Source organism: Ceratotherium simum, chromosome 7 (genome assembly GCF_057802395.1).
Source record: "Ceratotherium simum simum isolate JZ-2026a chromosome 7, ASM5780239v1, whole genome shotgun sequence".
Lineage (NCBI taxonomy): Eukaryota > Metazoa > Chordata > Mammalia > Perissodactyla > Rhinocerotidae > Ceratotherium > Ceratotherium simum.
In genome coordinates this window covers 38,532,982-38,821,339 of record NC_141906.1, presented here as the reverse complement: position 1 = coordinate 38,821,339, position 288,358 = coordinate 38,532,982, and the positions used below count along the sequence as shown (strand labels likewise).

The window sequence follows — 288,358 nt, the reverse complement described above, 5'->3', positions numbered from 1 at the left end:
GTGCTTTTCATTAACAATCGTGGTTTGATTTTGACTATCTGAAATTTTCCAGAGTATAAAGCTACAGAAACGTATGTCATGTATTAAACTGGAGTCAATCAACCCATTAAAATTTGGCTTATTTAAGCCAATATTTCATGCAAAGAAAGGCTTGTGGTTGCTTAAGTTAAAATACTCTAAGAAGAAAACATTTGCAAAGATGCTGGCATTTTTTTATTTATTCATCTAGTTGTCATTCCTTACACATTTGGTCAGCCAACAATAAATACCTGCGTTGAGCCAGGCTCCAGTTAGATGCTGAAATAAAAAATAAATGCACAGGGCACAGCCTATCTTCTCAAGGAATGCAAGCCTGTTAGCAGAGACATAGAAAAAAAAAAAGATAATTAAAACACAGAAACTCTAAAACAGACCAGCAAGTGCATAAAGACTTTGAAAGAGGGACCTTGACATCTAAGAGTCAAACATACACCTGCTCACAATTGGCCCTATTGCCCACATCCTGGGAAGAACCTTTATGGCAAAATTGAGTCTCTTCTCTGGTATTCCTGAATCTGTCAATCCCCTGATATCTCATCCCCATCCAATTCCATTGGCTACCTAACTGGCCTACCTATATCCAGTTTTCTTGCCTGGGGAAGAGGTTAAGATGACAAGTTAGCACAGACTAGCTGGCCAGGTGAATGAAGAATGGCAGGTAAGATTGGCCTAAGATATGGACATTAGTATTCCAGAACTGGTATGCCTAACAGGTGGCAAGAATTTCAGGAAGCAAGAAACAACTTGGACAATTGTCAAGAATCCGGACAATCCATGCCCTCATCAGAGAGTCTGGAGAGATGGAGAGTTTGTTTTCATTGCAAAATACTGACTATTCGAGTCATCAAAGGTCTGCTTCAAAGTAAAAGGGTGCAATGAGGTCTTTTCTGTGATTACAATTTGGGGCATTAAAACACATTCCTTAGAACCATATGCAGAGTTTTATTCCCTTGGAAGTGGTGGTTTCCTGGTCTGGAGACTTAAATCAAAAACATTGGATAAGAACTAAAGAGTATGTTAAACTCAACTTTTTAAAAAAGACTAAATGTGGAACCTAAATCTATGAGGTAAATTTGTCCCTATTTCTGCTATTACTTTCTACCCAAGAGACATTTTAAGATTTAGAAAGAGTGGTGTTTGAAAGAGAAAATTAATGGAATAGACCTATAATTGCCTTGGTATTTTATAGAATAAATTCTCATTTATTTGGTGTCAGGTATGACCTTAATATTGAAATCCACAGGTAATCTCCAGATCCCTTTTTAGTTAATCACCTTACATCCCCGAAGTTTTGGCCAGAGCCTCAGACAAAGGTCAAGGTTGTCAGAAATGCGGCTCAGCACTTCTCCCGAGTGAGGGACTGACGTACAGTGATGAATAACAGGCTGCAAAAGGAAACGAGACAGGATAACAGGACAACTGCCATGTCTGCCCTCACTGACATTGTCTATTTCATCCAATCGTCTGAAGCAAGTCCACAAGCAGAGAATTCTAGTGCCATCGCCAGTCACTAGTTTGCAAAGTTAACCCCCTTATCACACTGTAGTTTACTGAACACAGAAAGCGTGCTCTGTGTATGCTGGGACAAAAAACTTCTGTTTTGTTATTATGTTCCATTGGAAAAAGAGCAACACAGAGCATGGGCAAGAGCTGGGCCCTGGTGCCAGCTTACCTGGGGAGCCCACAGAGGGCTATGTGTAGGCTCTGTGTCCCCCTGCCTTCTGTTAGTGGCTCACAGAATTCTCTGCAGCACTAGCAACATCAGCCATCCCTGTGCGTCCATGAATGGCAGACTACCACCTTCCCTTCACAGTGTATTCCGGGGACAGAGGCCTTAGCATCACCTGGAGCTTGTTGGAAATGTAGAACTTCAGGCCCCATCCCAGACCTACTGAATCAGAATCTGCATTTCGACAAGATTCCCCAGATCTCTTGCATGTTACAATTTGCGATTCACCTGGTTTACAAAACTGAATCAACTGCGAAAGACGCATTGGAAAAAATATTTCTTTATAATCAAGAAAGTGAGTTACTAACTACAATGGTGAAAACAAAAAGGCAAATAGCAGAAAAGGAGAGTAGAGATGTCCCTTGGAGTAAGCAAATATCTTGGTGGCATCATCCTTAAACCCAGGAACCCAGCCAGTCTCCAACTACTCCAGGGTAGGAGGATTGCAAAACTCACATAGAGAAAGTACTTGGTCAATGGAGTTTAAATCCAGGACAGATTATTTCCACCGCACCAATTGAGGAGGCAAAACTTGGCATGAGCCTCAAAGGATGACAAAGTCACAAAACAAATCCCAGGTAAGAGCACCAACTTGGTACCAGCAGACCTGCATTAGAATTCTGGCTCCACTCTTTACTAGATACATGACCATTGGCAAGGGACTCAATGTATCCAAGGGCAAATTTTCCCACTGAAACCTAGTGATAATAATAGCACCTGCCTCAGAGGGCTGCTGTGAGAAACGCATGGAAATTGCCTGGGACGCCATAAGCATTCAACATGTTATTAAGGTGTTTATTCACTAGTCCTCACAACTCTGAGAAAGAGACAAGGCCATTTGCTTCTTCATTTTAGAGACAAAGAAATCAGGGTTTAGGGAAGCAGAGGGGCCTCCAAGGTCACATAGCTGGTGGCAGAGTTGGGTCTCAAGCTCAGGCTTCATCTTCCCTTGTTCAGTGTCCTTTACTGCTACTCCAGACAGACAGGATCCGTGAGTGTTAACTAAGGATCTGATCTGGAGAAGTGATCACCAGGAAAGGGCTGGAAGGCTAGCCTGATGGACAGGCAGACAGCCTAGCCATCTGCATCCTACCTATGTCACCTGCTCCCGCACCCTGCCTTAGGAATGAGTCACTGTGTCAAGAGGCAAAGATGTTATCAGGAAAGGACCTCTCAGCAAGCATGAACGCAGGAATTAGCTTATCAAATGACACGTCCAAAGCAGAGGGACCAAGAGCAAGAAAAGAAAGCCTTTTAAGAATTGATGGTTGGGGATGGCCCTGTGGCTTAGTGGTTAAGTGCGCACGCTCCACTACTGGCAGCCCATGTTCCGATCCCGGGCCCACCGACGCACGGTTTGTCCAGCCATGCTGAGGCAGCGTCCCACACACAGCAATTAGAAGGATGTGCAACTATGACATACAACTATCTACTGGGGCTTTGGGGAAATAAAGGGGAAAAAAGGAGGAGGATTTGCAATAGATGTTAGCTCAGGGCCGGTCTTCCTCAGCAAAAAGAGAAGGATTGGCATGGATGTTAGCTCAGGGCTGATCTTCCTCCAAAAAAAAAAAGAATGGATGACGACAATGTGGATAAACCTTGAGGGCATTAAGCTAAGCAAAAGAAGTCAAATGGAGAAAGATGATTATCTTATGACTTCACTCATATGTGGAAGATACAACAAACAAGCAAACACATAGATACGGAGAACAGATTGGTGGTTACCAGAGGGGAAGGGGGTGGGAGGGTGGCAAAAAGGGTAAAGGGGCACATATGTATGGTGATGGATGGCAACTATACTTTTGGTGGTGAACATGACGCAGTCTGTACAGAAGCCAAAATATAACGATGGACACCTGAAATTTATATAACGTTATATAACTTATATAACGTTATATATATATAATTTGTATAATTTTTATATAAATATAATATAATTAAATATATTATATATAACAAATAATATATGTATAATTTATATAATTTATATATAAATATAATATAATTATAATTTATATAATGTTATAAACCAATGTGACCTCAATAAAATAAATAAAAAGAATGGATGGGGTATTCTCAAAGTGAAGCTATAGAGTACTCTATTCAGCCCTGTGGGGCAAGGGTGAAGAGGAGCTACAGAGACAAAAGGAAGGGAAAGAAACTATGAAGAACTTTCCCTGTGCTGGGCACCATTGCCACAACTTTGTGATGTGGGGTTATCACCCCCATACTATAAATAAACTGGCTTGGAGAATTAAAGGAACATACCCAGTTATCACATGAGATATAGACAGAAAATGGTTCCAGTATATCAGTGATTTTTTTTTCCACCATGTCACATGTTGCAAGGCCAGTCATTTTCAAATAAACCCTTTATTTTACAATTGTTTTAGATTTACAGGAAACTTACAAAAATAGAGCAGAGAATTTCCCTTTACCCTCCAACCAGTTTCCTCTGTTGTTAACTACTTGTCACAATGAATGAACCAATGTTGACACATTATTATCAACTGAAGTTCATACTTTATTCAGATTTCTTTAGTTTTTACATTTTTCTACTCCTGGATTCCACCCAGGATACCATATGACATTAAGTCATTATGTCTCCTTAGTCCTCATGGCTGTGACAGTTTCTCAGATTTACCTTGTTTTGATGACCTTGACAGAGGAGTACTGGCCAGGTATTTTATAGAATGTTGCTCACTTGGGATTTGCCTGGTGTTTTCTCATGATTAGACTGGGTTTGTGGGTTTGGGGAAGGAAGACCTCAGAGCTAAAGTGCCATTCTCATCACATCGTATTGAGGGCACGTGCCTTAATCACCACTGGCGTTAACTGCGTTCACCTGGCTGAGGTAGTCTTTGCAAGTTTCTCCACTGTCAAGTTCCTTTCATCCACCTTTTCATACTGTGCTCTTTGGAAGTCACTGTGCACAGCCCACCCTTCATTAGTAGGGAGTTATGCTACAAGTCCTTGAGGGCAAAGTAGCACGGGAGATTCATCTATTTTCCCCATTTATTTATTCAATAATTTGTTTATATCAGCAGAGACTCATAGACATTTTATAACTTGGGTTATAATCCAATACTACTTTATTTATTTTTTTACTCAAATTATTTCAGCTTTGGCCATTGAGAGCTCTTTCATTTGGCTCCTGTGTTCCTTTAACACATTCCCATCATTGTGGATTTTTTTTGAGCACTTCCTTACTTTCTGGCTCTACAAGAGGCTCAGGCTCATTTTGTAGGTTTCCTGCCTTAACCCTAGAATCAGTCATTTTTCCAAGGCACCCTGGTTCCTTTTTTATTGGAGGATGAATGGTGTTAGAAACTGAGATCTGGGGTCCAGATGTGCTCGTAGCTACTGGTGTGTCATTTCTCAGGCTGACAGAGCAAGGCAATAAATGTGGATATATTAACTTTTGTATATACACACACCTAAAACGTTTCTGTATGTAATCATCTGTATCCATATCAAGCTAAACATAAAGTTCATAAAAATGTCTCCACTCTAATCCATTGCCACATGGATCATTCTAGCCTTGTCCTTTCTTGTCTGTAACTTCCCACTCCGACAGTGAGAAACCTAACGCCAGTCATTTTTCATCTCTTTATTTCATTCTAACTAGCTGAGCCAGGGTGGGACCTTCTGCTCATTAAAGTCCTAAAGAACCTTCAAATCTCTCACATTTTGGCTTTTAATGGTCTTTTGATTATCTCAGGTTCCTGCTACTTCTTTCCAAACTTGAATAAACATCTTCATTATAATTCTTCTAGAATTTCACATATCCAAAGCACAAAAAAATAGTGAATAATTGATTTAAAGGGGAAAAAAATCCACCTCATATGAGAGAGGGAATTTTCAGAGTGTTCAAATTGGTTCTTTATTTATTTATCTATTACCACTTTTAATTTATTAACTCTGAGTCCTTGACTTGCCTCACATCCTAATCGTGCTTAGGTAAACTCAGTCAAATGCAGTGCAGTGATTTATCCAACGGTCTAGAATTGTCCAATCTCTTGCCCCTGCTTCCTACAGTCTCTGCAGATGACACCTGGGTTCCAGGGTGGTTTGTATCACTTCATGGCATCATGAGCAGGGGCTAGCTTCTGCTTGCCAAACTTGAGCTGAGTCTCCGGCTCCCACTCACTGCCCATGCAATGGTCCCATCTGCTTCTCTTTATGCTCTGGATCAACTCCCTTTTGGATAATTCTTGGAAAGGCCTTAGCAAAAAGGAAAGATTAAATTATCCACAGGCAAATTGTGAATCGTGTATCATGCTGCTTGTATCAGTTGGGGTTCTTTTGTCAAGGTATAAGAGGAAATATTTGGAAAATAATAATGTAGATTTGCATGCACATTACTTGGTCTTCTCCATAGTCTGCCAAGTTACTCACCTTTCTTGGCAGCAGGTGGAGAATGTGGCGGACAGAGGTTAAATTTGATTCTTAAAGAAGGAATGCAAAGAAAGTTAATATTCAACCACTGACTAATTTTAAAGCAAGACAATAGGTTTGAAAGTCTAAATTTCTTTTGTTTCCATTTTACATATCAGCTTGATATAGAATTTTTCCCATGGTGTAAATAAGAGGGCCATAAAACTTGAGGAAGAGAAGAAAGGATATAAATTAGAAGTAAAAGAGAAGCCCAACCCTTATAATCCAAGGCTATTGAAGGCAGAGGGTGGGCTGAAGGCAGAGAAAAGAGAAGAAACAGAGGTGGAGAGGTAGACAGTTCCTCAACCTGGGCAGAAACTCTAACAAGTTGAAGAGAACTATTAGGGCAGAGGGGTCCTGGCCCACTCCCTATTTGGAATCCTGGGAAGAGGTCACCCGGTGAGCCAGGCATCCCGACATGTCCATAAGAACTTGGGGATTGGCCACATCAAAGTACAGCTCCATGGTACAGCACGGTCAGAAAGGGATAGCCAGAGCTCAGCTCTCCCAAATTGCCCTCTTTCCAAGGGATATGTTGGAACCCAGGAGCTCCCACTGGGCCCTGAAAAGGGGAAGCAGAGTAGCTGAGCCCGAGAGCCAGCTTTCCAACCATGAGATCTACTGTGGTGAGGGATGACTCAGCAGAGAAGGATGGGCCCCAACCACACCCCATACCGCCTCAACCAGAAGCCAATGGAGGACATGCAGAGGCTCAGTGGATGTTTTAGAGCCATCAGTGATGAGTGAGGTTGGCAGCCAGGAAGTACTGCGGCCTCTGCTAAGCCTAGAGAGACCAGATTGCAAGTAACACCAGCTTTGACTTCAGACACAGATGCCAGCCAGGCAGGCATCCCTCCAGTGGACAAGGAACACTGTCATGGAAACAAGACACACTGTCATGGAAACCAGAAAGGTCAGAAGATATCACATGAACCCAAAGAACCCTTTCCTTTCCACTGCCAAGGGGACACAAGAAGCCACAACCCTGCCCCATTCACCTAAGAGCCATCTTGGAGAGGAATGGGACTGTGGTCAGAAATCTGACTACAGATTTTTCACCTAAGGAGACTAAGCTTTATTTAAAGAGAATACTTGCGAGTATTACAAGGGACTAATTCTTTGAGATGGTACCGAAACAAAATTATATTTTATGTGGCACCTCTGACCCATAAACTCCAACCAACTTAGTCAAGAAAGAAGTGTTATGGAAAATTCCTGGGCAGCCCACAGAGTTGAAGGAGGAGATGCAGCAAGAGCCCGGGGTGGGGTTCAGGAGAGGACTCTAGTTAGTGGGAATGGAAGATGGGCAGGCCCTTAAGGAAGGAGGACTGTTACTAGAAACAGAGGAAAGGGATGCTGAACAGGCAAACGCAACAGATGTTCACAACTTTTCTCTTAGTAAACAAGGAAGCCTGGTCCAGGAAGCAATCATTCACTCATTCAACAAATATTTATTGAGCTGAGTGGAGAGGAGCAAGACTACAAAGTTGAATCAGTCACAGCCCTGGCCTCAAGTTTACAATCCAGAGGGAGGAGCCAACAGGAAAAACTGCATCACTTGCCTGAAGGGCAGAGCAAGGTTACGGGAGGAGGACAGCTGCTGCTGTAAGAATGAGAGGAAAGAACAATTAATTTTCACAGGAGGCATCAGGAAAGCATGGCATTTGAGCTGTGCCTTGAAAGTATGTAAGTGAAAGAGAAAGGAAGGAAGATTTCGGAAAAGGGAGAGCCATGAAGAAAAGCATAGAGGTAAGAAAGATAGAGCAGCATTAGGGAAATGCCAATAGCCAGGCGGGGTTGGTACGCAGAATGCTTGAAATGTTGAAGACAGGAAAGAAAAGTCAGAAAAAGAATGTCTTAAATGCAAGGCACGAGAGTGTAGCTTCATCCTTTGGGTGACTGAGGAGCTACTCAGTCTTTTAAAATAAGACTTGCATTTTGGAATGTTCCCTCTGGGAGCCACGTGGGGAATGAATTTGGGAAGGAAGAGACAGGAAACTCTAGTCCGTGGAGAAAAGGACAAAGGATGAAAAGGGCAGTGGAATGTCGGAGTTGGAGGAATTTTCCTCAGAAAAGGGCATTGGCAAGTGTCCTAAACCCTCTGCAGCCGCCTATCAAAGGCCAATTTGTCAACAGATACCCAGGATTTCTCTACACTTACCTTCTCAAGGGCTGCAGTCCTGTTGTGATCCCCCTGGCTCTTCTTCACCAATCTCTCTTCTTGACAGCTCATACCAATATGCAAATATACTCAGTATCTCTCCTCTCTAAAAATATTCTTGATGCCCTAGTCTACTACAGCCCCATCTTTCCATTCCACTTCCTTTTTTTTTTTTTAATTTTTTGTTTATTGCAGTAACATTGGTTTATAACATTGTATAAATTTCAGGTGTACATCATTATACTTCTATTTCTGCATAGATTACATCATGTTCTCCACCCAAATACTAATTACAACCCATCACCACACACGTGTGCCGAATTATCCCTTTCGCCCTCTTCCCTCCCTCCTTCCCCTCTGGTAACCACCAATCCAATCTCTGTCTCTATGTGTTTGTTTATTGTTGTTATTATCTACTACTTAATGAAGGAAATCATACGGTATTTGACCTTCTCCCTCTGACTTATTTCACTTTGCATGATACCCTCAATGTCCATCCATGTTGTCACAAATGGCTGGATTTCATCGTTTCTTACGGCTGAGTACTATTCCATTGTGTATATATACCACGTCTTCTTTATCCATTCGTCCCTTGATGGGCACTTAGGTTGCTTCCAAGTCTTGGCTATTGTGAATAACGCTGCAATGAACACAGGGGTGCATGTACCTTTGCAAATTGGTGTTTTCAAGTTCTTTGGATAAATACCCAACAGTGGAATAGCTGGATCATATGGTAGTTCTATCCTTGCTTTTTTGAGGAATCTCCATACTGTTTTCCATAGTGGCTGCACCAGTTTGCACTCCCACCAGCAGTGTATGAGAGTTCCTTTCTCTCCACATCCTCTCCAACACTTGTTGTTTCCTGTCTTGTTAATTATAGCCATTCTGATGGGCGTGAGGTGATATCTCATTGTAGTTTTGATTTGCTTTTCCCTGATAGTTAATGATGTTGAACATCTTTTCATGTGTCTGTTGGCCATCTGTATATCTTCTTTGGAGAAATGTCTGTACAGGTCTTTTGCCCATTTTTTAATTGGGTTGGTAGTTTTTTTGTTGTTGAGATGCATGTGTTCTTTATATATTTTGGAGATTAAGCCCTTATCAGATGTATGGTTTGCAAATATCTTCTCCCAATTGTTAGGTTGTCTTTTCATTTTGTTGATGGTTTCCTTCGCTGTGCAGAAGCTTTTCAGTTTGATGTAGCCCCATTTGTTTATTTTTTCTATTGTTTCTCTTGCCCCGTCAGACATGGTCCTTGAAAATATGTTGCTAAGACCAATGTCGAAGAGCGTACTGCCTATGTTTTCTTCTAGAAGTTTCATAGTTTCAGGTCTTACATTCAAGTCTTTAATCCATTTGGAGTTAATTTTTATGCATGGTATAAGGTAAGGGTCTACTTTCATTTTTTTGCATATGGCTATCCAGTTTTCCCAAAACCATTTGTTGAAGAGACTTTCTTTTCTCCATTGTATGTTCTTGGCTCCTTTGTCAAAGATTAGCTGTCCATAGATGTGTGGGTTTATTTCTGGGCTTTCGATTCTATTCCATTGATCTGTGTGTCTGTTTTTGTGCCAGTACCATGCTGTTTTGGTTACTATAGCTTTGTAGTATATTTTGAAATCAGGGAGTGTGATACCCCCAGCTTTGTTCTTTTTTCTCAGGATTCCTTTAGCTATTCTGGGTCTTTTGTTGTTCCATATAAATTTTAAGATTCTTTGTTCTATTTCTGTGAAAAATGTTGAAACTTTGAGAGGGATTGCATTGAATCTATAGATGGCTTTAGGAAGTATGGACATCTTAACTATGTTAATTCTTCCAATCCAAGAGCATGGAATATCTTTCCATTTCTTTGTGTCTTCTTCAATTTCTTTCAGCAATGTTTTATAGTTTTCGGTGTACAGATCTTTCACCTCTTTGGTTAAGTTTATTCCTAGGTATTTTATTCTTTTTGTTGCCATTGTAAATGGGATGGTATTCTTAATTTCTCTTTCTGCTACTTCGTTGTTAGTGTATAGAAATACAACTGATTTTTGTATGTTGATTTTGTATCCTGCAACTTTACCATATTCGTTTATTACTTCTAAAGGTTTTCTGGTGGATTCTTTAGGGTTTTCTATATATAAAATCATGTCATCTGCAAATAGTGACAGTTTCACATCTTCCTTTGCAATTTGGATCCCTTTTATTTCTTTTTCTTGCCTGATTGCTCTGGCTAGGACTTCCAGTACTATGTTAAATAGGAGTGGTGAGAGTGGGCATCCTTGTCTGGTTCCCGTTCTTAGAGAGATAGCTTTCAGTTTTTCACCATTGAGGATGATATTAGCTGTGGGTTTGTCATATATGGCCTTTATTATGTTGAGGTACTTTCCTTCTATACCCATTTTATTCAGAGTTTTTAGCATAAATGGATGCTGTATTTTGTCAAATGCTTTCTCTGCATCTATTCATGTGATTTTTATTCTTCATTTTATTACTGTGGTGTATCACATTGATTGATTTGCAAATGTTGATCCATCCCTGCATACCTGGAATAAATCCCACTTGATCATGGTGTATAACCTTTTTAACATACTGTTGTATGTGATTTGCTAGTATTTTGTTGAGGATTTTTATATCCATGTTCATCAGTGATATTGGCCTGTAATTTTCTTTTTTTGTGTTGTCCTTGTCTGGTTTTGGTACCAGGGTAATGTTGGCTTTGTAGAATGAGTTAGGGAGCTTCCCCCTTCCTCAGTTTTTTGGAAGAGTTTGAGAAGGATAGGTATTAAGTCTTCTTTGAATGTTTGGTAGAATTCACCAGGGAAGCCGTCTGGTCCTGGACTTTTATTTTGGGGGAGGTTTTTAATTACTATTTCGATCTCCTTACTGGTGATTGGTCTATTCAAATTCTCTACTTCCTCTGGATCCAGTTTTGAAAGGTTGTATGATTCTAAGAATTTATCCATTTCTTCCACATTGTCGAATTAGTTGCCATATAGCTTTTCATAGTATTCTCCTATAATCTTTTGTATTTCTGAGGGGTCTGTTGTAATTTCTCCTCTTTCATTTCTGATTTTACTTATTTGTGCCTTCTCTCTTTTTTTCTTGGTGAGTCTAGCTAAATGTTTGTCAATTTTGTTGATCTTTTCAAAGAACCAGCTCTTGGTTTTATTGATTTTTTTCTATGGATTTTTGGTCTCTATTTCATTTATTTCTGCTCTGATTTTTATTATTTCCCTTCTTCTACTGATTTTGGGCTTGGTTTGTTCTTCTTTTTCCAGTTCCTTTAGGTGCATTGTTGGATTGTTTATTTGAGATTTTTCTTCTTTGTTGAGATAGGCCTGTATTGCTATAAACTTCCCTCTTAGAACCACTTTTGCTGTATCCCATAAATTCTGGCATGTCGTATTTTCATTTTCCTTTGTCTCCAGGTATTTTTTGATTTCTTCTTTGATTTCTTCATTAACCCAGTCGTTGTTCAGTAGCATTTTGTTTAATCTCCACGTATTTGTGGCTTTTCTGATTTTCTTCCTATAGTTGATTTCTAGTTTCATACCATTGTGGTCAGAAAAGATGCTTGGTATCATTTCAATCTTCTTAAATTTATGGAGACTCGTTTTGTGGCCTAATATGTGATCAATCCTGGAGAATGTTCCATGTGCATTTGAAAAGAACGTATATTCTTCGGTTTTTGGATGGAATGCTCTGTATATATCTACTAGGTCCATCTGTTCTAGTGTGTCATTTAGGGCCAACGTTTCCTTATTGATCTTCTGTTTGGATGATCTATCCATTAGTATAAGTGGAGTGTTAAAGTCCCCTACTATTATTGTGTTACTGTCTATTCCTCTTTTTATGTCTGTTAATAATTGCTTTATATATTTAGGTACACCTACATTGGGTGCGTAGACATATACAAGTGTTATATCCTCTTGTTGGATTGTTCCCTTGATCATCATGTAATGCCCTTGTCTCTTTTTACAGTTTTTGTTTTAAAGTCTATTTTGTCTGATATGAGTACTGCTACGCCAGCTTTCTTTTCATCGCCATTTGCATGGAGTATCTTTTTCCATCCCTTCACTTTCAGTTTGTGAGTGTCTGTAGGTCTGAAGTGTGTCTCTTGTATGCAGCATATATATGGGTCCTGGTATTTTATCCAATAAGCCACCCTATGCCTTTTAATTAGGGCATTTAGTCCATTGACTTTTAAAGCAGCTATTGATAAGTATGTACATACTGCCATTTTTTAACTTTTTTTCTCAGTGTTTTAGTAGTCCTTCTCTGTTTCTTTCTCCTTCTATACAGAATTGATGGTCTCTTTAGTTTGATCTCTGTCTGAATGCTCTACTCTTTAACTCCTCTCCTCCCTCATTTTATGTTTTTGATATCATATCTAACCTCTTTTTTGTGCATTTGTATCCATTACCTTCTTATCATGGAAATAGATAATTTTTCCTATTTGTGGTCTTCTCTTTTCCCCTTAAATCAGTCCCTTTAACATTTCTTGTAGAACTGGCTCCTTGGTGACAAACTCCTTTAATTTTTGCTTGCCTGGGAAATTTTTGATCTCTCCTTCCATTTTGAATGATAATCTTGCTGGGTAGAGTATTCTTGGCTATAAGTTTTTTCCTTTTAGCACTTTAAATATATCATGCCACTCTCTTCTAGCCTGTAAGGTTTCTGCTGAGAAGTCAGCTGATAGCCTTATGGGGTTTCCTTTGTATGTAACTTGTTTTTCTCTGGCAGCTTTTAGGATTCTCTCTTTATCTTTAATTCTGGACATTGTGATTATGATGTGTCTTGGTGTGGGCCTCTTTGGGTTTATCTTGTTTGGGGCACTCTGTGCTTCCTGTACCTGGATGTCTGCTTCCTTCTTTAGGTTAGGGAAATTTCCATCTATTATTTCTTGAAATAGATTCTCTGCCCCTTTGTCTCGCTCTTCTCCTTCCAGGACACCTATAACACGGATGTTAGTGCGCTTGATGTTGTCCCAGAGGTCCCTTAGACTGTCCTCACTCTTTTTAATTCTTTTCTCTTTTACCTGTTCACCTTGGGTAATTTCTTCTAGTCTTTCTTCCAGCTCACAGATCCGTTCTTCTGTATCCTCTACTCTGCTTTTGAGTCCCTCTAGCGAATTTTTCGTTTCCAGTATTATATTCTTCATTTCTGATTGGTTCTTTTTTATATCTTCCATTTCTTTGTTGACATTCTCACTGAGTTCATCTATTCTTCTCCCCACATCACTGAGCATCCTTAACACTCTTAGTTTGAACTCTCTGTTGGGTAGGTTGCTCATTTCTCTTTCACTTAGTTCCTTTTCTGGAGTTTTGTCCTGTTCCCTTACTTGGAATGTATTCCTTTGCCACCTCATTTTGCCTCTTTCCCTGTGCTTGTGTCTGTGTATTAGGTAGGTCAGCTACGTCTCCTGCTCTTGGATAGGTGACCTTATACAAGTGATGCCTTACGAGGTCTGCAGTGTGCTTCCCTCAGTTCTCAATGTTCCAGGGCTGACCCCTATGTGGGCTGCATGTGTCCTTCTGTTGTGGCCTGTTTGCTCTCCTCATATGCACCCAGGTAGGCCGAGTTACGCTCCTGGTCAGCTGTTGTAATGCTCAGCTGTTTGTAATTGTTGTGGGCCCTTCAGTCTCTTTATCAGGTGTGGGGAGCCCCAGCACAGTTGGCTGCAAGTTCTAATACCACATTTGTGTTGCAGTATTTCTTTTAAGTGAGTAGGCCCCCAGCATGGCAGGTTGTTAGACTCAGGGCCTTATAATTGCTATAAGCCTCCAGCCTTTAGGTCTCTTGTCAGCTCTCTGAGGATTGCAGCTGGGTGGGGCTGGCCTCAGGCACAGGAGCACCCAATTGTTTCAGACTTTGGAAGGGGGGGCAAACTCCCTATGTGCGTCTTTGAGAAGCACACGTCTTCAGCTGACAAGCCCTGCTGCCCACAGGTCCACACACACAGTCAACACAGTCCTGCTCTATGTGTGCACCCCGACCTCCCGATGCGGACCCAGTCTCTCCACGGCGGGAGCCCCACACACTCCACCAACGCCCCACACTTTCCACTGGCTCCTTGTGCACGCCCTGCCCCACTGAAATCAGCTCAGTTGCCAGGCTGCAGAGAATACAGTCACCAATCTATGCAGGCCCACAAGTTGCCTGAGGGCTGGTTGTTGGGTGGGGCCAGTCTCTAGGGTGGGCTGCCTGCCCTGGCTGAGCTGGATTAAATGGGTGCTCTAGTGGGTGGGGAAGACCTGGGCTAGCAGGCCCCAGGGACAACGCCAATGGCATCTGTGTCAGCATGCCCACACCAGGCCACAACAATGGCAACCGACAATGTCCCAGTCCCTGGAGAGGTCTCACCTCTCACCAAGATGCACTCAGGGCCTATCAGGTGAGTCTCTTTTCACCAAAGCACTATGCACCTTTCTTTCTGGTGATTTTAGGATGCTTTCCAAAATGGGTGAGTTTGCATGTGGGCCCTTTAAGATCCAGTTTTAATTTCTTTGTGAACCAGGTTTTCTGGGGGTATTCCTCAATGTTGTAGTAGCAGGCAAAGTCAGATATTATGCCCCTGGTCTCGATTGTGCTGGGTCCACAAAATGCCCATAGCATGGGCGCCCCCCGGCTCAGGGCCCCGCTCCTCCAGGGAGGCTGCACACCTTTGGGCTGCTCCCGGGCAGCCGTGAGGTGCTGTGGCTTGTGAAGGCGGCGTTTTTTCCTCTCCAGAAGGGAGCTTCTGCCTCTTCCACCTCAATCAGGATTGTCCCTTGTTGCAAGAGTTCCTCTTATCCAGTTTTCAGTTCTGTCAGGGGCAATTTTTCCACGAGTAGTCGTAAATTGGCTGTGTCTGCGGGAGAAGGTGAGTTCAGAGTCTGCCTACGCCGCCATCTTCTCCATACCACTTCCTTAACAGAGGCTTCTATCCTTAGGTTCTTCTCATAGGGCCACTTGATGCTGGCTCAAGACAAGGTTGACATGAAGGAAGGCATGTTGTAGAAAAGAAACCCTACTGTAACTGTGAATGACCTCTGACTAAATAACCCAGCCAGATATGCACCCTCCAGGAGATCTAACTGCTCTGTAGATTTTACAAACCTTGCTTGTGCATATACCACCCAGCTGCAATAAGATGATAACTTTGTTCTTTTGAGTTCCTTAGGAATGTGATGACCCCCAAACAAGGAGTCTATGCTGATAGCCATCATCAATGAAAACTGAAAGATCTGGTGTGGCACTCCCAGTCTGTAACACCAGAAGGTCAACATTCCTAACTCACCAGCCTATATAACTGCTGTAAGATTTTGTGCTCCTTAAGATGGTTCTTTTGGACATGAGTCAGCCATCTTCCCTCTTGCTAGCAAGCTGTAATAAAAAGTCCTTTTTCTCCTACCACCTCGCCTCCTGACTATTGGCATGTCTTGCAGCAGGCAGACAAACCCCCTTTGTGGGCGGTAACAACTGTAGCTCCCACCGTCTTGTTTGCTATCTAGGCAGAAGAAGAGGAAAAGATAGCTGAGTCAGTCTTTTCAAATGAGCTTTTATAGAAGGTTTGCCTAATGCCTTTTACTTATCTCATTGGCTTCCCTAAATGGCAAGGGAGGCTGGGAAATAGAATTTCTTAACTAAACTTCTTGTTGCTCTAAGAAAAGATTAATAAGGAATAAGAAGAGATTGGGTATGAGATAGGCAACCAGGAATCTGCTGTACTTCCTTTTATCCCCTACTAGAACACCCCTATTTCTCTTAACTTAATTTCTCAAAAGAGATACTAGCATATACCACCTCCACTTCCTTACTCCCATTCTTTCTTCCACAATCAGAGTTCTACCCACATCATACCATGTTGCTAAATCCAATGAACAGGCCACACTTTCTTATACTCAACTTCTCTGTAGCATTCAAATATTTCTCTATGAAACACTATCCTTCTCTCTTAGCATCCTCATAATACTTCTCTGTTTGTTTTCCCACCCACTAGCCATTCCTCATTCTCTCACTGACTCTTTCTTCTTTATTCAAACTTATTCAATTCAATTCAAGGCTTCCTCCTGCCTTCCTTCTCTTCTCTCTCTAGAATCTCCTACTAAGTGATCTCATTCAGTCCCATGGCTTTAAATAATATCCATATGCTGATGCCTCCCAAATTCTTATCTCCAGCCAAGAACGCATTTCTGATATGCAGTCTCATATATTTAGTTGCCTACTTGGCATCTCAAAATGGTTCTCTCATAAACTTTATTGCCCAAACTAAAAGTCTTAAGTTCCTCTGACCCCCACCCCAAACCCACTCCTCCTCCAACTTCCCCTTTCTCAATAAGTGGAATATCTGCCCACCTGATTTCCAGACCAAAACCCAGAAAAAATATATTTTGACCCTTTTGTCTCTCACACTTTCCACATTCCACCCATCGCCATTTCCTCCCAGTTCAACTACAAATATTTTGTCAGTCTATTTTTATTACCAGTGCCACCAGTCACCATCATCTCTCTCCTAGACTACTACAATGTCTTCCTAATTGTTTCCCTTTTCTCCACTCTTGCTCAATCAAATCGAATCTATAGAGGGACCCAGAGTGATCTTTCAGTATTTTAAATTGGATTTTCTTTTCTCTATTCAGAATCCCACAATGCCTTCCTATTGCAATTAGAATAAAATCTAAACTCCTTACCTAGATCCTACATGATCTTTCCTTTGCCCAGCTCTCCAGCCTTCCCCTCACCTTATGCTCAACCAAATTGGTCCTCTGTCCGTTCACATTAAATTCAAATTCCTTAAATTCTTTGTCATGTTAGAAACTTGGCTTTTGCTATCCCTTCTGCCTGGGATGCTCTACTCTCTGCTCCTCATATGACTGGCTCCTTCTCATCCTTCATGTTTCAACCTAAATATCAACTCAAAGAAACATTCCTTTGTAACCCTATCTAAGATAAGATACTGCTTCCAGCTGTTGTCTATCATTGTTATTATGGCATTGACCTGAGTTTGCAACAGTTGGCAAAATTTTTTAGTTGCAAATTTATTATTCATTAGTTTACTTGTACATAGTTTATTTCCCTTCCAGACCATATGCTCTGTACATAGTATACTCCCTGCCACTCATTAGGTACTCAATCACTAAAAGTTTGTTGAAAGAGTGGTTGGAACAGAAAGGTAAGCATACAGTGTCACATTTAATCTCTCCAAAAACCTTATAATTTAGGTATTTTTGTCCCCATTTGATAGAGGAGTAAACTGAGGATCAGAGAACTTACATAACTTCCCCCAAGGATTCCCAAAGAGTAAGTTGAAAAACAGGAATTCAAATCCAGATGAGGCAGATTCCAGAACCTGTTCTCTTCTTCCACAATGGGCTACTTCCATGTATATCAACTCTCCAGGGCATCAGTCATCCTAGTTGGGCGTCTTTATGCTTTATAGTTGACCAGATAGTCAAGAAAACAATGCTAGTTGCTTAATATGAGACAAAGAATTGAAAAGTCATCCTAGATCTCATTATCTTCCCACAAATAATTGGAACTCATTAAAAAATCTGATTCTGAAGGCAGGAAGGAATCATTTTAATTAGCAGTGGGATAGACTTTCCTCAGCAACAACAAGTCCAGAATCTCAATTTATGCTGAAGGAGGTTTTAATTAGCAAGAAAAGTGGTTGTTTTCATGAAGGATGGAGAAAATACTGAAGTTTATAACTTCTTGAAGATGTTTTACCTCTCTCGAAGACTGCAATTGTCTGTGGTAACCAGTATAACCATAAATATTTCCTGCTAGACTGGTTACATTTTTATCCTCTTCTTTCATATTGATCTGTGTAAGAAGGTCAGGAAGGGCAAAGTTAGGCTAGAAAGCAATAATTATACTCTTACCTTTACTTCCCTTTGCACCTGCTACCTAATTTATATCATTCTTGGCACTTCCATTAGCATTTTAACAATGCTAAAGAAGTCTTGCTGTTAAGAAACCTTTTTAATTGTGTTTAAATTGGATTTCCCAAACTTATTTGACCATGGAACTCTTTGCTCATATGTGTAGTAGACGTTCTCCAAAGTTGACCACCAACAATTCCTCCCATCCCTGTACACACACCAACATATAGTCTGTCTCCCATCAACAGATAGTCTATCTCCTCTCTTCTTGAATCTAAGCTGGCCTTGTGATTTACTTTGTTGAATAGAATATGGCAAGAGTGATGCTGTGCCGGTTCTGGGTTTAGCTCTTAAGGGGCCTGACAGATTCTTCTTTTGTTCTCTGGGAAACTGGCTACCCTGAAAGAAGTCCAACCACTCTCCTGGAGAAAGAGGTCCAGCTAGAGGTCCAGTTGGGAAGTGACTTTCCAGAGATCATCTAGCTACTTGGGCCAGAACCCAGCTCTCCTGATTTCCTGCCCAGTGCTCTGCCCACAGTACATGTTCACTGATCTGCCTGTCAGAGTGATTGTTCCTGATCTCATGGATGGATTAATTTAACACATTGGGATTTTAAGTCATTAGAGATTCTTAGAAACTTGAAACTATCTAGTTCAATCTAGACTCATAATTATAGTTTTATTTACTTTTCTAACTCTTCCCATTGAGGACTCTCCCCTTATTCCTGTGGTTTATGTAGAAGCCTCCCCAACATGATAACAGTTAAGTAACAGTACAGAGCTCACATTCTGACATCAACTGCTCAGAGTTCAAGTCCCAGCTCCACTTACTGGCACAGACAAGTTCATTCATCTCTGAGTCTCAACATCTTCATCAATAAAATGAAGACATAAAAATGCCTGCCCACTATTTAATTATTAGCATTCTTTTTTTTTTTCTGTTACTATTATTTTATCGCTATTGATTTTTTTCATTTTTTGTTAACTAGAGTCAAACTACCAATCAGGACTTCTGACAATCACATGATAATCATTGTTACCATTGTGAGCTAAAATAATTTTTGCTAAAAGATAAGAAGATTGATGTCTTGGTTCACCTGAGTGGACTTCTGTAGGTAAATGGTTAATGTTTGCTGGGTTTTGGCAGATACTAGAAAGGACTTGAGGTCTCCTATCATTATTTACATTGACCGCTAAGGAGGCGTTGGCCCAAAGAACACTATTTCCAGCTTTGACGTTCTGAAACTCTATAGACATCCTCCCTCCCCCTGAAATTCCCTGCCAAAGGGGCCACAGCTTCCAAGGGACTGTTGTGGGCTCCCATCCTTCCATGGGCTATATAGAACTCTCCCTGATGAAATGACCTCAGTGTGCATGGATGGTGGAAGGGCAGGTCTGTGGCTCAGTTCCCAGGTATAAATGCATATGATCAGTCACATATGGCTCCCATTTGGCTCTATCCAATGTTCTTCCTACCAGAGTTGATCTTTGAAGGATAGGTAAGTACCATCCAAGTAAGGGGGATTTGGAGGACAGTATCTCAAGGGTATGGCGTGAGTCAAGTCCCTGGTAGCCAAGTGTCCATAGAGTGGGTTAAAAAATTCTGTTAACAACCACATCCTTTTAGAATAAACTTTTTAAATGAAAGTTCAGCCATCAACATCTCAATGCCTATATTTTTTCAAGAAGTAATAACATTTTTTCTTCCTTTGAGATTCAAATGCCAGAGTGAAGTACTCGCTGACATTTGTGGTTTGGTATTTGTTTTCAGGGTCTTTTGCATTTCTTGTTTAAGAGATTTTTTTCTGACTAAACTTAATGTCTTTTTTGTTCTGCAATTTCAAACTAAACAAAAATAACCTGATAACCTCCACAGCCTTGGTTATTAACTTTCCATTATTATTACCTTAAACCATAAGTAGCCTCAACCCACTTGACTTAAATCTCTATGAAACTCCCACCTCCCTGCTTTGCCCATACTGCACTCTCAACCATTTGATTTCTTCACTACCCTTCTCAATCTCCATTTGTATAAGTCCTACTTATCCTTCCTTCTTCCAAGTTGACTGTGAACATTTTTAAACCACTTTTAAACCTTCTGCCTTGTATTCGTATCATGGTAAAGACCACCAACTTAGGAATTAGCCTAGGTTTGTATTTCAATTCCAGCATTTATTATATATATGACCTAGGGTAAGTTACTTAATCTCTCTAAACCTCAGGTTCCTCATTTATAAAATACAGACAATAGCACATGACTCATAAAAATTGTTGTGTAGATTAAATAAGAAAATGGTCACAAGTGAATTAGCCAGGGTCCCAGCAGGAACTAGACCACACAGTCATATTAGCATAATTCTGGGAGGGTTTACAAAAATGAGGGCAGAGCAGTGAGTGATGAGTTGGAGCCAGCTCATAAGAAGTGACCATTAAATTTTCAGGAATTGCTTACAAGCCAGTTGTTAAACACAGCCATTATTAAAAATTAAATTATATAAACTTAAAGCTAAATAAATAACATTTGGAAACAAAGATAATAAATACTTAAGATTCATGACTTCCTAATTATCTCATTACATTTTACTGTCATAAATGCTCTTGAAGATACTTAACATCTAGCATATCTGCATGGTAGGAGTGTTATATAATGGTATGCTACTGTGGATCTTTTCCCCACTTCATGCAGAGTGATATCCCATTGGTATTTTTAAATCAGCCATGGTGGGAGTATTTATACCACAGAAAGTGGCAAACGCTACTAATTAAGGCTCTCTGCTCCCCTCCCCCACTCCTGCCCCTCCAGAGATCCGGTTGTGAACATATTTACCAGGAGAAGCATGTGTAGGGAAACCACAAGGGGTCGTATAGTACCCCTTGGCTCTTATCCTCTCTAGGTCCAAAAAGACAATGAGAGGGAGCAGTTACCAGATTCTGGAAGGAGAAAGTTGTGAGGAGAAGGCCATTTTGACAGGTACTATGATCTTTTGGCTAAAGAATACCACCAACCAGAAGTGACACTGGAAGAAGAGACCCAAAGGAATAAATCCCTGACCTCAACTCCTCCCCCCTTCCAGTGCTTCATTCTCCCACCTCCTTCCAATGACAAACCAACCAGATTTCAGAGGGCAAAGGAGACTATACACATCAGTCTCCTGGAGCAAAGAGTAGGGTAGAGAAGGGGAGGAAAGTAGGTCAAATGGAAGGACAAATGGGAGATATCCAGCCTGATAAAATTGTATGCTGTATCTGGCCCATAATAGGAGCTCAATTAATATTCTCTATTATTATTATGGTTAGTTCAACTCAACACAAATTTATTAAATATTATGCTGAATATCCCGCCTGTGAGGAATCCACAGTCCAGTGGAGAGACATGTAAAGAAATAAATTGCACATCAATGTGCAATGCACTACTATTAATGGAGAAAGATAGTCTCTCTCTCCAATTAAATGGCAAATCCCTACAGAGCAGAAACTATGATCAATAAATATCTGTTGAATAGATGTACTCTTATTTCCCTCAGTGCCCATTACTGTTTATTACAGAATCTTTAAAAAGAAGGCAGTGGGAAGGGAACTAGTAATTTCTGAGTGCCTCTATGTGCCAGGTGCTTTACATGTATTATCTCATTTCATCACCAAAATAAAATAACATAAAACAATATGTTAAAATTGAAGTTCTGACTGAGGATCCAAGATGATAAATATCAGATACTAAACAGTGCTAGACCCACCATGAGAAGGAAATCTCAAAATTGGTAGCCAAGAAATGGTTAGACAACTTGCACACATCAAGAGCCAGGTTGTTGAACAAGAGACAAGATTTTGAATACTATTGATTTTGTGAAGAGGATTTTTATAGTTATTGGAATGCTGGAAGCCCCCTCCATGGGAGCATACAGAGAGTATTCTTGCTCTCCCAACTCAAGCCTAATAAAGGGGGCTTAGGTATGAATGACTACTCACAGATCCTAAGATATAGTCTCTGGTGTTTCGATTCATAGGGATTTGGTGTTTGAGTCCCACCCAGGAAATCTAGCAGCCAAGAGAAATGGGCTGGTAAACTCCTTTGGTAGGAGAGCTGGCAAAGCTGCAGCTTTGGAGATGAGGTTGAATTCCCTGAGATTTTTGATGAATGAGGATTTCCTGTGTATCGGATGTCAATCATACAGAAGAAGCAGCCACTCTGGAGGCATTCTAAATCCTGTCAAAGAGAACATCCTAGTGGGTATGTATGAAGGGACCCACCAGTGAGTCTATTGGAGAGCACCACTGGAGAACCAGAGACTGGAGAGGCAGAGCCTGTGAAACAGAGTTGCAGGTGAAAGAGTCCAGCAGGAGAGTCTCCAAAGGTACCCACGGAAATGGCCCACAAGGGAAAGAATGAGAAATTGCACCCCTGTAACTCACAAATGCCAAATAACAGCTGTACTCACCATGTTCCCTTTTCCTTTTATCTCCTCTCCTCCTGCACCTGACCCATGAGGGGAGTGAAATAGATGATAGAGAAAAGGGGAAATGGTGACTAGAAAAAGAATGAAGGCCAAGCAGCCACCTCAACCCCAGACTGAGTTGCGGAGGGGAGGAGATTTTACTTTAAGTTCATAGAATGGATTACTGTCTAGGACTGGACATTTTTAATTACCAAATAGAGATTGTCTTTTCTGGCTTAAAGTCACCTTAGGACTTTCTATTACCTAAAAGTAAGCATAAAATTTATGAAAAGTGATGAAATTTCACCCATGGGCAAGCTAAGAATATCATCTACTGAATAATTTTAAAAGAACTGTGGAAGATATAACTAAGTTACATCTTATTATATACCACAGTCATGTCTGCTAGATTTAAGGATTTTAAGAGGTACTACTATCCCCATTTTATAGATGAGCAAATAGAAGTTCAAATAAGATAAGTAAGGAGCCCAAGATCAGACAACCTATAAGTGGTAAGACCAGAATTCAAAATAATTCTGACCCTCAAGTCATTGCCCTTCACTTCTATATTAATTATTCTGTCTCCTGATCCTAGAATGTTAGAGCTGGAAGTGATTTTTTTTTTAGATTATCTAACCTTGCTGTCCTGTTTTAAGTAATAAAAAGCCAATATTTATTGCTGTTTAGTATATAACTGACATAGTGCTAAGTGTTTCATATGTGTTATCTTCTTTAATCCTCACAACACTCCACGAGATAGAGTAGTTCTCTAATATGCAAATAAGGAAATTGAGATTCAGAAAAGTTAAGTAGTTTTCTCAAGTTCACATGGCTAGTGGTAGAACCAAGATTTGAACCCTAGTTATCTGATTCTAAGTTCCATAGCCACTATGCACCAAGATTCAGAAAGAGAAATTAATCTTTCTAGGATCACACAGAAATGAGCCAAATAAAACCTAGGTCTTCTGACTCTTACTCCATCACTCTTTCCATTGCAAAATCTACAAAAGAATAGAAGAGGAAGGAGAAGAAGATTATAAACAACTATTAATGCATGCTGAGGTAAGATAGTTACCAAGGGGAAATTTTTTCTCATGGATGTTTGGAACAAAACAATTAGCAAGATGACAGATGAGATGAGATGAGATGAGATGACATGAGATGACATGAGATGACATGAGATGAGATGAGAGGAGACGAGAGGAGATGAGATGATGAGATGAGATACAATAATCAATTTGGCCCCAACTTTCAAGTATGTGAATAAGAAAGCCAGACTTGCTAATTTATCTTATATTGTTAGTATTTTTAATCATCTTAATATCTCCATGAAATAAAGGGATATAATATGTTTTTCAATGGTAAATGAGATTGAAGGGCAGAAATAAATATGAGAAGCTTGGAATAACAGAGTTTATACAGATTGTCATCACATGATCTATAATATAACAATAATTATTAATTAAGTAGATGGTGATCTCCATATTGTTCATCTTTAAAAAGTTATCATAGAACACTTTATAAATTGGAAGGAATGTTTTGTATTTTATTTCCATTAGAAGATTCACACATAGGATATTTATGGATCTGAAATCCATTGATTTTATGGAAAAATAAATTTCAAATATAACATTATAGGCTAAATTGTTACAACTGGCTACTGATGACAACTGAAGATAATTTTGTTAAAATATAGCATCCCTTGGTTCGTTTTGGATCAAAGTTGAAAATGAGTTTCCTGAACTTGCTAAAATAGCTTTAAAAATCTCTTCTTCCATCACTGTCAAAACCTCTGTGAGACTGGTTTCTCTATTTTGTTAAAAAACCAAACATAGAAACACTTTGTATGTTATCACCTATGAGAGCTGATTCTCCTGGGAGTAGTTTATTCATGTTTTTTGTGGTTGGGGTTTATTGAGCTTCTTGGGTCTGTGGAGTTTATAGTTTACATCAAATTCAGAAGGGTTTTTTTTGACATTTCTTTAAATATCTTTTCTGCCTCTTCCTTTTAGGGACTCAAATTACACTTATATTTGGCTGCATGAAATTGTTTCTCAACTCAATGATGCTTTCTTGGGTGTTTGTTTTGTTTTGTTTTTTCAGTCTTTTTCCTTCTTGGATTTCATTTTTGGATAGTTTCTATTGCTATGTCTTCAAGTTTACTTATCTTTTATTCTGCAGTGTCTAATCTGCTATTAATTTTATCAGTGTATTTTTCATCTTAGTCATTGTATTTTTCATCACTAGAAGCTCAATTTGGGTATTCTTTATGTCTTCATGCATCTACTTACCTTCACGAACATAGGGAATTTAATTGAGATAACTTTTAATGTAATTGTCTACTAATTCCATCCCCTGTGTCATTTATGGGTCTATTTTTATTGACTGGTTTTTCTATGTCTTCCTAGTGTATTGCATGTCTGGAAATTGTTTAGAATAACAACATATAATAAACTGCTCATATTTAAAGTATATAATTTGATAAATTTTGATATGTTATAGTTGCAAATACTTTATTAGATAAGTGATTTGTAAATGTTTTCTTCTAGTCTTTGGCATGACAGAACCTTCTGAAGACCAGAAGTTTTTGTTTTAGATGAAACACAATTTATCATTTTTTTTCTTTCATGGATTGTGCTTTTGGTGTTATATTTTTTAAAATCTTTGCTTAACACAAGTTCATGAATATTTTCTCCTATGTCTTCTTCTAGAAGTTTTATGGTTTTAGATTTTGCATTTAGGTCTATTATTCACTTTGAATTTTTTTGCATATGGCATGAGGAATGAATCAATTTTTATTTATTTTTATTTTTGGATTTGGATATTCAAGTTGTTACAGCACCACTTGTTTAAAAGATTTGCTTTTCTCCATTGAATCATCTTTGCACACTTGTTGAAAATCATTTAACCATACATGTATAAGTTTATTTCTGGACTCTTTATCCAGTCTATTTTTCATATCAGACATTGTAGCTTTCATTTCTAGAATTTTCATTTGGGTTTTTTTATATCTGCATGCCACTACTTATTATGTTCAATCTTTCCCCTTGAACATGTGAAGTACAGACATAAGAACTTTTTAACACTATTTTTTACTAATTCTCATCTATGTCATTTCTGGGTCTGTTTCTATTGATTGATTTTTTTATCCTCATTATGGATGTTATTTTCACTTCTTTGCATGCCTAGCAACTTTTGATTGGATACCAGCCATTGTGAATTTTACTTTGTTTGGTGCTGGATATTTTGAAAACCCATAGATGCTTTTGAGCTTTGTTTGGGACACAATTAAGTTACTCGGAAACAATTTGATTCTTTTAAGGCTTGCTTTTAAGCTTCATTAGGTGGGACCAAAGCAGCCTTTAGTCCAGGGCTGATTTTTCCCTACTACTGAGGCAATCACCTTCTGAGTGCTCTGCTCAATGTCCCATCTGTCCATTCTGGCTCATAAGAACATGAACTATTTCAAGCTTTGTGTGATCACCATGGATTTTCCCCTGTAATCTTTCAGGTGGTTCTTACTCCAAACTCACTTAGCTTCATTAGTTTCCTTACACACATGTACTGACCAGTATTCAGCTAACGACTCAAGGGGGACCCTGTGTCAATCTCTGGAGCTCTTTCACTGGACAGGTCTGTCCTCTCTGGTAGTCTGACCTTCAAACTCTAGACACATTGGCCTCCCTGGATTCCCCACTCTATGTCCTCTACTCAGGAAGTCTCTGAAAGCCCCCTCCCTGCATTGCTTCCTGGAAACTCTCTCCAGGCAGAAGGCTGGGCTGATCATAAGGCTCATCCGATTTGTTCCCTCTTTCTCAGAGATCATTGTTCTACTTTATCTAATGTCCAACGTTTGAAAGCGATTGTTTCATACATTTTACTAAATATTTTACTCCCTGCTACTCCTCCATTCCTGTAAAATAACCTTTGCTGCCCTAGCCTCCTTTAGCCTTAACCAAATCTTGATTCTTCTTTATCACATTTGGCAATAAATCTCTAATTTCCCATGGATAAAGGGTGAATGCTTTTAGAAAAACTACAGTATAGAAATTGGGAGAACATTAGACGTGATGAACAATATAAACAAGTTATTCCTTAAATTAGAGGACTTCTTAACTATCTTTAAGCACATATGTGCAGTAGCAGGTTTGTAACTTTTCTCAGTTTTCTGTCATATATAGACTGCTTAGTAGAATATTAAATTAGAGTACTAAACAAGCTCTAGTTCATTATGTGATTTTAATTTAAGCATACTACATTTTAATAGCTCTTAAAAACTCATATAGTGAGTTAATAGTTGTACATAAAAATGGAAGTCTGTGGAACTTAGTGTCATTCATCTATTAGGAGTGAGAAATGGCTGGCATGTTTGATCAGTTTGGGACTATTTGGGAGAGCTTTTGTGACTATGCTTAGGGAATTATTGCTCTGGGACACCAGCTCTCAAGTACATTGACATAATTCACAAGTATGAGGTGTATTAGAAGTAATTTGATGTCATGATTGCAATTGTCAAAGTACCAAACTTTGTGAAACATAAGCTTCTTATAAATTAGAGCAGATTCTAAGATATAACTACAAAATGCTGTCACTTTTACATGCTTGCCCTCATGGCTTTATGCTTTTATGAGTAGGGAAAAGGGATTGGAGTTGGCTTAGATAGTGGAAATTTCCTACAATCCAGGGAGTACTTTTGGGAGCATGTGTGCTGTGTGTAAACCATCTCTACCAAGTCAGAGCCAAGGAAAGGATGGGTAACACTGCTCTAGGAGACAGCATACCGTATCATTACTGTATGATGATGGAAACAGCAAAGACCGCCTGAATAAACTCCCAGCTCTAACATGTACTACTTGTCCAATCTTGCTTGGCAACCAGTTCTCCTGTCAAAGCTAAATTCACCTTTCTGAATCTCCATTTTTTTATTGGCAAAACGAAGATAAAAATATCTACTTTGAATGTTATTGCCTTGACAGTTATCAAGGATCAGAAACAATATATGCAAAATGTCAATACATACAACATATTAAATAAATTTTGGTTAAGTGAACGAAGAAACAAATTAACTCTGGCTCAGGAGAAGTCACAAGAATAAAGTAAAAAATCCTTTTGAGATTATGATTTTTTTAAGCTTCCCAAGTTCCTTCTTCATACCTCACCTCTTCTAACAGGAAGAGGTTGGACACAAGGAACAAGTTGCTCAATTATGAATAAAGTGACCTGGCTATTTACAAAAATAACTGTTATTGAGAAATGACCTTAAAAGAGGACATCTTTTCTCCTTGATGTATTTTATAGTTGATTTTTTTAAAGATAATTTATACTCTCACTCCTAGTATTCCGAAATCAATCTAACCCTATAGAAAAAATAAATCTTAATCTGACTCCTTACACACACACACACGTGTAAGGAGCACACATGTGCACACACATGCATGTGCATGCACACAAACACACAAATTAAAAACTCCATGAACATTCAAAATTAAGCAAGCCCAAATTTTATAGCATTTGCCAAATTTTATTTGTTTACTTGTCCATCTGTCCTGCCAGACAGACAACTCCCTACAAGTTAGAAACATTTCTTATTTATCTTCCCTGAGGAGTCCAGCTTATTCAATAAACTGGTTACACGCGTGCCCCATCCTGTGCAAGGAGAGTGCTGGGATCTGTGATAGAATACAGTAGTGAAGCACGACCTTTGGAGTCAGATCAAACTGTATTCTCCCCAACCCAGCACTTGAAAGCTTTATGGCCTTGAAAATACTGCATCTGTGTGCACCTGTTTCCTTATCTGCATAAGGGGAGTAATATTCATCTCTGCTTAATATAGTTGTTGTAAGAGTAAGGTTTGATAAGATATAAAAACCAGCCTTTAAACTGTACTATCTAAAACCATTAATACAATTTTATATGATGTTCACAGTAACATTATTATACTAGTATAATAAAAGACACAGTTATTCGAAAATGGGAGAATGATTAAACATACCATAGCATGTCTGTATAACTGTGGGGTTAGTTCTCTATACACACACACGCACGCGCACACACACACACACATCCCTCTCATGCTTTCTCTTCTGAATGCCCACTATGGTATGTATTCATTTGCCTCTTGACACAATTAATGAACAGGAACCCCAGTCACTATGGAGTCATTTGGTTTCCAGCACCAAAGAGAGAGGGAGACTTGCTGAATAAAATCAAAATATAGTTACCTTAGAGGTCTTTAAGACAGTTCAGGTCAACTTACAACTGTCACCTAGAAATCAGATAAGTTATGAGTCACAGTGACTTGCAACTGCCTCCAAAATCTAATTTTATGCCAGCTATTTCTCTTCTTGAAACCATCGAACCATATACTGTACCGACACTGAAAACATCTTTGATGATTCACTGGGCCTGTTCTTAAGTGTTTCTGAGAAGCAATATGTCGGGTTAGTTCAGGGGGGTATAAATTCATTTTCTGATGACATAACCAGATGTGTTTTCCACCTCATCACATCCCATTCCTTATCCCCATCTCTTGCACTGCCTCGCCCAGACTGCATTAGTATCACTCCACTGTCAGCATTGAACATGCTTGTCAGAGAGTTATATATACACATTCTGATTGTTACCATGAGGCGAAAGGGTCTTACTTATGATAGGAAAGTTATGAAAGTGGTGTGATGGATCAAGGCATAATGAAGTCAAGAGTCTTACCTCTTAAGACTTCCCTCGCCAGCAAATATACCCATTCGTATAGTCCAACCAATGGAAGACTGTAAATATTGGGTACCACGGCTCTGACAGTTTTATTACCTTCCTCCCGGGGCCCCCAACAGTCTCGAAGTAGCCAGTCCCAAACCTCACTTGCTTTTGGACTCTACTTGTCTGACTGGTAATGGACTTCCCTGCCCCTCCTTATTTGCTAGTGTGGTATTTATAAAATTTCATGGTTCATTCCTAGCAAAATGTTGTGAAAAAACACAGTTCATGCTACTAAAAGTAATTTCAAAATAACTCAAGTCTCTTACTTGTATATCTCAAACACCATCCAGGGAACGCAAAGTTGGAGCCTCCTAATTCTTTTTTAAAACCCCCTTTTGTTCTCTCCTATCCACTGCCCTTCCATCTTGTGGCTGGTCCCTTTTATTTCCTTTAACGCTTCCCTTCCAAGTAGAACCCTGCTCAATGGTGGGGAAGATGGCCAGTGGGAGCTTTCATACCTTAATAGATGCATCTCATCACAGTAAGCGCTGCGGAGTGACCAGAGAACTTATCCAGTTTGACCAGTGAGTGAAGTCAGCAGCCATTTTGAATAGCGGTTCTTAGCTCAGCAGAAACTGTTAGGAACACATATGTTTCTCTTGGAATTGCCTAGTGGAGAGACTAGGATTTCATGTTACCCATCAGGAGAGACTCGGATTTCATGTTACCCATCAAAAGAGACTCAGTCGTCACTTCCTTCTCTAGCTGCAATACAACATGGCTGCAATACAACAGGGTGGACAGAGGGCTGGGGTGGGTGATGGGAGGCAGGAAGGCTGAAGTCAGACTGGGCTGGCCAGCGAAGCCAAGAAGATTACTACTTTGGGGGTAACTTACCCATAGCGTAGTGTGTCTGTTGTGTTAAACCTAGTAAAAGCCAGCCCTGATGGTCTAGTGGTTAAAATTCTGCAAGCTCCTCCTGGGCAGCCCAGGTTCACTTCCCGGGTATGGAACTACACCACTCGCCTGTTGGTAGCCATGCTGCGGCAGTGGCTCACATAGAGAAATTAGGACTTACAACTAGAAAATACAACTATATCCTGGGGCTTAGGGGAAGGAAAAAGAAAAACCTAGTAAGTCTCCTTTTTTCTTTCCCCTCTGAGGACAAAGAGGTTGGAATTTTACTATATTTCTGAAAACCGTAATGGGGGAGGACTAACAGGTCTAGTCAGGGGCGGGAGAGTAAGTCTTCTGAATAGTGGCTCTCCAAATGGCCCATACAAAATTGCACTTACAGCCACTTAAAATGGTGTTTTTGAAGAACATTGAATGACATGGGGAAATGCTCACAGCAAAATAAGCAGGATACAAATTATATAAAATGTTACGGTGTAATCCTTCTTATTTAGAGAGAAGGAGCGTGCACCTGGAAAAAAAAAATGAGCCATATTTATCTCTGGAGCTGGATGATTTTTTATTTTTATTTATTTCTCTCTGTATTTCCCAACATATTATTATTATTTTAAGTAAAAGTTTTAAAAATTATGAAAAACAAGTAAAACATAACCTAGTTAGTGAGTCACTCTCCAATGACCCACAGGTGCTCAAAGACATCACCACTCAGGGTCACCTGTGCCCTGAGCTGTTCCCCAGGCTCCTGAAGCTTCGCCATGGGGTCCTTACCCAGCTCACCCCATCAGGCCCATCCTCCTTCCTAACAGGCACCTGTTCCCACAGCCCTAGCTCTGCCAACACCCTCCACTTCCAGGGAAGATGTAGACAATGGGGCTGGTTGAGATGAGCAGCAACTATGCAGAGGGCAAGGGAAGGGAGGAAAAGCAAGTGACTACACTCATTTTATGTAGAAAATGACAGCAAGATGTTCTAGGTCGCATCTGCCTCTGTAAGAGAGAGAACATAGCATCTGGAGCAACCTCCTCGGACGTGCACTCAAGGGCATCTCTGTGCAAAACTAAATCTGGCTGCTGTGTCTCCATGGGAACAAATACAGTCCTTATTTCAAAGCCTTTTTTAATGAAGGGCAATTTGTGGACAACATGATCATCTTCAATATGCCGGTGAAAGTTTTCAGAAACCAAGGCTGGTGGCCAGGAGAACTTGGTGACTCTAGCCTCGCGGGTTGAGGACTGCCTTTAGTCAATCCACCAGATGACTCCATCTCTCTGGTACGAACTCACACAAACAAGCTCATAAGAGACTGATAGGTAACAAGAATGCCAATTCACTGACTGAAAATTAAAATGATATTAAATATAGAGTTATGACCCAGCAATTCCACAACTAGGTATATAACCCAAGAGAATTGAAAACTTACGGCCCCGCTAAAACTTGTATGTGAAGGTTCATAGCAGCATTATTCATAATAGTAAAAAAGTGGAAACAACTTGAATATCCATCAACTGATGAGCAGATAGATAAAATGTGATATACCTATACCATGGAATATGATTAAGCAATAAAAAGGAATGAAGTATTGATATGTGCTACAATATGGATGAACCTTGAAAAATGTACGCAAAGTGAAAGAAGTCAGACAGAAAAGGCCATGTATTATATGATTCCTTTTATGTGAAATGTCCAGAATAGACAAATTCATAGAGACAGAAAGTAGATTCATTGTTGTCAGAGGCTGGGAGGAAGGAGGAATTGGGAGTGACTGCTAATGGGTACAGGCTTGCTTTGTGGGTTGATAGAAATGTTCTGGAATTAGATAGTGGTGATGGCTGAACAACCTTGGGAATAAAAACTACTGAATTGTACACTTTAAAATGGTGAATTTTATGTTATGTAAAATTTTATTATGTGTATTTTATCTCAATTTTTAAAAAATTAAAATGATGGCTGCTTAGAGGAAATCTCATCAGGACAAGCATGGATTTTGAGAAAGGGGGTATTTGTACGGTTTAAGTGCTTAGTAGTAATTGATCTGATCCCTGGGTGTAGCCCCGCCCACTATGCAGATAGAACTACTTGGTGCCCGTGGCTCACCCCCAGCCACCTGGATAGGTACCAGCTTGAGCAGAAGGATCAATTCTAGCCCTTCCCTGCTTCCATAGGTAAGGTTTCCAATGTATTGCAGCTTAGGCTGGGATTGTTCAGGCCTTGAGCATGACAGAACCTGCACATAATGTCATTCTTCTCCGGAATCTAGTATCTAGACAGGGATGGTGTAGGCAGAACAAACAGAAAAGAGGTGGTAAAAATATGCATTTCTTGCAGCCATCCAGCAGGAAACTGATGGCCAGTCTGAGGCTTGATATCCCCGTTCAGTGTAGTCAACCTTCTGTGGACAACTGTGACCCATCTGGAACCATTCCAAATTCTTGGAATCTCATTATGAACAGCCAAAACTTCTGAGTGAGTGTCTGGCTGAGTCAGGGGCAGCCCCCTGGAGTGGTGGGGCCGGGAAATAACTGTCACATCATTGTCTGGTGCATTCATTGCACAGTTAGCCTGGATGAACCACTTATTTGTTGACCTTGGGTAGTTGCTGAAGAATGATGGATCGAAAAGGATCCACTGGGGTGGCTATGTAGGCAGTTTTCTCTCCTGAGTAATGGATCTGTCCTTTCAACACAGCTGTGCTTTCAAGCAACGGTCTCTGACCCAAGTAGAGGCATCAGCAGTAATAAATACATTAAGAAGCTAAGCCAAGGTCAGATGGGTGACATTCTCCGGGAGATGTCCTTTCTCACTTTGTGAAACCCAGCTTCCCGTTTTTCTTTGCTTCTTTCCAAAACTTTAATACTTATGCAAATGGTATCTGTCAATTTAGAAACCTCTCTTACAGGGGGCCTTCATATTAATTTGTTTTTTATCATCCCTGCTTGATTCACGTTCTCCACATTCTCTCTCTCCCACCTTACTGCATCTCTCCATCTTCTCCACTTCTTCTGGGCCTCTTTCAACAAAGGATGCTTACAAAATTAACTGCGTCTATGTGGCCTTTGAGGGCTTTTAAAAGTTTCACTTTTTTCTTATCAATTAAGGGAATTGATTTCTTAAACTCTAAAAAAATATATTTTTTAAATCTTTCACTTTTTTTTTTTTTTTTTGGTGAGGAAGATTCTCTCTGAGCTAACATCCATTGGCAATCTTCCTCTTTTTTTTTTTTTTTGCTTGAGGAAGATTAGCCCTGAGCTAACATCTGTTCCAATCTTCCTCTATTTTGTACGTGGGATGCCTCCACAGCATGGCTAATGAGTGGAGTAGGTCCGCGCCCAGGATCTGAACACACAAACCTGGGCCGCCGAAGTGGAGTGCGTAGAACTTTAACCACTCGGTCATGGGGCCAGCCCCCAAATCCTTCACTTTTAAAAACTGATGAAAATTTCCCAAGAAACTTACTTCACATTGCCACCAGAGCCAATTGCAAATAGAGATTAAAAATTTTTAAATATGTCATTGTTTTGCCCCACTCCCTTCTATGCCTTTGTCCCCATCACTGTTCACCATTAGGAAATTTTATTTTGCCCTACAAAAACCAATACCTTAGAGCAGTCAGGGTGCCATTTCAGGCCAGTTACACAGAATTAAAACATTATATATGTTTTATAATTGAATCCTTGTCTGTATTAAAGTATTTTCTACAACCCCTTCTCAATTTAGACAGATCTTGTGTCACCATAACACCGTATATCCCATAATAATCAGAATCATTAGGTGAGTGACGGAAGGAGAGGCTAGTTTACTATTTGACAGCTTTTTTCAGGTAGGAGGGGTGAGGATATCAGTTAAATATATACCTTCTCATTTCATGACCTACATCCTACTTGTTTAGGCTCAGAAATTTCAGAGCTATCTCTATACACTCTCAACTTCCAGTCACTGACATGACACTTGAAGATCAAGTGTCCCTCCTCCAATCACCCAGCATCTCTACATCAAAGATCACAGAAGGGATAAAGGTTTCTTGTTTTAATCAGCTTGGCCTTCCCTGGTACTCTTTGCATATGTTCCAATGGCAGCTTGAACATTTTTCTATGTTCTACTTCACGGCATTCTGATCATCTGTTTACTTAATTGTCTCTCCTCCTAGACTGAAATACCCAGGAGGGCAGGAACTATATCTTATTTCTTGTTTTAGTCCTTATGCCTACAACAGAGGAGGTGTCAATAAATAACTTTTACATGAAACAGTGGAATTACTGGATTTAGAAGGCATAGGTTCGGAGAATGTCAGAGGTAACTCAAGTTAAAAATAACTATGGACTGGCCACATCATTTGCAGAAATCAGGCACGGAGTACCCGGGCATTGACTGGCTAACTGGCCCAAGCAATTCAAGAGCACAATGGAGCAACTGCAAGTCATTTTTTCCTAAACTTTTTTATTATAAAAAAATTCATACATGAAGAAAAGTTACGCAAAAAAACAGTATAGCGAACATCTGTATGCCTGCAAGCTAAATAACAAGACGTTGACAACCGTTAACATTTAACCGTACTTGCTTTATCTATATCTATAAAGATTTGTAGGTGTTTTCAAACAGCTGTCATGTTTAATAAAAAGACAGTCTTTATAGAGAACATCTAAAACAAAGCCATTAAAAGGTCATTCCATTGCCCAGGGAATGAAGACCAGATCCCTGATGGAGGCTTTAAAGCCTTCTGTGATCTGGATCTTATTAACTTTCCTTTTTGGATTCACCTGTTGCTGCTTCATCCTCTTCTCCATCCAGGCTGAACTGCTTTAACTTCTGGGATCAGCATCCAGCTTTCTCTCTCCTTCCTCTGGGTCTTTGCACATGCTGTTCCACTAGCCTGGTACATTTTATCTCCATTCGCCTTCATCTGGCTAATTCCTACTTTGCTTCTAAACTGAAATGTCTTCTCCCTCCTCCAGGTATTCCTGATACACTCAGGCTGCTTAGGAGTTTCCAGCACATGCTCCCCTAGTGCCCAGTCAGAGCTCTTAAAACATGGTATGACATAATAAAAAATATACACTTAGTCTCTGCCCCCGTTTTCTGGCACACAGCTCCTAAAACCCTTGGAATCTCTGAAGTGATCAGTGTCTTTTTGCATGAGATGACTGGAGGCTGGGGGCTCCTGGATAGAGGATGGTTGCCAGGGGAATGGACCACATGATTAGATGGTTGGAACTTTCAGCTCCATCCCCCAACCTCCAGGCTGGGTGGAGGGGCTGGAGGTTGAATCAATCACTAATGGTCAATGATTTAATCAATCATGCCTTTGTAATGAAACCTCCATAAAAAGCTCTAAATGAAGGGGTTCAGAATGTTATCAGTGTTGATGAACACGTGGAGGTGTTGGGAGGGTGGTGTACCTGGAGAAGGCATGGAAGTTTCACGCCCCTTCCCACATACTTTGCTCTATGCATCTCTTCCATCTGGCTGTTCCTGAATTGTACCCTTTTGTAATAAACAGGTAATCTAGTAAGTAAACTGTTTTCTTAGTTCTATGAGCTGTTCTAGCAAATTATCAAACCTAGGGAGGGGTCATGGAAGCCCCCAGTTTATAGCTACTCAGTCAGAAATACAGGTAACAACTGGGGACTTGTAACTGGTGTCTGAAGTGTGGTGAGAGAGGGGCAGTCTTGTGAGACTGAGCCCCTAACCTGTGGGATCTGATGCTAACTCCAGGTGGATAGTATCAGAATTGAGTTAAATTGTAGGATACCCAGTCAGTGTCCATGGAGAACTGGAGAAGTGCTTGGTGTGGAAAATCCACTCTTCTGGTGTCAGTGTTGAGAGTAGTAGAGGATAACCCAAGAGTTTTCCGTTAGCTGGTGAGTAGAAGAAACAGGGGAGTTTTTTCCTTTACATGGTATGTGTCTTTCTCCACCATTAGACCTGACCTAGGTGGTAAGGATCATATTTCATTTATCTCTGCAGTCGCCACACCTAACCAGAGCTTTCCACATAGTAAGTGCTCAATGAATATTTATTGAAAGAATAAATTCATGAAGAAGCACTCGAGTAGGCAGGCATTATAGACCTTGAGGAACTGAAGGCCCTTGGGAAAGATTTCCCTCTTTTGGCCTTAGTTTCCCCATTTGTGCTTGATGATCTTTAAGGTTCCTTCCAGACCTTGAACTCCTTTATTCCACAGTGTAGAAAGAAGTAGCTTCTAGAGCTACTAAATGCCATGCTGTTCCTATGGCAACCACAGGTTCTCTTGGCCCAGACTTGCAGAATGTCAAGCCAAATGGTCGAGGCACTAGTTGATTCCAGAGGGCCTCCTTTCTCCAATAGGCCGCCCAGAGTCAAATTACATGATCTGTCTTCTCCTCTTGGTGAATTCCTCTATCCCAGGCCTGTTTCTGAGGCCCTGAGAGATTTAACAAATCTCTGTTGCTATAGAAACAGCATCCTTCTTGGAAGACTTTTCCCTTTCTGGGCAGACCACTCCTGAATATGCAAGGTAACTCTGGGTGAATGTGAGACAGGGTCCTAAAAAAAGCTGACTCAACGGGAAACTAGGAAACAACACTCAGTATAAAGTATGGCATTTGTAGCAAGCTTTCACTTACACCAGCTCATCTGATTCTCAACAGGGGAAGTGACTGTTATTATTCATATTTCATAGGTGAAGAAACTGAAGCTCAGCACAAAGAATTAAGAGGCTTTCCTGAGCTCACAATGTTAGAGTGCAAAATAAGTGATTTAAAGCCAAGTCAGATTTCAAAACCTGTGTTGTTAACCACTAAGTATTACTGCCTCCTAATTAAAGCAGGTAACAGTGAGACCTTAGCACTTGATGCTTGCAGAAAATGGGATTCCTGGAACTGAACAGATATCAGGGCCTCACCAGCAGTCCAATCAGCAGTGACCAATGATTTAATCAATCGTGCCTATGTAATGAAGCCTCCTAAAAACCAAAAAGGATAGGTTTCAGAGAGCTTCCAGGTTGGTGAACATGTGGAGATTTGAGGGAGAATGGTGCACTAGGAGAGGGCATGGAAGCTCCATGCTCTTTCCCATACCTTGCCCTATGCATCTCTTCATCTGGCTGTTGATTTGTATCCTTAATATCCTTTGTAATAAATCAGTAATCTAGTGGGTAAACAGGTTTCTTGAGTTCCATGAGCCACTCTAGCAAATTAATCCAATCGAAGGAGTGGGTCATGGGAACTTCTGATTTATAGCCATTTGGTCAGAAGTACAGGTAACAACTTGGACTTGTGACTGGCATCTGAAGTGGAGTGCAGTCTTGTGGGACTGAGCCCTTAACCTGCGGAATCTGATGCTGTCTCTGGGTAGCTAGTGTTAGAATTGAGTTGAATTGTAGGACACCCAGCTGGTGTTGGAGAATTGCTCGTTAGTGTGGGAAAACCACACACACACACACACACATTGGAATGGGTGCTCAGAACCTTTTATGAAGGGACTTACCCAAACCACACAGTAACTGGTAGAAGCTAAATTTCAACTCAGGTATATCTAGTTATTGTCTGCTCCACAAGAAACCCAGACCTGTAAAGAATTCATGAAAATTTAGTTTCTCTCTACCTTGCTCACACTCTGATAGATTCCTCAGTTTAGTAAACCCTCACTTAGCAAATCTAAGTCCTCTAATCTCTATCAGTGTTTTGCCTGCGTGTGACCCAAAATAATAATAGCTTGATGATTGGACATTATTTTTCTTTCACGTAAGAAAGTCCTTGGGGGGCCAGCCCCGTGGCTTAGCAGTTAAGTGCACGCGCTCCACTACTGGCAGCCCAGGTTCGGATCCTGGGCATGCACCGACCCACCGCTTCTCTGGCCATGCTGAGGCCGCGTCCCACATACAGCAACTAGAAGGATGTGCAACTATGACATACAACTATCTACCAGGGCTTTGGGGTAAAAAAAAGGAGGAGGATTGGCAATAGATGTTGTCTCAGAGCTGGTCTTCCTCAGCAAAAAGAGGAGGATTATCATGGATGTTAGCTCTGGGCTGATCTTCCTCACAAAAAATAAATAAATAAATAAACAAATAAATAAATAAAACTGTTTAAGAAAGTCCCTGAGGTAGGTAGCCCAGGGCTCACATGGCAATTTCAGAATGATCTGGAACCCATGCCCCAACCAGCTCCCTCGTCTGCCATTCTTATGTTGTGTTCTTCATCCTCCAGGTCTGAGTGGTTGCTAGAATTCCAGCCATCATGCCCAAGTTCCAAGCAACAAGATGGAGGAAGGAATGGAGAATAACATACTTCTTTCCATTAAGAGACTTTGTGGAATTAATATGTAACATACCTATTTACATATCCCTAGCCAAACTTAGTCACACCTAGCTGCAAGGGAGGCTGGTAACTATATCACTCAACAGGGCATTCTGTTACTGAGGAGGAAAGGAAGCACGGATGACAGAGTAAGCAACTAACAGTGCTGGTCACATCATCCTTCAAAGCTCAGTATTAGTTTCATCTCTTCCTTGAAGCCCTTCTGACCACCAAAGCCCAATGTGATCTCATCCTTCTCTGAACTCTTGTCACACTTACCAGTGTGGCTTTTAGCTTGCACTGTATTAGCTTCTGTATTACTTATCTGCCAGATATGATCAGTAGAGGGATGATAGGGGATGGATATATCTGGGTCATGAAAACAGATATAGGTATAGATATGAATAGATCTAGATGTAGCTGTAAATAAAGATATAAATATAAACTTGCAGATGGGTAGCACAATGGCTTAAAAAAAATATGGACTTTGGAGTTAAACAGATCCAAGTTCAAGCCCTATCTCTACCCATGATTTCTGTGCAAATTTGTAGTTAATTAACCTAAACCTCAATTGAAGATCATAATTGTACCTACCTAATAAGGTTGTTGTGATGGCTAAATAAGATAATGCATGTAAAGGACTTGACACTGTGCCAGTCACACAGTAAGTGATCATTAAATATTAGCCACTCGTTTCTCTTTCATTCCTCACAATGGCCCTATGAGATTGATGATACCATCCTCACTTTTGAAAAGAGGAAACTGAGGCTCAGAGAAGTTAAAGAACTTGCCTAAGGTAACAATGTTAGTGGTGCTACTACTGAGACGTGAACTCAAATCTGACCTCAAATCCTGGGGTCTTAGTTCAAGACCCCTGTTTTCTGTCTCTTTTCAACCCTGGCATGTCTAATACCTAATAGTCTTTCTATAACTGTCTGCTGTAACAAATTCAAATAAATCAGCTGTCATTCTGTCTTCTGCTTTAAGGCCTTCTAGGCTGTTAGCTCCACTGCACATGGAAATACAGGGACAAATATTTTTAATTTTCAGAATAAGGGTCATTTTCATATGATATCTATATAGGGTGGAAAATCTGATTAGAAAGATTTCATTTAGAGAGAAATTAGCTCAAGGCAGCCTTTTTGACTAACAGAGGAATAATGAAGAAAAGTAGATGCATCTGAGCAAAACATCGAGCTGCTCTCTGTTGGAGATGAAATTTAGCATTCCAAGGCTGCATACTTCATTTGCTCTAGGTACAAAACCATTTGAGTCTCTTTCTCACTAATAAAAAAGATATTTTCATAAGCAATAACTCAATTTTGAGAGATAATTGCCCTTGGGAAGGGCGGATTTGGCACACCCACATACATTTCTAAAAATTAAGAGATGTGCTTAGTCTGTTGTAACCAACAACCAAAGCGGGAGTGCATTCCTACAGTACGTGCTGAGCTATGATCGGGAGCAGATCAGATTCCATTTACGGTCCTCAAAGCAGAGTCTTTCTTAACGTGAAGAGGCATGTATTCAGTGTCAAAACTCCTGGGATCTAGTTCCGGACATTGCTGCTATGTGATGGGTGCCTTTATAGGCAAGCCACTTTCCCTCTGTGCGTTTCAATTTTATCTTCCATAAAATGAGGGAGTTGGACTATCTGACAATTTAGGTGTCTTTTAGCTGAAACAACATTTTATAAATGTGGCAATAATTCTGGGCATTTGCAAAGGATTAAGTAAAGCATATTAAATGTTATAGGTTGCATTCTAATTTGTCTTGTCTGCTGAATTTTGGCATCTCTTCCCCTTCGTTTCTTTTTTTTTCCTCCTTTGAGGGGGTGATCCTTACTTAGGATTTGTACTCTGTAGAGAAGATTGCTTATTGTTGACATGTTGATAAATACGTTTTAAAATATAACATCTGGATAGCATTTTACACACTCCAAAGCAATTTCACTGTCATTATCTCACTCAGTTTTCACCATTAACCCCTGAGACTGGAACAATACTATTGATGTGGTGGAAAAAGCATGGATTTGGGAGTCAAAGAGCCTGAGGCCAAATTCCAGCTCAATCCTTTGTAAGAGAACTTCAGAAAGTTTCTTAACTTTTCTGAACACTCCAGTTTCCTTATCTGCAAAATTGGGAAGATAGTAACAATAAAATGAGGTTTTTGTGTAAAAACTGGTCTTTCCCTTTAACTTGGGAGGACCCTAGGAGGATAGAGAGTTAAGAGACTCTCCTAAGGTTAAGAGCTGCCCCAGGACAACATCAAGCAAGAGGGAGGAGGGGATTGACCAAATTTGACACTCGCAAAATTGTACTTTGGTTTTCTCATATTTTTGTTTGAAAGATAAGGAATGGGTACATATAATAAGTGGGGAGGAACTGAGGAAAGTGTTAGTCTACATAGGGAGCTCAGGGATTCTGGAACATCCAGGCAGCCCAATCATTCATACTTGCATCCAAGGAACGTTGATTGAGCTTGTTAAAAGATAAACTGAGGCATATGAAAAATTTTAAGAGTTTATTTGAGCAACAATTGATTCAAATTGGGCAGTGCCGAATTGGGCATGGTTAGGAGAGCTCCATACACAGGAGTTGGTGAGGGATATTTATAGAGAAAAGGCAGAAGCAAAGCAAGGAAATTATTGATTGGCTGCAGCTTAAAGCCTAGCCAGTTGTTTGTGATTGGTTGTCCTCAGTGTTTCGATTTCGTAACCTTAAGGCATTTACAGGCTTAGATTTTAGTTTGCTTACATAGGCCACCACAGTGTTAGAGCCATCTCAGCATAATGGCCTCCTGGTTTAATTAATTTAATAGCATGTACTGTATGCAAAAAGACCTGCTGGATCTCCAGAGGATGGGGGATATGGGGGTTAGAGTGGGGCCCTGAAGGCACAGGATTTTTCTCTCTGTACCTTATTGAGGTGATGGAGTCCATGGGCTGATGGTAGGCTCTTAAGTCATAGGAAGGTTCTTAAGTCACTGGTTTATTCCAACACTATGCTGAGTACTGGAGACACCAGTACCTGTTCTCTTCAAGTTGCTTATGGTCTAGAGGGGAGACAGCAATTACCCCAGGAAAGAAATGACTGCTCAGACAGAGGTGTCACACCTCAGGGAGGGTGTTTCTGTATGGGAAGGTCACATAGGCTCCCCAGAGAAGGTGCTGTTAGAGCTGAATCTTTCAGGTAAGCCTTAAGAGGAGTTTACCAGACTGACAAAAAGGACAAATCATTCCAGGTGGAGTTGAGATAAAGCCTAGAGTATAGGGAACCACAGATAATTAGGGATTTATATTGAAGCAGAAGACGCAAGACTAGAGAGATAGGTGGTCAGCTGAGATCCTAAAGGCTGTTAAGGAACAAAATTTAACTGAGTAAATTTTAAAGATCTTATTGGTTTTATTCAGTGATTCATGAGTAGGGTAGCATCCAGTCTAGCTGACAGAAAGGAGCTCCAAAGAGCTGTATAAGGCAAAAGATTTTTATAGACCAAAGTCAGCAGGAACAAGGAAGTTATACCAGGCATTTGCTGATTGGTTAAAGCAAGGTTACTTTCCTTACGTGGAGCAAAGAGAAGTCTTGGACCCTGCTTAGGTAACTTATGCTGAGGAAGCAAGCACTGATTGGTTGACCTAGGCCTTCCTTTTCCAGGAGAGCCAAGCACAGAAACTTAGTTAAGTCTTGGTTTGAAGGGATGCAGCTTAGCATGAAAGACTCCATCTTGAGCCTAATCTGGTTACTTTAACAAGGCTTTGAATGGAATAGGAAATGACACTATCTATAGGCAGTGATAAGCCAGTAAAGGGTAAGTGAGGAAGTAACACATCCACTTGGTCTCTGAGAGATTCTACTGGCTGACACTCAGAGATAGACTTGGATGGGGGGCAGGGTGAAGTTCAGAAGGACCTGCTGGAAGGCTGATGAGATGCAAACTCATGGAAAATTCTTAGTCACCTGAATGGTGCAAAAATGTTAGTTATTTTCCATAAAAATTTTGAGGGAAATTACTCACTTTTCAAAAACATTCCTATTTTGAGCATCTGTGGTTTAGTAGGCTGGACTTGAAACCAGTTTAAATTCTGGCTTTACCACTTATTATCTGTGTGATAATGGACAAGTTTCTTAAACTCCTGTTACTGGGTCTGCTGCCCAATGTGCAGAGAAGCCAATAGTATGGCACTGGCTTTAGAGAAGAGAAAAGGCTTTATTACAAGGTTGACCAGCAAGGAGACAGGAGACAAGGCTCTCAAATCTATCTCCTCAATCCAGGGTTTGGGATAAAGTTTAAGGGATTAGGGTGGACAGGCTGGTACTCAGAAGTTCTGGCAGGACAGGTTTAGATTGGAAGGACTCCAAACAAGACCATTTATGGTAAGGTAGGGGAAGGGGCTTTACCACCAGATCGCCCTGGGCAACAGACCCCTGGATTCTGAAGAGAGTCCGGCTTTCAAGTTCCAGTTGTGTCTTGGTCCTTTGGTTCTGTGGTGAGGAGAATCTTTGGTTCCAGATGTTATTTGAGGTAAAAATTTTCTCCTCTGTGTATGCTCCAGCTACGTGACTTGCAGTTTTGGCTCACTGTCAAAACTGCAAGGTAACTCTAAGATTCTGTTATTGGTAAGATGGGGCCAATTTAAACTGGTCATGTGGTTACACTCCTTGCTTCAATTCCATCATCTATAAAATGGAAATAATATTTCCTATATTGTGAGGTTATGGTGAGATTAGGGTAATATATACAAAGGGTCTCATGTTTAGTAGTTAACCTGATGAGTGATATCTACTATTATACAAATAGTTTTATTTTAATTTGCCAAAGAGTATGCTTTCTGAGTGTATTTAAATATGACTTAATTTAGGGTGTTCAATCTATAAAAATTCAACTTACACATGATGTTCCAAGGAACACACTTATTCTTTAAAGGGAGACATGCCAGCATCTTCTTTGTAGTTCTCTCTGTGTCCCTGAAGGTCAGATTCTTAAAATGTTGGGTGGGAGAATGGAGAAGAGGGAAAATAGGCAGAAAACTGTTAAATCATTGAATTATATGTTTCATCAGAATCATTTGAATCATATAGTGAACCTAACCTTTCTCAGTTTTCCTTTAGTTTTTCTCTTTATAGCTCTAGTCACCTCAGACAAACCAATTAAACTTCACAAACCCTTGAAGGATTATGTGTTCCCAGCTCAGCCGCACTTAGAATTTCAAATGAGACGTCATCTTCTCAGAGAATACTCAGTTGTTCCTTTATCAACTCCTGTGATTTCCTAATGTCAGTCATTCAGGCAACCCTTATTGGGTGATTTCTATTCTTGGTGGGTAGTACAAAGAAGAGAAAAAGACAAATCATTCAGATGTGGAATTAACAGTGTGGGCTCTTTGCAAAGCCTCTTGCAAAAAGGGCTTGGTATACCTTACAGTTGAAAACCAGCTTACAGTTTACAAGTCACTTTGCAGTTTTTAGGGTGCTTTCATGGACAGTATAACTTTTAATCCTCACAAGAACTCTCAGATGTATTATAATCAGCATTTTGCGAATGAGGAACTGTTGCTCAAAAAAGGTTTATGACCTACTCAGAAGATACAGAATTAGTAAGAGGCAGAATTGGTGCTTCAACCTAGGTCTCTCTGACTCCAGGTCCAAGTCTGCCAGAACACGGTGGCCTGAAAACCTGAGCCTGAGAAACTTTAATGAAAAAGCAAATTACTGTGTTCTAAGTTTATTTAAAGTCTTCTTGCAACTCATGCGGATACATGAGCTGCATCTTCTCTAGAGGAAATGAAAGTAGACTTCTTGAGTTACCATAAAATACAAGTACAGTTTGAAAATGTGTCTCTGTCCACTTAGCAACCACAAAATATTTTAAAAGCTTAAAAAATGTGATGGAATAAATAAGAAAAGTTAATATATATTGAGGTATATGAGGAAGCCATCTGGTTTAAAACTGATTTGGCTTGTTTTTTCAGAATGGCCTGACATGGCCTGTCAAGCATGCATTGTACATCTGCTTTAAACATTTACAGTATCCCAAAGCAAAGAATGCTGCCTTTAAAGACAGGGATGAATGTCCCTCCCCAACATCAGCATTTCTTTAAAGATAAGCATTTCTCCCCAGAAACCAGAGTCAGATTGACCTGCTGTGTACATCTAACCTGTTGTACATAGCAAAACATCTTGTGACCATAGTAAGAAGAAAAAGGGCCGGCCCCGTGGCTTAGCGGTTGGGTGCGCGCGCTCCGCTGCTGGCGGCCCGGGTTTGGATCCTGGGTGCGCGCCGGCACACCGCTCCTCCGGCCATGCTGAGGCCGTGTCCCACATGCAGCAGCTAGAAGGATGTGCAGCTGTGACAGACAACTATCTACTGGGACTTTGGGGGAAAAATAAATAAATAAAATCTTTAAAAAAAAAAAAAGAAAATCTTTAAAAAAAAAAAAGAAGAAAAAGAAGGTATTCATGTCATATTTGATGTCTATTCCTTGTTCCAAAATGGTATATAACCATGCTGTACACTTTACTTCTCTGGGTGCTTCCTTCCCTGGTGGAGTATGCTCTCCCAGGCTATAGTCCTCAGGATTGGCTCACATAATAAACTCACTTTTGATCAATAGATTGTTTATTCATTATTTGTGCCAACAAATGTATTCATTCAACACGTTTATTGAGTGCCCAGTAACACCCTGCACTGTTGTACACATTGGGAATATGGCAATGAGCACAAAGCCCTCACTCTTGGAAAGCTTACACTCTAGAGGGGAGATGAACAGAAAACAAAGGAACAAATCAATATATAAGATAGTGATAAATGCTGTTAAGAAAAATAAAGCAGGAAAAAGGATTGTGGGGTGCTGGGAAGCTAAGGTCAGTCAATATAGATCTCCAAAGGAAAGATCTTTGGAACAGATGTGGGTTCAAATCCAGGCTCCACCACTTAGTGCCTTTGAGTTTTGAGGAGTTATTTAATTAACCTCTGTGAGTCACCGTTTTGTCATCTGTAAGGCCTCACAGGGTTGGGAGGGTTAGTAGTGAACATAAAATCTCTTGCACAAAGAAGGCCCTCAGTAAACATTAGTGCCCTCCCTATCTCCTCTTTAGCATTGTTAAAAGACAAAATGAGGTATATTAAAATTTTTAAGAGTTTATTTGGGCAAAAATCGATTATAGAAGGCAGCATCAAACTGGAAGTGGTTAGGAGTGCTCGCCAACAGGAGCCAGGGAGAAGACCTACATAGAGAGAAAAAGTGCGGAAGCCAAGAAAGGAAATTATTTGATTGGCTACAGCTTGAAGCCTAGTTGGCTGTTTGTGACTGGTTGTCTTGAGTGTTTTGATTTTGTAACCTTGAGGCATTTACAGACTTAGATTTTGGTTTGCTTACGTAGGCCACCAGGGCATTAGAGCCACATCAGCCTAACGGCCTCCTTGTTTAATTAATTCAACAGCATCCGCCATCCTGCTGCCCACAGATGCCAGCCTTATTATAGCTCACTCCTCCCCAACCCTCCTTTCTCCCACTCCCTAAAAACAGCCTGCTCCTAAATTAGCATAACTTCTCCCCATTCTTTTTTTTTTTTGAAAGCATTAAAAAAAGAAAAGAAAATTCAATTAACAATAAAACAAATATTCACATATTTGCCACTCAAATATTAATGTAATATAAAGTAAACAAAATATTACAGATGAACAAAATCACTTTTGTTCCCCTTGGTAGCCATCCCCCCAAAGGAAATCATTATTACAAATTTGGTGTTAATCCTTCCAGTTCATTATTAATACTTTTACTAATAGGTAGAATTCTATGAAATCGCTGACTTCAACCATTTCTGACTTACAAAAACAGCAATTTCATATAGCTCAACCTACTGCCTATATACAAATCTCCAAATATATCATGAGCTTTTGTATTCTTATGAATATAAAAAGCATACTGTATTTATCATTCTGCAACTTACTTTGTCACTCAACATTTTGCTTTTGAGATCCACCCATGTTGTTAGATATAGATCTCATTCCTCTTAACAGCTGTTCAGTATATATTTAGACATCTATTCTTAATATATATTTAGGTTGTTTCCAATTTTTCACTATTACACTCACTTCTCCTGTATGCTTAAAGATACAAAATTTCTAGGGTTTATATCTCAATTAGAATAGCTGAGTTGTAAATTCTGCAGTTTCCATATCTTCAGCTTGTCCCAGTCTACCACCTGTGAATAGGAATTCACATTTTCTTAGAACTTAACCAATACTCAGTATTGTCAGATTTTTTTTTATTATTATTTCAATCTAATGGGTGTAAAAGGGTATCCTATTTTTAGTTTTCATTTTGCTAATTAGTAGTAAGCTTGAGCAGAATTTTGTGTGTTCACGTTCATTCTGTGTATTTCCTGTTCCTATCTTTTACAATTTTGTAAAAAAAAGTAGTTTGTTTTACTGATGTGTAGGAGTTATTTTTGGCTCTTGTCATTTATCCAGGTTGTAAATTGCAAATTTCTTCTCACATTCTCCTGCTTGTCTTTAAACTTTTTTTATCGTATCCTTTTTTCATACAAAAGTTCTAAATTTTTATAGACTCTTACCTTTATGATTGTTGGGAGGAAAAAAATGTTTCCTCTTCAAACTTTGGACCTGTGACTGGGGACTAGCAAATTAACTGACAATAGACAGATTAACAGGAGAAAAGACCTTTATTTACACGTGCATATGGGAGTTGCTCAGTAATGAGTCACTCACTGAATAATGAGAGATAAAAGTTTATATACCAACTTAAAGAGAGGGAGTGGTTTAGGGCTTCAATGGGAAAGTCTGGAAGGTTCTATTGGGCTTTTTGATGCTAATGGGAATGGGCCATTTCTCTCCATGTCAGTTGAATTCACAGGAAATTATCTCATAGGGAGTTAATGGCCGCTGTACTTTTGGAAGGCTCTAAAGGAAGTTCAGATAAGATTTCTTCCTCCATCTTCTGTAGCTCAAATGTTTTCACTGTAAAATAATCTTTATACCAACTCTGGGGGTCTGAATGGGTCCCCATACTCTTGTAAGTTACATTTTTTGTGTCTTGTCTAAGAAATTGTTCCTTATCTGAGGTCTTAAAGATATTTCTAGTTTTCTGCTGTAGGTACAAATAATCAATCATTAATCTATAGATCAAAAATGGGGTGAGTTTATTATATGAGCCAATCCTGAGGACTGCAGCCTGGGAGAGCATCCTCCACCAGAGAAGCACTCTGGAGAAGCAAGGTGTGCAGCATGGCTTTATACTGTTTTGGAACAAGGAACATACATCAAATACAAGAGGAATAATTTTTTTCTCTTTTTACTACAGTTACAAGATGTTTTGCTATGCACAGCAGGTCAGTAGTCACAAGATGTGTGACACAGCAGGTCAATCTGACCCTGGTTTCTGGGGAGAAATGCTTATCTTTAAAGAAATGCTAATGTGGGATGGAGACATTCATCCCTATCTTTAAAGACAGCATTCTTTGCTTTAGAATATTGTAAATGTTTAAAGCAGATGTACAATGCATGCTTGTCAGGCCATTCTGGAAAAACAAGGTCAGGCTGAATCAGTTTTAAACCAAATGTCTTCCTCATATACTTCAATATATATAACTTTCCTTATTGCTTTTCATTTATTCCATCACGGCTAATAATTTTAGCAGTTTGCTATGATGTGCCTAGATGTTTGGATTTGCTGAGCTTCTTAGATCTTTAAGTCAATGTTCTCATCAAATTTTGAGAATTTTTGTCTATTATTTCTAAAAATTGTGTGTGTTTCTGCCCCATTCTCACTCTTCTCTTTCAAGGACTCTAGTTACATTCATCTTAACCATTTGATATTGTTCCACAGATTCCTGGAGCTCTGTTATATATTTTTTTGAATTAAATTAAACCTTCTATTTTGAGATAATTGTAGATTCACAGGCTGGGTTGTATGGTAGTTGCATGTCTGATTTTATATGAAATTGCCAAACTGTTTTCCAAGGTGGCTGTGCCATTTTACGTCCCCACCAGCATTGTATGAGTGATCTAGTTTCTCCACATTCTCACCATCGTTTGGTGTTGTCACTATTTTTTATTTTAGATGTTTTGATAGGTGAGTAGTAATATCTCATTGTGATTTTAATTTGCTTTTCCTTAATGGCTAATGATGCTAAATATCTTTTCATGTGTTTATTTGCCAGCAAAGACCTGAGGCTCTCACTTCGACTGCCCACCAGGAACTTAATGCCGTCAACAACCATATGAGTGAGTTTATAGAGTCTTCCTACAGTCCAGCCTTGAGATGACTATAGCCCCAGCCAAAATTTTGATTGCAGTCTTGTAAGAGACCCTGAGCCAGAGGACCCACAGAAATTGTGATAAATATGTGTTCTTTTAAGATTGTGAGTTTTGGAGTAAATTGTCATGCAGCCTTAAATAACCAATGAACTTCTCTTCTTTGATCATAACTTATTTACATTTTGGATATAAAAAAGCCAACCAAATCTCTCAACTTAATTTTGAATTTAATAGGATAGGTATTTGAAATGTTGATTTCAACATCTTGACCTGTTTTCATCCTCCAAGTAGTGATCTGTGTGACTCAAAGAGATGTCGATGGGTTCTCATATGAAAGAGATCTTAAGTCTTAAGAAACTTTCGTCATAAATAGAGCATATATATCTTTAAATAAAGTAAAGCAGGTACCTGGTTTAAAAATACATGGAATACACAGAAAGAATTAAAAGCAAAAGACATTTTTCCTGCTAGTCTTAGTATTACTCCCTAGAAATAATGATTATTAACACTTTTTTTATCTTTCCAGAAAATAAATTTTTCACATATACACTACATAGGTGTCTTTTCCATGTATACAAATGGGAATATACTATTCATATTGTTATGTTAATTTTTTCACTTAATTCACCCTGAAGATCTTCCCCTGCCAGCCCATGCATACCGACCTTCATGCTTGTTTTGTAATCTATTGTATGGAGGTATCATAATTTTATTAGCACCGTTTTTGGACCTTCAGATTGCTTTCCTTCTTTTTTCAAACTATTAAAAGTAGTGCTTCAATGACTTGCATATGTGAATAAGTCTATAGAAAGATTCCTAGGAGTGAAATTGAGGTTTAAAGTATGTATATTTGACATTTTTATGGATATTAATAAATTTCTCTAAATTATTGCCATAATTTACTATTCCACTATCAGTATATGAAAGTGCCTGTTTTTTTTACCTACTGTCACCAACACCGGGTGTTATTAAACTTTTAAATTTTTGCCTAACTCATAAGTGAAAACCACAAAGAATTTTTGTAGAAAGAACACAAAGAGTCTTGGTTAGCTTCTGACCAGATGATTTGTTTTCAGTGTTTTTTCCGGAGCACCTTTCATTAAATCAACACATATCTCAAGATATTTTAACTTTAGATTTTTCTGATGATCCTATGATTTTCATCTGTAAGTCAACACATAGTCCATGATACAGAGATACTTCTAACAAAAAAAAAAAAACTTAAGAGCAGGATTTCAAGCCATTCTACCATCGGTAAACTCCCTCCAACAGGTGAGTTTGAGATATCCTACGTAGTCATTTTCAGTGGGTGATGCCCACTGCAGTGAAACTCAGTGTCAGGAAAAAAAATATTCTGGAGCCAGCTCTGATGGCCTAGTGGTCAAAGTAAAGCACGCTCCGCTTCAGCAGCCCTGGCCTGGTTCCTGGGCGGAACCACACCACTTGTCCGTCAGTAGCCAGGCAGTAGCAGCGGCTCACATAGAAGAACTAGGAGGACTTACAACTAGAATATGCGACTATGTACTGGGGCTTCAGGGAGGGGGAAAAAAAGAGGAAGATTGGCAACAGATGTTAGCTCAGGGAGAATCTTTCCCAGCAAAAAAAAAACAAAAAGAAAAAACCATTCTGCGTTCAAAAACAGAGAAGAAACGTGAGGGAAAGTCATCAGGAAGACATTAGATAAGAAAGCAAAGACTAGAAGGCTAGTGATATTCCTTTAAGATTTTATATTTTCTTTTCAATATTTTAAAACAGATCAAGTTTTTATCTTATATCCATGTCTTTTTCTTAGGGAAAAGATCAAGATCTCTGAAAGCAAACACATTTCTTAGACTTGCTTAACTCAAAATCTTCCCCATTTTTTAAAAAAATATAATAAGATGGGACAAAATGGAAGAAGTCAACTAGAAAAAACATGAAAAATCAAGAAAAAAAGAAGATAGCTAACATTTTTTGGAGCGCCTGTTATTTGTCAAATGCTTTACATACATTATCTCTTTGAATCTTCACAACACGCCCATGAGATAAATCTTATTGTCTCTGTATTAGTTTGCTGGGGCTGCTGTAACCAGGTATCACAGACTGGGTGGTTTAAACAACAGAAATTTATTGTCTCACAGTTCTAGAGTCTAGAAGTCTGAGATCAAGGTGTCGACAGAGGTGGTTTCTTCTGAGGCCTCTGTCTTTAGCGTGTAGATGGTTGTCTTCTCTCATGTCTTCACATAGACTTCCCTCTGAACCTATGTCCAAATTTCCTCTTCCTATAAGGACACCAATTATATTGGATTAGGGCCCACCCTAATGACCTTATTTTAATTTAGTTACTTCTTTAAAGACTCTATCTCCAAACACAGTCACATTCTGAGATATTAGGGGTTAGGACATCAACATATGAATTTTGGAGGAGACGCAATACAGCCTATAAAAGTCTCCATCTTATGAAGGAAAAAATGGTGGCTCAGAGACATTAACGTACTCTCATAGGCTACTCAGCTGGTAATTGTCAGAACTGAGATTGGAATCCAGGATGTCCTGTCATCTTTCTACCAAATCAAACTTTCTCTTCTAGAGACAGTCACAAAGTATAAGAAGAGTAAAGAGTCTGCAGTTTAAGATCGATGATTAAAATCCAAGTGATTCCAAACATGTATATTATCATTTCATGACTGTATTGGTCAGAATTCTTAGTTGCAAATAACAGAAAACAATCTGGGTTAACTTAAGCAGAAAAGAAAATTGGTAAAAGGATATTGGATAGCTCACAGACCTGATGGGGAAGTTAAGCAATAAGGATCAGAAAATAGGGCAGAACCTGAGAAAGCTAACCAGGCAGAACTATAACCAAATTATGCCCAGTCAAGTTGGTGCCGTGGGCACTGCCAACACCACTGGCGCTAGACCCTGGCTGCCAGGGCTGGCACCATAGCTGCCAAACACTATATACTTCAGATGCCCCTGTCTCCACCACTCCAGGAGGAATTCAGAACTCCCCTGCTTCCTTCTACCACTTACTCCAAATTCACTGTCCAAAGGCCAGATCCACACTCTGGTTGCCACGGGACTTGGAGCAGAGAATCTGCCACTTCAGCTTTCAGTCTAGGGATTAAAGATAGGAGTGTTTAGATGTGAGACAGCATAAATGTCATGAATATGCCCTACAGGGATTTAACCTACACATTTTTAGCAACAGTCAATGGACCATAGACCAAATAATGCTTCTATAGACACTCTACAAAGGAAGAAGAGTGCCAGGTTTGATCTTAGTAGATGACACCAAGGACATTGCCAAAAATCAGAGCATGAACATATGGGCTATACCCTGAGGAGAGAATGTGATATGGAGGCCAGTGTGCCTGTATATTGAATTTATATTCCCAGGTCTCTACACCTATCTGATCTAAAGCTCCAGAAAGTAAATTTTGGAAGTCATATATAACACATGAAAAGTGCAATCTGTCTTAAAGAAACAGAAATTCATTCAGCAACGTGCCTGGTAGGCACTAGGAATAAAATATCAGCATGACACAGCTTTTGCTCAGGAATTGGCCACAGTCTGATGAGGGAGGGAACTATGATGTGAGGTAGGGAGTTCAAATGTTACAGATGAGGTCCAGGTGAAAGGCTTGGGGAGGTCACCAGGCAGAGAGGACTTGCAAGTGGCAGGGGTTACAGAAGGTTGTTATTGAACTGGTTCTTTCAGTCTGGTATATACTTCAAATCTATGGCAAGAAGGCAGGTTTGCCTCTCTTCCTTTGTGAAAATTTTTAGAATATTTCCCTTCACGCTTTTATGATATTTTGGACAGTGAATCCTGGATTGTCAGTTCTTTGAAGACCGGAAACAGATCAAACCCAAACACCTCGCAAGACTCTAGCACACAATTGGTGCTTGGGAAACATTTTTCCAACCAAATGGAACTATGTATACAAGTAAATCTCTTCCCAGCTTTGGAGCTCAGTTTTCTTCACTATAAAATAAAAAGTATAGACAAGACCAGGAGATTTCTGAGGTCCCTCCTAGTTCTAACAGCCTATGATCCACCTGCATACTGTTTAGAATATTCGATTTCCCAATTCAATTCAAGCCATTCAACTTTTTGCAAATTAATTATAAACCTGTGGGTCCCAGCTGTTGAGAGTTGGGTAGATGGCTGCCTTCCTTCTGGCTGAGGCTGTGTCTATGAAATGTCAAAACAGCCATTGAGCTCTGTCAAACAGCTCATCAGCGCTGATTGAAGGGAGGGCAGCCAACTCCCCAGTCTGAAGGGAGCAGTCAGTTCAGTTAAAATGCTTACTCTTACAAACTCAGGCAGATACAAATCTCATTCACTGGATCTTTAGTGTCCTCAAAGGCACCGGCTCAACATTCCCTCTAATCATAGGGAAAGGAAGTTAAGGTAGACACGCGTGACTTGAGATCATCTATATAAAAACGCTTTGCAACTACAACGTCATCAGAATGTGACTTTCTATATTACTGCTAATAGTGATGATGCTATAAAACCTGGAAAAATACACAGCAAACTGTTAACAGTGTTTATATCTGAAAAGTGGGATTAAAAGATACTTTCTTAGATTTGCATTTCTAACGAGTTTGAATTTAAAACAATGAACTCAGGGGCCGGCCCGGTGGTGCAAGCAGTTAAATGCCCGTGCTCCTCTTCGACGGCCAGGGCTTCGCGGGTTCGGATCCTGGGCGCGCACCAACGCACCGCCTGTCAAAGCCATGCTGTGGCGGCGTCCCATATAAAGTGGAGGAAGATGGGCACGGATGTTAGCTCAGGGTCAACCTTCCTCTGCAAAAAAAAAAGGAGGATTGGCATTGGATGTTAGCTTAGGGCTGATCTTCCTCACAAAAAAAAAAAAAAAACACTGAACTCATATTAATTTTGTACCAGAAAAACCAATTAAGAGAAAAAAATAAATAATGTGACCTCCTCTGTATATAGTATTGTTTTCTAATAATTTTAACATTATTAAACTCCCTGCCCCTTGTCCCTGGGCAGGGAGTTACTAGGAGTCCTGATGCTGCCGCATACTAGCTGGGCGGCTATGGCACAGCTACCCAACATCTGAAAGGTTATTCTTTTATGTGTAAGATGGGGATAAAGATGTTCACCTCCCAGAGCCAGGGAGAAGAATTAAGAGGTGAATCTGAAAACACAATAGCCTAAATAAAATCAAAGAAGTACTATTATCTAACTGGATCTTTCCAGTAACTGTGCTGCTTTTGGCTGGATTTCTTATCTCCCAATTTATGACATCCAACAAAGGCCCAGACACCTGAAGTAGATGGTTTCAGATAGCGAGGCTAGTTAGCCTGGAGGTTTATTTTCTATTTGCATATTTTTATGCGTCTGTTTTCATGCATCTGTTTGTTTGCCTAGTGCTAGGGTATCACTTGTGTACCATTTTCTTATACAATCCAAAAAAGAATACAAGTATAAAAGAAGAAAATCTCTGTTAACAAATCTACCATTAACAAAATAGTTGTCACCATCGTCAGCAGCAATGAAGAAAGAACTGTGAATCCAAGCCCTACTGAAGGCTGCCAAATGTAATTTTCCCCAACTTTATTTATCTCTATAAAGCAATTAAACAGAAGGCAGAAAAGATGAGAGTGAGAAAATAGCTCATTTCAAACTAAATTTCAAGCTATGTTCTTTGTGCCGTCTCTTCTCTTCCCCCAAACCCCACTTCAGCTGCTGCTTCTAGAAATGCCTGTGAATTCTTAACATACTGAGGCTCTGTCTCATATTTCACAGTTCCTGAAATGACAGATAATGCACAGGTTGTCACTGTGAATGGCAGATCCAAAGACGGGGGGCTCAGCTGCCTCCATCATTCAGAAGGGAGCGGCTGAGAGTTATTTCTTCACCATTCCAGGCAGGCATGGTTGGCTCTGCCACTGGCCGGCTGCTTAACCTTGGACAAAGCATCTGACTTTTTTGAGCCTCTATTTTCTCATCTGTGGAATAGGTATATTCATATCTACTTCATAGAATTGTTGCAAGAATTAAACGAGATACCACATATAGGATTAAATGAAATTAATAGTAAAGTACCTAGCATGGGGTTTGGCATATGGTACATGCTCAAAAACTGCTTGCTACCTATAAGAAGCACTGTGGTACACGGGCTAAGTGCCTGGACTCTGATCTAGGCAGCCTGGGTTGAATTCTGGCTCTACCATTACTAGTGTGTACTTGAAAAAGTCATTTATCCTCTTTGCTCCTCGTCTGTAGAGTGGGGATAGTGATAGTGCCTATATTATAAGGATTATAAAATGCTTAAAACAGTAAATGTTTGTTAAATAAATTGTGAGGAGCTCATACATTATCTAAACTGCCGTGTGGGAAGTAAGGAAGCAGAGGGAACCATCTCAGCCACAGTCATTTGTGGCGCCACAACTGTTCTAATGATCCAACAGCACCCTTCACTTCTCTCTGAATCGGTTTCTATTCCTCCTGGCAGATTCTTGCTCTCCACTCTCTCCTCTTCAGCCTCATGGCTTCCACTGACTTCTCTGTGCCTGTCCCTGAGCTTCTCCACCTACTGTACCCTGAGTTCAAATTCCTCGACAGAAAGAGTTTGTTTGGTGTAGTTACTTACCAGTGGCTCCCCTTCCCTCAGGCACAGATCTCAGGCCAGGCCACCTCAGAAGACACTGGCCTCCCTCACACCCAGTCTTCAGTCATGACCACAGTTGCAAACTCACATGATTCAAAGCCCAGCAACTTGTCCTAGGGAGGTGGCCATAGGAGCGATGAACACTTTGAATTATGGTTTTGTAGCAATCATAACAATTATTAAATCGTTAAATCCAGACCTCTCATTTTACAGATGGGGAACTGAGATCCAAACTGAGGAAGTGAGTTGCCCAACGTCATACACCATGTTAAAAGGTAGAGCCAAGCCAAGTCTCCTAGTCCAGGGCTCATTCCACTCCTCCAAAATCCTGCATCTTCCTCAAACATTGTTGAGCCCGCACTAAAGACTAGGCACTTGGATAGGTGCACATCTCAGACAGCAATAAAGCATGCGACTGCCATGGAGGAACTCACGTTCTGCTGAAAGAGACAGACAAGCAAGTGAAACAGTAATATAGGTGATGTGCTAGAGGAGTCTGTAAAGTGCCAGGAGAGCCCAAAGGCAAGGGAGATTAGCCCCTGTGAGCAGAGTCAGGGGAGCATGACCAGAGCGAGGCTCATTTGAGCCAAGCCTGGCAGGATGAGTAGAAGATTGTCAGAATGACAAGATGGGGAAAGCATTCTAGGCAGAAGGGAAAGGGTGGGCCAAGGCATGGAAGTTAAGAAAGCATGCCTGTTGAGGAGGACGGTGGGGGTCAGGGTGGGGGTGGAAGCAAAAATATACCTGGGGGAGGGGACAGACAGCAAGTAGGAGCCAATGAGTGCTAACTTCCAAATGAGTGTCCATAGTAGCATGATCACAGCTATAATACTTCTTCATCCCATTCCCACCCACTCACCCACCCGGCCATCTCAAAATTCACCTCCTGGGAGTTTTCTTGAACTCTTACCTCCTTCTGTGTGCACCCACAGAGTTCTGTATATGCCCAATTATTCCACATATACAGGATCCTGACTAGACTGTGACCCCAGAAGGCCGGGCCCTGTCTTCCCTGCCTGTCATGTTTCCACAGTGCCCAATGCCTGGCACAACAATAAACATCTGTGGACTAAATAAATGAATGCACAACAAAAACCAATACATGAACAGAGGCTGAAGAAGACTTAGTCAGGGGAGAGTATGGTGAGAGAGTCCTAGGAAGCTAAGTTTACAGTAGGAGTCCCCTTATCTGAGGATATTTGGTCCAAGAATCCATCAGTTAATTTTTTTAAAAATTGGTCAAATCAAAGAATCATAGAATAAAATGCTTTATGTATACTGTGGCAGAGATTGCTGATTATCCCCAATACCCCTTCTCCCAATCTCTCTTGAAGTAATGGAAACCCAAATTTTAGCTGGGCCTGTGGCCTCCTAGAATAAAGACTACATTTCCCAGCCTGCATGCAGCTAGGCATGGCCATTTGACCAAGTTCTGGCCAATGAGATGTTAGCAAAAGTGATGTGTGCAACTTCCATCACATCATGCCCAGTCATTTCACCTACGCATTTGACAGCAATTTTTATAAACTCCTCACTTCTATTGAAGCTTTCAATAAAATACAACTCAGCTTTTATGGAAATAAGTTCTATTTCATATTTCATCAATTTATATAATGTTTTATGAATTATATAATAGCAATAATGACTACAACAGGAATAAATAGTTTAGGATCAAATAGAACTGACTCTCAGTAAGCAATAACTAATAACTAGTAACTCAGCTAGTGGAGAGTGAAAGTCTATCCACAAACCAGTGAGTAGCCTCTTAGCTGCAAGGACTCCTCCCATGGGTGTCAATCAAAACACGTACAGAGGAAATGGAGAGCCCCAGTTTACATGGCAGTACGTGAAGGTTAGTCAGGAGAGCTTCCACTATAAAAGCCAAGGGCACAGGGATGCATCTGGGGTCTTTAGAGGGAATGATGCATAGACTAGATACAGCAGCACTGCTAGAAGGGACTAAGGCTGGATAAAGAAATGCTTCTTGAGTGGCACCTCTCTTCTGAGCACTCCTCAGACTAGTGGTCAGTAGGCAGTCTCACTGCCTGTCACCACCAATCTGGCCTTTCCCATAAGCTCCAGTGTTTTTAAAGAGGCAGTTCCTTTGATCTCCTGCCAGTTTGCTTCCTGCCATCTGGTAGGAGGTGGTGGTGGCCATGGGGTTGGGCCAGTGCGCCGCTCTTTATATAGTTGGCAGATAGAAGGGAGTTTTGCATTTCATGAAGGTGAGGGGAAGTTGTGGTCTTTGGGCTCCTTTTCCGTGGCATGCCGTGCCTTCGGAAATAATATATACCCAAAGAAGCATGCTAGGTTTGGCAGACCCTTGGTCCTTAAGGCTGTGCGCACACAGAACAGCCTGTACTGCCTGGGAAGCTGGCCCCACTCGCTCTATGGGATGTTTGCCCAAGAAAGGACAGCAGACCTGATCTGTCCCTGTGGCCTGGAAAGAAGGGCATGCCAAAAACAGACATGTCAAGCAACAGGGGACAGAGAGAACGAATTGTGACATGAGAGCCAGGGAAGCTCATGCCTCAACCAGGAGAGAGATACGCATGCACTAAGCAAGAATTCTGTAAATGTCTGGTGACTGGATAAATTTATCACTCTCCTGTTAGGTGTGTGTTGGCCTGCCCTTAGGAGCCACTAAGTCTTCTATGTGCTCAGAGCATGGTAACCTGGAATTGCCATGTTAGGATGAGTCACAGTAATTTACAGGGTGAGTAACTTAATTAGGTGCTTACTTGTTGCTACCCACATCAAACTGAAAGTCCCACAAAGGTGGGGACTATATCTCATCCTTATATTCTCAGAAATCAGAACAGACATAAATGCTCATGATCATTTGATGAATGAATGAGTGAATGAATGAATGACATGCTATACAATTTATAGAACATTTTTACAGTCATTATCTCACTTGATCTTTCCCCTAAAACCCTGTGAGTTAGGAAGAGCAGGCTTTATTATGCCATTTTATAGATGAGAAAACAACCTCAGAGAGGCCAAAAGAGCAGCTAGAGTGACAAAGCCTTTTCTCAGAGTAGAACTTCAATCTCAGACCACCTTCCCAGGGAAAAATAATGTGAGAAAGCATCACCCATGTCGCATTAGCAGATATTTGTCCCAGTAATAGGAAAGAGGGGACAGAAATCTCTGGCCTGACTCTCTGGCTTTGTGGACAAGGACAGCAAGGCCTAGAGAGCCAGTTGGTGGCAGAACCAAGGCTTGAACCCAGGTGCCCCATCTCCCAGCCCAGCGCACTGTCCTGTTCAGCACACAGAGCCTCCCTCTGCCTATCCGGGTGTTGGTCCAGTTGTTCTGGATGCTGGTACTGGCAGAGTGACTGGCAGAGGAAAGGAAATGATGATGAAAGACTATGAGAACAGAAAGCCCGGTGCCTTGTTGCCGTCAGCTGTGCCAAGAGCAGGGAGGCCAAGCCCTTACCGGCCCTGCTGTGACCGTCACTGTGTGGCTCTGGCATCTGAGGGATACACTGAATCCAAAGGAACCAGCTTCCTGTCTAGCTTTCTCCTCTGGGGGCTTAGCAGCCTTTCCTTTACTTAAAAAAAAAAGAGAGAGAATTAAGTTTTGCATGTCATGGGGGGATGTCACCCCACCCATGTCACATTAGCAGATATTTGTCCCAGTCATGGGAAAACCATCCCCATGATCGGTGCTTTGGTCGAGTAGCTCTCTCGTTGCCTCCTTTCTACTGAGCTTCACCACAAGTATCTGTCCTTCTGTATAGGACAAAATCACTTAACATGAAGTCACCATCAGTGAAAGGCTTATCTCAGCTGGGAAGTTTCCTGCAGCCTCAAGTGCCCTGCTGGCCACCTGGGAACGGGGAGTGAGTAGTTCACACCCAGAAGCACACACAGGCTTCAAAGAGCAAGCAGGCCCTGGGCACAGAGGGGAGCTGCTGTCAGTCATGGCTCAAAAGACACCATCCAAAGTCTGTGAGGGTCCCTATTCCAGTGGGAGGAAACCTCACCCATTCCCACATAACCCATTCCAGAGCCTGACGTGGCCACAGAGGGCTGTATATGTAACCCAGGTGCTCCCTAGAGACCTAGTCCCCCAGCCTGTGGGAGTAGAGGAGAGTTTTGCCAATTCCTGAGGCCTGTGCTCTCACGATCCAGCTCCTGGGTCTGTGCAACTATGTCTGTTTTGCCCCACGTGCACGCCTCAGTCCCTCCACTTGTTTCCCCAAGAGAATCCACTTACGCTATTCATTTTGTGAGTTTAAGAGAGGTGAGAGGGAGGCAGCCCAGATCAGAGAGTGCGGGCTTCTGCCCTCTCCCCCACTCCAATCCGGATCACACACTATAACAGACACTATTGAGACCCCAGCCAACATACCCTTCATCCACTTCTGATTGCACCAGCAGCCGCAATACACAGTTTCCAGAACACTGCAGCTTTCTACCTGCTTCTCTCTACTCCTCCACCTGTGGGCCTTCTCCACTTCATAAAACTTGTCAACCCGTCCAGGGCAGCCTGGAAGTGCCAGCCAGGGACAATCTTCAACCAATGACCGATAAGAGTCTGGAAAAATACTCCAGCTTCCCTGACTCCAGCTGCAACAATTCTGAGATATATTCAACCCAGTTTTTCAGTCCCTTTGAGCCTGAGCCCCCGTTGCCCACAGGGTAACCTCCTCACTAAAGCACCTTTAGCGGCTTTCTCCCTTCCCTGTACTCTCCCCTCCCCCTCACTAGAGCCTCCTGGGGTCACCACCCAGATAAACTACCTGCACCCAAGCCCTTGTCTCGGGGTTGACTTTTGGAGGAACCCGAAATTAGACACTCCCCTTGGAGCTCTGGGATTCCCTCCTCTGTTATTCAGATTGTTCGTTTCCCTTCTCTGACAGCAGCAGAGTCTCACCTGGACTCAGCTCTCCTAAAGAGCTCAGCGCTACTTTCCCACAACAGCTGCTCTCTCCCTGAGAGGAATTCCGCACCTACATTTAGAAAAATATTTTCTCTCTCTCTCTCTGTCTCTCTGTCTCTTTCTTTCTCTCTCATATGCCTGGTTGTTTCACGCATGTTTCCTCTGTGAGAAGCATGTGCTTAAACTAAACAGGGTAACAACAGGGCACTTGGCTAGAAGAGCCCACTTGTCCTGCCCAGCCAGTACCCATCTGCTGAAACTGGAAGCTAGAAGGCCTGGCCTCTAGTCCATTTATACCATCCACTTGTTGGCCTTGGACAAGTCACAACATTTCTGGCATCTGTTTCATTATCTCTTTAAAGAAGGAGTTGGCCTAGGAGAGCTGAGGTATGTAGGTAGCAGAAAGAAGAGCTGGAGGTGACACTACTCACCGGGTGAGCAAGTCATGCCCCCTCCAGCTCCTCCATTTCCCCAGTTTCCTTTCCTTGTAAAACAAGGGAGTTGGTCCAAATGGCTTCTCACCGCCTCCAGCTCTATGAGCCACAGAATCTAGCCCCTCCTCCTGGTAACATTCACAGATAATTACCAAACTGCAGAAAGAGAAATAAGTGAGTGATTGGGTCTAGTAGGTGTTTTCAAGGTAGAGCAACCTGCCCTAAGACAAGTGAATAATTGAGAGGAAAAAACATACACCATCTCTGAGATGGCCACAGCCCACTGGGTACACAGAAGGAAAGGTATCTGTGAGTTCCTCCTGACCACAAATGCTGGGATAGTTCTTGACGCCTCTAGAAATTTTGCTGCTGAGTTCTCCACAGTGCATAATTCACAAGTATGAAATTGTTAATGAAGAAAATGAAAGAGTACCTTTTTCCCCCAGATGGCATGATCAAAGTGTCCTGGATGCCACCTCCTAAATACTGGCCGCCCTCAGAGCTGAGAGCTAACTACAGGAAATGTAGAGGAGGAAAAGCCATTTCTTCTTCTTTAATGCTGTTTCTATGGATATAAAAGAATACATGCTCACTGCAGGGAAATTCAAATATACAGCACAAAGTAGACCCTGCAGCCTGGGTCCCGTGGTGGGATCCAGTCCAAGCTCCTGGACAGTAACCTGCTGGGCTAATGCCTTCATCTCCTCAAGCCACAGATCCCTCATTTGTCAAATGGCGGCGATAACACATCCCCCGCAGAGCTGCTGCAAGGAGCAAATGGGACCGCGCGTGTGGCGAGTACTTTACACACTGTAGCCGCCTCCTGAGACTCGAGAAGGGCGCTAGCTTGGTGGTTAAGCACACAGTGCTGCAGTGTGAAAGCACAGGGTCAGCTTCCAGCTGCCACATTCTGACTGTAACACTTTGGGCAAGTTCTTTAGCTCTTGTGCTTGTCAATAATCATAGCTGCCTCACAGAGGGTGTTATGGGATTAAATGTGATCATTTACATGAGGTTCTCAGATCAGTGTTTGGCCAAGAGAAGCCCTGAAAAATATAAGCCATTATATTTATCATTTAGCATATGCTCCATGAAGGCAAGATGTCAGTCTATTTCCAGACCCTCGTACAGTGCCCGACACATAATGAATATTAAATCAATATTTATTTTAACAGCCTCCTCCCTCAGCCTCCCATGTGTTCTCTTCTCCAGACAAAACCTGCTTGTCTCAACTGCATCTCACCCAACGTGGACTCTGGGGTGTGTTCCCGCTCTGTTCGTTTTGGTTCATTTGTGCCTCTCTCTTCAAACATGGTCACCAGCCCCGGAGAAGGGCTGGGGGTTGAACGAAGGGCCTTAAAATTATGGTCCTGATAGCTGGGACCATTTTCTACGCTGTACGTGTGGATGTGGGTTGAGTTGGACTAGAGACGTGTCCTATTCAAAATGGTGTCAGCGGACTGAGAGGCAGTGACAGCTGGGCCCGTTACCACAGCCTCAGTTATGAGGCACCAGCCCAGAAGCTCTGTCCACAGTCTGGAAGCAACCAGAGTGGGCCTCAGCCCAGGGACATTTCAGGCGGATCTGCCTATGCCTACAAAGGGCAGAGGAAAATGAAAATTGCCATTGATGTTCCTTGGCATCACACAGAAATGCAATGAATAAAAGAATTATTGGCTGAATTCAACAGTAATGATGCTTTCCTACTGAATGCATGAGGCTTCCCTGTGTAGTCTAAGAGCCCTGGACGTGGCTTGGGAAGACTCAAGTTCTGCTATGTGATTTTTCTGAGCCTCAATTTCCCTATCTGGAAAATGGGGATAACATTATCTGCACTATTTCCTCTCTCACTCACTGTGAAGATCAAAATAAGGTAATGAACCTGAAGAGCCAGGAAATTGTAAAGGGTTGCATAAGTTTAAGGAAAATCAAAACGTGTTTTTGCATTTCTTTTTTAGCCATGGAGAAGAGCAATAATAATAACACTTTCAAGTTTTGCAGGACTGTTAGTCGCATGAGCAATCCCACTGTATTCCCACCTCCTAGCACAGGGTCTGGCAATTATAGGTGCTTAATAAATATCTGATAAAGGAAAGAATTAATGGCTACCACCAGCATTTCCATTTTCCTAATCTTTAGGACCCAAGGAAACATTATTTCCTTATGTGCAAACAGCATGACTTAGTGACTCAGACAGACCTGGGTTCAAAGCCAGACTCTATCACTTAATAGCTGTCAAAGGTGAATCAGTTAATGGCTCTGAACCTTCATGTCCTCTCCAGGAAACTGTAGACAATCAGCCCTTATCGTACCAAGTTGCTGTGAGGGAAAAGAATGAGATAATGTATGTAAAGAATGAGATAATACTCTTAGTCGTAAAGCTCTCAGTTGTGATTATTATGCCTCTGATGTCCTTCTCAATTCAAGAAAAGTTAGCTTCATATTAACTCAGCACCATAAAGATTCTTAAAAATTCCAATTTTTATAAGTGGAAACTTGAGGCCCAGGAGTTGAGATGATTCGCTTAGGTCATAAAGCTCTTGGATGTGCTCTTTTAAGTGGCCTTCCATCTGGGGCAGCTGGATGTTTTGGGAGGTGTCACAGTGTCACCGACTAATTACCCTGAGGAGGTTTCGGAAGCATTTAACTGTTTCTCCAAATTGTTTTTTGTTGTTATGTTAAGAGATGCAATCACCAACCACCCTGCACCAGACAGAGCCCCACCACAAGAGCAGCCCCCGCGGCGATGAGCCAAGAGATGCCAACTGAGCCTGCGCAGGCGAATACCCACCTCTTCCTCTTGAATATTCGTTCCCTATCCAAAGTAAAAGGCCCCTGCTTTCCTGTGCTCAGCGACAGCCGCGACTTGGGAATTGATTCTGTGTGGTCTCCTATTTGGTGCAAATAAGCTCTACTTTGTGTGACCACTACTTCTGGTGAAGAGTCTGATTTTAACTAGCCAGGAAGCCAACCCGCTTTGGTTCAGTAACAACAGCACGCGCTGGGCCCCGGGCAGGGGCCTGTATCCGCGCTCTCCCAGACAGTGCAAAGAACCCCATCTTCCTGCTGCCTCCCTCAGAGAGCGTGCAGAAAGGCAGTATTAGGGATGATAACTCTGGGATTTTGTGAGGCTTTTCTTACTGGAGCTCCTCTGATCTGCAGATTTCTTTATAGATATTTGTACCTGATGAAAGAAATTTCCAATGTTTGAGACTGAGCGTAAAATCAGAAAAGGTGATCATTGTCCTTGGTGGGTTTTTTTTTTTTTTTGGCTTTGTTTTGTTTTTTTAATGATTCTACATTTTAATGACCATAATCTCCATCTGCTTTTTTTTTTTTCCAATTAGGGAGAAAGTACCGGAGCACATATCCTACAACATTTCTGTAAGGATGCAAAGCACTTGGATTCCGCATAGCTCATTATATAGCCTTAGAAATGCACTAATTACATTCACCTGAGCCATGTGCTTCCGTTCCAGTTGAGAAACATCTACACTGAAAAGCTTCTGCTACAGAGAAGAGCAGAGGGAGAAATGGCGATGAAAAGGGGCCCGGGTGCCAACCACCAAAATTCCTTCTCTGCCTATCACTGCAGAGAAGTGTGGTCATGGCAGAATCTGAGCTCAAACAAGGAGGCAACTTATCTAAATAACTGCACAAGCAAGTGTTTTGGGGCAGGACATATACAACTTCCTGATGCTGAGAGCTATGCCAGGCATTTTAAGTGGTTTCTCACTTCAGTGGTTTCTCATCTCTGAAGGCCCAAGCAGAGCATGATGACTACTTGGGAGGGTATTGTAATCATAATGATGGTTCCTATTACATGCCAGGTGTTCTGCATTTCTCACCTCTAACTCTCACAGTAGCCCTGTAATAAAGATATTATTATTCCCCCATAGTATAGATGTGAAAATTGAGGCTTTGAGAAATTACCTTGTCCAAGGTCTTATAGCTGGTAAGCAGTAGAGCCAGAATACCTACTTGGATCTACCTGGCTTTGAATGAACCCTCTGTGATCTTTCCAACTATCTCACACTGTCTCATAGGGCCCAGATTGTGTTCTTCCCCACACTGCCTTCTGGAGAGAAAGGCAGATGCAAACAGGAACAGAGAGTCCAGCTTCAAGTAAAGAGTCTGATCAGCAATATCTAAGGATCCTTCCTGTTCTGAGGTTCAGAGACTACAAGACAAGGTTTCCACAGGTGTGCTTGCTATCATGAAAGTCCTCTACAAAGACAAGTTGCTACTAAACTTCAAAACTTTCTCTGATTCTCAGCTTGCGGTGGCCTCTGATCACTTGTTCCTATTCTTTGCCCCCTCCTTACCTCTCTGTGCCCCATCTCCAATGAAAAGAAGAGCCAAAACGTGCAATCATCATAAACTTTCTGGAAGAGGTAACCGAGTGTTCTCTGTTTTGTTAGCTGGCGGTGAGGATGAAGCCCCCTAACCTGGAGAGATGGCACAACAGGTGACTCCTGCCTGGATCTGGCTGGAGTAACGTTTGCTTAAGAAAAGTTGATGGATGTATTCCTTACAAAAATCCTCTAATGAAAGTATCATTATTAACCCCCTTTATACAAACCTCCATTTACAAATGAGGAAATGCTGAGGTACAAGGAGGTAAAATAACTTGTCTGAGCTAGTAGAGAGCAGTGCTAAGATTCAAGCCCAGGTAGTCTGGTTCCAAAATCCAGATCTTAACCATTGCCATCCACCGCCTCTTAAAGCATGTCATAAAATACCTTGCTTACTAACACAACATCTCGTTCCCTAGTAGAGACCTTCCCAATCTGCCAGGGCCTTGATCGTGGACTTCTCAGCCTCCAGAACTGTGAGAAATAAATGTTTGTTGTTTAAGGCACCTGTTCTATGATATTTTTGTTGTAGCAGCCCAAATGGACTAAGACATCCCTCATCGAGTGTCTCAGAAAGAAAAGATAGGGAATGTTTGTGCGAGTGGAAAAAAATAGTAGTCAAATAATAGAGCAAAGAAGATTGACTCCATAAATTAATAAATTCATGCTTTGATGCACCTGTCTCCTCCAGACACGTAGCAATGATAGATAAAAGAAAAGAAAAAAGCCATAGCTACACTCAAAAACCACACATACAGCTCAGTACACCAAAAAAAAGACCAGAAAGACAAAAAGAGTATAAGAAGGACGAAAGCCGTAGGCCCCCTGGAGTCCAGTCTGTGAAGCAGGTAGCAGCAGCCAAGAGTTTGGCTCCTGAAAGGACATTAGCACTAAAATTGTTTGTGCAAGACAAGAAATCAGAACCAGGGCTTAAAGGTAGGGGCATTACCCATGCTAGTGAAAGAAGATGAACAAAGCTGGTGCCAATTCATGGCCTGAGGCTAAGGCTTTGAAGGAAATAATGAGCTTAAAAAGAAGGTAGGACATAGACCAGCCCAAGAACTGAACCACCAGTAACCAGACCTGTGATATTCCAAACACCACAGTGGAATGGGAGCATCAAAATTCCATCATATGGCCTGATCCTGGACTGGGAGTTCCAGAGTGCCAATTGAAAAAAAATGCAAAATTATTAAACAGGGAGGTAAGATTAAGCACACAAGGGGAGCAAAAAGTAACCAATAACAAAAAACAAAGCAAAACACCCTTTTTAAAAATTAGCCTATAGGAGCCGACCTGGTGGCATAGTGGTTAAGTTCACATGCTCCGATTCAGCGGCCTGGGGTTCACAGGTTCGGATCCCAGCGCAGACCTACACACGGCTTGTTAAGCCACGCTGTGGCAGCATCCCACATACAAATTAGAGGAAGATTGGCAACAGATGTTAGCTCAGGGCCAGTATTCCACACCAAAAAAAAAAAAAAACCAAGCCTGTACATCAAAATGTAAAATCCACTGCTAAGGCAGCCAACAAAATCAATAACTGAAACATAAATTTTAGATGAAATTTTTAAAAATATGAAATTTTAGGGGCCAGCCCCATGGCCTAGTGGTTGGGTTTGCTCTGTTTCAGCGGCCCAGCTTCAGTTCCTGGGCACAGACCTACACAACTCATCAGAAGCCATGCTGTGGCAGCGACCCACACGCAAGGTAGAGGAAGATTGGCACAGATGTTAGCTCAGGGCGAATCTTCCTCAGCAAAAAAAGAAAAGAAAGAAAGAAATTTTACAGAAACTTAAGATTTTAAAACAAAAATGTTTAGAATTTTCAGAGATAAATTACTTCTATTTTTTAAAGATTTTATTTATTCAGTTTTTTCCCCCCAAAGCCCCAGTAGATAGTTGTATGTCATAGGTTCACATCCTTCTCGTTGCTGTACGTGGGACTCGGCCTCACGTTGGACGGAGAAGTGGTGCCTCGGGGCGCTCCCGGGATCCGAACCCGGGCCGCCAGCATCAGAGCGCGCACACTTAACCGCTAAGCCACGGAGCCGGCCCTCTATTTTTTAAAAAAACATGAAATGACATTAAAACAGGCTGAAGATAACTATGAAAAATAATCAATTAGAATGTGGAGAAAAATCACATATATATATATATACAGTCTTAGTCCATTTGAGCTGCTATAACAAATCACCATAGACTAGGTGGCTTATAAACAGAAACTTATTTCTCACGGTTTTGGAGGCTGGGAAGTCCAAGATCAAAGTGTCTGGTAAAAGCCCTCTTTCTGGTTCATAGACAGCCATCTTCTCACTGTGTCTGCACAAAGCAGAAGGGGCAAAGGAGTTCTCTGGGATCTCTCGTATAACAGCACTAATCCCATTCATGAGGGCTCCACTCTCATGACCTTATCACCTCCCAAAGACCCCACCTCCGAATACCATCACATTGGGGATTAGGCTTCAACATATGAATTTTAGGGGACACAAACATTCAGTCTATAGCATATATACATATATATATAATATTTATATATAAAAAACAGGAGAATATCTTTTTGACCTTAGGGAAGGGAATGATTTCTTTTTTTTTTTTTTTTTTTGTGAGGGAGATCAGCCCTGAGCTAACATCTGTGCTAATCCTCCTCTTTTTGCTGAGGAAGACCAGCCCTGAGCCAACATCTATTACCAATCCTCCTCTCTCTTTTTCCCCAAAGCCCCAGCAGATAATTGTATGTTATAGTTGCACATCCTTCCAGTTGCTGTATGTGGGACGCAGCCTCAGCATGGCCGGAGAAGCAGTGCGTCGGTGCACACCTGGGATCTGAACGCAGGACGCCAGCAGCGGAGCGCACGCACCCAACCGCTAAGCCACGGGGCCGGCCCTGGTTTCTTAATCAAGACACACACCCACAAAAAAAAAGACTGATTAATTCAATAACAAAAATTTTTAGGGGCAGGCCCCATGGCATAGTGGTTAAGTTCGGCACATTCTTCTTGGGTTAGGGTCACAGGTTCAGATCCCAGGCATGGACCTATCCCACTTGCCAGTCACATTGCAGTGGCGACACACATATAAAGTAGAGAAAGATTGGCACAGGTGTTAGCTCAGGGCTAATCTTCCTCAAGCAAAAAACGAGGAAGGTTGGCAACACATGTTAGCTCAGGGCTAATCTTCCTAGGCAAAAAATAAATAAATAAATATAAAATTAATGATTATTACTCAAAATGTACCATTAAAAAAAAATTAAGACAAGCCACAGACTTGGAGAAGATGATTTGCCACACATATAACTTCTTTAGGATGGATGAGTGTGTTCAGCTTAGGGGATGCAGTCACAATTTAGTAAATAGGAAAAGTCCCATTTTAATATTCTTTTCCATAATATCCAGAAAAAATAATATCCATAAATAATATCTGTATGCTTTAAAATTTATGTAAATTGTATTATATTTATTATTCTACAGTTTGCTTTTCTCTCTCCTTTTTTATCCATTTAAATTGATACCAGTTATTTTATTGATTGTATAGTACTCTGTTATATGACTATATCACAGTTTTCCTTTTTTATCCATTCTGTTGATAGGCATTTAAGTTTTCCTAAATCTTTTGCTGCTACAAATTATGCTGTTAAAACAGAATAGTATGACAGTTCTGTTTAGGAGTACATTTCAAAACATATTTTTATACTCTTTTAGTGTTTATCTCTAATTTATTTACATTGAGATCAGAGAAATGGTGATTGGCTGTTGATTCTATAGGTGAGGAAGACAAATCCTCTACTCTCTGGGTCCTTCTGGCTGGGGTACAAATTAAATTGACATGAGACAGAATAACAGGAGAAAATCAAACAAAGCTTTATAACATGTATACATGAGAGAAACTCACAAAAACTGAGCAACTCGCCAAAATGGCGGAGGCTCTCACCTTAAACATCATCTTCAGCTAAAAACAAAGGAGGATGTTGGGGGTGGGGAGAGTCAGTTATAGGAGATTACCAGAAAAGCACATCAAACAAGAGTAAGGTTATTATGCAGATTTAAATCCTTGCCTTCCACACTGATAAGAGTTTCTAGAGATAAGGTCACCACCCCTTCTTCCTGGTACAGAGAGGAAGATACTTGTACAAATGGAGATTTCCCTTACAAATGTAAATGTCTCTTACAAAGGATAACTTCTACTTTTACTTGGTTTTCAGAGCTTTGATAAGAATGGGCTTAGCAAGGACCCTCCTAGTCTATCAATACCCAGAGTTATCCATGGTGATTGCCTGTCCTGGGGACAGGCCTTCTATGTTAAATTCCTTTTAGGCAGTTAGTGGCGGGGAGGTCAAAGTTTCTTTCAGAGTCTTTTGTTCTTGAAAATAATCAAGGCCAAGAGACATATTTTGAGATGGCCAATTCTGATCCCCCACAATTCTCTGAAATTTGATGACACTTTCTTTGTTCCTCTTACATGGTCAATTTTTTATTTTTTTATTTTATTATTTTTTTAATTTTTTGTTTATAACATTGTATAAATTTCAGGTGTACATAATTATGCTTCTATTTCTGCATAGATTACATCATGTTCTCCACCCAAATACTAATTACAACCCATCACCACGCACGTGTGCCGAATTATCCCTTTCGCCCTCCTCCCTCCCCACTTCCCCTCTGGTCACCACCAATCCAATCTCTGTCCCTATGTGTTTGTTTGTTGTTGTTATTATCTACTACTTAATGAGTGAGATCATATAGTATTTGACCTTCTCCCTCTGACTTATTTCACTTTGCATAATATCCCCAAGGTCCATCCAGATTGTCACAAATGGCTGGATTTCATCATTTCTTATGGCTGAGTAGTATTCCAATGTGTATATATACCACATCTTTCTTATCCATTCATCCCTTGATGGGCACTTAGGTTGCTTCCAAGTCTTGGCTATTGTGAATAATGCTGCAGTGAACACAGGGGTGCATGTATCTTTACGCATTGGTGTTTTCAAGTTCTTTGGGTAAATACCCAACAGTGGAATAGCTGGATCTTATGGTATTTCTATCCTTAATTTTTTGAGGAATCTCCATACTGTTTTCCATAGTGGTTGCACCAGTTTGCACTCCCACCAGCAGTGTATGAGAGTTCCCTTCTCTCTGCATCATCTCCAACACTTGTTGTTTCCTGTCTTGTTAATTATAGCATTCTGATGGGCATGAAGTGATATCTCATTGTAGTTTTGATTTGCATTTCCCTGATAGTTAACGATGTTGAACATCTTTTCATGTGCCTGTTGGCCATCTGTATATCTTCTTTGGAGAAATGTCTGTTCCAGTCTTTTGCCCATTTTTTAATTGGGTTGTTAGTTTTTTTGTTTTTGAGATGCATGTGTTCTTTATATATTTTAGAAATTAACCCCTTATCAGATGTATGGTTTGCAAATATCTTCTCCCAATTATTAGGTTGTCTTTTCATTTTGTTGATGGTTTCCTTTGCTGTGCAGAAGCTTTTTAGTTTGATGTAGTCCCATTTGTTAATTTTTTCTATTGTTTCTCTTGCCCGGTCAGACATGTTGCTTGAAAATATGTTGCTAAGACCGATGTCAAAGAGCGTACTGCCTACGTTTTCTTCTAGAAGTTTCATAGTTTCAGGTCTTACATTCAAGTCTTTAATCCATTTTGAGCTAATCCCTGTGTATGGTGTAAGGCAAGAGTCTACTTTCTTTTTTTTGCATGTGGCTGTCCAGTTCTGACAACACCATTTGTTGAAGAGACTTTCTTTTCTCCATTGTATGTTCTTGGCTCCTTTGTCAAAGATTAGCTGTCCATAGATGTGTGGGTTTATTTCTGGGCTTTTGATTCTATTCCATTGATCTGTGTGTCTGTTTTTGTGCCGGTACCACGCTGTTTTCGTTACTATAGATTTGTAGTATAGTTTGAAATCAGGGAGTGTGATCATGGTCAATTTTTTAATTGGTCCGCGAGTATTTGATTAAAACATGTACTCTATTTGTTGGGTACAAGACTTTCTATCACTTAGATCAGAGGGTCTAGAAGTTATTGCCTTAGGGCCAAATCTGGCCTGCAGCCGTTTTTTGTAAAGTTTAATTTGAACACAGCCACACTCTTTCATTTAGCTATTGTCTGTGGTTGCCTTTGTGCTACAATGGTAAACATGAGTAGTTGTGGGGGCTGGGCCGGTGGTGCAAGCAGTTAAGTTTGCGCACTCCACTGCCGTGGCCCGGGTTCACGGGTTTGGATCCCGGGCGCGCACCAATGCACTGCCTGTCAAGCCATGCTGTGGCGGTGTCCCATATAAAGTGGAGGAAGATGGACATGGATGTTAGCCCAGGGCCAGTCTTCCTCAGCAAAAAGAGGAGGATTGGCCGATGTTAGCTCTGGGCTGATCTTCCTCACAAAAAAAAAAAAAAAAGATGAGTAGTTGTGACAGAACCATATGTGGCTCACAAAGCCTAAAATATTTACTATTATCTGGTCTTTTACAGAAAAATTTTGTCACTCCTGTGTTAAATAAAGCTTTTAACTGTGTTGTTCAAAATGTTTATCTCTAAATAATATTATATCTGTTTAATCTGTTAATTCCTGACAGTGGTGTGTTAAAACCTCCTACTATAATTGTGGATTTGTCAATATCTTCTTATAATTCTGCCAAATTTTGTTTTATGTTTTTGGCCCTTAGGAAAGCACTGGAGGTCCAGGACCTTCACTCTCTCCATCCTCTACCCTCCAGCCACCCTCTTGCACTTGGAATTATTTTTGGACTTGAGTCAGGTATCAGCCCGTGTGGCTCCAATCTCTAGGAAACAAATGTTTTCAGAATGTTTCTCTTTTATTTGACTTGAGGAAGGTATTCAGTAAATGGTAGTTGTCAAAGAAAGGCAAAATAGAACATTTCCATGTCCTGAGGGCAAGCTATCAATTTCACCCTACAAGCCCAGCCTCTCTCTGGCTCCAAACAAAAATCTCCCTGTCCCTCTCTAAAGAAAAGTCTAGCAATGCTAGTTGTAAGCATGATTGTGGGCAGAGGACCCAAAACCACGAAATGTCAACATTGTGTTCCACAAGGTATAGAGCAAGCGACTTTGGAGAGCAACTGGCAGGATTTGTTGCCAGCCAGAGAGACTGACCACATTCTCCACACTGCTTGACTTTCTACAGCCGCCAGAGACAAAACAAAGATTTGGGGACCTTACAAGTCCCACCACAGACATTGCCACATTACTGAGGACATCAGCAGTGACCCAGAGGACGTGGTGGATGATGTGACTCCTTGCCCAGCACTGCTTATATAGGAAAGTATAGATCTGAGTCTGAAAGAAGCAGGTTAAAAACGGAATTTTTAAAATTTCAATTCAAGTTAACAAGCATGTATCATCCAATCACCATGTGCCAGGCAGTGAGCAATGCTCTTAAATAAATTATTTAATTTAAACCTCACAAGGAAGTTCCCATTTCCAGGTGAGTAAACTGAGGTCACACAGCTGGTAACTGAGTGCCTTGATGTGAACCAGTTTTGTCTGCCTTCAAATCCTGTGCTCTCTTCCCTTCGGAAGCAACATAAGAAAATTTTTGTATAGGGGGAAGCCATTCCAGTTTGAATTTGATTTGGCCTGAATTTTATTTAAACCAAAGAAGCCTGATACAGCCTGTCAAACATACATTGTACATCTGCTTTAATCACTACCCTAAAGTAAAGAATGTACTCTTTTGAAGATAAGAATTAATGTCTCCCTTCTATGACACCAGCACTCTTGGAAGATGTCTCCTTTCCCTCGACACCAAGATCATGTTGACCCACTGTGTACATGCTAATCTGTTACAAACATGTCCTTGAACTCTTGAAGGAATGTACCCTTGTCGTGCTTGATGTATGTATCTTTGTTTTGAAATGCTATATAACTACTAAAAATCATTCTTTTCCAGAGCATTTTCTTCCCTTGCGAAGGCTGTGACTCCTAGGCTATAGTCCTCAGTTTAGCTCAGATAAAACTCTCTTCTTTTCTTTATTATAGAATTATTATTAATTATTTGCATCAACAGAAGTGAGAACACTCAGACTTGGAATAAGGGTCACACCAGGACACCTAGACCATGATGCATTGTAGCATGAGGCCAATGCCTCAGGAAAGGTGCAGGTGCTGTGGTGATGCAAAGACCAGGGAGAAGAGAGCCCGCACTCACTGCACACTTACTCAGGGTCAGAAACTTTGACTATTATGCAACTAATCCTCACAAGAACCTCTGGGGGAGTGTTGGTGTTCTGGTTCTCTAGATAAGGAAACGGAGTCACATAACTTGACCAGGTCACACAACGATTAAGATTCAGAATCAGGATTTGCACTCAGCTCACTCTAATTCTAATTCCTTCCCAGGCCAGCCCCACAGCTTAGCAGTTAAGTGCGCGTGCTCCGCTACTGGCGGCCTGAGTTCGGATCCTGGGCGCGCACCGACACACCACCTTTCCGGCCCTGCTAAGGCCGCGTCCCATCGTACAGCAACTAGAAGGATGTGCAACTGTAACATACAACTACCTACTGGGGCTTTGGGGGAAAAAAAGGAGGAGGATTAGCAATAGATGTTAACTCAGAGCCGGTCTTCCTCAGCAAAAAGAGGAGGATTAGCATGGATGTTAGCTCAGGGCTGATCTTCCTCACAAAAAAAATAAACAAATAATTCCTTCTCATTATGCCATTTTTTGAGAGATCACATCAAATTTAGGGAGGCAAGACAGAACTTTAGCAAATCTTTTAAGAGAATATGTTCCTTAAGGGGATCCATGGAAAGCCTGGTGGGATTTCAACTGGTAGAGATGGAATGGGAATCTGGAATGGCAGGGAGACCACAAGAGCAAGAGTAAAATGGCTCAGGAAGTGGTTGTGGAACGTGAGCCAGGGGTTTGGCATGAGGTTGAGGGGCAGGTGGTGAAGAGGTGGCGGTGGACTAACTCCACACGGGGAGGGCCTGACTAGCCAGGGTCCTGTCCACGGCTGCACAGCTGCAGCAGGAATTTTGCACTGAGGAGAACAGCTAATCGGTTTGTGGAGAGAGCTCCAGATGCAACAAAGCTGCAGTTAGGTTAGCAGAATTTGGCAATCTATATATGGGGGCAGGAAGACAGGAAATCTGGAACCATGAGTGACTTGGAGATTTAGGCAGGAAGAAACAAAGCTGTCAGTATCCATAGATGATGTGTGTCTACACAAAAATCCCAAGGGAATCTAAAATCAAATTATTAGAATTATAGCAATGCTGGTAGATAAACAAAATGTGGTATATACATATAATGGAATATTATTTAGCCTGGAAAAGAAACGAAATTCTAACACATGCTACAACTTGGATGAACCTCGAAGACATTAGGCTAAGTGAAATAAGCCAGTCACAAAAGGACATATACCCAGTTATATGAGGTACTTAGAGTAGTCAAATTCATCAAGACAGAAAGTAGAATGGTGGTTGCCAGGGGCTAGAGGGAGGAGGGAAGGAGGCCTGATTGCTTAATGGATACAAAGTCGCAGTTTGGGAAGATGAAAAAGTTCTGTAGATGGATAGTTGTGATGGCTGTACAACAATGTGAATGTACCTAATGCCACTGAACTATACACTTAAAAGTGGTTACAACGGTAAGTTTTGTGTTATGTGTATTTTACCACAATTTTAAAAATAAGATTAAAAAAAGTATGTGTAGGGGCCAGCCCCATGGCCTAGTGGTTAAGTTTGGCACACTCTGCTTTGGCAGCCTGGGTTCCGTTCCCAGGCATGGACCTACACTACTCATCAGCGGCCATGCTGTGGCAGCAACCCACATAAAAAAAATAGAGGAAGATTGGCACAGATGTTAGCTCAGGATGAATCTTCCTCAAGCAAAAAGAGGAGGATTGGCAACAAATGTTAGCATCTCAGCAAAAAGAAGTATATATGTAGACAAGAAACTTGGATACACACAAACATTTGCTACAATATTGGAGTAGCAAGGTTGTGGGTGACTTTCTTCCACGTGTGTTTGTTGCTATAAAATGTTTGCAAGGAATAAAAATGTTAAAGAAAAAAATGACAAAGGACTTGAAAAGACTTCTTTTCCAAAAAAGATATGCAAATGGCCCATAAGCACAGGAAAAGATGCTCAACATCATTAGTCATTAGGGAAATGCAAATCAAAATCACAACGAGATACTACTTTACACACACTAGGATGGCTATAATAATTTAAAAAAAAAAACATGGAAAATAACACGTGCTAGTGAGGGTGTGAAGAAATTGGAACTTTCATATACTGCTGGTGGGAATATACAATCATGCAAATGCTTTGGAAAACAGTCTGGCAGTTCCTCAAAAAGTTAAACATAGAGTTACCACATGACCCAGCATTTTTGTTCCTAGGTATATACTCAAGAGAAATGAAAATCCCACATGACTACACAAAAACTCATGCATGAATATTCATAGCAGCATTATTCATAATAGCCACAGGTGGAAACAGCTCAAATACCCACCAACTGATGAATGGGTAGACAAAATGAGGTATATTCTTATATCCCTCCTCTCTCTCCCCCCACCACCAAGCCAACCCTCCTTGTCTTCCCACCCCCAGCTCCATTTAGCTGTTTGAGGGGCTTCTCATGCAAGAATGTGGACATCCCCTTTGCGTGTCCAAGCTCTGTCCATCCTCCCCTCCCTGAAAACAGCCACACTTAGCCACACCTCAGGCCTAGGGGGGTACACACTATTATGCAGTCCTCCATAGAATGGGTCTGGGAACAGACCCAGGCAGGCTGTGAAAGCAGGATAGGAACCATTTAGACAGGAAATTCTGGGGTCCTGGGTTTCCAAAAAGGGTTCTAGAAGGCTAGTCACCCTGAGGGGAGGGGCTTGGCCAGAGGAGAGCTAGAGTGGGGTCCTCTAAATAATGGGGCCCAGGGCAGACGCTTGGTTCCTCAGGTCTATAGGTGGCAGTAGATTTAGATAGCCATGATTTATTGCTCCTAGAATCTTACAGTCTAAGCAATACTATAGCACTTGGAATCTCAGCATTTCAACCTTGTGAACATTAGTGAACTTAATGTACTCCCTCTGGAAGACTTTGTAGGTTGATTGAGGACACAAGAATGACAAAGATGGGTTTTAACAGCTGCCAGCTGGTGCCACCAGTTGTTTTGCTCCGGCAATGACCCATGAGCAGAATTCTGAAAGCTGGACTTCCATGTGACACCTGGTGGTTAAAGTGGCTTTATTTCTGGAAGTAGCCATGTCACTTCTGCCAACACTCAGGCTACCAACTTGCCACACTCTCTCATACTTCCTGGATGAAAGTGGCTGAAGCCGACTTTATAGGGACCACATTGTCACTTCTCAGCTCCTCAGCTTTCTGGGTCCTCTTTTTATGCACAGAATGGCTTTTGAGCTACAGCTTTCCTTCAACACAGACCAGCCATGACTTTGTGCATCAAAAGTAGCTATAATTGGTCAACTTCTCTACCAGCTCTCAGCTCACCCCAAGTCCTGTCAAGTTTGGAGAAAGCTTCAAATTGCCCAGTTCTCTGCTCTCAGACATACTTATTGGCAAGGACATTGCTCAAGAAAGCAAGACTCAGCCTCTCTATAAGGATTATAGGGATCTTGAAACATTATTTATTCCACCTCCCTGAATTTCCATTACCCCATACTCACAGAGACAGGACATCACTTTCTTGACATTGTGTATTTTAAGTTCTGGCACATAGCAATAACTCATCCTTCACGCATTCCACTGCATTTCACAAAGTGCTTTCACATAAATTATTTCTCCTCTGTTGTGCCTTTTCAATTGTAAAATCAGATGTTTAGTTCATTAAGTGTTCTCCCTCATTATAAAAGTTAATGCTATAAATTTCTTTCTAATTACTGATTTATCTGAACCTCAAAAAACATTTTCATGGTCATTCTGTTTTAAATGTTTATTTTGGTATAAATGTTTATGGGTTCTTCTTTAATCCATAAATTGTTTAATAATGTGTTTTTTACATTTCCATACTAGTTTTTTTTTAATTATTGCTTCTTGCATCCCCTTCTTTCCCCTTGAATTCAATTTCAGTACTTCCCTTAGATACTCTTTTAGAAAGGGTGTGTGAGGGATAAGTTTTCTCAGCCTTGATCCAAAATTGTCTTTATTTTTCCTGAACTCTCCAATGAAAAGCTAACTGTGTATGGAATTCTAAGTTGGCAGTTACTTCCTCTTAACACTTAGAAGATACGTATTCAATTCTCTTATTGAATTCTTATATAAGGTACTTATTCAATTCTGGCCTTTTCTGTTGACACTGGAAGTCTGTGAATAATCTGCTTTCCTTCTGGTTATGTTTAAAAATTTTTGTGTTTAAGACTCATCTTTGGTGTTTTGCATTTTCACTATAAAGTATCTAACTATAGTATTTATTTTTTTATTTTTATTGTTATTTTTTAATAGTGCTTGGGACTCATTGGGATTCTTAAATCTGAATAACGTTCCCAGGCCCTGACCTACACCACTTGTCTGTTAGTGGCCATGCTGTGGCAGCATCTCACAAACAAAAAGAGGAAGATTGGCAAAGGAAGTTAGCTCAGGGAGAATCTTCCTCAGCAAAAAAAAAAAATTCCTTCTGATAGATGAAGAAGAAAGGATACAATAAGAAATAACCATTTTGCAACTTCAAGGGATATGATAGATGTAGCCAATGATCATCAATGGCTCCTAATGTCACAAAGAGTAAGCAAGACAAAACATTTTAAATAGAAATGCTAAATATAGCTATTTAAATAGGTTTTAAATAGAAATACAGAGAGAAGTCAAGATGGCGGCATAAGCAGACTCTGGACTCACCTCCTCCTGCGGACACAGCCAATTTACAACTACTCGTGGACAAATTACCCCTGAGAGAGAACTAAAAACTGGATAAGAGGAACTCCTGCAACAAAGGACAATCCTAATTGAGGTGGAAGAGGCAGAAACTCCCTTCTGGAGAGAAAAAATGCCGCCTTCACAAGCCACAGCGCCTTACAGCCACCCAGGAGCAGCCCAAAGGTCTGTAGCCCTCCCTGGTGGTGTGGTGCCCTGAGGCAGGAGGGCCCCCACTGTAGGCACTTTGTGGACCCAGCACAATTGAGACGAGTGGCATAATATCTGACTTTGCCTGCTACTAAACATTGGGGAGTCACGCCAGAAAAGCTGGTTCACAAAGAAATTAAAACCGACTCTTAAAGGGCCCACACACAAACTCACCCATTTCAGAAAGCAACCGAAAATCACCAGAAAGAAAGGTGCACAGTGCTTTGGTGAAAAGAGACTCACCTGATAGTCTCTAAGTGCATTGCAGTGAGAGGAGAGACCTCTCCAGGTACTGGGACATTGGCAGTGGCCATTGTTGTGGCCTGGTGTGGGCATGCTGACACAGAAGCCAATGGAGTTCTCCCTGGGGCCTGCTAGCCCAGGTCAGCCCCACCCACTAGAGCACCAATTTAATCCAGCTCAGTCAGGGCAGGCAGCCCACCCTAGAGACTGGCCCCACCCAACAACAAGCCCTCAGGCAACTTGTGGGCCTGCATAGATTGGTGACTGGATTCTCTGCAGCCTGGCAACTGAGCCGACATCAGTGGGGCAGGGCGTGCACAAGGAGCGAGTGGAGTGTGTGGGGCAGTGGTGGATTGTGTGGGGTTCCCACCATGGAGAGACTGGGTCCACTTCTGGAGGTCAGGGCGCACACATGGGGCAGGACAGTGTTGACTGTGTGTGCGGACCTGTGGGCAGCAGGGCTTGTCAGCTGCAGAAGACTTGTGCTTCTCAAAGACCCACATGGGGGTTTGCCCCACCTTCCAAAGCCTGAAACAATTGGGTGCTCCCATGCCGGAGGCCAGCCCCACCCAGCTGCAATCCTCAGAGAGCTGACAAGAGACCTAAAGGCTGGAGGCTTTAGCAATTGTAAGGCCCTGAGCCTAACAACCTGCCACGCTGGGGGCCTAATCACTTAAAAGAAATACTGCAACACAAATGTGGTATTAGAACTTGCAGCCAACTGTGCTGGGGCTCCCCACACCTGATAAAGAGACTGAAGGGCCCACAACAACTACAAGCAGCTGAGCATTACAACAGCTGGCCAGGAGCATAACTCAGCCTCTCTGGGCACCTACAGGGATAGCAAACAGGCCACAACAGAAGGGCACACATAGCCCACATAGGGGTCACCACTGGAACATTGAGAACTGAGGGAAGCACATTGCGGACCTCCTAAGGCATCACTTATATAAGGTCACCTATCCAAGAGCTGGAGACGTAGCTGACCTACCTAATGCGTAGACACAAGCACAGGGAAAGAGGCAAAATGAGGAGGCAAAGGAATACATTCCAAGTAAGGGAACAGGACAAAACCCCAGAAAAGAAACTAAGTGAAACAGAAATGAGGAACCTACCCTACAGAGAGTTCAAACAAAGAGTGTTAAGAATGCTCACTGATCTGGGGAGAAGAATAGATGAACTCAGTGAGAATGTCAACAAAGAAATGGAAGATATAAAAAAGAACCAATCACAAATGAAGAATACAATGCTGGAAATGAAAAATTCAATGTAGGGACTCAAAAGCAGAGTAGAGGATACAGAAGAACGGATTTGTGAGCTGGACAGAAGACTAGAAGAAATTACCCTAGCTGAACAAGTAAAAGAGAAAAGAATTAAAAAGAGTGAGGACAGTCTAAGGGACATCTGGGACAACATCAAGTGCACTAACATCCGTGTTATAGGTGTCCTGGAAGGAGAAGAGTGAGACAAAGGGGCAGAGAATCTATTTCAAGAAATAATAGATGAAAACTTCCCTAACCTAAGGAAGGAAGCAGACATCCAGGTACAGGAAGCACAGAGAGCCCCAAACAAGATAAACCCAAAGAGGCCCACACCAAGACACATCATAATCAAAATGTATAGAATTAAAGATAAAGAGAGAATCCTAAAAGCTGCCAGAGAAAGACAAGTTACATACAAAGGAAACCCCATAAGGCTATCAGCTGACTTCTCAGCAGAAACCTTACAGGCTAGAAGAGAGTGGCATGATATATTTATAAGTGCTAAAAGGAAAAAACTTACAGCCAAGAATACTCTACCCAGCAAGATTATCATTCAAAATGGAAGGAGAGATCAAAACTTTCCCAGACAGGCAAAAATTAAAGGAGTTTGTCACCAAGGAATCAGTGCTACAAGAAATGTTAAAGGGACTGATTTAAGGGGAAAAGAGAAGACCACAAATAGGAAAAATTATCTACTTCCGTGATAAGAGGGCAATGGATACAAATGCACAAAAAAGAGGTTAGATATGATATCAAAAACATAAAATGAGGGAGGAGGGGAGTTAAAGAGTAGAGCTTTCAGACAGAGGACAAACTAAAGAGACCATGAATTCTGTACAGAAGGAGAAAGGACAGAGAAGGACTACTAAAACACTGAGAAAAAAAGTTAAAAAATGGGAGTAAGTACATACTTATCAATAGCTACTTTAAAAGTCAATGGACTAAATGCCCCAATTAAAAGACATAGGGTGGCTGATTGGATAAAACACCAAGACCCATATATATGCTGCATACAAGAGACACACTTCAGACCTAAAGACACTCACAAACTGAAAGTGAAGGGATGGAAAAAGATACTCCACGAAAATGGCAATGAAAAGAAAGCTGGGGTAGCAGTATTCATATCAGACAAAATAGACTTTAAAACAAAAACTGTAAAAAGAGACAAAGAAGGGCATTACATAATGATCAAGGGAACAATCCAACAAGAGGATATAACACTTGTAAATATCTATGCACCCAATGTAGGTGTACCTAAATATATAAAGCAATTATTAACAGACACAAAAAGAGAAATAGACAGTAACACAATAATAGTAGGGGACTTTAACACTCCACTTACACCAATGGATAGATCATCCGAACAGAAGATCAATTAGGAAACGTTGGCCTTAAATGACACACTAGAACAGACGGACCTAGTAGATATATACAGAGCATTCCATCCAAAAACCGAAGAATATACGTTCTTTTCAAACGCACATGGAACATCCTCCAGGATTGATCACATATTAGGCCACAAAACGAGTCTCCATAAATTTAAGAAGATTGAAATGATACCAAGCATCTTTCCTACCACAACGGTATGAAACTGGAAATCGACTATAGGAAGAAAATCAGAAAAGCCACAAATACGTGGAGATTAAACAAAATGCTACTGAACAATGACTGGGTCAATGAAGAAATCAAAGAAGAAATAAAAAAAATACCAGGAGACAAAGGAAAATGAAAATACGACATGCCAGAATTTATGAGATACAGCAAAAGCAGTTCTAAGAGGGAAGTTTATAGCAATACAGGCCTATCTCAACAAACAAGAAAAATCTCAAATAAACAATCTAACAATGCATCTAAAGGAACTGGAAAAAGAAGAACAAACCAAGCCCAAAATCAGTAGAAGAAGGGAAATAATAAAAATCAGAGCAAAAATAAATGAAATAGAGACTAAAAAACAATAGAAAAAATTAATAAAACCAAGAGCTGGTTCTTTGAAAAGATCAACAAAATCGACAAACCTTTAGCTAGACTCACCAAGAAAAAAAGAGAGAAGGCACAAATAAGTAAAATCAGAAATGAAAGAGGAGAAATTACAACAGACACCTCAGAAATACAAAAGATTATAAGAGAATACTATGAAAAGCTATATGCCAACCAATTTGACAATCTGGAAGAAATGGATAAATTCTTAGAATCATACAACCTTCCAAAACTGGATCCAGAGGAAGTAGAGAATTTGAATAGACCAATCACCAGTAAGAGATCGAAACAGTAATCAAAAACCTCCCCAAAAATAAAAGTCCAGGACCAGACAGCTTCCCTGGTGAATTCTACCAAACATTCAAAGAAGACTTAATACCTATCCTTCTCAAACTCTTCCAAAAAATTGAGGGGAGGAAGCTCCCTAACTCATTCTACGAAGCCAACATTCCCCTGATACCAAAACCAGACAAGGACAACAGAAAAAAAGAAAATTACAGGCCAATATCACTGATGAACATGGATGCAAAAATCCTCAACAAAATACTAGCAAATCACATACAACAATATGTTAAAAAGATTATACACCATGATCAAGTGGGATTTATTCCAGGTATGCAGGGATGGTTCAACATTCACAAATCAATCAATGTAATACACCACATTAATAAAATGAAGAATAAAAATCACATGATCACCAAGACAAAAAACAACAAATGTTGGAGAGGATGTGGAGAAACAGGAACCCTCATACACAGCTGGTGGGAATGCAAATTGGTGCAGCCTCTGCAGAAAACGGTATGGAGATTCCTCAAAGAATTAAAAATAGAGATGCCCTATGATCCAGCCATCCCACTACTGGGAATCTATCCAACGAACCTGAAATCAACAATCCAAAGAGGCTTATGCACCCCTATGTTCATTGCAGCATTATTCACCATAGCCAAGAAGTGGAAGCAACCTAAGTGTCCCTCGACTGATGATTGGATTAAGAAAATGTGGTATATATATACAATGGAACACTACTCAGCCATAAAAAAAGACAAAATCGTCCCATTTGCAACAACATGGATGGGCCTGGAGCGTATTATGTTAAGTGAAATAAGCCAGAAAGAGAAAGACAAACACTGTATGATCTCACTCATATGTAGAATATAAACCAACACATGGACAGAGAAAACTGGACTGTGGTTACCAGGGGCAGTGGGGGTGGGGGGTGGGCACAAGGTGTGAAGGGAGTCATATATATGGTGATGGACAAACAAAAATGTACAACCCAAAATTTGACAATGTTAGAAACCATTAAAACATCAATAAAAAAATATATATACTATTAAAAAAAATTCACATGATCATCTCAATAGATGTAGAGGAAGCGTTTGACAAGATACAGCATCCACTTATGATAAAAACTCTGAATAAAATTGGTATAGAAGGAAAGTACCTCAACATAATAAAGGCCATATATGACAAACCCACAGCTAATATTATCCTCAATAGTAAAAGCCTGAAAGCTATCCCCCTAAGAACAGGAACCAGACAAGGATGCCCACTCTCACCACTCCTATTTAACATAGTACTGGAAGTCCTAGCCAGAGCAATCAGGCAAGAAAAAGAAATAAAAGGGATCCAAATTGGAAAAGAAGAAGTGAAACTCTCACTAGTTGCAGAAGACATGATTTTATATATAGAAAACCCTAAAGAATCTGCCATAAAACTTTTAGAAGCAATAAATGAATATGATAAAGTTGCAGGACACAAAATCAACATACAAAAATCAGTTGTATTTCTATACACTAACAACGAAGTAGCAGAAAGAGAAATTAAGAATACAATCCTATTTACAATTGCAACAAAAAGAATAAAATACCTAGGAATAAACTTAACCAAGAGGTGAAAGATCTGTACACTGAAAATTATAAAATATTGCTGAAAGAAATTGAAGAAGACACAAAGAAATGGAAAGATATTCCATGCTCTTGGATTGGAAGGATTAACATAGTTAAGATAGCCATACTTCCTAAAGCAATCTATAGATTCAATGCAATCCCTATCAAAGTTCCAACAACATTTTTCACAGAAATAGAACAAAGAATCCTAAAATTCATGTGGAACAACAAAAGACCCCGAACAGCTAAAGGAATCCTGAGAAAAAAGAACAAAGCTGGAGGTATCACACTCCCTGATTTCAAAATATACTACAAAGCTATAGTAACCAAAACAGCATGGTACTGGCACAAAAACAGACACACAGATCAATGGAATAGAATCGAAAGCCCAGAAATAAACCCACACATCTATGGACAGCTAATCTTTGACAAAGGAGCCAAGAACATACAATGGAGAAAAGAAAGTCTCTTCAACAAATGGTGTTGGGAAAACTGGATAGCCACATGCAAACAAATGAAAGTACACCCTTGCATTACACCATACAAAAAATTAACTCCAAATGGATTAAAGACTTGAATGTAAGACCTGAAACTATGAAACTTCTAGAAGAAAACATAGGCAGTACGCTCTTCGACGTCGGTCTTAGCAACATCTTTTCAAACACCACGTCTGACCGGGCAAGAGAAACAATAGAAAAAATAAACAAATGGGACTACATCAAACTAAAAAGCTTCTGCACAGCAAAGGAAACCATCAACAAAACGAAAAGACAACCTAACAATTGGGAGAAGATATTTGCAAACCATACTTCTGATAAGGGCTTAATCTCCAAAATATATAAAGAACTCATGCATCTCAACAACAAAAAAACTACCAACCCAATTAAAAAATGGGCAAAAGACCTGAACAGACAGTTCTCCAAAGAAGGTATACAGATGGCCAACAGACACATGAAAAGATGTTCAAAATCATTAACTATCAGGGAAATGCAAATCAAAACTACAATGAGATATCACCTCACGCCCGTCAGAATGGCTATAATTAACAAGACAGGAAACAACACATGTTGGAGAGGATGTGGAGAGAAGGGAACTCTCACACACTGCTGGTGGGAGTGCAAACTGGTGCAGCCACTATGGAAAACAGTATGAGGATTCCTCAAAAAATTAAGGATAGAACTACCATATGATCCAGCTATTCCACTGCTGGGTATTTATCCAAAGAACTTGAAAACACCGATGCATAAAGATACATGTACCCATGTGTTCATTGCAGCGTTACTCACAATAGTCAAGACTTGGAAGCAATCTAAGCGTCCATCAAGGGACGAATGGATAAAGAAGATGTGATATATATACACAATGGAATACAACTCAGCCATAAGAAACGATGAAATTTAGCCATTTGTGACAACATGGATGGACATTGAGGGTATCATGCAAAGTGAAATAAATCAGAGGGAGAAGGCCAAATACCATATGATTTCTCTCATTAAGTAGTAGATAATAACAACAACAAACAAACACATAGAGACAGAGATTGGATTGGTGGTTACCAGAAGGGAAGGGGGGAGGAAGGAGGGCGAAACGGATAATTCAGCACAAGTGTGTGGTGATGGGTTGTGGTTAGTATTTGGGTGGTCAACATGATGTAATCTATGCAGAAATAGAATTATAATGATGTACACCTGAAATTTGTACAATGTTATAAACCAATGTTACTTCAATAAACAAAAAATTTTAAAAAATAAATACATAGAAATACACAATCTCATTGTAACCATTGCAACACTTTAACACATACTGAAGTGCCAGGAAGTGTCAAGTCTTGAATGATTTTAAGCATTTAAGCATGTGGATAGACCATTAAGCTTGCTTTTTCTGAATTATCAGTATAAAAACAAAAAAAAGGCATTGCTTGAGATTGAATCATTCTCCTGTAACATACAGCCACACATCTCAAAAATACATATCCTATATTCTGAAGGCCCAGTTATTTGGGTGCACCAGAAATCTCAGTGTGCTTGCTTTATGTGCTTCACAGGTAACAACCCAGGTCTACCACTGGGTGACCACATGGTGTCCACAGCCATTTGTACGACAACTTCCTATACACTTTGACTCTGCCCCTAGGTATATAAACTCAGTCCTAAACGACCACATATAGATAAATAGGTTGAGAAAGAAGCTTTAAAACACCCACAAACATCAGCAAGACTCAGTTGAGGTAGCAGTAGGATTATGGTATCCAAACTTTCCCTGTGAACACAAGTGTAACATAACAATAGCAGTTTATTAGTCGTACACATGAGGGACACTCAGAACCACAGATGGTAAGTAGCCAGGCCCTTGTTAAGAAATAAAATTGGGCATTTCAAGAGAGAAGCCCCTAGAAAAGCACATTGCAAGTATCCTCTTCTTGTTGTTGATATAATGAAACTTATTAGCCCCTTCCTATTAATGATGTGGGGAACTAAGCATTTTAATCAAAAGTCCTCATTTTGAATCCTCTCTGCCATTTATTTCCAGTACATTGGGTTCCTGGGTCCTTTTGTGAAAAGACTGGGGGTGAAAAGGAAAGTGTCACCGTCTGAATGGAAATCAAGCGTGAGAGCTTATTACAGACTCAGGTGAACTGGAAACGGAATAAATAGTCACTATACCATAAACAGGAAACCACTAATTAGATTTTTGAGCTCAGCATAAATGCCTCCTAAGCTGCATATTAATACAGAAACTCACTGCATATTGATTCAATTTACTTGAATCAAAGGATGCACTGGCTGGATGTGTCCCCAGAGGCTTAATTGTGCTGAGCACCCTACAGTAGTGGTTGTATTGAAACGTAAATAACACTGTGAGCCATCATTTGTGTCTATAGTGTTTAGAAGCTGGTCATTCTAAATTATTATTTCTATCTTTTTCTTGTCTTGGCCTTGGGAAAATGTCAAACATGGCCAGAACTCATTCCCAGATCAGACAAATAAACACAACTATATTAATAAAACACAAAGCAGGCCCATAAGTTTCGGTCTCTGTACCAGTCTGACAATTCGTTAACTAAGAAAGTTCAACCATCAAACAGTCTTCAGTGAGGATGTGGGGTTGACAAGCCTTAGGGCTGGTGGCAGGTGACTGAAAGCTCTAAGAGCATGTCCTGCTTGTGACAACTGCATTATTTCAGGAGAGAAGCAGAAAGGATCAGAAGAGAGCTCGATAAGGCAGAAAGAAAGATGGACAGAGGAAAGTAAATGCAAAGTAGGGGCACTATTTGCTCAGTAGAAAGGTAACAGAGGAAGTTTATAGCATTTGGAGACATAAGCCTAACATTTCACCCTGCCACAGTCCTGACACTCTGAACTCAGTCCACCACTAGAATAAACTGAGGGCCAATCAGCCATACACTCAGAGCTCAGAGGATAGGGCAAATATTTATATACAGTTCTCCTTGGGTTAGCTTTCTGTCGGAACAGTCTACCTCCCAGGATCTTCTGGGTTGAGAGAATAATAGTGGCTGCCTGATTTTGAATTTCTGCCACCCCACCTCCCCAAAAAAGAAAACAAAATCAACAATGAGAAAACAAAATCAAAATGAGAACAATGAGGAGACTCTGATAAGAGGCGGAGAGTAGGGAGGAGGAGGAAAGAAATCTACCAAAAATGAATAAAGTCAATCAAGCTTCTCCTAACTCAGTGGTTCTTAAAGAGTGGTCCCTGGATTATCAGCATCAGCACCACCTGGGAACTTGTTAGAAATGCAGATTCTCAGGCCCCACCACCGATCTACTGAATCAGAAACTCTGTGTGTAGGCCCAGCAATCTGTTTTTACGAGCTTCCTGATACAAGCTAGAGACTGAGAACCACTGTCTTAAATCATTATCTCCCCAAGTCTGTGGCCCTTCCCTAGCCCAGCTGAGGAAGCCCCAGCAGCTTTCATGTCAGCTGCTTCTATTTCTAATAGAATATTGTGAAAACAATGCTTGAATCGGACACTGAACCCACACCTGAAGCTTTAGGAAAGAAATTCAAATAGAACTGCCCCAGAAAACCCTTACCCTTTCTCTACCCCTGACATCTACCCCTTTCCTCAGTGTGTTTATGAACTCTGTTCTTCCTCTAAGTCCAAGGTTTTTAATTTCATTTTTCTTCTTAATTTTATTGTCTTGCCTTACAGCAAGGTTCAGCAAAGGATCTTTCCAGGGAATAACCAAGTTAACTCCATGCAGATTTCAAGGTCAAATTAAGTAGCACATTGATGCGGCCTCCAGAAAATTAAATTAATAGTGTGTCTTCACATATTCACAGCCATGCACACTGTTCTTTGGTAAGTTACAAAATTCATTTTATTAAATCTGCTAAGATCTGCTTCTCATAATTATTTTTTCAGAGGATTCCTGGTGTTATGTATATAATTTTATATGTATATAAATATAATTTTTTTCCAGGGATTCCTGGCTATTATAAAGACCCTTGGTTTCCTCACCTTTAAACCTAAACAATAATACTAAACTTTCAAGGTCCTTATGAAGACTAAATACAATATGGTGTTTGTCACTGGTATCTGCTTAATAAATGGTATCTTATGTTACTGATATTTTCAGCTTAGTCTATTTCCTCTGAGCTTTCTAAATGGCTCAAAATAAAATTTTTCACTCTAATAAAACTATGAATAGCCTGAGAGAATAATGGGAACTTAAATTTTTAATTTTAAGAAACTTTAAATACTGAAGAGAATAAACACAGTAAAAGAAACTTTCTATTCCTCTTTTCTTAACCATAAGACACCAAAGAGGATGGTTCTTAAGGGCCAGTAGGTTGTCACTATCTAAGCGGGCTGGGAAGAGGAGAAATCACTAGCAGAATGGCCCTAGTAGAGGAGAAAGTGCTCCCAGAGTAGGGACTTGAGGACTGACAGGAAAGTAAGTGGCTTCCATCCTACCTCTTCTCTCCCAGAGAGGTGGTCAAAAGTGTGTGTGGCTCATGAGCTCGTGCGTTGGACTCTGGGCCGTATCACTTCCGAGCTGTGTGTCCTTGTGCAGGTCACGTAATATCTCTGCACCTCTGTTTCCTCATCTGTAAAATGGAGACAAAAATAGCATTTAAATTGCCTGGCATATAATATGAATATGTTTTCAAGGGCTTAGTATAAGCCAAGTACCATTCTGAGTTCTTTATAGCTACCAATTTATTTAATTCTCATAACAGTCCTAGGAACTATCATCATTTTACAGCTAAAGAAACCAAAGTACAGAGAGGTTGAGTGATTCCCCTCAGGGTCCCATAGGTGGTCAATTGCAGGCCCAGGATTCAAACCCCGACAGTCTGGATCCAGAATCTTCTCTTCATCTACTACCCTACATGGCTCCCTTGCAACAAACAAGATAAGGAGCAGTTATTATCATCACCACCACCACTTCTACAGAGGAATTTACTTGTTCAGACTCTACAGAACTGACAACATTGATTAAGCGCCCACTGTGTTCAGAACACAATGTCAGGCATGTCTCTAAAACTCTGTCCCTCTTCTCAGCAACTTCTAATCTATTTTGGGAGATAAGATATCCAGAAGTAGTGAGGCCAGAATTTGCTCACTACTTATCAGATGTGCAAAGGAAGAAGGGGAGGAAGGGAGGAGAGAGAGAGAAAAGAAGCCCGTAGCTCTAATTTTCTATAACTTATCTCACCTTGCTCTCAAGCACTCATCCTACTAATGTGAGGCGGGGAGGATGCAGGAGGGATAGAGCTGGAAAACTTAAAACCAGGAAATGCTATGTTTCTTTCTCTTGTTTCCTTCTAGCTCCTGTTGCCTCTGCAATTGATGGTCTGTGACTGGCATCCTCTGGGTCTTTCTCTCACTAAAGTTGAAGACTGTTGTCTTGCTCGCTAGCTTGGCCCTACCCTAGATCTCACTGGAACCACTGTTCCTCTAAGTCATCTGCAACTGCTTTAGGTCTCCAGCATGTGTGGCCTGCCCTGCCCTCTGCTATAGTATCTCTTCACCTATGACTATTGTAGACAACCCCCTTGGCCTTCTGAGCTCATCAGCCAGCATCTCCCAAGTGCCCCAATGCCCAAGGACCACATATAACTTCTGGATCCCCTGAGAAACAGATGATACAGAACAAAGGCCCATCTCTTAGGCACTTCTTCTAGCAATTCCTGCCCTACCATCTGGGCACCTTGTAGGCAGGTGTGACATGCCAAATTCTGGGCTTTTTTTGAGGTTTACAATGTCTTTGGGCCATGTGCAAGGAAAGCAGGGCACCAAATCATATGTCTTCTATCTTTATGATTCTATCATCCTGTCCACTGATCCACCATCATCTTAAATATCTGATCCCAGCCAGAGAGAGAGAAGGTCATTTCCATCCAAACTTTGCCTCCCTTCCTCTGCCTTACCTCTTCCACCCAATACCAGAAGGTTGTCCAATTTTCTTTTCCCTCCAGGAAGGGACATTCCTTATGTCATAGCCTCTTCCTTTCCTCCTTTCAGACTTTTAGTCTAGTCCTTTAGAGAAAACATTATGGGAAAATAAACGGAATTAACAAGAAGTGAAAACGCAACAGGAGTTATTTTGAAAATATTATCTCTGTTACATGCACAAAACATTAAGCTGTCCAGCGGGCTTGTGTTAAACACTTGATAAGGTGCTACAGGAATTCAGAGGGGTTAAAGGGAGGAGCAATCATCGCAGCTAAGATAGTCTAGAAAGGCTTCAGGAAACCAATGGGATTGAGGCTGAGTTTTGAAAACTTCATATTCCTTGGACAAGAAGGAAAAACTAGAGCTGGCATTGCAGGAAGGGAAAACCAGATGAGCAAGGGCATAGCACATGTCAGGTTTCCTGGGCACATGAGTTTGGGTGGAGTGAAGGATCTGTTTAGGAGAATGGTGCAAGACAAGGTGAGAGAGGGCACTAGTGGCCAGATCGTGATGGACTTTGAATGCCAGACTAGGTACTGTCACAAACATTACCTTTTCCATCCTCACAAAAACCCCATGAGGTAGGCAATTCCTGTATCCCCATTTCACAGATGAAGACACAGGAGCTCCAAGAAATTGAGTGGCTTGTCTAAGACCAAACAGCCAGTTAGTTGCAAAAGCCTTCCGTCACGAGTCTTAATCTTCCCACACGTAAAATAAAGTTATATTTCATGGCCACTACTTTCATCTTCTCCCGTGATGCCTTGATGAGAAGAGATTGGTATCCACATACCAGAGTCATTTTTGACCTCACCAACACACACACACACACACACACACATGCACACACAGAGTTACTCTAAGTTCAGCATCGATTCTTTGTGCAACTTGAACTTTCATATGTGTGTTGCAGGCATAACAGATACCATTGGTACTGACAGCTGAAGGTAAATTGAATTTTCTCCTCGACATCATCACACGAGGTAGCTTACGAAGAAAGCCCTTTTCCATATGCCACAGGCTCTGAAAACATGACTACTCAAGGTACGAGCATGTAACGTTGTGGTTACAAGCTCCATTCAATTTACTTTGAAATGTCATTAAAAATTGCACCTGTCAGAGTGCAGGCCTTGGAAATGAGAAAGGTCTGTTGGGCTGTTGCTGGAGCTGATGAGCAGTCATTGCTGTAGGCCAAGGATGGGAACCAGGCGAGGCAGACAGCCCGCAAAGGCAGAGCCTTTGGACAGGGGAAAAATATAAGGATCTGGGAAGATAACAGGCATGGGAGAGGTGGATAAGATGCTCAGAAAGGACCAAACTGAGACAAAACACTCCTTCCAGCCTCCACTCCAGGCTTTCAACTATCTTTATGATGAATAAGACTCTGAAAGCAGTGCTCACTCTCTACTCAATATCTATACTCCCAAAACTGATACAGGTCTAGGTATCCTTGAAATGTTCACACTCTAAATTTCTCTTAACCTAATTACAGTTACTTCATCACAATTAGGTTAAGTGTACCTACTTTCGATCCTAATCCATCTCTAGCCTAGAGGTGTGGATCTTTTGGTTCACATTTCTATCATTTCCTTCTCAGTATCTATTTTTAGTTTTTTCTCCTCAACTTCTCTCAGAAAATTGGGCAGAATTCTCTACTGACTATGTGTCTTAGTGGACTACTGCGTCTATCTCTCTCTTTCTTCTTTTTTTAAACCTATTTACTTATATTATGTAATCATAGCTAAAAGAATAAGCTCTTGCTGCTCTAAATCATGCACCAATGGATTTGAGACAATGAGCAAAGTGTATTAAATGTCAGCACTTTTTTAACAAATGTTCACAGTAAGATTCCGCCCTGGAGTGCCACATAGAGAAGGCCGACATAGTCATAGGTGCTTATGGGGAGCTACTACATGTACCCCAAGCTCGTTCCAGCTCTCAGATTCTCTAAGGCAGGCCACTTTCATCTGGTTTGATAGGAGAGCTGTCTTAGCATTTGTTTGCCTCGTTTTTGGCACTGGACTCCAGTGCAAAATGAGCTCCTTTCCGTTCCTTGTCCTCAAGGAAAGTCTGTCTGTCCACAGGTATGCACAGCGTATCATTGTTTTCCTTTAACTTTTAAGCATTTTGTTCAGTTGCTACATCTTGAATTTCTATTTTGTACCACTTCCTCCTGCACAGATGGTCCTCGGAACACATTCTGTTTTCTCAAACCTTTGGACCTTCACACATTGATCTCTCTGCCTAAGACACTGCCATCCTGGAAGAAATCCCCTGGAAAGCCTTCCCTGGGTACTCTCAGAGTACAAATGCTTCTTTGTCTTTGCTCTTATCACACTTTATACATGCGACTGACCTTTAGGGCAATCCTCACACTGGATTAGAATTGCTGGTTTGCATGTCTGTTTCAAGAGATGCTCAGGTGCTTGAGATTAGGGACTGTGTTAGGGAATCCAGAGAAACAGAACCAGCAGGATGTGTGTATGTAGAGAAACAGTGATTTATTTGAGGGGATTGGCTTGTGATTGTGGAGGGTTGGCAAGTTCAAAATCCAATAGGGGAGGCCGACAGGCTGGAGGTTCAGGAAAGAGTCGCAGTTGGAGTCCTAAAGCAGTCTGCTATAGAAGCAGGGCAAGCCGATGTTGCAAGTGAAGTCTGAAGGCAGTCCACTGGAGAATTCCCCTTGCTTGTGGGAAGAGGTCGGCCTTTTGTTCTAGTAAGGCCTTTAACTAATCGGATGAGGCCCACCCACATTATGGAGGGCAATCTGCTTTACTCCAAGTCCATTGGAGTCCATCTCCATCCACTCCAAGTCCATCTCATCCAAAAACACTCTCACAGAAACATCCATAATAATGTTTAACCAAATATCTGGGCACTGTGGCACAGACAAGTTGACACATAAAATTAACCATCACAGGGACTTCATCTTGTTTGTCTTTGACATCCTCAGCACCCAGCAAAGGCTTAATATAAAGGGTGTTTGTTGAATGAATGATGTCCAATGAATGCAGAAGCAACTTTCTTAGAGACTTGAAACATCCAGTTCAGTATGACCCCGATATTTTCTTTTTAACTTATCAGTATAATTACAAAATACTCTTTAAAAAGTAGCAGTGTTCTATTTAGAGACTGATGGATAATCTGGACCTGTAGGTAAAAATGTTAGGAACAAATCCTGTGAAGAGAAAAATAAGCCTGTGTTCAAGGATGAGAAAAGATGTCATGGCCATCCCTAAAGCTGAGACCACATGATATATTCTCTTATGGCCCTTCTTCAAGGACCCCTGAGTAGGAATGAAAATACATCCAGCAGAGATTTTCAAACTAATCCTTGGGCACGGCCTGCACCTTCTCTGCCATCCTTGTTTCTCTTAAACCACATGAACCACAGGTAGATATTGTAATTGATGGAGTGCAGGGTTTTGTCCAATAAATTCAGAGAGGCCACTTCTCCACTTTCCCATCCTTTGGTCTGTAAATACAGACTCTTCAAACCTTACATATGGCTTCTGAACACAGGATGAGAAGAGAGGGGGTTTGGAGGTGCCATTATGAATTGTACTAAGATTATAATTAAAAGTAACAGAATGTCCTTGAAAGACCTATAATGATATGACAGAGAGACACATGAGGGCATTCTATTTAACCAGCAATAGAAGAAAATGCTCCTGGAGTTGCTTGGAGATTTTATTGATTTGATTTAGTGCAGCCCTTTGTTTAATGGCATTGGTGAATTGAGCTCTTACCTTGGGACTCATTTTTGTCGTTTTGATATGGCTCTATAATTTTCAAGAAGAGCAAAGTGTCTGAGCACTTATTCATTCATTCAAAACACATTTATTGAGGCCCTGTGCTAAGCCACGAAAATGACTAAGACCGAGCCTCTGCCTTCAAAGAACCCAGTGGGCGGAGGCAGCCATATACAGATGGTTTTAGTAGCATTATTTGTGATAACAAAAAGCTGGAAACCAACCAAATGTCTCCATCAAAGAGAGAATAGAAAAATAATTATGGAGTAGGCCCATAATCTCTAAACTTTGGAAACTGAAAGTGACTTCATAACTTATTTGGCTGCAGGGCCTGACATGAATTAACATGAGGCTATTTAGTATCTTTATTATTCTACTTAGTGTGACTATTTTCTACATTTTGACCAGAAATAATCATGTATTTGATTACAAAATGCTTCTCAAGACCCTAATAGGAGGGTGTTATGTAATTGATGAAATATATACCCTACTACCTTTGTAAAAACAGGGGAAAAAAAGCTATATTTGGAAACACATCTTGCCCCAGGGATTTTTACTAAAGACTTGAGGACTTGTATACTCATACAGTGGGAGTCCATCAGCAATGAAAATAAATAAATTACAGTTATACATATCAACATGGATGAATCCCAAAAGCATGTTGAAAGGAAAAATGCAAGTCATAGAAGAAAACATTCAGCATGACACATGTTTCCTAAAGTTCAAATCCTAACAAACTTAACACTATATTGCTTAGGAATGCACACAATTTACCAGTAACCAAGATGGTAACTAAAAACAAAGGAATCATAAACATCGATTCTGAATGGTGGCTCCTCTTTCAGGCGGAGGAGCCCACAGTTTAAAAGTGACAGAGCAGGTGGTACATCTCTGGTACCAGTGCTTGCTGAAGCTTCTGCAGGCAGGGTCCCAACTCGGGGCCAGTAAGAGAGCATAGGAAGAGAGCCAGGTGGGGTGTGAGATGGGGTTATGAGCTCTTCTAATTGGGAGGCTGCTGTGGTCCTCCTACAATGACTTCTTTGCAAAATTGTTGTGTTGAACTTGTGCCCACCAGAACTGTTGACTCAGTTTTCTAGATTTTCCTTTCTCTTTGCCCTAGATTTAACCTCACATCCCTTGATTAGACTAAAGTGGAGTTGGCAACAGAGGATGGGCCAAAAATAAAGGCTGCAGTTGTGTGGGGAGCTCTGATGAGAAAGGAGGCAATTAATAATCTGCACGCAACAGGAAGCTGAGGTATAAGTGACTCATCTTTAAGTTTGCAATCCTGACTTTATGAGCATTTCAAACAATTTATGAGAATTGCTAATGAGAGTGTAAACCAACTTGATATTCAGAACAGTTAGCCTCATTAAAAACTAATCACAATTTCTACTCACAGCCCCCCTACCTCATCCGACTTTTGCATACAGAAGCTGCCTGACTGGATCTGACTGTGATATACAGAGCCTGAGGGCAAAGTTGCAGAATTCTTAAATGTCATAAGTTTTACAGTCAGATGGCAGTACCCCCCATAGTACTGGGGGAGATGGAGACATGATTGAGAACAGTGGATGATGGAAAATGATATTTATCACATAGTCCTCCTCACTGTAAGCCACTGCGGATTTTCCTCCATCCATTCATCAACTCATTCTTTCCTTAGAGAATGTTCCAGACACTCTGCTAGACACTGGAGATTAGAAGTTGAATATGGTTCATGCCCTTAAAAGAGCTCCCTGTTAGAAAGGGATACAAACAACAGAATAGATGATTATAAGCAACGTAATAAGTGCTGCATCAAGTGAACACAAGGGCCACCCACTGGACAACTGTATGGAATAAACAGACTGCTATTTATTTATAGCATAAAATTTGACTCCTGCTCCCTGGGGATGTGCATTAGGAGGACCGAGGGTGCTGCTGAAGTACAAGGAAGGGCTGGGCAAGGACAGAAAGGCTCCATTAGAAGGTGGTACTGACCTGAGTTTTGAAAAGTGAGTAGGAGTTGACAATGTGAAAGGGAGATACGCATGAAGGTACAGTTGTGTTCCTCATGAAATAAGGTTTATTCTTCAGCTTGAATCATTTAACCATGTATACTTTCTACTTCATTCTCGAGAAATTTTTAGGTGTTGGGAATCTATAAACTCTGTTTGGACAGGAGGAAATTCCACAAGGTCCAAGAGACCAAGTAACTATCCTGGGGAATCTGGAATTTGAAAGCCTGTGAGGGAACAAATATATTTAAAGAATAATAAAAAATAGCTTCTATTACTTGACTGCCAGCTCGGCACCAGGCCCTGAACAGGGCACTTTATAAACAACCTCTCAATGAATCCTTGCAAAAACCATAAGTGGCACATTTTACAGACATTGCAACTGAAGCTCAAAGCAATAAATTTACTTGCCCAAAGTCATAAAGATAGTAAGTGGAAGACCTAGTTTTGTTTGATCCCAAAGCTTTGCTCTTGAGAAAATGAAATAAAGTAAGAAATAGTAAAGCTTCATGAAATCATATAAAGTTTTCCCTGTTCCAGATGTCTCCAACTGTAGTTTTGTGGGAAAATCTAATCTCCTCTACCACCACCCGTAACCCACTGAAGGACCCATTTCTCCTGTAGATGTAATAAGAGTAAAGCAATAGTCTTGAATTTGTATTCTGTTAATACTTATGTCAAGTGATAACATTTTTGAGAAGCATTTCCAACATTTCCTTCCAGGTACAAATCATCTGTATAACTTCCAAAGAAACCACCAGACAACACTGGCTTCAGTAGAAGAATTCGAAGTTATTGTGTGCAGTGGATTTTATTACCGGTGAGAATTACACAAGTACATCCCACTTTCTCTAATACACAACAGAAGCCTAGAAGGGACATTGTCCAACAACTCAAAGGCATAGAAAAACAACATTGATGTTGAACCACAATATTTCCCAGCATAAACAACAAAAATAAGCCTTCATTTTCTCTTTTAAAAATCCTGAACCATTGCTACCGAAAAGCATTTCTGAGTCACAAACTTGAATAAAATGACATCCTCCTGTATTAGTCAAGGTTCTCCAGAGAAACAGAACCAATAGGATGTATACAGAAAGAAAGAGAGATTTATTTTAAGGAATTGGCTCAAGTGATTATGGAGGCTGGAAAGTCCGACATCTGCTGGACAGTCTTGCAGGCTGGAGACTGAGGGAAGAGCTAATGTCGCAGTCTTGAGTTTGATGTCCATCTGCAGGCAGAATTCCTCCTTCCTCATGAGACATGCCTTCTCTCTTAAGGCCTTCAGTTGATTGAATAAGGCCCATCTACATTATGGAGGATAATCTTCTGGACTCAAATTCTACTGATTTAAATGTTAATCACATCTAAAAAATACCTTCACAGCAACATCCAGACTGGTGTTTGACCAAACAGCAGGGTACCACAGCCTAGCCTAGTTGACACATAAAATTAACCATCACATCTCCTGCATCCCAAATCTCAGTAAAGGGCAGCACCATGCACCCAAATGCCCATGTAAAAAACGTGGAACCTTCTAGATCCTTTCTCTTCCTTCACTCCACATACCTATGTCCTGAAAATACTAACTCCCAAATATTTCTAGATTTAGTTTCTTCCTCTTCATCCTTGTGCCTACTGCCAAGCCATTATCTCTTACCTGATCTATTAAAATGGCCCTGTAATGTTCTCCTTCCCTCAGATGTCATCCTCCTCTTACATTTCAAAACCATTAAACTCATTTCCCACCTTAAAATGCTTCAGTGATTCTTCATTGTTTTCTAGATAATATCCAAGCTCCCTAAAGTATGGCCTACAGGACCTTCATGATCTGGCCCCTGCCCGCCTCTACAGCTTCATCTCCCCCCACTTAACCTCACTCATCCTAATTCTGGACAGCTACACACAGGTACCAAACACCCCATGATTTTTTCATATTGTAGTGACAGTTCACATGCTGCTCCCTCTGCTGGTGATGTCTTGTCCATCTGGCAGATGCCTACGTCTCCATCATCACATCCCAAATTTTCCTTCTCCCCTGGCCATGCCCACCTTTGCCACCCACATTTCCTACAATACAGAGATACATTCTCCTCTTTCTGAGTTTCCATGGTACTTGGTTCATACCTCTATGGATCACATTTCATACACACATGAAAACGTATCTATTTACCATTAGTATGTGATCTTATTGAAGGATTAGATTTTTGTCTTTATTCATCTTTGTATCCTCAGTTCAAAAGACAAAGCCCAGTATAGTGCCCATCACTTAGCAAACACCCCATAAATGTTTGCAATAGCCTTTTTACTAGTTTGTAAACATCTCCTTCCAGACTTAAGCTCCTTAAGGAAAATAATTGTACCTGTCTGGTTTACCCAGTGCATGGTATAGTGCCAGGCAAATAGGAGACTTCTAATAAAGATTTGTCCAATGAATGAGCACCTCAGCCATTAAATTTGATTATCTCAACCTCAAATACTCTCTCAGTTTTTCTTATACTGAAGTCTTCATCTAGGTACAAAGGCCCTCCTTGACATGGACTAGTCTTCTGCTTTTTTGTTGTTCCTTCTCCTCTCTGCCCCACCCATCTAGGGCCTAGCACACTACTGGGTACATCCTAGGGACTCACTTAATACTTTTTGATTAAATGATTAAATGATGAATAGGTTTTACACCTGTGTATTCTTTTCTCTGAATCAGAGCTTCTTCATATCAAAACTTACCTCTGAGCCTGTTGCAGTGACTGTGGAAAATCAGGCTGAGTGAGTCTATCCAACAAGGTCAGCTTTGGCCAGAAGAGATGAAGTGCATGTCTCTGGTGATCACCCTGTATGGATGGAACACATCCATCCTTTCCAAGACCATTATATTTCATTCTGATGCTCAAATGAAGGATGAGGGTAGGAAGAGTCAGAGGGAGGGAAGCTGCTGCTGAAGACGAGAGCTCCATGTAGGAACCTTGGGACCAAATGAAGCCAGAGCTAATGGAATTAATTAAGTCAAGGGAAGTCATGACTTCATCCAGAACCAAAAAGCAACAGCTCACCCTCAGCCAAGCAACTTGCCAGTGCCTCTTGGGCAAGCGGCATCTGGAAGGTGATAAGCCCTTTACATCAAGGATCTTTAATCAGAGTTCTCGGCATCCCAATCAATTTCACAGCTAAAGCCCTGCACTCCCACACCTCATTCCCATCTTTACTCCTCACTTCTTCTATATCCTTTTGACTGTGTCTTCTGTCTCTAGATCCAAGGTCAACCCTCCAAGACCTAAAAACAAATATGACTTCTCCAATGCGACCCTCGAGCCCGAACTTGGTTATGGTTTTATAGGAGAAGCAGTGTATCAGAATGGAAATAGCAGGTGCTTTGGAGTTATCAGACCTGGACTTGAATCCCACTCACAAGCTGAGTTACTTTGGGCAAGCATCTTAACTCCCCTGAACCTGTTTCTTAATAGGTTAAAGCAGATTTAATAATATCTATCCCATAGGCAGTGTCTTAGTCCATTCAGGCTACTATAACAAAATACCATAAACTGCGTGGCTTATAAACAACAAAGGTGTATTTCTCATATTTCTGGAGACCAGGAAGTCCAAGATCAAGGCAATAGTGGATTCGGTGTCTGGTGAGAGCCCACTTCCTGGTTCATAGATGGCGCCTTCTTGCTGTGTCCTCACATGGTGAAAGGGCTAGGGAGCTCTCTGGGGTCTCTTTTATGAGCGCATTAATATCATTCATAGGGCTCCACCCTCATGATTTAAGCACCTCCCAAAGGCCCCACCTCTGAATTCCATCACATTGGGCATTAGATTTCAACATATAAATTTGGGGAGGACACAAATATTCAGACCATACCAGGGTAGTTTTGTGTACTAAATGAGATAAATAAGAGTAGCTATTATCACCATCATTCATCCTCTTTCTCTATTTGCATCTGTTGGTCCTCCAACCTAGGGGTGGATGGGCATATAACCAGACCCAGCCGATTGTTCCATCCTTTCCTTCTGGCCACAGCAGTTAGTTCACCAAGGGACATGTGGCCCAGGCAGAACAAACGAGCTCAATGCCTGGGAGGTTTGAAAATGGGAGATTAGGTCTCACTTTTCTTTGGAATCATGAGCTCTAAGAATGACATAAGACTCTAAGAACAAATTGTATAAACACTCTTTACCACTGTATAGAAAGATCCTGCCTGAGAATTAAGCCAATAGAGAAAATCTAAACCAAGATATGCAGAGACTATCTTAATATGTCTGAACTCCAGAATCCAGTAGTACCTGACGCTAGCTTTGTTCTTAGATTTTCCAGTACATGAACAATATACTGTCTCTTTTTGGCTTACTCTAATTTGAATTGGGTTTTCATCACATGCAACAGAGTATAGAACTATATAGAAGGAGTGCATTCTCTCAGATTCCAATGGCCAGATTCCAAAAGTGAGCAGTAAGGAAAAGGGGTCAATGTCTCTACTTACTACTGTTTAGTCTCAGATAAGGTACCATCCAGCCTTTCTGAAAAACTGTATATTCTAAAATTTGCCAAATTATGTGTTATCTATCAGGAATAGGAGGAGGATAAGGAGTATCATCCAGAAGGATCACACACTTTCCAGCTAACTGATAAGAAAATCAGATAATTTCTACGGATCCATTTTTACATCAGTCTGTGTATCTGTCTGGGTCTGTCTGGGTCTGTCTGGGAAATCAGAAACCACTCTGTGCATTTGAACACAGGGAATTTAATATAGGGAATTGGTTAGACACATGTTGGAGGGTTGAAAGAGCTAAAGTGGAACATTTGGGTTCCCCAGAGATAGTAACCACAATTAGAAGCTACCACCCCTAAAGCTGAGGGAAAAAAGAGAGAGACTATAGGAGAAGCTTCATGGAGCTAGGCTTAGACCTCTGGGGGAGGCAAAACCTGGCTGCTGCTGATACCACTGATGGGGCAAGATGAGGCCAATGCTGGGAGTTCCAAAAGAAGATGGAGGCTAGAACCAACCACTACTATTGGGGCAAAGGGCTAGAGCTGGGATGAAAAGAACAAGCAAACAGGAATAAGGATGTCACTTCTCCCCTCCTCCTGCTTTCCAAATTCCCTCTAATGCCCCCTATTGACAGAACCTAACAAAATGCCAACCAGCAAGGGAGAAAATGTTCTGTAGAGATCCAACACCAGCATCACAAAGTGCAGCATAGAAAGTTGGATTTGGAGCTGAGTGACAATAATTTAATAGGTAACACAGCCTGCTTTTAAATCATATTTCCAACTTGATGTATCTCCCTTCTCAACAGGTTAGCAAATAATTCTCTTATCAAGGAAATCTTCCCATCTCCATTTGTCTTGACTGTCAAAGACAGAGCTCAAATAATCCCTAAAAGTTTTTATTTGTTTGTTTGTTTAAGAGTTAACTGCATCTTTGTGAGTCATTTCTCAAATGGAATTCCAAATAGAGAGCCTGGGCTTGTTTGGAATGACAGAATCTTATAACAATAGTTATGAGTGTCCCAGGATCTTTTCTCCGGGGAGTACCAGAGTAACCATAGTAAGGTAGAGAGCAAGAGAATAAAAATCAATCTAAGGGGCCGGCTCCGTGGCTTAGCGGTTAAGTGTGCGCGCTCTGATGCTGGCGGCCCGGGTTCGGATCCCGGGAGCGCCCCGAGGCACCACTTCTCCGTCCAACGTGAGGCCGAGTCCCACGTACAGCAACTAGAAGGATGTGAACCTATGACATACAACTATCTACTGGGGCTTTGGGGGGAAAAAACTGAATAAATAAAATCTTTAAAAAATAAAAAAATAAAAATAAAAAAATAAATAAAAAATAAAAAAATAAAAAATAAAAAAAATCAATCTAAGGAAACTGCTATGGCCACTTTGTTCTGTACAGAGCAAGGAAGTAGGTTGTATTGCTACCCACTCCTAAAAACTTTACACGTCCTTATAAACCCTTTAAAGTCCACCTTTCAATAATATATGCAGGTGTCATGGTACTCATTACAGCCCGTATGTTCCTTCAAGCCAATGGACTATATGATAGGCATATCTTAATATCTTCATTACTTTCCATTTATCCTACACTACACATCAATGTGACCTGAAGACAAGGTCCTGAACTAGTCTGCTTTACTTGGTTATTTGCCAGAGTACAGCGAATTTAGAGTACAGTGGACTAGACTAGAGTATAAAATCAGTGGGCTCTAACAGTTAACCTCTTGCAATCGGAGTTCTGAAACTTCATGATAAAATGCATTGGAATAGGTTTTTTTTTTTTTTTTTTGATTCATTGTGCTGAGCACTCAGTGATTTCTTTATATCTGCCAATTTGTGTCCTTCAGTGTTAGAATTTTTGTTTTATCTCTTGAATAATTTTCTTCCCTCTCCCTCTACTTTCTTACTGAAACATCAGTTAATCAGCTATTGGACCTCTTGATTGATCTCTCGTTTCATCTCTTTTCTCTTCTATATTCCATCTTTGTCTGACAGTTTGCTTCCTGGCAGCCTGCTGGGTATACGATGGTTTGTGCCTCACTGTCCAACACACAGACTTTCGCTTAATACTACTGCTTAAAGTAAGATCCCTATCCTCTACTGTCCTTGACGTCTTGAGTGCAGAGCCTGTCTGATTCAATTTTTCCAAAGAATAGACTACTTCCCCTTGCCTTCTGGGATGTGAGAAGTAGTTGCCTGGTTGATTAAGGTGCAGAAGAGAATCTGGTGGTTTTCTTTCTCCTCATATCATCCTGTTTTTAGCCCCATCCCTCACCTCTACCCTGTGAGGCATCTGGTACTTCCAATTCCTGAGCCTTTCTGGAGTTCTAGAATTGAACTGGCTTTGCTTCTTCTTGTCATCTCCCTCTGCAGGTTTCCAAAAATTGTCTAAATAATATGGTAGAGCATTCAAGAGTACAGAACAGTCCAGATTGCCAGGTTTGAATCCTGGCCACTCCAGCTACTTGCCATTTGACCATGGGCAAGTTATTTAACATCTGTGCTTCAGTATTCTGAGTTATAAATGAAGATCAAAACAGTACCTACTTCTCAAGGTTGTCATAAAGATTAAATAATACCTTTAAAACTTTTAGAGAGGTAAAAGAGTTGTACATTGAAAACAACGAAACAATGCTGAAACAAATTAAAGAAGACACAGATAAATGGAAAGACAGCCTGTGTTTATGGATTGGAAGACTTAATATTAAGATGTGAATACTATCCAAAGCTATCTATAGATTTAATGCAACCCCTATCAACATCCCAATGGCATTTTTTTAAAGAAATAGAAAACTCCATCCTAAAATTCATATGGAATCTCAAGGGACCCTAAATAGCCAAAACCATCTGAAGAAAGAACAAAGTTAGAGGTCTCATACTTCTTAATCTCAAAACTTATTACAAAGTTACAGTAATCAAAATAGTGTGGTACTGGCATAAAGACAGACATATAGACCAATGGAATAGAATAGAGAGTCCAGAAATTTTCGACAAGACCATTCTATGGGGGAAAAGGCAGTCTTTTCAACAAGTGGTATTGGGATAACTGGTATTTACATGCAAAAGAGGTTAACTCAAAATGGATCAAAGATCTAAATGTAAGACCTAAAACTATAAAACTCTTAGAAGAAAACATAGGGGAAAACTTCATGTTTTTGGATTTGGTAATGATTATTTTGGATATGACACCAAAAGCCTAGGCAACAAAAGTAAAAAGAGATAAATTGGACTACATTAAAATTAAAAACCTCTGTGCATCAAACGAGACATGGAATGGAGGAAAATATTTGCAAGTCCATTAATTAAAAATTAATATTTATTAATATTGATAAATATTAAGTGGTTAATATTCAAAATATAAAGAACTTCTACAACTCAAAATAATCTGATTAAAAAATGGGTAAAAGACTTAAACAGACATTTTTCCAAAAAAAATATACAAATGGTCTTTCCTCATCTGGCTTCAGTCCCAGAGTCAACTTGACCTTCCCAGGTAACCCTAGTGAGGAATAAATCAGACAGGAAAGTTCTCTGTTTGGGTCATTATCAGTTCCTTAAAAACACCACCTTGCTCTCCATAAGAGAGTTTTGAAAACTTGAGCATTGACTGTATACCTTGGCAAATAGTCCCATCTGCCTTAGGGCTCTTGAATGTAAGATGAGGTACCTGGCCCTCAGATGGAGGGTCAGAAGGAAATCGCCACCTTCCCAAACAGGGCTGAAAGCCCAGGAGAGCCTGTGCGCACACAGATTGATGGAGATCCAATGGCTGCTCCCTCCCTACTGTTGAAATGACAGCCTGCAGAGTCTGACCTTCCAGCTCCCCAGGTTTCTGGTGCTAAATCACAGTTCCTTAGAAAATAAACACACTGAGAGGCATTAATTATTTCTCTTTCTCAGAGATAAAGTGTTTTCTCTACTGATCCTGGGCAGGAAGCTCTCTCAGAAATGATCTGTATTCTAAGGTGACTCCTTTCAATCTTCCCATCTCATGGAAACATCTTTCCATTAAGGTGTCCAGCCTGCATCCCGGGCACTTCTCCTCATGATTTACTCTGTTATTCAAAGATCTTAGAATTCACATAATTTACCCCCAACTTTGAATACGGAGAGGAACGGAGGCTCAGAAGGGGGATAGGGCATGACCAAGAGGTAGAGGTATGAGAGCCAGATTCAAGCCTAGACGCCTGTCCAGCTGACTGTCCCACCAGACAAAGGGCAACCACCTATTTTCAATACCACCCATACCACGCCTTAGAAGCCACCAGACAGTGTTAAGAGACTAGGTTTTCAGGATCTCCTTCTTTTGTGCTATGTGATGCTTGTTTCTCAAAGTGTGGTCCCAGACCAGCAGCCTTAGCAATATCTGGGAGCTTGTTGGAAATGTAGAATCTCAAGCCCCATGACAGACCTGCTGAATCAGAATCTGATTTTAATGAGATCCCCAGATGATTTATATATACATTAAAGCTTGAGGAACACTGACAAATTATCTGAGACAATTTCTTCATCTATTAATGGGTTAGTAGTACCTACCTTGTGAGATCGTTCCAAAAATTAGCAGTAGGATATCTTGCAAGCAATAAGATGCCTTGATTTGGAAGCTCAGAGAGTCTTTTTAAGGAGGTTTAAAACTCAGCCATCTGGCAGCATTAAAATAAAGGAAATCTCTGTACACTGCTTCAATTTAATTTAAATATCTTATAACTTATGGCAATGATTAGAGTAGGATCTAGAAAATAATTTAAATTAAGAAACAATATATTTAGTTGTTGGCTCTCAGGTGAGACTGCCCTGGTATGCTCATTTCCTAGAGCGGCAACTTTGAGTGAGGTAGTTGTTTACCTTCATTAACCTCAGTTTCTGCATCTCTAAAGTGAGAATAATAACTCATGGTGTGGTGATGAGAATTCAGCGAGATTATCCATGTGAAGCACTTAGCACATGGAATGGTACATAGTACATTTCCAAAGAAGGTCGGCTCCCATAACCATCATCATCATCTTTGTCATAACTTTTCATGATCATGTCCTCCGTTATGTCACTCAATGACTGTAACTTGGGAAGGTCTCAGCGCAAACGCTCCTGAGGGGAAACAGGACAGGAGCCTCTTCCTCTCTGTCGTGAATAATCAGTTGAAAGCTTCATTTCCCTTCCATGAAGATACGATCATCAGTGGTAAGTAAATTCAGCTTTCTCATATTTAAGCCAGACTTCTGTAACTCCTTATGAGTTCCCTTTGTCCTGGATAATTAAGTAAAATTTTCTTTTTGCCAAATGTTTTTGTGGGGAAAAGCTCAAGATGGTTACATGCATCTCCTCCAACTGAGCAGAAATGGTAGTATTTCAGCAGTTGAACATCCACATTCAGTTCAGAATTACTAACTAGATTTACACCAAGTTTTCGTAGTATCTATAATGTGAATTCTCCATAAGGTCTTTGCATGATGCAAAGATTCTAGTTAACTAACTTATCCTCCGGACCCATAAATTATACAAAAAGAGCTGCTTCCATTTTTTTGCCTCCATATCAGAATACTTTCCAGAAAAGGAGATTCAATTCAGCTCACATTTTGGCATACACGCTGTTACCTCAACACAATCCCCTAGAAGAGACCCTTGATAACTTAGTAAATGGTAACTAAGTGACCTTGATAACTTGCTCAAAGTCACACAATTGTTTGGAAGGGACAATGCCCAGTTCTTAGAAAGTTCCAGGGTCTCACAGTTCAATATCTCCTTACCATTAAAACCAGGTTTATTCTTCCCAATGTTTGACCTAATCTCTCTTGCTATAGCCCAAACCTATTCACTCTTTTTTGTGTGTGTGTGAGGAAGATCGGCCCTGAGCTAACATCTGCCAATCCTCCTCTTTTTGCTGAGGAATACTGGCCCTGAGCTAACATCCATGCCCATCTTCCTCCACTTTATATGGGACACCCCACAGCATGGCCTGACAAGCGGTGCGTCAGTGCGCACCCGGGATCCAAACCGGCGAATCCTGGGCCGCCCCAGCGGAGCCCGCGCACTTAACCGCTTGCGCCACCGGGCCGGGCCCAAACCTATTCGCTCTTATCCTGCCACCTACATAGAAATCTTCAGGGATTTCTTTTTAAGTCTCGCTCACCTTGCCCTTCACACAGATATCTTCTCGGGGAAAATTAGTTGAACCCCACTAGCCTCAAAGTCCACAATCTTTGAATGGGAGGAGGTGAACCAAAGTGTGGTATGTTCACTACCTTGAGAGCTGGGGTACAGAAAGGGGCAGTTTGTGAATTGCAAGCACCCTGCAATAACAATCTAGGTCTCTGTGTCCAAGCAACAGAGAGCACAGGGAGTCATTACAGGCTCTTGCTTCTGTATTGCGCTCGACAATTTTCAAAGCACATCCACATCTTATTGAGCCTTCCAACTATCCATGAGGAGGGCAGAGCAGGAGGCATAATGCCTCATATTTTCAGGTGAGTAAAATGAGGCTCAGAAAGGCTAAATGATTTTCCCAAAGTCACAAAGCTAGTGACCAATCAGGCTGGGACCAGCCAGAACCTAGACTAAATATTTTTCCCAGGCTTTCTCTCACACACATTGGAAAAGAAAGTTCAGGATGGGTCACGCCCTAAGCTATTATTAGAAATGCTCTGATCATCAGTTGATGCTTTAATGGGGATGAGCTGGCAGTCAGCTGACAACAAGAATGGGGCACAAACCCACCATCCTGTGGAAGCCTGGGGTGGAATCAGATGTAGAAAAGGAGAGGAGAGGAGGACTCCAAGGACAAACACTGCAAACACCATCATTTTATTTAAGACGAGATCTGACCATGCCAAACCAACCCATTTGAAAGCTCTTTTGACTCTAGTCCTAGACCAGGTCTCTGGGGGACAGGGACTTTGCGTCTCCAAGGGCCAGCACCGTGCTGGGCACAGAGTAAATTCTCATACAGGTTTGATGAATGAATGACTACGTGTCCATGCTAACTCCTGGTTTTGACTTTCACAAGGCCATTGCCCTCACCTTTGGTTTTCTCCCCCACATCCTCTCCAATCTCTCTAGCTCAGGTCATTGTCAGGGCTTCTAATCAAGAAAAGAATTATAGCCCAATAAAGGCCTCACTCTGGCCCAGTACAGAGTATGAGCAGCCCTGGTCCTGAGATAGCAGTTTTCAATTGAACTAAGCTAAGCAGTTCTGTTGCTCATTCCCCTCAGACACATCAGATTTGACATTTCTCCCAGCAGAGGAATTTCTTGTTGCAAAACAAAATAAAATCAATAGTTTTATTAGCCATCCAGTATAATAAATTTGCCCCAGATGAAAGCCTCTGGGCCTGATTCTGACCAGTCTAGGCTGAGTCTGAGATACCAAAGGAATGTGTCCAAATAATCCCCACTCCCCCTGCCCTCTCCCGTCTGTCCTGAGCACCATCGCCCTGATCCCATCCTTTAGCACCTCCTCCAAACTCACTCTCCTGGGATCCAGGCTCTCTGCCCTCCAGCTCTTTCTCCATTTTATCTGAACACGTCCCCTTCCTGTGGCATTCAAGATCATTCACAAGGTGGTCCACCTCTCTTGAGTGATTTCTCACCACTCCTCCCAATCATCCTGCTGATCAAAGGAACCATTCTCCAGACAACACAAGAACTTCCCCACAGCTAGGACTTTGCTCATGCTAGTCCCTCTGCCTAGAATGACCTTCCCTACCTCTTTACTAGGAGAACTCCTACTCATCTTTCAAGACCCACTTCTCTTGGAAGCCTTTCTCACAGAGCCCAGAAAGAGGCAGTTACTTCCTCCTCCGTGCTTCCTCAGTACTTTCTTTACATCCTGATACTTGGCATATTATATTTTAATTTTTGTTTACTTGTCTCTTGTCCTACTTGTAAACTCCTCTAACATGAGTATGTATGGAGTGTTATTCAACCTTTAGACGTCTTTGAACACCCCATGCCTACCATAATGTCTGTACTAGACACACAGAAGGGTGTTGGCCCGCACTGAAAGAGCTATTGAGGATTGTCCAAGTCTCCAGAGAACTCAGGAGCTATTGATTCAGGCAGTTCACATATTGCATGCTAGTAAGAGCTATTGAAAGTTAAGGAACATCCTCATAAGAGTACGCTAATTAGTGAAACTTTTTTGAGGACAGTATAACAATATATTTCAATATTTTAGAAGTGCAAACTTTTTGAATCGGCCGTTTTACTTTTAGGAATACTTCCCATAGACATCCTCACATCTATGCACTGAGAAATACATATAAGAATGTTCAGTGCAGCTTTGCTTATAATAGCAAAAAAAAAAATTCAGATACAACCTAAGTATCCATTTATAGGAACACTAGTTATAAGGATAATGTTTTACCTATACCATGTAATACTATTCAGTTACTAAGAAGAATGACATAGACCTATATGCACTGACTTGGAAAGACGTCTGGGACATAACAATAAGTGAGAAAAGCCAGCTGCAGCACAATGGAAAGGAAATACACCAAACTATTAACAGTGGTTATCTTTAGGACATGGTATTGGAGAATAATTTCATTCTGAACTCTATGGATTTCCATACTTTTTTATTTCCAAGCAAGCAATGTATTTATAATAAAATACATACTTTTTTTTTTAAGCAGAAACCACCCCCCTGCCCCCTCAGCTTCCAGACTAGATGCTTTGGAAGATGAACCCAAGGCTGCTCACGGGCTAGTAAAGCTAGAACCTGCTTCTCTGCAGGTGCTCCATGAGAGAGGCACAGCTCTGACTGCTGCTCCCTCCCAGCTTCCAATCACTCCCCCTCTTCTTCTGCCTATGCTGGGAGGGTTGGGGTGGTGAGCAGAATGCGTGTGCCAGCAGGGAGGCAAGCAGGTGGGAGAGCTCTGACATCAAAAGCTGCTTCTGCCTCTCTCTCTTACCTCTCAAGGACCAGAATGAGAAGGGAAGTGAACTGCAAGTACATCAATTAACTGCAGAAACAGCCCTCCACCTTCACTCCCAGGGGCATCCCAGGTCCTGGGCAGGGTCTCCCACAGCAGAGAAGTCTGCAGACTCAGAAGCTGGCCCACCCAGGCACTGCCTACAGAAGGCAGATGGGGACAGAGATCCTTTGAAAGGAAAAGGAGAGAACAGTTGAATGAATTCCATGAATTGGTGAATTGCCTAATCTAATCCTTCTCTTTGGATAAATACCTTTTGTCTCTGCTTTAAAAGGTGGAAAAGGGCACTGGGGTGAGGCTGCTGCTAATGTTCTTCTCATTAAATGACAAGACCCAGGTCTGGCATCACCAATATTCCAGAAGCCTAGGAAAGGACATTAAGCCAATGAGCCTCTCTCTCCCTCCTGCTGTGTAAACACTAGAATCTGAGCTGGGCTGGGAGGGCCTGACATATGTATATGTCATAAATAAAAATAATTCTGGTAATGCAATGTTATCAGTTCTAATAATGTTACTATTATTATCAGCTATATAATAGCTCAACAAATATTACCTTCTTACTCTGGATCAAGAACTGTGCAAATGTTTTATATGCATTATCCCACTTTAAAACAATCCTATAATAAATAATATTATTATCGCCATTTTACAAGTGAAAACACTGATGCTATAACAAACAACTTTCACAGCATCACTCAGCTAGTAAGTAGCAATACTAGGACTGGTTTAGCCCCATTCGTAACCACTATACTACAGTAGTTTGTACAGTCGAATCTTGGCATGCATGAGGGATACACCAAGATGAGACCAAAATATTAGACTGAGCACACACATTTACCTCCCCTTTAAAATCTTATAAAAGCATAGGAAAGATATTTCGAAAAAAAATAATTATATAATTATAATATTGTATATTAATATTATATGTTATATATAACTTTATATAATATATACCAATAATTATTATTACATAATATAATAATAATAATAATTAACACCAGAGACAGTATAGTACATTGGTTAAGCACACAGACACCGGAGCCAGACTACCTAGGTTCAAATCTCAGCTCTACCATCTACAAGCTGTGTGACCTTGGGCAAAATGTTTAACATCTCTGAGCCTCAGTTTCCTCATTTTTAAAGTGGGTTGTTTTGAGGATTAAAAGAGTTAATATAGTTAAGTGTATTAGCTTCCTATTGCTGCTGTAACAAATTACCGCAAACTTAATGACTGAAAGCAACACACATTTATTATCTTATAGTCCTGGAGGTCAGAAGTCCAAAATGGGTCTCCCTGGGCTAAAGTCAAGGTCCATGTTCCTTCTGGAGGCTCTAGGGGAGAATCCATTTCTTTGCCCTTTCCAGTTTCTAAAGGCCAATCACATTCCTGGGCTCACAGTCCCTTTTCATCTTCAAAGCCAGAATCGCATCACTCCAACCTCTGCTTTCACCGTCACATCCCTTTCTCTGACTCTGAGTCTCCTGCCTCCCTCTTTCCTTTATAAGGGAAAAGCCCACCTGGATAATCCAGGATAATCTCCCATCTCAAGATTCTTCATTTAATCACATATGCAAAGTTCCTTTTGCCATGTAAGGTAACATATTCACAGGCTCCAGAGATTAGGATATGGATATATTTGGGGGCCGTTAATCTACCTATCACAGTAATAGATAGAGAGATAGATACAGAGATAGATACAGAGATAGATACAGAGATAGATACAGAGATAGATAGAGAGATACTTTGATACTAATACCAACAGTAAAAATAAGAAAGATTATCCACGAGAAAATCAGGACTTTTGAGGAATCCCTGAAAGACAGAAAACAAATGGGATCATACTGATGGATATAACCATAGCCCAAAATATAACAAGAGAAGACCATTGGGGATAGTTCCAGGGGAGCACCAAGCTTCAAGTCGAAATATATAAGGGGTAGAAAGGACCCTGGGCCCTTCTCAGGGTGCTTAATTGAAGGGCCTCAATAGCAAGAGCTGGTTCTGTGGGTCCCCCCACACTCCCTGCTTCTTCTAAGAGGCAGAGCAGGGTTTGCCCAGCGAGAGTGAGTGCTGGTGCAACAGGCCAGACCCCCTGGGAGACGAGCTACCAGCATATGCCTGTGAGCAGTACATCCTGCCTCTCTCCTGCCACGGTTACAAAAGCTGAAAATATCATCTGCATTCAGAGACCCTCAAACACAAATGGTCATATGTAAAAATGGGCACTAATCAAGAGTCACCAACATTTGAGGAAAGCAACGCCCATAAAGATCAGGACTAAATTCGACCAAGAAGAACTAACACCTAAAGAGCAAGCAGAAGAAAACTTTGCATTCAGTTTAGTTATTCTCCTCAGGAAGATTCAAGAAGATACTACTTCCTAAAACAAGAAACAACGAAAGGTCCTGCAATAAATAAGATTAGACATTAATAACAACAGGATGAAGAAAAATATATGTTGAGTTGAAATTTTTAAAAGATCCTTCTAAATTACCTTCAAGTTGAAGAGAAAAAAATTAAAATTACAAACTATTTTAGAAGTACATAACAATGAAAGTACTAGAAATCAAAACTTGCAGAAAACTGTCAACACAGTATCAGAAAAAAAAAAACTATAGCCTCAAATGCATTTATTAAAAAACAAAATAGAGCCAGCCCTCATGGCCTAGTGGTTAAAGTTCAATGCTGTCACCACTTTGGCAGCCTGGATTCATTTCCCAGTCATGGAACCACACCACTGGTCTGTCAGTCGCCATGCTGTGGCAGCGGCTCACATAGAAAAACTAGAAGACCTTACAACTGGGATATACAACCATGTACTGGGGCTTTGGGGAGGGGGAAAAAAACAAAATAGAAGCTAGATGGAGGGAGATAACAAACTCAAAAAAGGTGGAAGACAAAAATTAATTTAAAAAAGCAGAAAAAAATTAAATTGATTAATAAAATTAAAAGCTGATTCTCTGAGAGGAGTAATAAAATAACAAGCCTCTAACAAGTCTAGTCAAATAACAAAAAAAGACACCAAAAGTGACCATTAAACTAGAGGTAGGGGGATAATTATAGATGTGGAGATGATTAAAATTATGAGACTAATACTTTTTTTAACAAATTTAAAAATCTAGATGAAAGGGACAAAATACAAATTGCCAAAAATGACTTAAGAAAAAGTAGAATTTCTGAATAAATTACCAATAACTAGGGAAGATATTGAGAAGAGTCTCAAAATATCCCCTTTCAAAAGACACCAGATCCAAACAGTTTTGCTAGAGAGTTCTACCAAACCTTTAGAGAATAAATCAAATGCAACACAACAAAGAGCAATAAAATACCTAGAAATAAGCTAACTAATATGAAAAAGAATAAAACTTGCTGAATGACTTAGAAGAAGCTCTAGATATACCATAATCTGAATTGGAAGGTTTAATATTATGAAGATGTCAATTCTCCCCAGATTAATCTGTAAATACCATTTATTTCCAAGGATAATTCCAGCTGGATTTTTTTAATGGAATTTTGAAAGAATGAGGAATATGTTCAAAATCTTTTCAGCCTTCAAGCTACAAATATCACCTTTGCTTATAATTTTCTTTATAAAACTTGTGTTTTCTAGTTAAAAATCACCACTTTCTTATTTTCTCTTTATTTCTGTGAGCACTGATAGCAATGGGCTTTCTTTTTTGGACTATATTTTTGCAAAAAAGAAACAAAATTTATTGTATTTATAAAATAAATATAAATTATAAAATAAATTAAAAATTTATTATATGCAAATTATATAAATATAATAAATAAAATATATAAATTTTATTTAATAAATAAACTAAATGTGTATAAAATATTTTATTTATAAAAATAAATGTTTTTATTTTTTTAAATTCATAGAATTTATAAATTTTTATAAATTTATAAAAATAAATAAAATATATAAATTATAAAATAAATATAGTATATAATATATAATATATAAAATAAATACTACACACCTTACCCTCTGTGTGAATGCATGTTATATATTATCTCATATAACTCATGCAATCCTATATAAGACATCTTCAGTTAAAAGTACCACTGATTTATATTCCACTAAGAAAGAAAAATCCCCACCATTTAATCTATAAATCCCAATTTCAGAGCCAATAAAATTAAGAAGAAAATGTGTCTTAGAATCAAGGAAGGATGGCATTATCCCCATGGTGTAGGTAAGAAAACTGAAGCTCGTTCAGAGATTTAAGCAACTTCTCTGTTAGTTCCCTCTGTGCTCTACCTTAGAAATGTCCTGCATGGATTGTGTTTCTCCTCCCATCCCCATGCCACATTTAGAGCTGGTTTTCACTTGTCCATCTGTTTTTAACTAAGCATGTGCATAAAAACTACACCACACTTTTCCTACTAGAAGCATCCAATTTACCTGAACACTGCAGAAAGGCCATGAATATTCGCGGGATCGGGTCCTCTGTGTTAAAAGGAAATGCTAATGTTTCATATGACCTAAAGACAAGACCCCTCACTCAGATAGTATATTTCATGTGCTGAATAGGGTTTTCTCTTTTATGGCAAACATCTCAGGGTTTGGGAGAAGCTGAATGGGAACACTTTAAAAGAACAGTAGCGTTCCTTAGTAGAAAGGATGTTTAACAGACATGCAGAGGCCTCGTTCTAGTTCTGACCTGCTGTTTGGACGACCAGGATTGGTGAGAGCCTGTGAGGAGCCCCCCAGCATTTCCTCCTTCATCCACTCAAGTTGGAAAGGATCCCAGAGGCCTCTGCTCCAACCCTCATGTTATAATAAGGAAACTGAGGCCCTGATGGAGGAAGTGACCAGCCCCCATCACACAGTCCATGGAAAGAGCGTGGGCTCTTGGGTCTGTCCTGGGCCTGGGCTCAAGCCCGGCTCTGCCATTTGTTGTCCATGTGACCTTTGGCAGGTCCCTCAAGCTCACTGGAAAAGAGGTGTAATAATTCTTCCATTAAAGTGGTGAGGAGTAATGAATTCCTGACACATAGCCTGGCATAAGGACATAATCAGTAAATAGCGCTTATTATTTACTCTCTGCAACTTCCCATCATTTACTCTGGTTGTGTGTTCTTGAACTGTGCAGAGTAAGCTTGACTCTTCTTTAATACAGCGGCCCTTCACATCAGTGAAGAACTCAATCCTGTCCCCCGAGTCTTATCCAGATGAAACTACACAGTCCCTTCCTGTTTTTTGTGACATGATTCTTTCGACCCAGCTATCCTTGTTGTAACATTCCATTTGTAAATGTTTCTTTTAAAGTGGTACATACTACTAAAGAGTCAACATAGAAAGAAAAAATGACAGACCATGAAAAATATTCATAGCATATATTAGACGAAGGATTACTATCGCTCTAGTATATAAATGGAAAAAAATTCTATACCATACACTGCACGTATAATTTTTTTAAAAATTAGGAGCCCGGGCACAGCCCAGTGGCCGAGTGGTTAAAGTTCCATGCACTCCGCTTCGGAGGCCCAGGTTCACAGGTTCGGATCCCTGGCACAGACCTACTCTACTCATCAGCCAGGCTGTGGTGGTGTCCCACATACAAAAAAATAGAGAAAGACTGACACAGATGTTAGCTCAGGGCTAATGTTCCTCAAGCAAAAAAAAGGAGGATTGGCAATGGATGTTAGCTAAGGGTGAATCTTCCTCAGCAAAAAAAAAATTAGGAGCCCAATTAATAATGGGAAAAAGGTATGAACTCAAAATTCATACAAGAGGATTTACAACTTGTGAACAAACATCTAGAGAAATAAGCAACCTCATTAGCAAAGAAATAAAGACTAAAAATGATTATGAGGTACCATTTTATATGTAAAATTAGTAAAGAAAAAAGGTTGTTGTCACCATAACATCTGGTGCTTGCGAGGAAACTAGTGCATTCAAAAGTACCAATGCCAGGATAAATTTAGACAACTTATTTATATGACAATTTGGCAAAATACATAAAGAACAATAATAAACGTTTATACTCCAATCCAATAAAGTCAACTCTGGAAGTTTATCTTAAAGAATGAAAACGTGTTATATTGTTTATAAAAGAAGGCTCAAATGGCCTACAAAAGGAACTGGTTTCAAAAATTTGATCTACACTGTCTGATATAATGATTTAAAAGTCTCTGTACCTGCATGAGAAAATGGCAATATTATATAATTTATATTAAACAGTTAGTAAACAGGTAATATAAATTTTTTAAAAGTAAACTACAAAATTGTATATACATTGTTATTTATTGCAACTGTGTTATAAAGAAAAGGATTCATAACAAAAAAGACTTTAAATAAAGACACCAAAATGTAAACAATTGTTTTATTGGGATAGTGGGATTGTTTTTACCTTTTTTCACTTTAGCTGGGAGAATGGTGGTCGTACTCTGGTGTACTCCAGAGGTTGCAACTGCGGAAATATCTAACCCCTCTGCAGGAAAATTCAGTTAAGTGAATCTTTGCTTTAACTAAGGAATTTAGTAAAAGGAGTTAAAAAATAATAATAATGCGTTTATTTCAAAAGCAAGTGTTGCCAAAAATAATTTTCCTAAAGCCACTTTATTCCAGTATCTGGAGGCTGGTAAAAAACATATGAGTTCATGTGGGATGCATATATAAACTTGTATAAAAAGATGGCATGGCTATTTTCATTTGGGAACAGATCTTGCAGTTGAGATTATAAATCTGCGCTGTTTTTACCAGAAGAAGATAAAAATATTAAAAGGACAGCCAGGGTACTATCTTGTTAAGAATAACTTCCCAAACAGCCCCTTGGGAACATTTCCCTTTACTTTATTTCATTTGCTGGCTTTGGTTAAGAGAGTCTGAGAGACCTGGACCTTGAGCCCAATTCTGACAGTAATTACCTATAAGGCTTTGAGTAAGTCATTTAACTTCTCTAAGGCTCAGTTCTCCCATCTGTAAAACGGGATTGAGAATACTTCATTACAGATGTGTTGTAAGGAATAAATGAGAAAAAGTGTATATTTTCAAGTACTATCAAAGCACTAGGAATAGAAGGGCTTGCAAGGCAGACGGCTGGACATAGTACCCTATCCCCCTACCAACCTGCAAAGTTCTTGAGAGAAATAAAAGTGTGGGGCAAAGTCTGGCAAAAGAACACCCTTTACTACTATGAGGCCATGAACACCACTGCAGACTGGGCCACATGGAGCACTCCTTTGTCTACAGGCCTGGATCATGGGTTTGAAGCCAACTGAGTGGTCTCCTTTGCCCCTTCCCTGTCAGCTCACATGAGAATCCTAGCTCTTATATCCTAGATAGGGAGGACAGACCAATGTAGAAAGAGCACAAACAAAAGAGCCCACGTGCACAGGAGCCAGAGCAACAGGACCTCTGTGGGCCTGTCCGTGGTGGAACAGGTCTGAGCTTCCTAGGCTGGGGCAATAAAAGTAGCCCCTGGCCTGTCTCACTTTATACAGCATGGAACAAGATGCTAAAGGAGCACGAGAGAGCAAAAAAGAGATGGCTGTGGTGTTCCCTGAGCAGGAGAAACACAACACTTCTGGAAGGAAGATGATCCCAAGAAACCAGTCCCATGTAAGCTCTGACCTTTAAATGGTTCAACTCAATGGATGCTCCCCTCCCTGGTCCAATAAAATGTGTTCAGACATGAGCAATCTGTAGCAATGCTCTTCCTACACAGGGTGGAGAGGATGAGGCAGCAGTGAAGACTGGTGAGCGTCCCCCAGTGACTCACATGAAGGACCAACACATGGTCAATCACACAAATGCTGTGTCCCTGCCCCTCCTGGGCTCCTGGCATTATTTAAGTGAAAGGGACAGTAGAGCTTATCTATTCCAGGAAGGAGGGCTGGGTTTCAGCTAATTAGGAGTAGAGAGAGGATCAGATGTGAACCCTCACCAGCTCTCACCTGGAACCAACTCCAGAGAGTATAAAGCCCTATAGCTAATCTCTCCCTCTACTCTCACATTCATTGTCCACACTGCAACCACAGAGATCTCTCCAAGTTGCTCACTTGATCATGAAACTCCCCTGCTGAAAGTGCTTCAGTGTTCTCACTGCGCACAGAATAAGTTCCAAAAGTTCAAGTTCCTTGGGCATGACATCAAGGCCCTTGTCTTCCCTGTCATGCTCTGCTATTCACTAGCTCTATGACCTTCAGTGAATTCATTAACTAGTCTATGTTTTCGTTTCCTTGTTTGTAAAATTCAAATAATATAGTCCCTATCTCTTAGGGATTTTGTAAGGATTAAATGACATAATACAAGTGTACCTCTTAGACCAGAGCGTGGTACTTGCGAAGCACTCAAGATACTTTGGCTCTTATTGTCATCATCATCATCAGGATCTGTTATTCCATACCCCTGCTCATGTTTTTCCCTTTGCCTGGAGTAACCTGCCTGACCTTTTACACCAGCCAGCTCCTACTCATCCCTCATGATTCAATCCAACATTGCCTTCCCCTACAAGCCTTCTCTGAATCCCCAGGCTGGCACAGTCCCCCTTTTCTGTGATGCTGAGTTCCCATTGTTTAGCAATCATAGCACTTAGCACACCCCACTGTACTTATTTATGATCTGTCTCCCTCCCCAGACTGGGGAGCTCTTCAATGGCAGGGGCTAAGTCTTATTTATCTTTGAATTGCCAGGCCCAGCAGCATAAATGATGCACAGTAAGAAGTAAGTAAATTTTGGTTGTATTAAAATGACAGTGACAGTATCATGTATCCAGCAGTACGTGAGATACCGTGAGGGAGACAAAAGGAGAAAAGGATGAGTCCTTGGACTGAAGGAGTACATACACTTGTTGGCCAATCTCAAACAGTCCACGGATTGGCTTGTACATGGAGGACCTCCAAGAGAGTTCTGATATGAGGTACATTCCTGAGGCCTAAGGACACATGGACTACCCCTCCGGGTCAGACACCAGGTCAGACCATTCAGCCCAGGCTCTGAAGTTTGCAGCCAAAACATTTCCCAGAGGTCCTGATGGTCTCATATTTGGTGAGCCAAACATGAGGCCGGCTGTGACCACACAAACTTGGAACCCTCTGGGAGGGCTGTGTGGCCGCAAGTCAGGCCCTCACACACTGCTAGTGGTTCTGCAGAGTTGGCATAGCATTTGGACAAGCTCGGTTCACCATAGCCTATTCTGAAGGAAACTGCCCTGCTCACACTCCCTAGAGAGGGAAGAAGTCATGCTTCGAGCCTCCAGACGTGTCCTTCCTCCTGGCCAGTCGTGTTTAGAAGCAAGGGTCCAAATACTCAGTGCTTGCCAACAACCTGTAGAAGAAAGCTCTGTCCAAAATGGGCCGACAGTAGTTAACTGAGCCAGTCTGATTCTCACTCTCAGGAAGTTGGTTGGAGAGCGAGGAAAGAAACAGGCATCTGGTAGAGAGAGAAGCAGCAAGAATGCTATGCTGGTTATTCTGCGCTTGCTGCGCTGCGCTCACTTCCATGCCAGATCCATTCTCCACCCTTCTCTGCCCTGGTCTCCAGACCTCTGTGAGAGCATCACCAGGATCCTTTACCCTCTGGCTTCCAGCTGCGTTCAAGTTCAGCCAATGGGGCAATTGGCAGGAGATTGGAGACTGGAAGAGAGAAAGGTCATGGTATTTAATCCTCCCACTCCCTTCCTCCCACACCCCAGTTCCGGCAACATCTGCCTTTCTCTATGGCTGCAGTTTCCATCAGGCATTCTGAAACAATTTCAACTTTCAACCAGGCTCCAAGGCTGCCATCTCCTCTCCTTGCTCCTATAGGCCTAGGAGTGATATTGGCTTCCTGCCCACGCTAGTTTCTGGGGTCCCATTGTGGGTTTTTTATTTCTGCCCACACCTTTGCAACTAGTCCCTTCATTTAAAAGTTGCTTCAAAAATCCCAGCTGAGGAACGCTGGCCATTTTCTGCTAGGACCTGGACTGATCTAAAGACTTACAAAGAGAAACAAAGAGAAGTCACCTTAATGGTATAACAACAGAGTGAGAAGCTACAAAATCTGGCCTGAGGCTCTGGATTCTTAATGTCCTTCCTGTTCAGGCTCCATTAGGCCCAACTGTACTAAGGATCCCCCTCTTCCCCTGAGGTGAGGCCTTGTCTTTCAGTTTTCCAGGGCTGGGCTCACATGTCTATTTTCCTTATTAGCACATGTCTCTTCAATAAATGCCCCATTCTCTTGTTGTCACACCACCTTCAATGGCTAAGAGGCAAATACCACACACCCATAGAGCTGGCACAGCATTTGGGAAAGCCCACTTTGCTGCAGCGACCATTAGCTTAGTGCATGGCTCCATCAAAAGGAGGAGAGGACCCCTCAGAGCCTGGACGTGGCCTCAGATGGGGGCCCAGAGACTCTGCACCGTTATCAACCAGACAAAATAAATGAAGTAGGAACAATTTGAGCCCCATGCTTACAAAGGAAGCTCAGTTATACTCATTTTCTTCTGATTTAAGCAGCATCCTCTCTGGCTCTTCTTTAGTATCGTCTGTCCTTCAGAAAGGACACAGAGCACAGCCTCACCCATGTGTTCATAGCCTCAAATATCTGACACATTAACCAAGCTGCAGTGGGCACAAAGCTCTTAGGATTCCTTTGTGTCCTGATTTCATTAACATTTTTAAGCTTGCTGTCACTTAATTTTCTATTCTTAGACCTGTTCACATATTTTATCTGAGAGGCAACCTGCTACATATTGACCCATAAAATGAGAACTGAAAACTAACAAATAAACCAAGAGTCTAGATAAAACTAAAAATAATTTCAATCACTCTTCAGAGAAGCTGGAGAGAAGGAAGTTTGTGCAACCACCACAGTTGGACTAGCTAACCTCCAAGGCCCTTCCAGCTCTGAGAATCTTTGCAAGAGTGGCTTTTGCCTGAAAGGGTAAGTCTCATGCTGGTAGGCACAGTGCATTCATTGCCAGCATCTGTACCTCTTGTCCTCAAGTGGGTGGGGTCTGGGGATGCTACTTGACTCCTGCCTGCAGGAGCATCCTCACTCCATCTCTGGAGCTAGTCCTGTCCAGAGGCAGACATGAGAGTTTTGTCCTAACCATCTCTGTATTGTTCCTTCAGACTATCAGTGCCCCAAGGGCAGGAACCGTGCCTCTGCACTTCTTTTGGCTAAGGCCCTAAACACAGCAGGTTCTCAGAGAATGTTCACTGAAGGAATCAGAGAGTGTATCTCCCTGTGCCTAATCTGCATCCTGGCAGCCTTCCCAGCAACCCCACTGTGGTAGACACGGTGAATTGGCTTGTTCAGGCCCCTCTGTGGTGCTCTCGACAGAGGCCACAAAACTAAAAACAAAATTTCCAACACTTCTTTTCATCTGGGTTCTGACTGTGATTTAGTTTCTGTAATCAGATGCACTGTCGGAGACTTAAATTCAGAATGGAGTTGCATGGGGAAATGAGACAAGGCGCGAGGCATCCATTTTTGTGTGTAGATCAGAGCTGAACCGTGTTGAGTCCAGAGACGATAGCTGTGGCAGCAGCTTCATGATTTTCGCAAAGGCAGCGACTCTACGGTATGATTTTGGGGAGTCATTCCTGGAAGCTCAATTTAGATTCTGTTTCTTCGCCCTCCCAACAATTCTGTGAGCCATAAATGCTTTCCTACACTCCTTTCTGCTAACCAAGTGAACAGATACCATTATTTCTAACTAGGAATCCTGACTGACCCCCTCAACCCCTCTCAGACTGCTCCTGCCCCTCCACCTTCCAAAGCTATTCCCCAAACTCAAACTCCCATGCTCTTCATCACGACTCAGTTTACCTAAGCTCTATTAAGAACTTGCTCTGCTTGGGGCCTTGGGCTAGACTCTGGAATTACCGACACAAATGGGACCTAGTCTTGCCCTCCTGGAGTTCATAGTCTAGCGAGGCAACTAACTGTGTAAGCAAATAATTTATCCGTCTGAGACAGGGAACCCAAGGCAGTTTTAAATGGGAGATATTTATGTTCTGGGAAGCTCGCTTGGAAGGCAGCTCATCTCTGTTCCACAAGTGTTCACTGAGCACTACTCTGAGCATCTTCTGGAAAGTGAAACAAGGACCAGTAAAGATTTTATGAGGTGAGGGATTTTTATATCTACCATGGACAAACAACACTGTTCCCCATGGTCAGGCTGACTTCCATAAGGAGAAAACACACACACGCCCCACCAACTCTACATGTTTCTTCATAATAAAGGCGCCCGCTCACTGCTTACAACAGTGCAAGGGACACCGGAAATCTTACCCACCTGTGGCCGCTGGAGAAAAGAATGCTGCTTGACTTGGAGAATCTAAAGACTTTGTGGTATTCCAGTTTTATCTCCTATTAATCTCTCCGTTCATCCTGAGGCTCAAGCACATCTAACTTGCACCTTCCTCAAAATACGACCTGCCTTGTCCCCCTGTGCCTTCCCCCTCTAACCCTCCATACACTCTCCAGCCTTGATAAAATCCTATTCATCCTCCCTGGCTGAGCTGAATGCCACCTGCACCAAAAAGCCTTCAATCCATCCCTAGGGTCAGGATTAACTTTTTACCTCTGTACCATAGACCCTTGACGTTTATACATTCTAACATTCTCCATTTTGAACATTTTCAAACCACCCCAAAGGTCCAAGACATGGCCTAATTTGGAATTTTGTTGAGGAGAGAATTTGAATCACAGCTGCTGTGAGGCTGGTGTACAGGAAAGTGTCACTGAGCCAAGAGGGTGGTGACAAGGTCCTGGAGGATAAAGAGGACAGAGAATAGAGGCACTTCCTATTTTCACCCTCACCTTTATCCCACTCTGTTAGAGAAGAAGGGATTGGCAAGGGATTGGAATCTAGTCCCTGAAGCCCAGCAAAAGGGTCTGGGGGCATCAGGAGGTGCAGGCCAGGCCCTTTAATAAGGGAAAAGATTAGGGATATGTAGGAGGGATGGCCAAGGACCAAGGGGGCAGGACTGAAGCACTACTGATTAGAAACCCAGGCTAAGGCACCAGTTGTCAGGCAGGAGCTCAAGGCCTTAGGGCCAGAAAGCTGACCCGGTACCGAGGAGCCAAGCATCATATTTCCATACTTCTTTGTCACACCTACTAATCGAGCCTGATAGAGTCACAATATTTCTGTTATATTTTTCCTGAGTTCTGTGGGGGAATATGAAGCTACAAAGGATCCCCCAGGTGCAGAAGTCCCGAAGTCCTTGGTACGTGGCCTCTGAAATGTGCAAGTCCACTGTTGGTGAGTGCCTCCATCACAGCATCTGTCACCTGGAGGATCTGGGGATCCTGCCTTCTCCTCCTCTAGCCTGGCCAGCGACTTTGTCTTGGTGGTCCTTGTAGCTATCTGTGGGACCACAGATCAGAGTGGAACAATCATGGCACTTGTCCACTTGATCATGTGATTGGTCCTGGAGTGAAATCAAATTCAAGCTGGCCTGTGAATCTTTTCCCTTTGAGTATTTGGACTTGGAACCTGAGAAAACTCAGCCAGTCTCTCGTTGATGGCAGAAGTCAGATGTAAAACTTCAGAGCTGTCAGAGACTGTTTTCCTACCATACGGAAAAAGCCAGTCTGCAGTTGAATAATAGAAATAATAGTACTAACAGCTAACATTTTTTAGGCACCTTCTACATGCTTAAATCAGGCACTATGCCAAGCCCTTTATGTGCATTAACTCATTTAGTCCTCACAACAACCACAGAACGTAAGTAATATGATTATCCTTGTTTACAAATGAGGAAACTGAGGCAAAGCAAGGTTAAGTCACTTGCTCAATACCACACAGCTAGAAAGTAACAAAGCCCAATTTCCTCTGGCTCCAGAGCCCATTGTCTTAACCACTACTCTACAGGCAGAAGGGAGGAACAATGAGAGATGACAAGAGGCCTGGTCACGTTCATGCCCCTGTTCCGGCTGTTCCAGACTACATCTGGAACCGTTCTGCCCTGCATCTGTAGAAAAGGACATGTGTGCAAGCAACACAGGGTTGGTTCTCAAGGTGAATTTCTGTCACTAGTAACTAAAGAATTCCTGACAAAGACGGTATCTCCCCAGCATGTAGCATGGTGTCCACCAACAACCTTCTTGCTCTGCATCTTTCTCTTCCCAGCTCGACCAGGCAGCCAAAGTGAGATTCTACTTCCAAATGAAATCAAATCCTTAAAACCCTCCAATATCATTCTAGTGCCCTAGGAGAAAGTCGAGACTTCTCTGTGTAACATACAAAGTCCTTCAGGGTCTTTCTCTGCTTCATTTCACACCATTCCTCTGCCCCCGCCCCCTTCTCACGGCGATCCACAGCTAAAGGGAGAAAAATGAATTCCTGGGCTCCCATGTGCTCTCCTCCCGCAACCCCACCACCATTTTTTCTAAGTTCACCCCAATAGCTCACAAGTAGCTCTCAGGACTGGCATCTGCTTTGGGACCTGCTACTCCCTGACTGGCTTTTGCTACTTCCTGCGCCTGAGGCAGAAAACCAGAGACAGAAGCTCAAGACTTCAGCACCCCCAGACAAGCCAGGTGAGCAACCTGGCTGATTCCCAAACACTCCCCCATCATTTCTGGCCACTGTGCTTCAACTACTTGGGATTCCGCTACCTAACTGAAATGATGCATGGGAAAGTGCCCAGAACATAGTAGTTGCTCAGTGTGTGATATTTTCTTTCCTTCCTTTCTTCCTTCCTTCCTTCCTCTCCTGGGAACCCTATCATTGAAGTGCTATTGTCCTCATCGTGCCCCCATGAAAGAATCTCAGGCCAGACTCCCCACTTCACCTGCCCTGTGGCGTATCTGAGAACTATCAGGCCTCCCATCCAAGTCCTAAGATCTGACAATAATGGTTCAAGTCCTAATGCCTTAGGTCAAGGTGGCTGCTACTTCAAGGTCTGGGTCTGTGGCTGCAGGTGAGTATCAAAGGGCCTAGTGTGAAGAGGGAAGAGCTTCAGAGGCTGACACCCCAGCAGACCCAATAGGGCCTGCCCACACAGTACCTTCCCCTGACCCGAGATTCACTATAAAAAGAACAAGCTCAAAGCAAGCTGTTCTGCAAACACCATTCCATCTTCACAGCAATTCTATTTGTGTCAGCAGAAGAAAGAGGGCTGGTGAATCCCCCTTCTGGTACAATTGGAACAATTACTCATTAAATATGATAATTGCAGTTTGATCATTTTGTAGGCAAAGGCAAGATTGGTTCCAAGATTTTCTCCTCCTTGTTGGAACTTTCTGTGAAGAAACTGCTTATGTTCCAGGGCCACAGGCTTTGTATTTCACATCTAGATGTGAATGTCTTCCAGTGCCTACCTTACCAAAAGGACATAAATTTTGATGTTTTTCTTTTGTGCTGTGCTTTTAAATTTAGAGGTGAGCCAAGGCAATTGTCTGGATAACTTAAGCCAGCAGGACTAGACCCTCTGCATGGGCCCATCCACTTAAGAGCTGACTGTCTTTTCAGAAACCGTACTGACATCTTGGCAGCCATTTGACCAAGGTGGCAGCATAAATAGTGTCTCTATCAAGGCCTTGAATACAGAAAAAGCTATATTTACATTGCATTTTGTATCTGCATAAGCTGTATCTGTATCTGATCACATTTTGTGTCTGTAAGCTGCATAACTAGTCTGCCCATTCTGGACATCAGACTCTGATCTGCATGATTCAAGGTCTGGAACCTTATCACGGCTGCAAATAGCAGAGAATAAACAACCTAGGGAATAAACTATATACAGACTACTATGCAAATTATTTAAGGGTAAGTATACATTAAACCGATTATAACCACCACAGTGGGATGGGAAGATATTTTCAGGAATGGTGAAACTCTTTGATCCTTAGCCAGGTTTGGCTAATGAAACATTTATGCCCTCTTCCTGTCCAGAAGGTCTTCATTTGTCATCCTGATTCTGCATTATGATCCTTTTCTAGACCCCACAGGGCCCGTGTTCCACATATATCTGCCTTTAACAGCCACGTCCTAGTCTTGAGGTTTTGAGAATTCTCAGTATCTCTTTCTGTATTAGTTCCAAGTTCATGACTTAAGTACTGATAGAATCACTGTATCAATATTTTTATGGCTCTAGTGGCCCTTATTCCTATTATACCAATGCAAATATCTACAAATGCTCAAAGTTAAAGAGGTTCACAATCCCGCTGGCCTTTCTGCAGCTCCTTGGAGCTGAGCAGTGTCACATGTGTCCCTTGGGCTTTAGAGGGAAGAGCACCACTTCCAGATGAAGTGCTGTCTTCAGGGGTCTCCCACCACCCAGAGGTCCTCTACTGCAGGCTACTTCCTCATGGCTCATAAACATCCCCTCCTGCCTATTGAAGTTTGAGAATTGTAGTTTCTTCCCTCAAATTCTCTTATATCTAGCCTCCACATGTTCTGCTAACCTGTAGTGGACACCCTTTGTCATCTCTGGGTTCTCCACAAGCAAATGTCCACCCCTTTCACAAGGAATTCCTCATTCACTTCAAAAAGAAACGGGCTTTCTCTCAAAAAGTTAAAAATAGAATTACCATATGACCCTGCAATTCCACTCCTAGGTACATACCCAAAGAATTGACAACAGATACTCAAACAAGTACATGTACACACATGTTCATAGCAGCACTATTCATAATAGCCAAAAGGTAGAAACAGCCCAAATGTCCATCAACAGATGAATGGAGAGACAAATTGTGGTATATATACAACAAAATATTATTCAGCCATAAAAAGGAATGAAGTACTGATATATGCTACAGTGTGGATGAACCTCCCAAACATTATGCTAAGTGAAAGAAACCAGACACAAAAGACTACATATGGTATAATTCATTGGATTTTATATGAAATATCCAAAATAGATAAATCCATAGAGACAGAACGAAGATTGGTGGTAGCTGAGGTCTGGGAGGAGTGGGGAGTGAGGAGAGCCTGCTTACCAAGTAAAGGGTTTTACTGTGGGGTGATGGAAATATTTTGGACCTAGATAGAGGCAGAAGTTGTACAACACTGTGAATGTACTAAATGCTACTGAATTGTCCACTTTAAAATGGTTAATTTTACGTTATCTGAATTCACCTCAAAAAAATATTTTTTGGGGGCCAGCCCCATGGCTTAGCGGTTAAGTGCGCACTCCGCTACTGGCAGCCTGGGTTCGGATCCCGGTCGCGCACCGACGCACCACTTGTCAGGCCATGCTGAGGCCGCGTCCCACATACAGCAACTAGAAGGATGTGCAGCTATGACATACAACTATCTACTGGGGCTTTCGGGGAAAAAAAGGAGGAGGATTGGCAATAGATGTTAGCTCAGAGCCAGTCTTCCTCAGCAAAAAAAGAGGAGGATTAGCATGGATGTTAGCTCAGGGCTGATCTCCCTCACAAAAAAAAAAATATATATATATATATTTTTAAAGATGCCAAGTTACACAAGAAGGGGCTACCAATAAAAGAAAGATCTTCTTCAAGATAGGAGCTGAAAACAGGGTAAAGATGGCAGGAGTAAAATTAATCAAGGGCCTCCAAGTTCTCCCCAAAGGGGTACAGTGGGACAGTGGGGGAAGGCCTGGACCAGGAGTCAGGAGACGGGGCTCTGCCACTAAGTAGCCAGCTCCCCTCCTCTCAGTCCTCAAACTCCCTCAGCTGCAAACCCAGAGAACTACCTCACAGGGCTGTTGTGAGGCTTAAAGCAAACAGTGAATATGAGAGTACCCATTGCCCTCCATAAAAATGCAAGGTTTTCTCTGCGGTTCAGGGTTCAAATACCAGCCTACTTGCAGCATGCCCTTGGACAAGTTACTTAACCTCTCTAAACATTGTTTTTCTCTCTACCTACCTTGCAAGATTGTTGTAAGGACTGGCAATAATATAAGCAAAGTGTCCGGCCCCCATTACCTGTTCAGTAAATTGAAGCTCTCATTAAATAGGCAGGGACAGTTCCTGCAGGGAAGGGAAGGAATAAGAGAAAGGGAGCAAAACGGGTGTTGGGGGTGAAGATGGGTCTCAGCAAAAACTCCATCACTAGCACAAGATTGATGTACTAGAAATAGCATCTGTGCTGCCCCCTCCCTCTCCTGCATCCATAGCGGAGATTGCCAATCACAAGTGACATTCTTTCCTGCTGCACCAGTGTGTGGCCTCATACAACGCAATGCTTTGTTCCGAGCAGTCAATCCAAGGGAGTTGTCAGGAAAAGGAAACCTATTTGCCACCCCTGACCTAGATATTTTGTTTTCTTGAACAAATGAAAAAAGATATGGAACAGCCTGTTGGAGAATGAGAGGTCCTGTGTCCTAAGAGAAGCCATGATTGCACAATACATGCCCAAGGAAAACACATGGTGGAAGGGAGAGTAACAGGGGTGACTTCTCTGTACAGAGTGCAGCGTGTTCACTTCTGATCTCCACCACTTGCTCTGTGACCTAGGATAGGTCACTTCAGCCTTCTGAGCCTCAGTTCTCCCATCTGTAAAATAGGAGCAATAATACCCAACTCATGGAATTGCTGAGGAGCTCAAATGAGCTAATGTATAGGAACGAGCTTACATGAAGAGGTAAAGCCACACCCGTATATGAGGAGTTCTTTGGGGAAGAATGTCTCACTCTATGGTTGGGGAGGGAGAACATGGGCCATGACGAGGCTTTGGTGAGATTTGCCAGCTCTCCTATACCCCAGGGCAGAAATTGGGCCCCAAAGAATGAGGAGACTCCAAAATCCTATTTCCCAGGCAGGTCCCTGTGAGATTCAAGGCAGGCAAGCCATACAGTGAGGAAGGCTTCTCTGATCAGGCACCTTGAGGCTGGAGCTGTGGACTTTGCCAGACAAGGGATCATCCCTGGTCAGGAAATAGGGGGTCTTGAACCTCCTTAGGCCCGTATCTAGGACAGGGACCTAGGTGAAATACACGGCCGTGATTCCTGAAAGTCCAGACAAGAGGACTGAGCAAAGAGCAGGGCAAGATCCTTTCTTTTCAATGCCACTCGCCAGCCCAACGCCCTTCAGCGATTCCTTTTTACCCCTGGATGAAGTCAAAGAGAACTTGAGGGCCAGCCCCACGTTTTCCAACCTCGCCTTCTGAATACTTATACCCTGAACCCTTGCTCCAGCCATCCTCTCAAACAAACCAGGCTCTCTCACACATACTTCCTGGCTTTTGCAAGTGCTGTTGCTTTTTGCATACAGCATACCCCATGCCACCATCCACCAAATCCATTTAACTAAACGACTTTTCTACCCATCCTTCCAAACTCAAGCCTTCCCAGGGCTCCCTGCTTTGGGTAGTATAAGCCTGAATTATGCATTCTCTCCACAGCCTATACTTCCCTTCATCACATATATTGATTACAATTAGACTGATAGTAACCTGGGGGCAGGACTGTGTCTTCTGTCTGGATCCTCATGGCTGAGCACAGTGGCTGGCACCGTAAAAAGTGCTCAACAAGGATTAGTTGAAGGAATAAATGAATAATCAATGCGAAATACTGTCAGATATGATGTAACATTACAAAGTATATAATGTTTTAACAATTCTTTTCTTCCTTTTTCTTTTATTTTCCTTTAATCATTCTTTTCTTTGATTCATTGTCATCAGCAAACTTGTAATTGGGTGTCATTGCCTCCCCCTAGGACAATCAGGAAAATATTTTCCCCAGATTTGTGGGGGACATGGGTTAGTGGTCACTTTCAAGCCATGAAAAATGTGAGATTAACATAAAATAACACAAAGCTTTTGTGACAATGGGCTCCTCGGATTCAAAGATTGGACAAAAACCATAAAATTTAGTTGTAGAAACAAAGGCAAAGGATTGTCCTCTGTTCTGTTCACATACTCCCTCTAGTGTCAAGAATTCCAAGTAAGCTAAGGAAGGAAACGGAGCCCGTTGGGTCCTGTCTCTCTCTCAATGCCTCATTGACCTGCTTTAAAAAATGCATTGGGATTCCTTGACATCACCTATTCTGAGAAAGAACTGACCAGTGAGAGCGGTCCACGCTGCGTCCTCTCTCCTTGAAGTCACCAGAGCTACATTTACAGAGCTGGAGGGCCTCTGGCCGTGTCATGCAATTATGCCCAGCCTGGGTCCCCAGACCTCTGGGCATCACAGGAAAGAGTATTGGGGTCCTCGAGAGGGTCCTGGCATTTCAAAATGTGTAAGGAAATTGTTCCATCACCGAAGCTGAAACTGGAAACCACCGAAGAAATTGGCAAGTATCTTTGCCTTCAGCTAGAAGTTATCAGCTTGGTGTTGGATCGGCACTGCTTACCTCCCATTCACTAGTTATCTATGTCTTGAATTAATTGAAAACAGGAAAATAAGTAATGGCTTTATACATGTGGTTGGTAAAAAAGTGTAAGACTTGCTTAAATTTGGGGCTTATCATGGTAAAAACATAATAAAAGTGGTCCTTTGCAATGAAAAAACCAGGCCCCACTTCCCTGCTACCCTCTTGGCCTCTGAGGTATGGATAAGCTAGGCTTTCAGAAGGAGAGCATTTCTCACAGCCAGGCCACCTCATCAGATACTGGGAGGTGTCTTGATTCATTAGCCTGTGCTAGTGAATGGCAAATAGTGTTTTCTGGAAAGGCACTCAGACTGGCTTTTATCAACTTGGGCTCAAAAACTTTTGCAATCTCCTGAGAGTCTACTGTATGAAACCCAAATTCCTTGGTCTTTTTTCTTCTTCTTTTTTTCAGTTTTATCTCCCCCAATTCCACCCAATCTTCCAAATGACTCTTATGCCCCAGTTTATCAGGTCTCCTCATCAAACAACGGCTTTATTTTGAACATTTATTCACTGATTCAACACATATTTACCAAAGGCTCATTATGAGCCAGGCATTCTGCTAGGTGGTTGGAGAAAACAGTGAGAGCTGTCTCTCTCCCATCATGGAGGACACAAATAAGAAGTGACATGGGAAGGTTGGGTTGCTATAGGAGCCCACGACAAAAACACAAAATCTACATGCAGGGAGGGGGGACCCCCTAAAGAAGTGGCATTTAAAATGAGATCAGAAGGATAAGAAGGAATTAACCAGGTAAAGAGGAAGAGAGAGTGCTCCAAGTTGAGAGACCACCACGTGCGAAGGCTCCAAAAGGGGAAGGAGCATGGAGATTACTCAAGTGTCCTTGCTTGCCCCAATCCTCTCTCTTAGACCTCGTCCCTACAATCTCTACCTTAAACACTTAAACCCTTAAAAACAGGGCTCAAATCTGATCTCTTCTTAATAACTATGACCAAAAAGTATCATCCTCAACTAAACCAAAGGATTTCTTTTCCGTAACATTTACATGACACTAATCTATTACTGTCTTGTGTTGAAGCCATTAGTATACTTGCTCTCTTCTGCCAGTTATATTACAAGTTCTTGGAGAGCAACAATCTTTGCATACGGTAGGAACGCAAATGTTGGACTGAGATATGGTTCTTTACACTCCTCACAACATCTAGCCTTAAACCTAGCTGGCACTCAGATATTTCTGTGAGTGAAACTGAAAAAATGAAAAATTTTTTAGAAGTCCAGAGAAGGGCAATGATTGCCAAGAACTGTGAAGGGTCTGAGATCTTACTCTATTGGCAAGATAACAAGTTAGCCTGCCACAGTTGCATGGATGCTGGCGGAAGACATGAGGCTCCTTGGCCAGAGACAAAGGACGTAATTACTCATGGCACAGCAAGCAAGGATGAGCATCAGCATATTCACGTCAGTTCCCCTTGCTCCCAAATCCCATGGAGATGACGCAGATAGGCCCAGGTATGTGCCTTAGTGTGCAGTGGATTGCATTGCAGAGAGGAACCCTGAGCTAGAAAAATCCAAATCTTTTATAATAGGCAGTAAGCATGAGGCCTTTTGCTCCAGAGGGAGATACTATATTTCCCAAGGCTGTTCATTATACAAACTTCCTTAAAAAGAGAGTTCACAACAAAAGGCAGAGAGGACGTGGGAGGCACACAGAAACATGAGAGATCCAGGGAGAATTATCTCCCAATACTGAGTAAAGTCAACAGACATTATTAATAAAAATAGCTACTGTTTATTGGGCCTTTATATGTGCCATGTACTGTGCTAAGTATTTTATATGTATTATCTCCTTTATTCCCTCAACACACTTAATGAGAAAATACTAACAAATTTATGGGAAAATATTTTTATAAATTAAGACTTTCAGCATACAAATAATAGCAACAATGAAGAGTTTGGAAACACACAGGAGCATTAGAGAGGTCTCAGGGAGTGGCTAAATCTATTAGCTGAATACCATCTGGACTTTCACTCCATCTGCTGTCTCTGCTTCTGCCTCTCTGTACTTCTCCAGCCCACTTGGCAGAACATGGCTGTCTCAGCTCCCAAATTTCACTTGCTGTAGTTCTAGGCAGCTTCAGAAGATAATTACGAATCTCTGACTCCAATTCCCGTTCCATGATTGGCCCAGCTTTGGTCATGTGACTAATCAACACTCTTTATTTGTACTGGGGAGATAGTTTTACAATAATACAAAAATAACCAATATGTATTAATATATAAAGAGGTACACTTTTTTTTTATAATCATTATTTAATTTAAGGTAAGTAAAAAGATTGTGGTCCCACTTACTGGTCTGTATCTTTCAGTAGGCTGTGAGCTCCTTCAGAGCAGAGATCATATCATTTAACAGAATTATAATCATATTTGATATGTATATATGTAAATTAAGAATTTTCCTGTCACTAAGATTTTTTTTTTAAATATTTAATGATTGCATAATATTCCAATTTGGGACATTTCTGCAAGTTACTGACTCACTGAATATTTAGATTATTTCCAATTTTTCATTATTATAAATAACACCACAAGGGTTATAATTTTTTAAAATCTCAGCTACAGATGTGATTATTTTTTCTTAGGATAGTTTCTTAGAAGCGAAACTCTGGCTACATACTCTTTAGAGTTTCATATATTATGGAATTGCTTTCCAAATATGTTGTACCAACTTACACTCTGCCAGCAGCATGAGTGGCCCTATCTAATTGCATATTTGCTAGTATTAATAATTTTTTTAAAAATCTTTACTAGGTAAAAATGGTAATCTTTATGTGTTGCTTTTTTTTTAAACTGGTGAGATTAAACTGTCCTTTTTTTTCAATTTTTTAATAGCCATTTATATTTCCTCTCCATAAACTGTCTAAGGCCCTAGCTGGCGAATCAAGCGTTGTTCTTTTAATGTGCCTCAGTGTTTAGCATGGCGCTTGTTGCATAGCTGATGCTGACAAAGCTTCGAAAACAAATACCTAGAAAAATCCAGTGGTAACTGTTTACATCCTTGTGAGAATAATTAAGCCACTGAAACCTAACAATTGTGTACCACTTTAGAATTTACATAGAATATATTAGCACATTTGAACCCCACAACTACTGTGTTCTTATTTTCAGCATTTTACCACGTGGAGCAAAGTCTGGAGTAACTGAGGTCTGAAAGGAATAAGTGGTGAAAATCAGCACCACCCCAGAAACGGAAGAATTGAGTTTCCCTGAACAGGGACTAAACCAACTAAAGTTCGTCCTCCTGTACACCAGAGGGCAAAGCAGCAGGATACGAAGCAGCAAGAATGAGGGGCTCGCTGGCCTACATTTCCCGGAAGGCTTCTTCGCGAGCCCCCAGACTGCTCAGCGGCCGCAGACTTCAGGTCCCGGGTTGCTGTGCGGCTAGATGTGACTCCGTTTCCCACCGGCCCAAGCGCTTAATGGCCGCTGGCTATCCAGGGGGTTTCTGCTGTTTCGGTGTATGTCATTGCCAGGAAACGGGTGCCGGAAGGTTCTCAGACAAGATCCCGCTTTCTAAGGGCGGTAATGACGTGCACGGGTGGGACGGTGGGAGAAGCGGAGCCGCTCTGAATGATGCTAGTGAACTGTGGGTCCGTCCGTGAAGAGGCCCAGCTTTGCGGGAAGGTGGGTCGAGCCTGCCCTGGGACAGGATCCTGCTGCAGGCCGAAAACTACATTTCCCAGCATCCTCATGGTGCCAGAACTACCTTGCCCGAAAGCCTGAGCGTGATTCATCGAACCTTTCGCCTCCTCCCCCCAACCCGAAAACTGGGGACATGTGGGGTCGCTGTGTCTGGCGGCTCCTGCGTTCTGAAGGCAGCGGGGGTCGCCGGCTTTCAACCCGCCGCGGGCGTTTCTCGCCGGCCCTGCGGAGAGGTGAGAAAAGGCACGTGGCACCTGAGTGCTCTCTAGGGAGACGATGGCGGTGGTTCGCGCCCGCTCCGGCGAGGGGGAGGCGAGAGTGCCACGCCCTCCTCCCACCCAACTCCTGGCGCTGGCGACCCTGCTGCTCGCTGTCGCCCCGTTAGATTGAGGCGGGAAGGGCGAGGACTGAAAAGAGGACCGCCTTCCTCTTCTGAGAGCGAGCCTGGGGTTTCCATTTGGCTCCACCACTAGAGCTCCGCCAGGCTTCTTGCTGACCGGTTGTTTCCTTCTTAGCATCAAATGAGGCTGATAATCCCCGCCCTCTCGTAGCCCGGTCAGAGCAAGCGTTAAGCTAATCTGTTTTGCGGAGCCTTGATTTCTTTCGTGGCATGGTCAAACTTAGACTGTTATGTGGGTGCTGGCTTCGAGCCCAGGATTTCGGTAGACTACAGCATACATTTCAGGTCAGGTCTGCTTTATTTCCGCTGTAATTTTCAGTACTCTGCAATCACGTAGGAGCCATTCAAAAACAAAGACAAAACGTGAATGCCAGAAGTTATAAGTGTTGAACTAGCTGGCCCCCCTGTTAGCAGTATGTCCTGAAGGATATCTGACTTTATTCTGAGAGACGTTTCCAGAATCTTTTTTTCCTCCAATTTTTAAACTCTTGAAGGTTGTCCACACAGTAGGCACCTCGTACTAACCTTAGCATGTTCTGGTCACCTTAAATCTTAAGTGCCAAGGGAGTTGAGCCACCCGGTACCCACTGTGCTTTGTGCTGTTTTGCTCATTATTTCGTTTTACTCACACAGCAAGACTGCATTTGTTGACTGCCTATCTATAATTATGACTGCTGTTGAGCTGCCAAGATCCTTCACAAGGTCTTTGGTTATGTATTTGGGTGATTAGCATGCATACGTACATATTAGGATGGATTTTACATAAAAGGAGGTAGCATTTTTTGAACCCTGGGAAATCACCCCAATCTCAATCCTATCTTTGTAAACTTTTAGAGATATACCTTGTTTACATATTCAAATGAAAACAATATTAAACATTTTTAGAGAATGAACTTTATTTTTTTTTTTTAATTTTATTTATTTATTTATTTTTTCCCCCAAAGCCCAGTAGATAGTTGTATGTCATAGCTGCACATCCTTCTAGTTGCTGTATGTGGGACACGGCCTCAGCATGGCCGGAGAAGCGGTGCGTCAGTAAGTGCCCGGGATCCGAACCTGGGCCACCAGCAGCGGAGCACAAGCACTTAACCGCTAAGCCACGGGGCCGGCCCAAGAATGAACTTTAAAGTACATATCATACTGGAAAATACATCATCATAAGGAAATGATAATATTTCAACATACTTGTTGAGTTACCCCCACTTGAATCTGAGTGTTCTTGGAGAAACTTAAGTGGCCCCTTACACTTGATTTGTGTCCCTCATCACATTATTGGTTCAATATATTACTGAATGTTTACTGTGTACAAGTAGTTTAAACTTGCCTAATAATGTCAGTAATCAAGGAATTTGAAAAATTTGACCTCTGACCCATGGAAAGATCTTTGTTGCCATCTAGTCCAATTCCCTTTTTAAAGATGAAGAAGAGAAGGCACAGGAAGGTGATGGGATTTGTCTTAAGTTTTATGACCAATAGTGCCAGACTCCTAGTTCATTACTGCTTCCCAGACTTGGCAGAGCCTTAGGCCATACAGTCACTTGCAGCTACTCTGCCGTGGCAGCATGAAAGCAGCCGCAGGTAACACACACGTGAATGAGCATGGCCGTATTACAGCAAAGCTGCTCAGAAAAACAGGTGGTGGCGGCCTGCAGGCTCTGGCCTAGTGGGGAAGTTAAACAGTTATCAGTTACATAAATGTGTAAATTGTGAGCAGTATGGCAAAAAAACAGGATACTGTGAAAGACCCTAACAAGAAAGACCTGACCTGAAGGAGTCTGGGCAGGCTTTCCGGAGGAAGAGACTTTCGGACTGAACTCTAAAGGATAATAATGAGTAGGCAAAGAAAAGCAGAGCTTTCTGAACGGGCTGGGCAGGGGTGCATGGGAAGGCACATGGCATGTCTGGAGTTAAAATAAAACAGCCCTTGAGAGCCAGGGGGGACAGAGAGCGTGGGGGCACATGAGACTGGAGCTGCACCCTGCAAAGATTTGCTGGCAGTGTTAAGGTATTTGCTCTCTATCCCAAGTTCAGTAGGAAGCTTCTCTTTGTGGAAGGCATTCAAATGTTCATTGACTGAAGTCAGAGGAACTGTGTACTCACCTGCCTAGCTCTGAGACCATGAGACCTCTAGTTATTGAGCTGGTCTGAGCCTTAGTTTTCCTCATCCATAACATGAGAATTTTAAGGATAATAATTAATAGGTGTGAAAACAGTAAAATGTTTATAAATATTATTACTGATTTTTTTCCTCTAAACCCCAAATAAAAGACCGAACTTCTAATCAAGGTAGGTAACTAAGGGTACCAATCATTATTCCTAATGCAATTATTATTGAAACTATTATTGAAATCTGCCATTCCTTTTCCTCTAATTTGTCCTTTTCTCCCCGTTCTTAGGTCTAATTGACACACAAAGGCACACTGCTTAACCCTTCCAGATGGCACTCAAAGCCAAAAAGATTGCTGACCACTGTACTAACGTGTGTGTTCAAAATTGATCCACTTTTACATCTGCTTTCTCTTATCTTTGGTTAAACAGAATACATTTGGGTATTTGAATGAATTAATCTAAAGGACTGGACGTTACTCTTTTATCATTTGAATTTAGAGTTTAGGGCCGGCCCCGTGGCGTAGCGGTTAAGTGCACGCGCTCCGCTACTAGCGGCCCGGGTTCGGATCCCGGGCGCTCATCGAGGCACTGCTTCTCAGGCCATGCTGTGGTGGCGTCCCATATAAAGTGGAGGAAGATAGGCACAGATGTTAGCCCAGGGCCAGTCTTCCTCAGCAAAAAGAGGAGGATTGGCATGGATGTTAGCTCAGGGCTGATCTTCCTCACAAAAATAAATAAATGAATTTAGAGTTTATGTTTAGATTTTTTTTTTAAAACACCTGTTGTCTGCCTACTAGTCTATAAAGTCAATGAAAACATCAGTTATGTCTGGTTTTGCTCATCAGCCCCTGTGCCTCACACAGTGCCTGGCACTCAAATGTTTGTTGGCTGGAAAGATAAATAGGAAGGAATCACATCTGCCCTACACTATACTAGCAGAAAAGTAATACCTGAGGTTGCAGCTATGTATTTTAAGTACCTGAATATCTTAAGTGGTTTAGGATGAATAAGAGAGACAGCATGGGGTGACAGAAAGAGCCTGAGCTTTGCAGTCAGAAGAATCTAAGTCTGACTCCTGATCTGCCAGTGACTTTGTGACCTTAGGCAAAACCTTTACCTGTCCTAGGCTCGGTTTTCTTATCTACAAATGTTGAAAATACCACCTTGACTTGGCAGTATATAAAGTATCTAGTATAGTACCTTGTGTTCGCTTAGTAGTTATACTAATTAGCAGTTATTTTACTTAATATGTAGTAATAGTAATGAAGTTGTGTATGGGCAAAGTTCTCCCCAAAAGAGAGTGCCTTTTAATAAAACTTAGCAGCAGTATTTGGAAAAGGACCATACTGTGTCTAGGTTAAAAATTATGAATTTACTGAAACAGGACATTTATTTCAAAAGTGAGAAACCTTTCCTAGGTTTTTGTGTTGACACCAGTAAATACTCCAGGATTTAAAATCAAATTCATTGATTGATTCAACAATCAAGTATTGTGACCCAACTATTTGCCAGGCACTGTTCTAGGTGCTGAAGATACAATAATGAAAAACAGTCAAGGCCTCTTGGAGCTTATATTTTGGTTCAGAGAGACAAACAGTAAACAAGATAATTTCAGATTAGAATTGAGAACTACGTAGGAAATAAACTGTGGATATGTAAGAGAGTGGAGTACAGAAAGCTGCTTTAGATGGGGCTATAGGTGTAAAAGATGTTCATAGCTCTATGAAGGACTTCTGAGCACTGAGGGGAGTTGGGCAGTTTCTGCTCACCAGTAATGAGAGACGTGGTAGTGATATCCAAAGCTTTTGGTGCATAGTATATTATGATTTCAGACTGACTCAACAAATAAAATATTTCTGAACACTAAAAGAAGGAAAGGAAACACTTATTGAATGTTTGCTATGTACAAAAAATGTTAGAGACTTTTCAGATAAAGTCAGGGGTGCAGAGGAGTCAATAAATCTTGCTTGAGATTACAGAATTCCTAAGTAGAAAAGTTGGAAGTGTATTATAAATAGATGGGGGAAAATGCTTTAGAAGCTAAAGTGTGATACTTCTATTAGTTACTACAAGAAAAATAAAAAAACCATTGTCTTCGCTTTCCAGATTTCTTAACCACCACAACCAAGGAAGGATATGATATGAGGCGAGTGGACATAACTCCTTTAGAACAAAGGAAGTTAACTTTTGATACCCATGCATTGGTTCAGGACTTGGAAACTCATGGTGAGAAACATGGGTACCTCTTGAAAGAAGAAAATTAACAGCACTCATAATAAATTACCTAATCAAGATAATATAACTGTTATGAACCATTAAGAGTCACTATTTAAATAAAAGAACCATCCATACAGTGGAATATTTTACAGTCATAAAAATGGTATTGCTTGAAGAATATTTACTGACATGAGAAATGGTCAAGATATGTTAAGTGAGAAAAGCATTACATAAAATTACATGTGTAGAATGATTCCAATTATGTAAAAAAGAAAAAAACCCTAGAGTTTCTAGGCTGATACGGAAGTCCATGTGGAAATACAAGGACAATGTGTAAGAATAGCAAAAAAGAAAAAGAACAAGCACAAAAAATTTCCAGACCCCAAACAGAATGGCATTCAAAACATATATATATAATCATAATACATGTATATATATGGATTTAGCAAGCAATAAAGAAGGTATTACAAATTAGGAAAAGGAAAATCTATTTAATAAATGACATGATAAATGACTAGCCATTGGAAAAAATATATTAGATCCCCTTACTGAAAAAAAATTTCAGATTGATTAAAAGCTAAATATAAAAAATAAAATAAAAACTACAAAAAGTACTAGAATATAGGATATTTTTAGACTTTTAGAGTAAGGAAGCAAGATATAAAACTCAAAAGCAATGAAAGTAAAGACTGACAGATGTGACTACAGAAATATTCAAACCTATGAGTCAAAGGATATCTATAAAGTTAAAAATGTTACCAACACATGACAGGCTGTTGCTTTAATAAATAAAGTGTTAATATGAATTAATAAGAAAAAGTTCAGCTATTTTATAGAAAAATGGACAAAGGCTATAAACAAACAGCTCACAGAAAAATAAATATAAATCACCAATAAATGATGCTTGACCAAGGAAATGCAAATCTTAAGTATAAATTAAAATAACAATTGCAATACCATTTTTTATGCCAATTATACACTCAAAAAAAGACTAAAAAAGACTAGTAATATCCAGTATTGATGTAGATGTGGGGAACTGGGTCAGTGGGAATTAAAATTGTAGAGTGCTTTTAGTAATTTAGCATCATCTGTCAAATTTTTAATTGTGACCATTTTCTTAAGGAGTATAACAATTTAAATGATGAGGAAAGTCATTCTAGCTGTCTATTCTGATAACGATGTTCACTTTTTAAAAAATATAAATACCTATTTGCTGCCTACAGGATTTGACAAAGCACAAGCAAAAACTCTTGTGTCATTATTGACGACTTTATCAAATGTCAGCCTGGATAGTATCTATAAGGAGATGGTCACTCAAGCTCAACAGGTAATATTTTCATTTTTATCACTTCTGACAGTTTCATTAGACAGTCTTTTTCATAACTGCGTCTCTGTCTACCCACCCACCTCCCAACCACACCTACATCTTCCTTACTGTTCTCTCTAAAGGGACCCCTCCCCCCCAAAAAAAAACCTTTGGTCAAGTCAATATCTAGAGAGATTGAGGAGTTAGAATAGTCACAGCAAAATTATGGTAACACAGAGAATGAAATTTTGTCAAATCGCCTTGTGTGAGATAATTGTATTATTTTGAATCATGAGATGGTAATAGATTGTTAGTGAACAACTTTTTCCCCATAGAAGATCCACCACAGTAGAAGAGCTAACCTTTCTGTATAATCAGAACATTTTACTGCAGTCATGTGTCTGTTCTGGTTAGTTTTCACAAACTTAGAAAGCTAGAAAGGACTTATATGGCTGGGAAGGACTTCATAAATCACCTGGCTAAGATGCTTTAATTTGGATACACAAATCCTTAAAGTCAAATAATACCATTTACTAAGAACTTAAGATGTGAGAGGTGCAGTGCTGGGGACTTCTCACATATAATTTTATTTAATCCCTCTAACAACCTTGAAAAAAGTAGGTAGAATTATTGTGTTTTGCCACTGAAGAGAGGATCAGAGAGGTTGAGTAATTTGCAAGCATTGTCATTGTGGTGCTACGGATAAAAAGCAATAATTTTATATATAGGCTAGAATAAGCTAAATGAGCTTAATTGTGGAATAATTCATAGTCTGTCAATCATGAATTAATTCACTATGTTTAAGAATTTGTCTTCTTCCTATGGTTAGATTTTTTAAATTTAATTTTTCAAATTTAGGCTTCCTTCCTCAGATAAATATTTCACAGCAGAGAGAACTTAGGATTTCTTTCTTACATAAAATTAGAAGCTCTTGCATAAAGTTTCATTACTTTAAAGGTCATGCAGGATCAAAAGCTTTTAAATATTTTTTACTAAACTCCAATTAATTAGAATTAAAAGCATTCAACCCCTAGATTTAACTTGCCTTTAAATTTGTGTGTGCATTATTTTAGCTTAATTTATTCAGGATCGTAACAGACTACTAAATCCACTAAAGAGAAAGCCAGTTATTTAATTAATTTCCCCAGACCGCTGAGCTATCCCGAAAAAGCTAATGGAGCTACTGACATTTTTAATAAAGTAATTTACTCTTAAATCAGATTTTTTAAAGTTTACCTATAATATAATCAGTGAATTAAAACTGTGGTTTGGGGAATTTTTATCCTGCCAGGACCATTTATTCCTGCATTCAAAATGTAGGACTGGATGTAGGACTGTTGCTACTCACCTTTTGGTTTTTTTATTACTGGTGTGTGAAATTAAAATCCCATTCCATCCTTAAGCCTAATCCCACTGCTGACCCCACCTCTAGGATAGAATAAGGCACAAAGTTGTCATGAAAGATGGGGCTGAGGCTCAGGGCCAACAGGCAAACAAGCCTTGTACTTGGTCACTTCAGAAAGTGCCGTATTAAGTCAAGTCTGCTCAATCTGAGAATTCAGTTATATTCTGAATTCACTTATAATCTGAATTACAGTAGTCCCCTCTTATCCACGGTTTCACTCTCTGTGGGTTGTTACCTTTGGTCAAACACAGTCTGAAAATATTACATGGAAAATTCCAGAAATAAGCAATTCATAAGTTTTAAATTGGGCAGTTCTGAATAATATAATGACATCTTACACTATCCCACTTCAACGCTACCCACCTGTTAGTCACTCAGTAGCTGTCTCGGTTATCAGATTGAGTGTCACAGTACTGCAGTGTTTGTGTTCAAGTAACCCTTATTTAACTTAATAATGGCCCCAAAGCACAAGTGTAGTGATGCTGGCAATTCAGATATGCCAAAGAGAAGCCGTGAAGTGCTTCCCTTACGTGAAAAGGTGCAAGTTTTTGACTTAATAAGCAAAGAAAAAAAATCGTATGCTGAGGTTGCTAAGATCTACGGTAACTTTTATTACAGTATATTGTTATAATTGTTCTATTTTATTATTAGTTATTAGTTATTATCAGTTATTATTAGTTATTATTAGTAATCTCTTACTGTGCCTAATTTATAAATTAAACTTTATCATAGGTATGTATGTACAGTCATCCCTAGGTATCCGCAGGGGATTGGTTCCAGGACCCCCGTGGATACCAAAATCTGCGGTTGCTCAAGTCCATTATATAAAATGGCGTAGTATTTGCATATAATCGACACATATTCTCCTGTATACTTTAAATCATCTCCAGATTACTTATAATACCTAATACAAGGTAACTGCTATATAAATAGTTGTTATACTGTATTGTTTAGGGAATAATGACAAGAAAAAAAAGTCTGTACATGTTCAGTACAGATGCAACCCAACCATTGTAGGCCTTTTGATCTGTGGTTGGTTCAGTCCGAGTATACAGAACCCGTGTATATGGAGGGCTAACTATATAGGAAAAAACATAGTGTATTTATAGAGATAGGTACTATCCGTGGTCTCAGGCATCCACTGGGGATCTTGGAATGTATCCCCTGAGGATAAGAAGGGGACTACTGTATATTCATATTCTCTGGTGGCCCCACAACAGTTACAATGATCACTCTTTTAATAGACGTGACTAGTTAATACTGGATTATATTTTTCCACTTAAAGTTTTTGAAGATGGACACCTGTGTTTTGTAGGCTTTTTGAGTCACAGACTGTATTTAAAGGAGGAATGGGAGATAAAAAGAGGCTATTAGAGTCACGGTACAATTCCTTATTCTCAGGTTCAGACTCGACAAGAAATCTTGTAATTACATTTTCAGTTCTTCCTTATGTAGTCTTGGCAATAAAGTAACATTTTATTAAAGATTTAAATAAAGATAACATATTTAATGTCTTAGAAATCCTTTATAATGATATTTTGGGAGAACAAGACTGACAAACCACGAGAGGCCACTTCTATATGACTTATGAATTAATTCTCATGAATATTTCAAGCAGAACTGCGTAAAAGAAAATGAACCCCCTCTCCAGTAATATAGATGAGGGTTAGGGAAGACAAGAGTCAGAGTATCTGTTATACACAGTAAAAAAATACTTCTTTATATTATGACAGGATTAATATTTAAGGCAACACTTCCTCCACATCAAAACATTGGAGTCACACTGTCCCGCTTCAGCCATTAGATGGCTCTCATTGGTAATAATAGCTAACACTCATTGAGAGCTAACCATGTGCTAAGTATTATTTTAAGCATTTTATGTGCATTATCTTATTTAATTTTCAAAACAGCTCTATAAGGTGTGAGTACAGTTATTATTTCCATTTTACCAATGAGGAGGTCAAAGAAGTTAAATAACTTGCCCAAGGTCTCACAGTAAATGGCAGCATTTAGATTCAAACCCAAGTAGCCTGACTCCAGAACTCACATCTTTTGTGTGTGTGTGTGTGTGTGTGTGTGTGAGGAAGATTAGCCCTGAGCTAACATCTGTTGCCAATCCTCCTCTTTTTTGCTGAGGAAGATTGCCCCTGGGCTAACATCTGTGCCCATCTTCCTCTACTTGATATGGGACACCGCCACAGCATGGCTTGACAAGCGGCGCGTCAGTGTGCCCCCAGGATCCGAACCTGCAAACCCCAGGCTGCCAAAGCGGAGTGCGCACTTAACCGCTGTGCCACCCGGCCGGCCCCCAGAACTCACATTTTTAACCTCTACTCTATGTGACTGCCATCTGAGAGTTGTACTTAGAGAAGATGTGTGCATTCCAGACCCTTTGAAGACTGAGTCATTTCTTGGTCATGCATCTGGAACTGTTATAGCCTCTGTTTTCTAAAAGTCAAGTCAGTTTTGAAATAGTCTTTCTCACCCATATCAATCAGTGGAGGACAGTAATCCCAACAATGCAACAAGGCCACAAATTGTGACAAAAAATGGGAGTTCCATTAGTGATCCTGTTCTTGTTTGGGCTTTTTTGTTTTGTTTATAAACCCTGTTATAGAGGGTCCTTTTCAAGGTTACATCCTCATCTGCTTTTTCTTCTGGTAACGAGGGATAAATGATGAGTTAACAAGCCACCTGATTTTAAGAAGTTTAATGGTAAAAGTTACATTTTCTTTGTAAGGCTGCCTTAAATCATTTCTACAAAAATGTCCCTCCCTAGCAAAGCAAAAGCTTATAAATCTATCAGATAGGGGCCCCCTTTTCTTTCACATGTTCTTTGCAGTGCCAAATATAGGAAGAGAATTTAAACAAAACTAATTATGTTATGCTGACACAGGGTAATTATTTAAACTATACTTCTACCTATTTTGTTTTGGTACCTGACTGCTGAGTCTTATCCAGTACCCTAGAATTTTCTGATGGTAGAAAATCTCTTAAAATCAAAGCAATAAAACATAAGAAAACCCTTTCCATGTAGGTATTAAAAATAATTATTTGTTGAGGAACTCTCAGAGATTAAATAAGCATTTTATTGGGGTTCTTTCAATAAAAAGACTTAGACATTTATTTCTCTTTACTGGGAAATACTTTTTCTTCCTTGAATCTCCTGTTCCTTTTCATTTTGATATTGCAGATATATAGGTTTCATATGTTTTGTTTTGTTTTTTTTTTACTTAGCCAAGCAACATTGTACTTTGTAGCATGATCACAAATTCTTTTAAGTTTCATAAAAACAATTCCATGTAAAGGGATGGCATTCTGTAGATCACTAGGTTACTTGAATTTTGCTTTTCTAGGAAATAACAGTACAACAGCTAATGGCTCATTTGGACTCCATCAGGAAAGACATGGTCATCCTAGAGAAAAGTGAATTTGCAAATCTGAGAGCAGAGAACGAGGTGATACATGTGTAATTTAATACCAATAAAATAACTGGTCTCACCAGTATTCTACTTGGTGAATAATAGGACAAAATAATGATTTTATGTGGTTATTAAATTATTATTAACAAGTTTTTAGATAAAAATATACTATATGTTTAACCATACCCAATCTATGTATAAATCAGTTTCTTGCATACTAAAGGAGTAGTATCTTATAAAGTCACATAAAAGGAAAAATCTTTGAGCTGTATATATTATATAAAATTTTTAGTATAACTCAGTATTATGTTCTCAGAACTGAAAGTAATATGGCATTTTCCATTTTGATTCTGTACTAATTATTTTTGTCACTTAAAAGAAAAATGTGTTTCTGTAATTCAGTTGGAATTTTGTTATCCACTAGCTTAGATATTTTTAAATTTAGAATATCAGTCATTTTTTTAAAGTAGAATACTAAAACAAATATATTTTCTAATGTTTTGTTCATAAGAATTTTCTGAATATGATGAACTAGCAGTTCTTTTTTTGTCTTTATTTTTAATCAAATTGTATATTAGAAATCCATAGATTGTCCAATTTTTGCTAATCCAGAGTTTCAGATTTTTTGAATAAACCATAATATGGGCTTTTGGTTTAATGTCAATTGCATGTGATCTTTTTTATACCTAGAAAATGAAAATTGAATTAGAACAAGTTAAGCAACAACTGATAGTAAGTGAAACTTTTTTTTCCACTTCAGAATATTTTATTAATTTCAGAACAAATATTCATTACAAGATCACTTTAATATTTTTGTTTTCTTTAAAGAATGAAACCAGTCGAATCAGAGCAGATAATAAACTGGACATCAACCTAGAAAGGAGCAGAGTAACAGATATGGTAATGTGCTTTTTTTTGTTTGTTTTTTTGGTGTGTGAGGAAGATCAGCCCTGAGCTAACATCCATGCTAATCCTCCTCTTTTTTTTGCTGAGGAAGACCGGCTCTGAGCTAACATCTATTGCCAATCCTCCTCCTTTTTTTTTTACCCCAAAGCCCTGGTAGATAGTTGTATGTCATAGTTGCACATCCTTCTAGTTGCTGTATGTGGGACGTGGCCTCAGCATGGCCAGAGATGCGGTGCGTCAGTGCACTCCCGGGATCCGAACCCCAGGCCGCCAGTAGCGGAGCGTGCGCACTTAACCACTAAGCCATGGGGCCAGCCCGTAATGTGCTTTTAAATGTACTTTCTTGGTTGTTTATTCCTTTTAGTCTTTTTTTTAACCTCCTGATACGTCACATCCTTTAGTTTACAGATCAAGAAAAGAAACTTATGGAAACAACCACAGAATTTACCAAAAAGGTAAGCTACTATGTAAAAATTTCTCTTTTGTACAGCTCTCAGAGAGCCTTTGTAACTGCTTTTGTGTGTATCATTTTATAAGTTTGGACTTTAAAAAGCTAGCCCTATAGAATCCATGATTATCTCATAGCTACTATAGTTAACCAGCACTTTGGGGGAAGTTGCCACCAGGTGGATGGTAGTCTGAGCTGTAACCTCTGAGCCAGAATCAAGCTTTCCAGGTAGCATACTTTTATTTTTAACTAAATTACTTTTACATAGAAAAGAACCATTTTTTAAAAGACAGCATTCACAATTAGTATTTAATTGCGTGCCTAGGTTGAATTAAATAATTATCTTAAAATTTTAAAAAATAATAAATATTTATTGAGTGTTTGTTATATGTTAGATATTGTTTTACTTGCTTTACTTCTGTCTATTAATTTCTTTAATCCTCATATCAGCCTCCGTGAGGTAGACGCTCTTATTCCCGTTTTACCAGTTTGGAAAATGAGGCACAGGGAGGTTAAGGTCACAGAGCTAATAAGTGGTAGAGCCAAGATATGAAACTGGATTCTAAACCCCATACTCATATACTCATAACTGCTGTTTACCTTGTCAGTAATCCTCAATTGTAATCATAGTCTCTATGGCTTGAGTAAAACCCAGCTTTCTGACTCAGCCTAGTCCTTTTCTTTAAAGTAAAAGGCATTTGGTCTACATTCTAACAGAAGAGACATTACTCTTTCTTTCTTATAATTTAATAGAAGAGAAGGTCTCATTTGTCCTTCCAAACATCCTATTCTCTTCTCTTACTTCTGGCCAGATAAAGGAGATAAGCAAGGAAATCAACAAATTCTCTCACAGCTAATTTCTGAGCTCTAAGTATCATCTTCTCTCCCTCTCTTCTTACCCCTTAGCCCCTATATACATAGCATTTAGTGTTACCCAACAAGCATTTCTGCTGTTTCCTTTTTGTGTGTGTGTGTGTGAGGAAGATCAGCCCTGAGCTAACATCCGTGCTAATCCTCCTCTTTTTGCTGAGGAAGACCGGCTCTGAACTAACATCTATTGCCAATCCTCCTCCTTTTTTTTTCCCCAAAGCCCCGGTAGATAGCTGTATGTCATAGTTGCAGATCCTTCTAGTTGCTGTATGTGGGACGTGGCCTCAGCATGGCCGGAGAAGCGGTGCATTGGTGCGCGCCCGGGATCCCCAACCCAGGCTGCCAGTAGCGGAGCACGTGCACTTAACTGCTAAGCCACGGGGCCGGCCCTGCTGTTTCCTTTAACAATGGTGCCAGTTTATATTATAAGCCTGGTGGGTTTTTTCTTTTGCAAAATGTATTTAAAATTTTAACTGTGATATCCTAAGGACTTTATACACATGAAGTCATAGCTCTGTGATAAAATTTTTTCTTCTTAGTTTATCCTTTTATATATTTAGGTCTCAAATATCTTATTATGAGGTCTTAGTAGACAGTGCTCAGAATGTGATAATCCTAAGAAATGGTCTCCAAATATCAAAGTAGAAGAAATATTTTTTCTCAGTTTGTCATGTTCATGTAATGTTAATTTTTTATATCATGGGGCTTTTCTGTGTTTCCTCACTTAAGACTTTTGTAATAAATAATTAGCCCATAAGTGAGGGTTTTTTTAATGTAAATATTTTTGTCCATAATACATAGAAACAAAATTTAATTGTCTGATTTATTCTTATTTACTACAGGATACCAAAACCAACAGTATTATTTCAGAAACCAGTAATAAAATTGACACTGAAATTGCTTCTTTAAAAACTCTGATGGAGTCTAACAAGCTTGAGACAATTCGTTATCTGGCAGGTAAGGCTGTGTTTGTCAGAAAAGGAATTACTGTCATTTGATTTTCAGACCTGTTAGCTACTACCTCCCAAGGTAACCATGGCCAGCACAGAAGCAAAAACAGAGGAGCTATAACAGTTTTCCTTTATTGCTTGGTCCTCTGCAGTGCCTAAAGAATGTAAGTTTAATAAGCAGTAAGTTTAGGATGTAAGTTTAACAGGCAACTCTACAATTTACTAATAGGAAAAAGCATACGGATCCCAAAGAAATATATAAACATAAGTACAAAATGATGCAAAGATAAACTGGGTATTCTACAATGAAAAAAATGAAAATTTAATTTTTATTGCTATGCTTTTCCATAAGGACTTGAGTAGACTTACAGAGAAAGGTAACTAAAATAGACATAGGTCATTATAAATCATAGCAAGCAAAGGGGGAAAAAATTACCTCCTACCTTGAATCCAACTGACTGAGCACAGATACTAGACCAAAATTAGATTATTTGTCACATCCTGAGCTCCTCAAGTACCATGTGACCTGACCCAATTCCAGGGCCCCAAGGAGTCAGAAGAATGCCCTAGTCAAGTAGTACTTTTCTTTTTTCTTTCTTTTTATAAAAAGTAATATATTTTCATTATAAATTTTTCATATAATTCAAAAGCAATATAGTAAAAGTGAAAAGCTTCCACTCTGTACCCATATGTATTTACTATTAGTAGTGTATATCTTTCTAGGCTTTTTCTTCTGTATGTAAACATTACAGATTTTTAAAATAATAACTACATCATACTGTACAGACTATAACTTTTTGCAGTTTAACCAAATGTCTTAAATATCTTTCCACATCAATACATATATAGACATCTTTTTACTAGAAAGCATAGTATTCCCTTGTATGAAAATGCCATAATTTATCCAAACCTCTAACAGACATTTGCTTCCAATTTTTCATTATTAAAAACAATATTGCACCAAACAGCCATATGTATGTTTGTGTTTGAGTAAACACACACATAAACATATCTTTGTGCCCTTGAGCTAGTATTTCTGTATAATAAATTGCTATGCACATCTAAATTGTCGTCCAAAATAAAAGCGCTGATTTATACCACCGGTGGTTTTCTGGGCAGCTACTAATTATGTTGAGATGGCAGGAGGAGTGAAGATGGAACCCCCATCCCTCAGCTGATGCATACCCACTTCCTGTCTTCACCTTGAATGGCTCAGCTTCGTCTTTTTAAAATATTGGGCTTCTGCTGAAGATTTACTTGCAGAAAGGGTTCTAAGGCTAAAAGAAGTTTTGGAAAACCCCTATTCTAGCAAAGTCTCTGGAACTAGAGATCTTCAGTTCAATGGTAACTCTCAGGGGAAATTTTGAAACAGTCCAGTTTGGAGTGTTCATTCCCACTTTAAAAATAGATCTCAAATTCCACTCAGCTTCCTCTCGAGTATTTACCTGAAGAATCAATATCTTAGTTAAAAATACAATCCTTTTTACCCTCAGTTTGAAGATGGTGAAGCTTTCATTCAGAAGTGGATATATACAAGGCTGACTCACTCTAATAGACTTAATGGCAGTGGCAAAAGAAATCAGCAAGTCATTGTTTAGAAAAATACCTTTCCTAAGATATCTTCCTTTCCTTTTTTTCACTGAGGATTTGCAACCAACAGTTCTGAAGGCATTTTTTTCTCCTTCCTTATCCTTCTCCAAACATATGCTTACTGCTGCTATTACTGGTAAGCCTTCTAGGAAATCCGAATCCCACACTCTCAGTAGATGGGAAGTTAATGTCAGGAGTGGATCCATTGGGTCGTAGAATACCTGAGATGTTGCCAGTGAGACAATAATACTCCACTTACCTGAGATTCACATATTGAATTCAATCATGAGCACAGGAAAAAAAGTAGAAAATACTAATAAAGCCCCAGCATTAAATATCTTGCATTTCCCTTAGAGAAGAAATCCTTATAAAATTGTAAATCTTAATCATTTTGGTTATTTGGTTTCCTAGCATGTATCAGTCAAGGCTCTTTTAGTTTCAAGTATCATACATCCAACTTGAACTAGCTTAGGCATAAAAGGGAATTTATTGGCTTACATACTGAATTACGAAAGGACAGAGGTATAGCTTGACCCCAGGGATAACTGGAATCACAACTTACTCCATATCCTGTCTCTGAATATCTGCCTCATTTTCTTATACCAGCTTCCTCCATGGATTGGAAACATGGCCACCAGTAGCTCCCAGACTCATATCATTCCAGTTTCACCCCTTTCCTTAGTTCCAATTCAGAAAATACCAGGGAAGAAGTCTGAAGGGCCCATCTTGGGTCAAATATCACCCTTTTAACCCGGATCACTGTTGCCCAGGAGGGAAGAGCTGTAAAGATAATGGCAGTTTCCATTTACTTTATATAGTAAAATGTAGGAGATTCTGTTCTGGGCAGACAAGTAATAATAAACCACTTACAGAATACTTAAGCTGTACCAGGCACATGCTCACATGAGCAGTTTACATATACGTAGATGTGTCCTAGACAGGCCATAGAAGATAAACAACAGATTTGAAAGCAATTTGGGATAGCACAGTGACAGCAATGAGAAATAACAGCTGACAACAGAAATGAGAGAGAAACTTAAATGCAGTAACCATTGTGTTGTTTATTCTAATAAAGGAATGAAATACCTCCTTCCTCACAATAAATAAGTGTTCATTTGTTAGTCTGACTTAATTTATCAGCTATTTGGGTTAGCAAAGACTATAACCACTTAGCTAGCACTATATGGCTCAAAAAATGACAAATTAGATTGAGTCCTTCAGTCACAAGGGATAAATAAGGATAACAGAATGTTTTTTTAAAAACAACAACTTTGGAGTCAGGTCCACATAGTGTTGAGTCCTGGTTCCACCATTTGCTAGCATTATAACTTTGGGTTTGTTGCCTTGTTTATACAATAGGAATAATATTACTAACCTCATAGGGTTTTAATTGTGGTTAAATAAAGTAACGTATGTAATTGCTCAGCACGCTGCCTGGAACATGGAAAACAGTATAGGATCAAATGGGAGAATGTATAATAGACCAGTGGCAACAAGGCAAGAAACTTGAAGTGTTATTCTTTCTCCTCAAATGTCCAGCTTCCCTATGTGTCTTAGAAACACCTAATCCCATTTCTTAAAATTAAGGAAATGATCTTGTCATTAACAAAGTTTCAGTAAGTAATGGGATGAAATGGGGTAATGTATAATTAAATTCATACATTAAAATTAGGATAGCTTTACTATGAGAGGCTATTTCTTGTGTCTTTAGTCATAGAACTTTGCCCTTTGTCTCAGACTCTGTATTTTAAAAGTTGTGGCTGTTTACACAAACTAGAAACTAGGGAGTCCCTAAAAGATTCAGCTTCTGTAGAATAGAAGGTTTTCTGTCCAGAATGATGTAACAAAGAGCAGGTGGTATATTTACTGTTTAAAAAGCCTGATGCTTTTTCTGCCTTTTCTTCTACCTCATTGATTTTTTTTAGGGATTTTCATTAAAATTTCATTTTTTATTTATAAATTTTTAATAGTTATGAGAAAAATTATTTTTAAATTTACTGAAAAGGCAATTAAAATTTTCTTATGAATGATATGTGTCTTTTAATATAGGTAAGATAGTTTTTCACTTATAAGATCTGACATTAGAGTTCATAATTATTTAAAGTAGTTAATAATACTAATGTTAATAATGACTTTTAAAAAGTTTATAGATTCTGACTTATAATCTACATTTTAAAATTACTGTCATCCTTATTCTGGTTTAAAATACAGGAAGCTTTTAAGAAGAATTGGTATTAATCCTGCCCTCTTTAGCTTAATTTTCTAGGGAATGAAAAACGTAAGATAGAAAATTGGTAGGATTTCATTTGTTTTTTGCTCTTCATTTAAACTGCAGATGATGTTATTCTGTTTGTCTCTGTAAAATAATCACAAATGCATGATCTGTAACATGGTTTCTTCTTTTCACAGCCTCAGTGTTTACTTGCCTAGCGATAGCGCTGGGATTTTATAGACTCTGGAAAAAGGAGTGACACGGCTATGTTGTGCTCTTCCTGCTGCTGTTGACTCCTTAGAACGCCACGCCAGGAGAGATTGACTTTGAACGTTGAAAGTTGCAGTAGAAACTTAATACAAAAACATTATTCAAAGTACATATGGACTAAAAAGAAATCTTTTAGAATGGGAAGATGTATTTTGTCTTTGTTTTGTTTTGGAGGAAGATCAGCCCGGAGCTAACATCCGTTGCCAATCCTCCTTTTTGCTGAGGAAGATTGGCCCTGGGCTAACATCTGTGCCCACCTTCCTCCACTTTATATGGGATGCTGCCACAGCATGGCTTGATCCAAACCTGCGAACCCCAGGCCACTGAAGCTGAGTGCACGAACTTAACCACTTAACCACTACACGCAGGCTCTGTCTTTGTTTTCCATATGTGTCTTTATTATGTTGAAAAGCTCCATTCCAAACGTATTAATTTGAGATAGAAGAGCCTTTTGTCTTTATCCTTTTGATAGTTCATAGAAGCTGAACCAGAGTTTTCTTGTGTTTGCTTTAACAATTACGTAAATCATATAGGATTTCTTTGGTATCTGCAACAAATTTGAAAACCATTTCAAAGCCTACACACTTGTTACTGTATGTATCTTCCCAGATAACTCCTGCACAATTACCTTTTCATATAAAATAAAATATTATAATAAAGTTGTCTGGATTTTAAATAAGTGACTTACCATATAGCTGGAGATTGATTTTTTTTGTAAGGAACTAAAACAATAAATTTTAAAATAATGTGTGCCCTAGTGCAAGTGTATGACACTATGAAATCTGTAGAGTTGCTAAATCTGGAGCTCTGATTATTACATATATTTTAAAATTTTATGATTCACAAAAACCAGTTTATCCCTGCTTCTTAGGAACCCATCTTAAATTTATTTGATAAAGCTTTTTTTATGATTTACTTCAATTCCACAAATGTCTATTGATATATAACCCCTACTCTCAAGAAAATTATGGGGAAATTCATACTTTTGTTGTTATTGGGTCTACTATATTTTTTTTCATATATAATAGTATCTGTTAGTAGTATACAGGTCATTTCAAGGAAAGTACAAAATATCATTTTCATCTCAGACCTTTAGTTTTATCCAGATCAAGAAGCCAAGGCCAGGAAGTGCTAAACATTTCAAAAGGTTTCTTAATGCCTTGGCAATAGCTTTAAAAGTTTGATAATCCATTAGTTATTCAAAATAACCCTGTCATTTATTTAGTCATAAATAGGGAATCTGAAGTAAAGAGCAGTCAAAAGACTGGCCCATATGGTCCAGTGAGTGAGTATCAGAGGCTTTCCAACTAAATTTTCTTCAAACATCTAAATGCTGAGTTGTTTTCAAAACAAAACTCTCTCTAGTTTAATATTATGTTGTTACATTCTACTTCATTTCTATCTCAGAATCCTCTTGCCTAAGAAAATTCTTGGCACATTATAAATTTTTATTGGATTATTAAATAAGAACCAAAAGTTTCCATTGTAACAAACTCTATAGTGCATTTGTTTACTCAGTAAATAAGAATGTGTGCTACATGCCAGAAAACATGCTTGTCCCCATGTGCGCAGAGGTGAACATGGTTGTTCTCATAGAACTTACGATCTCAGTGAAGACAGAGAGTAAACAAATAAGTAATTGTTGGTTTGTTACAATTTAAAATATGCTAAAATGTTGAGAGGGAATACTTCTTTCCTCCATGTGAAGGAAGCTCTAGTAGCATAACATTATTGTCATCACTCTTCCTCCCCTCATCCACCCTGCCCCAAGTGAAATGAAAGGAGAAACAAGGCCCAAGTAGCCCAGCCACTTCCTCCCTACTCCTGTTTGAGACCAGCCTGTCTACAGAGAGCATTCATTCTGTTCTCCTTTTGTGGGATCAGGCTCAGCCTCTAGGGTGAGGCCTGCCAGTACAGTGATGCTTGGGACAGAGTGAGTTAGTCTGTCCAATTCTAGGTTTCAGTGATAGGAAACTTACTGGAATGAAGATATAAACCATATTCTCCAATATCAGTTTTATCAGTAAATAAAGGTACTATTTAGGCCTCTATAGTAGTTCATTTGTTCTTCATTTCAATTAGGTTCACAACCCAGATGGGAAGGAGGGGTGCCATGTATTAGATCTCTTCAAACCTCAACAAATAAAGATGCATATTCCCAGTTCATAGCCATTAATGATAAAATAGATTTTGTGTTCAGTCTTTAGGGATTTAGCAAGTGAAGTGCTTTGCATCCAATAATGGAAGAATAGAAGTAACATATACACCATACCCTATTTCCATTACTTCTAGATCCTATATCTTTTCCATGGAAACTTCATTTTGGTGGTAGTTTTGGAATTTAGACAGATTTTGTTTAGGGGGTGGAAATATCTGAAATGAAGAAAGATGAGAGGATTGTGTTCCCATGTGCCTCAAAACTACACCTCTATTCCAGCACTTGTACCCCACTATAAAATAGCTACTGTTGTATATGTCTGGTTCTTATACTAAACTGTTGAGTTTTCAGGAGGCCTCTAGGCATATATGAGGTACTTGTTAAATGCCTGTGGAATAAATGATATGACAGATCTCAACTGACCTTAATCCAAACTTTTTAATCTTTTAAATATTTTATTATGGGTGTGCTGTCTCATTTATACTGGGTTTCTGAGAACACTAAACCTTTTGGGTGTTTTCTGTAAGTCTGTAAGAAGACTCCAAGAGGATCAGCCACCTTCGCTTTGTTTATGGCCATACATTAGATCCTAACTTGCCCATTCATACTGCTTGGTAACAAAGTAGACCAGGCAAGATTATGTAAGGACTAGTCAAGAGTCAGTAAAAAACCCTTCACCGTATTTGAAAAACAGTTCAAAGCTTATAATGCCCATTTTGTCAATCTTTAAGAATTCAGATATGCAAGTTTAAGTTTTAAAGTTTTAAATATTTTTAACATAAAGAGAAAAATGAGGGCCGGCCCCGTGGCTTAGCGGTTAAGTGCGCGCGCTCTGCTGCTGGCGGGCCGGGTTCGGATCCCGGGCGTGCACCGGCGCACCGCTTCTCCGGCCGTGCTGAGGCCGCGTCCCACATACAGCAACTAGAAGGATGTGCACCTGTGACATACAACTATCTACTGGGGCTTTGGGGGGAAAATAAATAAATAAAATCTTTAAAAAAAAAAAAAAAAAAAGAGAAAAATGAGGCAGTGGAAAAGGCCATGGTCACCAACACTGAAATTAGTGATTGTCTTTTGTAGAATAGCTACTATTGACTATACAACAGTGAATATGCTAAAAAATATATATCAACTCACCTATTTTTCACAGCAATCCTCTTAGGCAGGTGGTATTATGCTTACTTTACAGCTCAAGAAACAAACTAAGTGAAGTGAAGCGACATGCCAAGGTCACACAGCAGGTAAGTCACATAGACTTTAACTCCAAATCTCATGCTCTTACTCGACACCTTAATAATCTCCAAGTTGAGTCCTCTACTTCAAGAGATGAATAAACAATCTACTGAGGCATGGGGAAAAAAATCAGAATTTCTACTTATGTCTCTTTTTAACATCCTCACTTCTATTTTTGTGTTTCATTGACATAATGTGTCATAATAAATATATATTTGGCCTTTGTTCCCAGTTCCTGGCACAGAGCTTCTAAAACCCTTGTAATTTCCTGAGTGATAAGGGGTGATTAGGAGCTGCTTTTGTTTTCCTGGCACACAGTTCCTAAAAGCCTTGGAATCTCAGAGTGTCTTTTGTATGCTGAGATGACTGGTGGCTGGGAGCTCCTACATAGCTTCAGAATAGGGACTGGTTGCCAGAAAGACCAAGGCATGACTTCAGCCTCCCCGACCCACCACATCAACCTCCAGGGAGGGGAGAGGAAAGGAGAGGAGCTGGAGGTTGAGTTCAATCACCAATGGCCAACCCGGTGAACACATCGAGGTGCTAGGAGGGTGGCACACCCAGAGAGGGCATGGAAGCTCTCTCACCCCATACCTTGCCCTATGCATCTCTTCCATTTGGCTGTTCCTGAGATGTAGTCTTTCTAATAAACTGGTAATAGTATGTAAAGTGTTTTCCTGAGTTCTGTGAGTCATTCCAGCAAATTATTGAACTTGAGGAGGGGGTTTAGGAACCTCTAAATATAGTCAATCAATCAGAAGTACCAGTGACAACCTGGAACTTGTGAATGGTATCTGAAGAGGGGGCAGTTTTGTAAGACTGAGCCCTTAACCTGTGGAGTCTGACGCTAACTCTGGGTAGTTAGCATCAGAAGTGAATTGTTGAACACCCAATTGGTGTCCAGAAAAATTAAAGAATTGGTTGTTAGTGCTGGAATAGACTACATATAACATGACAATAATACATATACGTGATTTATAATTAAATACACATAATTTGGGGGTTGTATTACAATTAGATTTAGCTGCTATAATAAAATCCAAAATAACAGTGACTTAAATAATATAGAGGCTTATTTCTCTCACCTACAGTCCAAGTGTAAGCATTCCAGGGCTAATATATCAGCTCCATGGTGTCAGAGCGTAGGCTCCTACTTATCTTATTGCTCTACCATCCCTGGTATTGCCCTCATTCACAAGGTCCAATGACTCACCATCACATCTACATTCCAGAAGAAGGGGTGTAGGGGAGGAAGACAAATCCTCTACCCTCTGGGTCCTTATGGCTGGGCTAGGAATTAAATTGACATGAGACAGAATAACAGGAGAAAAATCAAACAAGTTTAATAACATGTATGTACACATGGGGGAAACCCAGGAAAAACGTGTAACTCGCCAAAATGGCCAAGGTTGACATCTTAAATACGATCTTCAGCTAAAGACAAAGGAGGATGTTGGGGGTAGGGGGAGTCAGTTATGGGAGAGTACCAGAAAAGCACAGTAAACAAGAGTAAGGTTATTATGCAGATTTAAGTCTTTGCCTTCCACACTGATAAGAGTTTCTAGAGATAAGGTCATCCTCCCTTCTTCCTGGTACAGACAGGGAGATACCTTTATAAATGGAGATTTCCCTCACAAACGTAAATGTCCCTTACAAAGGGTAACTTCTATTTTTCAGAGCTTCTCCCTTGTCCGTGGTTTCTTAAAAGTAACCAACCCAAAATAATCGTCATGCCAAAGAGACACATTTTGGGGTGGCCAATTCTGATCCCCCACAGGGGCAAGAGGTGGGCAAGCCCTTTCCCTTTAGGGGCATGATCCTAAGGTTATACACATCATTTTTGCTCATACTCTATTGGCCACAACTTGGTATCTTAGCTTTAAAGGAGGCTGGAAAGTAAGTACTTATCCTAAGCAGCCAGAAGCCCAGGTAAATCTAATACTATGGAAAAAGGGGAGAACAGATATTTGGGGACAACCAGGGAACCTCTGCCACAGGTGCATGCTTCTATTACAACACTCTTCTGGTATTTCCTTCCTCACTGGTACAGACAGAAACTAGAGACGTGGCCTTGAGAAAACTGGAACAAGTATAACAAACAAATTCCAGGGTTAAGATTAACTTTAGGGTCACCAGGCTAGAAGGAAGAAGTGAGGCTATGTGTAGTCCAAGAAGGTGAGGGAAATGTTGGATTTGTGAATTCCAATAGCGGTTAAGAAGAATACAGACTCTGAACTTTCTCTGCTAAGGTTAGAATCCTGGCTCCACATTGCTGTGTGATTCTGGGCGAATTACTTAATCTCCATCTTTAAAATATATCTATCATACAGCTGTTGTGAGAATTAAGACAGAATACGTGTAAAAGACTTGGCATAGACCTCACACGTAGTAAGTGCCCCATAAATGTTGACAATTATTATTACTACAGATTGAAAGCCTATTGGAAACCATAGAGAAACTAACAATAATGACTACAAAGGTTATCAAAAAGATAGGTAAGCCATTTTTTAACACTTGCTTACAACTCCTTGACCAGCCTGAACTGGTCTTAAGCAATCAAATGCACTCATGTCAGGGCAAACTGGTCCTGATGATACTGAGTCAAAATGGCCTTTAGCATCCATATAAGGCACATGCCAGGGCCTAGAGGGTGGGCAGTCTGGTGTATGATGAGAAGGGTGCTGCCAGTGAAACCAAAAGCTAGCAATCAGATCTTCAGGGGCAGGCAAGATCTAGATAATTGCCCCAAGAGAGTCACAAATCTTTGCTAGGTCAAAGAAGGGGGCATGGGATAGGAAAAGTGAGGGAATTGAAGTCAGACCTGAAATGAAATACCATGGCTGTGTTTTGGTCAGCAAAATCAAGGGGAAAAAAGATGAGAAAGAATAATAAAGCCATGTGTTTTTTTATCCTGTCCAATCTGCCTCATCTCTGTATTCCTTTCTTATAAAGCTTGCGAGACAGAACAATGGTTGAATTCTAAAGCAGATTATTACATGAATATTCTTAGCAAGCACACAATATGTTTTTTTCTTTTCCTTTTACAAGCGCTGATTTTCATTTTTTGCAAAACTTTCCTGAGATATTGGGTTGTTATTATAAAGCTGTCCTTTTCTAGAACTTACTGGTCTTATGGTGCATTTTCTCCCAAGTCCAGATGCTTTTTAAAAGTCAAGTTTCTTGAAAAGTTAAAAAAAAAAATCATATCTATACTAGCAGTAGTAATCTCTAGAAAGTAAAAGAAATATTATAATTCTATTCTGAAGCCATAAGAGAATTTTCAGTAATTTTAATATCTAGAACTGGATTTATTTTGATTACTAGACTGTAACATATTATACTTTAAAGTTCATGTGAATATTTGCAAAATTAATTACTCTATCTCAAGTCTTGACTTGTCTACATAAATATATAAAAAGTATATTGGAAGGAGGAGTACAACTGAGTCATGTAATTTTAACATCCCTTTGATGTTATATTTCTGCCTTCAGAACTGGAGTAATAGCATATCAGAATAATTCTGGGAAGAGTTTATATAGATTTACATTTATATCAACTTAAAAATAAAAGATAAAAACCAAGCAAGTTTATTTAGTTATTTCACTGATTAGTACCTTCTCACAAAAACTCCCCCAGAAGACATCTTTTTCTTCACTCGCCTCTTCTCTTTGCTTGATTCACAAGAAGAGTCATCTTCCTATAAACAAAGGAAAAGAAAGCCAAACAATATTTCTGTCCTAGACACATTTTCATCTTTCTACATTATCTGTTCCAAAAGCAAAAATTTAACCATATACTAATATTTTCAACTCTGGACTAAATTTCTTTCAGGATTTTGTGTAAACAAGTTCTTAAATCTGAACTACCCGTGCATCACACTGTACTGACTCATAAGACTGGGAGGCACATTGAGAAACATCCAGTACTATCTCTACCCAATATATCCCCAAAAGAGAACATCTTATTGTTTCTGCTTCTCTCTTAGACTAACTTTTCATAACACACTGCTAAATGAAATGCACAGCGTTAGTATGTCATCCTCTGGGTTCTTTGCAAGCCCATAGTGCTAGCAATCACATTTTCTGGCTCCTCCATTCCCTCATCCATGTTCACACAACATCCCTCTACTGCTCTTGTCTCATTTTCCACTTTGCCCTGCCACCCACTGTTTCTGAATATTTCTCATCCATTGTGGTATTCTCAGGACCTGGCACAGAAGATTCACTTAATAAATGCTATGGGAAAGAGCAAGAGAGGGCTAGAGACACAGTGGATGCTCACTAGATGTTAATCATCTTTGAATAATTCTTCCAGTCACAAATGCTCTGCACTCAGTGAGGCAGGACAGATCTGAATGCAGGGGCTCCAAGAACAGCACAAGGCACATGTCCCCAGGGCTGGAGTTAGTATTCCCCAGGGTGTTCCTGCCCACACCTTTGCTAATGAGGTCAGTCAGCTTAACTCTTACAGTAGTGTGTGAACACGGACGTAAGCTCCCAACACCACCTGGAAAAACAGAACCATGTGTCTGTTCCTTCCCCCTCTCTCAGCTGCAAACTTGAGAGAGGAACAGATGGAGAATCTGGTAGCCCTCCCTTACAGTGTGGCAAGGCACCAGTGGACATAGGGTATTATAGATCTCTTCCTTTGAAAAAGCTTACCAATTAATTTGAAAACCAATAACAACAAACCTTTTAACAGGACTTGGCATTTGGCACCACCGTATTTCATACTTTACATATATAACAAGGTGAGGTAGGTAGTATTACCAACATTTTACACATGCAGGAACAGAAGTCAAAGACTTCCAAGGTCACAAAGGTAATTAAATGACAGGATTCAAATCTAAATTTTGTCTGACACCAAAAGTTCATATTATAACCATTCCTTAATCCTGTCTTCCAGCAAAAAGTATGCTCAATCATTTAGTTTCTACAACTGTACTGTATACACTATACTGTAGGTATCAAAAAGGAACAAGATCCGGTTCCCACTCAGGAGTCTGTGGTGGAGTAGCAGATATAAAAGAATGTGCTCAATTCGTCCCCAAAGTTCCAGGAGGTCCTCAAGATCATTAGCAGATGGATGCAAAGATGTCCATGAAAGAAAAACACTGAGGTAGGGCAGAATTTTAACCTCATCCAACTAGATGGAATTAGAGAAAGAACATAGAAAATGTAGGAAAAGAGAGGTAGCTACTAGTCAGAGGTAGCCAATTTTCTAGTGCTTAATAGAGTTTAGAAGACCTTCAGAAACAGTAATGTTTATTTTCCTTTCCCTTTCACGTATGCTAACTTCTAAAGGAGGTTTTAAGGATTCCAAATACTCTAGAAATAATGGTTAAATACCAAAGCCTCTACTAACACCAAATATGTAACTCGTTCTATCAAATCAAGCCTCACTGTACAACTAGTTTAAAAGAAAATACGTGCTTGGCACTCGACAGGCCTCCAGTGAGCGTTCTCTGAAAGTTCCAAACTTTCAAATTCCAGAAGTTTCTGCATTTGAAACTTCTTCACCAAGATTACTCATTTTTTTAATCATAAATTACAGCCAGAAACATATTTCTTCCTAATATGTGTTTTCTCCAAAACTCAAGAAAAGAGAACCATAATATTGAGATATTGAATATATGAATCATGGTGCTTAGGCACCGAAAGCAGTTCTAACAGTAAATTCAGTCTAGTGCAACAACAAAATTAAACAACTCCTGTGTGAAAATGTATATATTTTAAATATAACCAGTATTTTTTATTCTGAAAGAATTTACAGGTTTGTTGAAGAGATTAATAATACTACAGATAAAACTGTTGACAGAGGTTATGTATCTACAAATTACTGCTTGGGTATATGGAATTCTTGTTTTAAAAAATTCCATGCAATCTCAGAAGTTCTGGGAAGCATATGAAAATAAAAGGAGATAAATCCCACCTTCTTGATTAGTAGAACAGACTCTTCTTAACAGAGTATCAAAACAGTATAACCAGAGAAAGAGAGAGAGATATCACAAACTTTTAGAACTTCCCTAGACTAAAAGCTCAACTTGGATAAGTACTTTGGAAAAATTGTTTGGCAGTATATGTATCATATACACATACCTCATACATACATACCTCAACTTGAATAAGCTCACTTAAGCCCTCAAATTGTTCCAAGGACCATTACAGGTCCATAGCTTAGAATGTCAGAGGACAGAGAGAGGCCCAATGGAGACTAGTCCAACCCAGTTCCATACCCTTGCAGGCAGAAAACAAGGGTAAGTTAAATATGGAAGTAATCATAGAATATTACCAGTTCCAGTTTGGCCATTCTTGATTAGCAAGCATTAGCTTTAGAACAATGACTTCCTGATTGAGACTACTTTTGGAGATGGAAGCTATGAGGAGTTCAGTGCTGCATAAATTTGTGGACAGACATCTCTGCTGAATTTATTATAGTTCCCAGCTAGTTTAAATCTCTTAAGTAAACATTTTTATTTAAGTATAATATACATACCAAAGAGCACACAGGAAAAAATGTACAGCTTGATAAATTTTTACAAAGTGAACATAGCCAATGTGAGCACAACAGAGATCAAGAAATTGAACATTACCTGTATCCCAGAAGCCTCCATTTGCCTCCTCCCAGGCACTACTGACTTATTTTACCTATTTTTGGACTGCTAGGAATCACACAGTACTCTTTTGTATAGTTTTCTTTTGCTCAGCATCATGTTTGTGAAATTGATCCATGGTGATGTGTAGAGCAGTAATTCACAGATTATATCAAAATGTATTTATTCTTACTGTTGATAGAATATTTGGGTTCTTTCTAGTTTGGAAGATATTTATAATAATGCTGATATGAACATTCTTGTACATGTCTTTTGGTCCCCCTCTGTGTACATTAAGAGACATATACTAATTCCACTAGGAATTAATGAGTTATAGGTATGTATATGTTCAGCTTTAAAGATACTGCCAAACAATTTTCCCAAAGTACTTAAACCAATTTACACTCCCATCAGTGGTATATAAAAGTTACAGTTGCCCCACATCCCCACCAACGCTTGGTAATGTCTGTTTTATTTTATTTTAATTTTAGCCATTCTGGTGGTAATATATAAAGTATATATATATTTTAGCCATTCTGGGGGTATATATGTTTGGGTTTTAATTTACATTTCTGATAACTAATGATTTGGAGTACATTTCCATATGTTTATTGGTCACTTGGATATCTTCTTTTGTGAAGTGTCTATTCAAGTCTTGCCCAGTTTTTTACTGGGTTGTCTGCCTTCCTTATATTGATTTGTATAAGTTCTTTATACATTCTGGATACAAGGAAGGCAATATATTTTCCTACTCTTTGGCTTGCCTTTTCAATCTGCTAACGTTGTCTCTGATGAACTAAACATGTATTTTAACGAAGTCCAATCTATCAATTTTTTTCCTACACCAAGGTCAAGGAGGTATCCTACTGTGTTATCTTTTAGAAGCTTTATTACCTCAACTTCAAACTTAAGACACATCTTGAAATAAATGTTTGAATTAATAAGTGTACAACTGCACAATAAATAACATTATATCAAAATTACTATAAACTTTATATTTAAATTTTTATAAATAAATTAACTCTATTGAAGAGTTATCATCAAATGTTTTTAAAGACCAATTTTTCAAAATAAATTTTCTTACAAGCACAGTGAGTGAGAAGGAAGGGCAAGGGGGTTATAATGGCAGTAACAAGCAGTGTTAAAAGCCTCAACTTGGGGCTAGGCAGTTAGGTTCAAATCATGGCTACCCATCTAACAAGCTACGTGACTTAAGGCAAATTCTTTATTCTCTCTGAGATTTGGTTCTTTATTTATAAATGAAGATAACACCTACCAGATATAAAGTTCTTAGCACTGAGCCCAACACAAAACAAGTACTCAATAGCTATTGATGATGCGAAGACATTATTAAGATAAGTTAGATGATCTCATGGAACTTAAATTTGCGGTACTATAGGTAAAGTAAATGCCCAACTAAATTATAATACAAATGATGAGGTGACCTCAGAGCAGTACCAAGTGCTTGGTGAAAGAAGGAGAGATAATAATGTGATCAAGGGGATTACGAAAGGGTTGACAACCGAGATGGTTCTTGTAGGATTTTGAGAGGCAGAGTTAACTGAGAGCCTTCAAGCTACATGGACAAAACGAACAAAGGCTAGGTGGTGGGAAAGTGTAGGGCAAGTACAGAGAAGACAGCCTACATATAGGAAAAGAGAAAAAGAAATAAGTCTGGTGAGCTAGGTTAATGCAGGCTAAGACGAGATAATACGTGAGAAAGCATATAAAAATAGTGATTATTATCAAAACCAGTTATTACTATTATTATTATTATCAAAAAACAATTTAAGTGCATTATATATGTCAGACTATCCTAAGAAATTACACTAAGAATTTTTTTTCTGGATAAAAATTACACTAGTGCCGATTCTTTTACAGGGGAAAAAGTTGCATGCAATCACAGGTCCTGGCCAGAAGGTGGCAGGAGAAAGATTTAGTCAGAGCTTGAGAAGAAACTATATAAATGAGCACCGAATGAAAAGTTCATTTTATTTATACTCTATATATTTACACTCCAAAACAAACTAACTCCTCCTACTCTCAGCATAGGGCTCTATAGACTTCTCTATCCACTGACTATGTTTATTCAACTCGAATATAGAAAATGGAAAGAAAGGAAGGAAAAAAGAGAAAAAGACATAAGGAAGGGAGAATATAATACTACGAATATTACTACACAGAAAATACCTCAGGATTTCTACACAGTACTTCATTTAACATCAATACAATCCCGTGAGGTAGGTTTTTATCCCCATCTTACAGATGACGAAATTGAGACTCAGAAACTTTTGCAGAAGAGAAAATAAGCAGCACCAGGGGTGCAGCTGCTATGAAAGGTCAGTGACATTTGCTCACTTACTAAAATTGGATAATTGAAAGCAGGACTGCAAAAAACGATGGGCCCAGGGTACAAGGACCTTGGAGAGGGCTCTCCTGAAAGCCTACACATTGTTGGTAGAGAGCACGGTTTGAGGGAGGATGTGCTGGAGAGTATGAAATAAAGACCAACCCTGAGGACAGACACTTCTGGACAAGAAAATCATATTTTTAAATAGCTAAAAAACAAAAATGTTCAGGGGCAAGCCCCGTGGCTTAGCGGTTAAGTGCGCGCACTCCGCTACTGGCGGCCCAGGTTCGGATCCCGGGCACGCACTGACACACCACTTCTCCGGCCATGCTGAGGCTGCGTCCCCCATACAGCAACTAGAAGGATGTGCAACTATGACATACAACTATCTACTGGGGCTTTGGGGGAAAAAAAAGGAGGAGGATTGGCAATAGATGTTAGCTCAGAGCCGGCCTTCCTCAGCAAAAAGAGGAGGATTAGCATGGACGTTAGCTCAGGGCTGATCTTCCTCACAAAAAAAAAAAAAAATTTTTCTAAGTAGACAATCAATACGGAATGACTCAAAAGAAGGTGTGCAGCTTGGGTGATCTCCACAAGATCTAGGCAGCTGGAGAACAACATATGTTCCTGCCTTTGAGGAGACTGTGGGAGTCAGCAGAGTTCCTGATTTGGAGTGTAAGTGGTAGTTTATGAAAGGTATGTGTCCTCTAGCCAACATCACAAAGGCTGCACAGGCTGGCCTCTCTATACTCAAGTTTCCCCAGGGGCTAAAGGCGGTACACGATGAGTACCGCAAAAATGAAGAGAATGGATTATTATACTTAATTATGTCCCTTGGAAAATTAAGCACAGGTGAGATACCAAAACCCAGAGAAAGTGATTACATTTGTATATGCTAGAAATATACATATGTGTTTGTAGAGAATAGAATGTTGTCTAATATGACATACCAAACCGTTAATAGTAGCTTCCTCTGGAGAGTGAAACTCGGTGTGGGAAGGAACGTCTGCCCTGTTTTTAACATTTTACAACAAGCACATATATTATTTTAATATTCTAAAAGTGGTTATTAAAGAGACTAATGATTAGTTTGTGCAAAATAAAAGGGAACCAGGAAGTTTTTATTATAGATCAGATTTGAGGTGATAACAGGTCTGGAACAGTTAACTCACCCAAGATGACTAAAGACAAAATTTTCCTGTGGAAGGAAAATATGAAACGTACCTGAATCCCTACACTATGCCACACAAGCTGTCCACAAGGCCACATCATGGCTGTCTTCACTCGCAGAAGAGAGTGAGAGTCAATGTTTCCCCAGTGCACTTCCTGCCTGCTCCACTCTGAGACTAGACGGCCTCAAGTACAAGAACCACCAGGGTTTCTTGCTGTCACTTTCACTCTATTTTCTCTACTCCACCTGCTTTTCTGCATTGGTTCTTTTTATCTGTTTCTCATATCAGTTTCTTTCTAGCTTCCTTCTACATATTTGTCCTTTTTATTTGTCACTCTAAGCATTTTTCTATATTCTAAAGCTATATTCTGAATTCTAAATTCATAATATTCCAGCTTGGAATTATGAAAAGAGCTAAGGCTACGGAGTCAAAAACTAGAGACTGAATACTGATCGTACCATATTAGCTGTGTGAATTTAGACAAGTTGCTTAACCTCTCTGAGCCTTGGTTTCCTCATATGTTAAATGAGGGCAGAACAAATGACATATGGTAAGATAACATGTGAAAGAATTTTGCAAAGGTAAAGTGTTACAAATGTTAGTTTTTATTACTCAGTAATCTAAAAAAAGGGATGCTATGACAACTTCCATGCTGGCTCCTGTCTACTCTTAAAACCGCACTTTTGAGGAGCTAACGCTTTCTTACGTGGCTCCATTCAAAGCACTTTATTTTGGCTATTTAGAATGTTAAAATATACACACTCACTAGCTCTCTTAGAATTCTTATTGATACTCTGCTTATAAAAAAATATTTTGTCCTTATATGGCACAATAATAACAAGCACACTTATGAACCAGGCTGCTGTTCTAACCAATATATATATATGGATATATATGTATGTATGTGTGTGTATATATATATAAATTTTTATATATACAGTTATATTTATATATAGTTATATACTTATATATACATTAGAATATATATATATATATTTTTTTTCTCTTCTAATCTGTACAATACTCCAGAAAGTATAACTATTATCCCCAGTTTACAACTAAGGCACAGAGAGGTAAAACAATTTGTCCAAACCAAAAAGTGTTTTAGCCAGGATTCAAACCCAAAGAGCCCCAGGGCAAAGTTTGTACTCTTAGCTACTCTTGAATATCATGAGAAAGATAAACGTGTTAAGAAGGACACTAACCACAGCCACAAAGTTGGGGACCTGAATTTTTTCCAGTGTCTCCCTGAGTTGATCCACCTCTGCTCGACACTCATCCAGCTGACATTCTAATTTTTCTCTGCGTAGTCGTTCATACTCCAGCTGGCCCTGAAGCTCTTTGATAGTCCTATCCAAAAAAAATTGTTTTCAGTCAATCTCCAATATCAACTAACAATTATTTTTGGTAATAGTGAAACGCATCCATGCATTGTATTTAAGGCAAATAAAACAAAGAAATCATTTATTCGACAAATATCTATTGAGAATTTACTATGAGCCAGCACTGATCTAGATACTAGGGATTCAATAGTAAACAAAACAAGTCAAATCTGCCATCATGTGGCTTACCTTAGTAGTGGAGTAAGACAGACAGTAAAGAAAATAAATAAGTAAACAAATGGTTTATTAGCAGGTGATAAATGGTAAAGGAGAAAAAAATAAAGCAAGAAAGATTGATATAAAATATTGTCGAGGAGAGGGTTAACACTTCATACACAGTGGCCAGGGAAGGCCTTACTGAGAAGGAGACTTTGGAGCAAAGTCCTAAAGGAAATAAGAGAGATAATCAAGTAGACATCTGGGGGAAGAGCATTCCAGACAGAGAGAACAGCAAGTGCAAAGGCCTTAAGGTAGAGTATGCCTAGTGAATTGGAAGAAAACCAGAGGCCAATGTGGCTGGAATAGTTTAAAGTATAAAAGGGAGAGTAGTAGGTCAGAGAGGTAAGGTAAGATAAGTAGCACCGTATAAGTCATAGCAAGGACCCAAGCTTTTACTCTAGCAAGGACCCAAGGTTTCACTGTGAGTGAAATGGGAAGCCAATGGAGGGTCTGACCAGAGAAATGCCATGATCTGACTTAGATTTTTGTTTTGTTTTTGTTTTTGTTTTAATGATGTAAAATTTACTTTGAGCGAAATACACAAACATCAAGTGAACAATTCATTGAATTTTGATTAATGTATAAACCCTTGCATCCACCACCACTACCAAAATATAGAATATTTCCATCACTTCAGAAAGTTTCCCATGCCCTTCCCAGGCAATCCTCATTTCCCATAGGCAGTGAATAGGTGACTATATATACCTATCATGTTAGATTAGTTTTGCCTATGCTTGTAAATGAAATTGTACATTATATATATTTGTGTGCCTGGCTTCTTTCAGTCAACAGCATGTGAGATTTATCTGACTTAGGTTTTAACATGATTACTCTGGATGCTGTGTTGAGAACAAACCGCAGAGAATGGGGGTAGGGGATTAGGGGGCAGGGACAGGAACCTGGGAGACATATCAGGAAGATGTTAAAATTAATTCAGACAGGAGATGCTGTGACTTGAACCAGGGCTTTGTTTTGTTTGTTTGTTTGTTTGTTTGTTTGTTTGCCTTATAGCTGGATGGTGAGGGAAAGAGAATTCCCAAGGCATGCTGGGTTGGACACCAGGTTCCAAGGAGGACAATCTAAGAGTATACAGTAGTAGCTCTAGTATGAAAGTGAGTGGGGTTAAGATTGGGGCTAAGGAAGAAGAATGTCAATTGTGGAAACCTAAAATTCAGCAAATAAGAAGGAAAATCATCCCCAGGACAGAGTAATACAACCATGTTTTGTTGTGAGTGTGATCTAACTAATGGATAACAACAACATCAAAAGGACATACTTCAAACCAATACTTATCCAGTTTTTCTTTACAATTAGATCTAAGATCAGGAGTTTGTGCCCAAAAAAACAAATGTCTTCAGATGCACTCAACACAAAGTGGGGAACAAATTTTAGAGAAGAATTAAAGCTTACTCAGAAGAAACACCATAGTCTTAGCTGATATGAAACTATTTTCTGGCACAAAGGCTAATGCAATCTTTAAAAAAAAATTCTGCTCAAAATCATTTACATCAATACTATAACCATTTCACACTGAAATGTGAACATTAGAGTTAAAAATTCCATTAAGGACTAGTAAAATCATAATGATCTTAGATTACAGGTTTGGAATTCTATGGATTCAGGCTTCAAATCTTGGCTCCACCCTTACTCCTCCCTTTGCGACTTTATGCAAGTCACTTAACCTCTATATTAAGTCTTGGTTTCCTCATCTGCATAGTGAGATAATAGCTCATGGAGCTGTAGATAATAGCTCATGGAGCTGTAAAGACTGCACGAGATAATGTATATAAGAGGCTTATCTAGTGCCTAGCATACAGTAGTGCTCAGAAGTAATTCAAGCAGCAGCGGCAGTACTATAGTCATCTGCCTTAGAACAGAAGCAAAGAAAACCAAAATTTAAAGCTCATTATCTAGGAAATAATTGCTCTACTGTGAAGTGCTCTTCTAGACTACAAGGGATCTAAGAACTTTTAGCTAGGCTCTTAAGCAAAAGGCCAATACTAAAAATATTTCACATCTCAAATCACTTTAATCAATATAGAGGCAGTGGACAGCTACCTATATGATATGATTTGTGAGATATCAAGAAGGCCCCCGATTAAAAAAAAAATCGGGGGGTCTGCCACAAGTTCCTAGTGTGCAAAATCCCACTAAGAGTATTTCGCCTTAAGGCTTTGCCTTCTGTTCAAATTCCCAAGTATCCATGGAAGAAGAACACATTTACCCTTATCAAAGATTTAGATTTTACTCTGAATATATATACCAGACCTCTTTCTGAGGCTAGATTCAGAAGGGGGTGGAGGAAAGGGAAACAAGAGGTTCTAAGAGTATGAGGGAAAGAGATCTAACCAAAGGAAAGAGAAAGAAAGCGGAGAACCCACGTGTACTGCTCTTTACAGACCCATGATTTGATTAAAGTAGAAGTTTCCTCTCCTGTCTCCTTTTGTTCCCTGCTCACTCTGGAAAGCAGATAGACAGGCAGAGAGGCAGGGGAAGGAAACAAGCGCTAGGCATCCTCTATTCCAGCAGCCATTAATTAATTAGAGAGGTCCCAAATGTGCAGAGAGCTAATTTAGGGTGCAGGAAGTAAAAGGTGAGGGCAGCTATGCAACTGCTCACTGCCTCTAGACATGAGAGCATTCTCTGATGGGGTACTATGGTCAGCGAACACAGGACTGGGTCTCAGAGTCCTGAGTAAGCAGTCCAATTTGATAGAGGATGGTTAGAGACTGTGTTGGTTAAAAAACTCTAACTGTGGTCTCAAAAAAAAATCTTATAGATTTTCAGTTTCACAAGATGAAACTCCTTATAGAGTTTCAGTTTCACAAGATGAACAAGGTGAAAAAAGTTCTGGAGATTGTGCAAAAACATAATGTAGTTAACACGACTGAATTGTACACTTAAAAATGGTTAAGATGATACATTTTATGTTATGCGGATTTTACCGCAATTAAAAAAATATCTTAAACCTTCTCCATCTGGGGGCTTAGGAGGAAAACAGGATGGAATCTTACACCCTCTGGTGGGGATAAAAAAACAAGTTGTTGGTCAACAAACCCTCATATGGCATTTAGAGAGGTAAGTAAAAATAAACCATTCAAGTTTTGAGTACATTACTTTTCAGACTCAAGCTGTTCTTTCTTCTGCTTTAGATCTTCTTCTGTTATCCCTCCCAAGTGTTTATAGTTGCTCTCAGCAATTTCCAGGAGGTGTCTCAACTCTACAATTTTCTTATAAGCTCTCACTGCAAGACAGAGTTGAATAGGAATCTAGTTTAGACAGATAACAGCTCATGTGCTCACAGGATGCTGTCCTGGAGCATATTCTTCCTCTAGAGCCAGTATCTGTGTGGTTTGGGGAGGGGGATGATGGAAGGGTGGCACATACATAGAATGATAAATATCAGTAACAGAATATTACGATGAACAAGCAATGAAATATCTAAATGGAGGATTCTTTTCCTGCTATTGGAGGATATATCAGATTGTTATGACTATTAATATTATGAAGAAGAAGGTTTAAGGAAAGTTTAAAGAAAAATACCAGTATTTTACGACTCGTGGTATATGATAGGACCATTCATAATCTACTGTATGTCAGAAAATTAGAAAAACTGAAATATGCTTGATTCATTTAAAAGAAAGAAGAACTAATCCATCCCCCCAATTTTATGATTAGTCAGTTGTAACACCTATGCAGGAGGATACTGAGAGAAGTAAGTGTGTTGAGAGCTCCTTTTAGCTATTCTCCAGCTATCAAAACTATGATATTTCTATCCTTTGTAGATGTTCTCAGTGTAGAGCGATTTTCTCCCCCAAAGGACATCTGGCAACACCTGGAGACATTTTTGCTTGTCACAACTTGGCAGTGGAGGGGAACAGGCTATTGGCATCTAGTGGGTATGGGATGCTACTAAACATCTTAAAATGCACAAGAGAAGCCCCCTTAACAAATAAGTATCTGGCCCAAAATGTCAATGTACAGAAGTTGAGAAACGCTGCTTTTGGGGATCAGGTTAGGAAATCACAGCCTCTTCTCTAAGACTTACACTTACCTCACACTTATACTTAATACTTACACTTCTAACACTTACCACTCTGATTTATCTCTCAATAGATTAGAGCTGCAGGTTCAAAACTACAGACATCAGAATCAACTGAGGTACTTTTTTAAAATGTACATGTTTGAGCCCCATACCAGACCTACAAATTTAGGTAATGGTACTCAGTAAAAGCTCCTCAGACCATTCTGATGGGCAGACAGGTTTGGGAACCACCATAACTACTAGCAAGCAAGTAGAGGGGATTTTAAAAGTGTTACATAAGAAAAGATCAAAAGAACTATGGCCATTTAGCTTACATAATAATTTCTTCAATATTTGAAGGCTATATTTTGAAAGAGCTGTTCTGTGGGGTCATCAGAGGCAAGAGCTAGGATTAATTGGGATTAACTCCATGAAGTGAGATTTTTAACTCAACAAACGAGAAACTTTTCAACAAAAGCAATAAGAGCTATCATGTATTTGGGGAGTATCTATGAGGTGCAAGACACTACACTAAGGACCTTACATATTTTAATCCTCACAAGAACCCTGTCGAAAGATGGAAATGGGCCTCCTGGGCAATAGTGAGTGCCTTGTCACTGAAGGTGACTGAGTGGATGCTGGATGACATGTGACAGGAATGTCAAGCCAGGAGGCAAACCTCAGGGTCATAGGGTTGTATGATGTCATGACCCTAAACATAAGTCACTAAAGAATGCGCTGAATTGAGGCTCAGTTCCAGGAAGTCTGGAAAGATAAGAAATCCAACCAGTCCCCTATAGGTGCTCTGGCAAAACCTAGTGTCCCAAGAAGCCGCTGGATTTTGGAGAATAAAAATTCTGTCAGGAGAGTTGTATGCCAGTAGCTGAACCACCAGTAAAAATACTACAGAAATTAAAATTTGCTCCAATTACTAGACTTCAATTTAGTTCCGAACATGTTCATTAATAATTATAACACTGAGATGTTATATAAGCCATATAAGTCACTGTCCTTCTGGCTCCTAGATAGCCATTTGCTTCAACCTAATCACACATTCCCTTGAGAGAAAGAAACATTCCTACTTTTACTCACTAATTTTGAGTACTTTAATCTTCAACCATTGGTTCATAACTCAATGAGTTACGAATGGTTAAACAAATGATTAAGGAATTCATAACAATGTTTGTACCTCCTCAAAATTCATATGTTGAAGCCCTAGCCCCCAATGTGATGGTATTTGGAGATGGAACCTTTGGAAGGTAATTAGGGTTATATTAGATCATGAAGGTGGAGCCCTGGTCCAATGGGATTAGTACCCTTATGAGAAGAGACACCAGAGAGCTTGCTTACTCTCTCCCCACCGTGTGAGGGTGCAGCGAGAAGGCAGCTGTCTCCAAGCCAGAGAGTCCTCACTAGAAACAGGCCCTGCCGGATTTTGATCTGGGACTTCTAGCCTCCAAAACTGTGAGAAAATAAATTTCTGTTGTTTAAGCCCCCGACCCAGTCAATGATATTTTATTACGGCAACCTAAGCACACTAAGACCCATTTAATAAGATTGTCCTTCAGCTGGTAATCACAAAAATTAAATCTTTGGCATATATGTCTCCATAATGCAATTAGTATGAAAGAAAAAAATGAAATTACAAAACTATTCCAGGAAACCTCACTAACGAATATGGTAGGTTATTAATCTTGCCATTGCGGAAAACAAAGAACAGATGATCAAGATTTTCATAGCTTTAAAAAATAAAAAAGCAGGGGCCGGCCCGGTGGTGCAAGCGGTTAAGTGCGCGCACTCTGCTGCAGCGGCCTGGGGTTCAGATCCCGGGCGCGCACCGACGCACCACTTGTCAAGCCATGCTGTGGCAGCGTTCCATATAAAGCGGAGGAAGATGGGCATGGGTGTTAGCCCAGGGCCAGACTTCCTCAGCAAAAAAGAGGAGGATTGGCAGATGTTAGCTCAGGGCCGATCTGCCTCACAAAAAAAAGTAATAATAAAAAATAAAAAATCAGACCAGTTTAGGAAACAAGTGAATATGGAGAAATAATTTGTCTGTTCACCAATGTAACTCTAGCACCTAGAACAGTGCCTGACACATAACAGATACTCAATAAATAGACGTTGAATGATGGGAAAGAAGAACTGATTATGCACAATTTCAGTTGCTTCTTTTAGTACTATATTGAAAGGTTCAGAATATTTTCTGAATTCCAGAAAGCAAGACTATTTCTGATGCACTGCTATAGCTCTTAATCTAGGACTGTGCATACAGTATACATTCAAATATATGTTAGATAAGTAGAATGCCTCCCTCATCTGTTTTGTCTCTCTAAGTCCTGGTCATGCTTCAAAGAAAAGTCCAAATTCCACTTCTGAAAAGCCTTCCCTGCTACTCTATCCTGAGTGAACAGTCCTTTTAAACTTACTGCCTAGTAGCCCAGGCCAAGAATCTAAGAGTCATCCTTGATTACTCTTGTTCTCTAACACCTTATATCCAAATCTATCAGCAAATTCAAAATACACCCAAGTCTGACCATTTCTCACCACCCCCTTCATCTCTACCTAGTCCAAGCCATCATCGATTCTCTCCTGAACGGCTCCCTAACTGATCTCCTCTCTTCTACTTTTGCCTTGTGAAGGGAAATGGGCTTTCCACAACACTGGAAACCTGGAGGCAAAAATAGTCAAGGCCAACTGGATCCTGATTTGGCTTTCTCTCTCACCACTCTCCAGATAAAGTATGGTCTCACTAATGCTGTTTGGTTCAAAAACCTAAAAAGCCTGGTATATAAATATTACTAAATGGAAATACATAGATTGTTTATGTGAGCTCTTCTGGAATGACAATGAAAGCCTTGAGGATAAAAAGGCTGAAGCAAAACAGGAATGGAGCTTTCCAGCATCACTGGTAGTTGCAGGCCCACACCAGGGACTCTAGGAGCCCAGGAGATCTATGCAGATATTCTGCATCTGCTCTTGTAAAATTCTGATTTAATATCCTTGGCAAATTTAAATTATATCAGAAACTTCATCTAACCTTAATTGGCAGGTGAGTATGTTCTCTTCCCACCTATTCATAATCCACCTGAAATGCTCCCCTCCACTTCCCAATCTATTCTCAACCCAGCAGCTAGAGTGATATTATTTTTAAACATAAATCAGATCGCATCATTCCCGACCCCAAAACCTTCCAATGGCGTAAAATCTAAATCTGTAATCTTTATTAGACCCTATATGATCTGATTGGGTCCCTGCTTACCTCTCCACCGTTATCTGTCACCACTTCCTTGGTCGGGATTCTACTCCAACCACACTGATCAAGCTCAATTCCACCTCATGGCCTTCACACATACTGCTCCCTCTGCTTGGAATGTTCTTCTAAGATCCTCATATGGCTTCTTCTCATCATTTAGGTGTCTTTTCAAATGTCACCCTCTCATAGAGGCCTCCTCTAATGGTTCTCTTATCTATAGCACCACCCTACTTTGTTTTCTTTATCTATTTTCTTATTAATTATTTGTCACCCTCCCCCAACCACTACCACCACCAGAATATAAGTTCCTGGTGGCAGGGCAGGGACTTTGTTTTATTCACCATTTCTCTAATACCTACAACAGTGTCTGGCAAATAGTAGACACTCATTAAATATTTGTTGCTAGTATTATCTGTAAAAATAATTTGCCATTGAAATCCTTCAGATGTCTCTTTCCCTGTTTCCTATGAGCCAGTTCAGTATTTTTCCCTCTTGTATAACTTTTCCCTCCTTGAGGGACAGAGATCATGTCTTACATTCTTTATATGTTCAATAACCCCTAGTACAAAAATATGTACTAGTTCTGGTTCCCAAAAAAATATCAAACTATTTTACTTTGTAGATGGTAATTGTCTTTAGAATAATTTCCAAAGTTGTGGTAAAAACTGGCTATGGTATTTCTTAAAGGCTAAATCGTGACAGAGGTGGCATACTTACTTCTGGCATCTGTTTTATCTGACTCATTGAGACATAAATCATCCTGGGCATCAGTGCTTCCCTCAACACCATGTCTTATAAAAAACTTCATATCATTTTCATCAATTTCATTCTCATCATCAATATCATACTTCTGTAGCCCCTCTAATAGCTTTACTGCTGCTAAATGGGCAAACCTGTAGGAAAGAATCAATAATTAACAAGATCCACAATCTTCTTCAAATTGAAACTGCAGTTTGAACTTAATTTAGGGAATTACACTCTGTATATTATGCTACCAACCCACCAACCAGTAAAGGAGCAAAACTGTATCTGAAGGTCAGTGACAATTCGATGTATATCTAGCTGCGTGGGAAATTCAAACAGTTGCTGGACACTAAGGACAAGGAAAAATATTATAAAGACTAATTCCATAATTTTTATGGGCAAAAATCCAACTGGGAGGGAGACCCAATATCAAAAGAATATTTGGTGGGTCCCAAACGGAGCTGCTAAACTGAACAGAAAACCCAGAACTACCCTACTTGATTACTTGTATTTACTACCTTTTTTTGATGGCTTAATTTAGGTTGTAGAATTAGATCTGGTTTCAGTTTTAGGGTTAATTATAGCTCTAGCTCTCTTAATCTTCATCCTTCCTCAACCCAAGGCACTTGGCACAGCTTTCAAATTTAATGAAAAAATAATAACTTTTTCATCCACCTTTTCTATTTTCTTTGCTCTTTCCCACATCTCTATGAAGCTTCCAGTAGTATTCTCTTGGTTTAGAGTTGTTGTTATTGCAAGGAATCTGCACATTTTTTCCATAGTTTCACTAATTGAAATGTTTAATGCTTTCTATAAGGACATGGAGAATTACTCACTAAAGACAAAAACCTCAAATCTTATTTTTTTCACATACTTACATAACCACGTGCACATGCACACATATATCCTTACCTTTCACCAGGCACTGCAAATCATTAAAGATATAGTAATAAACATATGTAGGAAGTTGTAAGGTTAATAGAATTCATTACTTCTATTATTACTAGGTTGTAATTTAACAGCTATCTTTTACTGACGACTTGCTTTATGCCAGATTCAAGGTTATTTCTATAACACGACACTCATACCTAGCATTTTGATGCTTGAATGAGAAAGAAACATGGGCCAGAAGTTAAGAACAGCTCCAGAAAAACCCATAGTACTAAATCATCCATGTGATATTGGTATAAAGATAGACAAATCAATGAACAAAATTCAGAGTCCAGAAATAAGCCTACACATACATGGACAACCGACTTGGACAAAAACACAAAGGCAATACAGTGGAGAAAGGACAGGCTTTTCAACAAATGGTGCTAAAACAACTGAATACCCATATACAAAAAAAACGAACTTGGATGCATACCTCATACCATATTCAAAAAATTAACTCAAAATGGATCATAGACTTCAATGTAAAACCTAAAACTATTCAACATATAAAAGAAAACATAGGAGAAAATCTTTGTGACTTGCTGTTAATCAAAGATTTCTTAGATATGATACTAAAAGCATAATCCATACAAGAAAAAATTGATAAACATTTTTGCTCTACAAAGACATTGTTAGAGGAGTGAAAAAACAAGCCGCAACTGGGAAAAATTTTCGCAGACAGAAATCTGAGAAAGAACTAGTATCCAGAATATATAAAGAGCTCTTAAAACTCAACAATAAGAAAATGATCCAATTTTAAAAAGTGGACAAAAGATCTGAACAGTCACTTCACCAAAGGAAAATATACAAATGGCAAATACATATATGAAAAGATGCTCAAAATAATTTTTCATTAAGAAAAGGTAAATTAAAACCACAGTAAGATACCACTACATATCTATTAGAATTATTAAAATCAAAAAACCTGACAATATCAAATGCTGACAAAATAAGGAGCAACAAAAACACTCATCCATTGCTGGTGGGAATGCAAATTGGTATAGTAACTTTGGAAGTCACTTTAGCAGTTTCCTACAAAGTTCAACATACTCTTGGTGTATGACCCAGCAATCCTACTCCTGAGTATTTACCCAAGTAAACTGAAAACTTATGTTCACACAAAAACTTGTACATGAGCTTTATTCATAATCACCAAAAAATGGATACAATCAAAATGTCCTTCAACAGGTTAGTGGATAATCAAACTATGGAATACTATGGAATTCTACATCCAATGGAATACTACTCAACAACAAGAAAGAAATAACCACTAATACACATGAATGAATCTCAAAATAATTATGCTGGGTGAAAGAAGCCAGATCTACAAAAGTACATACTGTATGATTCCATTTATATAAAACTCTAGGAAATGCAAATTAATCTATAGTGACAGAAAGCAGATCAGTGTTTGCTTGGGGAAGAGGCAATGGGGAGAAGTGGAAGGGAGAGATTACAAAAGGAACCAAGGAAACTTTTGGGGTGATGGATATATTCACTATCTTGATTGTAGTGATGCTTTCATAGGTGTATACATAACAGAATTCAACAGTTTTTACTATACAAATATGTGTAAATAATTTATTGTATCCATATTATACCTTGATAAAACTGTTCTAAAAAATAAAAATAAAGTGGGCCTGAGTTGATAAAGATTGTAGGTACATGGTACAAGAAAACCACACTCAAAAGCTTCAAAGAAATTCCACAGACAGGGGCCGGCCCCGTGGCTTAGCGGTTAAGTGCCCGCGCTCCGCTACTGGCGGCCCAGGTTCGGATCCCAGGCGCGTACCGACGCACCCCTTCTCTGGCCATGCTGAGGCCGCGTCCCACATACAGCAACTAGAAGGCTGTGCAACTATGACATACAACTATCTACTGGGGCTTTGGGGGGAAAAAAACAAAGGAGGAGGATTGGCAATAGATGTTAGCTCAGAGCCGGTCTTCCTCAGCAAAAAGAGGAGGATTGGCATGGATGTTCGCTCAGGGCTGATCTTCCTCACAAAAAAAAAAAAAAAAAAGAAAAAAGAAATTCCACAGACAAAATTCTAAGGAACATGAACTCACAAACAAAAATTACATGGCAATTTAATGAACGATTAGGTCCTTGCCTCCTGTCAAGCCTCATTTGCAACTTTTAGCCTACACTCCTACTTTATGATTCATGCAGTTCTGAACCACATGCAGTTCCTCAAACACACAAAGTGTTATCTTAGAACTCCTTCTCCTTCAAGTGTTGGCATAAAAAAAGTGTTTCCTCCAAAAAAATAAAAGTTTTCCCTGACCTCTATATAAATTCTCTCCCCCTAAGTTTCTTTCATAACTCTTACCATCACATCTATATTAATGTTTCTCCTCCATAACTTGCAAATAGGAAGACTTGGGCACTTTTTCTGTACCTTTTTTTACTGTACCTTATATATAACATGTGATACAATATAATGATAATTAATAATAATTATGTTTGTACATACGTCTTTCCACAATACTATAAGCTCCTTGAAGGCAAGGACTGTGTTTTTTCATCTTTGTAATCTTGACACTAATCATAGCACTTGGAACATGGTAAGTATACAGGAAGTTGAATGAAAAAACAACCAAATGAACAAATGGATTCCTTGAGGACCTGACTTGAATGAGCTAGAGGTGTTCGATAATAAGTATTACATTTAATTCAAATGTAAATATCAAAATTTGTTTCAAAACCCATGGGACTCCTTTTGATTACTCCTTTTTAATCACACAATATTTCTCAACAGGTACTGGCATTTGGGGCGACAATTCTTCATTGTGCACCACTGTTCTGAGCACTGTAGAACATTTAGCATTCCTGGACCTGACCTCACTAAATATTAGTGATGGTCTCCAGTCATTTCGAAATGTCCCTCCCCACCAGAAAAGGGACAATACTACCTCCCAGTTGAGAATCACTGCTTGAGAAGAGCTGATATACTGTCAAATGTTAATTCAGCTTGAAAATTGCCATTCCATCAGCAAATAATTCTATTAAATCTTCAGAGATTTCTAAATATAAGGGAGTACATACAAAACTTTAAAAACAAAACAAAGGAGCAAAGTGGATATGGATACCTCTTAGCCACATCACTGGGTTTCTCCCCCGCTTTGTTGGTAATATTACTGTCTGCTCCCATTTTAATTATCCACTGCAAACACTCTATGTGGCCTTGTCCAGCAGCTGTAAAAAGTAATAATAATAACCAGAAAATACACAAAAAAGTTATTGTTACTAGTAACAATTTTCTAAAATTTTGGACAGTACCATTAGAGAGTACTTTCATAAGTACTGATCCTAGCAATAACCAACAAAAGTAGGTTGGGCAGATGTTACTTTCTCTATTTCATTTATTCATTCATTAGACAAACATCTAATCAAATATCTACTGTGCTCAGCCCCTATACAGAAAATTCTATATACAGATATAAAAGTTGAAGCTCAAAGAGGTTATTTATTTAACATCACACACGTAGAAAGTAATAGATTTGAAACTAGAATCTAGGTTTTTCTAATCCTTATCCAGTGCTCGTCTGCTATCTATACAGCTCCTAACCAATCTTGTATCAGACCAGAATGTGAGCACAATCCAGCCATAGGGACCCACAATGACTTCAAAAATCTTGTGCCATCTTACAGCTTATTCCTCTGACCCTCACAACTCAAAATTTATAGGCCCTTCATTGATTACCTAAACTGTTAACCATCTTTTTCTAGATCTTGTCCTTAAAACACATGCACTCAATATTAATTTTCACCTCCACAACTCTGCTTACATGTTTTCTCACCTAGTGCCCATCACTCAACTATGTGCTCATCTAACTTCTACCCATCCTTCTAGGTCCAACTCAAGACTTAGGGAAACTGTGGGGAAAAAACTTAGTAGACTTAAAAGATCTGAGTTTATGTCTACTAAACCATGAGACTAGAGGACAGAACAGAGTTTAGCAAGTGGCTGGCACACATAGACCCTCAAGAAATATCTATAGAGTTGATGAGTGAATGAATTAATGAAAAAAATGAATGAAATCTCAGCTCTGCTCTTACTAGCTATGTAACCTCAGTCAAGAAACCTGATCCCTCTGGACCTCAATTTCCTCATCTTTTACAGAGTTGATTTCATACTTACAAGGAGAGTACACTGCTGCTTCATAAAATTACCATAAAGATTAAGTGTGATGACAGTTTTGCACCCTATTGAGTGTCATAGAAACATAAGGTATTATTTCTGAATTCCCATGAACACTTCCTCAATAATTTAACCCCTAGCAACTTCTTCTGTTCCCGAATTCCTACTCCTGAATTCCTATTGTATGTATTTTAACAACCAAATACTTTTTGCCATTAATTACATCCTGACTTATAAAAGTCTCTAGTTGTTGGGGCCGGCCCGGTGGCATACCAGTTAAGTTTGCACACTCTGCTTCGGCAGCCCAGGGTTCGCAGGTTTGGATCCTGGGCGTGGACGGACACACGGCTTGTCAAGCCATGCTGTGGTGGTGTCCCATATAAAGTAGAGGAAGATGGGCACGGATGTTAGCCCAGGGCCAATCTTCCTCAGCAAAAAGAGGAGGATTGGCATCAGATGTTAGCTCAGGGCTAATCTTTCTCACAAAAAAAAAATCTTAAGCACTCTATATACTATATAAGGTAGACTGATATTCTGTAGGGTATCAGGAAAAGTTTTATATTTTCATGTGTTTCTGATGGATAATTATTTTAAAAGATAAATAACTCAATGACAATTGTGTTAGAACTGAAAATGAAGTAGGAATCATAACTCACCTTTATGCATAGGAGTTGATCCATTATTATCACGTTCATTAACATTAATTACTCCATCTTCTATTAATTTCTTAAGCATTTCCAAATCACCCTTAAAGGCAGCCACATGACCTGGAAATGCTAAAGCTATGAAAAAAAAATTCAGCATTTCAGTAAATACATAAGTTCATTCTTTTTCCCTGCCTTAAACAGTCACACATTTCAAGTTTCAACATTAACCCAAGTATGAGAATGTTATATTGGAATTAGTTCAGTTGATGCAATGACAAGTAATAAAAAGAGAATCATAAAGTAAGAGTATTATTAACTGTGTAGCCCTTCCACCCTCAGGACTTCCAACACGCCAGGAGTAGTATTGTACCAGAACTATTCTTAGCCATATTCCCTTTTCCCTCATGCCACCACAAAACACAAGGAGATGGTCATTTTCAACTCTTTATATAAAGACATACTTGGTGTCAAGTCCTGAATTTACACACCACTCTCTCTATTTGCAAGGAAGTAAAGAAAGCAAAATAAACTGGAAGCAGATAAAGTATATGCGTGTTTGTATACACATACAAATACATATATATGTGTGAATGTACCTGACCTAGTGTCTAGCACATAGTAGATACTTGATAAAATGTTTTTAATGATAATAACTACATATATTGAGCCCTTACTGAATGTCAGGCACAATAGTAAGCATTTGTAAGGATTGCCTCATTTAATCCTCTTAACAACTCTGAAATAGAGCTATTCTCATTTTTTCATATGGAAAGGAAACAACCTAGACCAGCCAAAGAGTATTTTAAAAAGAACAAAGTTGGAGACTTACACTACCTGATTCTAAGTCTTACCATAAAGCTACAGTAATCAAGACAGTATAGTATTGTCAAATAAACAGACATATCAATAAGACAGAATGCAGAGGCCAGAAATACAGCCATACACATACACGCCACTGATTTTTGACAAAGCTGCCAAGATATTTCATTGGGAAAAACGAAGTCTTTCCAAAAAAATTGTGGTAGGACAAGTGGCTATATGTAAAAAAAAGAAACAAAAATTTTTAAATCAATACTTTATTTCACTCAATATGTAAAATTTAACTTGATGGAGATAAAGATCTGAATTAAAAAGCCAAAACTGTAAAACTTCTGAAAACATACAAGAATATCTTGCTGATCTTGGCGTAGGCAAATATTTCACAGATAGGACACAAAAAACATGACCTGTAAAAGAAAATGATAAATTGTGCTTTGTCAAAATTTAAAACTTTGACTCTTTGAAAGACACTGCTAGCCAAAACAGGCTAGCTTCAAAATGGCAGAAAATATTTGCAATACATACATCTGATGAAACATAAAAAACTGTCAAAATTCAATAATTAGTAGAGAAACATCCCAACTTAAAAAATGGACAAAAGAATTGAACAGACACTTCATAAAAAAAGATATATAGGGGCCGGCCTGGTGGCATAGTGGTTAAGTTCACGTGCTCCACTTCAGAGGCCTGGGGTTGGCAGGTTCGGATCCTGGCCGCGGACCTACACACCACTCATCAAGCCATGCTGTGGCGGCCACCCATGCACAAAATGGAGGAAGACTGGCATAGATGTTAGCTCAGGGACAATCTTCCTCAAGCAAAAAGAGGATGATTGGCAACAGATGTTAGCTCAGGGCTAATCTTCCTCACAATAAAAACAAAAAAGAAGAAGAAGATATACAAATGTCCATATGAAAAGATGCTCAATATCATGAGTTCTCAGGAAAATGCAGATTAAAACCACAATAAGATAACACTACTGCATCCATTAGAGTGGCTAAAATAAAACAGACTGACTATATCAAGTGTTGGCAATTCCATGGATCAAATGGAATTCTAACACATATCTAGTGGGGATGTAAAGTGATACAACTGCTTTGGGAAACGGTTTGACAACTTCTTAAAGTTAAACACACACCCTCCATAGTTATTTACCAATATTATTATTTATTTACCAATAAAAATGCAAACATATGTCTAGGTAAATGTTTAGAGTAGCTTTATTAATAATAGCCCAAAATTCAAAACAATCCAAATGCTCACCAGCATGAATTGATAAACAAAATATGGTACATCCGTACAGTGGAATACTACTCAGCAATAAAAGGGAATGAACTACTAATATATACATAACATGGATGAACCTCAAAATGGTTCCATTAGAATTTTCAAACTAATCTATAGTGACAGAAAGCAAATCTGTGGTTGTGTGGGTGAAAGTAGGGATGAAGTGCAAGGGGGTAAGAAAAAACCTTCAAGGTGATGAAAATGTTTTGTCTCTTGATTGTGGTGGTGGTTTCATGAGTGTATACATATGTCAAAACTCATCAAATTGCAAACTTTAAATGAATACAGTTTATTGTATGTAAATCATACTTTAATAAAGTTTTTTTTTAAGAAAAAAAAAGGACATCATAATCAAAATGAAAAAACAAGCACAGTGTGAGAGAAAATTTCTATATCAGATAAAATTAATAAAAGATTGGTATCAAGACTCTATAAAGAGGGCCGGCCCCGTGGCTTAGCGGTTGAGTGCTCGCGCTCCGCTGCTGGCGGCCTGGGTTCGGATCCCGGGCACACAACGAGGCACCACTTCTCCAGCCATGCTGAGGCCGCGTCCCACATACAGCAACTAGAAGGATGTGTAGCTATGACATACAACTATCTACTGGGGCTTTGGGGGAAAAAATAAATAAATAAAATTATTAAAAAAAAAAAAGACTATAAAGAATTCGAATTATTTAGAAAAGGACAGAGAACATATTTTTAAAAAGGGAGAAAGGTATAGGCAGGGAATTCATAGAAGACAAAACCAGAATAGGCAATAACTTTACAAAAGGATGTTCAACCTCATTAGTAATCAAGAAAACACAAATCAAAACAAATTAAACCTACCCAACCAATTGGCAAAAATTTTAAAGTCTGACAACACTGAATATTATTTCTCTAAACTCTCACCATGCACTACTGATGAGAGTGTAAATTTCTACAACCTCTTTGATGAAGAATGTAGTAATACCTATTTATACTGAAGATGGGCATATTCCACCAAGAAAAACCCAAAATACAGTTTCCCAACTATTTACCAAACTCTCATGTTCAGAGAAGATAGACAGTACTTTAAGAAGCATCATCCAACGATCCCAGTGTGCCATACAAATATCATTTTCTATGTGGACTATGTGTGAGAAAAGTAGGGCAGCACTTCTCTCAAGAAACTCTTATACATGTACATAAGGAGACATGTACAAGAACAGCCATTACCACATTGACTGTAATGGTGAAAAACTGTAAACAATCTGTCAAATTGGAGAATGGATAAAAAAAATGATTCTTATAAAATGCAATACTATACCAACACTTAAAAAGAATAAACTAGGACATATCTATCAACTTAATAAATCTCAAAAACATAGTATTTCACGAAAAAAGCAAGTCAGAAGGATACAAACTGTTTTAGGCCATTTTTATGAAGTTTTAAAAGAAGTTTCAAACACTGCTAGCTGTCCACTAAAATTTCCTTCCTTCAACAGTAAGAGACTTGCAGCTGAGATGAGGCTTCTCAGCGAGGTTCTGAATCCTCCAGGCTTTCTTGCAGCTAGATATGGCCATGTGACTCAACTCTTGCCAATGGAATGTTAGCAAAAGTGATAAGTGCAAATTAGACACTGAAAATCTCTGGTCCTAGGCTTATACTCTTGTTCCCTCCCCACCTCCTGCTGGATCAGCAACAACTACAGAGAGCTAGTTGGGAAGACAGCAGGTCCCTGAATGACTGCATGGAACAGATTCACTCTCCAACCCCAGGCTGTCATATAAAAGAAAGAAACTTCTATATCATTTAAGCCGCTGAATTTTAGGATTTCTTAGTTATAACAGTTTAGTCTCTTACTCTAAAAATGCACAAAACATGGGCCTGGCCCCATGGTGTAGTGGTTAAGTCTGGCACACTCTACTTCGGTGGCCCGGGTTCACAGGTTTGGATCCCGAGTATGGACCTACACCACTTGTCAAGCCATACTGTGGCAGCAACCCATATACAAAACAGAGGAAGACTGGCACAGATGTTAGCTCAGGGCTAATCTTCCTCAGGCACAAAAAGGGGAAGATTGGCAATAGATGTTAGCTCAGAGCAAATCTTCCTCATCAAAAAAAAAAAAGCACAATACTGCATATTTTCGTGAGTACATATATATACTAAGATATAAAACCACAGAATAGAATTATAAATCCAAAACAATAGTTACCTCTGAGGAGGAAAAAAAGAGGGAATGAATGGTATTAGGGAGAGAGATCCAAGAAGCTTCAACTGTATCTATAATATTTTATTCTTAAATTCAGTGATATAAAGAGTGTTAATTACATCAATCTCTATATATTTCTGCCTAAAATATTTCATAATAAAGAAAAGAATCTGGATGAATGTGTGGACAATGATATATAACATATTTTAATATAATATTTGCCTTAAAACTTCTTTATTTTCCTTTTCCGTTTATTCCACTTATTAAATGCTAAAATATTTCAGGTTTATTACTTACTTTCCTGATCTTTTGGATCATTTCCTTCATACTCAGCCCCCTGGATAAACTGTAAAATGTTCTGCTTAAAGAACCTCTGGGCCAGGTCCAATACATTTTCTCCATTGTCATTGAAAGCTTTTAAAGCTTGTGTTGCACTGCTCATTCTACTGAGTAGGAATTTAAAACAGTGAAGGTGGCCTTCCATGGCTGCTAAGTGAACTAAAAGTGAGAGAAAAAAAATTTTTAATTTTAAATTGACAAAAAAATAACTTGAAATAAAAGTAACACATTGGCTCTAATCCTCATAGGGAGATGACTATCCCTGCCCTATATAACCAGGACTTACTCTGAGCAAACATAGACCTTTTTTCCAGCCTACCTCTCCTTACTCAGTCAGCCTTCTGGTCATGTCAAAGCAATAGACAAAATGGTCGAATAGTTACACTTACCATGACTATAGAAAGGCCAGACGAGAGTCACCAAAGAGCAGGCCCTAGAAAATTTTCTTAGAACATGAAATCCCAATTATGTAGTTTATAATTACATGAGAAAATGCTTGCCATGTAAGATAGATGATAGATGAGATAGATTTATTTTAATATTTTGAAAAAAAGTAGAATAAACCAAAATAGTCATCATGCAAATATGAATGATGTTATTTTTATCACTATGTATTTTGTCACTTTTCCATAAACATTTATTATTTTTATTATAAACAAGAAGACCGGATCAAAACTACAGACTAAGTACACATACTACCTCACCATTTCTACTCTAAATCCTTGAAAATAATAGAAAAGATACTTTTTAAAGTCATAAAGGACTAGAAAAACAAACAAGAACATCATGAAGGACAAGAAATGTTAAGGAGTCCCTGAAAGAAAATATATTGAATCAGACTGAGGGAGAGTCACAATCCAAAATCTGCAAAAAAGTAGGAATGGTTCTGGGGTATTACAAGCTTAGAGGTAATGATTACAAAAAAATAAGAGAGGCTTTACACCTTTTGAGAAGTGACTATTTCGGAAATAGCCCAATCAACACACAAATCTTGACTCTGGAGAAGCAGGGCAGTGCCCAAGAGGCCAGTATAACTCAGAAGAAACAAGAAGTCACAATGCTCAAAAGATAAGCGGCTGATACCTGCCACTCTGCATTTTCTCAGCCAAATATCCCACTAAACTCCCCGCTCCCTGAAACTTCAGACTCCTCTAACTGCTTATTCATCATGTACTACTTACATGTTTTATAGGCATTTCGAACTTACGTCAAAAAGTAAACTCCTTAGGGGCCGGCCCCATGGCATAGTGGTTAAGTTCACACGCTCTGCTTCAGCGGCCTGGGCTTTGCAGGTTCAGATCCCAGGTGAGGACCTACACACCACTTATCAAGCCATGCTGTGGCAGGCATCCCACACATAAAGTAGAGGAAGATGGGCAGGGATGTTAGCCCAGGGCCAATCTCCCTCAGCTAAAAGAGGAGGATTGGCAACAGATGTTAGCTCAGGGCTAATCTTCCTCACCAAAAAAAAAAAAACGTGAATGCTTCTTGCATGCATTTTCCTTACATAGTCTTTCCCATTCTCAGTTAATGGAAACTCTCTCCTTTCCATGTAGTTCAGGCCAAAAACACTGGAGCCAACCTTGAATCCCCTTTCTGCCACTCTCCACATCTAATCAATCAGCAAATCTTATTGGTTCTATCTCTAAAATATACACAGACCACAATTTCTTGTCACTATCTTTGCTGCCTCTACTCTGGTCCAACCAAATTATGGCCTAAATTATTGCATCAGACTCCTAATTGCTCTATTTCTGCCCTTGCCACCCCCACACCCTCAATGCAATCTATTACAAACATAACAGCCAAAATGATGCTTTTAAACATAGTCAGATCACGTCACTCCTGTGTTCAAAATCCTTCAGTGGCTCCTCTTACCTCTCTGATCTCATCATCTATTACTCACCCCCTCACTTCTGTTCCAACCACACTGACTCGCTGTTACTACTTGCTGTTACTCAAATACACCAGGAGCAGCCCTGCCTCAGGAGGTTTACCCTTGCTCTTCCTGAAATGTCCTTCCCCCAGGTTATCCACAAGACTTGCTCCCTCAACTCCTTCAGGTCTTTACCCAGTTGTTACCTCTTCAGTGAAGGCTTCCCTGACCACCCTATTTTAAACTTCATCCCCTCTACCACTCTACTCCCCTTTCCTATTTTATCCAAACACATATCCCTATTTAATATATATTTCGTTCATTCATTTGATTATAGTCTGTCTCCCCCCTTCACCACCACAGGAAGGCAGAAACTTTTGTCTGTTTTATTTGCTGTGACATCCCCACACCTAGAAGAGGGATTGACACATAGTAGATGCTCAATAAATAAATGGTGAATTAATAATTTTTTAAGAGAGAGGTTTGAACACAAGCAGTCTAGTCCTGAGGCCATATTCTCAACCTCTATACTATAATATTAAAACACATATTTTACATGATTATAAAAATAATTATACACGTTTAAAGAAATAAAAGTTGGACCATTTTTTTAATGAGCAGGCTATAAGAGATTAACAAAAATGATCAGGCATATTTAATAAATAACTAAATAAAAATGAAATTGCCCCCTACCTTGTATTACAGAAAAGTCAGTTCCAGGTGAGTGGGAGATCTAAATATGAAAGTAAAATAATAAAATTTCTAGAAGAAAATATAAAAGAATGTCTTCATGACCGTAGAGTAGGGAAAGATTTTTTTAACAGGATTCAGAAAGCACTAACCATAAAGATAGAGCTTATTAAACTGGACTACATTAAAATTAAAACTTCTATTCATCGAAAGATATCTTAAAAGAATGAAATGGCAAGCTATTGAATGGAAAAGATATTTAAATGAAAAAGATATATGCAGCGCATGTAAGTGACAAAGAACTTGCATCTAGAATATATAAAGAACCCCTACAATTTAATTAAAAAAAGACAACTCAATTAAAAATAGGCAAAAGATTTGAACTGGCACTTCACAAAAGAGAATAACCAAATGGTCATTAAACATACGAAATGACACTCTAACATCTTTAGTCATCAGAGAAAATGCAAATTAAAATAACAGTGAGATATTACTATACACCCAAAAGAATGAATAAAACTAAAAAAACTAATAATATCAAGTGTTAATGAGAAAGCAGAGCAACTGAAAGTCTTAAAACACCGCTCGTGGGTGTATAAATTGGTAACAACCACTTGGAAAATCAAAAGAAGGCAGACACAAAAGAATACCAGTGTATTATTTTATTCTATAGAGTTCAGAAAGAGAAAAATACTAATTTTTATGTTAGAAGTCAAGATAGTGATCAACTTTGGAGGTTGGTAGTAACCCGAAAGAGGACATGAAGGAGACTATTCTATTTCTTGATCCAGCTAACAGTTACAGAGAAGTGTTCATTTGTGAAAATTTAATGAGCTGTACATTTGAAATTGAACACTTTTCCGTATGCATGTCATGCTTCAATTTAAAAATTTATTTAAAAAAAAAAGAATGAGAGCCAAATAGTCATTTCCAGAAACACAAAAACTGAGAGAGTTCACACCAACAGATCTTTACTAAATGAACACTAAAGGATATACTTCAGATAGAAGCAAAAACGATCCCAGAAAGTAGTGTAAAAGGACGGAAGATGAGGCCTGGGAGGTAGGTAAGAGGCAAATTATGAAGGTGCAGCATGCCAAGCTATGGAATCAGAGTTCCTTATGGATCCAGGGAGTTTTTAAGCAGCAAAGTGATCTGATCAAACTTGTTCATATAATTCTGCCTGGACTTCTCCGTTTGTTTGCTGCTTAAGATTCCTTTAAGACATAACTCAAGTATTATTTTCAGTAACTCTCACTCCAATCTCACTGTGATCTATCCCTCTTCTGAGCTTCTACAGCACATCTTAGAAGAAGATAGGGTGTTTACAGTACAGGTTTCAACTGGCCAGTTGATTGCAGACTAGACAACTGCAGTCAGAAAATTAACTCAAATACACTAGTGTCCACAATTTATACTATTTTTTTTAAAGTAGTCTATGGGACAGAGAGATATGAAGTTAAAAAATAACAACACTAGACAGTAGATGAAGGAAACAGCTGGTAGGAAGAGTAAATCCAAGCTTAACCTTCTCAATTTCTCTTTTGCTGATATGGTTCCAGAAAAGAAATCAATCATATGACACATACATAACATAGGCTTAAAAATGTTCCTGTCAACATATTTACTACTTTAGTTTTGTGAGGGGACTATTAGACTGATGACAGTTTAAATTTCTTAAACCTGATCAAACATTTTAAAAGTTTACATTAATGAAAAACAAAATATTTGCTTTTATGACTACCTGGAAGGTTTCCATTGTAGTCCACATCTTCGATGCCACATCCCCACTTAACTAGAAGTTGCAAACAGCCAAGCCGCCCATGAAAAGCTGCATAATGTACAGGTTTCCATTCTCTCTTATCAGTCACGCTGGGATCCTAGAGGTAACATTCACCAAGACTCAATTTCTTTCCCTTTTGTAGGGGAAACACTAAGTCTAGCAGCTTAATTCTGCAAATGAGAATTGGAGGCTATTCTTAAAATTATAAGGCAAACACTAAATATAAGAGAAAATTTACTGCAACCACTGATTTGAACATATGAGCTAATAAGATATGACAGAAGTTTAAAAAATAGTCTTTTTTAAAAGAATATAACCAGTCACATCAAAATAGCTTTAAAAAGGAACTTAACTTACAACTAGAATATACAACTATGTACTCGGATTTGGGGGAAGGAAAAAAAAGAGAGAGGAAGATTGGCAACAGATGTTAGCTCAGGGTGAATCTGTCCCAGCAAAAAAAAAAGGAACTTAACTAGTTATTCTACTGGTCACAAGTTCCTGACCAATAAAATGAAAGGGATGAATTCAAATGATCAAATTATATCCTTGAGAATATAAACGAAGAGTTAATGAAAAAACATTTAATAGGCTTTTTTTTACCATTTCTCTAACTATAGAAACACCAACTCTTAACATGATGTCTTCAAATAGGTAGTTCTCTTCTTATAAGAAATTATTTTTTACAACTACTGGGTAATATTAAAAATAAACATCATAATAAATGAAATTTCTGGATATATAAATCACTTTCTAAATTAGTGTATGAAACAAGTAAAAATAAACATCATAATAAATGAAATTTCTGGATATGTAAATCACTTTCTAAATTAGTGTATGAAATAAGTGTTACAAAAGAAAGACCCAGGTAAACACAGAGAAATTCAGAAAGATTTACAATCACTGGTTAAGATATGTTTAGAAGATTCAGAATCTTCCCAGTTAAACTCTGAACTGACATGAAGAACCCATAGCCTCTGAAATATTTTGTACTACTAAACTGGTTTTTTTAAAGATTTATCTAAATTATTACTCCCATGTTTAAAGATGGAAAAGCTAAACCGAGAGATCAAATTACTTCCTCAGTCACATAAAGGATTTAAAAAGTCAGGAAGAGAAAACCAGACTACCAAATGCTATTCCATCTATATGATTATACATTCTGACATATTAACAGGAATCTCTCACCACTCCACTTCGGAGCATTATTTGTAAAGTGAAAGAATGTCCGTGTGTTGCAGCAAGGTGTAAAGGGGTGCATCCCCGATCATCTTGAGCTGCCAAATTTGCTCCATTGATTATAAGAGCCTAAAAATAGAGAAATAAGAATGAATTTACATGAATGCAGGTATAGATTATTTAAAGGCAAGCAATTTATTAACCTATAGCTAAATTATTACATATATTCTTATATATGTACCATAGACAAAGGGTGAGAAATTCTTAGCTAATCCTAAGAAAACGCTTGAAATCCTTTTTACCATTGCCTAGGAAATATTTATAATACTTGATTTCACATTCTGATTTGAGCATGTACATACGATTTATAAGACACACTTTACATGAGCATAGATTAATAACTACTAAGTTAAATACTTTAATGCTAAGCTAATAAAACTGAAATTTAAACTTCTGCTATTTCAAAAGCAGAATCTTTTATTAACTAGGTTTTGAATACAACAAAAGGATTTCATTATTAAAGTAACTAGTTCTAAGCTCCAAATCAAACTTTTAACTGCATCTGAGGAGATTCTAACTGACTTTACAACTGGCCCAGTTTCTCTATATGGGTTATATCATATACACAGAATGCCCCTCTACATAATATACAGAGTAATTGGTTTAAAGGAATTATTAGTTAATATTTTTAATCCTTTCTCCCTCAGCCTTTTTTCTTTTTTAACCAGCCTATATTTGCCAGTATCTTAGCAAATTTTACTCAGTCATAATTCCTATTAAGAATTTTAGGAAAAATAGTCTCCATGATTTTGTCTGACTCCCAAAACAAACTCAATAATCATCACAATTGAGTATTGTGATATAATGAGTGCTTACTGTGTTTTAAAAGTCACTACAAAGAATATGAAGACATATCAACTTAGGGAATTAGAACATATGTAGAGACAAAGATAATCAACTGTACAAAGCAGTCCTTGATAAGCAACAACTACACAGTACAGTACAAAAAAAGCACCTCAACAGCTCTGAGAAGGAAGAGATCACTTTGAGGAAGAGAAGGACACCCAAGGCAGAGGGATTGGTTTGAACTAACACCTGGAGGAAGGAAAGCATCAAGTAAAGTTCATTTGACCCTGATGTCCCCTAAAGTTACTATTGTATTTTCTCCTTCTTTTCACTGCTTACTTCTCAAATTAATACCTCAATGCCTCAATTTCCAATCCACCTGCAAACTGGGTGCCATTCCTATCACTGCAAAGAAATACAGCCAACCTCCCCCTACAGTGACCTCTCAAGTTCAATGGCATTTCCTTAGGCTTTATTCCCCTTAGTTTTATTCTGTTGCTGATACTCTACCTAACTTCTTAAACTTCTTCCTTCACTTGCACAGCCCTAATGGATTCTGGCTCTCTTATCTCTCTGACTTCCTCCTCTAAATTCTTTGCTCATTTCTCTGCTTCCTCCCATCCCTACTAGCAACATTCTTCAACACTCAATCCTCAATACTCTATACTCTTCTCTTTTATTACTCTTGAAATCTTTGCCTCCAGCCCCCTTTTCAACTGCCTGGACTTTCTGCACCTGAATGACCTATAGGCACCTTACACTCAAAATGAGCCAAACTGAACTCAACATCTTTCCTCCCAAATCTCTCCTGCCTTTCAGATTTCCCTATCTACAGTGTCATAATTATGTCATTCTGACTCAAAACTTTAAATTCTCACTATACTCTGTGAACACCTCCTACGCAAGACCTTTTAAATCATTTCCTTTCTTTCCCACTGCCACCACCTAATTTCACCCTCTATGGTTAGTGATTACACCAAAAGTCTCTAACTGGTATCCTTGCCTCCACAGTCTTTTCATCCTAGTTAATCCTGGATACATCTCGCTAGAATAATTTCCTGAAATACTGCTTTCATTACCTCATTCTCCTGTTAATGTCCATGTGTATGTATATATGTATATAAATATATATATGTAATACATGTATAAAAACTCTCTTTCCTATGCAAATGAATCCAAAATCTTTATTCTATTTCTAAAATATTTTAAAAATCTAGCCTATCCAAACTTAGTTTGTAACAGGCCGCACAACAAACCATCTACACTCAGTCAAACTCATATAATTGTATATTCCCTGAACACGCCTCATTTTTCCTATTCAGGGACTTCATAGAGAATCATAGCATAGAGGTTAATAGGATGAAGTCTAGGTTCAAATCCTGGCTTTGTCACTTACTTAAGCAAGGTACTTAACTTTCTGAATCTGCTTCCTAATCTATAAAAAGGGGAACTCATAAGATTGTTAAGTGAGCTGATGCATGGGAGACCATGATTAACACATAAAAAATGTCCAATAAATGATAATCATTATTTTTATTTGCTCCTGACGTATTCTCTACCTACAGTGCTTCTTCACCTCTTACCTCTTTGAAATCAATCCATTCTTTTAGGCTTAGCTGAAGTTTTATTTCCTCCATTTATGATTCCTCTATCTCCTCCTAAGTTCTACAATTTTTCTCTATATTTTTCATTAGAACCTTAATCATAGACTGTGCTTCACATTGTTTTAAACTCACTGAGTAAAGCTCCTATCACTCCAAACAGAATCTCAGGCTTCTTGCAGGCAGGGACTGTTAGCTTATACGATTTTGTATTCCTCTAAATTCCAGTCTATTTCAATACACTGATTAAGTCTAGTTACTCTAATAAACTAGACCCTGCCACATATTAATATGCCACATATTAATATGTTACTCTGGCCAGGAAATACATTAAATAAGGAATTTTAGGCATGGCAAGCTATAAAGGAGACAATCTGGGCACGACTGTGACATCCCTTAAAATAACCCAAAAGATAGCCAACTACTTCAGAGATAAAAGGATCTTTTGTCTCACACCATTTGTTTAAGTGGATAGTTGATACCAAAATATCTAAGTCACGGAATCCAGTAAGTTCTTGTTTAGAACACAGAAGTAAAATCTATGAGTTTAAATTATTAGAATAAAAGCAATAGCCTAACAGAACTATGCTAAAGTAATTAAACTTACTGAATTTTAAAAAAGTAAATGAAGTTATTACTACCTGCATACAAGCATCCTGACCTCTGATTGCAGCTATGTGAGCTGCTGTCCAACCTCTTGTAGTTGCTTGTGTAATATCAGCTCCATGCCAGAGGAGCCAATGAAGACACTAAATTAAGAAAACAACCATGTTAACAAGCAATAAGGCAAATGTTTTAAACATTTTTTATCTTTTAATTTTAGTCTATCATCATGAAATACTCACTGAAGCCTGAGAAGCATAATAAGTGAATGAGGGGGCCAGGTGTAAGAAAAACCAAAACACAAGCACAGTGATATGGTAACCAACATTTGGCCTTACTGTTGGTAAACAACAGGGAGCAGTGGGAACTGCAGCAAACTGAAGACCACGTTCCTTGTCCATAACGTGCAGATGCTACTCAATCCTAGCCAGTTGTTGCTGTGAGTAGAAGGCCAATCCAAATCTTATGTTTGACCAATACTGTGCAAGCCAAACAAAACATATCTGTGAGCCAAATTCACTCAAGTGCTACCAGTTTGCAACCTCTTCCATAGATTTTTAAACGAGTCCAGAAGCTTTTGTAGCAAAGCAAACACTGTTATTCTGATGATACTCTCTAAAATAATAAGTGGTTTATATAAAAAATGGGAGGGGGGTAGGAGCCAAATGCATCTTCATTTAAGATTTTTTTAAATTAACCTAAGTCTCAATATAATACAGTACTTAGAAGTGTGTGCCACCTATGGTATTATTGTCTTTATATGTTCAAGTTTGTAGATTCCATCTTCAAGAAGTTTCTTTCTTTTTAAAAGAATTGATTATATTATGGAAATACACTGTCACATCATTCACAGCCATATCATTTGTTGAAAAGGCTTATCATTTAGGTGTCGCTTGTCATGGAGGTTAGTGGTCAACAAAATATGGAAAAAAAAGGTCAACTTCACTAATAATCACAGTAAGTCATTCATTTATTCAACAAATATTTATGGAGAGACTATTCTATACTAACACTGTACAAGCACTGGAGAATAAAACTGCTGTAAATATTCATGTACAGGTTTTTTATTTCTTCTAGGTAAACACAGAGAAGTAAGATAGCTAGGACATACTTAAGTATATGTTGATTATATAAGAAGCTGCCAAACTGTTTTCCAAAGTGGCTATACCATTTTACATTTCTCCCAGCAACGTATGAGTTCCAGTTGCTCCATATCCTTGCCAATACTTCACATTGTCATTTTTTTAGTTTTCTGTTTTTGTTTTGCCATTCTAATAGGTTTGTGGTGGCATCTCATTGTGGTTTTAATTTGCATTTCCCTAATGGTTAATGATGTTGAATATCTTTTCATATGCTCAATTGCCATCCACATGTCATCCTTGAGATGGTGTCTACTGAGTTGTGAGAGTCTCATATATTCCGGTTACAAGTTCTTAATCAGATATATGATTTACAAAGATTTTCTCTTATGTTTTCTTCTGGAAGTCTTTTAAGGTTAAGTTTCACATTTGTCTATGATCTGTTTTGAGTATATTTTTACAGATGTTGCCGGGTACAGGTCAAGGTTTATTTTCTTACATATGAATGTCCAATTGTGCCAGCACCATCTAATGAAAATACTATCTATTCTCCATTAGATTATATTTGCATCTTTATCAAAAATCAATTGACAAATCAGTAGGACTTCAGAAATGGCTAAGTGAGGAGCTTGGCAAATCCTCCCCAAGAAGCAATAATAAAACTAGACAAAGCTGTCAAAAACAACCATTTAAAGACTCAGGAAATTGACCAAAGGCATATAACAAAATAAGAAGCATTTATTCAAGAAATTCTACTGAATCTCAGTAAGAACAGGGAGAGTCTGTGGCATATTAACCTCGGACTACAACTATTCCTATCCCCAGCTGCATGGCACAGAAGTTTTACCCAGGTGAACAGCTCTATTGCCCTGCTGGAGGGATTGACTTTATCTGGAGCTGAACATGAGAAATTCCATGCCCAGGCACACTGTCAAAAAACAATTCCAGTTTTCAGTGGCAAACAATCTGAGAAAGCCAACATCAGAACTAGCCTGAAGTCATGATACTGGTTGCGGCAAGCAACAAAACTAAAGATCATCCAGAAAATTAATAGGAAAATCTAAGAAATGAGACAGCTAAAGAGGGCCTTGCTAAGATTCCGCTTATCCCTTGTGCTCTAAAAGGCTGTGTGCATGTACAAGGCTGCTCATACTCAGGGAAGACTGAAGAGGGTCCAACATGAGGCCTTACAAACACATTTGAAAAAGAGAGAGAGAGATCCAGCTCTGATGGCCTAGCCGTTAAAGATTGGTGCGCTCTGCTTTGGCGGCTCAGGTTCAGCTCCTGGGCACAGAACCACACCACTTATCTGTCAGTAGTCATGCTGTGGCAGTGGCTCACATAGGAAAACCAGAAGAACTTACAACTATACACAACTATGTACTGGAGCTTTGGGGAGGAAAAAAAGGAGTAAGATTGGCAACAGATGTTAGCTAAGGGTGAAACTTCCCCTGAAAAAAAAAAAAAGATGTCAGGCTGACTTGTACACTGCTTGGACTTTGAAAACATTCCCCAAGCCACACATAGACCCATCAGTAAAAGACAAAATCCTTACTGGCTCAAGGTATCTAAGCAAATGCTCTGATAAATTACTGGCTGACCACTAAGTTATGCTGACCCAGGAGTGACCCCTAGGAAACCAGAATTAAAAATAAAAACAAGAATTAGAAAAAAGAAAAAAATAAACACTGGTCATACACTGTGAGGGAAACAGACTCCACACAATTAGTCCAGGCAAGTCAACAAACAAACAAACACACAGCAACAATCAACCCTGGGCAGGGGTGAGGGGAGTAGGATCAGACTCCAGAGTTGCTACAATATATAATCTAAAATGTCCAGTTTTCAAAATGTCCAGTCAAACTAAAAAATTATGAGACATACAAAGAAAACAAGAATGTATAACCAATATACAGAAAAAGGGCAATCAATGGAAACTATCCCTGGAAGGGCTTAGATGTTGGACTTAGCAATACTTCAAAGCAGCTATTATTGATAGCTTCAGAAAGAAACTATTTTTTAAAGAATTTGTGTTTAAAGAATTAAAGGAAAGTATGACAACAATGACTCACCTAATAGAAAATATAGATAAAGAGATAGAAATTATTTTTAAAAGAACCAAATGAAAATTCTGGAGGTAAAAGGTATATCTGAAATAAAAAGTTCACTACAGGGGCTCAATACCTGATTTCATCTGACAAGAGAAAAAAATTAAGTTTAATAAAGTATAGTTTTCACCAGTTGTTAATTTAGTGATTATTTCATACTACCAACATATAAGCACCACAAGTTCTAAGAAATGTCAGAAAAGATAACAAAATGTAAGGGCGTTAATGTAGTACTCAAGTAGAGAATTAGAAGATTATCTTTAAATGGGAAAGCAGAAAGGCACTAAAACCTTTTGGTTTAGATTTGTTTTTGTTTAATTCAACAAACATTTCTTGAACATCTGCTATGCACTGTGCTAGACTAAAAATATAAATTAAATTTAATTCAACAAATTCAGCAATACAACAAACATTTATTGAGAACCTACAATATGACTCCAATATGCCAGAAACTATGCTAGATGCTGTGAAAAAAAAGATGAGTAAAACCAAAATGGTACCTTCAAAGAGCTCAAAATCTAATAGAGAATATAATTCAATGTGATAAATACAATAAAAAAAATACGTATAAGATTTAAAGGTGGCACTGAGGAGAAAGCAGCTAGTTGGAGGATATTGAGAGGAGAAACACAGAAGGCTTTACCAAATAGGTGCTGCCTGACATGGATTTCAATCAGGTAACCGATGGGAAGAGGTGAGACAAGGCAGATGAAACAGCATGTGCAAAGTCTAGGATAATATGAAGCAGTAGACTAATTTGGGAAATGACAGTACTCCACCAGTACTCCAGCATAAAACAAGTATGATGGGAGATGAGGTTGGAGAGATAAGTCTACCAAATTAAATAGCTTGAACTTGATCCTATAGGGGATAGAGAGTCACCACAGGGACTTAAGGAGGGCTTTAAGCAATATCAGATTTTAGTTTTAGAGTAGTAACTTTTTATACAGAATATGAACTAGAGGTGGACGAGACACAAAAGAGGAAAATCAATCAGATCTAAGGCAGTGGCTAAGCAGATAAAGAGGACAAATTCGAAAGACAAAGATGAAACAGAATCAACTGATTTAGTGATCAGTTCTCACTGCATCAATGTGCATCATGAAGTGCACTTTCATCTAGACAAATGTTTATAACGTGTTTTGCTTCTATAAAAAATTGAGACAACTCAATAACGATTCAAAAGCCATTAGCCTGGAAAACTAAAAAAGGAAGGGAAAAGAATAATGGTTTAGTTTTAGAACAATTGAATTTGACATTCTAATCAGATATGCATAACCTATTGATCAAGCACCTGATACATAAGCCAGAATTCAGGAGAAAAACCAAATCAATGAATTATTATGTAGAAGTGAGAAAGCCAAGAAGTCTAAAAGACTGCCTGGAGAGAGAGTGTAAAGTAGGAGAGAGAAGGCCATTGGCAGAAGCATAAAGAATACCTATATTTATACAATAGGTAGGGTAGGTCAACCAAACAAGACTAAGTGAGAGTAATCAGAGAGACTGAAAGGATACCAGGAAAGAGATGAAATAAATGGTATATCAAGAAATCCTATCCTATTTGAATATGGCAGAGTAAAATCAGTATTTCCTTCTCTCTTCAATTTCATCACAAAAAAAAGAACAATAAAAAAAGGAAGAAAATCCCACCTTTGATGAAACTAAGATGCATCTGAAACAAACCACAAAACAGATGGAAAAGCTGCCAACATATAGATCAAACAGGGATGTGGTAGGAAACAACAGAGAAACGAGCCACCCAGGGCTGCAAGTGCAGAAAGACTCATCAAGGCACATATCTCCCAGGTGAGAGGAAGCCACTAAAAGGCCAAAGTGAAAATCCTTGTTTACAACAGTTCAAGTAGGGCACACAAACTGGTCGAGAGAGATTCTCTGGACCAGATTTGGTTCCAAGAAACAGAGAAGCCCAAACAAACAAGAAATGGCACAGAGAAGCCATATTCATAGAAAGCAGTCTCTGTTTGTGTGGCAGGGGGAAAAAAAAGAGACTGCATAGTGAATGGACCTACTGCAGCCTACAGGCTGGGGAAATGTAGTAGCGAAAATAAGCTCCCCACACACAACCTTGAATCATGAGAAAAATTCCAGTTGGCTTTGTACACAGCCCAAGAATAATCAGTTTTGCATAAAAATATTCACTAAGCACTGCTTGTACTAGCTAAAAATTGAAACCAACTAAATATCCATCAATCAAAAAATGTATAAATTCTGATATTAGTCTAAGAATAGATTATTACAACACAGCTGAAAGAAATCAACTAGAATACATACTGTAACCACATGGTTAAAAGTCAAAAACACATTTTTGAACAAAAAAAAGCTGCAGAATGATACATATAATATGATGTCATTTACATACAATGTCATTTAAAACAATGATATAATCCTACGTAATAATAGCATAAAACATAAGTGGGAATAATAAATGCCAAATTCAGGGCAATAGTTATCTCTGGAGTTGAAGGAGAAGAATAGTACCTGGGAGGAGTGCTCAGGGACTTCAAATGTATATGTAATACTCCCTTTCTTTTCTAAAAATCTAAAGCAACTATGCAAAAATGTTAGGATTTGATAGAGCTAGGTATTCATTATGTTATCCCCTATAAGTTACCCTCTATGCTTGCCTTTGGAACCCAGCCACCACATTGTGAAGAAGCACAAACTAGCCCAGGAGACCTCACAAAAAGGCCCACATGGAGAGGAATTAAGGCGCCCAGCCAACAGCCAGCATCTACCACCAGACATGTGCATGAACAAGCCTTCAGAAGATTCCAGCCCCAGCTTTTGAATCTTCTAGCTGAAGCCCCAGACATCATGGAGCAGAGATAAGCCGTCCTGGGATCCAAATTCCTGGTTCACTTCTGAGCATAAATAAATGGTTATTTTATGCCACTAAGTTTTGGGATAATTTGTTACAAAGCCATAGGAACCAGAACACCCAAATATTTGACTGAATTGAAAAGAAAAATATTTGCAGGCATTGCATAACACCTCAGTCCTGTTTGCTAAATTTACAAAACTACTAACAGCTGTAAACTTACTTCAGTTTAATAATTTATATAGCTTCTTACCTCCAAACTTCCAGAATGTGCTGCCCAATGTAAAGGGGTAAATTTATGAAGAATGTCAACTTCATCAATGCTGGCTCCACGTTCCACTATTTCTGAAAGCTGCTTTACATCTCCAGCTCGTACTGCATCATGTACGCTACCAAAATGCACCTTCTTCCTGGCACCTATTGAAAAATCAAATTGCTTAAAATGTATTACAAAACTAAAAAAAAAAACCTAAAGCAATGATTCAACAGAGAGCAGAAAATCACTTTGGCTTTCCAAATAATCTACTACAAAGATGTTTGTGACTAACATCTTATTCAGACTTCCATTCCAGATCTAACACGTAAAGAGCAGGGAAGTTGTCACTCTCGAACATAGAGGGAAAAAGCTGAACAAACTGAAAATCGATGCCTTTCCTTGGACTCATCAGAGAATTGAGGTCTCAGGGTAAACTGAATCTGGAAAAACAGGCAAATATAGAGAAACACAGTCAAGTTCAACTTACCTGAAGCAGAAGCCACGGGAGCCATAAACCGCTAGAAGAACTTAAACGGCGATTTTGACAAATTGCTAGGGGCTGGGTATGTACTAGCCTCAGAGTGAGAAACTCCTTGGGGCCACAGTCTTAGGAGACCCTCACATTTTCATAGATTTTACCTTCAAAATGCCACCAGGTTATTACTGTGAAAAGCCAAGAAAAATCACCTGATGTCTTTGGCAGGGGGAGGGGAAGAGTAACCATCCTGAAATATGCCCAGTGCATTCTCTGTAACAAAGACCTACTCTCCAGTGAAAAAGACTTTACCAGAGTCTTATCTCCCATAGGCAGATACCGTATGTTTTATCAATATTTTTCTTATCTTTCTCATATATCCTACACTAAGAAAGGAATGGCAGGTCACAATTTTTACTTCATACACTCTAGTGTCATATATTATAATTTAATGTTCCAAACATCAAGACTGCATTCTCAGGCTTACTGTACTATGAAATATTTTAATGTGCGTTGTGAACCAGAAGCAATAAAGGTGTCTAAGCATGAATAGACAGTGGCTGGAGGAGGAAGAAGAGTTCAAACAAAGCATTTCCTAAACAAAACAAATAGGCACAATTCCTGACCTCAAACCAACACTTCTGGCAGATAATCTACACGACTTCGTATTACTATTTATCTATGTATACGTCCTCTCTCCATAATCAGAACATTAATTTCTTGAGGGCTGGAATCATATCTTATATCAACTCTTAGCAAAATGCTATAGATTTTACTCAAAAATCCTTTCTGAGCATCTATCATGTGGCAGGGACCATGGTAACATAATGGAAAACAGACTCAGATTTAATACATTTGCTTTCCACCAACACTTTAAAATCAATTTGGATAAACTCAATGAAACTAAAAACCTGAGAGTAATGTCCTAAGAGAGTACAGGTAAAATTAAGGAGGAGGAGGAGGAAACATTTAAGCAAGACCTTGAAGAACAATTAAGATATATGCATATGGTGAAGGGAACAAGGAAGGCACCAAAAAAAACCAAACCACTTAATAAATGTTTAAGGATGTTAATTCATCTCCTAGGTCAGACCTTCATTCTTCTCCTTTAAACTAATACAGCAAGATCTACAAATGATCTTCTACCACTCTAAACCATTGTATACAAAGACACTATCCTAACCACTTCATGCCTCTACTCCAAACTGCTTCTGGTTATCCACTGCTAGTCTAGAGAACAAAGCCCAAATCTTCAGTATGACATGCTATATCCTCCCATAATTTGGCTCCATCCAATTTCATGGCCTTTTTTCACACCACATTCCATCTCAATTCATTCATTCATCCACCCATCCATCCACTTAACATTAATTTGGTGCCTACCATGAGGATAAAAAGATGAAGACATGGTCTCCATCCTCAAGGAACTCACAGAGAGATACAAACACAAACTATAAAATAATGTGGTAAGAGCAATGACAGAAATATTCATAAGAACTTATGGGGCCGGCCCCCTGGCTTAGCAGTTAAGTGCGCACGCTCCGCTACTGGCGGCCGGGTTCAGATCCCGGCGCAAACCCACGAACCGCTTGTCCGGCCATGCTGAGGCCGCGTCCCACATACAGCAACTAGAAGGATGTGCAGCTATGACATACAACTATCTACTGGGGCTTTGGGGGAAAAAATAAATAAATAAAATTATAAAAAAAAAAAAAAGAACTTATGGAAGCACAGAAGACTTCTAGCTCAGCTAAGATAAGGAAGGGGAATAGAAAAGGATTCCTGGGGTAGGTAACATCTAAGATGAATCTTCAAGAATTAGCAGGAGTTTACCAGGTAAAATGGGAGCAGGGAAAGGCATCCTAGACAGCATGAACAGTAGGATATGGTCAGGAAACCACAAAAAACCCCACCCTATTGCTGAAGCATAAAGTGGAAGGAAAAGAGGCTAGAATTAGACAAGGGACAGGCTATGGCAGAACTTGTTGGACTTGAGCAGAGAATGGGGAGTCATGGGATTTTAAACAGAAGAATAACAATGATCAGATTTGTAATGCTGCGTTTATATGGCTGGCTGTGGTGGGAGGACTTCATTGACTGGGCAGCAAAAAGCCAAGACTAGAGACTCAGGGAGACCATGTAAGAAGTCTACATTAGAAAAGTTGAGACCCTCAACTAAGAGAGTGGCAGTAGGAACAGAAAAGGAAAGAGATTCAACAAATATTATGGAAATAGGATGAACTGAACTCGGATGGATAAAGTAAGTGAACTAAGGGAAGAGGCATGGGATAACTCCAAGGTGTCTGAGTGGTATGGTGTCATTGAGAGAGTGAACACTGAAGGACAGAGAGGGCATATGGATACAAAATTATATTTTGGACATGTTGATATTGAGGTACCCAAGGAAGAGTTCCAGAAGGGAGCTGTACATATGAGTCTGCAGCTCAGAGGAGAGATCTGGAGTTCAGTCTCAGTGTTAGGTGTCTCAGTTTTGGTAGCTTTTCCTGATACCCATTCTCACCCCATACTGGAGCCAATGGCACTGTATTCTTCTTTATAATGTTCATCACACTAGTCGTCACTTGCTCAGTATTTATCTTCCCCACTAGAAAGTAAGGAATGTGCCTGTCTTCTTTACTGACATATCTTGAAGACATAGCACATAATAGGTACTCAACAAATATTACTGGATGGTTGAACGAATAACATAGATTTGGGGGTCCTCAGGGGAGATGAAGTCATAGTAAATGACAAGAAAAAAAGCACCAGTGATGGCATTATCCAGGGAGAAAGCAATATTTAAGGAGAGGATGGAAGAAAAGTCAGCAAAGGAAAGGGAGAGTCAACAGAACGTAAGGAAGAAAACTAGGTAAGTCTAATGTCATCTCCATAGGGTCAAACGCTGCAGAGAGGCCAAGTAAGAACTTAAAAGAGTCCGTAAGATTTAACAAGAGTTGATGTCAATCTGGGCAAGAAGTCTCAGGAACGGTGCAGATGGAAAAAAAAGGGAGGAAAGCTGAAATGAGGGAGGATGGGGGACAGGCGAACAGCTTTGGGGCCCACTGAAAATAGCAATTAGGGAAAACAAGGAGTGACAGCTGAGAAAGGGAACTGCCAGACAGGGCCAAGGCTGATGGGGGCTGAAGGGAGAAAAGGAGCGTGGCAGAGACAAGGGCCAGCAAAGCCGTCCGACTCACCCGGGGTTGCGGTCTCCGCGGAGGAAGTGGAGGGGCCTGAACCGGGCACCCCGGGCATGGCGCGATCCCTCGGACTCCGGAGAGGGGTTGAGTCCCGGCCGCTGCTGCTGCTGCTGCGGCGGTCTTCACTGGCTGTCACCCACGAGCCACTGCGGCGGCCGTCTTCGTCGTCGTCGCTAGGACCGGGGCCGCCGTCCTCCCCGGCTCTCTCCCAGGAGCCCCCGCAGCGGAAACCTTCTTCTTCACTGTCCCTGTCCCAGAAGCCACTGAGGCGGCGGCTGGCGTCCTCGCCGACGCTCACCGCGGAGGAGTCGCTGGCCGCGTAGCCGCGGTCTTCACTTACTCCCTCCCGTGAACTACTGAGGCTGGGGCCGCCATCGACACTCCCCCCCTCCACAGAGCCACTGAGGCGGCTGCTGCGGTCATCACTGCCTCCCTCCCCGGAGTCGGCGGTTGGCGGGCCCCGGACTTCCCTGACTCCCTCCCAAGTACCACTGAGGAGGAGGCCACCGTCTTCTCTGACCGCTCCCCCGGAGTCACTAGTTTGGTGGCCGCCGACTTCACTTAAATTCCCGTCGCTGCGATCCGCCCTTACTCTCTCCCAAGAGCTGCTGGGACGGAGGCCACCATCTCCCCTAACTCTCTCCCGAGAGACAGTGCGGCGGCGGCCCAGGTCCTCGCTGACCCTTCTCGAGTCACTGTGGGAGAAGCCGACGTCTTCACTTCCTCTTCCCGTAGAGCCCCTGCAGCGGTGCTCGCCGTCTTCCCGGCTTCTTTCCCAGTCTTCGCCGCGACTCAAGTCCTGGTCTTCGCTAACGCTCTCCTTTGGCTGGCCGCCGCGATGGCCGTGTCGGCCGTTTATCCTCCACGTGCGATGGTTAGTGCGGCGGCCGCCGTCTTCGGCTGCTGCTCCCCGCGTGTCGCTGTGGCGGCGACCGCCGTCAGCGGGTACCCTCTCCTCCGAGTCGCTTTCCACCGTCCCGTGTCGGGCCACCTGGTTGGAGCGGTGGAGGAGCCGTCACCTTGGAAACAAGTAAACTTCCGGCGTGCTGCGCTCATTTCCTGTTCCTCGCGGCTTTGCGTCACTTCCGGCTTCTCTTCCTTCACCTTTTCCAAGGCTTCGCCTCTAGAGAAATCGGATGGCGGTGCAGGCTGGTTTTGGGTGAGCTTGCGTTCGGTCTCGCACCCAGCATATCTAGGCCCCGTCTCTGTAACCGCCTGGCACCGATGGCGCCCTCCGTGACTCAGCGACGCAGGGGAGGCTCCAGGATTGCAGTCTGCGTAGGTGACCTGCGTGGCGCGGACCGGGCGGGGCCTTTCGTCCTTGGCAAACCTAGTGTAATTTTTCACTGCCAGTTGGATCGTTGGAGAACATCTGTTTTTACCATTATTTCACAAGTGTGGAGAAAGACCTAAAGGAGAAGTTAGCAGCTGCAGCCGCTATCATTGTTGAGTGTTTACTAGTGCCAACCTCTTTGATAATCGCTTGGTACTTAATTCTCACAGTAATTTTGTAAGGTAGGTGTTATCCCCATTTCACAGGTGAGGAAATTCAAGGTATCAGTAATTTGCTAAGGCCAAACGGCGGGTAAGTTATAGAGCCAGTATAAAAACACAGGTCATTAGTCGGAAGGCTGTGTCAGATCTTCTAACTCCAAATCCTAGGTTCCTTTCGCTGTAAAATGTTTACTTTCAACAGTTTGGCCCAGATCTTTTTCTCCAAGCCTATTGCTTAAGGTATTCTTCCATTCACTGTTTATTACAAATATATGGGTCAGATTTTGTGCTAGAAGCTGAGAATAGAAAAATTAGAATTCTCTGTCCTCCAAGGGCATCACCCACCCTAATTCCTCTCTCACTCTGTTTTTTTCTCTCCTTATTGCCTTTCCACAGGTTTGGTTTTGTGAACACGTTTGGGAAATTCCCCTGACCCTACCTTTCCTCTCTTGAAGCACAGTAAATTGTTTTTCTTTAACTACATGGCATCTTGTAATATTAATTATAGTGATAACTGCTGTGTTGAGTTTATATGATGAATCTGGCACTGTACTAAGTGCTTTATGTTAGTTTTCTTATTTAATCCTTAATATAACGTACCCAGATAGTATTACTGTTCCTTTTTACAGATAGAGAAATAAAGCACCAAAGTTAATTGCCCAAGGATACACAGCTAGTAAGTAGTAAGTACCTGAATTAGGTTTCCAACCTAGATCTTTACTTTTGCTGCACATACTCCTCAAAGTCTCTGAACTCCCACAGCCTTTATTAGACCACTTATCATATTGTGTTATAATTACCTATATTTAACAGTTGATCCTCACTCCTTCTCTATAAGGACTCTGAGCTTCTGGAAGGTAGGCACTGTATCATTGTTCATCTTGGTGTTCCTAACATCTAGAATACTTAGTTCAAGGGAAAGGGCTTAGTAACTGGTGAGTGGGTGAGTTGATGGGTTTATTTTCTAGTTGGTGAACTGAAAGGCTGAAAGGAAAGTTTTTCACAGTTGGAAGGGAATTTGAGATTAGTCATCCCAGTCTCCTTGTCTTTAGAAATGGGGCAACTGAGACCTTTTGTCTTACCAGACATGTATTGAATTATTAGTATGGGCCAGTTTCTATGTTAAATGATTTGCAAATAGTTTCAAACTTAATCTGTATTATTATTTCTATTTTTACAGATGAAGAAACTGCTCAGATTTGGCCAAGATCACATAAATAGGAGGTGCAGAGTTGGAACCCATTATGACTGACTCCAAATTAATACAGTGCTTGTAGCCACTTATATAATAATGGTAAAGGCTTTATTTTTTGCTATGTTGTATGGATAAACTCACTGAGAGAATGAGGCAGCACATCCTTGAAGGATACAAAAATGGCGGGAAGGATCAGAAAAGGAAACAGAAACAGATAGAGAAGCAGAGAAAGTAAAATCTCTCAAAATAAAGTTCCAAGGAATTAAAAATAAAAGCAGAAATTGGGGCCGGCCTGGTGGCGCAAGCAGTTAAGTGCACACGCTCCGCTTCGGCGGCCCGGGTTCGCAGGTTCGGATCCTGGGCGCACACCGACACACCACTTGTCAGCCATGCTGTGGCGGCGTCCCATACAAAGCTAACGCGGATGTTAGCTCAGGGCCAATCTTCCTCAAGAAAAAAAGGGGAGGATTGGCATCAGATGTTAGCTCAGGGCTAGTCCTCCTCACAAAAAAAAAAAAACAAATTAATGAAATAGAAAAGAAAATCAATCATAATAATAGTTGGATGTTTGAAAAGAACAATAAATAGATAGCAAATCTGAGGAAGAAAAGGAGAGGAAACAAAACATTGCAGATATGAGGGACTTTGAAAATCAAAAGTGAATTATTTAGTGTAAACTTATACTAATAATCTTGAAAATTGACTTGCACAATTTTCTAGGAAAGTATAAATTTCAAAAGATTGGCTTCGAGAGTTAGGAAACCTTAATAAACTGATTATCATAAAAGAATGCCATATGTATCCATGACAAAAGCCACCAGGAACAAAGCATAGAGAAGACTGGAGTACTTTACATCTATGAAGGTAGCATAACACTAACAGAATCTAAACAAGGATAGTGAAAAAAAACTCATAGCACATTCTTACTTATGAATATACATGAAAAAATCCTAAAGAAACTATGAAGCCAGCAGTGAGTTTAGAGAATAATGTGATAACCAAGTTGGATTTATCCTGCCAGTACAAGGATGGGGCAACATTAGACAATACAGTAATGAAAATGGCCTGTGTTAATAGATAAAGGGAAAAAACTGTATGATCTTAATTGATACTAAAAAAGTACTTGAAAAATTAGCATCTGTTACCGATTCAAAAAGAAGAAAATAGGGGCCGGCTCCGTGACGTAGTGGTTAAGTGCACATGCTCTGCTTCAGCGGCCTGGGGTTCGTAGGTTCGGATTCCGGGCACGGACCAATGCACTGCTCATCAAGCCACGCCGTGTTGGCGTCCCATATAAAGTAGAGGAAGATGGGCACAGATGTTAGCCCAGGGCCAGTCTTCCTCGGCAAAAAGAGGATTGGCGTAAGGTGTTAGCTCAGGGGTGATCTTCCTCACAAAAAAAAAAGAAGAAAATAAAATTCATATTCAGCAAGTAATAAAAGGAAGTTTGTTTAACTGGATGAAAGGTATCAACCAGAAATAAATAGCACACTTAATGTCATGGTTCAGGTTATCTGCTATCATTCCTATAATTCAGCATTGTTCTGAGAATTTTGGACCCATTGTAATAATAATAAGCAAGATAAATAAGGTATGAAACTGGAAAGAAGGAAATTAAGACAAATGATAGCATTTTTTACCTGGAAAATCTAAGACAACTGTAAAATATTAAATATTAGAATAAAGAGTTCAGTAAGATGGTAAGCTGTCAGAGCAACACACAATTAAGATTTCCTATAAACTAGAAGTAATCAATTTTTGGAAGATCTCATTCACATTAGCAATAATGGTGAAATATTCTAGGTGAATTCTTGATAGGTGAAAATAAACCTAAAAGAAATGAGTAAAACTGACATGAAAAAAACCATAAAACCTCATTAATGGATGTTACTGAAGATCCGAATAAGTGGAAGGACGTGCTCTGCCCGTACATGAGTAGGCTCAGTGTTATAAAAATATGATTCTCCACAGACTATAAAAATTTGTTGCATTTCAAGTAAAAATTCTAATGTAATTTTTAGTGGAAATTGGCAAGATGATTTTGAAGTTTATCTGGAAGAATAAATGTGCAAGATGAACCCCAAAACATTTTTGAAAAAAGAATGAGGACTTACCCAAATACATTTCAGAACTATAAAGCTAGAATATTTCAAAGAGGATGGTATTGGAACAGAGCTAGACAAATAGATTAGTGGAACAAACTAGAAGCCAGAAATAACGCCACGTATATGTTTATTATAGTGGTGGCATTTCAAATAGAGAAACGTAGGCTCTTCAGTATTTTCATATGTAAAAATTTCAGAAGAATTAAAGATAGTAACATAAATACAAAGAACATACAGAAAATTTGTTTTATAAACCCTAGGAAGGCCTTCCTAATAAGAAAGACAAGCCCTAGAGGCCACAGAGAAAAAAATTTACTAGATAAACATTTAAAAAGCTAGAAGATATGTTACCAGGAGATTGAGACCAGAGAAAGACCTAATGTTTATTATTTTCTAAAAATTTAAGTCGGTGAGAAAGAGTGACAATAGAAAAATTAATCAGCAAAAAACGTGATAAAAATGCCAAAAGCAAATCAACAAGGGATACTCTAACTCATCAAGACTGCTGTTTCACATCACAATGATAAAAACTAAAAGATAATAGATAATGAGTGTTGGAAGAGGATGGCTAAACAAAGCACTCTGAAAACACTGCTGGTGAAAGACTAATTTGGTGTGACCCATAAAGGACAATTTGGCAATATCTGTCAAAATAAATATATGTTACCCTTGAACCAGCAACTATCCAGTTGTAAAATCTTCAAAATAACTTGCTCAGATGTATGTACTAGGATAGTCATTGCAACACTGAAATTACTGGATAATTAGAAACTTGAATATCCATCAATGAAAGAATGGCTAAATTATGCTACATTCATAATATGAAATATTACTCAGTGGTAGAAATGCAGATCTGCTTGTATTAATCAACATGAAAAGAGTTGGTAAGATATAGTAAATGAAAAAAAGAGGCAAAACAATACATATGTGATCTCATTTAATTTTTAAAAATTACTTTGTAAAAGTATTTTTTTCAAAGTTTGAGCAGGATCTATACCAAATTTTTAATTCAGCGGTTACTTTATAGAACAAGAAAGAGGATGCAAAAGGAGACTTTATTTTCTGTACTTCTTGTATTTGATTTTTAAATGTTTTTAATTCTTCCTAAAAACACAGAAGCACAAGAAAACATGCACTGTTATGTAAAGTAAAATTAGATACTTTTAAGAAGGAGTACGTGGGGGGCCGGCCCAGTGGCTTAAGCGGTTAAGTGCGTGCGCTCAGCTGCGGCGGTCCAGGATTCGCGGGTTCGGATCCCAGGTGCACGCTGATACACTGCTTGTCAAGCCATGCTGTGGCGGTGTCCCATATAAAGTAGAGGAACATGGGCACAGGTGTTAGCGCAGGACCAATCTTCCTTGGCAAAAAAAGAGGAGGATCAGCATCAGATGTTAGCTCAGGGCTGATCTTCCTCACAAAAAAAAAAAGATAAAAGGAGTACATGGGCCAGGAGAGATTAAGAGGCTAAGGAAAGCACGCTGGTTTTGGCAAGGAGTCATTGATAATACTGAGGAGAGCGATTGTAATGAAATAGTCAAGATGTAAAAACCAGATTGCACAGGATTTCAAGGTAAGTGAGGGACTGACTATGAAGGGAGACAAGTGAAACAAGTTTCAGAACACACACAAGTGTGTGGGCATCTCAGCATTCCAGAGAATTGGAACTCTTTGTGAGTAGGAAGCTTATGGTCCCAATTAGTAAAAATGGCTAGTCCTCTACCTCTACCTCAGTTGTTCCAACGTGGGGTGATAAATCAGGATGTCCCCTTAATCCTTTATAAATCAGGTCTTTGCATCTAGTTTCAGAGGAGGGAGGAGGGCCAACTCCAGGGCAAAAATTGAATTAAGTGGGTTTTGGTAATCGTATCTACTCCTTTCTGCCTATGTACCTACTTCTCATGCTTCCCAGGCATTCTTGATCTTCCTTTGGGGTGCACCTCCACACCCTCACTAGGGCACCCCCCAGGTGCTTTTTGGCTCTTTAACTTGCTCTTCCCTACCTGCCCAACAGTGTCCATTATTTCAGGGAGCTGACCCCATATAGTTAGGAGAAAACTTCCCACTCCTACGGAAGTTCAGGGCTAGTTCTTGATAATAGCCTGATTTTCCATTTCTACCTCCATAGTACCTCCTCTTTAGTCAGCTAATCTTTCTATTTGTGGACATAGATGCTTCCTTATATTTTCCTGAATATTTTGTATAAACCTCTGAAAGCATTTATTAGGTCCTAAATAGGCTGTAAAGAAAGCCAGGAAAATATCACTAGAATCTAGAATTCTCTATTTTAGGTTAAGCTGTTACATGAGAACCTGTAAATTTTTAGTATATAATTAGGTCCTTATTTTTCTCCTCAAAGCTTATTTCGTTTTTAGCCGAATAACAGATTACTTTGTAGTATTTTCCAGAACATGGAAGTTAGAAGTTTTAATTAGGTAAATTATGTGGCACTCAGGACATTGTAAAGAGGGTATAAACAATGAAATTTCTAGATTTAGGAAATATATCACACAATGTTCCTTTTATTGGTTTTCACAAACTTCAACTCAATTCAAAGGACAATGTTCCATCTTCCCTGAGGCTTCCTTCAACCTTCCTTGCTGCACTTTCCAGTGTAATACATTGTGTGTGTTGACTATTACTTTTCTATCTTTTGGGGCTAAAATTCAGTGTTGCTGATTTCTAGATCAGTTATCAGATCTCACTGTTCATTAGAATCAACTATGGAGCTTCCTAATTATTAGAGGTGTCCTTGAATGAGAATCTACTAAATGAGACTTTCCAGAGATAAGCAGTCTGTTCTTAACATTCACTGTGATTCTAATGCACAGCCAAATTTGGACACACTCATCTAAATCACTATCCCACATCCAGCCTCCTACCTCAAAGAAAAATTAGGAATTGAACTCTCAATTCCAACTAAATACCTGTGACCATCTCAGAGAAAGTACTGTCCCTTTTCCATTCCAAAGCTAATTCCTCTTGTGCTATTGATCTCGTTCCAGCTCTGAGACTGACCTGTCAATCATCTCTATCTTCAACCTGTCGCTCTAGTGAGGTCCTTTTAACATACATGCTAATGTCTGTCCTATTTGTCTCATTCTAACTACAATCTAATCTCTCCAGTTAAATCCCGTAACAGAGTAACCTAGTATTTTGTCACCTCTCACCCACCCAACCCATTGCAGTTGCCATTGGCCACCTTACTCAACTCGTCATAAGTCAATAGTTAGCAAGTATTTCCAATCTTTCCACGTTTCCTTGACTTTGTTGACTACCCATCCTTGGAAACTTTTTTCCCTATTGCTGTTTTCCTATTTTACTTCTTCAATAGTGCTTCCTTCTCACCTACAAGTCTTTAAATGTTTGTTCCCCAGGGAGTTGTCCTTCACTCTCTCCCTCTATGTGGATATGCTTGATATACTTGCAGGTTTGAATGTTGCCTGCCTTTTTCTTTTTTTTTCTTTTTTTTTTTTTTTTTTTTTGGTGAGGAAGATTGGCCCTGAGCTAACATCCGTTGCCAATCCTCCTCTTTTTGTTTGAGGAAGATTGGCCCTGAGCTAACATCTGTGGCAGTCTTCCTGTATTTTTTGTATGTGGGTTGCTGCCACAGCGTAGCTTGATGAGTGGTGTAGGTCCGTGCCCAGGATCCAAACCCGCGAACCCTGGGCCACTGAAGCAGAGTGTGCAAACTTAACCTCCACACCACCGGGCTGGCACCCCTGCCCCTTTTACTTTTTTGTTTTTTGGCTGAGGAAGATTCACTCTGAGCTAACATCTGCTACTAATCTTCCTTTTTTTGGTATGTGAGCTGCTGCCACAGCATGGCCACTGACAGATGAGTGGTGTGGGTCCGTGCCCGGGAACCAAACCTGGACTGCAGAAGCAAAGCACGCTGAACTTAACTATTAGGCCACAGGGGCTGGCCCACCTTCCTTTTGATTGTAACATACTTTTAGGTGTATGATAAAAGCTATGGATGGTCTCCCTAGAAGAAGGCACAACAGGAAATTTTGCCTACATTTTTGGATTCAGACCCCAGCATTTCTTCCGTGACAGTGTTCTTCACAAGTTCAGCTATTACACATGTGGACACTTACCAGTTTTCTTACTGGACCTCTCTGTTGCATTTGATAATCTCTATTCAGTTAATTCTTAAAAAAAAAAATCAGATGCAGATAGGGTGTCACTTCTGTTTAAAATTTCTAGTGGCTCCCATGGTCATTGGTGTAGAACAAATTCTTTAGCATGACCAAGAAGACTCTTCATAACCACCTATTCAAAGTTACTGGGTTTTAACCATATAAAATTTAATTTTGAATACACATGAAGTGTTTTCAAGCCTTTATATTTGTTGTTCATTCTCCATAGACCCTTCCCACCAACATGGACTTCACTTCTAGTTATCTTCCAAGACAGACTCAAATATGACCACCTCTATCAAGTCTGTCTTAAGCCACCTCCAGGTAGTTTGATGTGCCTGTTTCTATCCTAGCATTATATTAGGGTATTTTTTTTTAATTGCAGAAATAGTATAAGATGAAGCAAAGCTAGGTTCACATTCTTGATATACAACTTTTTAAGTGTGTGATTCAGTTTCATCTGTAAACTGGGGATACCATCTACTATGTAGGATTATTTGTAAGTACCAAAGAAAATAAATGTAAAAAGAGTGCCAATGCCTAGCACAAAGTAGGTGCTCAACAAACTATGACTTTCATTATTTTACATGCCTGTCTCTAATAGATTGCAGGAATGGTTAATCTTGCATCTCAGAATGCCTGGCTCATAGCAGGTGCCCCGTTCATGTTTTAAAGAGCAATGATGAAAGACAGACATAAGAAAAAAAAGTCACATTCTAAAGCCATTCAAGAAATAACGAGATACAAACTGGAAGTTTCTTCATCATTCTATTTATTACATGTATGAATATTAACATCTCATGGTATCCATCTAATTCAGTCAAAACTAACAAAGGAAAAAAGTTAACCATGTTTCAAATGAACATTCTTACAGATTCCCCTGTAACTTAAAATAGAAATATGTTCATCTGCATTAAATCATTTGACAATTTGAAAAATGTCATTTAAAAAAAAAAATCACATTTAGTACTTAAATATATTTGTTAATCGTTTGATGACATCAGTGTCCAAGTTCAAGAATAAAAGTTGCTTCATTAGATACTTTTCAAAAATGGACATCTGGATGGTTCTCTATAGCTGGAGAGATATATATATATGCAAATATGTTCTATTTCGTTTTTAAAAATTTTTCAAATCTGGCTTTTCTATTTGAGAAAAGTCCTGCAGTGCTCTCACAACCCCCTTTTGAAGGATAAAACTTCAGACTTTGCTTCTTTGATCATGGGAAGCTACTAGAAAAAAAATCATGTTGAAGTTGCCATTTTCACCCAATAAAAAGTACAGAAACACTGTCTTTATTTGATGGTGTGCATAAATATTACACTCCATGGATAGCAAAAATATTTTTTATTTATAATTTACAGTTTTGCAAGTGAAAATCGTACATTTTTACACATACAATTTCATTTTGTTAAATTTGCACACATCTACAGAACTTTCACACAACAAGCACCTGAAACTGTGCAGGCAGTAGGAAATGCAAATACTAAAATGTATTTATTAACCAAATGATAGCTGAAGGCCCTGCCTCAGCTAGACAATTTATATAGATATATGTCTATATATACATAAAAAATTCTTCACCTAGATCCAACAGCAGCTTTTTTAAAAAAGAAAAACATACCTTTCTCATTTTATTTAAACTGACTCAACTGTATCATTTTCTGTTTTAATTTCAGTGGGTGTTGCTATGCTTTCCTCTGTACAAGCTGGTGGAGTATCAATTTGTTCTTCCTTAACTTTGGGACTTTCACAGGGTTCCTGCAATTCGTTTTTGACAATGTTCAACATAATGTTCAAGGGGTTTTCAACTGGTGTCTTGCTGGGAGATGGTGTACAATCAAATGAAGACGTCTACAAAATGAAAAGCCCTATAAGTACTGATTCAAGTCCAAAAGTATCGCATTAAATGACATTTAGTTCTGTAAGACCTTTGTGTGCGTGAAGAAACATACATATAACGAATGTAACTGAAATACCTGCTTTCCCACAAAACATGCCATAAAGGCAGACAAATAATAAAATGTATATCGAGCATTTAATATGTACTCAGCAATGAGCTGAACAAAGAAAAGCAGTAACTGATGTAAGGCCAAAACAAGTTGCTTAGACGTGCTTCTATATTTAACCCCACATAGATGGTAGGATTTTTGTGACTCCTAATTGCACATACTCTTGAGGATTTTTTGAAATCCCCACAAACCATCAAAACATCCTAGAAAGTCTAGTCTTTTGATGACTATAAATATATCTTCCAAACTGCCTCTTGAACCCAGTGGAACAAATATTCTTTGAAAGTCCATATGTTCCATTGTTTGGTTTAAAAAAATGGTCACTTTACGAATATGAAAATTTGAAATTCTCAAGTTAACAGACTGATGTCTTTTTTAGATTTCATGTGTGATCATTTAAAAATTATTCCTATATTAAATTGTTGAGTGGAGTATGTAAGAAAAAAAAGCAGTAAATACTAACCCGTTAACTCAAGAAACCTATTCTCATCATTATCCTTCTTTAGTTTCCCTCACATTTCTCTAGGCCTAGCGTTCTAGTAAAAGACATCATCAAGATTCAAGTGAATAGAGTACAAGTGATAAAGAAATTTTAAAATTTAAATCAGATTCTATCATTTGAGCACCAATATTTAGTGAACAATCTAAATGCTACATCAAAACATAAAAACAGCTCAATAAGATTAAAACTATTTCTCTGATGTAAAAAAATTAAAAAACAATTTAGTAATGTAAATGAGAAACACTAACCAAAAAGAACTTACATTTTGATAATCTTCATAACATGATGGATGATAAATCTAAAGCAAAAAAAAAAATAGTATGTATTCACATGCATATTCATTCCTAATGGCTATTCTGATAAGATTTTCTTTTTTAATTTAAACCAGAAGACAGCTATCTTTAGACAGGCAAGAAAAATCATTTGGTCACACCACAAACAAAATTTTCATCCTCATTTCTCTTTAAACTTGCTTTATACATTTAAGTAGATAACACGGTATGTTTTCAAGACAGTAATTTTGATGATGAATTATAAATTCAGAATCAAACTAGTGTGGTTTTAGGCAGAAGACTGACTAGATTCAGAAGACCTAGTCCTGGGTTTATCATTAACTAGTTATGCAACCTCTTATATAAAATGAGTATAGAACCAGATGACTGCTAAGATCTCTTCCAACTCAAAAACTATGACTCTGAAGTCCAATACCTTAGAAATACCTTTTTTATTAAAACCAAAAAACAATTAACATTTTTCTTCTTAAGTCGTGAGCTATCCCTACCAAAAACACTAATCTTAACACTTCCGTAATAAAGAAATGAAAATTACCTTTCCATCCACTCTAATCGCATTTTTTAAATGCCATTCCTCCTCCTCCTCATCCCAATATTGTTCAAATTGTTCTTGACAGATTTCACAACTCTAAAATAGAATCATATAAATGAAATTTACATAATAGAACACATCTAATCCCACTAAATAAAAATATATAAACATTTTGGTAAGTAGAGGAAGGAATCTAAGTGTTTTCTGAAAGTTTTAACAATGTTCAATATATAATACAGATACAAAATAAGTTCTAAGGATTTTACATTCTTCCACACAAAAACAGTTAGTGGTTCACTGCTGCTGGTCACTGATATTATGTATCTACAGTGGTTATGAAACCCAAAGCGAGATCATAAGAGTAAATTTGAAGAGTAAAGCTTACAAGAAATCTTAAAATCACTAAAAAAAGGATGTAAATAAAGTGATATATTGATGATTATTTACTTAAAGGAAGTGAGGAGCATGACCAGAGGCAGAAAATTTAATATTCTTCTCTTACCTCAACTGCTCCAGCTGGCCCAGCAGGTACACTTTGGAACTCCTTTTCTTTAGCAGCCTCCTGAGTTTTGAGCACAACTTCTTCATGCACCTTTTCAAAAAACTGGCTCTTTGCACGTTCTTCTAGATCAGCTATTTCCTCAAATTCTATCCAGTCCTTAAAAGGAGTTGATTTAGGAAAAATATTTTCATTTGTTTCTAAATTTTAAGGCATATCTTCAATAGAATGCCATTTAAAGATAAGGGTACATTCTTCTACAATATGCTTTAATATTTATTATTTAAAATTATAGCTTCTCTTTGAACCCCATAATAGACAACATAAAGCAACTAATGAACAATTAAGATCTTAATGTTAATTTTCCATTACCTGATAAATTCCATGTACAAATTTTTTACCAAAAAAAAACAAATTAAGTCACAGAAACTTGGAATTTTAGACGTAGAAAAACTTTGTGTCCTACTCTAATCTCAAAAAGCAAATACATACTCTTAAAATTTCTTTTATTTAAAAAAGCTTTTATATTCTAGGGGTCAAATTTTATTCAGAAAATTCCCAAGTTAGCTCTCAGCAATAATTTAAACTGATATACTTTTAGAATGATATAATTTAAAGGTTAAAAGATAGTTCAGAGGCATATGGATTACTTACTGTTAAACTGTAGTACCAACGTCTATGAGTGACTTTTCTGCTAACATCTTTTTCAGTTCTATTTTGCCGATAATGCCAATCCAAGTGATCTGCGTATACATCTGTCTGTGATGTTGTAAACCTCATTCCACAAGAGTAACACTGAATACCAGTGTACAGTCGATTTATAACACTATCATAACGTCTATTTTGAAAAACACACAAATAATCTTTAGTTTTGGTAACGTGGCTTAAGGGCCTTTAAAAAAAAGGCAGTTACAAATATTTCAGTTTTCCATATTTTAGTAATGGTAAAGCCATTATTATGTGACAAAATAATGGTTCAGCCAAAAGTTGGCTGAAACAGTTAATACCCAAAGATCAATGTTATTCTCCAACAGTATGTCACTGACTCTCTTTACCTTAACTTCAGTGAATTTTGGAACATGGAGTCTATCTCCTCTTATTGACAGGCCTGACTCAGTTACTTACTTCCTTCTAGCTAAAAATGGAATGACCATCTGCTAATTAATAAGGCAATAGTTGGCCTGTTCTTAGATTAGGGTCAGTATCAAGATGGACATGGCAGGTGGATATGGCAGAACAATTAGATTTCACCTCTCCAGATCTTTGGAGTTCTGAATAACTCAACTGCCCCACACTGGTCTAAAACACAGCGAAAGAGGTACAGAAGAAATAATAATAGTACAGATAACTAAAAAGAAACATTAAAAGACTAATGAGAAACTGAGGTCAGCAATAATCAGTTTTTAAAATTCTGGGCTTCCTATTTGGAAAGAAATAGGTACACAGACCAAGTAAATGAACAAATAGGGCAGTTATTAACTCCAAGAAAAATTTTTTTAATAGTAGAATAAAGCAAAGCACAGTACACTAATACTTTGTATGCCAGCAAACAAATAAATATTTAGAGTCATAACATTAATACTGAATAACGATTTAATGAAAAATGGTTTTATAACTGTATGAGGGAGTTGGTAGAATAGTAAAAAAGCTAGCTAAACCTTCACTATCAGGAAGTCAAGAGATTGTCTAAATGTGATAAATCAAGACATATGATAAATCAGAAAAATATGTATCTTTTAATAGAGAAGTAAATCCAAGGAACCATAGTTAAAAGAGTTAAAAAAATCTTTGCCTCTGGGTGAGGAATAGTACTAAGAGAAAAGGATGCCATCTTTTATTATAAGCCTTTCATTAGAGAGCTTTAACTATGTGAAAGTATTACTTTGAACAAAAAAATTGACTTTAAAAAAGTGAAACCCATTAGCTGTTCTATTTTTTTTTATAAAGTACTCATAAGGATATAGTGAATCCATAAAGCAGCTTTAATGTTTTTTTATATAAGTAATATAGGCAATAGAAAATTATTAAAAGATATGCATTAAATGTTAACAGTGGTTATCAGTAAAGTGGGAACTGTAGGTAATTTGATTTTCTTGACTTTATTTGTATTTTCTAATTTTCCACAACGAACATGCGTTACTTATAAAATGAAAATAGATTTTTAAAAAAATTTTTTTAATACTAGACTACAAAAATCTCATTTTCTTAACTTCAAAAACATAAGAAAATCAAAACAGGAAAAATAATGAAGATTACGAGAAAATGAAGATAAAAATAAGACATGAGTGATTATCAACACTTTATTTTTTTTTTTTTTTTTTTTTTTTTTTTTTTAAGATTTTATTTATTTTATTTTTTCCCCCCAAAGCCCCAGTGGATAGTTGTGTGTCGTAGCATCCTTCTAGTTGCTGTATGTGGGACTCAGCCTCAGGATGAACGGAGAAGTGGTGCCTCGATGCGCACCCGGGATCCGAACCCGGGCCACCAGCATCGCAGCGCGCGCACTTAACCACCAAGCCACAGGGCCGGCCCTATCAACACTTTAACTCCCTATATTTGCTGTACGTAACACAGATATAAAAAAATAGAAATTTTGGGGTGGGCTTTTGGCCTAAATACTTGTGCAGCAGTCATATTTTAGATTTAAACATAGGCTTCCTAAAGCTTACATTATGTATATGTATTTCACTACATTAAAAAAAAGAAATCAGGGGCCAGCCCAGTGGCATAGTGATTAAGTTCGCGCACTCCACTTTGGCGGCCCGGGGTTTGCCAGTTCGGATCCCAGGCATGGACCTACACACCACTTATCAAGCCATGCTGTGGCAGGTGCCCCACACATAAAATAGCAGGAGAGGCACAGGTGTTAGCTCAGAGCCAAGCTTCCTCAGCAAAAAGAGGAGGATTGGTAATAGATTGTCAGCTCAAGGCCATTCTTCCTCACCAAAAAAAAAAGGAAATCAGGCTTCCTAAATTTTAAAAGAGGAGTAAAATGAACAGCACTAGTAACAATGTCCATTGTTATTAAAGTCATTGTCCCTTTTATCTTAAAAAATTAGAAAGAAAATTAGAGTACATACTGTTTCAATTCTTCAATTGTGAAATTGGTAAGATCTGGAACATCCTGATCTTCATTTTGATCTTCCTCCTCTTCAGGGGGAGGCTGAGCAGCAACTTCATTTACTTCTTCAATGAAAAGAAACATAAATTTCTCAACACCATTCTCCATGTATTCTTTATAGGGGAACACTATATTGTTATAAGCATATAGAGAACCCCATCTTATCCACTCAGTGCTTCTGATCATACATTTACTGGCCAAGCAACCTAATTATTTTGATAAGTGATATTTGGTCTGATCTCTTAAAAGTCAATCTTAATGAAATTTTATTTCGTTAATATTCAAACTATTTTAAAAAGCTAAATTAATATAGAATAACTAGTAAAAATTCTGCACATGATATTTGCAGGAATGTTAGTTAAATGAAAGTGACCACTATAAACATAATAGTTCCATTGTAGAAAATTTAAAAAGTTCATTATAAACCAATTATATTTGATATCCAAAAAGCAAAAATAAAAACTATACCTAAGAATTCAATTATTGTAAGAACTTTTATCATAACTTACATCATTATATCACATCATACATCTTTATAACTTAATAAAGCTTTTTGTAGATGAAGTACAAAACCATACTTACGTGTTGTAGCTGAATCAGGCTGGGATAATTTGAGAATTCCTGTTTTTAGCAGTTTTGAAAATAACTCATTTACATCCACCTGACTGAGATGATTATCAGGATATGCCTTAGGAAGGGCTCCTTTAAAAAAATAACACTCTTAAAATGAAAGTAGAACTTAAAGATGCAAATTATACTAAGCATTTTTCAAAGTTTTCTTCATGATGTCCAAGCAACAATAAATTTGACAAAATCTTGTTAAGAATGAGAGCATTATCTCAAAAGCTCCTAAAATGAACTTTTCATTTAGGGCAGCAAATCATCACCTCTTAAAAATATATTCTAGGACAAACACTGAAAACTAACACTGAAAACACTGATACTTTATAAGGACATATGTATTATCTAAAAAATCCAGTATTACATACTTTTGCCTAATTAAATCCATGCCAAAGAAAAGAAGAATACAGAAAGCAGAAAGCTTCATGCTCCTTCTGTGCAGTACAACACCACCTCTAGATCCAGCTTCCCACCTTCCTAATTTTCTATTCCTCATCTTCTAACCATATTGGGAAAAGCAGTTTTGTATAGATGAAGTAGAGTACCATCTCTTACCACAGATTTCTAGGAAAAATAACAACCAAAGCCGAAGTGGAAATACTCCTGCCCGCCGCTTCCCCCCATGACTACCCAGGGGAACTAATGCAGGGAGATGAGCCACGTGGCTGAGTATACCTGCCCCTCTCACCTTTGCTGAATTACTGCCCTTGCAAAGTAGTTCAGGCTGTTGCTGAACAGGTGTTAGGCTTACTAAAGCTTCAATAATTTGAATAAATGAGACAAGGGTAATAATCTCCTTAAGCTCATTGGTGGGGAATCAATCCAATTATATATATTGCTAAGCACTATTCTAATAATCACAACTCTTTAACTATAAAAACAATATTTTAATGTATTTGTATGTCACTATCATGCATCTTACTACACCTCTAGAAAAAGTTCTAAACCACTAAAAATTCCTCTTAATAACAGAAATTCAATTTGCATCCACAATACACATAATCCCTGCCCTTGATCATTGCATACTGTATACACTTAGCACAATGCCTTGAACACAATAGCTAATTAATGTCTATTGAAATGAAATGTCTGAATACATGAATGACTAAATCAACCTCAATAGTTAGTCAATTACAATAGCATTTCACACACTAATTTAACATTTACATTTCATTAAAATTACTCTTTGTATATCTCAGTCATAACTAGCTATTCACATGTGTGTCAGGCAGCCAGGTTTAGTTGTCATGAGAATGAACTACGAAACTAGACTCTTGGGATTCTAACTAGAAATGCGATTTTTTAGTTGTGTGACATGATCAAGTTGCTTTTCTATGCCTCAGTTTCCTTTACCTGTAAAAGGGTAATAATAACTGTCCCTACCTAAGGTTGTTATGACAATTTAATGAATTAATATTTGTAAGGCACTGAGGTGTTTGGCACTACACACAGTGTTTGTTAAAAAAATGTCAATAGATTCCGCTACACTATAAAGCTCTTAGAAGAAGGAACCTTATTAAATTTATCCTAGCACAATGGCTAGCATACAGCAAATCATCAGTATACTAGGAAAGGGATGTTTTTACTTTCAATTTAGAGAAGAAACCTTGAGAGAAGCTGAAGAGAATAATGAATACTTTTCACATCCCTTTAAGAATAAGTATAATTTAAAAAAGGAAGGCATACGTAACATCTCATTCAATACCTCCAACCCAGGGAAATAAGATGTGATCTCCTGTGACACTGCTATGCCCTGTATACATACACATACACCCCAAGGTTGTAAATGCGAAAAGAAAATTTGCAGTTTTTGTATATCATCTCACACCAAAAAGAAAATTTTGCACACTATCTCACCAACCCCAATACAACAAATCCTCCACTCAACAAGAAAAACTGAGTTCTAAAGGAAAATACAATAATATAGCACTTTACAAGTTACAAAGTACTTCTGCATACACAGTCGTCTGTTGGTATCCACGGGGGATTGGTTCCAGGACCCCAAGGATACCAAAATCCGAGGATGGCCAAGTGCCTTATATAAAATGGTGTAGTATTTGCATGTAACCTACACATATCCTCCTGTATACTTTAGATCGTCTCTAGATTACTTATAATACCTAATACAATGTAAATGCTATGTAAATAGTTGTTATACTGTATTGATTAGAGAATAATGACAAGAAAAAAAAGTCTGTACATGTTCAGTAGATACAACCACCATAGGCCTTTGATCTGAGGTTGGTTGAATCCATGGATACCAACCCAATAATACAGAGGACCAACTGGACTCTCATTAGATTTTCTTAAAAAAATTCCCAGGCAAATACTGACTTTTATCATATCCTGTCTACAGAGTCAGAAACTGAACCGCAGAGAGGATAATTGCTTACACCCTGCCCACCTACAGAGTAGCAGAGTGGAGCATCTAACCCTGGTCTTCTGATTTTAGATCCCAAATTCTTTCCTTCCTTTTTCATTACAGTGACAACAAAAAACATAAAAAAATATTAATTAATACTAATTGTCAATCTAGAAATTAAAAACAAAAAGTTTTCAAATTTATTGAATGAATTTCTTGTGATGACATAGTTTAAAAACCAATGCATAAACTAAAGCTTGGCTAGGACTTCCCTAGTTACTTCAGAAGTTTTGGAAAACTCTCTAAATTTGTAAATTGAATAGTGCCATGCTAGAGCATGTTTCTGAAGATGGCTGTTTTAATGATTCAGAAATAAAGCAAGTACCACTACAATTTGGTTGGGCTGGTTTCAATACATTAACTTTGCAGTTATTTTATAAATCACCATAATTTATATACTTGACATTTATTCACACATTTAAACTGAAATTCATTTTTAAAGCCCTCATATCCAATATTGTTACAGCATCCATAACAATATTGTTATGCCTCACCCCTTAGTAACAATCACCTTTATCAGGAGACCTGGCTAGGGAATCACAGTTTTTCTCTACTTCTCCTTTAACATGTTGTGTACAACTATTATTTGAGTGCCCATAAAGACATATGAATGAATCAACTTTATAAGGCGATGTTCCCAGTACTCAATGTTTATTGGATCATCGCACACACATACCACAAAACAAAAACTCAAAATATCAAATAATTGAGATTTCTGAGGTTTGTCATTTATTTCATTTTACCTCAACACAAATATCATATTCCTACCCTACTCTCCAGCTTCCACCCAACAGGTTTCCTTCCCTCTTTTTTCATGGTCTACAAGTCCTGGCTAACCACTTCTAGTTGTAAACAGGATCAGTGTGAATACACATCAACAACGTAAACAGACTCAAAAAGGGAACAAAATATCTAGCCTGATTAAATTTCTTTATATTGCATATGCCTTCTCAAAATTGTCATTTTCTAAAATCAACAAGGTAGCTATTCAACAAAACATCAATTATTTGTCTCTTGAAAAACACAAAGTTCAGGAAGTACATACCTGAAGGATTCTGAACAAATGCTCCATGATTCTGTGGATGAACTGGTAAAAATTGTTGTCCTTGGCCGAAAGCTACTGGCTGAGCAACACCAGTCAGAACCTTTAAGAGAAACCTTGGTTTTAAGAACATCTTTTCTATATTTTAAGTAAAACTTTAACATTCTAATCACATAAAAATATTCACAGATATCATAAGGTCTGGTTTCTATGATAATAAAGATTTACAAGTATAACTTGACTGGGTCACTTCACTTCTAGGCTTTCTACAACAAGGAACAATAACACCTTCTCTTATCTGTTTCACAGAATTATAAGGAACTGAGAACAGATGTGATGCTTCTTTGAAGTTTAAGATACCACGCAAATATAAAGTAGCCAACAACTAGCTGTGTGACCTTACACAAATCACTTTACCTTGCAGGTGCTTTCCCTTATTTTACAAATAGAAGAACTGACATCCAAACACATGACTTGTACACAATCATAATGGCTAGTTAGGAGTAAAGCTGAAGCCAGAACTCCTGACCTGACTCCTTTGCACAGACGTCAAAAGTCTGGTTTAACCAGCTATCTGAACTCCTTTGTGATCATCCTGCTTGGCCATCATACTTTGGGTTACAAAGTAGATTCTAAAACACATCAAGGGAACGTTAAAAAATAAAAGTCATGAAACAAGTACTGTACGGGCATACAAATACTACATTCATAGTCCAGAGTGAGGTAGGACTTCTACATGTTGCTGCTATGTAAACAAACATCCATTTATAAGCCTGTTCAGTAGCCATATGAACTTTCAGTAGTACGTATACATAATAAAAACCCCACCAATTTTGTATAATATAGGAACAAGACTAAGTCCCATTCTAGAGTCTCTGTCAATAACATATCATTTTTTTTTTAAGAACATACAAGAGTAACTCTAGGTAGGCCAATTGTTTTTTTTAAACCATTGGATATGAATAGAAGATTGCTTTCTATAATGCTTATAATGTGCTTTTAAAATCTTTCCTCTTGTTTTACATTTTCTTCCATGCAATGTTACTGGTATGAAATGAATCTGTCCTAGTAAGAAAGTATCAGCACCTGGAAAAAAAGTAAATTTAGCCCAGGAGAATTTCAGCAGGCAAGCAAAAGTAGTCATTAAATATCAACTGAATTAATCACAAATTGTAAGCACATTGCTTTAAAATTATTTCAATATGCATTTTAAAGTGCATGTAGAACGAGTGCAAAAGAATACCAACAGGTAACTATACATATTTAGGTGATATAATGAATATATTTGGGAGGCAAGTTCTAAGTTTGCTGTGTTAACACTAATATTAAACAATTGTATTTGACCAGAATGACTGGAAAGGTGGTAAAAAAATAGTAAGAGAGGAAAAAAAAAGAATTATAGACTATAAAGGCATGGGCAATTTGATTTTCTTATTTGTTTAACTCAGGCTAAGGAAGTTCTTAATCAAAGAAAAGTCTAAAAAATTAGCTCTATGGTTACTTTAAAGCTTATCAGGGCTCAACAGTTCTACAATGTAGCAGAGGCCTATGAAACACACAATTGTGTAACATTTTACTAGCTTTGAAGCCAAAAACAAAAAAAACATAATGGGAGGCTATGCATGTGTGAAGGCAAGGAGTATATAGGAAATCTCTGTACCTCACAGCTCAATTTTGCTATAAACCTAAAACGACTCAAATAGTTTATTAAAAACAAAAACTGTGTGTGTGTCACAGAGAGAAAGAGATTGAGAATGAGAGATTTCTCTAGATCCTGGAAGAGCTAAGATCAATTCTGGATTTAAATCGAAAATTTCAGCCCCAGAAGACTCTCATCCCACTTCCCTACCATGGGGAGTTTTTAGAGTACATTAAAAACGTTCCAATCTATAGAATAAACTATCTCCTGAAAACCTTCCTCAAGCCCTAGAAACATTAAAAATGGTTTGTATCTGCATACAACATAATTTTAGAGGAACTACAACAGACTTACCTGTTGAGATGCCTGAATATTTCCTACTGTTATTGGAGCAGGTAAATTGCCAAAGTTTCCAAACTGAGAACTCTGAAGATTCTTTTCATCAAAGTAGTGTCCAGAAGCTCTGTTAAGGGGATTCGAGAAATTCTGGTTTCCAGGGCCATGTGGTCCATTAAAATTTGGTCCTTGAGGTGAATCAAATATTTGTTCATGTCTTTGGAACTGTAGTCCTTGGGATGGGGCATTAAAACCACTGCCAGGTGGATCATTATATGGACCAGTTTGATTGAAAGATACTGATTCAAGCCTTTGTGAAGGATGATTGTCAAATCGTGTGCCTTGAAGACCAAGCGGAATATCAAACCTTGATGCTTGCTGGTGTTGTGGACCATCAAATCTTTGAGGTACACCATCAAATCTTGGTTGAACCTGCTGTCCAGGTGGTCCATCAAATCTCTGTGGGCCTGGCTGACCAGTTCTTTCAAATCTAGGACCTGGCTGACCATGTAATCCATCAAATCTTGGCAAGAGTGATGGCTGACCTGGCTGCCCATCAAACCTTAAAGCATGACAACCTTCAAATCTTGGACCACCTTGACCCAGAGGTCCTTCAATTCTCAAGCCACCTCCTGGTACAGAAGGACCCTCAAACCTCATTCCACCTCCTTGTTGGACTAAAGGTCCTTCAAACCTGATCCCAACCCCTGGTTGACCATGTGGACCCTCAAACCTAAGATTCCCACCAAGTTGATTATGTTGCCCTTCAAACCTCAGACCAGCTACTGACTGACCATGGGGGCCCTCAAACCTAATTCCAACTCCTTGTTGTAGCAAAGGGCCCTCAAATCTGATCCCACCTGCTGGCTGACCATGAGGTCCATCAAACCTAATTGGAACTCCTGATGGGCCATGACCCCCCTCAAATCTAAGTCCACCTACAGGCTGACCTCGAGGATTATCAAACCTAAGTCCACCCACAGGCTGACCATGAGGTCCCTCAAACCTTAGACCACCCACAGGTTGACCCCGATGTCCCTCAAACCTCAGACCACCCACAGGCTGGCCCCCTGGTCCTTCAAATCGCAAACCACCTGCAGATCCGTCAAACCTCAAACCAGGGGAACCTTCAAACCGAAAACCACCTCCTCCTGCTTGACCAATTGGCCCCTCAAACCGCAGAGGTGTCCCTACTGGTCCTGGAGGACCTTCAAATCTCAAAGGACACCCACCTCCAAGCTGACCTTGTGGTCCTTCAAATCTCAAAGGGCCACCTCCCCCCATTTGTCCTGGTGACCCATCAAACCGAAGAGAACCTGGTGTAGGAGGTCCATCAATTCTAGGGCTTAATTTATTAGGTCCTTCAAAAATCATCTTGGTTGGGCCATCTCTCGTTACTGATGGCCTACCAGGTCCATCAAATAATGGTCTGTCTTCAGCTAAAGCTGTAAGTCGCTGATTTGTATCAAGGCCGGCGAATCTCGACGCTGGGTTATCTACAAATGGTTTATCTGAATCTTCATACCTAGGTCGCTTAAGTGGAAAACGATCATTGAATGGCGATCTCTGCTCTTCTCGTACACCTTTTAAAAAGAAAAAAAATTTATTTTCCCTGAATCTGAATTTATATCAAATTATCTTAAAATCGTCTTTCTATATTCATGTAAATGTATATTCAAAAATATCTATAACTATCTCACTTTATTAGAGGAGAGGGAAGAGACAGCATCAAATAGCAGGTAAGAGGATGCCCTCTAGAGTCAGAAACACCTGGGTAAAAAAAAAATCCCCATTCTGTCAACTTACTAATTATTTGACTTTGAGAGCAAGTTATTTAACCTCTCTGGTCTCGTTTCCTACCTGTCAAATGGGGATAATATATATTTCACTGGGTTGTTATTAGGATTAAATCAGATTACATACATAAAGAACCTAGTAAAGTACCTGACACACAGTTGGCCTTATAAATATTAGCTCCCTTCCCTTCCCTTTGAGGGGAAAAACAAACAAACAAACAAAAAAGAGTAGTCTGAACAGTCACAAAAATCCTTCCCCACTTAGCTTGTTCATTTTTCCCTTCACTGCTGTGTGATTCAATAGGCATAATCTGATTTAACTTTTTCTACCTTTAGCAGAGACTTGCTCGTCATGTCTTCTCCGGCCCTCATGGGGTGCAAGATTCTCAGCATAAGTACGACTCCCAGATATAGGAGAAAGACGTCTTGCTCTTTCACTAAATTGTTCTTTTCTGTCAAACTGTGCTCCACTATTCCTACTTGCATGTTTACTTTTGGATGGCTCACATTCTATTCCAGACAACAAGGCATCAGTCAAAGGGTAGTCAAAAATATCAGGATCTAAGAGATCAAGTCTTGGAAATGAATGCTGAACCTGTGTCCTTTTCAGTTTTGCTTTATGTTCATAGTAGGTTAATTCAGCATCAGATAAGAGAGGTTTCTTTTTTAATCCACCTTTATTTTCTTCTGTAGGACTATCCCGTACATTGCATCTATGTTTACCTTCTTGATACTGAAATAGCTGTCGAATTTGATGCACAACAACAAGGAACTCATCCTGTGTGATTTCACCAGATGCTAAACGTTCACTCGTCTGCATAGGGGTGATAAAAGGAAATCAAGTATTTTAAATATATAAAGTACTTATCAAAAAACTTAAACAAAGGAGAATAATGACCACATGGGATCACAGTAACTACCTTTTGAAGTAATTCTCTTTTGCTTGCAAGAGTTAACTCTTTAGGAATCTGAAGATTGGCATCTACACTTAATCGATGCTGCTGCTTTGGGGCTCGAGGAGACAAGATTCCTTTAGTGCTTGACCAGCTCTCCCTATGCCTTAGATGAGGAGATTTACTATGTTCATCACCCGGTTGTAAGCTGAAATCACAAAAGCAGTACATTATTTCTTAAAAATTTTTTTAAATATTCAGGACCATATTTAAGGATCCTTTTCAAAGGATCTGGTTAAAATGAATATATGTAACCATAAAAGTTAATTAAATGATTAAGAGCACAAGATCTGAAGTCAGAAAAATCAGATATTAATTCTGATCCTTGCATTTCCTAGATATGCAGCCTTAGGTAGATTAGTTAACCTTTCTAAACTTCAATTTTCTTATCTGTAAATAGGAATAATAATAGTATTTAACCCATAGGGTTGTAAGAATTAAATGGAAAAACAAAGCACTAATTATAGCACCCGCTAAACATTATCCAATTTTTAAATTAACACTGTATTTTAAAATGTACATATTGTTCTACTTGATTAAAAATGTTAATATCCTACCTTTTATTTTCTTCCCAACCAGATTTCCATCTTTTGGTAGACTTGGAACTTTGCCAATTTTCTATATTCTCCTTTGGTTCAGTGCCTGACTTGGTAGAATGCTGATTTGCAGTCTCTTGTGGTCGTTCCTCTTCAGTCTTTTTTATTCGCCTTGGATCTCGAACATCCTGTTTAGTACTTCTCTTGGCATTTCTTTCTTCCCTGGAAGGTGGTGTAAACTCCTCCATATGTGACTGCTTAACTCCTGATTGGCGAATCTTTCCAGCTTTGGGTGTCAAGGTTGGAGACATACTCCTTTGCCTTCGTTTGGGTGACCGCCTATCTCTTCTCTTTGGAGAATGTATAATTGGTGACCGTGACTTGGGTGATCGAGATCTTGATCGCTTTCTAGTACTTGATCTCCCGGGTTTTGTCCCCTGTTTTTCCGATTCTTCCATTATTGTATCCTGTTTTTGTACAATGCCATTTATGATTTTATTTCTACTTCCAACCAGTCTGTGTTCAGATGATTTCATGTGCTCATCTTTATCCTTTTTTTCTGCAGTTTTTCTCTTCTCTTTTACATCATCATCTTTGCTATCAGTTTTATCCTGAAGATGTTTTTTTAATCTTGGATCTCTCTTGCTCATCTCAGAGACCCTTGCACTTTCAGATTCCTGATTTTTCAAGTCTTTTGTGTGGGATAATTTGTTTTTCAAAGGTGATGGTGATTTAGATTTAGATTTAGATTTAGAATCTAATTGGTCAAGTTCTTTCTTGGTTATTTTTTCACCTGATTTACTTTTTTCTTGCTTGGATGAGTTTAGTTTTTCAGAAGGTATGGGTTTACTTGTCTTAATATCAGATTGGTTCAATGTGTTCATTAGGAATTCTTTCCTGTGACTCTGATCTTTTCCATGAGAAGAATGTTGACTCATCCTATTAAGACGGGGATCCCTGTTAGTTCCTTTCAAATCCTGAATTTGTAAGGATGGACCTGGACGGCTTTTCTCAGGTTGCACAGGAACCTGATGGGGAGCTTTAACTGCCATTGGGGGAATTTGTGAAACATGTAATTTGGATGGTGCAGATCCAGCACCTAAGTTGGAAGTCTCCTGCTGAACACTAAGAGAAACTGCCTGAAATACAAAACACATGTTCATATTAATACTGTAAAACATGCAGATTATTTGTCAGGAAATTGAAAATTAAAGAATATATTGCTTTATTCAATAAATTCATTTATTCAATACTGTATTAACATTGTCTATTTCTAGTGGTTAAGTGGAGATTAAAATGAAAAGAAAAGAAAGCTCATGTACTTATGTGGCCTGTTATTTCTTACTAGTCCTTTACTTTGGGGTTTTATAATATCATCTCTATGTAGAACGAAAAAAAGAATCCTCCCTCTTCCTAATTATTCAGGATTCTGAGCCAGACTGCTACTAAAAAACTGCTAAATCAATCACTGCACTCCAGCTACACAAGAGTCAAAGAGTCATTCCAGCTAAATCTTATGTCATAAAACTGAGCTCCTCCCAAAGCGGCACTGATAGTGATAGAGATATAAAATTCTGCCTTCCTGTACCTCCTCATTCTCAAATGAGTCCAAGTGCTAAGTAAAATAACTTAATATAAGGTCATTCATGCATAGAAATATATAATCTTCCTGGCCTCTTTAATCTTATGATGGCTTTTCTTCTGCAGGCTTCTAGGAACCCGATTTCTGCTCAGAAAGCATAAGCTCATAAAACATTAAAGACTATGCAAAAACATTTGCCACAACACACGTACCACCTTGGGATTGATATTCAAGTCCACATGATATAACTGTTAAAAAAACTAAGGTGCTATTTTTATAAGATAGCAATCTAATAGAAAAGTATTTGAAAGAAAACAGTGTACAGTTGATATTCAAGTGAGTTTTACAATAAGTATATAAAATTTTGGTCTAATACATACATCATAATTTGCAAAAATAAAAGTGGAAAAAGAATACACTATTAATAAGAGTAACATGTTAATACAATTCAAATACAAAATAATTACTTCTTTATCAAAAGACAGGTTTAAAATATTTAAAATGCCAAATCTCCTCTACTTACCAGTTGTGCCTTAGCTTGCTCTAACTCAAGCTCCAGCTTTTTCTGCTGAAGTTCTAACAACTGTTTTTGTTTTGCCAGTAACTGCTGCCTTATTAGTTGTTCTTGGGTAAGATTCTTTTGTATATCAGGAACAATTGGAGGAGTGGAGATGCTAGGGGAACTGACCACTGTGCCAGGTGTTGAAGGCTCTTCGGGCTATAAGAAAAAGTAATTCGTTAAAATATATATCATAGCTAAAAAAGAACCTAAGGAGGAACTAAAAAATTATCAGCTTATCTCTTAGTAAATAAGATCCATAATCTTAAATGGCCAATCATGTTTAAAAGCACACAGAAAACTTTTCAGAAATTTAAAAACCAAGATAAGTATAAACAAGGAAAATATATTTTAAATGCACTGTGAACCTGAGGTGGGGAAAAAATCTTTTTTAAACTAAACTGATTCCATACAGGGTCTTCTTGGTATTTCTCTCTGGCAAGAAATGTTAGAGAAGTCAAAATTTAATAGTTAGAAATATTAGTTATATACCATTCGTATTAAAACTTACCGATTTATTTAAAAATTTAGGATTCACATGGATGCTAGATGTATTCACATTAGGGGGTAGAGGTTTAATAGGCCAAGCAGGATCTAATGAATTGACTCTGACATCCAGGGCATAAAGTTTCTTCAAAGGGAATATTTCATCCCATGTGGAACGTAATTTAAATAAACTTTTTCTAGTATTTTCATCCACCTAGAACAACAGAACAATTCTATGGCTTGTTAAGTTACTATGAATGTTTTGTATTATTAATTATAAAGCTACATAAATCTCTTTCTACTTCACATATAGCACACATACTGCTCATTCATAAACATAAACAACAGTAACAATTTATTAAAGGTATATTTGGTTTGCAAATAAAGTTAATAAATTTCTCCCTCAAAAAAATTAGAAAAATCAAAGTTATTATCACCTAGCCTACAGGAAAGCAAACATACTAGGCAAGTCTTTGTATTTTTAAAAATACAAAATGTTTCCAAGTTTTAGGGCTTGATATAGTATTCCTAATGTTACTCTCACTCTGGACAAAAATATAAAACTAGAATATAGTTTACCTGATCGCTTGAATTTTCAAAATTATTAACATGGTAGTACAAAGTTAAAATTAAGACAAAACTATCTCACTAACCAACCTTCTGCAATACAATATGGTTGGTACCTATGAACAAGCTACTTGTGTGGAAGGTACCTTAATAATCGAAGCCCACAAAATCTTACCCACTGATGGGCTTTAGTTTTAAATAATTTATCTGCTCAAGCTTGTAACAGGCATGATATCAACAATATTTTCAAAATTAGCCATCAGAGAAAGCTAGTACTTGGGAAAACTGAATTAGACTTTTAACTCTAGTATAATAAAGCCTTGACTTTATTCGAGTCTTCAGATAATAATTATATTTACTACAAGGTCAGTTCCATCAACTGTAGTGTTAAGGCCCAGTTAGACTCAGCAAAAGTATTCTACCAAACACCCAACTGAATTTGAACATACTGAAATGGTAACCAAGAGGCTGGTTTAGCTCCCCAACTTCTATAACACAAAGTTGGCTTCTCCTTAGACTACAGTCTCAGGTAAGCAGTATTTAGCAAAGGTCTACAATACACTATTAACAAGCTCCTTAATACAATCTGAAATACAGCTTTCCAAATTTCATCTGCATATACTTACTTAGCACTATTTCTTTTCTCCAAGAACTTAAAAGAAAAAAAATTACTCAAGTAGCAACTACAAATTTTCTCTTTAATAAACCAGTAAAATCTGATACTGAATAGTTCTTTCAAAATCCCAATTCTCCAAGTCTGACAACTATAAGATTTCTCCAGACACAACAGGTGCATCTACTAAAATATAAAAACTACCACCAATTTTTTATGTTAGGAAATAATCTTTAAACCTAAATATCTTATAAATGCCCTTAATGCTTAGTATGAAAGATACAGCCTGATGGGAAGAGAATTACTGCAGAAAAACCCCTTGTCTTCTTCAACATAATACCATACTAACCAAACTACCAGATACAATGTTATGGAAGGAATTTACAATCTCTAGGTATGGAAACTAACAAGCCTTTCTTCTAAACATTGGGGGGAGGGGGTGTTCTAAAATAACCTAAAGCAATTAACTGGTCCACCATTCACACATACCTAGAACATTCACATAAACCATACTTGAACAAAGTAACAAAAAAGGACACATTTCCAGGAAAAAAAAAAAATCACATAAGTTTCACACATCAATCACAAGTTGAGACACACTAGAGGATTATACTTTTTTCCAGATAGGAATAATCAACAGCCTAACACCATTCTGAAGTACTCTTGATAGCTTCATGTCTTTTTGCCCAAATTCTACAGATGAACAGATCTTCAATCAAATGAACAAACTCAACTAAAAAAACACACAAATAATTCTAAAAGCAAATCCACCTATTCTTGAATGGATAATGTAAAACCTCTAGCATCTGCTTTAAAAATTTAACATAAAACACTAACTTTAGCATGGTACTTGATAAATATCCAAGAAAATAAAACATTTCACCACCCAAGAAAACCCAACACCAAGGCAAATATTTATTTAATCAGGAACATTTTCTAAAAATTCAAATGTTTCTAAATGTATATATACCTTTTCAAACACACAAATAAATGTTGCAACTAGATTTTTAGTAAAGGCAGTGAGATACTCTCTTCCAACGTTTTTCACGATAGAATCCATAAGGTACATGACAGGAAGCTTCTCTGAGGAAGGCGCCTGAAGTAATAAAAAGAAACTGAGAAGTTTAGTATAACGAATTGCCACCAAAGAATTATTTCTTAAAGTGAGTTTTTAAACCTACAATACAGACCTCTCTTTTTGTTGATATTAAATACTTTTGAATAGCAACCTTTATGAAACTTAAGTGTTCAATCAAGTTCTCGTCTCTTACAATGATCTTTAGTTGAGCATACAAAATAAGCTCAGAATTACCAGGTAGAAAAACTGTAATCTCTAGTACACTCATTTAACACACAATGGAATTTCAGGTTTATATGGTAAAGACCTGTGTTTTAAGTGACCAAAAAGGTGGGGGGATTATTTTCTGTTATCCAAGTGTAAACTTTGTGACCCACATCAATTTATAATGGTGTACCTAGACTCAACGAGGTCAAGTTTTCAGACTTCTGGCAGAAACCCTAATTTCCATAGGCATATTTTATATGTTAGTCTATGAATCTTTTGTTACCTGTAAAATCATTAGGATTCCTTCTCTATAATCCAATGAACAAAGAAATTAAGTACACTTCACATACGAAGTTAATGGCAAAAAAACACTTTTAAACTTGCACATGAACACACAAGGTGCAAGTTGTTACTGATACAAGAAAAACTGGATGGAGCAGCCGCTGAGTCATGTAAATCAGGTTGAGCTCGACTCTGGAAAGCAGGATTTGTCCTGAAGATTTTCTTCACAGCATGGACTCTCCGTCGTAATATTTTCCCTCTGACATGCACAAACCAGAGGTGCTAAATTTGTGCAGAGCCAGTGTGGTGACGCTGATACAGGTGGCCCTTTCCAAAGCAAAGCAATGTTGCCCCAGTTCAACCACAACGCCTACCCATCACTGGCTTTCAGAAGGCACAGCAAGTTTCCAGAAAGCATCAGCAGGTTCACAGACTTGTTGAGGAGCATTAAGACACACCATATAAACTAAGTGTTAACTCTGACTCCACAGGGGCACCCATGATTTAAACAAACAAACCAAAAAAAAAAAAAAAATCATCCCCATTTACCCATCCCATGTGTATAGGAATCTTAACCCTGAACAACACTTACCCATAGCTACCTGTAGCTAGGGTAGGCTCACTGTTCCGCAGTACACAATGCCATCATATTTCACAAAACCAATTGCCCATACAAGTGTGTGGAAGTGCTCTTGCTTCTGATAACACCTTTACAACCAAAGTTGGCTAAAGAAACCTTTGAATAACTTTGTATGAAAAATTTCTTTCACGGTTCTATCTAATAAAAGGGGTCACAAGGCCACTGCATGTGGGTAAACTATTAAGTACCAACATGTCAAATGCTTTATTGCTGTGTCTTCATCTTACCATGTCATGTTTTACACCATTTTAGTCATTGTTGTACTTATTAAGATAAACACGCTCTCTTTAAAACCAAAAGCTGTTCAGCAGGCTAATTTTTTATTGTAGAAGTGAATCCTTATATGTAATATTTTTTCACTACTACTGTCTCATGGGAGGAGTCAAATTAGGTGTGAATCCTTACGTTTAGTAATGCTGAGATGCCAGAGAATAAGGACACAAACATTCACCTCCAAAAGCACAAAACCAAGCCAGTTTGCTACCAAATGACAGAAAATCCCTCCCCTCACCCTCAACCCCAACCCCGATTAAGATATTTCCCCAAAGTGACTTTTACATATTTTCCTCAATCTGGCTTTACAAAAATAACTAGGAAACGTGTGCCAAAAAAATTTCAGCGGTCTTTTATCAGCAAATAGTCCATCTATTTTCACCACTCTGTGCAGCCGTACACAAACACAAGTTTTAACGTGGTCACTATATTCAGCACTTAGTTTTCACTTCTTAAAGGTCTTCTGGATCCATTAAAAACTAGCAAGGAAACTGTTCCTTGAGTGACAACCTGAGCTGCTAAATATTAGGCTCTGTGGAATATTAGTAATCCCCAAAATACTAGATAATCAGATTTTAAAAATCAATGTTATTTTTTTTTAAACGCAAGTGCAGTTTTGTTTCTTAAAAAAGGCATTCAATGTCAAGTTAAGCCTTCAACAAGGCAAAAACTAAGTTCTCGTGTCCAACATGTTTGTGGTATCAATAAAAAGGATGTTGAGTATGAGGAATGCTTCCTTTTTAAATCTCATACTTTAAAAAGAGAACAATAACTGTTTCAGACAGACATTCACAGGAAAAGCTGAATGAAGACTTGCATTTTGGCTGTCAGACGAGCATGACAAACTTGTTGGGCCCTTAAAAAAAAAAAACCTTACTTTTTGTCCTCTTTAAATTAAGGTATGAAAGGACCACCTGAAACCGTGTATCTTGTGAACAGATTTACCCAAAAGAGTGGATGGAACCTAAAGAAGAATGAACCCAAGTCACTTAAAGACTTTTGTTTAAAACACACAACCACGTAGATAAAAATAAGTCTTGGAAACAGATTCTACACCTTACAAAGGTAAATAAAAAAGACAAATACATATTTTATATGTTTTATTCACAAATTTTATAATACCAGTCACACATTTCAAAACCATTTATTAGAGTCAGACCACTCAGTTTTACACTAGACAGAAACCGCCTCTAAACAATATATTGGTGGTTGTTGTTCAAGTGGCCTTTTAAAAGGGGTTCACTCTGCTAAAAGGAGGCTCATCCTGATAATTTCAATCACTAACACTAGAAAAAACTAAACCATAAGTACAAGCTTGAAAAATAACTTAAAACGTAGTACTGGGAAACTATTAAAACTTATTATGATAACTAAGTTTAACAGTAACTTTACTTAAATGACATATCGCTCCCACATAAATCCACAGAAGAGGAGGACTACAGGGAAATATAGGGTGGCAGAGGACCACTTCTGTCAAGGGGTGAAGAAAAGCACGTCTTCACTACCAGGGAAGGGAGGAAATAAAGAGAAAAGGAAGAGGAGGAGGGACTGAACTTTTCAAAAAAAAACTACAAGTACTTGTTACCCAGTGGGCCAGTTCTCCACCTACAGGTTGGATAAGATCTCCTCCCCCACCCGAACCCCACCCTCAACCCCAATTTCCCGCATTTGGGGGCAAATTAAACCCTCCGATAGGAGAAGTAAAGTTCTATCTAGCCGCCCCCACCCCAAAATGGGGCTGACGGGTGTGAGCAGCTGCCTGGCTGGCAGGGAATGGATTCTCCTCTCTTCCCTTTCGCATCATGTGCTTTTCAGGCGCCATGTTGGGCTCCTAACAGGCGGCTGCTCCACTCGGGACCAATTCCCTACTCCCACCCACCAACAGCTCGCTCCCAGGTCCCCCTTCACCTCCTTCCAACCCACAGAGCACAATGACTCAAAGGGGACTGGGGGGGAAACGGGAGAAGAACCACTCCCCACCTTCCCAAGGGATTAAAATGGTTTTAACTCTCACTCCCCCACACCACAAACTGCCTTTAAGTCTCCCCCTCCCCAAAGGGCTCTAGTCAAAGCGTGTGTGTCGGGATATACAATGCGGTGGCCTAAATAGGAGTCGTGAGCGGAAGTGGGACCCCACCCTTTATCCTCCCCACTCCCTCCCCCCAAGAGAGGCCCACGCTCGAAGCCTGGGCCAAAGACCGAGCCTGAGTTGGAGGGGGAGGATTGGAGAGGAGGAACACTGTCCCCCCCCTTTGGATGGAAGCGAGACCTGGGATGAGGCTGACACTAAAATGAGGGAGTATTAGAAGAATAGGAGGCTGCGGGGTGTATAAAAACCTTGGCGGTTTGGGCCTCGATGAGAGAGACGATCTCCTTGGCGAAGGGCAGGTTCTCCTCGGCTAGAATGGTCAGCATATTGATGTGCGGTTTGCTATTGAAGGTCAGGTCTTCGAGTGATGACTGATAATCCCGACAGGCGTCCTCCCGGGCCCCCGCAGTACCGGCCTCGGCCGGCGTCTGCTCTGACATTGCGCCGCGGCCCCCCTCCGAGGTCCGCCGCAGCTGAAGCTGAAGCCGCTCTCGATACCCCGCCTCCCTTCCGACTCCTCTTCCTCTCCCAGCTCTCTCGCGGCTCCGGCTTCACCACATGCTGACCGCGGAGGGGGGTTGGGGGACGACACAGGGGGAACCTCGGGTATGAAACGCCGCCGTCTCACGGGTGATCTCCGTCGACTTCCAGCCGCCACAGAAGCTTCTTTCTCCACTGACACAAAATGGCGGCGGCAGTAGCGGCTCCAGCTCCGAAAATGTCTGTGTTCCCAACCGCTGCGTCGTGCGAAATGAGTTAGGGGAGGGGAAATGTGCGGTAAAGGGGCGGGGCCGTTGATATAACCAGGCGTGATTGGCTCGCCGGGCAACGTCACAAGCCCGCCCCCGGCCCTTCCGCAGGGCGTCCTAGCACCGCCTTCTTCTCGGAGCCCTACCCGGGCTTTCGCAACACCTACTGCTCAGAGGTGCGGTGGAAAAGACGGCCCCTCTCATTGGCCGATTCATAAGGGACTGTTCGGTCATTTGTTACCATAACAACCCATTCAGGGAGGCCAATAGACCTGGGGGAGGCTGTTCCCGAGGCCCAACCCAACCAGTTTAAGGCGACAGCGCTGTCGTCCCCTCTTCGTCCCTCCTACTGCAGTCTCCCAGCCACTGAGCGGCTCCGTCAATCATTCCTCATCCCGCCTGCCCCGGCGGCCGCGGCCGGGGTGGGGGCAAGGGGAAGCTTTCGGCCCGCCCCACCCGCCCTGCTGCTCGCGTCTCAGGTGCTCCCGAGAGCCTGGGCGGGTCCAGCCGCCTGGCCCACTGTCCCTCCCGGAACTAAGACCGAGAGGGAGGCGCCGACTTTATCCGGAACCTCGGGAAGAGTCGCTGGAGCGTCAACTCCAGCAAGCTGCTTCCCACGGCCACAAGCAAAAACACCTAAGCTGGCTTTCTTGTGTTGAATCCTCAGGAAAATGCCTTTATTTACAGGTTGTGTTTGAAAGGCTTTTTCCTAGGGATTTGGGGAACTTTGGGAAGCCCACTCAGATCTCTAGGAAGTGTTTCTCACAACAGCCACATCCAGCCCCGAGCCTGATAGCTCCTCTCAAGCGTCTGCATTTCGAAACAGCCTTAGAATACGCTATTTGGGGCACCAAAGGAAAAACTATATATTTTACTTGTAAGGATGTTTTCCCAGGCTTCTAAAATAAAATCCTGTTTGGAGGCTGGAAATGATGCTCTCAAAACACAAAGCGTTCAAATAGTTCTCCGTGGAGTTGCAGCATGCCACAATAAACTAGAAGAGTATTTTTTCGTTGAGTAAAGATAGTAAACTAAATGTAGGCTAAAAAAAATTAGGTGTTAGTTACGTAAAGTTTGCCTCGCCATCGTCCTCCTTAGGCTACTAGGCTCTGTAGGGTTACTTTGTCGTAACCCAGAAGAAACCGCTCTTAAATAAATGAATTCCTTTATTTGTCCCATATAAAGTAACATTTTCATTTCATTTCTTTTGTTTTGGGGTTTTTGGGCAGCTTTATTGAGGTATAATTGATATATAATAAACTGACATAAAGTGTACAACAAGATTGTTTTGACGTAGGTATTTTTCATTTCTTCTTAACATGATATCGCGTGTGAATGAGAAGTAAAGCCTGCGGAGGAGAGTTTGTCTTTTCTCACTTGAACTTAAGAAATATGATTGAGTAGATACTTATTGATCTCAATAATTTCATGCCATTGTTACTGGTGATATTTAAATATAACAGACACAGTTAAAATTAAGGAACTTTCAAAGCTCCTTTTTTCCAGGAGGAAATGTCCAGGGTAAAATAGTTCTCTAACAGTTTTCTTTGTAATTTTAAAGATGAATTTAGTTGCTAAACTTTGAGTTATAGAAAATATCTGCCTTTCATTATTTTTTAATATCCTTTTAACAACTAAATGAACTTTTAAAAAATAAAAGCCTTCAAAGCCCTCATTTGGCTGCTATTGTATCCCTCCCAGGCTACACACACAGTAAACAATATATGCTTAGCATATAAATCAACAAATCTATACACCCACAAAAGACCGGGAAAACTCAAGAGTGATGTAGCAATCTTATTCGAATCCTGTGCTATACTACAACAAGAATATTTTTTCTAGATCCTCAGGACAGACCACAAACTAGATAATCAGTAATTTTACATATAAAAATGATTGCATGAAACTTCTCCCATGATAATTTCAGTGCCATTTCTTTCATCTGAATATGCAACTAATGCACTCTGCACCAACATCAAGCCCTGGTTATCTGCCCACCGCTATGCTAGGTGTAGTGGTGAACATGACAGGCCCTTGGCCTGGCCTTCATAAAATTTATAGCCCAATTATAATCTCATGCAATAATATGAAAAAGGACTACATCTGACCAGGAAACAGTGGGTATCCCAGAGCTATTTTCAAAACTCAAACCCACTGATTATTGTGTTTCTGCAGAATATGATGCCTTTCCATTTTTTTGAGAAAACAACCTATACTCCCCTGGTTCACAAAGTGTTTACAAGAGGAATTAATTCCTCACACACACAAAAAACCTCTGTTCTAGGCAATCAAGCAGCCTTCTGATGTAAATTTTTGATGTCATCAGAAAGACTGAAATATGTATACCAAACATAGAAAGTAAAAAGGAACCAAGGGAAAATGAATTAAGAGGCAATCCCTTTAAAACAGATAACTAGCACTGCAACAGGTGGAATTTCCTCTTTAACATGTGAATTCAGTGTGTGTAAATAATGTGTAAATTTGTGTAAATAATGCAAGAATAATATTTATATATGTTTATGTATATATAAAAAATATTTGCACATTATATATAATGTATATACTTGCTGAAAACATGAATAAGCTTTTTACCTATTTAAACGTTCTTTATTGTTTACACATTTTACAATTACAAAAGTAATCCATGTTTATTCTAAGGAATTCAAATACAAGTATTTAAATAAAAAATGAAAGTTCCCTCTCTCTGCCCTTGGTCACAAGGTAATCACTGTTCGCAGTTTAATGTGTATCCTTCCATCTCTTTTCCAAGGAACACACACACAAACGTGATGTGCACAGCTTTTTATTTTTGATCTTTACAAAAATGAGATCATTATATATAGTTCGTTGCTTGCTTTTTAAACTCTAGGTATCATGGACATCCTTTCATGAGCAGTCTTAAAGTTGTATAATTCAAAGTATTTGTTTTTAAAGTTTGTGGCTTAGAAAGATAGCTATCACAAGAATAAACCCATTCTAGTGTTAGCTCAAGAGGAAGCTTTAAATTCCATGTGTAGTAGATATTCAATGAGTATTTGTTGACTGATTCAGACCTTCTGATTTCAATTTCACCTTGCTTGTCCACTGTTCTATTCCACTAGCTCAAACAGGCTAATACAGGCTTATTTGAGAACCTGGGATAGAGGTTGGACTTGATGTAATGGAGCTTAGAGAGAGAGATTATCAGTGAGGGAGGCTGACTGACAATTCAGATGGTGTGATCACTATCTTCCAAAAACCAGTTCACGGTTTTTGGGCTTAGAAATTTTATTTGCCAACAACCCTAGTCTTGGCAATCTTTCCACTTATTTTGCCAGCAATCCTAGTCTTAGCAACCTTTTCACTTATTTGCACAAAAATATGATGAGTGATACAATTTCTCAATTTAAGTTTTGCTCTCATATATTTACCTTAACCATTTGGCATTTCCTTCCAGTCGTGGATGAAAAAAGCAAAAGAACATGCAGCAAATGAATACTAATAGAAAACCTCCCAAATAGTATGATTTCATAGCAAATTTTAGATAAATAGATTTCCTTGATAAAAAGCTGTTCATTTTTTTCATTAGTTCATTCAACATGGCCCCTGCTCACAAGGAGATCATAGTCTGCTGGGTGAGATAAGGAATTAAACCTCCAATTACTGTACAGTGTGACAAGTCATACAGTAGAGTATAATAAGACAGCAGCATAGACTGGGAGCGTGAAAGAAGCATCTAAATCAGACTGGAGTGGTGAGGGAAGCCTCCTGCAGGGCTGACAGTTGGCAGGTTTCATAGGAGTGACTAGGAGTAAGTAAATTAAGAGAGAAAGGGGCATTCCAGGCAAAAAGAGAGAGGTAGATCTAAGCTTTGTGGAGCCCAAAGCATAAACAATTTGGAGAAAAATAACACAAAATTACAAATATAAAATTTTATGGCACATGTAAGTGAGGTTCTGTAAGTTTTACTGTGTATCGACCTATTTTGAAGAGACCTATTCAAAGAAGGAAACAGATCTCTGAGATCTCCAAGTATTTCAAAACAGATCAAAATGTGTGAGTAGGAGAATTTATGAGATAAGGGCCAATCAAGAGTGACTTATTATGAGCTTTATAGTACAAGAAATGGGAGCCCACTAAAGGATTTTTATAGGGGAGTGGCCAGATTTTTGTATCAAAAAGATAATTCTGCAATTTACAGGTTTGGTAAAAATTAAATTACATTTCTTTAAAAACACTTAGGGTTGTCTTCTTTTTGTATTTAAGCAGAAAATGATGTTGCTTAATCAAAAGTAACAGTACAGTATAAGTTTTGTTGGGGGGAAAATGGAAACACATCATAATACATTATTTTGACATATAGGTTTGGTTATAAAGTTTACTCTGAGAATTATGTAAATTAATTTTAATTGCATCACATTCTAAAATTGATTTCCCAGATTGTTTGGTGGTTGGAATTCTTGTGAGTCAAAATAAAAAGCTCTATTCTTCTTATCACTTATTTTCTGGTATTGACTTTTGCTTTGAGAGGCCCAGTTCATCTAATTTCAGGACTATTCTGTGCCAGGAAATAACTTAGGCCAAGGCAAGAATAGAGACTGGTATCAGATAAGTGAATTAAACTGAAGGAATGTGTACATGTACTGCATGCAGAAACCGTAACTTAAAATAGTAGTTTGAAGAGTAGAGTCTGATATAATGGTTTCACTCCTGTCTCTGTAGCAGCTTCTTAGCCCAATGACTCTAAGAAAGTTATATAGGGCCGGCCCCATGGCTTAGCGGTTAAGTGCTCGCGCTCTGCTGCTGGCGGCCCGGATTCGGATCCCAGGTGCACACTGACGCACTGCTTCTTCAGCCATGCTGAGGCCGCGTCCCACATACAGCAACTAGAAGGATGTGCAGCTATGACATACAACTATCTACTGGGGCTTTGGGGGGAAAATAAATAAATAAATAAAAATTATAAAAAAAAAAAGAAAGTTATATAACTTCTTTAAGCTTCTATTTTCTTATATGTAAAAAGGAATTAATGATAGCTCCCACCTCATAAGGTTATTACAAGAATGGAATGAGATGATATATACGACTGTGGGACTTTACCATGGTATATATGACCCAGTAATTCCACTTCTAAGAACACAAGACAGATTTACTCACACATGTGTGAAATAAAGTGTGTAGAAGTTTATTCATTTCAGCATAGCTTGTAGTAACAACAAATTGAAAACAATTGAAATGTCCATTAGTAGGGGACAGGTTAAATTACAGTACATCTATGCATTAGAATAGCAGTTCAGACTTTTTTTAGTCTCAGGACCCTGTTACACTCTTAAAAATTATTGAGGATCCCAATAGCTTTAGTTTATATGGATTACATCTATCAATATTTATTAAAACTTAGAAATTATAAAAATATTTATTCATTTAAAGATAACAACAATAAACCCTTTACATGTTAATATAAATAACACATTTTTTTAAAAAGTAACTATATTTTCCAAAACAAAAAAAAAATCGGTAAGAAAGGTGGCATGGTTTATACATTTGCAAATCTCTTGAACATCTGGTTTAATAGAAAACAGCTGGATTTTTAGGTCTGCTTCTGTACTATTGCGCAGCAATAACACAGGACATGTAGATTCTGGAACACTCCATTGTCCTGTAGTGAATGAAAGTGAAAAAGAAAAAATAGCATCTTAGTGTTATTATGAAAATAATTTTGACCTCAAGACTCCGTCTCATTTTGAGAACCAGTGAATTGGAATACTATGTGGCTTTTTAAAAGAATAAGGAGGCTCTTTCTGCATTGCTGTAGAGAAATCCCTAAGATACGTTGTTAAGTGAAACAAAAGAACTAAAAGAAAAGTATAGAACACTGTAATAGTATACTAACACTGCATTCATTTATAAAAATCGGAGAAACAGAATATATACATATAGATATGCATATGCTTGTATGTGCAGGTAATATCACTGGAAGAATATACAGAAACTGGCAACATTAATTGCCGCTGGACAGCCTGGGAAACAGAGCAAGAAGAAATCTTTTCACTTCATTCCCTTTTTTGCCTTTTGAACTTTCTACGTTATGAAAATATTAACTAATCAAAAAAATCAATTTGTTTTCAAAGAAAGAGATGATATAAATATACTTGCCACAGTGCCTGGCAGATGCTCAATAAATTATAGAGAGTGCCTTTTTATTCTGAGATAAAACGATTATTTTAAAAGATTTTTAACAATAGGGAAAATGTAAAACAATTGAAAATCTATTGTTATGAATGCACACACTTATTAAACTGCCTCAGAATTAAATACACAAAATCTGAACATCCTGATAATTTTAGTCATTTGAAATCTGTTATCAGAAAGATCATAACAGTTGTGGAGATAGCCAAATAAGAATCTGCAAATAATGTCCAATTCAAGCTACCTGATCAATCAAGTGAAGAAACCTAAGGTGAATTAGAAAATTTCATAAAGCCAAATCAGCATAAACTTTTAAAAATCTTTAATACTAACCATTGGTTTGAAACAATTTTTGCTGCATATCAATCAACTTTAAATTCTCAGGGACTTACAGCAACTGGTATTTATTTCCTCTCTCACAGGTCTGTAGGTTGGATTTGGCTCTGCTAGGCTTAACTAAAATCAGTTGGGCTTGACTTCAGGTTGCTGGTTGGGTTCAAGCCTGTTCCACATATTTCCTCATTCTCCTTGGACCATTGGCTACCTGGGACCTGTTCTTCTCACGGAGGGTCACTGGAATTCAAGAGAGTAAGCAGAAACATAAGATGCCTCTTGAGGTCTTGGCCTGGAACTGGCACACTTGTCACTTTGGCCCATCTCATTGACCAAAACAAGTTACATGGCGAAGCATATCTTCAGCTGGGAGGAGGGGAGGTGTCCTCTGCCTCCTTTAGTGAGAGACACTAAAGAGTCATATGATAAGGACGTGGATATAGAATTCCAATAGAGGAAGGTCATGAAGCATTGGGAATAATGATTCAATCTGTCACACCATTTTTTTTTAATTTTTATAATTTTATTTATTTATTTTTCCCCCAAAGCCCCAGTAGATAGTTGTATGTCACACTTGCATATCCTTCTAGTTGCTGTATGTGGGACGCGGCCTCAGCATGGCCAGAGAAGTTGTACGTCGGTGGGCGCCCGGGATCCGAACCCAGGTCGCCAGCAGCGGAGTGCGCGCACTTAACCGCTAAGCCATGGGGCCAGCCCCATGTCACACCATTTTAAAAGAGCTCAGTGTGCTCCTTAATAGCTCAAGAATAATGACTCCGGGTATAGGCAGTCCAAGATGTAAAATCTCTGATCCATAAACAACCTTATCCTGCTGAACTGGTAACCCCAGTTTCCTTGGGTTGGTAAACATAGAGACAATGAAGTAAATCAAAACTTTATTGGAATAATCTGTATATATTTGGTATTGATTTGCGGGAGAAGGGAGCAAGATAGTGGTCACAGTAGAGGTTTGTTGCCAGTGCGAGCTGCTTCCATGTTTTGACCCCAGGCTGGCCTTCCGCCTTGCTGAGTATAGCATCTGAAGGTGCCTTTGCCATCACACACTAGGTCATCATGAATGATGGGAAGATCCAGCAGCAAGATTTTTGCTGAGTGTGTGACAGAGCATAAAACTGAGGGCTGTGCTCAATGGCAAAGACAGGGTCTTGTGGTACTTAGATCTCAACAAGCTACTAAAAGAGAGTCCTCTAATATACACAGAATCTATCTTTCCCTCAAGACATTTGAAATCAGAAATAAAATGAAACTAATTAAAGATGCAACCCACCCCTGACCACCTCAACTATTGATTGGACCAAAGTGATCATCTCCTCATCCCAGAGGCCTAACAGAAGAAAGGCTGTGTCCTCTGGGGGAGGCAAGGTAATATGTACACCAATCGCCATAGCTTTTTAAAACAATATCTGGCTGACATCACTTAAATATTAAAAGACATGCCAACAAATTGGACAATCTAGAAGAAATGGATAAATTCTTAGACTTATACAACCTCCCAAAATTGAACCAAGAAGAAATGGAGAATCTGAATAGACCAATAACAAGCAAAGAGATTGAAATAGTAATCAAAAACCTCCCAAAAAATAAAAGTCCAGGACCAGATGGCTTCTCCAGTGAATTTTACCAAACATTCAAAGAAGATTTAATACCCATCCTTCTCAAACTATTCCAAAAAATAGAGGAAGATGGAACACTTCCTAAATCATTCTATGAGGCCAACATCACCCTGATACCAAAAGCAGGTAAAGACAATACAAAGAAAGAAAATTACAGGCCAATATCACTGATGAACACTGATGCAAAAATCCTCAACAAAATATTGGCAAACCGAATACAACAATACATTAAAAAGATCATACACCATGATCAAGTCGGATTTATACCAGAGACGCAGGGATGGTTCAACATCCGCAAATCAATCAACGTGATACATCACATCAACAAAACAAAGAATAAAAACCACATGATCATCTCAATAGACGCAGAGAAGGCATTTGACAAGATACAACATTCATTTATGATAAAAACTCTCAATAAAATGGGAATAGAAGGAAAGTACCTCAACATAATAAAGGCCATATATGACAAACCCACAGCCAACATCATACTCAACGGGGAAAGACTGAAAGCCATTCCTCTGAGAACAGGAACGAGGCAGGGCTGCCCACTCTCACCACTCCTGTTCCACATAGTACTGGAGGTTTTGGCCAGAGCAATTAGGCAAGAAAAAGGAATAAAAGGAATCCAAATAGGTAACGAAGAAGTGAAACTCTCACTATTTGCAGATGACATGATTGTATATATAGAAAACCCTAAAGAATCTGTTGGAAAACTATTAGAAACAATCAACAACTACAGCAAAGTTGCAGGGTACAAAATCAATCTACAAAAATCAGTTGCATTTCTATATGCTAATAATGAACTAACAGAAAGAGAGCTCAAAAAGATAATACCATTTACAATTGCATCAAAAAGAATAAAATACCTAGGAATAAATCTTACCAAGGAGGTGAAGGACCTATACAATGAGAACTACAAGACATTATTGAAAGAAATCCATGATGACATAAAGAAATGGAAAGATATCCCATGCACGTGGATTGGAAGAATAAACATAGTTAAAATGTCTATATTACCTAAAGCAATCTACAGATTCAATGCAATCCCAATCAGAATCCCAATGACATTCTTCACAGAAATAGAAAAAAGAATACTAAAATTTATATGGGGCAACAAAAGACCCCGAATAGCTAAAGAAATCCTAAAGAAAAAGACAAAGCAGGAGGCATCACAATCCCTGACTTCAAAACATACTACAAAGCAATAGTAATCAAAACAGCATGGTACTGGTACAAAAACAGACACACGGATCAATGGAACAGAATTGAAAGCCCAGAAATAAAACCACACATATACAGACAGCTAATTTTCGACAAAGGTGCTAAGAACATGCAATGGAGAAAGGAAAGTCTCTTCAATAAATGGTGCTGGGAAAACTGGACAGCCACATGCAAAAGAATGAAAGTGGACCATGTGCTATCACCATTCACAAAAATTAACTCAAAATGGATCAAAGACCTGAAGGTGAGACCTGAAACTATAAAACTCATAGAAGAAAATATAGGCAACACACTATTTGACATAGGTTTTAAAGGAATCTTTTCAGATGACATGCCTACCCAGATGAGGGAAACTAAAGAAAAAATAAACAAGTGGGACTTTATCAGATTAAAGAGCTTTTATAAGACAAATGAAACCAGAATCAAGATGAACAGACAACCAACCAGCTGGGAGAGAATATTTGCAAAACATACATCAGACAAGGGGTTGATCTCCATAATATATAAAGAACTCACACAATTGAACAACAAAAAAACAAACAACCCGATCAAAAAATGGGCAGAGGAAATGAACAGACACTTCTCCAAGGAAGATATACAGATGGCCAATAGGCACATGAAAAGATGCTCAACATCACTAATCATCAGGGAAATGCAAATCAAAACAACACTAAGATACCACCTCACGCCCGTTAGAATGGCTATAATCACCAAGACAAAAAACAACAAATGTTGGAGAGGGTGTGGAGAAACAGGAACCCTCATACACAGCTGGTGGGAATGCAAATTGGTGCAGCCTCTATGGAAAACGGTATGGAGATTCCTCAAAGAATTAAAAATAGAGATGCCCTATGATCCAGCCATCCCACTACTGGGAATCTATCCAACGCACCTGAAATCAACAATCCAAAGAGGCTTATGCACCCCTATGTTCATTGCAGCATTATTCACCATAGCCAAGAAGTGGAAGCAACCTAAGTGTCCCTCGACAGACGATTGGATTAAGAAAATGTGGTATATATATACAATGGAATACTACTCAGCCATAAAAAAAGACAAAATCATCCCATTTGCAACAACATGGATGGGCCTGGAGCATATTATGTTAAGTGAAATAAGCCAGAAAGAGAAAGACAAACACTGTATGATCTCACTCATATGTGGAATATAAACCAACACACGGACAGAGAAAACTGGACCATGGTTACCAGGGGCGGTGGGGGTGGGGGGTGAGGGGTGGGCACAAGGGGTGAAGGGAGTCATATATATGGTGATGGACAAACAAAAATGTACAACCCAAAATTTCACAATGTTAGAAACCATTAAAACATCAATAAAAAAAAAAAAATTAAAAGACTTGAGAAGAAGCAGAGCAATGGGACCCAAAATCAAGAGAAAAAAAGTCAGTAGAAGCAGATCCACAGATGACCCATATGTTGAATTAAAATAGGACTTTAATATAACTATTATAAATATGCTAAAGAAATTTGAGGAAAAGATGAACAAAGTGAATGAAAAGATAATTTCAACAGGGAAATGAATCTCTCTCTCTCTAAAAAAGAGAACCAAATGGAAATTATAGAAATAAAAGAAAAAATATGCAGTTAAAAATGTAGCTCAAGGGCCGGCCTGGTGGCATAGTGGTTAAGTTGGCACGCTCTACTTTGGCAGCCTGGGGTTCGCAGGTTCAGATCCCCGGCGCGGACCTATGCACCCCTTATCAAGCTATTCTGTGGCAGGCATCCCACATATAAAGTAGAGGAAGGTGGGCCTGGTTGTTAGCTCAGGGCCAGTCTTCCTCAGCAAAAAGAGGAGGATTGGCAACAGATGTTAGCTCAGGACTAATCTTCTTCACTGAAAAAAATAAAGGTGGCTCAGTAAATTTCTGGCCATTATTTCCTAGTCACCTTGACTCGATATGTGAGATCATTTGGTATAGCTGATAAAGACCTGAGAAACATCTTGATCTCATTAGCAACACATTAACATTCTAGCTCTTAAGTAAACCATTTTCTCAGAGGATTTGTTTTATTTTTTATGTTAATGCATATTTTACCCTTTGCCAGAAGTCTGTAAATGCACCCTGTTTTGGACTCATGACCTCGTATACAGCTTCACCATCTAGAACATTTCGGGGAGAGTTCTATTACCGTCAAACAAATAACCGTATTTATTTTTAAATTGTTTTGACATTTACAGACTAATACAGAAAAATCAGCTGCCCTGTGATCTTGGAGGAGCCAGAGTTTTCATTTATTCACTTCATTTTTCTATTTATTCACTTCATTTTAAATCAAAGAAAAATTCTGATTGCAAGACATTTCACATGGTTTTATTGTACCATCCTTGAAATGGTTTTACTCTCCCTGTTACAAATCAAAGGAATCCACAGCCAGAGCCTTCTCTAAGAACATCTGCCTCTGAACTAGAATTGTAACATTATGCCTCAGATAATCTACTTTATATCTTTTATGATATTCTCAAAGAACTCTCATTGTTTTGAGATGAGTGGTATTATTTAAATAAATTGAAAATTACATCAATTTGGGCAAGTCACTTTTAAAAAGTACTATTTATAATTTTAGAGAATCTAGCATTTCAGAGACTTTGACACATAACCTTACAATTTCCAAACAAAAATGTGCAATTGATTACTTAATTTTAGACTTTTAAAATAATTTTACTGTTCATAAACAGTATTGCAATATTTAAAAGAAATCAAGAACTGGGAAAGGTTTTGTTTATGAGGTCAAGTATTTAAAGTGGTTATAAAAATAGAATGTATTGAATTTATAAATGCACCTTAAAGGTTTAAAAAAATGCAATTAACTAAGTTGGAAATAGCATTAATTATCTGATGAAGATTTGTTTACTCAAGCGGAGTTGATTGACCAGTAATTAGGCAATTTTTAACATTTTCTAGGTATATAAATTAATTAACCAAATTTATTATTTTAACTCAAAGTTATAATGAAAATTAAGTTTCTTCAATTGTCATCTTAATATATTGAATATTAATTTTTAAAAACTCCAATATCAATGAAAAGTCTTTTCTATATACAAAGCCACTCTTGGACAGTTAAAAATTCATATTAACAAAGTCCTTTGTTGAATTAGGTTAGGTAATAAAATTAAAAGTATCTCTGATTATTTGAAATGAATATATCACTGTTTTGTTTAAATATAACAACAATCAACCCACACATCTATGGACAGCTAATCTTCGACAAAGGAGCCAAGAACATACAATGGAGAAAAGAAAGTCTCTTCAACAAATGGTGTTGGGAAAACTGGATAGCCACATGCAAAAAAGTGAAAGTAGACCCTTTCCTTACACCATACACAAAAATTAACTCAAAATGGATTAAAGACTTGAATGTAAGACCTAAAACTATGAAACTTTTAGAAGAAAACATAAGCAGTACGCTCTTCGACATCGGTCTTAGCAACATCTTTTCAAGCACCATGTCTGACCGGGCAAGAGAAACAATAGAAAAAATAAACAAATGGGACTACATTAAACTAAAAAGCTTCTGCAAAGCAAAGGAAACCATCAACAAAACGAAAAGACAACCTAACAATTGGGAAAAGATATTTGCAAACCATACATGGGATAAGAGGTTAATCTCCAAAATATGTAAAGAACTCATGCATCTCAACAACAAAAAAACTAACAACCCAATTAAAAAATGGGCAAAAGACCTGAACAGACATTTCTCCAAAGAAGATATACAGATGGCCAACAGACACATGAAAAGATGTTCAACGTCATTAACTATCAGGGAAATGCAAATCAAAACTACAATGAGATATCACCTCATGCCTGTCAGAATGGCTATAATTAACAAGACAGGAAACAACATGTGTTGGAGAGGATGTGGAGAGAAGGGAACTCTCATACACTGCTGGTGGGAGTGCAAACTGGTGCAGCCACTATGGAAAACAGTATGGAGATTCCTCAAAAAATCAAGGATAGAACTACCATATGATCCAGCTATTCCACTGTTGGGTATTTATCCAAAGAACTTGAAAACACCAATGTGTAAAGATACATGCACCCCTGTGTTCATTGCAGCATTATTCACAATAGCCAAGACTTGGAAGCAACCTAAGTGCCCATCAAGGGACGAATGGATAAAGAAGATGTGGTATATATACACAATGGAATACTACTCAGCCATAAGAAACGATGAAATCCAGCCATTTGTGACAACATGGATGGACATTGAGGGTATTATGCAAAGTGAAATAAGTCAGAGGGAGAAGGTCAAATACCGTATGATTTCCCTCATTAAGTAGTAGATAATAACAACAACAAACAAACACATAGAGACAGAGATTGGATTGGTGGTTACCAGAGGGGAAGGGGGGAGGGAGGAGGGTGAAAGGGATAATTTGGCACAAGTGTGTGGCGATGGGTTGTAGTTAGTATTTGGCTGGTGAACATGATGTAATCTATTCAGAAATAGAAGTATAATGATGTACACCTGAAACTTATACAATGTTATAAACCAATGTTACTGCAATAAACAAAAAAGTAAATAAATAAATAAATGTAACAACAATCAGACTGTTAGAAAACTTGGAATACATTCTTGACAGCCCACATTCTTCACTTTGCCAAAGAACTTAGAGGCAAAGCAGTGTCGTGCAGGTTCCTGTGTTCTCTAGTCTGAGCCAGAGCCGTCATTCTAAACATGTGCCGCAAAACCTTAAACCCTTCCATGGCTTCCTATTGCCCCTAGGATCAAGTCCCAAATCCTGCAAGGTCCCATTTACTCTGGGCCTTGCCTACCCCTGAGCCTCAGGAAGCTAGTCTGCCCTGGTTCTCTATATTCCAGCCACATAAGCAAAGCTCCAAGTCTCTTCTTCTCTCAGGGCTTTAGCAATGCCATTCCCTCTGCTTGGATTGTTGCCCTCAGCATCCCCTCCTCCCAACATACACAATGACTGACTCATACTTTTATAAAGAGTCCTCCTGACCCTCCAGACTAGGTTAAGGACCCCTGGTTTTAAGTCTTTAAAAAATCTTAACAGAAATCATATCTCCTTGTCATATGATTGTTAGGCAAACATAAGGGGTTGTTCATCCCCTCTAAAGTATATTTAGGTTGTTTATAGTGTTTTGCTATTATACATAATGACTCAGTTAAGACTTTTATATGTTATTAATATGCTATAACAGACGCTGTTGGTGCCCCGGATATTCCCTTGGCCCTCACTGTTTCCTTACACTTGGGGATGTCTTTCCACTTCAAGCACCTGTGACTCTGCTTTAGGCTTTCTCAGTGGGAGGAGAGAGCTTGGTCTACACATGGGCAGGGCGTTAACAACCCAGCAGCCCACCATCTAATGATGGATGGGAATTTGTGGATAGCTACCCCAACTTCCTTGGGTAAAACACATCTGAGACAAATTCTATATAGTCCCCTTGAGTAGGATTGAGCCTCAGTTGCCCAGAGTAGTAACCTGTTAATTAATCTTGCACCCTGTTTTGGCTGCCTTCCCTTCCCTCTCTCACTTCCTCACCAGTGATTCTGGGTCACTGACCAAATAAACCACTTACATTCAAATCCTTGTCCCAGGGACTGTTTCAGGAAGAACCCAATCTAAAACATTATCATATATTTGCTTACTTAGATTCATTTGATAATTACTAAAATAGAATCCCTGGCTCAAGTGTTAAGCATTTTAAATTTTGATTTATAATGCCAAATAGCTTTCCAAAAAAGTTGGTGCCTATTTAGCAAGGACCATTTAAAATTTTTAATTTTTTAACATATATCCTATTTAATTTCATATAGGATTTGAGACACATTTCTAGCAGTGAGCAATTGTTAGCTAAATTATTTACTAGGATCTTTTAGTAGCTTGTTAAGAGAACAGGGGCTTTGGAGCCAGGTAAACCCAGGTTAGAGTCCTACATCTTACTTATTAACTTACTAGTTAATCTTACTTGTTAACTATGTGACCTTGACAAGTTATTAACATCTCTAAGTGTCTTTATGTCTAAAACAAGCACAAAAAAAGTACCAATTTCACAGGTTATTTGAGGATTAATGAAGTGATCCATTTAAAAAACAACTTAGTGGTTGGCAAGTACTAAGAACCCAATAAATGATAATTATTATTATTACTGTAAAGAGAGAACAATGACTTATTTATATTTATGTCCTATGGTACTAAGCACAGTACCTTGGACCTAGAAGATGCTCAAATGTTTATTAAATTGAATTACTTTATCTACACAGTTGTTGTAGAGATCAAATGATAGAATGTGTATAAAAGTGTTTTGAAACTAGAAAATAGTACAGGGATGTGGTGCTATCTGTCCCCTACCTCACCCTTGACTGGTCAAAAGCCTCATTTTTTTTCAGAGAATAGTTGGCTAGATGGGTGTGACTCTTCCTATTCTTCTCAAAATCAATATTTTGAGGCATTTTTAGACTTTTACTCTGTGTGAAACTGCCCTTTCTGCACCTGCTCTGCTTGCCGCTGTGCCACTGAGCTGTCAGGAGCAACTGCTTCGGTATGAAATCCTGTCAGTCACCCTGAATCAAACTCCACTAGGCTTGTGGGCTATGCCACAGGCAGTCAGATTGGGGTCAGAGGTATAGAGATTTGACCTGAGTTTTTTGAGACAGTCCAAATTTCAAATATCCATATATTTTAAACCGATTTTTGTGAGTTGTTATATTTCTTTTTATATAAATTTATTATCAATTTATTCATTCCTTCCTCAGATTTTTATTGAATACCTATTATGAGATAAGCACAGCTACCATACTGAACAAGACAGACATGATCCTTGTCCTCATGGAGCTTACAATCTACTAGATGTGGTTTAATTTTTATGCTCATGCAAAACTTTTCATATGAATAAACTCACAAATTGGAAAAAAAATTTCAAAGCTTGTGTACATATTTTTCATTTTTAAAAATACGGTCACTTTAGCTGTGAAGAGACGCAAAGGATCATATCTTTCCCAGAAGTTCTCTCAGACAGAGGAGGAGGAAGAAGAAAGAGAATTTTACTTTAAAGCCAGACACTTCACTTCTCTAATTAAATCATAACAACTTGAGAGGAAGATGTTCTTATCTCCATTTTAAGAAGAACTGAAGCTCAGAGAAGTTAAATGTCTTGCCAAAGGCCACCACTAACAAATGCCATTGCTAAAATTAGAACCCAGTGCTGCTTGATTCCCCAATCCAAGCTCTTTCCCCAATCCCATTCTACCCCAAATCAAGCAACCAACTATTAAGCCAAATAAGTATTATTGAATGTTATGTGCCATGGGTGGGATACAGAAGAATATGATTCTTCAACTTAAGAGGCTTAAATCAGGTTGTGACACAAAAATAACACGAACTAAACTAAGTGACTCCAAGTATAATGAGTTCCCAGAAAATACACATAAATGTGGGCTTAAGTGGTTCAAAATAGCCTCATAGAAAATATATAATTTACCCTAACCTCTTCCAGGCATGTGCATTTCTCATACTGCTAAGTGATCTTCTGATCCCATTGTATTCAATTAGTTTTCCTGCCTTCCTTCCCTCCAAGAATGTGGGCTCCCTGAGGTCAGGATCCAAATTCTTCTTCCATTAACCTTTGTGTCCCCACAGTCTAACACAATGCCTACTACGCAATAGATAGTAGGAGTTTGAGAAAAGTTGAATTAAATTGAGATGGCTCTTGAGAGCTGGGAAGAATTTAAGATTAACAAGGGTAGAGCATTCTGGGTGGTGGCAATAGTGAAGGCAAAGCTGAGGAAGGAAGATTAACTATGGCAAGTGTGGTGGAAATAGTTTGAACGGAGTATAAGTCTGAAAAATGGAATGCCATAGCTGTTCCAATGTTCATGGGGGCACCTATGACCTGGAAAGGAAGACGTTTCAGTCCAGAAAACTAACCTGAAATTATAGACACAGTAAGGGAAAACGGGAAAAGGTAGTTAAAATTATCATGAAAACAGAAGCAGCGGGAACACTGGAGAAATTTGCATAATGCTCATGATCTCCCAACAACCCAGACCCTCTGTGAGCAGCCAGCCCAGAGGAATCAGACTGTAGCAATCACCTCATTTGTGCTGCTGGACTGCATTCCAGGGCTGAGTTAATGATCCCATCTTCCATTTGATCCTAAGTATAGCTCTAGGTGAGGACATGAAAACATCACTGAGCACTAAGGGTAGCCAATTACAAGGCACTTCTTTCATTGTAATCTCCTCCCTGCCCCTTCTTCCATCCTTCCCACTGAAGCATAATGACTCCCTCTCATCTACTGAGTTGCTAAGTTCTTTAGACTGCTACAGCAAATCAAGGCGAGGCTCAAAGCATAAGAGAAAAACAAAATAAGTGTTATACTGTTTCTTATTCCTACTAAGAAGAGGTCCTCCCCTTTTGAGAGGCCGAGGGGAGGGATCTTTTACAGAGCCATTTAGCCCACATTTCAAGCATAAGGAGGCCTCAGATTTTGGCTGCTATTTAGTGTTGAATTTGCAGGGGGCAAGGAAAGGCCTTGTCATAAACATTAATCCTAAATGAAATATATGTATCCTTAGGACTAGCTACATCTGAGAGAGATTGATTCAAGATGACAGGCCTCAAAATTTGAAAGCTGCCCTAGCTCACGGAAGCTCTTTCAAAGACTGAGAACAGGGAGAAGAGACCTAAACTACAGCATAGTTATCTTTTTGCCTAGAGGACTGGGAGGAGAATATTCTAGGGATTATTGTTGTCTTAAAAAGGACAAACTCTGTACTTGGGCAGTTTTAAGTTTGTTCTTGCCTGAAGCTTACCAGTTTATTTAAAAAAAACTTTCAGGGCTGGCCCGGTGGCTTAGCGGTGAAGTGCACGTGCTCCGCTACTGGCGGCCCGGGTTCGGATCCCGGGCGTGGACCGAGGCACTGCTTCTCCGGCCATGAGGCCGCGTCCCACATACAGCAACTAGAAGGATGTGCAGCTATGCCATACAACTATCTACTGGGGCTTTGGGGAAAAAAAAAAAAAAAAAAGGAGGAGGATGGGCAATAGATGTTAGCTCAGAGCCGGTCTTCCTCAGCAAAAAAGAGGAGGATTAGCATGGATGTTAGCTCAGGGCTGATCTTCCTCACCAAAAAAATAAGAAATAAAAAAAATTAAAAAAACTTTCAGGGCCAGCCCTGTGGCTTGGTGGTTAAGTGCGTGCGCTGCGATGCTGGTGGCCCGGGTTCGGATCCCGGGTGCTCATCGAGGCACCACTTCTCCGTTCATCCTGAGGCCGAGTCCCACATACAGCAACTAGAAGGATGTGCAGCTACGACACACAACTATCCACTGGGGCTTTGGGGGGAAAAATAAAATAAATAAAATCTTAAAAAAAAAAAAAAAAAAAAAAAAAACTTTCAGCCACAATCGCTGACTTGATGCTCACAACAGCCCTGAGAGGACATTATATCTCGGTTTATAGATGAGAGTTTAGATGTTCAAAGAGGCTAAAAATATTCAAAGAGGTCACTGGGTAGGAAGTTCCAGGATTGGAACCAGAATCCAGGTTTTCCTTCACCCGGTCCAGTACAGTATTTTTCTTCTACTAAAAAATCTAAAAGTATCTTTATGGTTTTTATTCCCACTAGCAGAATCAAATCACAGCCTCAGATCTGTCATCTTGCTAATAACTCAGCAAATATATACTGAGCCACCCATGAGCCTGGAATTAGGATAAATGCTGGGAATACAGAGATAAATAAGTCATAGACTTTGCCCTCAAGGTCCCAGAGTCCCGACGAGGAGGCACACATGTGAACAATCAATTGCAATGCAGTGTGCTATAATTCAACTAAGATTTGGAAATAGAGTTGAACAAAGAAAGATTAACTCCACTTGTGGTAACTGGAGGACAGTGTCCAAGAGAAAGTGGTGATTAAGTGAAAACTTGAGTTGTAAGTAGGAGTGCAACTGGTGGACAAGGGGAAGAGGCATTCCTGACAGAATGAACAGCTTGTGCAAAGGAATGGAGGTGTGAAACAGTACGGCTTCAGTGTTATCAATATACACTAATGAATTCTAGTTACACTTCCTGGAGTCACCCCTTTAATCAGCAGTGCCCACCTCTGCAGTTTGCACCAGATACCATTCATTCATTTAGCAAATATTTATTGAGCCCCTACTATGTGGTGAACTCTGTTCTAGGGGCTGGGAATACAACAAAATAGGCAAAGTCCCTGCCCTTAAGGAGCCTACATTCTAGTGGGAAGAAACAGGTAATAAAAAAAATACATTAGGGGGTAATAAGCGTTATGTAAACAGGTAGCTACCATAGCATAGAATCTCAGTTCCAGAAATACATTATTTAGGATTTGTTTGGCTGCACATAACATAAAAAGCCAATATAACAGCGACTTACACAATATAGAGTTTATTTCTCATGCAAAAGATATAGGTAGTTCAGGGCTGTTATGGCAAGTTACCAAGTTGTCAGAGACTCAGGCCCCTTCTAACATTCTATTCCACCATCTCTAGGGTGTGGCTCTAATTCTCATTTTCCAAGATAGATACTCTTCCTTTTAAAGAGATATAAGAAGAATCATGTATCATTTCTAGTTACTGTGGCCCTGCCTAGCTACAAGGAAGACTTGAAAAATAGTTTTTTAGCTGGGTAGCAATAGACTCAGGTAAAAATGAGCATTCTGCTTCCAAAGAAGGGGGAAATGAATAGGAAGTGTAATAGTCAAGATCTCAACAGGAAACAGTTGGTACTCGTTAAATTCAGGAAGGTTTATTTACAAAGGAACTATTATAAAGGTGAAGATCAGGGTTCCACAAGGCACAGTGCAGTGACCTGGGGGCTTATAGCAGCCATGTTGTTACCAACCCAAGATCCAGAGGGACAAGGGAGTGAGGAGTCTCAGAACCCAAAAGGAGAGAGGGATCTGTAGATTTGATGGCCTTGGAGGAACTGTGACTTTTGTTGAGGGACTCAGCCAGCCAGAAGTGGCCTTGCAGGGAGGAAGCCAAGGCAATAAATACCCTACCCTCCCTCCACTCTCAGGCCAGGGCTTTCCTTTATCCTACCCTAACTGAAAGCTGGAAGGCACTGAAGCTTGAGGCATAGAGTAGGGAAGGAAATTGAAGAGTGGATCTAGGCAGCAAACAGAAAACATTGAACACAAGAGGCAGTGGCAATCTCGGCCACAGGGACAGGTCTGGAAACACCAGACTCCTTTCCACCTCGAGTTTTGCATCCAGTCCTATTTCTCTCTCGCAGGTCTTCCTCCTCTATTCTTTCTCTTGCTCCTTAGGCCTTCTCCCTGCCTGCTCCTAATCATGCTATTTTGACACTTCCCAATGAAGGTTCCAACTTTCCAACAGACAGTGCTTCACTAGATCGCTTCTAACCTCTTGATCTAGCACTCTCTAACTTGGAAACTATCCTTAAGGGGTGTGCTCCCACTTCAACCTATTTCTACCCTGAGAATAGGAATAGTCCAAGCTCACAGAAATTCACAAAATCTGAAATATACAGAGCTCATGTATAATGACGCAAATTCATTTTACAGATTAGCACTCTTCAAATATGGGTAATTTCAGAATTTTAGTCATCCATTTTGCACCTACCATTTTATTCCTAATCTGCTATTAACTGGAGGGTTCTGCTGCTCTCTTTCTTTGGGCTATCTTAATTCCAGGGGTCTGCTAATAAAAGAAAACATAAATACTTCCTCAATCTTAATAATCATTATCTTGATGTTCTCTGCTGCAGACACTGATGATCAATTCAACAAATAAACCTGGAAACAGGACAGTCAACCCAGACACAATATCTATCAGATGAGCATCAAGGCATATGGGGTACCCACAAATTCTAGGAGAAAAAGCTTGAATGTTAAGCAAGGATTGAGCCTTTCTAAGAGTTTTCTCTTTTGTGGTTGGATTTTGTGGGCAGACTATGCATTAGTAGCTACAGCTTCCACCACAAATTTGTTTATTTTTCCTAAAAAACAATAAATTGATTAAAAAAATTTTTTAAATCCTGAGATCATAACTATTTGTTTCTATAGAAACACCACCATTAAAACTTCAGTATTAATGTACTCAGAATGCAATTAGTAGAATTAGTTTCAATACAGTCCTAATCATATTGTGTGTGACTTCAGGCAAGTTACTTCAACTCCTACTTCTCAGTTTCCTCATCTGTACATTAGGGATAAAAACACCTACCTCTCTGGAGGTTGTAAGGATTAAGCGAGATAAAGTTTTTAAAGCTGGTATCACAATGCTTAGCATTTAGTAGGCACTCAAGAAATGTCTGTTTTTTTCCCTCCATCCTTCATGAAACTATCGTTTGATGCAAAATTCTGTAATTACAACACATCTAGTTCCTATCAGGTCTGGACAGATAGACTTTGAAGTCCTGGAAGAAATTATTGGCAAACAATAATGTTAAGTTTAAAATTTCCATTGCTATATGTCAATTATACTTCAATTAAAAAAAAAAAAAACCTCCCCCAGACATTCCTCTCTTTATTAGCACAGTATCCGGTAGATAATAGGTGCTCAATAAATGTCTGTTGAATGAATGCACGCATGCATGCATGCATAATTAACAGAATTCTCTCTTTTTTGAAGCCCTATATCATGTTATTTGTATCTCTCTCTCATTATTTAAAATAGACTTTATTTTCCAGAGCAGTTTGAGGTTCACAGCAAAACTGAGAAGAAAGTACGGAGATTTCCTGTATACCCCCCGCCCCTACACATGCACAGCCTCCTACATTAACAACATCCTCCACCAGAGTAGTACATTTCCTCCAATTGGTGAACCTACATTGACACGTCATTATCATCCAAAGTCCATAGTTCACGTTAGGGTTCACTCTTGGTGTTGTATATACTGTGGGTTTGGACAAATGTATAATGACATGTATCCACCAATACAGTATCATACAAAGTAGTTTCACTGCCCTAAAAATCCTCTGTGTTTCGCCTACTCATCCCTCCCTTTCCCTTAACCTCTGCCAGCAACTGAGCTTTTTACTGTCTCTGTAGATTTGCCTTTTCCAGAATCGTATAGTTGGAATCTTATAGTATATAGCCTTTTCAGACTGGTTTGTTTCACTTAGTAATATGCATTTAAGGTTCCTCCATGTCTTTTCATGGCTTGATAGCTCATTTCTTTTTAACATTCAATAATATTCCATTATCTGGATGTACCACAGTTTATTTATCCATTCGCCTACTGAAGGACATCTTGGTTGTTTCCAACATTTGGCAATTATGAATAAAACTGCTATAAACATCCATGTACAGGTTTTTGTGAGGACATAAGTTTTCAACTCCTTTGAGTAAATACCAAGGAATGTGATTGTTGGATCATATGGTAAGAGTATGTTTAGTTTTTTAAGAAACTGTCAAACTGTCTTCCAAAGTGGCTGTACCTTTTTGAATTCTGCAGTGGAGTTCCTGTTGCTCTACATCCTCAACAGCATTTAGTGTTATCAGTGTTCTGGATTTGGCCATTCCAATAGGTGTATTGTGGAATCTCATTGTTTCAATTTGCATTTTCCTGATGACATACAATGTGGAGCACCTTTCCATGTGCTTTGTGTTTCTCTTTTGACACTTATACTGTTTTACATTTTATTTTACTGGTATTTACATATTTGCTTTATCCTTGTTATTAGCTTCACTCTATGACCTTCCTCTGTCTAAGGATACTTCAACTTATTACATAGTGTTAGAAACCATTTGTCCAAAATTTGCCAGGATTGTTTCCATCTCATTCTTTTCCATAAATTAACATAACTTAATTTTATACTACTGTAAGACTTTTAACATACATTGCCAAATCAAAATAAGAGTAGTAGTTGTGGTAATAATAATAATAATAATAATAAGAAGAAGAAGAAGAAGAAGAAGAAGAACAGAATCCATATGAGATGTCTCGATTTTTATTCACATGGCTTCCATAGGTATATTGAGCCAAAATATCTAAAAAGAAGCTATTAGATTAAAATGAGAAAAAAAATAAGAGAGTGTAAAGCTAACTTACCTTAGATATCAAGATAACTCATCAGGAACCTGGGTGTACATTTTGCAATCAATTTATCTTGAGTTCAACACCCTACAGGCACTTTGCCCAAGATGGGCTACACGTTAACCAGTCTTCGCTTGGATAGTAGTTCAGCTGGCATGTTGGACAAAAATGCAGATTTCTAGATTCCACCCCAGATATTCCGATTCAGTTGATTGAGGGTAAAACCCTTGAATCTATATTTTAAAAGAGTATCCCAAATAGGAAGAAAAACTTATCTGAGGTGACTTTTTCTTATTATTTTGCTTTATAGCTGTGTTTTGTTTTCTACTTTTTTTCTACATTGACCATGTATGGCTTTTTTCAAAAGGAAAATAAAAACCAATACTTTATTTTTGTTAAAAATAAGTTTCCCAGGCTATGCGCTGGAAGAATAGTTTTTGGCTATATCCCAGCATAGAGTTTGGAGGTTTAATTGACTCATTCCCTTGGATACTTCAGCAAACTTAGAGTTACTTCTTGAGAAGAATCTGTAGCCCTGTCTTGGGGTATGCTTTTGGTCTATCCCCTTTTAGATTACTCCCAATCAATTGACAGGCTTGACATTATTTTCTGAAATTTGCAAGCCAATGTCAAGACTAAGGTCCCAATAAGTCATTCCGTCATTGACCTAAAAGCTTTAAATGAGGTGAGTAGGTCTGAACTGGGTGACATAGGGAAAAGGTAGAGGTGTTAAGGACCTTGATTAAATGAAACTGATAAGAATAATACATAAAAATGTATAGGTTAGTGTTTTCTAAAATACTTGCTTAGAAATCATAATCTAAGTTTTTTTGTTTTTTTTTTTTTGGTGAGGAATGTTAGCCCTGAGCTAGCATCTGTTGCCCATCCTCCTCTTTTTGCTGAGGAAGATTCGCCCTGGGCTAACATCTGTGCCCATCTTCCTCTACTTTATATGTGGGATGCCTGCCACAGCATGGCTTGATAAGCGGTGCATAGGTCCACGCCCAGGATCTGAACCTGTGAACCCTGGGCTGCTGAAGCAGAGCATGTGAACTTCACTATGCTACCAGGCCAGCCTCACGATCTACCTTTTTAATTGCAAAAGTTTTATGTAGTTACAATTATAAATTAATGCACACTCATTAAATACAATTTGGAAAATACAGAAAAGAAGAAAATGATTAATTGCCCATAGACTACAAACCAAAATAACCACTGTTACATTTCAGTTATTTCCATCCAATTCTTTTCATAATATGCATAAAACTATACTATATTTTTAATATCCCACTGTGGTCTTGATGATTTTATGAATTTATACTCTGGGATGGTAATTCTCAAACATTTCACCATCAAAGACCTTTTTTTGTACACCTACACCTCACCTTCTACCATCATGTATCCCAAATTTTGAAAAATTTTGGTAACCAAACCATGTTAATTCATAATAATTATTTATTTCATTATTTTTAAATAGTCAAGAACATCTTGACTGCCCTTCAGAGCTGGTCTTTCACACTGAGTTGATCATTACAACCCCAAAGTTGAGATGGAAGCTAGCCTGAGGAGGCCCGCTTGAGGTTGAAAATTGTTCTGAAACCTCCATTACTGCTTTCACAGATCCCCTCACTGTATCCAGGAACCTCACACTGTGAGTTAATCTCAAGAAAAAAGGGTTTACTAAGCTAAGGTAAATTTACCCTAAATCCAGTCAAAATTATCGCCAAGTCTAAACAGGTGATGTCTACATTAATGAGATTTCAGAATTCATTTGTTCTTGTATACAAGAACTTGATCATCACCTTGGAACTAGATAATCTTCTCATTAAAAGTATGCCTTGTGATGGAATTATTTTGGAGTTTCTTTTCGAATAGAGTGTAGGTTCTGCTTAAAAATATAAATTTGTGGAACTTCTACTGGTTACATTGTTTACTTCAAGAAAAGTCGATGTCCATAATGATTTCAATAAGAACTATCAACATCAGAGGTGTTAACCATATTCCTGGCCACATCCTCGAATGTCTTAATGAGACACTCACAGCAAAACCTCCCCAGCAAGATGAGATATTAACATTATTGAATCAAGCTTAAATACAATCAAAGTCAGGGCTTTTACAGTTAGTCTCTCGATAGCAGTCTGAACCTTCAAAGTATTTTGGTATCATTAATTTGGTGGATAGAGCCACAGACTGGCTAGAACAAAATGTTCTCTGCCCCTTATCATGGCCTTAAATCGGAGCTACTAACTTAGCATCCTGAAAATGTATTCTAAATGTTCTGTTTTAAGAGAAAATGTTATTGCTAGTTACCCCTTCCTTGTTGACTGAGAACACAGAGTGCTTCCAAATGTTTCTAAGGACAGATTCACACTCTTTCACAGTATACCAGGGTTCACACAAGTAGTCAGAATTCTGAGTCCACAGGTGAGTGATTCCAGTCGTGATAAGGCAAAGATTCCCAGCCAAGCCTTATAGGTATCACCATCTCTATGAGTAGGATAATGGAAACATCAGCGGCTTTGGACAGTCAAAGTTCAAATCTTAAATCACTTCCTGGCTAGGCTAACCTTGGGGAACTGAAAATCTATGAGCCCCAATTTCTCCATTAGTATAAATTAGATCTATAAGTAATACTTCATAAGCTAGGTACGTGAATTAAATGAGAAAAACAATATAAAAGGGGCTTGCCAAATGATGTCTCTCTGAAAGAGACTGCGGAGTCCAAAGGGACATTTAAAAATGTCATCCTCTTCACATTCTGGGATATTTCTTATTACAGAGTCACTAGCCCTAGGGGAACCAGACCCTTGACAGTATAAGGTACTCCAGTTTTCCCCTGGCTCCTTTGCACCAGACTAGTCTGGAGTTTTAGCCTCTGTGCAAAGCAGCCAACTCTTTTGATTGAAGAATAGATAACGGGTGCTTTTCTGAGAATGTGTGGTGATTCTCTTTGCTTTGGTCAAAGGGATTAGAAGAGAGACTTTAAGATATTTCTTCAGTTCCTACTACATGCAAGGCATGAATGAGTACGATGCAGCAGTTATGAGTGTGGACACCGGTACCAGACTGCCTGCGCTCCACCTCTTACTAACTGTGGGACCTGTAGAGATGTCAGTTTATTCATCTTAACATTGGGGTTATAATAGTCCTCTTACGAGGATTAAATGGGTGATGTTTGCAAAGTGCTTTTAGTAAAGTGTCTGGCACATAGCAAGTGCTATGTGTTTGCTAAGTTCATTTCGATTGTGTTTAATGTTTACTTCGTCTATGTAGATCTTGCTTTTTTCCACTGGATTATAAATCTCCCCGGAATAATGAATCTTGGAAAGGGAAAGGGGAATTCACATTTCCTTTTGTGGTAGAGAGTGTCCCTATACCTACTCTGTGTTAGACTGTGTCTTACATGCTTTCCACACATTTAATTCCTACCTTTTGAGATAGATGTTATCTTTTTACAGATAAAGGAGCTAAAGCTCAGAGAGGATAGGGGAATTGCCTAAGACTGTATAGTATTGGAGACAGAACTAAAATCTGGTCTAATGATAAACCCCATAATCATATGCCTTAATAGTGATGAGGATATGGAAGGGAAAACCCAGCGCTTGCTGCATGATCACATCCTGCTGTTGTTATTACCTCTTATCGGTTGCCCTAAAGTATTTAGTGTATGTTTCTGAAAATACAAGGACATATACTCAATGTTATGCCTATGGATTATGGACACAAAAGCATTCATCCTATTTGCCCAAAGCAAATACAAATTTATGTCAGAGAAAAAGAAAAGAATAATTAATAATTATACTCCCGGGGGGAGGGTAAAGGAATAGAAGGGACGAAAGGGGGAAAGAAGGGGAAGGAAAAGGAAGATATTTTGCTGACTAGTAAAGACTATAAACTTCATTTGCTAGACTGATGAACACAAACATGCAGGAAGCATCGGAAGAAACATAGAATTAGCTTCTACCTGGAGGAAAGAAAAAGTCAGCAAACATGTCGTAGGCTACAAGGAAGCACCCACACGAACAGGCTCAGGCCTGTCAGGCATAGGAGGCACCCCCAGGACAGATGAGTTTCAAGCCAGGTGGTAATAAAATAAAGAGCGAGAGTGAAGAGAAGACTGAGACACATTGTCATTGCTGCTGACCTTCAGGTAAGGCTGACAAATCAGTGGCGTTTGGAGTTGGGTTTTGAAAAATGTTGTTCAGAGTACTTGTGAAAGATTGTTTCATAAAACAGGGAGTGTAATGAGAAGGAGAAGGGGGATGGATAGGACAGATGTGGAAGAGGCAGGAGGAAAGGAAAAGGAGAGAGAATGGCGTCAGTAGAGAAGAATATTAAAGGTACAGATAAAAAAATCAGACCATCAGTCAGGTATTTTAACCTAGCACCTACTATATGCAGAACACTGAAACTATATGCTGAGGATACAACAGAATAATAATAGACACCACCATTCTTTGAATGTTTACAAAGTGCCAGGTACTGTGGTAACAGGTTACACCCTTTTTTCTACTTTAATCTTAACAACAGCTCTCTGAGGTGAGGATTGTAGGCTTGACAGGTTAATCACAGCTAGTTAGTGGCAATCAGGGATTCCTAAACCAGGTCTATCTGAGTTCAGATAATGTACTTTCCTTCTCCTCCCTCCTCATCTTTCTTTTAATTTTTATAGGATTTTTAAAAACTCATTTATGTATATTGTTAATTATAAAAAGGATACATATTTGTTGTAGAAAAATTGGAAAACACTGTTAATAAGGTAAAAAAGTAATAAGATTTTTCAAATCTATGCTATTTTAAAGAAGTACAAGAAAGAACACCCTGAAATGGATTGCTAGAGCATGTATGAAAGATCCTGTTCTTGCACTCACATCAACACTGAGCATCATCCTTTTAAAAAATGCCCATTGGATGAAGGGAAAGGGAAGCTCACTGTTACTTTAATTTGCAATTCTTTAATACTACTGAGGTTTTATTGTTTTTCATGTTTTTGGCTCTTCTACATTGTGTGTGTCACACACTAATATCATTTCGTCATTTCTTTTGGAATGTCTTTTTCTCACTGATTTGTAAAATTATATTAAGAATGTTAACTTTGCCTATTATACATAGCAAACATTTTTCCTAGTTTCTCTTGTTTTGTTTATAGGATGTTTTGACATAAAGAAGCTTTTCATTCTTGGTAATCAAACCTATTGAACAATTCTTTTACGTTTTCTCTTTTGCTTTCTTCTCTTTGGAAAGGCCTTCTCCACCCCAAGATTGCCTTTGTTATCTTCTAATGTGCTTGGTTTTGAAGGAGGCAAGGGACGTGGATTGACCCAGAGGAGGAGGAAGGGATTTAGGGATTCATGGCAGATGCAGTGATGGGGCTGATGCAGCCAGAAGCAGGTATGATGCCTATGGATTGGCAAATAGAAATTGGATTGTATCAGTCTACGGAAGGCAGACACAGAGAAGAAACTATATAGGCTTGGGCCTTAAAGGCTGGGCTGTGGAACCTGATATTGATTTGTTAAACAGGAAATAGAGACTTATGCCAGCTTCTCCCAAAGGGGAATCCCAGGTGGGAAAGGAATACTATATAAGGATAAATTTGCTGGAAGTTGCACAGATACAGGGCCAGAAGAGCTGGAACACTGTTGCTGCAATCCAGGCCCCAGGTGATGACATTCTAAATTGGCAGGGCTGGCTGGAGAAGTGGAATGGAAGAGGCAGCTCTAAGAAATGTTTCTGTAGGGAAAACAACAACAACAACAACAACAACAAAATAACAGCAAAAAGAACCCAGGAATTTGTGACTTAGTACACCAGGAGACATACAAAAGATAGAGGTTAAAATGTCTCTGGTGTTTGGAGAAGAAGGTGAGGTTTCTGTTTCCATGACAGCAGCAGGGAGATTTGGAAGGATGAACTGGTTTCAGGAGCAGCGCAAAAGGGGAAACCTAAGCTTAGTGTTTGGATGCTCTAATTTCTGGGCAATGATGGAATATCCACAAGCACCTATCCTTTGGCTAAGAAGAGAGAGAGAGCAGCTCACTGGTGGAATGAAGGAAGCTTGAGATCAAGCAGGAAACTACAGCACTTGTGATTCACTCTTCCCCAACATATGACTCTGAGCAAGGCCTGTGCTTGAAGGAAGAGAAGGCAGGTTGCTGTCTCCTTGGGCATGTTTGGGGACCGACTAATTAATGAGCACAGAGCCTAAAAGGAAGTAATGACAACTTCCATGTTGGTGTCAGTGCTTGGGGTGAGACCCACTAAGTAGGCTTGCCAGATAAAATATAGATCTCAGTTACATTTGAATTTCAGATAAACAGTGAAAGAAATTTTAGTCTAGGTGTGATCCAACCGTTGTATGGGACACATTTGCACTAAAAAATTATTCACTGTTTATCTGAAATTCAAATTTAACTTGGTTTCCTTTATTTTTATTTGCAAAATCTGGAAACCATACGTACAAGGGGAGATTCCAGAAGTCTCCAAGAAGATGACAGTTTGTACCAGCAGTTGGTGACAGTTGGGAAACAGAAGACACAGCAGGAAATTTCAACTTCCCAAAGAAGAGAAGAGGCAAATCAAGCAGGAGGAAGAGATGATAAATGCAGAACAGATGAGTTAATTGATTTGTTTTTCTTGAGCATTTGCTTTACATTGTGCTGGGTACTTTGTGGGCTTCACTCAAGGAGCTTACAGTGAGTTTTAAGTTAATTCCTACAGTCAGCCATTTAACAGGCACATATTGAGAACCTACTGTGTGCTGGATTCAGGACTTGGAAGTAAATTATCAGATGAAGAAGATAGTGTTGAAGCTTACAACAATAGGGGAGACTAGAAAAACTCAGGAAAAAACATTTGGAGACCAATTCAAGATGGAATCTAATTGGGAACTAAAAGTGTGGCTTTGAAGAGCAACAGAGTGAGCTAAGAAGCAACGTCTCCTCTATCTTCATAGATTTGCTTAGTTAGCTTGGAAAAGCAGCCATAGTTGAAGTAGCCATCAGCTGAAGGTCACACAATAATTCAAGGATAGGGACTTTGAGCCAAGCCTTGAGTCACTCTAAAGCTCTTTGCATGACACCACACTGCTGCTATAACAAAGAGCTCATGAGACGTGCCAATCGTGTCCGTTCACATGCAGAGGAAAAAGTCTGCTCTCACCACAGGAATATATTCTGAAAAGAAAGCGCTGAGCAAGAGCACTCTTCCTCCAGCCTCCCTTTTTTCTCCAAGTTCCTAGATCCTTCGTAAGAAGGATTTCTTCTATGAGAAAGTTGAGAGTGCAGGTGAGTTTTCCTGATGAGGATGAAAGATGGTGAAGGGTTCCTTGCTTGACAGACATGGGGAAGATGACGTAGAACTTCCTTGTGTCAGAGCTCTCCTTCATTGTCCTCTTCCATCTGGAAATGTTGTTGGCTCAGTATCTGATACAAGAGTGGCTGTGAGGTCGTGCGACCTCTGCAGCCCATCTGATGGGAAACCCGGCACCTCACTTACAGCATCATGTCTCCTTTATCTTAAGGCATGACTGTTACAGGGCCAGAGACAAAGGGACTCACTAGTGTTTTTAAGAGTACTTCACAATTTATAAAGTTCTCCAATCCACATATTTTCTCTTGTTACTAAGAAAAATCCTGGGAATTATTTTCACATGGAGAACCCAAATCTCAGAGATGCTAGGTGATTAGTTCAAGTTCACACTGCTTAAAAATGTTAGGGTCAAGACTTGGGGCTTAGGTTCTTCTAATCCTAAATCTCACACTTTACTCACTTCACAGCTGCCTGTCTTCTAGGCAATTCCTTGTAAACATAGCAATAAAACCCTGTTTCTGGGGACCATCTTCTGAGGACTTGAGCCCTTGGATATGAGAACTTATTGTCAAGAGATTTGGCCTCTAACTCTCACCTTTCTTTCTCTGATAATATAAACTACCATTTACTGAGCACATTCTGTGTACCATGCACCGTTGTGCTAAGTAGTTTACAGTCTCCTTCTATTTAATCTTCCCTATAATCATATGCATGTGTGTATTTATATATATGGCTGTGTGTGTGTGTGTGTGTATGTGTGTGTGTGTGTGTGTGTGTATGACTTGCTCAACCTCACATACTTATAATTGATTGGAACCAGAATTATAGCATTCTAGCCTAAGATTGTTTGATTCTAAAGCTGCTAGAATATACTTTTACATTCTACTTTCTATACTGTTGTTCCTATCTGTGAAATGCACAAAGTGACATTCAAACATGCTTTCATTTTTAAATGTTCAAATTTCTTTCCTAGATGTTTATTCTGTCACAGACATAAGAGGAAAAGAACAAACTATGATCCCCAAAAGGACTCTCAAATTTGGACTTTATTTTACTAGTGACTGAGAACAATCATTTGTGAATGCATTTTTAGGATCATGTTTATATTTCTGCTGTAAGTCAAAGGTATCTGTTTGTTTAAGGTCTGCAAAGCTTAACTATTGATTTATTCAGGCTTTAAACCTGTTCCTTTCCAAAACAACATGAGTCCTGCTCATCTCCAACAATGTTACAGTCTTTCAAGTGCCTACCTTTAATAAAGATTCTACCCCAGTTTCTCAGGTGTGAATGCCCCAGTTTTTGAACTTTGGGTTAAATTTGCAGGGTTGATAGCTCAAGGAAGGCTCAAGTTTTTTAAGGCATACATCTTCTCACCTTTCAGTGAGGGGAACCCTGTGCTGATTTTCCTGAAGCTTTAAAATGAGGAAGGAAGTCACAACGAAGAGAGGGAGCCTGAGTCAGAAATGGAGGCTGGTACAGCTCCTGATGGGGAAGACCCAGAACAGAGCCCCTGTGTGCTCACTACCCCCACTTAATTGATTAACAAATATTTACTGAGCACCTACAGTGCCTACATACTAGCTGTATGGGGACTCTGGTCAGACCCTCCTAGCACATGGGATCAGACAGACAAGAATAGGTCATTTCCGTTTCCTCTTCCTACACAAAATGCACGCAGAGTATAAAGGGTCAGTGCCTGGCTTTAAGTTCTAGTCACAGATGCTGATCTACAGGCTGGGGACCATTGATTTTTTTCTTTTTTTAAGCTCATATATTTTGAGCTTATACTATTTGCCTGGTGATGTGCTAAATAGTTTTATATTCATCGTCTAAGGCTCTGTTTCCTTGTCTGTTAAATAGAGGCAATAATGTTACCTTACCTCTACCTCTACCATAAGCCACCTTGTGGGGTTATATTAAATGAGATGATGATAATAATAGCTATAATTTGTTGAGAGTGAATCCTGTGCCAGGTACCACGGTTAAGTATAGTAATTATTTAATTTAACCTTTACAAAAATCATGAGGTGGTTACTCTTATTAGCCACATTTCACAGAAAGCACATTGAGGCTCAGACTGGTTAAGTAAATTGCCGAAGCTCACAAGGAAAGTAAGTGATAGAGTTTGTACTCTAATCTAAGTTGGTCAGAGGTTAAAACTACGTGCTCAACTCTGATCCATGGTGTCTTCATAATGAAAGTGTAAGAAGATTCTAATGCCTGGTTTGGCAATGGTTGCTGTCTATCCTTTGTCTCTAATCCATTTTGCAATGCTATAGATAAACAGTTTTAAAAATTAAAATTTAAAACTTTCTCTGCTAAACAACATTGGACAGATTTATTCTTGACCAAACAAATAGAAAAACAAGGCCATCCCTTGGGGGCTTGGAAGCTAAAGTGAATGCATTTCCACTGCAGTCTCCCTTTTTGCTTTAATTAACTTTTTTTTCTGGTTAAAAATAGGTTTTGGTGACCTATGGGAGCAACCTCGAAGCAGAAAAATCCACCAAAGGGCAACACATAGCCTGAAATGAAAGTGAAAAGGGTGGAGAGTGGGAAGGGAATTAATATTTATTAAACTCCTCTATATGCCGGTCATCTTAAGTATGTTATTCACTCGTTGTGCTCAACAAAATCAATTGAGCACATACTGCGTGCCTGGAACTGTGCGCTGCTGATCTGTCAAATTCTTACCACAACATTGCAAAATGAGGACATAGAGCCTCAAAAAGGTTAAGTAACGTGCCCAAGGTCACATGACCGGTTGTTGACAGAACCTAGTTTCAAACTCTGGTCAGTTTGTTTTCAGTCTGTGCTATTGTTATTATACCTTTCTGCTTTGACCAGGTGATGCTAGGAAATGAATTCTCTGAGATTCTAAGTTGATAAGCCCAAGGTTTAAGTCCCAACTGATATAGACTCAAACCACTCGCCATCCACCTTGTTCTCCATTGCTTGACTCATACTTCCAGAAAAGCTGGGAAATTCGGGGAGACCAATAAAAGCTTTCTATAAGAAATCTTTCATATAGATTCAGGTAACTAAGCATTGCTTTAAGCACTATTTTGTAAAATTTCCAGTAACTTCGAGTTTGGCTTTGAAGAAAGGCCTTTTAGGAGTTGCTGATTGCTCTGGAAAGTCTCTATATACCACAGTTTTCCAGAGGCTGGAAGCCCTGCAGTGATTGTAGTGTTTGCACACCTCACAGGCGGGTCATTAGAGCTGGTAGGGATACATGCTTCTTCACTGATGTGTGACAGAAATCCTCCAGGCACAAATAGGCTGGGGCCAACCCCTGCTCTGAGCAGTCCAAAAGGACCTAAAAACAAGAGGCTTCAAATAAAATGTTTCACAAGATAAACTGCAGGGTCAGTCTCACACTTGCCCCTGTCAGCTATGTGGAGAGGCACATGTTTTTAGAACGTTTTGAACTATTCTCTTATACGCTGAAAAACCAAACATCAAAGAAAATAGCTTGCTCTTGAATTCTGTGGTTGCAGTGTTTGCCATCACTAGCTCGTTTTTTCCTTCTTAATTTGCTTGGTATGATGAAGACACAAATCAAAATAGTCTACCTTTTAGAAAAGATGGCAGGTTCTAGAATTTACATCTCCATCAATATCTGGTTGCTTAAAGAAAATCATCTAACTGTTCACATCAATAAGCTTTTATTGAGCACTTACCAAGAGCCAGTCATTGTGATAGTGGCAGATGACAAAGTGATGAATGGCTCCTGCTTTCAAGAAGCTTCCAGTCTAGTGGGGAAACAGCACAGATATGCAGAGTAATACTCAGAATATAATGGATTATTTTTCACAACTGAGGTATTTCCATGGCAGGCTGCAAGGTGCTAGTGCCAGGTAAGCCTGGGCTCATACCCCTACTGGTTCTTAATGACACAGGGACCTTGGCCAGATACTCTCATCAATCATCAGTTTACCCCTCAGTTGGAGCTAAACAATGCCATCTCATATGACTATTTTGAGATGTAGCATAGTACCAGACTCATATATCATCAAGGTGATCTGCCATAATTTGCTTAACCTTTGCTCTGTTATTTTTGAAAAATAAAACATGTGCCTGGTGAAAAAAATTCAAACAGTACTGAAGAGTAAAAAGTATAAATCTCTCTACCACCCCTTGTCTCTAGTGCATGTCCTCAGAGGCAACTACTGTCTTCAATCCTTTGTATATCACTCCACGGATGTTTTAATACTCAATATATATGTATATGTATCTTTTAAAATTTCATACAAATGATAGCATCCTATATATACTGGTCTGCACTTTGCTTTTTCATTTATTTTGGAGATCTTTCTATATCAGTACACATAGATTGCAACATTCTTTTTAATGGCTCTGTAGAATTACATTTTAAGGATACTGCAATTTACATAACCATCACCCTGTTGATATACATTTCGGTTATTCTGATCTTTTGCTGTTACAATGCTGCAATGAATATTCTTCACATATATCTTTGCATATATATTTCTGTAGGATAAATGGGATGCTGGGTCAAAGTCATGGTCATTTTTGATAGATATTGTCAAATTGTTCTCCAAAAAGATTGTACCGATTTACACTCCCATGAACAATGTATGAGAATATTTCCTCATACCCTAGGCAAAATAATGTATTGTCAAACTTTTTGATCTTTGCCAAACTGATGAAAAATAATATCTTACTTTGTTTTAATTTTCAGATCTTTTATTTTAAGTGAAGTTGAACATCTTTATCACATGTTTAAAAGCCACTTATAGATCTTTTTGTTCAGAAAGTTTGCCATAACCTAATCCAATAATAGGAAATTAAAGAAGCCAATATAAGAAGGTGGTTAACATAGAACACCCCGTTTGACATCAGAGACGAAAGATGAAAGAGACAAGATCTGTGTTATAAAGATTGGTCATTAAAAGTATTTAGGCAAGAGAAGTTGACTCATAATCAGAACTGTATTTTGAGAAGCTCTGGACAGTGTGGAAGATGATAGATAGGAAATGGCAAGACTGGAGGGAGGGAAATAAATTAGTTAAAAAGTTAAAAAGTTGTTGCAATAATCTAAAGAGACAATAGTATTCTGAACTAAGGCATTACCAGAAAGAATGGAGATGATGAAACCAATTTGAAAAGACTTTCAAAAGCAAAATCAAAAGAACTTGATGACCCAATAAACTTCAGGTACGAAAGAAAGGGAGAAGTAATTTAGGCAAATGAATGGATTAAAAAGAAAGGGAACATGTCGTAGAGAATTTGGCCTCTAATATTACTAAATACCTATTAAGTAAGGGTTTTTGTTAGCTATATATACATTTATATGTATATGTGAAAATTGATCAAATGAAAGTAATATACACATATACATTGCATTCATTCAATTTCACAGTAACTTTATTAGGGAAATATTATAATCCATTTAAATATTAACCAAATTAGAAAAGTTAACATGTGAAAATAAAAAACTATTGGATTGTCCTGATTCATATCAAAATTCAATGTCAGACATATCTAACTGCAAAACAAATGCTCTTTACACTATTCCAAGTTACCTAGGCTTAAAGAAAAGATTTAGGGAGAAATAATCATCTTACTTCATGCAGGGAAGCAAACTGCCCACAACACTTGCAAAACACCAGGAATTATTACCTGAGCCACCGTATCATCAGTTTAGTTTAAATATGACAATTCTCAGAGGAACCCATTATAATTCACAGCTGTCTCCATTCTGAATTGACCAGGGTCACCCTCTCTACAGAGAGAAAATCTCTTCCTTTACCCCCTGTCATTTCTCTGCAACTCATTTGGGAAAACATGTCAAATTGTATTAAGACTTTTGACACTGTAAATATAGCCATATTCAAACGTTACACAAAAATGCTTCTTCAAGAAAATAACATCTTCATTAAATATATAGACTGTTAAATTGGATGGGGGTTGTGAACACATAATTAACATAACTACTTTGGAAGAGTAATGGGCTGTTGGAAAAAAAAAATAAGCGTCATTATTTGGACCTGGATGTTATGTAGTATTTGTAAAAGTAGACCCTATATCATTATCTATCTTGAAGAAATCATGTATCTATATTCCACATTTAACTCTAATCAACTTGCTAGCTTCCTTCCATATATGTTATTATTTTATTCTCGGTCTTCTCATTAAATAAATGCCTTCATCATTGTAACCAGCTCGTGTTTGCTGAGCCTAACAAGGTAATTGATTGCATGGCTGTTTAGTCTTTTGTTCCCAAAGCTAATTATACACTTCATATACTGAGCACTTACTGAAAACAGTCTTAAAAAAAAAAAAGGTAAACACTAAGCCAAAACCAAAAATATGAACAAGGATATCTAACTACAAATAAATGAACATTAATTCCCCAAGTATTCAATTATGGAGTAAAGGTAGAAAAATGACATAATAACTCTTCAGAAAAATAACACAAAAGTACAGTTTTCAAGTTTCTCAAATTTGGAGCAGGACAAAGAGGGAACTTGGGGGGCCACCAGCCCGGTGGCATAACGGTTGGGTTTGTGCACTCCGCTTTGGCAGTCCGGGGTTTGCTGGTTCGGATCCCGGGAGCGGACCAACGCCCCGCTCGTGGAGCCATGCTGAGGTGGCATCCCACATAGAGCAACTAGAAGGATGTACAGCTATGATATACAACTATCTACTGGGGCTTTGGGGAGAAAAAAGGAGGAAGATTGGCAACATTTGTTAGCTCAGGGCCAATCTTCCTCAAAAAAAAAAAGAGGCAAGTTGGTGTCAGATCAGGTGAAAAAAACAACAGGGAAAAGGAGATGAGAAACCTCAAAAGGCTATGATCACCTTTCTAAACAGCTGAGGAGTGAGCAGCATAGGAAGAGAGACCAGCCTTGTTCTATAAGAGAATTCAGACAGGAAACTTGAGAGCAGAGTCTGCCAGAAAAGAGACTTTCTAAGCGAGTTGCCCCTTTTTCTGAGCTTCCCCAGAGAGGAGACTGAATCTTGATTATCCATGTTTCTTGGGGGTCCCATACAGTACCTGACAAACAGCAGGGTTTGTGGAGTGAATTGAATAAATGGAATGGACTGCCATGGGAGGTACTGAGTTCTCTATCACTGGAGGTGGCTAGGAAGTTGGAGTGAATCTGTGAAAACATAGCGTTAGAGTACACGCTTGATTATGTTTATGGTCGCTTCTAACTATGATTCTTATATTCTAAAATTCTCAAGAAGTTGGCAAATATTTAGCATAATATGATCAGCCTGTTCTCTGCCATACTTTAAAATATATTCCCAGTCTACCCACTTCTGTCCATCTCTGTTGCCACTTTCTTAGCCCAAGCCACCATCTTTCAGTATCTGGACTACCATACTGGACCCCTAAAAGGTTTCCTTGATTCCACTTTTGCAGCCAATGTACTCTTAAGACCCCTTAATGGAAAAAAATAAGAGAAATAAAAAGTAGAAGGGAGGAAATAAATTGTATGTTATTTATAGATGATATAATTGCTTACCTGGGAAAAAAAAGAGAATCAACTGAATAACTTACAGACTAAAATAGAATTTAGTTCGGTGGTTAGGTGAAAAAATTAACTCATAGAAAAATTAATATGCAACCTTCAAGAAAACAAACAATGACTAGTTTGAAAATATAATGGAGTAAATATCTTCATTAATGATATCAACAAATGTCTGGGAATAAATTGTAAGAAATGCACAAAGTCTATATTAAAATGCTAAGGAACACAAAAGATTTGAACAATTAGAAAGGCAGCCCCTGTCCATGGATCGGAAGTCTCAAAATTAAAAACAGAATCTATAATTTAAAGCTAACCTAGGGCCGGCTCTGTGCCTTGGCGGTTAAGTGCGCGCGCTCTGATGCTGGCGGCCCGGGTTCGGATCCCGGGAGCGCCCGGAGGCACCACTTCTCCGTCCAACGCGAGGCCGAGTCCCGCGTACAGCAACTAGAAGGATGTGAACCTATGACATACAACTGTCTACTGGGGCTTTGGGGGGAAAAAGCTGAATAAATAAAATCTTTAAAAAAAAAAAATAAATAAAATAAAGCTAACCTAATAAAAATCCTAACAAAATTTTCTTTTGGAAATAGACAAGCTGATGCTCAAATTCATATGAATAAAATAAATAAAAATAGCAATAAATACTCTAAAAATAAATTTAAAGTCCTATCAGTTATTAAAACATTCTAAGGTTACAATAACTAAAATAAAAAAGAGATCAGTGAACAGAAGAAAACTATAAAAATACAATCAAATACACATAGGAATTTAATATATATAAAGGTCTCATTTCAAATTATTGGGGAAAGATGGCTTATTCAATAACTGTTCATAAAAATCAGGATATCTATCTGTGGGAAAAAATCAGCCTGGAGCATACCTCATACTGTATACCAAAAATAAATTCCAGATAAATCAAAGATTTAATCATTATTTTAAAGTTATTAAGAGAAAGAGGAGGTATTTTATAATTTGAGTGAAGAAGAGGAATAAACAAGCTGTCATTATTCACACATGATATGGTTATATACATAGAAAATCTAAAAGAATCTACAGATAGATTACCAGAATTAAAAAGTGAGTTTAAGCATATTGCTGGATAAAGGGCCAATATACAAATAAATTGTATTTCTATATACCCTCAATGAACAGTTACAAATGAAATTTTTAAAAAGATAACATTTAGAAGTTTCAAATACAGTACTGAGGAATAAATTCACACCAAAAAAAAAAAATGTGCAAGATGTCTACAGAGAAAACTATAAACTTCATTGATAGAAATTAAAGAACTAAATAAAGGGAAGGCTTTCCTACGTTCATGGATTAGAAGACTCAATCATTTTAAAGATGTCAATTCACCCCTTATTGACTATAGATTCATTGCAATCCCAATCCAAATCCCAAGAAGACTTTTTGTTTTGTTTATGAAACTCCATAAGAACCATAAGCTGATTCTAAAATTTATAAGGACATGGAAAGGACCAATAATATCCAAGATGCTTTTGAAAAAGAACAAAGTAGGAGTAATTGCTCTATCAGATATCAAGAGTTATTATCAAGCTATAGTAATTAAGGCAGTATGGTAATGGTGCAAGGAAAGAAAACAGACCAATGGAACAAAAAGCGCAAAAATGAACTGCCACAGAAACACCTGATTTATATCAAAGGTGGCCCTTCAAAACAGTAGGGAAAGGACAGTCTTTCAATAAATGGTGCTGGGTGATTAGTTATCCATATGTTAAAAAAAGGAAAGACAATATACAAAACTCAGCACCAGGTAGATTATAGCCCTAAATATAGAAAGCAGAACAATAAAACTTATAGGAGGTTACATAGGAGAGTATCTACCTTGAGGTAGATAAAAAATTCCTAAACAGAGCCCAAAAAAGCACAACACAGGAAAAGATTGATTGGTTGACTACATTGAAATGAAGAACTTCTATTCACGCAGAGATAGCATTAAGAAAATGAAAAGGCAAAGCACAGACTGAAAGAAGATATGTGCAACACATACACTATAGTACGATTTATATCTAGCATACGAAAAACACCTACAAACCAATATGAAAAAGTCCAACAATCCACACTTATAAATGGGCACAAATCTTCAATAGGCATGTCACAAAAGAGGATATCCATATGGCCAATGAATATCTGTATTCAGGGAAATGTTAATTAAAACCATGATGATATACCGCAATGCACCCACTAAAATGGCAAGTATTAAAAAAGAAAAAGAAGGAAAAGGACGTGGAGCAGCAACTCTCATATATTGCTGACGAGCATGTGAATTGGTACAACTAACGGGGAAAACTCTTTGGTATTAGCTAAGAAAGTCGCATATGCACATACCTATGACTCAGCAATTCTACTCCTAAGAATATACCCAATAGAAATACATGCACATGTGCATCAAGAGACATATACAAGCGTGTTCACAGCAGCATTCAGCATTATTCATAAAAGAAAAAAACTGGAAACAATCAACATGACCATAAACAACACAATGAATAATAAATAGTGGCAGATTTTTATAACAGAATACTATACAATGAAGAAATAAACACACAACATATTGAGCTAAAGAAGTCAGATATAAAAGAATATTGCTGTGTGTATTATTTCATTCTTAAATCTTAAAAACAAGTGAAAACTAAACTATAGTGTTTAGGAATTTATTATGATGCAGAAAAACTATAAAGAAAAGCAAGAAGTTATTACCACGAAAATTCAGGATGGTGCTTACCTTTTGACGGGAGGGAGGGGGCATAAGGGGGCTTTGTGGATGCTAGCAGTGTTCTATTTCTTGATATTGGTGGTGGTTACATGGGTTTTTGCTTTGTGATCATTGAGTTACACATTTTGTTTTATAGACTTTTCTGTATATGCATTATATTTCACAATTTGAAAAAAGTTTTAAAAACAACCCTTCTAGAGAGAAAGCAAATGTGGCAAAATGTCAACATTGCTGCAACTAGGTGAAGGGTGTATGGGTATTGGACTAGTCTTTCAAGTTTTCTGTAAGTTTGAACATTTAAAAAAAAGTTGGAGGAAAAACTCTCTTTTGATCTAACTTCGCTGTGGCCACTGCCCCATTTCAACCCCTTACCTTATGGCAAAACTTGGAAGTGTTGTCTATATTCACAGTCTTTCCTCCAACTCTCTCCTGAACATTTACTGGGGTTTTGCTTCCACTACAGCAGTGAAACTGCTCTTCTCAAGGTCACCAATGACCTCCACGTCACTAAATCCAATGATCGTGTCTCAGTCCTCACCTTTATTCACTATCTGCAGCATTTTACACAGTTGAGCTCTCTCCTCCCTGAAACATTTTCCAGCTTCCAGGACACTTGCTTGAGTCTTCTCTTACTATTCCAGGTGTTTCTTGTCATTCTCCTTTCCTGACGCTCCTCATCTCCCCTGACCTCTAAATATTGGTGTGGCCCTGGGCTCTGCCCCTGGACAGCACATGGATACTTCAAATCTTTACTTAAATGTAATTTTTTTTGGTGAGGCCTTATCTGGCCACTCTTATCTAAAACTGTAACCCTACACTTCTGAACTCCTTTTCTTAGCTTGTTAAAATATTCTCCTTAGCACTATCTTAAAATGCTATTTTACTTGTTTACTGCCTGTCTCTCTCACCAGAATGTAAGTTTCAAGAGTTACTTTCTATCTTACTGCTGCATGTCCAGAGCCTAGAACAGTGCCTGGCACACATCAGCCACTCAATTAGAGTTTGTTGAATACTTAATGAATCACAATTAAAGTAAAATCCATAGTCCTAACTTATAAAACCCTGCTTAGTCTGTCTTTTGCCAGCCTGTCCACTCTCATTTCATACCCCTTTAATTTCTGTAAACATACCAAGACTTTCCCTCTCAGAGGCCTTTGCACATCTCTCTCTGCTGAGAGAGCTTATTCCTGGCTCTTCACATAATTAGTGCCTCAGGCCTCAATTTAAATATTCCCTCCTCAGAGAGGGCCACTCTGACCATTCTATTTGTCTCCTATCCTACCAGTTTACTCTTTTATACATTTCCCTGTTTAGTTCCTTCCTAGTATTTATCTATCACAATTTTCTTGTTAATTTATTTGATGACTTGTCTTGTTGCTGTTGTTGTTTTGTCTGCCCACCCTGGTAGAATGTAGGCTTCATGAGGGTAGGGGTCTAGTCTGCTTATCTTTCTTGCTGATACTTCCCTAAGATCTACCACAGGCCTGGCACATAGTTGGTGGTCAATAAATGTCTATTGAGTGAATGAACGAATAAACGATTAATAAATGAAGAAGACAATCTCAGTATTTAGAGCAGGGTTCAAATAAACACAAAGAAGCTATGCCATCACTATCCAGGAGAGGACAAAGGACATTTGTCCTGATGCATCAAGAGCCCAAGAATGATATACTCAGCATTCCTTTAGAGTCAACTTCCTTACAAGATCCTTTTTCCCTCTGAATAGTCCAACCAGTTACTGAGGGATAAAGAGCAAATGTGGAAATAGTTCACCTGCACCAAATGGGCTCCTTTTGATGTACTAATCAGAGATGGCCTGAAATGCTTGGTTACGGACAATTAAGGACAACCGCCCTTTGAGACCTGGTAGTTTGTGCTTGAAACAATGATGGCCACGTGGGAAGAGGCTTCCTGGTTGGGGGCAAAGTACACTGTGTATCCCACCCACATCTCCATTTATTTTATTATTATTATATGTTTGAAAGCAGGTTTTACAGCAAACTAAGGTCAGGTTTAAAGGGCAAAAGAAACCACAAAAGAGAAAAATGAAACTTGGAGTGGAGAAGTTGGAGGGGCAGAGGGGTGATCAATTTCATGAGGCGGAGGAGCCACTAAAGGCCAGGCAATTCACTTAAATGACACCATTGAATCTTCATAATAATGCTTCATGGTAAGTATATAATTCCCATTTAACAGATGAAGAAATGAAGGTTTAGAGGCATGAAGGATTTGTTTCAGTTCACACAGAAAGTAAGCAGCACCTTGATTGAAACCTTGATCCCTCTGATGTCAAGTTCATACATTTCCCACCATACCTGGAGTCTGCCCCCTCTTCCTCCAAATGAACAGTCCTGGACCCCCAGAACTGTGAAGCCTGAGATGATGGCCCCAGATTTTCCTCTGCAATGCTAACTTATGATGTATTTCTCTCCATTCTCAGTAACTAGCATAGTGCCTGGGGGTACAGCTGTCTCTTCAATAAAGGTCTATTGAATGAAAAAAAAAGTATGAACTAATGAACAAAAGAGATGTCTTAAACAACATGGCTTCCCTTGTGAATCACATGCTGAGAATCAAAAACACTTAGTTCCAGGGGGTCTTCCTCCCCACTGCAGTTGTCCGGTGAAAGGATGTCTCTTTAAGAACAGCACAAACAACCTTAGCCAAAAGAGGCTGCAGTCAGTCTGATGTTGTGCTGCTTCTGCCCTGATCTGGGCAATACACTGTTTGGTTGTATAGCCTGTGGGATTATCTTCTGGTGGTGTGGGAGGTGCCAATAACAATAGCTAGCATTTATCGAGCACATACTATGTGCTAGGCACTGTGCTAAGCCCTTTTTATTTTTTATTTTACTTATTCCTAAAAAGCCTGAAAGAGAGAGAAAAAAAAATCCATTATCTCACTTCGCAGGAAAGGCAAAGGAGGTTTTGGCTTGACCATAAAAATCAACTGCCAATTCATGAGGAAAATACTATCAAGTCCCTACTTTTCTCTCTCCTCCCCTTCCCTTCCCTTCTTAAGATGTAAAAATATAATGCCTGCAGAAACTCAGTTGTTTGAGAAGAGAGGCATCAGGAAAAGATTTTCCCAGTCAGAAGATTCAAGAATGCATCAGACATAGCATTTGCCCTGATGAATGTGGTAGGACAGGGCTGCTTTCAAAAATACATTGTTTTTATAGAAGAGAATGCATTAAATTTGATGTCAAAAGCCCTGGATTTGAGTCCTAGCTCGGTGACTAACTGTGGCTCTTTGGTTGCCATTAACCTTGAGGAGCCTCAGCTTCTGCATGTATGAAATGGGGATAATACAAATCCTTTCCCCATGGGCTTGTACTAAGGGTCAAAAGAAGGAATGTGATTTGGATAGAGTGAACCTGTCTATAAATGCTAACTATTCTTCTTCTGTTTGGAGATGAGCTGTTCCTCACAACTCTCAAAGATCAGGGTCCACCAAGCAGCTCCAGTAGAGTGTTCCTTGCCATGAGAGCCGGCGAGAGTGAGCTTGTGTCCAGGATTGGACACTACAGTGCTGAGACCATCAGGAGCTATTTCTGTGCAGACATTTGTTTATAGCAACAGAGAAGCGGAGGCAGGAAGGTTTCTGAGGCAGCAGAACTTGGGTTCCAGGTAGGGTACTATATCCAGAGCAGTAAAAAGTGGGCTGAAGGAGATAATTTGAATATGGTATATTTCTCCATTTATTTATGTCTTCTTTAACGTCTCTGAACAAAGTTTTAGTCTTCTCCCTAGAGATAGACACATCTTTTGTTAGATTATTCCTGGATACTTGATATTTTTAATTCTATTATTAGTCGTCCATTTTAGAAACTTTAAAAAACTATTTGTGCTGGTATATAAAAATGCAATTGATTTTTATGTATTAGTCTTGTAGCCAATAAACTTTCTAAGCTTTTATTAAGTCTAATTAAAAATTTATATGTAGTTGTTTTTGGATTTTCTTTATTCCTTTCCAATCCTTGATACCTCTTATTTATATACTTTTCTTGCTTTACTGAGCTGGCTAGGACCTCTAGGACAATGGTGAATAAAAGAAGCCTTGTTCTTGATCTCAAAGGGAAATTTTTCATCTTTTAAGCATTAAGTATGATATACTTTTTAAAGTTATCCTTTATCAGTTTAAGAAAGCTTCTGCCTCCTTAACTGTAATTTTTTTATTGCTATCTTTTATCAGTTTAAGACGTTCTCTTCTGTTCCCAATGTGCCAAGAGTTTTATTTTTATGAATGGATGTTGAATTTTACCAAAATTTTTCTACATCTCTTGAAATGACCATGTGTTTATCCGATCAATAGGTTAAGGTATAAATTACACTTTTTAATTTTAAAAATATTAAACCAAACTTATGTTCCTGATATAAATACATGGTTATGATATATATTTGGATTTGGTTTGCTAGTATTTTATTTAAGATTTTTGTATCCATATTCAATAGTAAAATCAGCCTATATATCTGATTTACCTTTGCAAAGTGGGTTTTCTTATCAGTCTTACAAACTGGTTTTGCTATCTCTATTTCTCTTATGACTCCTAAGAAGTTGAGTAACTGACCAATGCCACAAAGAGCTAGTTGGTGGCTACTCCAGGACTGAAAATCAGGTCTGTCTGAACACAAAGCCTGTTTGTTTCCTCTAAACCACATAGCTTCTGTGAACATTTACTAAGCCATCAAAACCAATTGCCCAGTTCCTGCATGTTTCTAAAACATAAGATTGAGGGGAGGAGCATGATAAGGGTAACAGCAAATAGTCTTGGGACGCTATGCTAATATTTTGATTCGCCAAAGTCAAGAAGAAATAATTCATCCGCATGTGAGGTTAAAATGTGAAGCCAAGTGTCTCAGCAGCTATCCGTGCAATTTCAGAGGAATCAATTTTGCAAATAAACATGAAAGAGAGGAAAACACAGCAATAGTTGCTAGATCAAAAATATGACATGAAATAATTCAGAGACCAAGAGTAATCCAAATTATAGGAATTAAATTTCTCAAGATAAAAATATGGCTCCAGCTAAGTACTGTAATGTCTAGAAAATGTGTTAGAGTGAAGGAAAATATTGGTTATACACAGGCTAACTTGAGGGGGAAATCTAAAATGCACATTTCAGCTCTTGGATTTGAATAAACAAGAGAAAAACCTCACCAAGATGGAGGAAGGATTCCCAATGCAGTATAGAAAATGTATTCATACTTGTTACATATTTTTATAAATTAGAGAAATGTGTTGAGCTGATTCAGCAGGCTGTAGAGCATGAGGTACTGCCGGGGTGTTTTCTCCATTCCTTGAGGTATTCCCAGCGGTATTTATGAAAAGCTTTGGAAAATGATTCCTGGCATTTCCTCACACTTTACCCAAAAGACCTTTACAGATATTTGCTCATAAGCTATCTCATAAAACTAATCTTCATCTTTCTTAAGTTAATAAGGTTAATTACCCTTTTTATTGAACATCATGTGCCAGATACTATAAACAATTTCTCTCTTCCTTCTCTGGGTTCTTATCAAACCTTGCTGTATTAGCCAGAGTACACTAACTGCTGTAACAAACAACCCTCACATCTCAATAACTTAACACAGTAAGAGTTTATTTCTGGCTCATATCACAATCCAATGCAGGTTGCAGGTGGGAGAAGAAAGAGAGAGCCCCTTGCACCTACTGGTTCTGCTAGATCCTCTGACAGTTGAGGGAAGAGAGCATGGAGAATTGCAAGGGAAATTTTCATGGGTCAGGCCTGGAGGAAATGTTGATCACTTCTGCCCATATTTCATTGGCCAGAACACAGTGATGTGGCTGCAAGGGAGACTAGGAAATGTAGTCCTTTTGTGTGCCCAGGAGGAAAAGGAAAATATTTTGGTGAACACCTAGTTAGCCTCTACCATGCTAGTAAATCATGAGGATTAAATGAACTCTGGTAAAGAGTTTAGCTCAGCATCTCTGTGCACACAGTGCGAGTTCAGCGGTATCATGTTAAACTTTTCTTCTTAGTGAGGTAGGTACTGGTATTAATCATCCTCATTTCAGAAATGAAAAATAGACTCCAAGAGGTTGTTGCTTTCCCAAAATTGCATGGCTAGTAAATAGCAGAGCTGAGATTAAATCTAAGTAGGTCTGACAAGGTCCATTTTCTTAAAAACTAAAATGTATTTCTTTGAGGCACTCGATAAATATAGATCCTGCCTTTGAACAGACAGGCCATGCTCTCAAAGCTTCGGCTATGCTCAGCTCTTCTGATTTCCTGGGCAGTCACGTTGTACCCTTCCCATTTGTCATTCATAAATGAATCTCAACCAATCACAGCTAAAGGTGGGACTGGTTATTCCCACTTGATCGCTGCAAGTTCTGTTGCTCAGACCATTAATTTCCAAAGTGGAGTGTGCTTACCCTAGATGTATAAAGACAATCCACTGAAGTGTGGTAAGAATTTTTGTAACTTCTATGTATGTTTATTATTCATAAAAAATTAAAGTCTATTAATATGGATTGAACTTGGCATGCACACACATTTCCCTATATTTGATGCTCACATGTCACATGAGGTATGAATGGAGCTTCTTTCACTTTCAGCATGTAGTGACATATGGCAGTTCAAAAAAGGATTTACGGATTTTTTTAAAACCTAACTTTCACTAAACTAAATCTTACAAAATGAGTAACTAGTTTAAAAAGATTAGCAGAAAAAAAAAAAAAACCCTGTGAATTGAAGATGATACACAGGAGGACAAAAAGCAAATGACACTCTACCCAGCATCAGTTACATTATGAGGTTAAATACAATGATGATCTAATCAAATATGACAAGTTGACTAAAAAAATCCAAAGTATTAAGTAGCCTATTTGTGGGGCTGGCCCAGTGGCGCAGCGGTTAAGCTCCAGCGTTCTGCTTTGGAGGCCTGGGGTTCGCCAGTTCGGATCCTGGGCGCGGATCTACTCACTGCTCATCAAGCCATGCTGAGGCGGCGTCTCATATAGAAGAATTAGAAGGACCTACAACTAGGATATACAATTATGTACTGGGGGCTTTGGGGAGAAAAAAGAAAAAAAAAAGAGGAAGATTGGCAACAGATGTTGGCTTAAGGCCAATCTTCCTTAAAAAAAGAAAAAAAAGTAGCCTATTTGAAATATTAATTTATGTCCACTATTAATAACAAATACAGAATCCTGAGTACATAATTTGCCCTGAGATGAAATAGTTTATTTCAACTTCATTTCATCCCTTACAATTTTTTATTTTATCTACATTTCATAATGGACATCATATACTAGTAATCTATTTATATTGAGAGTGTATGCCCAAATTAAGTGTACTTAATTTGAGATTGCTGACTTCGACAAAGCCTGTCTACCTTTCTCCAGTTAAGAGTTCTGGCCTTTGAACACAGAAGAGACTAGTACCTAATGACCATGCAATAGAAGTTAGTTTGCTATTATTAATATTAGGTTCAGTTCCATAGCCCAAGGAGGTACAGATGATTCTGATGTAGACAGACATCATTTACTATAAACTCCACCATTTCACCTCAAGTAAACAATGTAATCTGGTCTTTCTGGAGACAATTTCTTTGCAACTATAAAATTTGCTACAGTTATGTTAGATCTAAAAGGCAGTCAATATTGACTTGAGGAATCCCAGAAAAGAATTCCTTTTAAAGCCTCTCTTTTAGTATGACTTGAGGAAACCCAGAAAGACCTCTCTTAACTCCTTCTCTACCAGCAAAAGCCCCCTACCACATTCCCACCTGAAGCCCCACTAATGGCATTTATTCCTGTGAAGGGGGCTAACTTTACCTCACTCCCTACCTCTGAGTTCACCTTCCCTGCTCTGTGCTCCCAAGCACCTAGTATAAACCTCAATAACAGCACTTTGAATGTAGATACTCGTTCATGAGTCTGCCTACCTGCTGAATAACAAGCTCTGGTGGGGATAAAGCTTATCTTATTCACAGGCTTTGGAGTTAGACAGTACTGACTATATGATCTTAGGCATGTTACTAAACTTCTCTCAACTTAGGGTCTCATCTATAAAGTGGGAAAATACTTCACAGGGTTGCTGTGAACATTAAATGAGATATATATCTTTAAAATTATTTGGCTCATTTTTGTTGTTCAGAGAAAAGTATTACTGTTTTCTCTATCCTTCTCACCCAACACAATAATAAATACCTTTTGAGTGTGTGTTAAGTGAAAGAATAATGAACTAACTAATTTATTTCGTTTAAGCCTTGAGATTCTCTTATACAATATGAGTTTTCTTTGAATACTAATGAATAACGTTTCAAGAGTGTTTACTATGTCTCAGGTACTATGGTATATGCTTTATATATATTTAATCTTCACAACAACCATATGAAGTAGGTACTACCTTAATCCCCATTTCATACATGAGAAAACTGAGGCCTAGTAATTTATCCACAGTTAAATGGTGGAGCCAAGATTGGAATTCAGGTCTATCTGACTCTAGGGCCCATATTTTTAACCACTGTGTCTACTGCAGAGGAATACTTAAGGTTTAAATACCCAATTTTCAGCCATGCTTACAGCTAGCCCTGTGGTTTTATTGCCAAACCCAGAACAAGCTGTATATATTTGGATTTAGAGATAAAACTTTCACAAACACTTCATAGAGACCATCCCGTTCTGTCCCTCACAAGGCTGTGCCCTCAGAAAAGCAATGTGCATAGCAGCGCCAGGAATCAGATCCTTTGAAGTATACAGCCCATGAAATCAACCTGCCTGGGCTTTGGCCCATCTGCCAGCTCTGAGTCAGCTGGCAGGCAAAAGGGCCAGAGGCTCAGATGTAATCAGCTCCTGAACAGGCTCAACCATGCCACCTCCACCTTTCTCAACCTTTCTTATCCTTCCAACTTGATTTCACCACAAGAAACCTGTTTGTAGGGGAAGGCACCATTTCTCTCAGGAATGGCCCAGTAACTCCCCTTTAGTCCCTCCCTTACCAACTCCCCTGCCATAGACAGCCACACTTACTTTGTAAATGACAAGAGAGATTAATGATAATCAATGCTGGAAGCTTTGGAGTCAAATCAGCCAGAGTTCAAAGTCCCAGTTTACAATATTTTCAGGCAAATTGTCTAATCTCTTTAAATTTCAGTTTTCTTATTGATAAATTAGTGATGACAATATTAACAGTATTTTACTGAGTTGTTATAAAGATTGAGAAATGTGAATGAAATGAAGGTAATGTATTTGGAACAGTGCCTTTGCTTACAGTAAGCACTCAGATGTTAGCTAGAACTATTATCTGGGGTAAGTGAACAATGGAGACTATATTTCTCTTCACCCAGAAAGTTTTTGTGTAAATTAAAAAGCCCCTGGCTCATAACAAGTGCTCAAAATATTGATGCATTTGATCAGCAAACTCCTTCTCTGTTTTCCACTTCAATAATAGTAATAGTAAATGACTGGAGTTTCTGCCATCACAAGCCTGGGTGAGATGCAGTCTTGCTGTCATGCATAAAAGGGAAAACACTATTGGAGATTAGGTAAGCATCCAAATAGTTGCTCTAGTTGGACTGTACTAGGCTTTGAGGATTTTATATCAAGGTAAGGGCCAGACGAGTTCAGAAAACTGTATAGTTTACACGACATTCAGTTTTCCTTTAACCAATTCGATCCTCACAACTTTATGGGATAGTTTTCATACCATATTTGGAATTATTTAGAATATTTATTTTACATGTTATTCTCTTCCACTATGAGACAAGGACAATTTTTTCATCATCTTTCTCTACCCAGATAAAATTTCACAGATGAAGAACACTGGCCTAACAAAGTTTTCCATGGGTTTCTGAATGAGAGGTAAAAAAGAAATAGAAATCATTCCATCTAGAAAGCCAGAGATATGTTACCTACATAAAATCAGCTTTGGGACAAACTTTAAT

At 39.2% G+C, this 288,358-nt stretch overlaps 3 protein-coding genes and 1 long non-coding RNA gene across 10 annotated transcripts; 2 read left to right on the top strand and 2 right to left on the bottom strand.

The window, feature by feature from the left end:
* The first annotated feature begins 132,785 nt into the window (after window positions 1-132,785).
* CCDC90B (coiled-coil domain containing 90B) lies at window positions 132,786-151,894 on the top strand. 3 transcript variants are annotated; one of them, XM_087433530.1, is made up of 10 exons: window positions 132,790-133,272; window positions 135,836-135,920; window positions 137,655-137,774; window positions 138,989-139,092; window positions 143,833-143,934; window positions 144,589-144,630; window positions 144,727-144,798; window positions 145,206-145,259; window positions 146,965-147,079; window positions 151,072-151,894. In XM_087433530.1, the coding sequence occupies exons 3-10, from the start codon at window positions 137,690-137,692 to the stop codon at window positions 151,131-151,133; spliced, it is 636 nt and encodes a 211-aa protein (XP_087289656.1). In that variant the 5' UTR covers window positions 132,790-133,272; window positions 135,836-135,920; window positions 137,655-137,689; the 3' UTR covers window positions 151,134-151,894. The 3 variants fall into 3 exon arrangements, with proteins under 3 accessions (XP_004434216.1, XP_087289656.1, XP_087289655.1); XM_087433529.1 differs by having other exon boundaries at window positions 133,157-133,282; window positions 135,836-135,918; XM_004434159.3 differs by lacking the exon at window positions 135,836-135,920 and having other exon boundaries at window positions 132,786-133,272.
* Window positions 151,895-155,853: 3,959 nt separating this feature from the next.
* Window positions 155,854-204,168, bottom strand: ANKRD42 (ankyrin repeat domain 42; the record flags this gene model as incomplete). Its single annotated transcript, XM_004434051.3, has 12 exons — window positions 155,854-158,232; window positions 165,855-165,999; window positions 169,368-169,494; window positions 174,248-174,423; window positions 178,298-178,403; window positions 180,006-180,131; window positions 184,577-184,777; window positions 188,929-189,064; window positions 190,156-190,275; window positions 193,235-193,342; window positions 199,476-199,639; window positions 203,151-204,168. Coding segments are annotated over 12 exons (2,517 nt in total), but the record flags the coding sequence as incomplete, so codon positions are not given.
* Window positions 204,169-204,237: 69 nt separating this feature from the next.
* LOC147916647 (uncharacterized) lies at window positions 204,238-213,887 on the top strand. 2 transcript variants are annotated; one of them, XR_015552707.1, is made up of 4 exons: window positions 204,238-204,668; window positions 205,828-205,941; window positions 212,316-212,410; window positions 213,766-213,825. It is a non-coding gene; the product is annotated as an uncharacterized LOC147916647 (long non-coding RNA). The 2 variants fall into 2 exon arrangements; XR_015552706.1 differs by lacking the exon at window positions 212,316-212,410 and having other exon boundaries at window positions 204,243-204,668; window positions 213,766-213,887.
* PCF11 (PCF11 cleavage and polyadenylation factor subunit) lies at window positions 212,842-237,518 on the bottom strand. Of its 4 annotated transcripts, none has more exons than XM_004434049.3 (16): window positions 237,015-237,518; window positions 233,168-233,293; window positions 231,043-231,231; window positions 230,496-230,690; window positions 228,412-229,529; window positions 227,822-228,002; window positions 227,232-227,715; window positions 225,124-226,688; window positions 223,134-223,233; window positions 219,628-219,747; window positions 219,005-219,110; window positions 216,579-216,762; window positions 215,928-216,083; window positions 215,429-215,521; window positions 214,863-214,898; window positions 212,842-213,940 (listed from the first exon to the last, which is right to left on the bottom strand). In XM_004434049.3, exons 1-16 carry the CDS (start codon window positions 237,204-237,206, stop codon window positions 213,725-213,727), a joined length of 5,061 nt encoding a protein of 1,686 aa, XP_004434106.1. In that variant the 5' UTR covers window positions 237,207-237,518; the 3' UTR covers window positions 212,842-213,724. The 4 variants fall into 4 exon arrangements, with proteins under 4 accessions (XP_004434106.1, XP_014645848.1, XP_004434107.1 ...); XM_014790362.2 differs by having other exon boundaries at window positions 219,005-219,107; XM_004434050.3 differs by having other exon boundaries at window positions 227,625-227,715; window positions 237,015-237,517.
* Between the last annotated feature and the right edge of the window lie 50,840 nt (window positions 237,519-288,358).

Excerpts from the sequence above, each read along its gene's own strand:
- CCDC90B (XM_004434159.3), top strand. The coding sequence starts at position 133,173 with ATGTGGGGTCGCTGTGTCTGGCGGCTCCTGCGTTCTGAAGGCAGCGGG. Across the intron at positions 137,775-138,988 it reads TCAGGACTTGGAAACTCATG|GATTTGACAAAGCACAAGCA; the intron begins GTGAGAAACATG and ends TGCTGCCTACAG. Across the intron at positions 144,631-144,726 it reads AAGTTAAGCAACAACTGATA|AATGAAACCAGTCGAATCAG; the intron begins GTAAGTGAAACT and ends TTTTCTTTAAAG.
- PCF11 (XM_004434049.3), bottom strand. The coding sequence starts at position 237,206 with ATGTCAGAGCAGACGCCGGCCGAGGCCGGTACTGCGGGGGCCCGGGAG. Across the intron at positions 219,748-223,133 it reads ATTTGTTCAGAATCCTTCAG|GAGCCCTTCCTAAGGCATAT; the intron begins GTATGTACTTCC and ends ATTTTTTTAAAG. Across the intron at positions 216,084-216,578 it reads GTTGGTACTACAGTTTAACA|GACTGGATAGAATTTGAGGA; the intron begins GTAAGTAATCCA and ends ACTCCTTTTAAG.